The sequence below is a fragment of the Oncorhynchus keta genome, chromosome 36, assembly GCF_023373465.1.
Source record: "Oncorhynchus keta strain PuntledgeMale-10-30-2019 chromosome 36, Oket_V2, whole genome shotgun sequence".
In the NCBI taxonomy this organism is placed as follows: Eukaryota; Metazoa; Chordata; class Actinopteri; order Salmoniformes; family Salmonidae; genus Oncorhynchus; species Oncorhynchus keta.
Genome location: NC_068456.1, coordinates 20,082,995 through 20,371,352, shown reverse-complemented (window position 1 = coordinate 20,371,352; position 288,358 = coordinate 20,082,995). Strand labels below are relative to the sequence as shown.

The window sequence follows — 288,358 nt, the reverse complement described above, 5'->3', positions numbered from 1 at the left end:
CTAGGCTACCCTTGGTGTATAAAAACTGAATCACATTGGAAAACATCATTGAACCAAAATCTACTGTAGGCAGCATAGTGAATATTTAAGAGTTGCAAATGAATGCGGTTCAAGACTGCATCTGAATACCAAAAGCACACACGTACAGACCCGTGACCAACAACCCAGCAAAGAACACAACATTTATAAAATAATCATGACTCGTTTATTCTGTTTGTATGAAAAACGACGGTATAAAACAGCTTTATCAGTTTCCAGAACCAGATCAAAACAAAGTCACCTAACCTAACCTTCATCATTTCTAATATGCAAGACCCATTTTAATGATGTCTCAGCGGTTCCAATTATCTCAACACTGAGTCCTCATATTAACCTTTCATACAGCCCCTGTTTGTCCCCAACCTTATTATCGGGAATGAGACCCGGTTTCTACTGGTTACTACAGACTAAAATGAAGAATATAACATGGGTTGACATGAGATACTATATCCATACAGTATACAACGCCGCTGAGTTACTGTATAAGTAACATTCCCCAAGAGCTGTTAGTAACTGTCCAGTGAAAATCTAACAGTTAAACGTTAATATTCCGTTAACTCATACCCAAATAATGTTGTTGACTCGTCCTATACTCGTATTTGTTGGCCAAAGCATAAATTGGAGAAAAACACTTCAAAACCCCCACCCAAAACATGTATCTCAAACAGACCATTTAAAAAATGCTTGCTATTTCCTCATAGAACATGATGTTATGTTGGCTCATTGGCTGAGCTGGCCAATTAGTGGTCAAAATGCATGAATATTTTTAATGACCAGTATATGTCCACACCATTCTGTTGTTGGGGTATGCCCACACCATTCTAACACAGGAAAGCTGCTTTTTAAAATACTTGAAATACCTATTTTTGGAAGGAAAACTATTTCACTCATATTGCAATTAATTTTAGGTCATATTTCATAGAAATATGGAAACAGTTACTTTAATAGGAGACACCGCTGAGATCCAAACAATGAGTGGACTCCAGGCATTATTCTGGACAAGTAATTATATTCACAAAAATGAAATGACAAAAACTGTTTAATTACATCACTTGGTGAATATTGCTACCTCGGTTTCACAAACGGATGTTGACACAGTTCTATCGGATTTATAACCAGGCAGATTGGAGAGCCCATGTATATCCCAGCAGAGCTTGAAACAATTATTTTGGCCTGACGTAAGGCCTGTTCTATCGATCATGAAGTCAATCTTGTTTCGCGTACAGAACATTGCCTCAAATAGTCAATCTGGCCCTGCAAGCCTCTGTTGAAATACAATTGAAACTCATCTCTGTCAGTATGGATGGAAAAGTGTTCATACAAAACTGAATGGCCCTTCTCTTTTTGTTTTCATTGAACTGACAGACGTCCATCATCAATTTAGGCCACCATTTGAGTGGTTAGGTAAGCACAAAATATTTGGGAGTATATTGCCAATGTCAATCAAGTCCGAATGATATTGTGTGGTAGGGGGTTGCACTTATATCAACCCATAGGTCAGTGTATTAACTACACAAATCTGAGCCAATGCATAATCATAAATAAACTATATTCGGAGGCTATTTTGAAGGACACCAGTTGATTGAACAATGTTGAACATGAGTCACGTAACTAGCCTTTCTACGTAGGTCACAAACCTTAAAAATCAGACTTTAGGCCTCCTGGGTGGCACAGTGGTCTAAGGCACTGCATCGTGGTGCCAGCTGTGCCACCAGAGACTCTGGGTTCGAGCCCAGGCTCTGTTGCAGCCGGCCGCGACTGAGAGGCCCATGGAGCGGCACACAATTGGCCTAGCATTGTCCGGGTTAGGGAGGGTTTGGCCGGCAGGGATATCCTTGTCTCATTGCGCACTAGCTACTCCTGTGGTGGGCCGGGCGCAGTGCACACTGGCCAGGTCGCTAGGTGTACAGTGTGTCCTTTGACACATTGGTGCGGCTGGCTTCCAGGTTGGATGCGTGCTGTGTTATGAAGTATTGCGGCTTGGTTGGGTTGTGTTTCGGAGGACGCATGGCTCCCGACCTTCACCTCTCCCGAGTCCGTGCGGGAGTTGTAGCGATGAAACAAGACAGTAACTACCAGCAATTGGATATCATGAAAAAGGGGGTAAAATCATTTTTAAAAATTACAAATCTGACTGACACATGGTCTGGAATCTCTCCATTCTCCATGAATTGATTTCTGAGGGGAGCAAGTAAAAAGTACAATCACACTTACAGACATGTACAGACCCCCCACGCACACCCACAAGCATGAACACACATACACATTCACGCACAATCCCACATCAACCCAGTGTGAGAAACAATAAACAGTCCACATTAATTAATGCATCTGATCACCGATCAATATCCAGCACCACATGCCCCTTGTCTGACACACAGTAGGGGTGTGTATCCCCTTCGTCTGACACACTCACACACAACAGGGGGTCTCTGTATGTCATAAAGGCCTATTCTCCAGATGGAGGCAATCTCAAATTGATGATGATGTATATTTTTTGTCATTCTAAAAAAGGGAATGAAACGGTGGCCCCATCAATGAGACTGCCTCTTAATTAAGAAATAAAGATTTTTCCCAGGCATGTTTCTCACCCAGATGAAAACACAATTCTACTGGGGCCAGCCAATCAATACTGCAAGTTTAAAGCAAGAGAAGTTTAGGCCCAGTCAGCTGACTGCCATTTCAGAGTGTGGGCCGGCAGAAAACAACGACAAAAACATTAAAAAGATTATTGATTCAGCTGAAGACAGCTCTCCTCAGTTGGAGCATAAAGTCTTTCTACGATTACCATTATATACAGTAAGGTCTTTATGAGAAAGCAAGTAGACAGCGACAGGCAGGGGGAAGGAGCATGTGTCTCTTATCCGTCCAGAGCTGTGAATGATTCAGTTTACTTACCAAAAGTTTGGGAAGGTGAAGTGGCTGGAAGTCACCTTTCAGTGGAGTGCATTTCAGCGTCTATGACGTCCATTTCAGTATCTGTGCCGTCCACTTGTGAGTGCTTATCCTCGGACTGGGTCATGGTGTCTGGAGGAGAGGGGGGGGGGCAGGAGGGAGGAAGAGGGGGAGGAAAGAAGAAAGAGAGCAAGAGAGAGAGCGAGAGAGTTAGAGAGAGAGAGAGAGAGAGAGAGAAAGATAGAGAGAGAGAGACGATATTGAAGTTTGGATCAGTCCTTGTTGAAACTACTGTACACTCATAGAAAAAGGAGGCTATATAGAACCTAAAAGGGTTATTTGGCTGTCCCCATAGGATAACCTTTTTTGGTTCCAGGTAGAACCCATTTGGGTTCCTATGGTGACAGCTGAAGAACCCATTAGGAACCCTTTTTTTCTAAGAGTGTATTGATATTGCATTCTCAACATCTGTCTAAATTATAGGTACCATGATACACTGAGCTAAAAATAACCCATTAACAATACACCTCATGAACTGAACAGAGAACCTTGGAATACTGTGTTGAAATACAATAACAAAAGTCCCTAAAAAAGGACTGGACCTACAGAAAAATGTCTCTCCGTCACCTTTAGAAGGCAAAAAAGTTCAAACTCATCTTTGATGCCTTTCAGATATGTGCTGGAGTTGATTTGCTGTTAAAGCTTAAATACAGGCTCAGTAGTGACTGTAGACTTAACACCATTCTTTGGGTAACTACGTAAATCAGCTCTCAGAAGACTCAATTCATCTGATTACATCACGCCTATCTGTATTTGTATTTGTTATACATTTACATTTAAGTCATTTAGCAGATGCTCTTATCCAGAGCGACTTACAAATTGGTGCATTCACCTTATGACATCCAGTGGAATAGCCACTTTACAATAGTGCATCTAAATCTTTTAGGGGGAGGGGGGGTGAGAAGGATTACTTATCCCCATAAGCTGCTGCCAAGGAAGCAAAATTAAGGTAGTTATACAATTTTAAAAACATTACAATACATTCAAAACAGATTTCACAACACATTAAGTGTGTGCCCTCAGGCCATAACTCTACTACCACATATCTACAACACAAAATCCATGTGTAAATGTGTGTATAGTGCATATGTTATCGTGTGTGTATATGTATTGTGTGTCTGTGCCTGGGTTTGTGTCTCTATTCCATAAGTTATATTTTGATCAATTTTTTAAATCTAATATTACTGCTTGCATGAGTTACTCGATGTGGAACAGAGTTCCATGTAGTCATGGCTCTATGTAGTAATGTGTAGTCTGTTCTGGACTTGGGGACTGTGAAGAGACTGTGTCCAAGCTGTGTGCTAGTAGTTCAAAAAGACAGCTTGGTACATTCAACATGTCAACACTTCTCACAAATACATTGTAGTGATGAAGTCAATCTCTCCTCCACTTTGAGACAGCAGAGATTGACATGCAAAATATTCATGTTAGCTCTCTGAGTACATCCAAGGGCCAACCGTGCTGCCCTGTTCTGAGCCAATTGCAATTGTCCTAAGTCACTCTTTGTGGCATCTGACCACACAACTGAACAGTAGTCCAGGCGCGACAAAAATAGGGCCTGTAGGACCTGCCTTGTTGATAATGGTGATAAGGCAGATAATGGTGATAAGGCAGAGAAGCACTATATTATGGATAGATTATGGATTCTCCCCATCTTAGTTTACAATCCAGGGTTAAAAGCGTCTGCTAAATGGCATATATTATTATTATTATTATTACTCCAAGCAATAATTTCCACATGATTCATTACAATAGTTAGTTGAAGTTTAGGGTTTAGTGAATGATTTGTCCCAAATACACTATTTTTACCTTAGGACTAATATTTCGGACTAACTTATTCCTTGCCACCCATTCTGAAACTAACTACAGCTCTTTGTTGAGTGTTGCAGTCATTTCAGTCGCTGTAGTAGCTGACGTGTATAGTGTTGAGTCATCTGCATACATAGACACACTGGCTTTACTCAAGCATGTCGTTATTAAAGATTGAAAAAAGTACGGGGCCTAGACAGCTGCCCTGGGGAATTCCTTATTCTACCTGGATTATGTTGGAGAGGCTTCCATTAAAGAACACCCTCTGTGTTCTGTTATACAGGTCACTCTTTATCCACAATATAGCAGGGGGTGTATAACACATATATGTTTTTCCAGCAGCAGACTATGATCGATAATGTCAAAAGCCGCACTGAAGTCTAACAAAACAGCCCCCAAAATCTTTTTATCATCAATTTCTCTCTGCCAATAATCAGTCATTTGTGTAAGTGCTTGTTGAATATACTTCAATATAAGCGTGTTGAAAGTCTGTTGTCAATTTGTTTACTGTAAAATAGAATTGTATCTGGTCAAACACAATTTTTTTCCAAAAGTTGACTCTGCTATTTGAGAACCCCTAAAGGGGGCTTTACTATTCTTCGGTAGCGGAATGACTTTTGCTTCCCTCAAGGCATGAGGGCACACACTTTCTAGTAGGATTATATTGAAGATATGGCAAATAGGAGTGGCAATATCGTACGCTACTATCCTCAATAATTTTTCATCCAAGTTGGCTTGTCATTGTTGACAGACAACAATCATTTTTTCACCTCTTCCACACTCACATTACGTTACAATGATTGTTTTTCATAATTTGGTCAGTTATACTATGATGTGTAATGTCAGCGTTTGTTGCTGGCATGTCATGCCTAAGTTTACAAATCTTACCAATTAAAAGTAATTAAAGTAGTTGACAATATCAGTGGGTTTTGTGATAAATTAGCAATCTGATTCAATGAATGATGGAGCTGAGTTTGCCTTTGTGTCCAAAATGTCATTTAAGGTGCTCCAAAGCCTTTAACTATCATTCTATATATAATTTATCTTTGTTTCATAGTATAGTTTCTTCTTCTTTTTGTTATTAGATTTAGTCACATGATTTCTAAATCTACGTTTGCCAATCGATTGTGCTGCCAGACATATTGCCATACCTTTTTTCCTCATACCTCTCAACCATACAATTTTTCAATTCTTCATCAATCCAATGGAATTTAACAGTTTTTACAGTCATTTTCTTAATGGGTGCATGCTTATTAGTAACTGGAATAAGCAATTTTATAAATTTGTCAAGTCCAGCGTTGGATACTGCTTTAAAGCAAATTTCTGCCACATTAGGAAAGATGTGATCAATACATGTTGATGATTTAATTCCTGTGCTGTTAGTAACTACCCTGGTAGGTTGACTGATAACCTGAACCAGGTTGCCGGCACTGGTTACAGAAAATATACCTCTCTGTTAATATCACATACTGTACATTATCAAGCATTTCACACATATTATCCAGATAGAGACTGTTAGCACTTGGTGGTTTATAGCAGCTTCCCACAAGAATGGATTTAGGTGAGGCAGATGAACCTAGCCATATTACTTCAACAGTATTTAACATGAGATTCTCTATAACATTTGCAGAAATGTGGTTTTTAATATAGACCGCAACACCGCCCTCATTGGCATTTCTGTATTTTCTGTAGATGTTATTACTGTCACGACTTCTGCCGAAGTCGTTGCCTCTCCTTGTTCGGGCGGTGCTCGGCGTTCGACGTCACCGGTCTTCTTGCCATCATTGATCCATTTTTCATTTTCCATTGGTTTTGTCTTGTCTTCCCACACACCTGTTTTCAATCCCATTCATTACCTGTTGTGTATTTAACCCTCTGTTTCCTCATGTCTTTGTCAGAGATTGTTTATTGTCAGTGTAGTGTTGTTTGTATAGGTGCGCGACGGGTCTTCGAATCCATATTTGTTTATATTCATTTTTCTATTTAGTGTTATGGAGCATGTTACTTGGACATATATTAAAAGACTCCATTTTACACTCCGTTTGACTCTCCTGCACCTGACTTCCCTGCCACCTATACACATATCTCTGACAATTATCATGTATTGCTACCACTGTATCAGAGATAGTCAGAATATGAATATCATCTGTTACTAGCAAGTTATTGACTCATGAACCTTGTTTCTTAGGCTACAAATGTCAATGTGGGCTATTTTTAGCACTTTTTTTGGATGCTTGATTGTTGTCATTGCTTTACTGGGAAGCTTAGCAGAAGTAGACATGCTCATGTTATTTATGTTAGTGCAGGATGAGCTGCACACAGTGGACTTCCTACTATGACACACCACCTGAGTGCTAACAGTAGAACTCTTGTTTATAGGCACATGATTACTGTATACAATAGCAGTGGGGTCAGCAGAGACATTCAGGGCATTTAGAGGGACAAAAATTAGGTTACTTACATTGTATCTTCCAACACCCCTGGGATAATGTACATTTGCTGAAACATTATGACAACTGATCAACACAATGGAAGGGATTAAGTGAGCTGGGCTTAAGGCCATTATATAAATAATTGTCGCTGTGAAAGGATCCAGGAACCCAAATGATTTGGGTGGATACCATCGTAATTATAAAATGAGCTTTGTCTCCAGAAGGAAGCAAAATTGTCAATAAATGTTTTACCCACAGAGCTGCAGTAGTCTCGTAGCCAGTTATGGAGGGCTAAAAGTCTGCTGAAACGTTCAATGCCACGATTTAGGGAGGGTAGAGGGACAGATATTATTTTTAATTTTTTAAATTTTTTTATTTCACCTTTATTTAACCAGGTAGGCTAGTTGAGAACAAGTTCTCATTTGCAACTGCGACCTGGCCAAGATAAAGCATAGCAGTGTGAACAGACAACACAGAGTTACACATGGAGTAAACAATTAGCAAGTCAATAACACAGTAGAAAAAATGGGCAGTCTATATACAATGTGTGCAAAAGGCATGAGGAGGTAGGCGAATAATACAATTTTGCAGATTAACACTGGAGTGATAAATGATCAGATGGTCATGTACAGGTAGAGATATTGGTGTGCAAAAGAGCAGAAAAGTAAATAAATAAAAACAGTATAAAAACAGTATGGGAATGAGGTAGGTGAAAATGGGTGGGCTATTTACCTATAGACTATGTACAGCTGCAGCGATCGGTTAGCTGCTCGGATAGCTGATGTTTGAAGTTGGTGAGGGAGATAAAAGTCTCCAACTTCAGCGATTTTTGCAATTCGTTCCAGTCACAGGCAGCAGAGTACTGGAACGAAAGGCGGCCAAATGAGGTGTTGGCTTTAGGGATGATCAGTGAGATACACCTGCTGGAGCGCGTGCTACGGATGGGTGTTGCCATCGTGACCAGTGAACTGAGATAAGGCGGAGCTTTACCTAGCATGGACTTGTAGATGACCTGGAGCCAGTGGGTCTGGAGACGAATATGTAGTGAGGGCCAGCCGACTAGAGCATACAAGTCGCAGTGGTGGGTGGTATAAGGTGCTTTAGTGACAAAACGGATGGCACTGTGATAGACTGCATCCAGTTTGCTGAGTAGAGTGTTGGAAGCCATTTTTTAGATGACATAGCCGAAGTCGAGGATCAGTAGGATAGTCAGTTTTACTAGGGTAAGCTTGGCAGCGTGAGTGAAGGAGGCTTTGTTGCGGAATAGAAAGCCGACTCTTGATTTGATTTTCGATTGGAGATGTTTGATGTGAGTCTGGAAGGAGAGTTTGCAGTCTAGCCAGACACCTAGGTACTTATAGATGTCCACATATTCAAGGTCGGAACCATCCAGGGTGGTGATGTTAGTCGGGCATGCGGGTGCAGGCAGCGATCGGTTGAAAAGCATGCATTTGGTTTTACTCGCGTTTAAGAGCAGTTGGAGGCCACGGAAGGAGTGCTGTATGGCATTGAAGCTCGTTTGGAGGTTTGATAGCACAGTGTCCAATGACGGGCCGAAAGTATATAGAATGGTGTCTTCTGCGTAGAGGTGGATCAGGGAATCGCCCGCAGCAAGAGCAACATCATTGATATATACAGAGAAAAGAGTCGGCCCGAGAATTGAACCCTGTGGCACCCCCATAGAGACTGCCAGAGGACCGGACAGCATGCCCTCCGATTTGACACACTGAACTCTGTCTGCAAAGTAATTGGTGAACCAGGCAAGGCAGTCATCCGAAAAACCGAGGCTGTTGAGTCTGCCGATAAGAATATGGTGATTGACAGAGTCGAAAGCCTTGGCGAGGTCGATGATTATAGGGTGTTTGTTGGTGTCAAGCAGTGACCCAATCAGTTCTTTAACATCCATCTTGAGCTGTTCTGAGCTGCCCTTCATAATGTAATTGAATCCCACATGAACTATGATAGACTCAATTTCCTGATGCTGGTTTAAAATGTTTGGGAGCAGCTTATTGATGTCCTGTACTTGTGATCCTGTATAGCACAAAGTTTTTGCTCCAGGGACTGAGACATATCTCGTCACTGAACTGCTGAACGCAATGGCCGGAGGGAACGGAGAAATCCGCACATTTCTACCCCTCACACAATTCGTTGAACCTTTCACAGGTCCACGAGAAGCTCACTTCAAATGGCTTCCATTGCCCACTGGGTTGCATATGTTAAACAAACAGTCTCTTCATAGACCTACTGTCACTGACTCCCGTGCACCAGTTCCGGGGGTCTACGTCACCGGACCCTAGGCATCCCTGAACTGTCTCATTACACACACCTGATTCCAATTCCCCTGATTAGTAATTGTATATATGTGCCCTCTGTTCACCATTGTCTTGTTGGTTATTGTACCCATGTCAGCTGGTCTGTGAGTACCTGTGCTTTGTGTTTTTGGCTTTCGTGCTGCATGTATTGTGCCCTTGTTATTACGGGTCATGTCCTGTGTATTGTTGTGCATTTTCTATTACGGATCTCGCACCGTGTAGTGTGTTGCAGGTCTCGTCCCGTGTATTTATTAGAGGTTTTATCTCGCTCATTAAGTTGGGGTTACATTCCTGTGTTTTTGTATAGGTGTTTGTTTTGGGCTTCGTCCCCGTGCCTTAGGGCTTCGTCACCCCCCCTATTACGAATTCCTGTGCCTGAATCCAATCATTTATACAACGTGATACCTACTGATACTTGCTCTGCATTGCCTGATATGCAAACAAAGGAGAATTTATGACATCTGATTAAATAAGTCTTCTAGTTAAGAGAAAATATGAACCCCCTATCAACCCATAAAAAAATAGCACTGGTCATGATTGAGTTCCAAGACTAAAACATCTTTGCTGAAGAAAGGGTCTGTTGAGGGAGACACTCAATGAGAATGGGCCAATGACAAGCTGGATGGGACCTTATTAGAAGCACAATAGGATTTCTATACAGGTAGCTGACTACAGTATTATAGTAACAGTACTACAGCAGATGTAAAACAATTAATTTCCTGTGCTGATTGTATTGGAAGGTCCTTTCATCGCATGTTGCACTTGACCGATGGGCTAGATCAATAGATCAATATTGCTGCATATTAGTGATAATAAAAAGGAATAGCTTCTGTATTGACAAACATCATCATCAACACAAATTCTGTATGTAGCTAAATATTTTCCACTTACTTTGTAACCATTAATTGGTTGTCTATTGACATACTGTATGACCAATTCTCATTCTCCCCAAAAACAGTCCTTTTACAGTTAGTGCATTCCAACAAGACATGGTATTTCATTTTAAGATCAGTGACCTCACTTAGCTAATTATAGGCAGCTTTTGGCTGAGTATTCAAAGACATTCATATGATTGCCATAAAAAGGATATGGAGTTAAAATGAGACAATGAACATGTTCCCAGCTTCCTTCCTTAATCTGAAGAGAAAGGCTAATGTGACTCTTAATATGCGTGAAGCATGAATAGGATTACTTTTTCTCCATAATGAGAAATGGAAATCATCTGACATGAGACTTTCTAACACAAGAGGCCATTGCTAATCTAAGTGTGCATGTGTGTGTGAGGTGTGTCCATGTGAGCATGTGTTTGTGTGTAAGTGCCTGTGAGTGTGTGTGTGCGCGTGGGTGGGTGAATTCACGTCATAATAAGGTCATAGTAAGGTTAGAAGAATAACTTATTTAAGTTTAAGTATTTATAATTGGTCAGAATTATCATCGAAAGGGTTCTCAGGGAGTATTGGTTATTAACATTAAATGAACTAAACGGGACATGTCCATAGTCCTCTTGACATTATCTCATTAGTTTCATTCATTATTTTCATAACATATGTAACACACAGCTACCCTTGCTCAAAATATAAGCTACAGTGGCTGTCTGTCTGTGCTCTAGCCAAACGGCCTGTCGAATTCAGTTGACAGTCCGGGGGAGCGTAACATCTACAGGACACAACCTTGGTTTTAATTAAGCCTCAGCGAGCCCATATTCCTCTCTCTCAGCACACAGCTAGAGGAGAATTCACAAGCTGGGTCGTATTTATGTAAGCTCAGGCATTCCTTTTTTAAAGAGTAGTCTTATCTTGCCCAACTAGGGTATAACTTCTATCTGCTCTGCACATATACTGGCTGATACCACATTGATAACCCATTTCACTGACTGTTTGTCTTCATCTTACCCTGGAGGGAGAAAAACTGTATGGAACCACATGTTTTGGGACCTACCATTTTCAGTGGTCCCAAATGGTCTCACAGTGATTTAAAGTGGAACTGACAGCATTTTAGCAACATTCAATCTTATTAAAATATTTTCATATACAAGCGAGTACAAGCGAGCACCTAGATATGTTAATTTTCACATTTTCAGCAATTCATAGAATGTTTGGGAATGACGTATAGCAAGGCATTTGTGAAAACTCAATAGAAATATAGAGTGGGAAACGGCCGTGCGTTTGGACAATTAATAGACATTGCAGTAAATAAAACCGAATAAAAACATCTGTCCTGTCCAGGACTGGTGTCTACACAGACCGGTGCACCATAGCCAATCAGAGCTACAGTAGGCCTATTTGCAAATAAGCCATTTGCCACATGGGCCTGTAATAATTAACTTTAAACTGCACTGTGTGTTAACATGCAGTAGAAAAATTCCACAAAATTTACCTGAATTTTCTGCAAATATGCAAACACCACGGGAGTCCTCTGACATTTTGGAACTTTACAATCCAATTGATCAAACAACCATAAAAAGGTAATCACTCTCTCCCTCAGTTGTCTATGCACATCGTCCTTCTGCAGTTTGCCTGCCAAATTGTGCCAATGCATGCTCGTCCCAAACCACTTTTTGACAACTGAATGGGAACTTGCCTGCCTGCTCATTTGATGGATGCATTTGATACATTTGATTGACAACTAAGAGATATGTTAGCGATTCACATGTATTACTAGCTAGCTAAATGACACCTGCAGCATCTCAGGCTTTAGCCAAAGAAAAATGATATGAGGGGGAAAAGTCGGTCAGCAGCTAGTTAGCTAACGTTAGGCTCTGTGTTTTTAGCTTGCTAAATAAATAGCTAGTTACATCAATAGAAACGCTAGCCCAGGGGTGTCAAACTCAATCAGTGCACTGAAAAAACTATTAATTCGCCGGGCCAGATATAGCATATTTACAGTATTTGTTTTTTACATGCAACTGCTACCCAAACGTGCCATTTTTTTTTAATTTTTTTTTAAAATATGACCCTTTATAATGTCCACTTACAGTATGTACATATATAGCATTTTAACGTATTAAAACAGAAAAGAGCTAAATAATACTTGTCCAGCCTTTGTAGTTGAGTAGCAAGTAGCCAGGCAAGGCTATTGCTCAGATGTTGATGTCATAGGCCTACATGTTTTTCCTTTGCATGGTGTTTTGTTGCAGGTTTAGTTTTTTGGTTATTCATGGTCAAGCTTTAAAAACCAAAGCCAGTCTACAACATTTTAGTAGCCTAGCTAGGACTGTGGCATGTGTCTGTCTGTACACTTCCCTTCCTCTGCTTGCTGTAAAGGGGACACACAAAAGTGGCACAATTGACTTTGAATGCACTGATGCCAGGGCATCAGGCTGCAATTTCATAAAGTAGATGACTCAACTGCTGACTCCTTTATAATCGCTTGTGTGTCCTATTCGACCCGCGGGTCTTGTATTTGACACATGCGCTAGCCTATTAGCCATGTTATGACTGACTCATTGCCCTTGCTAATTTGATTTTATTGACATTTCCAGCCTTAGTTACAGTTGTCCGTTTTTGTTCAAAGTATTGAGTCATTGAAACTGAAACAGTGCATTCTGAATTCAGGAAGCAAACAATGTACCAGGCCAGCTGTGATTTACAACCTGCAATATTTTTTGGGACTACCAAGAAATGTATTGGTAAATTATATGAATCATGCATTGAACTGCATCGATCTATTGCCTTACTGCACACCATGGAATTTTGCATCAAATAGAACCTATTTTTAAAACCTCTTATAAAGTTGGTTTTGAAGCATAAACTGAGAATTTGATATTTTTGATTGATATTATGATTGTCTGTTTGTTCATATCTGCAAAGTAGTTAAAACGTTGACTGTTCCACTTTAAGAGGTCTGAGGTCCAACGTGACATCATAAAAAAGGGCCTCAAACCTGAAACCTTGCGTCATGACAACAACAAGGGCACACATGGTACTGGATATCTCCTAACTAAAAGCTTTTAAGACAAGATAACACCCACATTTTACATATGTGTTAAACCACCTACAACGATGCTTACTTGATTCGTTGATAGGTAATAACCAAGGTAAGTCAGGGCTTAGTGCATGTCTAATAAATACCTCAGTATGGTGAATTGATGGCGTACTGAGGTGTATATTCTGTCCAGCTGTGCTACCGCATAGGGGAATATGTGAGAGGGGGTGAGTCAGGGGTGAGAGTTTGATCACTCACCTTGAATTATTGTGTGAATTGAATCACTTTCTCTAATCTAAATTACATAACTGTCAGTCTCACTGACCAAAAGCTATTCTACTCTATAATATGATTCCCCAACTGGCGGCCCACAAGCAATTGTATTATTATTATTAAAAGACATAAAGACTGTAAAACCACAAGCCAACCAGCTCCAAGGGATTTTAATTTTGGAAATCTGTTCCAAAGTATTCCCAAGCATAATAGAGAGAGATATTGTATATGTGATCGTAAGCAAGGTTTGAAATGATTGTTTTAGTCAAATATTATTTTTGTTTTGGGCTTATTGCAGTCAATTTGCAGACTACAAATTATCCGCTCAAGAAAAAATCAGCCCGCGGCTGAATCTAGTTGACGATCCCTGCTCTATCAGGAGTGGGGAAAGTCACAAGGTTAGGTGGACAATTGGAAGATGAGTTAAGTCACATCTCTGAAAATAACATGTTATAATGTAGGCTACAGTACATCCTATGAGTTAATGTTTTCATCACTTAGATTCCATGAGTAATGGTCCCCACATAAGGATACAACAGCCATAAGGAAAACCCATATACAACACTCGGCCATGTGTAGCATCCCACATCAGTCTCCTCTTCTGTTTACTTCAAGGAGCGACTATATAAACCTCATGACAGAGAAAGTGGTGCCAGCGGTCTTGAAGTCACAGCCATGTTTCATAATGTAACATAAACACAACAGACATGAATTTAAAACTATCCATCCACTTATAAGCCTGTCTCTGAATTGTGTGGGCAAGAATCAGAGAGCTTTTATCAATGGCTTTGTGACAGCAAATAAGCACTATTATATTGACCAGGCCACCCTTACTGTTTGGCATGCAGTTTAATTAGACTGCTTTTAACTAAGAAGGGAATATCAATGTGGGATATTTGAACCTGTGTCAGTCAAGTCCCACCCTCTGCTGAAATTGTACTGGGCTTCCATTGAAATGCAGGTGCAATGGTTCTCCAGCTGACATGAGACATGTCAGGATCATTTTCCAAGGCAGATAGGCTCCTTCTTTCCTTAGCCACAGAGACATACTGAGTCCTGGCACATTCATGAATGATACAAATGAATGATGTTACTGAAATATAACATTTGTAGTGAAAATCCAGTAAATGATGTTGCTGTCAGTCTATATTAATAAACTTAATTTACTCTCTGATGCCCTCATGATGAACTTCATAAACAACATGAATAATCAGAACTCTAGCAAAATCCTATTTACCCCTTAATTGAGAGCATGCTAATATCTGAGTGAATACCTTTAATAATCTAATATAATCCTTGAAAGTGTTACTTTACATAATCCTTCCAAGAGAGCAAAGGAGATAGATACTTTGAGTGTTAGCCAAAGTGGGGCATACACCTTTATACTGTTTTCTAAAGCTCTTTATCTTGAGGAAGGTCAAACAAACCCACTGTCTCCACTGTCACAGTCAATTTAGGGCCACATATTGAATGTTAAAAGAAAATGAACCTATCCTTAGGGATTACTTGGAGGCTATTTGAAGGAAGGATGGCAGTGCAGGTTCCACAGATGGACAGGGATATAATACATGTTCTCAAAGCCGAACACTGTACATAAACATTTACAATACAAAATGCAGTTAGGAGCACTGCTTGGTTGATGCACTGAAGGATTTGAAAGTACTTGGTTAGACGGCACGATGTAGAGCTCCTACACTTTCAACTTCCTACTGGGCACAGACATCAATTCAATGTCTATTCCACTTTGGTTCAACAAAATGTTTTTTAAATGATGAGGAAACAACATTGATTCAACCAGTGTGTGCCCAGTGGGTTGTTCTTCATGGATTGGATGTCAAATGTTAACTGCATTTCCAAATCTTTACAGAGGATTCATTTACACTTGAATTCTACTGGGTGTTCCAAAGGTGAAATCCTCCCTTCTGGCTAAGGCAGTAACCGTGGAGTGGGCTTAAAGCATGTTCGTAGGTGTGTTTACTGACCTTGCCCTGTATGAAACTGACACTGAAGGAATAATTGACAGTGTATAAAAGTCAAGTATCATAGTGGTATAAACTGCCAGGAGGTGGATATGACAGTCAGCAATAGTCACCAGCCACTGAGATAAAAATGCAACCATCACATCAGACTTCACGACTTCAACCTTCACATCATCTGAAGGAAGAGGATGCCTAACGACTCTGAACTTCATTCCGCTGCTCTTTCGATCGCTACATACATTTGGTCTGAAACTGAAAGACTAAAAGTTGTTTGTGTGACTTCAAAATGAGAGACATTGTTTGCACAAAAACAAATTCATCAGCGATTGGATAATCTTTAACAAGTACAAACAATCAGAGTATCAAAGTTGATAACGTCATCGTGTATGCCGGCTCTGGCCCAACCCATCGGTTTCAGGGACCAATTGGAACATTTAGAATGTGTTCACATTCTAGAAATTGTAGTGGAATGAGGCAAATCCAGCATCATGGTGGAGAAGAAACATCAGTTGAGGAGAGATGTGGATGGGTAGCCAGGCAAGGGAAGCATGGGAAATAACTCATAAGCATAATGCTGAAGTTACACACGCTCCTAATGTTTATCTGGCTGGCCTCACTCAGCTCAGGTCAATAGATTACAAATGATCTCCTTGGCAGGGAATGAAAGCTAAGTATAAATCTTGATATTGGGTCCTGCAGTCCCAAAATACTCTACTTTAATTCAGAAAATGGAGAAAGAGACCGAGTGAGACAGATTGCAGTGGATATTTCAATTCAAAAACCAACCCAAACCTTTTCTCATTACACTTTCAATATAGAACTGTAGGACTGGGCTGTAAAATGAAGAACTTGAATGTGGTTGCTGCCTAGCCAAGATCCTTAGTATGACAGTGCTGACCATTGGAGGATAGACTTAGCATCCCATAACAAGACAACTAGGAATTATTCCTTTACAATAATAAATGCCCTACACTATCCCTTATAGTGATGACTGTTGTGTTGTTTATGGTGAAAATTCCATTAAGAACTTTCTGATACAGATTATTTTGTGTTTCTTTCCCTTACAATCAAAACATAGTATGCCTATAACTCAATGCACTGCTTTTGACATTTTTGTCATATTTAGGGCCAAATGTGAGCAAATTCAAAACGTGTGATTAATCACAATGAACTCATGCCATTCACTTGATTAATTATTTTATTTGTTTGACAGGCCTAATTTCAACCACTATACGAATTCTAATGAGGAAGGTCCATAGGCAGAATGTTTGTAAAGAATTAGCCTGGCTGGCACAACCCACGTGACTAGTGACTACACAGTGAAGAAGAGCTGTGACTCACTGGTCTGGACAGGAGGGTGTGTAAAATTAGATATTCACTCAGAATTTGACCAAATGTTTTGATTGGTCTTCTTATGCACGCTATTTGCATGTGCAATGTCCCTCACGCTTCCACGTCAATTTCCTACGCCCCCCACCAGAGATAAGTAAACAAGCCGGAAGCTAAAGTTAGAAAAACTCTGATGGAGCTTTCTGAAAAGGAGATAGACAGACGACACTGCCACATAGTAATGACCGACCATTTTTTGTTTTTCACCATTTTGATCATTTGTGCGAGGGGAGGATGTAATGGCAGTCTTGCCAACATGCTTTGAGAAAAGCCTAATTTTCCAACAAGCTAGTTCTAGTCTTCAAGAAGCTAGGAAAAGAGACTCAAATTCTGACTGCCGTGTCACCGCTAAAGGCTGTGCTGGACGAAGTTACCAAATCCACAAGGCAACAGCCATAGGTTTTAGAGCAGTGGTTGTGGAGGAAGACAAGAATGCTATATGGGAGGGTGCATATGACCTTGTCTTCGAAAGTCCGGGAGCTGGTTGGCGATGACTGGGAGAGAAGTGATGGCCTCAGTCCTATACAGCTCCAAAATCATAGTGATGACACACCAGTGAATGATTGATTGAAAGTTGTCTATTTGTACAAACGTAATGAGTAAGAAGTGCATAGTAATCAAATGTGCTTTTATCTCTTTATAATGTCACCAATTATACATTTATTCTGAATGAGGATGGGAATTAAGAATCTATAGCCTACTTTTTATCACAGCACTCAAACAACAGTATCTTTCTGTATGGGTCAGGGCTCAAAATGAAAACCTTCAAATCAAATCAAATTTTATTGGTCACATACACATAGTTAGCAGATGTTAATGCGAGTGTAGCGAAATGCTTGTGCTTTTATTCCTGACCGTGCAGTAATATCTAACAAGTAATCTAACAATTTCACAACTATCTTATACACACAAGAGTAAAGGAATTAATAAGAATATGTACATATAAATATATGGATGAGCGATGGCCGTGCAGCAATGGCAAGATGCAGTAGATGTTGATGACGAGTTTGGAGGAGAGTATGGTGTTAAATGCTGAGCTGTAGTCGATGAACAACATTCTTACATAGGTATTCCTCTTGTCCAGATGGTTTAGGGCAGTGTGCAGTGTGATTGCGATTGCGTCGTCTGTGGATCTATTGGGGCGGTAAGCAAATTGGAGTGGGTCTCTGTAGGGTGGAGGTGATATGATCCTTGACTAGTCTCTCAAAGCACTTCATGATGACAGAAGTGATAGTCGTTTAGCTCAGTTACCTTAGTTTTTTGGGATCAGGAACAATGGTGGCCCTCTTGAAGCATGTGGGCACAGCAGACTGGGGTAGGGATTGAATTAATTTGACCGTAAACACACCAGCCAGCCTGTCTGCGCATGCTCTGAGGACTCGGCTAGGGATGCCATCTGGGCCGGCAGGCTTGCGAGGGTTAACACGTTTAAATGTTTTACTCATGTTGGCCATGGTGAAGGAGAGCCCACAGGTTTTGATTGTGGCCGTGGCAGTGGCACTGTATTGTCCTCAAAGTGAGCAAAGAAGTTGTTTAATTTGTCTGGGAGCAAGACACGGTGTCCGCAATAGGGCTGGCTTCCTCTTTGTAATCCGTGATTGACTGTAGACCCTTCCACATACGTCTCGTGTCTGAGCCGTTGAATTGCGACTCTACTTTGTCCCTCCACTGACGCTTAGCTTGTTTGATTGCTTTGCGGCGGGAATAGCTACACTGTTTGTATTCGGTCATGTTTCCGGTAGCCTTGCCATGATTAAAAGCAGTGGTTCGCACTTTCAGTTTTGCGAAAATGCTGCCATCAATCTACGGTTTCTGGTTGGGGAAGGTTTTATTAGTCACAACATCACCAATGCACTTGCTAATAAACTCACTCACCGAGTCAGCAATGTTGTTGTCTGAGGCTATCCGGAACATATCCCAGTCCACGTGATTCGAAGCAATCTTGAAGCATGGAATCTGATTGGTCAAACCAGCGTTGAAAAGACCTAAGCACAGGCGTTTCCTGTTTTCGTGTATGTCTATAAGCTAGGAGCAAAAAAATGGAGTCGTGGTCAGATTTTCTGAAAGGAGGGTGGCGGAGGGCTTTGTATGCGTCACGGAAGTTAGAGTAGCAATGATCCAGAATGCTGCCAGCTCGATTCGCGCATTCGATATGCTGATCAAATTTAGGGAGCCTTGTTTTCAGATTAGCTTTGTTAAAATCCCCAGCTACAATAAATGCAGCCTCAGGTTATACAGTATGGTTTCCAGTTTTACATAGAGTCCAGTGAAGTTCTTTCAGGGCCGTCAAGGTGTCTACTTGGGGGGAGATATTCACAGCTGTGATTATAATCGAAGAGAATTCTCTTGGTAGGTAATGCAGGTCTAGGTCAGGTGAACAAAAGGACTTGAGTTCCTGAATGTTGTTATTGTCACGCCCTGGTCGAAGTATTTTGTGTTTTTCTTCATGTAGTTGGTCAGGCCAGGGTGTGACATGGATTTTTGTATGTGGTGTGTAGCTTAGTGGGGTTGTAGCTTAGTGGGGTGTTCTAGGAAAGTCTATGGCTGTCTGGAGTGGTTCTCAATCAGAGGCAGGTGGTTATCGTTGTCTCTGATTGGGAACCATATTTAGGCAGCCATATTCTTTGGTTGTTTTGTGGGTGATTGTGCATTGAGTGTCTTGATGTCCTTGTTAGATGTTAGTTGACACATGTATAGGCTGTTTCGGGTTTCGTTTATTGTTTTGGTAGTGTTGTAGTGTTTGTGTTTAGTCGTGTTTTACGTTGGTTTAAATAAACATGGATCGAAATCGACACGCTGCAGTTTGGTCCGACTCTCCTTCACCATTAGAAAACCGTAACAGAATCACCCACCACAAACGGACCAAGCAGCGTGTCAACAGGCAGGAGCCACAGGAGAGGCAACAGAGGCAGCAGCAGCAGGAGCAGCAGCAGCTGCAGTGGGAGAGGCTGCACTACCTGGAGAAATGGACTTGGGAGGAGATTCTAGATGGGAAAGGACCCTGGGAACAGCCTGGAGATTATTGTCGCCCCAAAGCCGAGCTGGAGGCAGCAAAAGCAGAGAGGCGGCATTATGAGGAGCTAGCACGGCAGAGCGGATGGAAGCCTGAGATTCAGACCCAAAAAATTATTGGGGGGGCTCACAGGGAGTATGGCTACGCCAGGTAGGAGACCTGAGCCAACTTCCTGTGGTTACCGGGGGGCTAGAGAGACCGGGCAGGCACCGTGCTAGAGTGGGCATCGAGCCAGGTAAGGTTGGGCAGGCTCGGTGCTCAAGAGCTCCAGTGCGCCTGCACAGTCCGGTCTATCCAGTACCACCTCCACACCCCAGCCCTCCGGTAGCAGCTCCCCGCACCAGGCTTCTTGTGCGTGTCCTCGGCCCAGTACCACCAGTGCCAGCACCACGCATCAGGCCTACAGTGCGCCTCGCCTCTCCTGCGCTGCCGGAGCCTCCTGCCTGTTCAGCGCTATCAGAGCCTTTCTCCTCTCCTGCGCTACCAGAGTCTCCTGTCTGCATGGAGCAGTCAGAGCTGCCAGTCTACATGGAGCAGCCAGAGCTGTCAGTCTGCATGAAGCAGCCAGAGCTGTCAGTCTGCATGAAGCAGCCAGAGCTGTCAGTCTTCAAGGAGCTGTCAGCCTGCATGGAGCAGCAAGAGCTGTCAGCCTGTATGGAGCAGCCAGAGCTGCCAGTCTACATGGAGCAGCTAGAGCTGTCAGTCTGCATGGAACAGCCAGAGCTGTCAGTCTGCAAGGAGCTGCCAGTCTGGAAGGAGCTGCCAGTCTGGAAGGAGCTATCAGTCTGCATGAAGCAGCCAGAGCTGTCAGTCTGCAAGGAGCTTCCAGTCTGCAAGGAGCTGCCAGTCTGCAAGGAGCTGCCAGTCTGCAAGGAGCTGAGTCTGTCAGTCTGTCTACAAGGAGCTGTCAGTCTGCAAGGAGCTGCCAGTCTGTAAGAAGCCGCCAGAGCTGTCAGCCCACATGGAGCAGCCAGAGCCGCCAGTCAGCGTGGAGCAGCCAGAGCCGCCAGTCAGCGTGGAGCAGCCAGAGCCGACTGTCAGCATGGAGCAGCCTGATCTTTCAGTATGCCCAGCGCCACCAGTATGCCCAGCGCCGCCAGTATGCCCAGCGCCGCCAGTATGCCCAGCGCCGCCAGTATGCCCAGCGCCACCAGTCTGCCCAGCGCCACCAGTGCCCCCAGTCTGCCCAGCGCCGCCAATGCCGCCAGTCTGCCCAGCGCCGCCAGTCTGCCCAGCGCCGCCAGTCTGCCCAGCGCCACCAGTGCCGCCAGTCTGCCCAGCGCCGCCAGTGCCGCCAGTCTGCCAGGATCCACCAGCCAGCAAGGATCCGCCAGAACTGCCAGTCGGCCAGGATCCGCCAGTCTGCCAGGATCCGCCAGAACTGTCAGTCGGCCAGGATCCGCCAGTCTGCCAGGATATGCCAGTCTGCCAGGATATGCCAGTCTGCCAGGATATGCCAGTCTGCCAGAATTCGCCAGTCTGCCAGAATTCGCCAGTCTGCCTGGATCCGCCAGTCAGCCAGGATCCGCCAGAACTGCCAATCAGCCAAGATCCGCCAGGATCTGCCAGTCAACCAGGCTCTTCCAGATCTGCCAGTCAACCAGGCTCTTCCAGATCTGCCAGTCAGCCAGATTCTTCCAGATCTGCCAGTCAGCCAGAATCTGCCAGTCAACCAGGCTCTTCCAGATCTGCCAGTCAGCCAGGCTCTTCCAGATCTGCCAGTCAGCCAGGCTCTTCCAGATCTGCCAGTCAACCAGGCTCTTCCAGATCTGCCAGTCAACCAGGCTCTTCCAGATCTGCCAGTCAACCAGGCTCTTTCAGATCTGCCAGTCAGCCAGACTCTTCCAGATCTGCCAGTCAGCCGGGATCTGCCAGAACTGTCAGTCAACCAGGCTCTTCCAGATCTGCCAGTCAGCCAGACTCTTCCAGATCTGCCAGTCAGCCGGGATCTGCCAGAACTGCCAGTCAGCCAGGATCTGTCAGTCGGCCAGGATCTGGTAGATCCATCAACCTGCCTGAGCTTCCTCTTACTCCTGAGCTTCCTCTTACTCCTGAGCTTCCTTTCACTCCTGAGCTTCCTTTCACTCCTGAGCTTCCTTTCACTCCTGAGCTTCCTTTCACTCCTGAGCTTCCTTTCACTCCCGAGCTTCACCTCAGTCCCGATCTGCTCCTCAGTCTAGTGGGGTTCTGGGTGAGGACTACTAGGCCATGGTTGGCGGCGAGGTTGGACTATCCAGGGACGCAAGGAGAGGGGACTAAGACATTAACTGAGTGGGGTCCACGTCCCGCGCCGGAGCCGCCACCATGGACAGACGCCCACCCGGACCCTCCCTATTGATTTGAGGTGCGTTCGGGAGTCCGCACCTTAGGGGGGTTCTGTCATGCCCTGGTCGAAGTATTTTGTGTTTTTCTTCATGTAGTTGGTCAGGCCAGGGTGTGACATGGGTTTTTGTATGTGGTGTGTAGCTTAGTGGGGTTGTAGCTTGGTGGAGTGTTCTAGGAAAGTCTATGGCTGTCTGAAGTGGTTCTCAATCAGAGGCAGGTGGTTATCGTTGTCTCTGATTGGGAACCATATTTAGGCAGCCATATTCTTTGGTTGTATTGTGGGTGATTGTCTTGATGTCCTTGTTAGATGTTAGTTGACACATGTATAGGCTGTTTCGGGTTTCGTTTCGTTTATTGTTTTGGTAGTGTTGTAGTGTTCGTGTTTAGTCGTGTTTTACGTTGGTTTAAATAAACATGGATCGAAATCGACACGCTGCAGTTTGGTCCGACTCTCCTTCACCATTCGAAAACCGTAACAGTTATGATTACACCATGACCCACGGGATTTTTATGCACGCTCAAGTTTTCTGTTTTTTTGTCTTATTTCTTGTTTGTTTCACAAAAGAAAATATTTATCATCTTCAAAATGGTAGGCATGTTGTGTAAATCAAATGATACAAACCCCCACAAAATAGGAAAAATGCCAAGGGGGTGAATACTTTCGCAAGCCACTGTATATTTATGTTTATTTATTTTCCCTTTTATACTTTAACTATTTGCACATCATTAAAACGCTGTATATTGACATAATATGACATTTGAAATGTCTTTATTATTTTGGAACTTCTGTAAGTGTAATGTTTACAGTTCATTTTTTATTGTTTACTTCACTTTTGTTTATTATCTATTTCACTTGAGTTGGCAATTTAAACATGTTTCCCATGCCAATAAAGCCCTTAAATTGAATTGAATTGAGAGATAGAGAGAGAGAGACAAGACTATACATGTATAGTCTGGTTTAGGAAGTTAATGTCTATGGAATGGTAAATGGAAACTTATGTACTGCAAGAAGTAGTGGCAGAGGTGGTTTAACTTAAGCCCGTGTGGGTGTCTGTGGTCGATGCCTGCCCACTCTCCTTTCAGCGCATACATCATGACCCCTAGCATGACAGGTACCTCTTTTTCCCCTCTCTCTCTTCTCTCCACTTCTCCTGCTGTAGGATGCAGAGAGGATGAAGAAGATAGTACCTGCAAGAGGGTTATGTGGATGACAATAGACAACAGAACAACTCAGAGAGACCCAAGCCAGCCGTCAACTACTGATATACGAGGCGTGTCACATATGCACTGGCTGGCAAGTAGACCTTTTCATTCCAAATCATTAACTGAAATGAACATATCAACTTAGCGATGACCTACTGTGTGAATAACATTTTAATTAAGGGGCACCCTAGTTCGCCAGGTCATTCATCCTCCCTAGAGTCTCAAGTTGGGAAAACTCATATCCCACTGTGAGTGTTTTACAATGTTATGATTGGAAAACGGTCCCATAGACAGCCAAATGTCCTTTCACTATTTACAGGAGTTGAGCTATCCAGAATAAGAACCAGAATCATGCTTCTCTGAGGCTGAATAGGAATTTTTCCCTGCACCAGGGTACAGCGAGAGATAAAAGACAACTTCACTTTAGATCTTCATTGAGTCGACACCTCTACGTTTGCTTCATGCCTTATATCATGCTGAGAAAAAATAATTTTTACATGCCCTCTCTTTTCTTTATCATTACATTAGTAAATGTTACATTAGATAGAAATTGTAGGATGACTTGATGAAAGAGGATTCATATTTGTTTTGGTTTTGTTGGTCATACTTGCTGATCTTTTTGGGCCAGCCTATGATGATGTTTAGGGAACTTCGTACTAGAGGGCAGAGGAAACTTTCCAGAATAAACTTGGGCAGTACAGCAGTAGTAGCTAGACTACATGGGTGTCAGGTAGCCTAGCAGTTAAGAGCATTGGGCCAGCAACCGGAAGGTTGCAGGTTCGAATCCCCAAGCTGTCTAGGTGAAAAATCATTCAATGTGCCCTTGAGCAAGGCACTTCACCCTAATTGCTCCTGTAAGTCACTCTGGATAAGAGTGTCTACTAAAACAGAGGACATTTTGAAAATGTGTGTGATGATTTATGCTCCATATTTATGATGTTAGTGGCAAACGATGTCCCAAGTTAGCTGTGTTAGCTATCTATCTATCTATCTAGCTAGCTAGCTAGCTGTGTTAGCTATCTAGCTAGCTAGCTGTGTTAGCTATCTAGCTAGCTGCTGTTTCTAGCTAGCTGTGTTTCTTAACCCGGAAGGGCTGGCTGGCTGGAAGAAGCGGAAAGGCTGGGGCAGGCCTATGTAAAACAATTTATTATGATTCGTTCAATTCGAAACAGGGATATCCTGTCTATACAGAAATATAAACAAATTATTACAAATAGGCTACTACACCAGAAAGCATGATTTGGCCACAGTCGGAAGGGACAAAAATTTGGGCAGAAAACGTGGCAAATACCAAATAGATTATGGTTAAGTTGCGACTGCTTGTGATAAGCAGTGTTTTGTCCTTTTTTTTTATTTGTATTTTATTTTTTAAATCCCTGCCCCCATCCCCGCAGGAGGCCTTTTGGTAGGCTGTCATTGTAAATAAGAATTTGTTCTTAACTGATTTGACTAGTTAAATAAAGGTTAAATAAAAATGTACAAAATTAAGAGACCCAGCCAGGCATATCGCAATATTTAAAAATACAATTGCTGAAAAACATTTTGGAAAACAAATGGCTATTGCTGTAAGGAGTAGACAATGAAAAGACTCCAATCTGTCTTTTAGTTATCAAAATTCTCAACTTCAGCAAAAAGTATTATTAGCTCTAGTGGAGAACATCGGCCATATTGTGCATATTCACTGTCTTTATCATTGGGTCAGTGCCACTTTTTATGTATTTCAACAGTAATTTCCTTCTCCAGGTTAGATGGACATCATATTATATTTGTGTCTCCCATTTTTGTAGGCCTAATAAACAGATCAGACAATGTTTGTGCACTCATGTACAGTGGGGCAAAAACGTAGTTAGTCAGCCACCAATTGTGCAAGTTCTCCTACTTAAAAAGATGAGAGAGGCCTGTGATTTTCATCATAGGTACACTTCAACTATGACAGACCAAATTAGAGAAAAAAAATCCAGCAAATCACATTGTAGGATTTTTAATGAATTTATTTGCAAATTATGGTGGAAAATAAGTATTTGGTCACCTACGAACAAGCAAGATTTCTGGCTTTCACAGACCTGTAATTTCTTCTTTAAGAGGCTCCTCTGTCCTCCACTCGTTACCTGTATTAATGGCACCTGTTTGAACTTGTTATCAGTATAAAATACACCTGTCCACAACCTCAAACAGTCACACTCCAAACTCCACTATGGCCAAGACCAAAGATTTGTCAAAGGACACCTGAAACAAAATTGTAGACCTGCACCAGGCTGGGAAGACTGAATCTGCAATAGGTAAGTAGCTTGGTTTGAAGAAATCAACTGTGGGAGCAATTATTAGGAAATGGAAGACATACAAGACCACTGATAATCTCCCTCGATCTGGGGCTCCACGCAAGATCTCACCCCGTGGGGTCAAAATGATCACAAGAACGGTGAGCAAAACTCCCAGAACCACACGGGGGGACCGAGTGAATGACCTGCAGAGAGCTGGGACCAAAGTAACAAAGCCTACCATCAGTAACACACTACGCTTCTACACCTGCATTGCTTGCTGTTTGGGGTTTTAGGCTGGGTTTCTGTACAGCACTTTGAGATATCAGCTGATGTACAAAGGGCTATATAAATCAATTTGATTTGATTTGTGAAGACTTACAGAAAACGTTTGACCTCTGTCATTGCCAACAAAGGGTATATAAGTATTGAGATAAACTTTTGTTATTGACCAAACACTTATTTTCCTAAAAAATCCTACAATGTGATTTTCTGTATTTTTTTTCTCATTTTGTCTGTCATAGTTGAAGTGTACCTATGATGAAAATTACAGGCCTCTCTCATCTTTTTAAGTGGGAGGACGTGCACAATTGGTGGCTGACTAAATACTTTTTTGCCCCACTGTAGGTGTCATAACCAGCCATAAAATAATGCAATATATGCCACCTGACAAGTTATGTCAGCTTTTAGTGTTGGCTTTTATATTATGACATAGTTATGACTGTGTCATAAAGTGATATGACACTGGGTGTCAAATTTAGTGTTACTGTATCCATGAATAACTAAGCAGAACATGTAGTCTACAGTATCTCATTAACCTTGCCGTGCTACATTGACCTACTGGTCATTATTAGATCATACCATGAAAGGAGGGGGGCGGGGCATATAGACACGGCACAGGACCGAGACACTTTGAGGTACTGTTGCGTTTTAACCTTTTTTTAAATCTTACACAAGCCATTTGTGAGGCTAAGTTTAAAAAGAAACAGACTATATCCTGTTGTGAGAGCTGGGAGCTCAGGGAAATACAGGTGAATGATCAAGGTGGCAATAAAAAGAGATAAAAGCAATAACTATTTACGCTTTTGAGATTTTGACTGAACAACCACACTTTCTTTGCTCCAATGAAATCCAAGCACTGGCTAGGGTGCATAAAATTATTCAAGTAAAATAGACCAGACAGACCATTGATTTTGCTCTGGTATTTGGAGTTAACTTTCAAAGTACCTCACACTTATACCAACACATCCTACAAAGGGATGGATAAAATGAAAAGTAATACGTGATAACTGATGTAGCTTATAATATGATATCTGTGGTGGGTAATTGAACACAGCTCAGTCGAGCTCCTTTGACACTTAATTAATAATCCTGACGGCATGCTCCATTGAGCCAACTGTCATCAAGGCGTTCATCATCACTGCTTCACAGCACCCAACATTCCAACGGAGTTCCTAGCTGAATCACTGTGTGTGTGTGTGTGTGTGTGTGTGTGTGTGTGTGTGTGTGTGTGTGTGTGTGTGTGTGTGTGTGTGTGTGCATGCAGAGATCCATGCTCTCTCATCCAAATGTGACTGTCTGAGGGGAAGCTACAGCAGAGGTGATATAGGGTGGGGTGCAGGGGAGGGCAGGGGTGAGGGGGATATTGCTTTTTTTTTTTACATCACTCCTTTCATCTCAGCACCATGCAGCAAATAAAATGAATAATATTGAATATCAGAGCATGGGTCATTTCTACTCCAATTTCAGTTATTTCAAGGGTTAAATAGAACTCTTAAAAAGGTCATATTCATGTCCCACATGCCAATATCAAAGATAATTAATGCTTATTATTATTAAGTTTAAAGACCAACTACCCCTAAAATGCAACTTCCTGTATCGAAAATAGTCTATGTACAGTGCATTCGGAAAGTATTCAGACCCCTTTACTTTTTTGACATTTTGTTACGTTACAGCCTTATTCTAAAATAAGGCTCAGTTGGGCTACCAACTGAGCCTTCTGTGGCTCAGTTGGTAGAGCATGGCGCTTGTAACGCCAGGGTAGTGGGTTCGATTCCCGGGACCACCCATACGTAGAATGTATGCACACATGACTGTAAGTCGCTTTGGATAAAAGCGTCAGCTAAATGGCATATATTATTATTATTATTCTAAAATGTATTAAATAGTTTCCCCCCCTCATCAGTCCATACATAATACCTCATAATGAGAAAGCAAAAACCGTATTTTGGGGAAAATATACAAATAATCTATAAAAAATAAAAACAGAAATATCAGTATTCAGACCCTTTACTCTGTACTTTGTTGAAGCACATTTGGCAGCAATTACAGCCTTGAGTCTTCTTGGGTATGACACCATGAGCTTGGCACACCAGAATTTGGAGAGTTTCTCACAGTCTTCCTTGCAGATCCTTTCAAGCTCTCTCGGGTGGATGGGGAGTGTTGGTGCAGAGCTATTTTCAGTTCTCTCCAGAGATGTTCGATCAGGTTCAAGTCCCGGCTCCAGCTCAGCCACTCAAGGACATTCAGAGACTTGTCCCAAAGCCACTCCTGCGTTCTCTTGGCTGTTAGCTTAGGGTCATTGTCTTGTTGGAAGGAGAACCTTCGCCCCAGTTTGGGTCTTGAGCAATCTAGAACAGATTTTCTTCAAGGATCTCTCTGAACTTTGCTCCGTTCATCTTTCCTTCGATTCTCCAAGTCCCTGCCGCTGAAAAACATCCCCACAGCATGATGCTGCCACCACCATGCTTCACCATAGGGATGGTGCCAGGTTTCCTCCAGATGTGACGCTTGGCATTCAGGCCAAAGAATTCAATCTTGATTTCATTAGGCCAGAGAATCTTGTTTCTCATAGTCTGAGAGTCTTTATGTGCCTTTTGGCAAACTCCAAGCAGCCTGTCATGTGCCTTTTACTGAGGAGTGGCTTCCGTCTGGCCACTCTACCATAAAAGTCTGATCGGTGGAGTGCTGCAGAGATTGTTGTCCTTCTGCAAGTCTCTCCCATCTCCACAGAGGAACTTTGGAGCTCTGTCAGAGGCCCTTCTCCCCCGATTGCTCAGTTTGGACGGGCAGCCAGATCTAGGAAGAGTCTAAGAATGATGGAGACCACTGTGTTCTTGGGGACCTTCAATGCTGCAAAAATAAATGGTACCCTTCTATACCTCGACACAATCCTGTCTCGGAGCTCTACTGACAATTCCTTCAACCTCGTGGCTTGGTTTTTGTTCTGACATGCACTGTCAACAGTGGGATCTCATATTGACAGGTGTGTGCCTTTCCAAATCATGTCCAATCAATTGAATTTACCACAGGTGGACTCCAATCAAATGGATGGGAACATCTCAAGGATGATAAATAGAAACAGGGTGCACCTGAGCTCAATTCCGAGTCTCATAGCAAGTGGTCTGAATACTTACGTAAATACCTCATTTATATATATATATTTCTAAAAACCTGATTTGGCTTTGTTATTATGGGGTATTGTGTGTAGATTAATTATTTTCTTTTTTTAGAATAAGGCTGTAACAACAAAATGTGGAAAAAGGAGTCAGAATACTTTTCTGAATGCACTGTATATCCACAAGAAACATTTATGCTAGTGTAAAAATTGACCACCAAGTGTAAATAGGATAACTTTGATCATAAAGTCAGTCTCGTCCAAAACGGAGGTTTGTGAGATGATAGGAAAAAATGGTATGTCACGGAATGAAGGATATCCTAACTGTTTTCTGTGGTTTGGGTTCATTTCAAAACTGCCCACAGCTGGCAACACTAAAGTAACCATCAATTCTGGCCGCAGCTGCACACAACTCGATCGTAATGCCCATGGTCAATTCAGTTTGACATTCCATATCGCTACGGGGCTAGTTAGGGACCATCAGTAAATTACACAATGTACATGAGACAATATTTTAAAAGGTCAATAGCTCTAATTTCAATGACTTAAAAACCAGAAACGTCCCCCCAAAAAATAGAAATTCATATGTAAATATTGAAAGAATTTAATGAGACAACTGAAAGATGTGCAACATTAAAATATTGTTCCATTTACATTGTGTAATTTATTGACGCCCTTTAACTATCCCCAGAGATAGGCTATCCAAAGTCAAACAAATTTTGCTACGGTGGCACACCAGCCGGCTGAAGCTAATTGGCTAAATAATTAGACTAACTCTTCCCACCTGTGAACACACACAAGAGACACCCACATCAAACCACACCCCGAAACCAACTCATGTTTGAATTCAGTAATGGCCGCTGGCTTTTCTTAATGAACCAAATCTAAAATGAGGCCAAATCAGGCAGTGCAGTTGCCCTTTAAGTATTTTAGCAGAGTCAATCAAAAGACTCAGAGACATACTATTTCTACTGCAGATCTTTAAAGGCTGTGTAAGACGCTGTGAAGGTTTTCTTGTGGAATGGAAAACTGGGGAAAAAAGGTCAGAGGTTGAGAGAGGAATCAAACAGCATGGAGGACAGACTAAGGATGACATTTGGGGCCCTTTAAATAGTGTGTCACTAAAACAAACACTTCACTACCAAACCATCCTCAAGCAATATTTTCTCACGGCATCCGTGTTAACTCCTTCCCATATTCGTTTTCCATAGTAAGGCACATTCACTAGTGGGCAGTTTTTGTGTTTTCAAATCATCTCTGCTGAGACTTTCGCACATATCATTATTGCCATGTAGGATTCAAAGTCAATATTCTGATATCATGGGAACAGCATATTAGGGCTTTTTATTTTTATTTTAAAGGTGTATTTGTATTTTATTTAGCCATGCAGTGTTGACAAGAACAAAAAGTTGATGTTCCAATGCAATATCTTTCTTATGCTCCCAGACCTTTAACATCAAACAACACAAATTGTATAAACCGAGAGAAGATGAAAAGACAACAGAAATATTTAAAGTTTTGTTGGTTGTCTTTACAAAGTCTTGGTCAAAGAATATGTCAAAGACTGTTAGATCCTAAAAAACATTATTGAAGACCTGTGGCAACAGTGGCTACGTAAACGCTTACTAAGTAAAAAGTACAGAAGGATATACTGTACTGTACAAGGTATTAGCAGCAAGTGGTACCGTCTTCAATCAAGAACGGCATCTATTTAAACATTTCAAACTTATCTGACTGAGAAAGATATGAATGTTTCCTTTACAACACTCCTAACTAAAACCCCTTAGAAGTCTTATTTTTTTCAATGTCACATTCAGTGACACGCAAGTATATAGATACTTACAGATCCTTAAACTAACACCTTAAACCAACATCATTGACTCTCAGATGTGACAGATAGTTGAGGCCCTTCTAATACTAATTAAGCAGGCTGTTTTCACTGGGTCGACTGAGAGGGAAAGAACAGCTGAACCCTGTCCACTGGAGATGGGAGAGTCAGCAGTGATGAGGACTTAATAAAGAGAATTCACAGAGGGAACAGAGACAGACTGGGCCCTACAGGGAGAGAGGGCTTTAAGAGTAGCTCTAATATTGTGTTGTTCTGGTCAGGGGCAAGCTCTTTCAAGCTGGTTGGAATGGGCCCCCTCACTTTCATCCACTTGTATAACCAACAAAGTATAACATAGTGAGAAAGAGACCAAATATGGCAATCACTACTAAGGTGTATGACCCCTTAGGGCTTGGCCTACTGGTTAGGGTCTGCAAATAATGCCCCCCTTACAATCACTGGCAAGTATACTCCACTGTGAATAAACAGGCATAAATGAATATGCAGTGGGGCAAAAAAGTATTTAGTCAACCACCAATTGTGCAAGTTCTCCCACTTAAAAAGATGAGAGAGGCCTGTAATTCTCATCATAGGTACACTTCAACTATGACAGACAAAATGAAAAAAAAAACACAGAATCACCTTGTAGGATTGATTATTAATGAATGTATTTGCAAATTATGGTGGAAAATAAGTATTTGGTCAATAACAAAAGTTTATCTCAATACTTTGTTATATACCCTTTGTTGGCAATGACAGAGGTCAAACGTTTTCTGTAAGTCTTCACAAGGTTTTCACACACTGTTGCTGGTATTTTGGCCCATTCCTCCATGCAGATCTCCTCTGGAGCAGTGATGTTTTGGGGCTGCTGCTGGGCAACACAGACTTTCAACTCCCTCCAAAGATTTTCTATGGGGTTAAGATCTGGAGACTGGCTAGGCCAGTCCAGGACCTTGAAATGCTTCTTCCGAAGCCACTCCTTCGTTGCCCGGGCGGTGTGTTTGGGATCATTGTCATGCTGAAAGACCCAGCCACGTTTCATCTTAAATGCCCTTGCTGATGGAAGGAGGTTTTCACTCAAAATCTCAAGATACATGGCCCCATTCATTCTTTCCTTTACACGGATCAGTCGTCCTGGTCCCTTTGCAGAAAAAAAGCCCCAAAGCATGATGTTTCCACCCCCATGCTTCACAGTAGGTATGGTGTTCTTTGGATGCAACTCAGCATTCTTTGTCCTCCAAACACGACGAGATGAGTTTTGACCAAAAAGTTATATTTTGGTTTCATCTGACCATATGACATTCTCCTAATCTTCTTCTGGATCATCCAAATGCTCTCTAGCAAACTTCAGATGGGCCTGGACATGTACTGGCTTAAGCAGGGAGACACATCTAGCACTGCAGGATTTGAGTCCCTGGCGGCGTAGTGTGTTACTGATGGTAGGCTTTGTTACTTTGGTCCCAGCTCTCTCCAGGTCATTCACTAGGTCCCCCCGTGTGGTTCTGGGATTTTTGCTCACCGTTCTTGAGATCATTTTGACCCCACGGGGGGAGATCTTGCGTGGAGCCCCAGATCGAGGGAGATTATCAGTGGTCTTGTATGTCTTCCATTTCCTAATAATTGCTCCCACAGTTGATTTCTTCAAACCAAGCTGCTTACCTATTGCAGATTCAGTCTTCCCAGCCTGGTGCAGGTCTACAATTTTGTTTCTGGTGTCCTTTGACAGCTCTTTGGTCTTGGCCATAGTGGAGTTTGGAGTGTGACTGTTTGAGGTTGTGGACAGGTGTATTTTATACTGATAACAAGTTCAAACAGGTGCCATTAATACAGGTAACGAGTGGAGGACAGGGGAGCCTCTTTAAGAAGAAGTTAAAGGTCTGTGAGAGCCAGAAATCTTGCATGTTTGTAGGTGACCAAATACTTATTTTCCACCATAATTTGCAAATTAATTAATTAAAAATCCTACAATGTGATTTTCTGGATTTTTTTTCTCATTTTGTCTGTCATAGTTGAAGTGTACCTATGATGAAAATTACAGGCCACTCTCATATTTTTAAGTTGAAGAACTTGCACAATTGGTGGCTGACTAAATACTTTTTTGCCCCACTGTATGTCTCCCACATTAAGACAAATGCCCATCTTAACTAAAATGACCAGTGTCTTGTGGCACAGGGTATATGGAAACTCTTATATGCCTTGACTCTTTAGTTTTTCTGTATCTGCCCTGTCTCTCCAAGAGCTAATTCTTCTCAAAATGACTGCGGTCTTCAGGCGACAGCAGTGAATTAATGGTTCATTATGCCCAATGTAAGCAAACAGAGAGCCTGTGATGGAGGAAAATTAATTTTGTCCTATCCATGCCAGACATAACATCAGTCCGAAAATTAGAAAAGCCCCCAGCTATGCATGCAGGAAAAGTGTAAAGAAGCATTGACTTGTATAACCATAGGGTGCATAAAATAAAATAAATATTGAATGTGTTGACTGTATGAATCCACCAAAATGTATTGAACAAACTTTGCTTTCCAGAAAAAAATGGGAACTTAAAGTTTACCAAGAGCTTAAAAATCTAGGTTTGGTCATTGCTCATGAATCTGATCTCTGTTGTTTGCTAAGCCGTCACAGGACCGACTCTAAATTAACTTTCCATTTTGTTGCATTGAAGTTACATTGACCCAGACCAGGGCTCTTTAGCACTTGAGTTGATAGAACTGTGAAAGGTTACAATACAGTTCTCTGGCTTTTTAAGATCCATAATGATGGTTGTAAACTGAAAATCAACTTTTCATGATTAAGCTTATTATCATGTTTGGGGACAATTTATAACCTTTAATGCTGATGAAGAAAACTGTCTAAAGAAGCGTATGCTTGCTTGTTTTATTCAGCTTGTGTTCTGACAAGACTTATGAACAGGCTAAAGGAAGGGTACCGATGTCAGACCCAGTACGCTAGGATCATTTGCATATGTCTTCATGATGGATGTGTTTGGTGCAGCAATCAACCGAGCCCGCTGTTCAGACACGGCCTGTGTCATGTTTACGTTTTGCAAGTCACACCCACTGACTGATGGACTCATTGAGTGTGAGCACAAAGACTTAACCATCACTTAAACACGATGACAGGGTCCAATAACAGACATGAACGAGTTGGTTATTTTCAGGAAAGCAATCAATACAAACCATGTTTATATTTGTTCTGCAGTGGCAAGAAAAAGTATGTGAACCCTTTGGAAATACCTGGATTTCTGCATAAATTGGTCATAAAATTTACTCTGATCTTCATCTAGGTCACAACAACATAAAAACACAGTTTGCTTAAACTAATAACACACAAACAATTATATGTTTTCATGTCTTTATTGAACACACCGTGTAAACATTCAAAATGCAGGGTGGGAAAAGTATATGAACCTTTGAATTAAATAACTGGTTGACCCTCCTTTAGCAGCAATAACCTCAACCAAATGTTTTCTGTAGTTGCGGATCAGACCTGCACAATAGTCAGGAGGAATTTTGGACCATTCCTCTTTTCAAAACTGTTTCAGATCAGCAATATTCTTGGGATGTCTGGTGTGAACTCATCTCTTGAGGTCCTGCCACAGCATCTCAATCGGCTTGAGGTCAGGACTCTGACTGGGCCACTCCAGAAGGTGTATTTTCTTCAGAGAAAGCCATTCTGTTGTTGATTTACTTCTGTGTTTAGGGTCGTTATCCTGTTGCATCACCCAACTTCTGTTGAGCTTCAATTCGCGGACAGATTGCCTAGCATTCTTACACAAAATGTCTTGATAAACTTGGGACTTCATTTTTTCTGTTGATGATATCAAGCTAAACGGGGCCTGAGGCAGCAAAGTAGCTCTAAACCATGATGCTCCCTCCACCATACTTTACAGTTGGGATGAGGTTTTGATGTTGGTGTGCTGTAACTTTTTTTCTCCTCAGATAGTGTTTTGTGTTCCTTCCAAACAACTTAACTGTAGTTTAATCTGTCCACAGAATATTTTGCCAGTAGCACTGTAGAACATCCAGGTGCACTTTTGAAAACTTCAGACGTGCAGCAATGTTTTTTTTGGACAGCAGTGGCTTCTTCCGTGGTGTCCTCCCATGAACAGCATTCTTGCTTAGTGTTTAACGTGTTGTAGACTTGCCAACAGAGATGTTAGCATGTTCCAGAGATTTCTATAAGTCTTTAGCTGACACTCTAGGATTCTTCTTAACCTCATTGAGCATTCTGCGCTGTGCTCTTGCAGTCATCTTTGCAGGACGGCCACTCCTAGGCAGAGTAGAAACAGTGCTGAACTTTCTCCATTTATAGACCATTTGTTTTACCGTGGACTGATGAACATCAAGGTTTTTAGAGATACTTTTGTAACCCTTTCCAGCTTTATGCAAGTCAACAATTCTTAATCTTAGGACTTCTGAGATCTATTTTGTTCGAGGCTGTCACATTCTGACCTTAGTTCCATTGTTTTGTCTTTTGTTTTAGTATGGTCAGGGCGTGAGTTGGGTTGTCTATGTTAGTTTGTCTATGATTTTCTATTTCTGTGTTTTGCCTGGTATGGTTCTCAATCAGAGGCAGCTGTCAATCGTTGTCCCTGATTGAGAACCCTATTTAGGTAGCCTGTTTTCCATTGTGTTTTGTGGGTGGTTAATTTCAGTTTAGTGTCTGTTCACCTGGCAGAACTGTTTCATTTTCTCTTCGTTATTATTTTGTGTAGTGTTCAGTTTGTTCTATTAAAAACATGACGAACACTTACCACGCTGCATTTTGGTCCTCCTCTCCTTCCACCAACGAGAAGCGTTACAGAGGCATGATTCACATCAGGCAATGATTCTTGTGAATCGCAAACTAACATTTTGTGAGTGTTTTTTATAGGGCAAGGCAGCTCTAACCAACATCTCAAATTTTGTCTCAATGATTGGACTCCAGGTTAGCTGACTCCTGACTCCAATTAGCTTTTGGAGAAGTCATTAGCCTGGGGTTCACATACTTTTTCCAACCTACACTGTGAATGTTTAATGTATGTATTCAATATAGACAAGAAAAATAGAATAATGTGTGTGTTATTAGTTTAAGCACACTACGTTTGTCTATTGTTGTGACCAATTTATGCAGAAATCTAGGTAATTCCAAAGGGTTCACATAATTTTTCTTGCCACTGTATATTAATCAAAGGAAACAAAAAAGAAGGCCCATCCCGGCTACCTGGCCAGTGTACCAAGACACAAACAACATTTTGAAGTGACTGCTTTTTCAGAGGACAGTATTTTGGTTATGCACTACTCAGAATGCTACCAGAAACACACTGCCAAGTGTTGGGCATTGTGAAAGATTTCTCTTTTCATTGCATGTTTTTTTTACACAGGGAAATGGATTGGCTTCATCTGCTAGATGACCAAACACAATAGGTGTGAAGGCGAGGGTTAATCGAGGAATTTGGTTAATGGCTGGCTCTTGAAAGCCAACTGTAAGTTCTGTCTTCTTGGCACTGATTAAGTGTACCATTTAATAGTTAAGGATTTTCCATCCGAGGCGAGCAGACAATTAAACACCTGACTGAACCCTAACCACATGCATCTGGGCCTTTTATTTTTCACATTAACAATACTAAAGCCATGAAACACACCCAAAAAAAGGTGGTCCCAACACTTGATTAGGAACTATGTAAATAAAGCCAGATATATCCTGATTATGATCTAAGGCTGGAGTTCTCGGTTATTAGAAACAGACCTGCCTGGGCTCAATGAGTCTTTACGGAGAAGACAGGGAAATGACTCAGACTCGTAGCTGCTCCCTCAAGCTCTAAATAGGCTTTCGTTATTTATTAATTACATCACATAATATCATGATATCTTTATAAGTAAATAATAAACGTCAGAGGAGCAGCAACAGGGTCACAAAGACGTCCGACTCCCCTGACACTTTGCAGCAGTTAAGGGATTGACTGATGTACTGTAAGTACTTACATAGGCCAGATGATTGCATCCTGGAAGGCAGACATTGAAGCACTAAAGATGGAGCCTGTGAGGAGCAGTTTTTAGATGATAGGGCAATGCAGATCTGGGCCAAATTATCAAGAGCTAGTTCTTGGAAGACAAACTAATCCTATAAACAACATTGGACATAAGAATTGAAGCAATTATATTTTTGTAGATTCTAATACTGCCAGCTGTTATGTAGGTTGGTGACATAGGGACACAAGGAGTAACCATCACAGTGTCTATAACTCTTATCCCTGAATGGTATAGACTGTGGAGGCTCTGGCAAGACAAACTGTGCAGCCGTCGTACGGACAATTTCAATATTGTGCATCTTTCCTTCCGGGGACATTTATTTTCTTCATCCACAAAAAAACATGAACAAGAAATGAGAATGTGTGGTGCAGAAGGTGCATAAATTAATTAGTGTCGATCAACAAAACACTTCACCCTAAAACAACGTCTGAAGTTGAAAACTTCTGAAGGAAATGTAATTTAGGTATGCATTCTAGCAGTGCCTGAAATTATGTTTGACATGCTGAAGATGTGGTTGATGAGGTGTGTCATCAAAGAACCGGGGATGTGAAGAGAAACAAACAAAGCTAAGCAAAGACTAAGCGAGTGAAACCGCAAAGGATTCTTCTGGGTTCTTTTGACAAAAACTCTGAAGTATAAGTTTGCTGTTAACAAACTCTTTACAATTAACTTGATCTACATGGCAAACTACTGTAGGTCAGCTACAGTTCATATTCAAAACTGTGTTTCTATGTTACCTTTATGACACAAGAAATTAAGCAATGATATTTTTGTAGATTCTAATACTGTCAGCTTTTATGTAGGGTGGTGAAAGTTGCTTCAAATTAAATGTGGTATTTATGTGTATGCTCTATGTTTTGGCTGAATGATAGTAATTTGCACTTACTCCATTCAGTGTGTGTCCATGTTGTATAAAGAAATGCAGTGAGCTCAGATTATGATTACTTTTAAAAACAAGAGAGCATCAAAGGAACAAACTATTTACTTCTGTCTACCAGTGAATGTCTGCCATAAATACATTGGCTGGAGCCTTGCCAAACCATTTAATTCCTTATTGTTCAGGGACTGTGTCCAATCCAAAGATTCCACTTCAGCAACTTCAGATCCTAATTATTGCTCAGAATTTTTGCTCAGAATTTCTTTCAGCATCGTAGGATCGCAATATTTCCCAAATTCACAATTTGATATAGTTACACTAAAAGGAAAATAACATTTTGTTTCACTAAATTACACTGTTTATGGAATGAGATGTTACGCTTTTTGCCTTGAGGCCATTTTCTATGACAGAGATAATACTGTGAACTAAAACAGATTAAAGTTTACGTCAAAATCAATATCTTCACACTTCCATCAGAGCACTTTCATGTCACGCCAAATGTCGACATTCCAGGAATGACCATGAGCTCCAGATTATTATCACTTGTGGAGCGCTGACAATTCCCTGGGTGTGTTAAATGTTTTTATGATCTGGCAGTCAAGAGGTGAAAGAAAAATGAAAAGGAAATGTGATTGTGCACAAGGAGGGTTGCAAAGGAAGGGTGTATTACTGGAAACTTTCAAAATGTACCAGTAAATACCAGAATTTTTGTATCTTTCAAGGTTTTTATGTAATCTATCTCAGGACATCTCGTGGCCCTTTTGGGTTTTTCAGATTATCACAGGTGTCTGTAATTATCCCTGGCCCTCTCTCTGACCTTATCACATGTAAAATATAAGAAATAATTCAATAATGATTTTCTAATAAAAAATAGAATGACAAAGTTGTAAAACATTATCCTAAATATAAACCATCAATTTGGTGAATACCATTGGTGTTTAATATGAGGGTTTCAGCATGAAATATATTTTATATGTATTTTATACAGTTGTATTTATTTGACCATGTCTATGTATTTGTTGTCAATGTTTTGGCATCAACATGGTGGCAGTTGTAAAACAGTCAATAGTTGGACAAGTTGCAGATGCTTTTTTCATTAATTAGGCTATTTTCTCTTGAACCATATGATCTATCTACTAGAAACTCATGGAACATATGGACACAGATTTAAAAATGAATACTATATATATATATTATTTTGTATTAAGTTATTCAAGTATGAGTTACCAAAATTATGATAGATTGCCTTAGATTTTCTGTTAATTATCAAAATAACTGCTTTGCAAACCTATGCACAAGACAGACTGATACCAATAGATTCTCCCAAATCAGGATAATTTTGCATTTGTAACATCTGATGGGGGTTGTAAAAAGAACATCTAATCTTGCCGTAATTCAGGGAAAGCCAATTGATTTATCATAGGCCACTCATCGACCGGCTTGTATTGGAATAACCAGGGGCAACCGTGGGAATGTACACAGAGACTGAGCTCCACTGTTTGTCTCCCAATACAAATGGATAATAAATCTGCATTCTCCTAATCCTGTTCTATTGATTTGTAGCTGTAAAATATCATAGAAATCATAGGTGGCCGTCTGCTGTACAATGTGTCATCATATATCCTGGATACATACATTCCGTCTTTACATAGTAGGTTGTCTATCTAACAATAGAACATTTAACCCCAGTGGTTTCTTTATAGCTAGCTACAATGACGAGAAGGAAACTAGTTCCATATGTTCATGGGCAATGCTCCCATTATGGCTGTTTCTTTGTGAAAAGTGAACGTATCTCCCAAGCCCCCAGGCTAGTTGGTACAGTTCTCCCTGTTTAATGTACTTCCCAGGTGTTGGCCAGAGGGCTCTCTCTCTCTCTCCTGGTAGCACTGATAGACATGCATGTATCAATCACACATAGCCACGGTGACGTTTCTAAACAGGTGTTGGTTTGTGCTCCCAGAGAGAACAGAACGGGAGAACAATACAAACTGCAGTGTTCAAAACAAATGGGAATTCAAAAAATAAAACATTCGCTCTGACTGGGAAAATAGTTTTGAACAGTCATCCAAATCAAAATTCCAAGTTGAAAACTTGCGCATCTTTCTAGAACTACAACTTTCCGAACTGAATATCACTGACGTCATGACATAAGGAGTGAGAGCATATTACAGACTGTCTATATCTCTTATCTCTTACTGATAGGTACGATGGAGGCTTTGACAAGACAAACTGTGCAGCCCTTGAGAGGAATAGTAATGATTAGGGTTGCAAAGCTACTGGTAATTTACCAAAGTTACTGGAATCTTCAGTAATTTTGGTAATTAACAGAAAATATACGGCCATCTATCGTAATTTTGCTTATTTATACTTAAATAACTTGTAAAAAATGTTTGATTCATACATAGTATTCATGTTTTTATATCTGTATTGATATTATCCATGAGTTTCTAATAGACAGACAATACGGTTCAAGAGAAAACAGCCTAATTAATTAATGAAAAAAGCATCTATTTAACAAGCATTATTTTCAGTTACCTCTGCAACTCATCCAACTACTAATTTGTTCACAACTGCCACCAGTTTAACAACAAATACATACTGCTATAGTAAAATAAATAAAAGTGTATAAAATTAAAATTATATATATTTCATGGTTAAAACCGCATATTAAACACCAATGGTATTCACTTAGTTGATGGTTTATATTTAGGATAATGTTTTACAGCCTTTTCATTCTATTTTTTGTCTATTTTATGTGTTTTGCATGTGACAAGGCCAGAGAGAAGGCCAGATAATTACATACACCTGTGATAATCTGAAATACGCAAAAGTGGCACTAGATGTCTTGAGATAAATTGCTTAAAATCCCGGAAAGATACCCAAATTCTGGTAGTTTACTGGTAACCTTAGAAAGTTTCCAGTAATATACCCTCCCTTTGCAACCCTAGTAATGATCAAATGCTCTGTGGACTAATCCAATATTGTGCATCTTTCCTTCTCTTGACATTTACTTTCTTCCTCCACAAAAAACATGACAAGACAGATATTATGAAATGTCTGGTGCAGAAGGTGCATAAATGAATCAGTGTCTATCAACAAAACACTTCACCTCACTAGACAATTTTTAAAAAATTGAATGCGAAAACTTGTGAAGAAAATGTAATTCAGCTATGCATTCTAGCAGTCTGAAATTATGTTTGACATGCTGAAGATGTGGTTGATGAGGTGTGTCATCAAAGAACCAGAGAGGTGAAGAGAAACAAACACAGCTAGGCAACGAGGAAAACAAGCAGGAGACATGTTTCAAAGTGAATATGCCACAGCTTAATTGAAAGAAACTCTGCTACAGATTCTCCTGGATTCGTTTGACAAAAACCTAATGATTTTACATTTAATGTAGTCTTGTGGAATAATTCAACATCTAATAAACTGAAAACTCAATTATAAGCTACAGTTAATTTTCATTTTTTTAGACGTTACTCGAAATAACATACAAGACAACAGTAAACATGTTGTCCCCTACGAATAATACAGTGCCCCCTTTGGGCCAATCAATGTCATTTTGTAAATGACGGATTTCTATGGCCAGATGCATCATTCACCCAAGTTTTGTCAAATTTGTGCCAGTTATCTCTGAGATATCGCGTGGGTTAGCTAGACTCACATCCCTCAGCATGTGTGCCAAGTTTCACACTCAGTCAAACAGATCAAAAGATATAAACATGTGCCCGTTATAGTGCCACTGTTTGGTCAATATGAATGTTCTTGCATATGCTGAGTCTTGAGTGTTTGCAACATGTGTACCAAATTGTGTTGCAATACCAATATCCTTGACTAATTTATATTTATTTATGTGCCAGACCACACCCATGTGAATATTTATTGGTCAATAGTGGCCATGTTGTTTTAGGTACTAGTCTGGAAAATATTTCGCTGAGACCTTTGTCCATAAATGCCACATAGTCATTCAGTGCCAGAAGTGTTTTCACAAAATTCAAAATGGCGGTAAATCCATCATGGCGGACCTTCTGGGTCCCTGAGGCAAATTTGTTCCTTGTGAGAAGAGGGACCTATGTACCGAATGCCATGACTTTAGGTCAAATGGGGTAAGGAGCATGACCTTTCAAAGTTTGATTTTCATCTCTTGTTATAGCACCACCATTTAACCAATCAGTGTAATCAGTGTAAAATGCCGGATCTCTATGGAAAGACACATCATTCACCCAAGTTGTGTGAAAATCGGGCCAGTGTTGTCTGAGATATCGCGTGTGACTAACGTACGAACGAACGGACGGAGACAGACCCACGGTCCCTGCCCCGATTTCATTGTGGGGAACAATTCAATAAATTTAAAGCTCATTATCTTAGAATTCCATTTGTCACTGGTTTCCTTTGTAGCTTGACTCCCTCTAAACTGATGACTCACAAAGCAGTAGATGTGTGTTCTAGATGGTTCTATTGTGTGAGACACGAGGGTGTGTGGGCAGCCTGATTAACACTGGGTGTTTATTTAATCAAGGAGAAAAGACAACCCAAATGGGAAACCCATGGATTGACACACAACATGGTTTTTCACCGTTTTATCTTCCGCACATTTTGATCAAATTAGTTGCTTACGCTACAGTACATCTCACAAAGGAAATATTGAAGAGACGTTCAGAAAATAAACGTTGCTATTCCTACTTGGAAATATACCCAGAGAAAGTAATTGTATGCAACAATTGTTTGGAGTAAAAAAAGCCAAAACAATATGACTGACTAGTATGCCACAAAGAAGTAAAACAAACAACCTATTGAAGTTTCATTTGGAAAGTAATATTTTATCATATCAGTATTGTGAGCCAGTACATTAGCTCAGAATAATAAACAAACCATCTAATACAGTCAGCTGCTTGTTTGATGAAAACACAGTAGCAAATCACTGTAATTGAGAGTTTGTCAGTGTTTTTGCTTTGTCCCTCTGCAGCTCTCACCACCTCGCGCTCCTTCTCTGTCTGTTCCACTAACTCTATCCCTTTAATTTCCATCCTCTCACTGTACCCTGTCCCTCCACACACAGCTGCCTGGCCCTGGACTCGCCATGCCTGGAGTGGAGCTGCCTGGCCCTAGACTCGCCTTGACTGGAGTGGAGGCTGCCTTGGATTAACAGGCTGTCATATAAGGCCAGGGTACAGCAGGTCTGTCTGTCTATCCCTCCCCCTCTCTCACTTATTTTTACTCCCTCTCTCTGTCCCTCACTCACTCCCTCTTTCCCTCTCTCCCTTTCTATCTCATTCCTTCTACACCTCTCTTGCTCTCTTCCTCACAAAATGATGGACAGCTAGGCCTTATTGATTTATGTACATAGAAGAGACAGAGCAGGCACAAAAAAGTGCTCAATACAGTATATTAACCATGAATCAACATTCCCTCGACTCGCACTATCAGAGAAAGAGAAAGGCATCAGCACAGAAGAGCTGCCTGAAGGGACCAGTCCTCAACACTTACATTTGATAAATATAGAAATATGAATACTAGCACAGTGGAGTGTCTCCATTACAGTTAAAACAGCACATCCAATGTGCTGTTTTGGATGTGCTGTTCTCAAATAAATGTGGGGATTTCAACTGAAGGAAAACATTGGCTATAAAATGTTGTGATTGATGATGTCCACTCTCTTACCATATTTAATTTTCCCATTTTACCAAAAATCTGCCCATTGAACACTTCATTATCTGACTTTGGTCGGGGATCTCTAAGTAGCCAACTGTAGATACAGTACAATATGCCAATACAAAAAATAAGCTCCTTTAACACCTCTCATAAAAACACTTAACTGTAAGCCCAGGGTACACTTCACACCAAGTCACATCCTGGAGGTAAAGGTCAATGAATTATGAGCACTTTGCAACTACTAAAACAATTTAATTAACTAATCAATAGTCCAATCAACTGTAGCCTACACTGAATGCCCCTGACTATAGGAGGCCTTTCATTGTCTGAAGTTGTTAATTAATGATGCAGTAAAACTGTGCATTAAACTCCATTGTAATCATTGCTCTTTTTAAATGCAGCCCATACATCGGCTGCAGACGTAGCTAGGCTGTGTGTTTTGAAATGTGTTTGGGATATGGGAGGGGAACGACATGCTACTGGATGCAATGTCTATTTTCCCAGTTTCTGTGAAGCTAAGCAGGCCTTGTGAGAGCATGAGTAGAGACAGCACAGACAGCAAGCAGCCAGTCACCTCACAAGGCCTCGCTACAATCATGCCCTCGGGGTCTAAGTACACGACTGAGACTCTGTAAAGAAAACGGTATACTGTACACCAGATTGATCATTGTTTTACAACAGGCAATATACCATAGACCAGTTTTTAAAAAACAGGGATATTTGCTAGTCAGTCAGTTAATACTGATTTCATCCACTTATGCCAACAGGGATATTTTTATAGACTTTCATGGAATAATATTTAGGTGGGTGATTATATTTTACATTTATTTTTTGCATATTCCAACTCCCCGAGAGTGGGGTCACAGCCAGGGTCAGCCATTATCAACGGCAACCATGGCACGATTTGGGTTAAATGTCTTGTTCAGGGAACATCAAAAGCTGTTTCACCATGTCTGCTCTGGGATTCAAACTAGCGACCATTCAGTTAAAGGCCCAACACTATAACTGCTAGGATACCTGCCACCATACTATGCTATCTGCCGGATCTTTCATTTCGATTGCATGGGTGGATCCTTAAGCATTTTGCAACTACGTTGATGAACCACCAACCATGTTGTCACACCCTGATCTGTTTCACATGTCATTGTGATTGTATCCACCCCCCTCCAGGTGTCGCCCATCTTCCCCATTATCCCCTGTGTATTTATACCTGTGTTCTCTGTTGGTCTGTTGCCAGTTCGTCTTGTTTGTCAAGTCAACCAGCATTTTTGTGTCTCAGCTCCTGCTTTTCCCAGTCTCTCTTTTTCTCATCCTCCTGGTTTTGACCCTTGTCTGTCCTGACTCTGAGCCCGCCTGCCTGAACACTCTGCCTTCCCCTGAGCCTGCATGTTGACCTGTACCTTTGCCCCACCTCTGGATTATTGCCCTCTACCTACCCTGAGCCTGCCTGTCGTCCGGTACCATTGCCCCACCTCTGGTTTACTGATCCCCTGCCTGCCTTGATCTGTCTATTGCCTGCCCCTCTTAGATTATTAAACCATTGTTAATTCGACGTTGTCTGCATCTGGGTCTTACCTTCATACCTGATAGTACGAACTGGCCATGACTGACCCAGCAGACCTGGGCCAGCTGTGCAATGTCATCTCCTCCCAAGGAGCATCCATTGGTTGGCACAAGGAATTGCTTCAATGTCTTATGGAGGGGGTCCAAACATGGGCTGAGCGCCATGACCGCCATGACCGGGCGTTGGACATGCTGCTGTCTGGGGGGCAGCCTGCCACAGTGGTACCCCCACCGCCACTCAGTAGCTCTGCGGTTAGCATCTGCATCGATGGCCGATTGTGGGAACGACGGATGGAGAGGAAATTCGATTTTGCGTCCAGGGATTCCACCTCACCCCCGAGTCATTCCGGAAGTCCCCGATGGTCCCGTTGCTGAGAGCACCCAAGGTTTCCTGGGCTCTCGCCAGCGGAACGGCAACGCAGGATCAACACAAGCGATGAGAGCTTTTTGGACGCCACACTGGCTTCCGAGCTGAACATCCCCACTCAGCCCCTCTCCATTCCCATGGATGTTAGAGTGCTGGTTGGGCGCTGTATAGGTCAGGTCACCCATATCAGCACTCCCATCAACCTGCGTGTGTCAGGGAATCACAGTGAGACCATTCAATTCCTGCTCATCAAGTCCCCCCAGATTCTCGTGGTCTTGGGATACTCCTGGCTTCAGCAACACAATCCCCTCCTCAACCTCTCTACGGGTGCTATCATGGTCCACGCCCATTCTGCCACGCCCATTGTCTGAAGTCGGCGCAACCTGCCCCGGGACGTCTTCCTGGGTGTTCGGAGGTTCCTCCGAACCTCTTCGCCAGTCCCGCAGAGTACCAGGACCTCCGGGAGGTGTTCAGCAAGTCCCGGGCCACTTCCCTTCCGCCGCACCGCCCCTATGACTGCAGGATTGACCTTCTCCCTAGCACCAGGCCGCCCCGGGGACGTCTGTACTCTCTGTTAGGACCAGAGACCAAGGCTATGAAGACCTACATTGCGGAATCCCTAGAAACAGGATTTATCCGCTCCGCTTCCTCTCCCGCTGGTGCAAGTTTCTTCTTCGTGGAGAAAAAGGACAAGACCCTGCGCCATGCATTGACTACCGGGGACTCAATCACATTACTGTAAGGAACTGTTATCTTCTACCACACATTTCCTCGGTCTTCGAGCCACTCCAGGGGGCCACTGTTTTCTACGAAATGCCTACCACCTGGTGCGGATACTAGAGGGGGACAAGTGGAAGACTGCCTTCAACACGGCAAGCGGCCACTACGAATATCTGATCAACACCCTTTGGCCTCACCGACGCCCCTGCCATGGTCCAAGCTCTGGTGAATGATGTTTTCTGTGACATGCTGAACCGGTTCGTCTTCATCTACATTGACATCCTTGTCTTCTACCGCTCCCACCAAGAACAAGTGCTCTACGTCCGACAGGTTCTCCAGCTGGAAAAGTGCTAGTTCCATCGTTCTACCATTCCCTTTCTTGGCTACATCATTTCTGCTGGAAGTGTCCAGATGGATCCCGAGAAGGTGAGAGCGGTGGTGGATTGGTCTCAGCCTACATCCAGGTAGCAGCTGCAATGCTTCCTGTGGTTAGCCAACTTATATCGCACTTTATCCGGGGTTACAGGACCCTTGCCTTCCCCTGTCTGCACTCACCTCTACTATACCAAGGTTCCATTCACATGGTCCTCTGCCGCTGACCTTAAACACCGCTTCACCACTGCTCCTATCCTGGTTCATCCTGACCCTTTCCCTCAGGTCGTGGTGGAGGCCGATGCTTCGGAAATGCCGGAATGGTGGGTGTTCTGTCCCAACGTTCTGCCCTGGACCTTAAGCGGCATCCCTGCGCCTTCTATTCCCACCACCTCAACGCCACTAAGAGGAAGTACGATGTGGGGAATTGGGAGCATCTCGCGGTGAAGATGGTGTTGGAGGATATGGAGGCCCCAGCTAGGAAGGGGTGGAACATCCGTTCATTGTGTGGACCGACCACGAAAACCTGGAGTATCTCCGCACCGCCAAGCGCCTCGACTCCAGGCAAGAGAGATGGGCCCTGCTGTTTACCTGGTTCAGCTTTCCCTCTCCTACCAGCCAGGGTCCAAGAAAGTCAAGACGGATGCCCTGTCTCGCCACTATAACCCCACGGTTACCACCCCAGAGCCCGAGACCATGCTTCCCACCTCGTGCCTGGCGACGGCACTCAGCTGGGATATAGGGAAACAGGTCCGAGAGGTGCAGCGATCCCAGCCGAACCCTGGGGGGGGCAATACCGGATGTTTGTGCCTGATGCTGTCCGCAGAACAAGACTCCTCGGCAAACTCCGGCTGGTCTTCTCCAACCACTGCCTGTCCCTCAACGTCCCTGGTCCCATATATCCCTGGATATCGTCACGGGTCTCCACCCGTCTGAGGGCAACACTACCATCCTGACTGTGGTCGACCTGTTTTTCAAAGCCGCCACTTCATTCCTCTCCCCAAAGTACCCTCGGCCAAGGAGGTCTTCCGGTTCTCGTCCCGGTTCTGGTAGGCGTTCTGCTCACTCAATGGGTTGTCGGCCAGCATGTCCTCCGGATTCCACCCCCAGTCCAAAGGAGCGAGCTAACCAGGACTTAGAGACGACTCATTACTGCCTAGTCTCCGCCAACCCTACTGCCTGGCGTCAGCAACACCCTTCCTTGCTCTGTCACTGGTCTCTCGCCATTTGAGTGTTCCTTGGGATATCAGCGTCCCCTCTCCCCTGAGCAAGAGGAGGAAGTCAGCAATCCCTCTGCCCAGATGTTCATCCACCACTTTCGCCGTACCTGGAAGAGAGCCCGGGCCACTCTGAAGACCACTTCCAGGTATAGGCGACAAGCGGATTGCCACCGGACCCCTGCTCCACGCAGAGTGTATGGCTCTCCACCCGAAACCTGCACCTCCGGGTGGAGTCGGGGCAGGGGGTTCCAGTACCTGGTTGACTGGGGAAGGTTATGGCCCGGAGGAGAGGTGCTGGATCCCTGCGAGAGACATCCTGGACCCAGCCCTCATCGCCGACTTCCACCGCCAGCACCCCGGTCAACCAGGTATGCGCCCAGGTAGGACACCAAGTGGCGCCCCTTGAGGAGGGGAGGGGGGTACTGTCACACCCTGATCTGTTTCGCCTGTCATTGTGATTGTCTCCCCCCTCCAGGTGTCGCCCATCTTCCCCTTTATCCCCTGTGTATTTATACCTGTGTTCTCAGTTTGTCTGTTGCCAGTTCATCTTGTTTGTCATGTCGACTAGTGTTTTTGTGTCTGAGCTCAAGCTTTTCCCAGTCTCTCTTTTTCTCACCCTCCTGGTTTTGACCCTTGCATGTCCTGACTCTAGGCCCGCCTGCTTGGCCATTCTGTCTACCCTGACATTGAGCCTGCCTGCCGTCCGGTACCATTGCCCCACCTCTGGTTTACTGACCTCTGCCTGACTTGACCTGTCTATTGCCTTCCCCTGTTGGATTATTAAACCATTGTTAACTTCTTCGGGGTAGGGGGCTGTATTCAGAAGTTTGGATGACTGAGGTGCCCAAAGTAAACTGCCTGTTACTCAGGCCCAGAAGCTAGGATATGCATATAGTTGGTAGTATTGGATAGAAAACACAAGTTTCCAAAACTGTTAAAAGAATGTCTGAGTATAACAGAACTGATATAGCAGGCGAAAATCCGAGGAGAATCAATCCGGGATTTTTTTTTTAGGTCACCACTCATTATAATGGCTGTCTATGGGAATATCAAAGGACTACCTCCCAGATTGCAGTTCCTAGGACTTCCAGTACATGTCAACAGACTTTAGATAGAGTTTCAGGTTTGTTTTTTGAAAAATTAGCTAGAATTTGTAGTTTTTCTAGGTGTCTCCCATTTTGGCTGTAGTATTGCGGCGCCGCGTCGGTGAGGATGCGCACTTCGTTATTTATCTCCAGTAATGAACATACTATTCTCCATCTTAAATTTCATATTTTATTTACATATTAGTCTACCTCAGGATTGATTAGAAACGTTGTTTGACTTGTTTGGACAAAGTTTATTGGTAACTTTCGGGATTCATTTGTATGCATTTTGAATGAGGGAAACCGGTGGATTACGAAGTCAAGCTCGCCAACTACACTGACCTTTTGGGGATATAAAGAAGGACTTTATCGAACAAAACTACCATTTGTGATGTAGCTGGGAGCCTTTGGATTGCAAACAGAGGAAGATCTTCAAAGGTAAATTATTTATTTTATCGCTTTTTCTGACTTTCGTGTCGCCTCTGCTTGTTTAGAAAATGTTTTTAATGCTTTTGTATGCAGGGTGCTGTCCTCAGATAATCGCATGGTATGCTTTCGCCGTAAAGCCTTTTTTAAATCTGACAAAGCGGCTGGATGAACAAGAAGTTGAGTTTTTAACTGATGTATAACACTTGTATTTTGAATTTCGCGCTCTGCAATTTCCCCGGATGTTGGCCAGGTGGCCCCAAAGAGGTTAATTTGACGTTGTCTGCATCTGGGTCTTACCTTCATACTTGATACATGTGTTTACAATAAAGGAATGATCTGCAGAGACTTTCAACACCTTCTCCAATACTTCACAGGTATTTCAACCTAACCGCCTCTTTGCAGAGTTCTCTTCCCATTGAACCATTCCATCTAAATTTCCCAGAATGCTTTTGCCCTTACCTGGAAATTGTATCAAAGTGCTTAAAAGCAATATCCCCAATAGCTGAGGAGTTTTCCAACAAAGCAAGATTGCCCTTAGATTTTCTATCTGAAAAGAGATGTCACAAACAAAAGCAGTGGCATGGAATGAGTGGTGGCCTGTCTAAATATAGCCACTCTGTCCTGGTCTGTTCTGAAGTCCTGGGAAAGTGGATTACAGTGGATTTAACATAAAGATGAAGACTAATTAAGCTCAATGAGTGAAATAGATGACTATTTCTGCTCTAAAAGTAGACAGAGCTTCCTACTGCAATGTACCATAAAATAATTGGAACATGAATGAGACTTTTCCTCAAGATACGCCTGTGTGGTTTAGGAGTTGTAACAAAAATGCAATTGTGAAGGAAAGTAGTTTGAGACTCCCTCATATTTCCTCAGGAAAACACAAATAAATGCAACAATTGTGCCAATATACAGTACAATGAACCTGTATGGTTACAATGAAGTAGGTCAAGGACTGAAATATTTTCACTATAATGCATTGAAAAGTTCACCTTTACAGCAAGAACAGCAATACAGTTTAGTCTGAGCAACAATTAGCTAACCAGCCCCACTAAGGCCATCAAAGGGTGTATTATTTAAGTGATAATGACCAAAACATGCCAATATATCCTCCAAACACGGGCTTCGAGGGCATTATCCTGCTTGTCCCCGAGGGCCCTCATAGTGTTCTACAGAAGCACCATCGAGAGCATACTGTCGGGCTGTATCACAACCTGGTTGCTGACCGCAAGGCTCTACAGAGGGTGGTCCGCTCAGCCGGACGCACCATTGGGTGCACACTGCCTGCCTAAACACCAGGTGTCGCAGGACGGCCAAGAAGATCAAGGACCTCAGCCACCCGAGCCACGCCCTGTTCTCCCCACTTCCATCATTCAGACAAAGGCAGCATAGAAGCATCATAGCAAAAGCTTTCAGACTGGCCAATAGCTTCTACCCCCAGACCATCAGGTTGAATAGCCACCACTAGCCCCCCTCCCAGTTTGCTGGAAAAACAGCAAACTATCTGCATTTTGTTTTGTTTGACCTGTATTTCTATTGACATTTCCTTGTCTATATACATAAAAATGAAGCTGATTCATGATTTCGACTGGCTGAAAGAAGTTGCCTGTCTGTCTGATCCCAACTCCCGACATGTTTATTACTATGGGCCAGCTGGAGATTTCAATATTGAAACAATGTTGCAAATGTTGAAGAGACAGATAGCGAGGTTTATACAAATCTCTGCTGTTGAAAACCAAAAGAAAGAATAGAATGTCTATATGCTTTCTTACAGTGGAGATCAAGCTTATAAATTGCCTGGTTAGGATGGTGAGACCGTGGATTACGCAATGAGATGGAACAGTAAGTAAGCATTTCAACCTCATTGCCTTAGCCGGTGCTATCTTCTGGAATAGACACTGGCTGGAACATGGTTTTAACCAATCAGCATCCAGGATTAAACCTACCCGTTGTACAGTATCCTTCAGTACCACACCATGAAAACATGTCAGAAATTTGCTACACATTGTACACCAGATAATGTGATACACTAAAAATGAGGGGTTCAACAAGGGTTCTTCTAAAATCCTCAAAGTTCTTTGAAAAACCTTAGGGTTCTTGGCACTGAAAATGGCACCCAAAAGGTTCTTCCAAGAACCCCATAGGAGGTGGGGTTTATCGAGGAAATTCCTTAGTTGGTGGGGGTTCTTGCAGGAACCTAATTGCCCAACTGAAATATTTCGATTTGAATTTGAAAGGACAGCAGGTGAAGACACTTAACTGAAAAATGTAAAGATCTCCTCAATTTAAGGTAAGGTTTGTTAGTCCCTTGTATGATCTAAATTGACATTGTTTTATGATGATAGCATCTATCTTTTCATATTTATGCAAAACTTTCTAAAACATAGAATGGACACAATTCAATCAATTAACATAGAGGTAAGAATATGTAGGCTATAAGAATATGTTGAAGGATAGCTGTATTGGATGATTGAACTGCTCACCTTTGTGTCTCTCTGCAGGTATACAGACAAGGAGGCATACAAAGGTATGTGAATTGGTATTGGTATGTTATGTAGATCACATTTACCATCCTTCTCCCTTAGCTCTTCAATTAATATCTCATAGGCCTTTACATTATGGACACGGTATGTCCATAATTAACCCCAAAAGGTTCTTCGAGGATCCATTACAAAAGGTTCTTTGAACAACCCTTTTAAAGGGTTCTTTAAAGAACTATAGGGGTTCCCCAACAGTTTCAATTTGAATAACCCCTAAAGGATACTCCAGGAACCTTTTCTTTTTAGAGTGTATAACCAAAGATTGTTGGTGTCTATTCCTGGACGTTACAGGAAAACCCATACAAACCGCCGCTATAGATATTTTGTGATACTTTCTTATTTATTTAACCTTTATTTAACTAGGCAGATCAGTTTAGAACAAATTCTCATTTACAATGACGGCCTACAGGGGAACAGTGGGTTAACTGCCTTGTTCAGTGGCAGAACAACCGATTTTTACCTTGTCAGTTCGGGGATTCAATCCAGCAATCTTTCGGTTACTGGCCCAACACTCTAACCACTAGGCTACCTGCCACCCCGAAAGAACTACCTTGTAAATATATGTCTGTGTCCAGTTGCAGGCGGTAATTTGAATTTTTGAAAATGCTCCATGAAGTAATCCAACAATGTATACGCCACCATCTTGCCTATTTCAAATCTTATCTTATTGATGGAGTAGGTGACTAAATTCAAACAAACCACCTGCAACTGGACATGGACATTTATAAGATACCACTTTGGCCAAATCGAGAACAAAAAATGTTGGGCTTTCCTGTAACGGCCAGTAATGGACACCAAAAATCTTTGGTTATATCACATTATCTGGGGTAGAATCTGTATCTAGTCAACAATGATAATCTCAGGCTGTCGCAACATTCCCATGGCACCTTCCATCTATAGGCCAAAGCCACTTTACCTACAGTATAGCAACTGTAACAAATACCAAACCACAAAACCTGTACCTCTAATATTCAGTCAACTGGCTCAGTCTCTGCATGTAAATACATATTTTCTCAAACACATTCCAGGTATAGCTGACAGTTTGTATATCATGCAACAAATCCCAAATAATGGCAAGCAGATATGATTTAAGCCTCTAAACATATGAGTGAAACATCTGGCTTGGAAAAATGTAAAAAATATCTTTAAACAACCTATATAAAGCTTGAATAAGATAGTTATACCACTGGGGTGGCTGTAGATTACATAGTTTGTTACCAATGCTATAAAGCTTGACATTATCTGACACTACGTCAAACTACCCTCAAGTAAAAAAGGAACATTCCTTTGCCTTTCCATTTTTGGACATTGTAAATAAACAGTAACCACAATACATGAAAGCTGCCACATGCCATGTAAGGGCACAATTCAATTCCATTTCTCTAAAAATGCACATAACTATCATGCACGAATACAAGGAAATTAAATGATGAAGCGAGGCAGCAACATTTTTTTTCATTTATTTTCAGGGGCCAGTTTGCAGTAGAGGATGCTGGGGTGTAACGTCAGCACATTAAAATAAAAGCTATAGCTATATGCGCTAGCACTTGCTTCCTCGAACTTAGAAAAGAGCGATATTCGAATGTAGACACTATAGAAAAGGTGTGTAACAGCAAATGACACAACTAAACAATTTCCAAATATTATAATTATCACATTTTCTGTAATTTCAGAGAATATGACAATGGTACACTGCAACATTAATCAGCAACATAATGGTGAAACTGCGTACAACTAACGTTATGCATATAACGTTATGCATATAACGTTACTAGAAAGAAATTCAAGAAACCGTGACCAAGAAAAAATATATATAACCTAATAAAATAAAATATTTTTACAAAACACACGTTGTAATATTACTCACACATGTGTACTTACCTCTTACAAACAACGGTATTAATTGACGGATAAAGCCGAGGACGATATATTTGGCATAAGGAGGCAGTCCACAGTTCGCCACAGTTTCATAGGTCAGTCCAAACAAAGTCGTTGAAGCCCTCTGACAGTGTGCCCAGCCTTGCCGCTCGCGCCTTGCTTAACTGTTGTCTGTTCGCGGACAACCCGCCAAGGACCGGGCACTAATTACGGAAGGCTGTGGAATCTCCAGGAGCGCACGGGAAGTGTCTCTCCGGGTACATTAGTGTGATTGGCCAGGAGGACAATGACGTGCCAGCAGGTGGCACAACCGTTGTTTTATAGAGAATTCATTGATCATTCCAGGAGCTCTGTGTGGAATGCAAAGATTTCTAGTGGATGAAACATTTGATACAGTGATTAAAGTATGCGAGGAATGACACGTGTTGTGCGTTGAATTACTATCCTGTAATTACCATCCTATTCATATTTTCAAATGTTTTTTTTTGTGAACATAATAACAAAGCTGCTGTGTCCAAGGCACTCACAACCTTGTTTCCAATAATTGTGTGTTATAGTACATGAATCCGTTGAAATAAAACGATCTATTTACAGTAGATATGATTGTGTGGTTTGACACGAGCATGTGCAAGACAGGAAGCCAAATGTTTTAATTGATTGATTAAAACACAAACAAGAAGTGAATGTTAATCCGCAGTGGAATGTGTAAACCAATTATAAATACTGTCAGAGACTTGGGGAATGGGCTCTCTCGCCCTACTTATTTATCCAGCGTAGACTGTTGCCCAGCCCCACCGCCATATTTAAATTCAGAACTTCTATATTCCTTTGACAATCAGACAAAATTAATGTATAGCCATGGTTAAATTATATAATCTAAATATCATTTCTGATAAACACCGTATCATCATCATCGTCATCATCATGCGTGTGCGTGCGCGTGCGCGGGTGTGACATGTTGAGTGCAGTGCTGTATGTGGGCTGACTCTTCAGGTCATTGAGCGATGTATATTTAAAGGCTCGCACACATTGCAACAAATACGATCTAACGTTAGCGTTCATCTGCCAATAGTTCAGCGCGCTGTGTTTTAGGGACCAGCCGCTGTAGACGTATGGTGTGTAACACAACTAAACAATTTCCAAATATTATAATTATCACATTTTCTGTAATTTCAGAGAATATGACAATGGTACACTGCAACATTAATCAGCAACATGATGGTGAAACGGACATTGGTGATAATCGGTGTGCACTCGGTTCACAAATTACTTTCAGAGGTGCTAAGTGGCCAGAAAACGCTATTGGTGTGTCTGAGCCCTTTGGAGTGAGCACTTCACCATGTGCTCAGATAGTCCCTAGATTTTAGGTAAATCCTGTGGGTATGCTTGTAGAGATTTAAGAAAGAAACCAGAAAGAAACAAACACAAAAACAAATAAAGAAAGTACAATAGAACAAGGACAAATATTAAACAAATTTATAAAAAACTACACCCCAAAAAAGATGCAAAAAAGATATTGATTGCTGCAGCTGCAATTGTAATAAATAATAGGTTTATCATAATAATAATTAGTTATTCTCTATCAGATTACATGGTAGAAAGTACTTAGTCTTTAAATTGAGGTTCCCCTTGCCTTAAGAAAGATAATTAACCATCCCCCCTTCCCACTCTAGAGTTGAAAATTAGGTTGTGAGCCCATCTTCCTTCAATTTCACACTTTTCCAATTTTACACCCATGCCCACCATTGCTATGGCAGGTCATTTGGTCAGAGGCAAAAGTGTTGGACCAGTGGCCTTCCACACACTCTTGTCATTGTGCAACGGAGTCCAGGCTTTCTTTCGGGGTTGTGGAGTATTGTGTTTTTGTATGGACACAAATATGACCCACTGTCTGTAACCTCACAACAAAGGTCAGGAGCTTACCCTCCTTCAATACTCTTTTATAGTGTCATCCTGGTGGCTTTCATGATACTCATTCATCTGTAAAATAGAGGGTAATACGGCATTGCCACTGTAATGGTAAACATAATTTCCTCTAACACCATACCCAAACCGGACGAGCGCATGCGCCATCGTGCGCATATAGATTTTGTCTCCCCACACCAAACGCGATCACGACAATCAGGTTGAAATATCAAAACAAACTCTGAACCAATTATATTCATTTGGGGACAGATCGAAAAGCATTAAACATGTATGGCGATTTAGCTAGCTAGCTTGCAGTTGCTAGCTAATGTGTCCTATTGAGCTAGCTTGCTGTTGTTAGATAATTCGTCCTGGGATTTAAACGTTGAGTTGTTATTTTACCTGAAATGCACAAGGTCCTCTACTCCGACAATTAATCCACACATAAAACAGCCAACCGAATCGTTTCTAGTCATCTCTCCTCCTTCCAGGCTTTGTCTTCTTTGGATTTTATATGGCAATTGGCATCAACTTTCATAGGTGTATTACCACGATTGACCGACCTCAGTTCATATATTTTAATCACCCACGTGGGGACAACCAATGAGGAGATGGCACGTGGGTATCTGCTTCTATAAACCAATGAGGAGATGGGAGAGGCACGACTTGCACTGCGTTCAGCATCACAAAAATAACTGACATCTATTTTAACGCCTGGCAATGCAGACGCTCGTTTGCGCACGCAAGCACTGTGGGTGCAATGATTGAATAACATGTATGTGTACATTTATTTTGCAATGCTCCAGGACACGATGCAAGCGGTGTGGTCAGCATGTTAGCCATGTTTGAACTTTGGTTGTGATGAGAATATGCACAGCACTACTCACATCTAGGCATGAGAACACACTCTTCATAGAATCATCAGAGTATAGTGAAGCAAAGCAGTATATGTTCATTGTCAATCAGTGCATACAATCACATAATTAGCATATATTATATTTATGAGGTAAAATCACTATCATATGTCATCCTATTTTACTATGGTATACAATCATAAAAGTTGCATCCTTCTGTATAGTTGAAGGTGGAAGTTTACATACACCTTAGCCAAATACATTTAAACTCAGTTTTTCACAATTCCTGACATTTAATCCTAGTAAAAATTCCCTGTCTTAGGTCAGTTAGGATCACCACTTTATTTTAAGAATGTGAAATGTCAGAATAATAGTAGAGAGAATGATTTATTTTAGATTTAATGTCTTTCATCACATTCCCAGTGAGTCAGAAGTTTACATACACTCAATTAGTATTTGGTAGCATTGCCTTTAAATTGCTTAACTTGGGTCAAACGTTTTGGGTAGCCTTCCACAAGCTTCCCACAATAAGTTGGGTGAATTTTGGCCCATTGCTCTTAACAGAGCTGGTGTAACTGAGTAAGGTTTGTATACCACCTTGCTTGCACATACTTTTTCAGTTCTGCCCACACATTTTCTATAGGATTGAGGGCAGGGCTTTGTGATGGCCACTCCAGTACCTTGACTTTGTTGTCTTCAAACAATTTTGCCACAACTTTGGAAATATGCTTGGGGTCATTGTCCATTTGGAAGACCCATTTGCGACCAAGCTTTAACTTCCTGACTGATGTCTTGAGATGTTGCTTCAATATATCGACAAAATTTCCCTTCCTTATGATGCAATCTATTTTGTGAAGTGCACCAGGCCCTCCTGCAGCAAATCACCCCCACAACATGATGATGCCACCCCCGTGCTTCACGGTTGGGATGGTGTTCTTCGGCTTGCAAGCATTCCCCTTTTTCCTCCAAACCTAATGATGGTCATTATGGCCAAAAAGTTATATTTTTGTTTCATCAGACCAGAGGACATTTCGATCCTTGTCCTCATGTGCAGTTGCAAACCGTAGTCTGGCGGTTTTGGAGCAGTGGCTTCTTCCTTGCTGAGTGGCCTTTCAGGTTATGTCAATATAGGACTCGTTTTACTGTGGATGAATAATACTTTTGTACCTGTTTCCTTCAGCATCTTCACAAGGTCCTTTGCTGTTGTTCTGGGATTGATTTGCACTTTTCACACCAAAGTATGTTCATCTCTAGGAGACAGAATGTGTCTCTTTCCTGAGCGGTAGGACAGCTGCGTGGTCCCATGGTGTTTATACTTGTGTATTATTGTTTGTGCAGATGAACGTGGTACCTTCAGGTATTTGTAAATTGCTCCCAAGGATGAACCAGACTTGTGGAGGTCTACACATTTTTTTTCTGAGGTCTTGGCTGATTTCTTTTGATTTTCCCATGATGTCAAGTGAAGAGGCACTAAGTTTGAAGGTAGGCCTTGAAATACATCCACAGGTACACCTCCAATTGACTCAATTTATGTCAATTAGCCTATCAGAAACTTCTAAAGCCATGACATAATTTTCTGGAATTGTCCAAGCTGTTTAAAGGCACAGTCAACTTAGTGTATGTAAACTTCTGACCCACTGGAATTGTGATACAATAAATTATAAGTGAAATAGTCTGTCTGTAAACAATTGTTGGAAAAATTACTTGTGTCATGCACAAAGTAGATGTCCTAACCGACTTGCCAAAACTATAGTTTGTTAACAAGAAATGTGTGGAGTGGTTGAAAAACTAGTTTTAATGACTCCAACCTAAGTCTATGTAAACTTCTGACTCAAACTCTGTATGTTACTGGAGATTAAAAAGAAAAAGCATGTATCTAACTTTCTAAAGTATACAGGGTATACAAAATATTAATAACATCACCTTATTGTGACAATGAAAGTCCCTTTCAGAATACTCGCTGAGCAGTACATTCATTTTGTGGAGTGCATCCAATTTGGTAGGCATGTATTTTTAGAAAAATAATTATTCCTTCATAGGCAAGGGATAGCTGCTGTATGTCCTTGGCATAATTTGTAAATATGAGATATGAGTTATTGAATTTCACTGTTGGACCAGAATACTAAACCAAAGCTGCTCTGATCCATCTCTGTGTCTGTCTTTGTTTCTCTCTCCAACCTCTCTCCGGTACATATCCTTTCCTCTCCTTTCTGTCTGAGCTCTCCCGCTTTCCATCATAGCGACAGTGCCCTCTCGCTTTCCATCATAGCGACAGTGCCCTCTCGCTTTCCAGCATAGCGACAGTGCTCTCTCGCTTTCCATCATAGCGACAGTGATCTCTCGCTTTCCATCATAGCAACAGTGCCCTCTCGCTTTCCATCATAGCGACAGTGCCCTCTCGCTTTCCATCATAGCGACAGTGCCCTCTCGCTTTCCATCATAGCGACAGTGCTCTCTCGCTTTCCATCATAGCGACAGTGACCTCTCGCTTTCCATCATAGCGACAGTGCCCTCCTGTTTTCCATCATAGCGACAGTGCCCTCTCGCTTTCCATCATAGCAACAGTGCTCTCTCGCTTTCCATCATAGCGACAGTGCTCTCTCGCTTTCCATCATAGCGACAGTGCTCTCTCGCTTTCCATCATAGCGACAGTGCCCTCTCGCTTTCCATCATAGCGACAGTGCCCTCTCGCTTTCCATCATAGTGACAGTGCCCTACTGACTCAATCTCTCTCCGACACTTCTCCTCCTCTCCATCTCTACTTACCATACTTTCTCTTTCACTCACTACTGTTTTCCCCTCTCTCTCTCTCTCTCTCTCTCTCTCTCTCTCTCTCTCTCTCTCTCTCTCTCTCTCTCTCTCTCTCTCTCTCTCTCTCTCTCTCTCTCTCTCTCTCTCTCTCTGATCCTTTTCCATGTCATGCCGTTAGCATACAAGCAGCTTTCGTGAGCTTCAGAGAGTTCCCTTTCTGCAGGACCTCTCTGTTTTCTATGGGGGCTCTGATTATAAGGGCCTTCTATAGGACAGCAGCCCCAGCTATCAAAGGCCTGCCCGGGGGTTAATAATAATGTGTGACATGAAGCAGAGCTGGGAACACACCCAGACATACAGTCTTGGGCACTATTAGAGCGCTACTATGGGATGGGAGTCCCATTCAAACACTGATCACAAGTCGGTATGATTCATGTCTGAATACTGACTGACTGTCAGGCACACTTTCTCAATGGGTGCATTATACATTGTGCTCACAAAAACTATAAAGAGGGAATTATCTGTTGAAACAATAACAAAGCGAACTCCCCGCCACTGTTTTGGTAGAAATCTAAGGAACCGAGCTGGAGAAATGGAAACACTCTCAAATTAAAAAACAGAGTTATGCATGGACTGATCATTCACAATATAAAATGATAGCTTTAACCATGTGTTGAGGCTATATAGCGCTTGATCTTTGTTCGGTGCTTGATGGAATAATCGTATGAATTGACTTGATTTTCAGTCCACTCAATCTGCTTGTCACATCCTAGCAGACACTTTAGTCTGCATGTGCATAATCACAGAGCATTGTTCCCCTTTTCAGGGGTCCCATCTGTCATAAATGGTATTCAGCACATTTTCTTGATTCACAATTCACATCTTATTGATCTGTGAACATCTAATCAATTTCCTACATTTTCATTCAGCAAGCTGTAAACCATGCACTGATTTTTAAAGTGGAAGTAGCAAAACCTCACAATAAAACATAATGGAATCAACATGAAGCCAAATTGGTAAATCACTAAGAATTGACTCAAAGATTATCATTTGTTGGAAAGGTGTAGTGGGAATTACAATCCACAGTTCTACTTAGCTTGTTCAGGAAGCCTATAGCATGTGACCCGTACAATGTCGGACATGGATACAATCACCATCACTCACAGTGTCAAGAAAGTCTATGAAACCTATGGCCATTCAACATTCTGAATATTTTAATGACTATAGAGAGCGAGTGGGTTCACCTGAATCATACTTATTTTTGTCACGCTCTCTCCCCTTTAATCGTAATAGAAAGTGGATGATTTTTTTATTTATCTGTCATTTTACCAGGTAAATTGACTTGAGAACACTTTCTCATTTGCAGCAACGACCTGGGGAATAGTTACAGGGGAGAGGAGGGGGATGAATGAGTCAATTGTAAACTTTGGATTATTAGGTGACCGTGATGGTTTGAGGGCCAGATTACTTTACCTTCCTTCAAATGGCTGCCGCAAAACATCTGTGTATGGTTTGAAAGCACATTTGAAAGCATATTTTCACTTTGAAAATCAAGGTGAGACCATAGAATGTCATATGAAATCCCTAAGCCTAATCCATCAATGCAAGTTAGTGGACAAATAAAGAACAACATGAGGATAATTGGAGGAAGCAACCTCAACCTTGGACAGAGTGTCTCCCTACACTATAGCACAGCCCAAAGCAAAACATATTTATTTAAGATTTAATACTGTAGGTTCATTCCAACTATAGCTTGGTAGTGCTAAATGCATCTTTAAAATAATACAAACAGCAGCGGTACTCAATTCTGTGTCCCACCATGCCATGTTGAGCTCAACATGAAGCTCTCAGAACAGGCTGTTGTAGCCCAGTTCCACACTGTTGCCTCTTGTCATCTAAAACCCAGCTGTAATGGTCACCGTCATAACACCAACCACTTACCACAGTGACGTCATAAACCCCAAATATCTGAGGGGGCACAAAGTACGTGAGTGTGACTGGGGGTTGGTCTGGAGGGGGACTAGTTGGTGAATTGTGAATTTTTCAAACACCTGCAATAGTCCCAGTCAATATTAGATAAAACGTAGAAGGCCTTACCCACCTGTGGGGTTAACAACCTGTGTTTACCTTCGGTAGGTTACCCCATTGCCTCACAGCAAAAAAGTGACCTTTTTCAAATGCAAGTTTCTTGTTGTCTGCTTATTTTAGTCATTAAATAACTATTTTAAAAAGTACAACATGTCTAAAGATGACTTTTCAATAATGCCTGCTCCGAAGCATTCTCACTACTTAGGAAACATTATGTTGTAGGGCTTCCCTCATGCCCCTGTTCATGATGGTGATAGCAGCCACGTGAGTGCTAGCAAGTTACCGACCAGAACTATCCAACTACAAGTAGTGAACGGGGTTACAAACTGACTGTAGTAAACAAGTTAAATGTATCACCTGTGATTAAAGAATTTCCACACACAGTTACGTGTAGAATACTTGGACACCGTGTCCCCTAAATTTTCCATTTTCCATTCGCCGAATAGCCTGAAGCAACAGGGCTCTTTCGCAGTCTCTATGTACCTACGTGGGAGTATTGCAAACCGTAGGTCAGGAATTTTGACCTGGTAACATGTACATTGAACAACACAGCAGCTTTTCGGCATGTGTTGTAATTTCTGTATAACTAAAAATGGACGATGAAGTTGGCTCTTTTACAATGGAGGTCAATGGGAAAGAATGTTTGTTTTCCCCAATTTGTGGACGTGATCGAGGATAGTTCCGTGAATATCGACTGGGAGTATCTAGAGCCATAATCATTATGCTTAATTCTATGTAAATAATATTAATATTTTTCTGAATATCTCAGCATTCCTCTTGAGATGTCAAGAATCCTCCTGACTGATGGTTATTTTTTTAAAGAAACTAAATATGCTTCTCTGCATTTCCATTCAAATCTGGGTAAAGGATGAAAATTAATGATAGTCTTATTCAGTAAGTGTAGTAATTGCTTGCTTTTCTAAAGTCTACAAACCTTGCCAGCAACCTACTATAACTTGATTGATAGCCTGAAATTGGGTAGGGAGATTGGGAACCTATCTGCGCTAGCTAAAGACAACTTCAGAAAATTGTTAGGTGGCTAGTGGTATTACCCTCCCCCAAAAATGTTGGGGAGGGTCATTTTTTAAACAGGACAAATCTGAAGGTGCACGTGCCCCTGTGCCCCCTATGGCTTAATGTTTCTGTGCTGACTCAATGTACAAATCACATAGCATTTTAATTACATTTACATTTACATTTAAGTCATTTAGCAGACGCTCTTATCCAGAGCGACTTACAAATTGGTGCATTCACCTTATGGCATCCAGTAGAATAGTCACTTTACAATAGTGCATCTAAATCTTAAAGGGGGGAGAAGGATTACTTATCCTATCCTAGGTATTCCTTAAAGAGGTGGGGTTTCAGGTGTCTCCGGAAGGTGGTGATTGACTCCGCTGTCCTGGCGTCGTGAGGGAGTTTGTTCCACCATTGGGGGCCAGAGCAGCGAACAGTTTTGACTGGGCTGAGCGGGAACTGTACTTCCTCAGTGGTAGGGAGGCGAGCAGGCCAGAGGTGGATGAACGCAGTGCCCTTGTTTGGGTGTAGGGCCTGATCAGAGCCTGGAGGTACTGAGGTGCCGTTCCCCTCACAGCTCCGTAGGCAAGCACCATGGTCTTGTAGTGGATGCGAGCTTCAACTGGAAGCCAGTGGAGAGAGCGGAGGAGCGGGGTGACGTGAGAGAACTTGGGAAGGTTGAACACCAGACGGGCTGCGGCGTTCTGGATGAGTTGTAGGGGTTTAATGGCACAGGCAGGGATCCCAGCCAACAGCCAGTTGCAGTAGTCCAGACGGGAGATGACAAGTGCCTGGGTTAGGACCTGCGCCGCTTCCTGTGTGAGGCAGGGTCGTACTCTGCGGATGTTGTAGAGCATGAACCTACAGGAACGGGCCACCGCCTTGATGTTAGTTGAGAATGACAGGGTGTTGTCCAGGATCACGCCAAGGTTCTTAGCGCTCTGGGAGGAGGACACAATGGAGTTGTCAACCGTGATGGCGAGATCATGGAACGGGCAGTCCTTCCCGGGAGGAAGAGCAGCTCCGTCTTGCCGAGGTTCAGCTTGAGGTGGTGATCCGTCATCCACACTGATATGTCTGCCAGACATGCAGAGATGCGATTCGCCACCTGGTCATCAGAAGGGGGAAAGGAGAAGATTAATTGTGTGTCGTCTGCATAGCAATGATAGGAGAGACCATGTGAGGTTATGACAGAGCCAAGTGACTTGGTGTATAGCGAGAATAGGAGAGGGCCTAGAACAGAGCCCTGGGGGACACCAGTGGTGAGAGCGCGTGGTGAGGAGACAGATTCTCGCCACGCCACCTGGTAGGAGTGACCTGTCAGGTAGGACGCAATCCAAGCGTGGGCCGCGCCGGAGATGCCCAACTCGGAGAGGGTGGAGAGGAGGATCTGATGGTTCACAGTATCGAAGGCAGCCGATAGGTCTAGAAGGATGAGAGCAGAGGAGAGAGAGTTAGCTTTAGTGGTGCGGAGCGCCTCCGTGATACAGAGAAGAGCAGTCTCAGTTGAATGACTAGTCTTGAAACCTGACTGATTTGGATCAAGAAGGTCATTCAGAGAGAGATAGCGGGAGAGCTGGCCAAGGACGGCACGTTCAAGAGTTTTGGAGAGAAAAGAAAGAAGGGATACTGGTCTGTAGTTGTTGACATCGGAGGGATTGAGTGTAGGTTTTTTCAGAAGGGGTGCAACTCTCGCTCTCTTGAGGACGGAAGGGACATAGCCAGCGGTCAGGGATGAGTTGATGAGCGAGGTGAGGTAAGGGAGAAGGTCTCCGGAAATGGTCTGGAGAAGAGAGGAGGGGATAGGGTCAAGCGGGCAGGTTGTTGGGCGGCCGGCCGTCACAAGACGCGAGATTTCATCTGGAGAGAGAGGGAAGAAAGAGGTCAGAGCACAGGGTAGGGCAGTGTGAGCAGAACCAGCGGTGCCGTTTGACTTAGCAAACGAGGATCGGATGTCGTCGACCTTCTTTTCAAAATGGTTGACGAAGTCATCTGCAGAGAGGGAGGAGGGGGAGGGGGAGGAGGATTCAGGAGTGAGGAGAAGGTGGCAAAGAGCTTCCTAGGGTTAGAGGCAGATGCTTGGAATTTAGAGTGGTAGAAAATGGCTTTAGCAGCAGAGACAGAGGAGGAAAATGTAGAGAGGAGGGAGTGAAAGGATGCCAGGTCCGCAGGGAGGCGAGTTTTCCTCCATTTCCGCTCAGCTGCCCGGAGCCCTATTCTGTGAGCACGCAATGAGTCGTCGAGCCACGGGGCGGGAGGGGGAGGACCGCGCCGGCCTGGAGGATAGGGGACATAGAGAGTCGAAGGATGCAGAAAGGGAGGAGAGGAGGGTTGAGGAGGCAGAATCAGGAGATAGGTTGGAGAAGGTATGAGCAGAGGGAAGAGATGATAGGATGGAAGAGGAGAGAGTAGCGGGGGAGAGAGAGCGAAGGTTGGGACGGCGCGATACCATCCGAGTAGGGGCAGTGTGGGAGGTGTTAGATGAGAGCGAGAGGGAAAAGGATACAAGGTAGTGGTCGGAGACTTGGAGGGGAGTTGCAATGAGGTTAGTGGAAGAACAGCATCTAGTAAAGATGAGGTCGAGCGTATTGCCTGCCTTGTGAGTAAGGGGGAAGGTGAGAGGGTGAGGTCAAAAGAGGAGAGGAGTGGAAAGAAGGAGGCAGAGAGGAATGAGTCAAAGGTAGACGTGGGGAGGTTAAAGTCGCCCAGCACTGTGAGAGGTGAGCCGTCCTCAGGAAAGGAGCTTATCAAGGCATCAAGCTCATTGATGAACTCTCAGAGGGAACCTGGAGGGCGATAAATGATAAGGATGTTAAGCTTGAAAGGGCTGGTAACTGTGACAGCATGGAATTCAAAGGAGGCGATAGACAGATGGGTGAGGGGAGAAAGAGAGAATGACCACTTGGGAGAGATGAGGATCCCGGTGCCACCACCCCGCTGACCAGAAGCTCTCGGGTGTGCGAGAACACGTGGGCGGACGAAGAGAGAGCAGTAGGAGTAGCAGTGTTGTCTGTGGTGATCCATGTTTCCGTCAGTGCCAAGAAGTCGAGGGACTGGAGGGAGGCATAGGCTGAGATGAACTCTGCCTTGTTGGCCGCAGATCGGCAGTTCCAGAGGCTACCGGAGACCTGGAACTCCACGTGGGTCGTGCGCGCTGGGACCACCAGATTAGGGTGGCCGCGGCCACGCGGTGTGGAGCGTTTGTATGGTCTGTGCAGAGAGGAGAGAACAGGGATAGACAGACACATAGTTGACAGGCTACAGAAGAGGCTACGCTAATGCAAAGGAGATTGGAATGACAAGTGGACTACACGTCTCGAATGTTCAGAAAGTTAAGCTTACGTAGCAAGAATCTTATTGACTAAAATGATTCAAATGATACAGTACTGCTGAAGTAGGCTAGCTGGCAGTAGCTGCGTTGTTACACTAATACAATTAGCTACCATCAGTCGTATAGAACATATCTAAAGATAATACTACTGAATTAAATGATTCTCTCTCTCTCTCTCTCTCTCTCTCTCTCTCTCTCTCTCTCTCTCTCTCATCCTCATCTTGGCGTGTCCCATATATATATATATATATATTTACAACTTTCCTCGCATACATTTTTATATCTATTTTTTATTTTCCATAAACTCATCTTCAAAACACTCACCAATTTATATTTTTTTAAAATAAAGTATTATTTAACTCAAATCTGTAATCCTCCATAGAAGCTAGCCAGTAGCTAATCCAGAAGCTAATCAGAAGCTAGTTAGCTTCTTTACTGGCTAATCGTGAGTATTCAGCTAACCACGCTTTGTGGTCATCAGCTATCCTTTAGCTCGAACATCTATCGCCAGTTTTGTACAGCGCGGCTCGTACCGGAACATACCGGACCTATTTTTCTCTCCATGTCCCCGGAGCTAGCCAGCTGAAGAGTTCCATCAGTCACTCCTGTGCTACAATCACCTATCCGGACCCGTTTTACTGCCAACGCGGAGCCCCACCTTGCCTTCACAACTGGACTACCGACGTTATCTACCCAAGGGAGTTATCCGGCTGGCTCCTCCGTCGCAACGTTACCTGAACGCCCATCTGCGGTCCGCTAATCGTTAGCTGTCTTATCGGCTGCTATCTGAATAGACCTATCGGACAATTTATTTATTTATTTATTTTTTCTTGGGCCTCTATAACTATATCTATTGTTTTTTTTTGCGAATTGGATTGATCCCCTCTACCACACGGAACCCCACTAATCCTACCAACGGAAATGCACGAGGTGGCTAAAAACAGACCTCCATCCTATGTTAGCTTGCTACCGATGGCCCGGCTAGCTGTCTGAATCGCCGTGACCCCAACCAACCTCACTACTCACTGGACCCTTTTGATCACTCGACTAAGCATGCCTCTCCTTAATGTCAATATGCCTTGTCCATTGCTGCTCTGGTTAGTGTTTATTGGCTTATTTCACTGTAGAGCCTCTAGTCCTGCTCACTATACCTTATCCAACCTATTAGTTCCACCACCCACACATGCGATGACATCTCCTGGTTTCAATTATGTTTCCAGAGACAATATCTCTCTCATCATCACTCAATACCTAGGTTTACCTCCACTGTATTCACATCCTACCATACCTTTGTCTGTACATTATACCTTGAAGCTATTTTATCGCCCCCAGAAACCTCCTTTTAATCTCTGTTCCAGACGTTCTAGACGACCAATTCTTATTGCTTTTAGCCGTACCCTTATCCTACTCCTCCTCTGTTCCTCTGGCGATGTAAAGGTGAATCCAAGCCCTGCAATGCCGAGCTCCACTCCTATTCCGCAGGCGCTCTCTTTTGATGACTTCTGTAACCGTAATAGCCTTGGTTTCATGCATGTTAACATTAGAAGCCTTCTCCCTAAGTTTGTTTTATTCACTGCTTTAGCACACTCTGCCAACCTGGATGTTCTAGCTGTGTCTGAATCCTGGCTTAGGAAGACCACCAAAAATTCTGAAATATTCATCCCAAACTACAACATTTTCAGACAAGATAGAACTGCCTGCTATAGACCACCCTCTGTCCCCAGCTGTGCTCTGGACACCATATGTGAACTGATTGCCCCCCATATATCTTCAGAGCTCATGCTGCTAGGCGACCTAAACTGGAACATGCTTAACACCCCAGCCATCCTACAATTTAAGCTTGATGCCCTCAATCTCACACAAATTATCATTGAACCTACCAGGTACCTCCCCAAAGACTTAAACACGGGCACCCTCATAGATATCATCCAAACCAACTTGCCCTCTAAATACACCTCTGCTGTCTTCAACCAAGATCTCAGCGATCACTGCCTCATTGCCTGCATCCGTAATGGGTCAGCGGTCAAACGACCTCCACTCATCACTGTCAAACGGACCTCCACTCATCACTGAAACACTTCAGCGACCAGGCCTTTCTAATCGACCTGGCCGGGGTATCCTGGAAGGATATTGATCTCATCCCATCAGTAGAGGATGCCAGGTTATTATTATTATTTTTTTTAAATGCCTTCCTAACCATCTTAAATAAGCATGCCCCATTCAAGAAATTTAGAACCAGGAACAGATATAGCCCTTGGTTCTCCCCAGACCTGACTGCCCTTAACCAACACAAAAATATCCTATGGCGTTCTGCATTAGCATCGAACAGCCCCCGTGATATGCAGCTGTTCAGGGAAGCTAGAAACCATTATACACAGGTAGTTAGAAAAGCCACGGCTAGCTTTTTCAAGCAGATATTTGCTTCCTGCAACACTAACTCAAAAAAGTTCTGGGACACTGTAAAGTCCATGGAGAATAAGAACACCTCCTCCCAGCTGCCCATTGCACTGAAGATAGGAAACACTGTCACCACTGATAAATCCACTATAATTGAGAATTTCAAGAGGCATTTTTCAATGGCTGGCCATGCTTTCCGCCTGGCTACTCCTACCCCGGTCAACAGCACTGCACCCCCCACAGCAACTCGCCCAAGCCTTCCCCATTTCTCCTTCTCCCAAATCCAGTCAGCTGATGTTCTGAAAGAGCTGCAAAATCTGGACCACTACAAATTAGCCGGGCTCGACAATCTGGACACTTTCTTTCTAAAAATGATCTGCCGAAATTGTTGCCAACCCTATTACTAGCCTGTTCAACCTCTCTTTCGTGTCGTCTGAGATCCCCAAAGATTGGAAAGCAACTGCGGTCATCCCCCTCTTCAGGGCTCCGGGCAGCCGAGCGGAAATGGAGGAAAACTCGCCTCCCTGCGGACCTGGCATCCTTTCACTCCCTCCTCTCTACATTTTCCTCCTCTGTCTCTGCTGCTAAAGCCACTTTCTACCATTCTAAGTTCCAAGCATCTGCCTCTAACCCTAGGAAGCTCTTTGCCACCTTCTCCTCCCTCCTGAATCCTCCCCCCCCTCCCTCCTCCCTCTCTGCAGATGACTTCGTCAACCATTTTGAAAAGAAGGTCGATGACATCCGATCCTCGTTTGCTAAGTCAAACGACACCGCTGGTTCTGCTCACACTGCCCTACCCTATGCTCTGACCTCTTTCTCCCCTCTCTCTCCAGATGAAATCTCGCGTCTTGTGACGGCCGGCCGCCCAACAACCTGCCCGCTTGACCCTATCCCCTCCTCTCTTCTCCAGACCATTTCCGGAGACCTTCTCCCTTACCTCACCTCGCTCATCAACTCATCCCTGACCGCTGGCTACGTCCCTCCCGTCTTCAAGAGAGCGAGAGTTGCACCCCTTCTGAAAAAACCTACACTCGATCCCTCCGATGTCAACAACTACAGACCAGTATCCCTTCTCTCTTTTCTCTCCAAAACTCTTGAGCGTGCCGTCCTTGGCCAGCTCTACCGCTATCTCTCTCAGAATGACCTTCTTGATCCAAATCAGTCAGGTTTCAAGACTAGTCATTCAACTGAGACTGCTCTTCTCTGTATCACGGAGGCGCTCCGCACTGCTAAAGCTAACTCTCTCTCCTCTGCTCTCATCCTTCTAGACCTATCGGCTGCCTTCGATACTGTGAACCATCAGATCCTCCTCTCCACCCTCTCCGAGTTGGGCATCTCCGGCGCGGCCCACGCTTGGATTGCGTCCTACCTGACAGGTCGCTCCTACCAGGTGGCGTGGCGAGAATCTGTCTCCTCACCACGCGCTCTCACCACTGGTGTCCCCAGGGCTCTGTTCTAGGCCCTCTCTTATTCTCGCTATACACCAAGTCACTTGGCTCTGTCATAACCTCACATGGTCTCTCCTATCATTGCTATGCAGACGACACACAATTAATCTTCTCCTTTCCCCCTTCTGATGACCAGGTGGCGAATCGCATCTCTGCATGTCTGGCAGACATATCAGTGTGGATGACGGATCACCACCTCAAGCTGAACCTCAGCAAGACGGAGCTCCTCTTCCTCCCGGGGAAGGACTGCCCGTTCCATGATCTCGCCATCACGGTTGACAACTCCATTGTGTCCTCCTCCCAGAGCGCTAAGAACCTTGGCGTGATCCTGGACAACACCCTGACGTTCTCAACTAACATCAAGGCGGTGTCCCGTTCCTGTAGGTTCATGCTCTACAACATCCGCAGAGTACGACCCTGCCTCACACAGGAAGCGGCGCAGGTCCTAATCCAGGCACTTGTCATCTCCCGTCTTGATTACTGCAACTCGCTGTTGGCTGGGCTCCCTGCCTGTGCCATTAAACCCCTACAACTCATCCAGAACGCCGCAGCCCGTCTGGTGTTCAACCTTCCCAAGTTCTCTCACGTCACCCCGCTCCTCCGCTCTCTCCACTGGCTTCCAGTTGAAGCTCGCATCCGCTACAAGACCATGGTGCTCGCCTACGGAGCTGTGAGGGGAACGGCACCTCAGTACCTCCAGGCTCTGATCAGGCCCTACACCCAAACAAGGGCACTGCGTTCATCCACCTCTGGCCTGCTCGCCTCCCTACCACTGAGGAAGTACAGTTCCCGCTCAGCCCAGTCAAAACTGTTCGCTGCTCTGGCCCCCAATGGTGGAACAAACTCCCTCACGACGCCAGGACAGCGGAGTCAATCACCACCTTCCGGAGACACCTGAAACCCCACCTCTTCAAGGAATACCTAGGATAGGGTAAGTAAGGGTAGGTAATCCTTCCCCCCCAACAAGATTTAGATGCAAGTGGCTGTTCCACTGGTTGTCATAAGGTGTATGCACCAATTTGTAAGTCGCTCTGGATAAGAGCGTCTGCTAAATGACTTAAATGTAAATGTCTTCAAAGGGGGACACTATTGACTCAAACTGCTACAGACCTATATCTATCCTACCCTGCCTTTCTAGGGTCTTCGAAAGCCAAGTCAACAAACAGATTACCGACCATTTCGAATCTCACCATACCTTCTCTGCTATGCAATCTGGTTTCAGAGCTGGTCATGGGTGCCCCTCAGCCACGCTCAAGGTCCTAAACGATATCTTAACCACCATCGATAAGAAACTGTGCAGCCGTATTCATTGATCTGGCCAAGGCTTTCGACTCTGTCAATCACCACAACCTCATCGGCAGACTCGATAGCCTTGGTTTCTCAAATGATTGCCTCGCCTGGTTCACCAACTACTTCTCTGATAGAGTTCAGTGTGTCAAATCGGAGGGTCTGCTGTCCAGACCTCTGGCAGTCTCTATGGGGGTGCCACAGGGTTCAATTCTTGGACCGACTCTCTTCTCTGTATATATCAATGATGTCGCTCTTGCTGCCGGTGAGTCTCTGATCCACCTCTACGCAGACGACACCATTCTGTATACTTCTGGCCCTTCTTTGGACACTGTGTTAACAACCCTCCAGGCAAGCTTCAATGCCATACAACTCTCCTTCCGTGGCCTCCAACTAAATGCATGCTCTTCAACCGATCGCTGCCTGCACCTGCCCGCCTGTCCAACATCACTACTCTGGACGGCTTTGAATACGTGGACAATTACAAATACCTAGGTGTCTGGTTAGACTGTAAAATCTCCTTCCAGACCCACATCAAACATCTCCAATCCAAAGTTAAATCTAGAATTGGCTTCCTATTTCACAACAAAGCATTCTTCACTCATGCTGCCAAACATACCCTTGTAAAACTGACCATCCTACCAATCCTCGACTTTGGCGATGTCATTTACAAAATAGCCTCCAATACCCTACTCAACAAATTGGATGCAGTCTATCACAGTGCAATCCGTTTTGTCACCAAAGCCCCATATACTACCCACCATTGCGACCTGTACGCTCTCGTTGGCTGGCCCTCGCTTCATACTCGTCGCCAAACCCACTGGCTCCATGTCATCTACAAGACCCTGCTAGGTAAAGTCCCCCCTTATCTCAGCTCGCTGGTCACCATAGAATCACCCACCTGTAGCACGCGCTCCAGCAGGTATATATTTTTGGTCACCCCAAAACCAATTCTTTCTTTGGCCGCCTCTCCTTCCAGTTCTCTGCTGCCAATGACTGGAACGAACTACAAAAATCTCTGAAACTGGAAACACTTATCTCCCTCACTAGCTTTAAGCACCAACTGTCAGAGCAGCTCACAGATTATTGCACCTGTACATAGCCCACCTATAATTTAGCCCAAAAAACTACCTCTTTCCCTACTGTATTTATTTTATTTAGTTATTTATTATTATTTTTTTTTCTACTTTGCACATTCTTCCACTGCAAATCTACCATTCCACTGTTTTACTTGCTATATTGTATTTACTTTGTCACCATGGCCTTTTTTTGCCTTTACCTCCCTTATCTCACCTCATTTGCTCACATCGTATATAGACTTGTTTATACTGTATTATTGACTGTATGTTTGTTTTACTCCATGTGTAACTCATACTCCGGATATAACAGACAGACCCTAGCCCTCTGACAAAAACTATTGCAGCATAATTACTGGAGGCTGAGACAGGAGGGGTCGGGAGACACTGTGGCCCCTTCCGACTATACCCCCGGACAGGGCCAACCAGGCAGGATATAACCCCACCCACTTTGCCAAAGCACAGCCCCCACACCACTAGAGGGATCTCTTCAACCACCAACTTACTACCCTGAGACAAGGCAGAGTATAGCCCACGAAGATCTCCCCCACAGAACGAACCCAAGGGGGGCTCCAATCCGGACAGGAAGATCTATCTCTGCTTCTCTGTCTCACACACACCTTACCCCTTCTGAACACATGTCTTTTGAAATGCGCTGCCTTATGTGACTCAGTGTGTCTTACCGTAACACCTGTTCACCAGATGTTCATTGGCTCGCTCCTACCTTCTCCAACCCCAAAATCCCTCACATAGACTATTCCCCTTCCTGATTATACACACAGCTTCAGCTGATTAGCTACTAAACAAGGGAGAAAGTCAGAGGCTCTTCATTGGGCACACTTCAAAAGACAAGTGTTCAGAAGGGGTAAAGTGTGTGTGAGACAGAGAGACAGAGATAGATTCGATAGAAGTGTATGCCTAATAAGGACAATTTCTTATTTATTTTTCTTCGCTGCATCTGAAAGATGGTTACCTTCAAAGGCCAAAGACATGGATTCTCATCCGTTCTGTCTCCAGAACAGTTTCTTGGATTCTTGATTAATTCTGAATTGGACATCCAGACAGGAAGATGAGGAGTGGGCAGATGTTGTTGATACTCCCACATAAAAAATACTACAGTTTACTGTAGAATAAGTACTATAAAATTCTATAGTAAACTATTGTAGAATACTATACTACACACTGTACTATCCCTCGATCATGTGTAGTACTTACTACAGAATGTTGCAGTATACTGTAGAATCTATAGTAAACAAAAAACACTGTAGTAAATACAATAATAATGTCCGCAAAAACACTATAGTCCGCAAGAACACCACACTTTTTTTAAACTGTAGTAAATGCCACAGTATCTTATTTACATATACCCTGCCCGTTCCCCTCCCCCACATTGCAATTTGTGGCACCCATGGGTGAGAAACCTACATGCCAAGTATACACCATAAAGTATGTTGTTTTACTTACAGGTTATAGAAAAAAGCAGAAGCTATGAACAATCCATTCAGACCCCAGTCATACCTACCTACAGGTTATGGAACATTTGCCTTTTTAGTATTTCTCCAGTAGGTTTCTATATCAAATATAATTAAAAACTACAGTAGATATTACAGTGATGTCCACAAAAACACTACTGTATACTACAGTCTGCCAAAACACTACAGTAAATACTACAGTATACTACAATCTGCAAAAACACCATATTAATTACTATAGTATACAGTTGAAGTCGGAAGTTTACATACACTTAGGTTGGAGTCAATAAAACTCAACAAATATCTTGTTAACAAACTTTAGCTTTGGTAAGTCGGTTAGGACATCTACTTTGTAACAACTGTTTACAGACAGATGATTTCACTTATAATTCCAGTGGGTCAGAAGTTTACATACACTAAGTTGACTGTGCCTTTAAACATCTTGGACAATTCCATAAAACGGTCATGGCTTCGGCTAATTGACATAATTTGAGTCAATTGGAGGTGTACCTGTGGATGTATTTCAAAGCCTACCTTCAAACTCACTGCCTCTTTGATTGACATCATGGGAAAATCAAAAGAAATCAGCCAAGACCTCAGAAAATAAATTGTAGACCTCCACAAGTCTGGTTCAACCTCGGGAGCAATTTCCAAACTCCTGAATGTACCACGTTCATCTGTACAAACAATAGTACACAAGTAAAAACACCATGGGACCACGCAGCTGTCATACCGCTCATGAAGGAGACGCGTTTTGTCTCCTAGAGATGAACGTACTTTGGTGTGAGAAGTGCAAATCAATCTCAGAACAACAGCAAAGGCCCTTGTGAAGATGCTGGAGGAAACAGATTCAAAAGTATCTGAATTCACAGTAAAACAAGTCCTATATCGACATAACCTGAAAGGCCGCTCAGCAAGGAAGATGCTACTGCTCCAAAACCGCCATAAAAAAGCCAGACTACGGGTTGCAACTGCACATGGGGACAAAGATCATACTTTTTGGAGAAATGTCCTCTGGTCTGATGAAACAAAAATAGAACTGTTTGGCCATAATGACCATCATTATGTTTGGAGGAAAAAGGGGAATGCTTGCAAGCCGAAGAACACCATCCCAACTGTGAAGCACGGTGGTGGCATCATCATGTTGTGGGGGTGATTTGCTGCAGGAGGGATTGGTGCACTTCATAAAATAGATGGCATCATGAGGTGGGGAAATTATGTTGATCTATTGAAACATCAGTCAGGAAGTAAAGCTTGGTCGCAAATGGGTCTTTCAAATGGACAATGAACCCAAGCATACTTCCAAAGTTGTGGCAAAATGGCTTAAGGACAACAAAGTCAAGGTATTGGAGTGGCCATGACAAAGCCCTGACCACAATCCTATAGAAAATGTGTGGGCAGAACTGAAAAACTGTGTTCGAGCAAGGAGGCGTACTAACCTGACTCGGTTACACCAGCTCTGTCAGGAGGAATGGGCCAAAATTCACCCAACTTATTGTGGGAAACTTGTGGAAGGCTACCCGAAACGTTTGACCCAAGTTAGACAATTTAAAGGCAATTCTACCAAATACTAATTGAGTGAATGTAAACTTCTGACTCACTGGGAATGTGATGAATATAAAAGCTGAAATAAATCATTCCCTCTACTATTATTCTGATATTTCACATTCTTAAAATAAAGTGTTGATCCTAACTGGCCTAAAACAGGGAATTTTTACTTGGATTAAATGTCAGGAATTGTGAAAAACTGAGTTTAAATGTATTTGGATAAGGTGTATGTAATCTTCTGACTTCAACTGTACAGTATTTATACTGTAGTTATCTATAAATACTACAGTATACTACAGTAAAGTCAGCAAAAACACTACAATGAATACTATAGTATTTACATCATAGTATAATATAGTATCTTTTCATATGGGCCAAAAAGATCTGAGGGATTGGAGGGGTAATCAAGAGCGGCAAGTAAGGGGGTGTTTGGTAAGTGTGTATGTGTGTGTGCTTGTGGATGCACGGTGTGTGTAAACGTACATTCATGGCTGCAATCTTGCATGTGTGTGTGTATTGTAGGGAGAGAAATGATAACAGGGAAGGGGATACACAGTAGCTAACTGCCAAATAGCCAGTCTAACCCTCCATTATACTTCTAGAGGATATGATACACATCTGGAGCTGGTATTTAAACTTATATCACTAGTCCATGCAGGTAAAATCACACAATAATTTCAGCCAAGCACAGAGCTTAATGCTGGATAAAACATCTTTAATGGACACAGAGAAGGCCTCTGGCAATAACACATAAGGTAGCATTACCTCTAAGTGGGATCCTGCATGTTTAATGTCTGCCGTTTCTGTTGAGCCTCAGGAGTTGTACAAAATACAATATTATGAATGAGATTACAATTACAACAAACAGATGAAAAACAAAAATAGTATACAGTAAATACATATGGAAGTATAGTCCTAAAGGATTTAACTGGAGTAAAACAACTATCAACTTTGATGTTCCATTTTAAATGGGAGTGAATAAAAAAAAAAAATACAAATATCTAATTTAACTCTATACAGTTCATGCTAAGGTTGAAATTCATGTTTCTCTGTATACATGACGCCACTGCATGAATGCTTCTATAGTAGGCCTACTTTCATATAACATGGCCTGAGTCCTGATCATATCCAAGGGCATCAATTTGTGAGATAAAAGTAATGTACGTAACCGCAGCATAACAGAAGTCCTTGATTATGGTGTGATTGCAGTAGATGACAGCTGGCTAATACCGGAGTAGGAACCAGAGAGAGGCTCTCTGCCTTTGACCATTTGGCCTCTCTGTGACAATGATAACCTCCTTAGGGAACATTCTGTTACTCACTCCACTCCACAGGGCCAAAGTCAATGAGACGGGCGTGAATGACGTTGGCACAGTAAGTCAGAGTGCTACACTGTAAAAAGATGGGACACGTTGTGAAACTAATTTCTCCACCTTAAATATTTGCTTTTCTCAAGTGGATAACTACCAAGCGCAGCACAGCCATACAGCTGCCATTGGCTTGACATTGGATGAGAACAATACCTGAGGTGAGGTGGATAAACATTGCGGCTTCACCACCTGGTTTTATCCCTCTCCATAAAGCATTCAGTTCCCAGATATGCAGTAGGACTCCATAAGAGGGAATGGCACTGTGTCAAATCCCTACATGTTTTAATACCTTGGAAGAGGAAACATTTTTATTGAGGTCATGCTCTTTGTGAAGCACAATGAAGAATAATTGAATTGTTAGCCTGAACAATGCATGAAGTAAAAGAAGGCAAGCTCATTTGAAAATAAAAAAGCTTTCGCTAAGCTTAATTAAGAAAGTAAATGGGATTCCAAATCTGATGATTGGTTACAGTGTGGCAGCCTAAAACACAGCAGCAAAACATTTTCCCGCATGTTGGAAGTAGCTGGGCTTTCCTCAAAACAAGTTTGTTATTAATATGCTGTGTTTTAGCCCACAGTGGTTTTGGGAAAACCTCAGGTGGAATAGAGCTCTGACCAAACGATTTAAGAAAAACCAATATGTTACCTGTTTGTACAGATAGCTGTAGGGAAAAATCAATTTTCAGAGTAGTGAGTCTTAAACACCACCCTATGTCTCTCTCTCTTTCAATTCAATTCAAGGCACTTTATTGGCATGGGAAACATACTATATGTTAAAATTGCCAAAACAAGTGAAGTAGATAATATACAAAAGTGAAATAAACTCTAAAAATGAACAGTAAACATTACACTCACAGAATTTCCAAAAGAATAAAGACATTTCAAATGTCATATTATGTATATATACAGTGTTGTAACGATGTGCAACTGGTTAAAGTACAAAAGGGAAAATAAATAAACATAAATATGGGTTGTATTTACAATGGTGTTTGTTCTTCATTGGTTGCCCTTTTCTTGTGGCAACAGGTCACAAATATTGCTGCTGTGATGGCACACTGTGGTATTTCACCCAGTAGTTATGGGAGTTTATCAAAACCGGGTTTGTTTTCAAATTCTTTGTGGGTCTGTGTAATCTGAGGGAAATAGGTGTCTCTAATATGGTCATACATGTGGCCGGAAGTTAGGAAGTGCAGCTTAGTTTCCACCTCACTTGTGGGCAGTGTGCACATAGCCTGTCTTCTCTTGAGAGCCAGTTCTGCCTATGGCGGCCTTTCTCAATAGCAAGGCTATGCTCACTGAGTCTGTACATAGTCAAAGCTTTATTTAAGTTTGGGTCAGTCACAGTGGTCAGGTATTCTGCCACTGTGTACTCTCTGTTTAGGGCCAAATAGCATTCTAGTTTGTTCTTTTTGTATTTGTATAGCAGACCCTCATGCCAAATTGAGTCAAAGACTTTGCCTTTGTTTTGGTTTGTTTGTTTGTCAATTAGGGTGTGCAGGGCGAATGCGTGGTCTGTCGTATGATCATTTGGTAAAAATCCAATTTGACATTTGCTCAGTACATTTTTTACACTGAGAAAATGTGCAAGTCTGCTGTTAATGATAATGCAGAGGATTTTCCCACGGTTGCTGTTGACACATATCCTACGGTATTTATTGGGGTCAAATTTGTCTCCACTTTTTTGGATTGGGGTGATCAGTCCTTGATTCCAAATATTGGGAAGGATGCCAGAGCTAAGGATGTTGTTAAAGAGTTTAAGTATAGCCAATTGGAATTTGTTATCTGTATATTTTATCATTTCATTGAGCATACCATCAACAGGCTTTTTTGGGTTGGAGGGTTTTTATTTTGTCATGTAGTTCGTGCAAGGTAATTGGATAATCCAGTGGGTCTTTAATAGTTGATTCTAAGATTTGTATTTGATCATGTATATGTGTTTGCTGTTTGTTCTTTGTTATAGAGCCAAAAAGATTGGAGAAGTTTTTTATCCATTTTGGATAGATTTTAATTCATTTATTTTAATTTGATTTATTTCACCTTTATAAGTCTCCAACTTCAGTGAGTTTTGCAATTCGTTCCACTCATTGGCAGCAGAGAACTTGAAGGAAAGGTGGCCAAAGTAGGTGTTGGCTTTGGGGATGACCAGTGAAACATACCTGCTGGAGCGCGTGCTACAGGTGGGTGTTGCTTTGGTGACCAGTGAGCTGAGATAAGGCGGATCTTTACCTAGCAAAGACTTATAGATGACCTGGAGCCAGTGGGTTTGGCGACAAATATGTAGCAAGGACGAGCCAATGAGAGCATACAGGTCGCAGTGGTGGGTAGTATATGGGGCTTTGGTGACAAAACGGATGGCACTGTGATAGACTGCATCCAGTTTGAGTAGAGTGTTGGAGGCTATTTTGTAAATGACACCGCCGAAGTCAAGGATCCGTAGGATTGTCAGTTTTACAAGGCTATATTTGGCAGCATGAGTGAAGGAGGCTTTGTTGCGAAATAGGAAGCCGATTCTAGATTTAACTTTGGATTGGAGATACTTAATATGAGTCTGGAAGGAGAGTTTACAGTCTAGCCAGACAACTAGGTATTTGTAGTTGTCCACATATTCTAAGTCAGAACCGTCCAGAGTAGTGATGCTAGTCGGGTTGGCAGGAACGGGCAGCGATCGGTTGAATAGCATGCATTTAGTTTTACTTGCATTTAAGAGCAGTTGGAGGCCACTGAAGGAGTGTTTTATGGCATTGAATCTCATTTGGAGGTTTGTTAATAGTGTCCAAAGATGGGCCAGATGTATACAGAATGGTGTCGTCTGCGTAGAGGTGGATCAAAGAATGACTCGCAGCAAGAACAACATCATTGATATATACAGAGAAAAGAGTTGGCCCGAGAATTGAACCCTGTGACACCCCCATAGAGACTGCCAAAGGTCCGGACAACAGGCCCTCTGATTTGACACACTGAACTCTATCTGAGAAATAGATAGTTAACCAGGCGAGGCAGTCATTACAGAAACCAAGGCTGTTGAGTCTGCCAATAAGAACACGGTGATTGACAGAGTCGAAAGCCTTGGCCAGGTCGATGAAGACGGCTGCCTTTTATCGTTGGCGGTTATGATTTAATTCTTCATGTTGTTGTTTGTTTAGTGGTTTCCAATTTTCCCAGAAGTGGTGAAGATTCTATGGATTCTTCAATTACATTGAGCTGATTTCAGAAGTGCTGTTCCTTCTTTTTCCGTAGTGTATTTAGGTATTGTTTTAGGGATTCACCATAGGGAAGGCGTAGACTCAGGTTTTCTGGGTCTCTGTTTTTGGTTGGACAGGTTTCTCAATTTCTTTCTTGCGTTTTTGCATTCTTCATCAAACCATTTGTCATTGTTGTTCTTTTTCTTCGGTTTTCTGTTTTCCATTTTTAGATTTGAGGAAGGAAGCTGGGAGGTCAAATATACTGTTTAGATTTTCTACTGCCAAGTTTACACCTTCACTATTACAGTGGAACGTTTTGTCAAGGAATTTGTCTTAAAGGGAGTGAATTGGTTGTTGCCTAATTGTTTTTTTGGTAGGTTTCCACACTACATTCCTTCCCTCTATAGTATTTCTTAATATTACTCAGTTCCTTTGGCTTTGATGCCTCATGATTGTGTATTACTCTGTTCAAGTAGACTGTGATTTTGCTATGATCTGATAGGGGTGTCAGTGGGCTGACTGTGAACGCTCTGAGAGACTCTGGGTTGAGGTCAGTGATTAAGTAGTCTACAGTACTACAGCCAAGAGATGAGCTATAGGTGTACCTACCATAGGAGTCCCCTCGAAGCCTACCATTGACTATGTACATGCTCAACGTACGACAGAGCTGCAGGAGTTGAGACCAGTTTTTGTTGGTTATGTTGTCATAGTTGTGCCTAGGGGGGCATATGGGGTAGGAAAAGCTGTCACCTCCAGGCAGATGTTTGTCCCCCTGTGTGCTGAGGGTGTCAGGTTCTTGTCCGGTTCTGGCATTTAGGTCGCCACAGACTAGTACATGTCCCTGGGCCTCAAAATGATTGATTTCCCCCTCCAGGATGGGGAAGCTGTCTTCATTAAAGTATGGGGATTCTAGTGGGGGGATATAGGTTGAATTTCTAGCCAAATGTAACATGTTCCTGTTTTGTTTCATTTAATAGAGTGAGTTAGATCTGCCCTATACCAAATTAGCATACCCCCTGAGTCCCTTCTCTGTTTCACACCTGGTAGATTGGTGGATGGGACTACCAGCTCTCTGTAACTTAGAGGGCAACCAGTGGGTCCATCTCCTCTATACCATGTTTCTTGTAGGATGACAATGTCTGTATTTCCGATTAATTTGATGAAGTCCAGGTCTCTGCTCAGTAGGCCAAAAGCAGATGACCTCAGGCCTGGGATATTCCAGGATGAGATAGTGAAGGCTTTGTATTCCATAAAGTCTCCATTGTTGTTGAATCGGAAATACAGACATTGTCATCCTACAAGAAACATGGTATAGAGGAGATGGACCCACTGGTTGCCCTCTAAGTTACAGAGAGCTGGTAGTCCCTGCTTACTTCCGGGTTGGAGCGAGCGGTCGCATCCGCACTTCGCTCCGCAGGTAGTATAACTTTTCATTACATTTAATTACATTTCATTATAGTACAACGGTTTGATTTGTCTAATCTTAGCAATTTCTTCTTAGCTAGCTACATAGCCGTCTTTGTATCAAAGATAATTGCGTAATTATCGTATTTCGTCGTCCTAACGTAGTCTACACTGCTATCTGCCCAGCAGCTAGCCAGCTAGCAAACGTCCACCGTCTACCGAATAGCAGCACTGTAGAAACTATTACACTCAACTGAACGACTTGATTAGTGTAGTGTTAGCTAGCTACATAGTTGTCTTTGCTGTCTTCGTATCCAAGATAATTGTGTAGTTTAGAGTGTGTAGTCTTAGAGTGATTATCTTAATTTACCGAGGTTAGCTAGCCAGCTATTTGTCGTCCTTAACGTAGGAGACACTGCTAGCTAGCCAACAGCTAGCCAACGTCTACCGAATAGAACTTCCGCACTCAACAATCCGGTCGCATTTCGCTTCGCTCCACAGGTAGTATCACATTTTAATTTCATTTCATTACAGCACAACGGTTTGATTTTTTGATCGTAGCTAGCTACATAGCTAGCTACATAGCCGTCTTTGTATCAAAGATAATTGTGTAGTCTAGAGCGATTTTCTAGGTTAGCTAGCCAGCTATTGTCGTTCTTTTAACGCAACGTAACGTAATCAACACTGCTAACTAGCCAGCTAGCCCCGAATAGCAGCACTGTAGAACTATTACACTCAACGGAACGACTTGATTAGTGTAGTGTCAACAACGCAGCCACTGCCAGCTAGCCTACAAAGTCAACAATGCAGCCACTGCCAGCTAGCCTACTTCAGCAGTACTGTATCATTTTAATTATTTTAGTCAATAAGATTCTTGCTACGTAGCTTAACTTTCTGAACATTCGAGACGTGTAGTCCACTTGTCATTCCAATCTCCTTGCATTAGCGTAGCCTCTTCTGTAGCCTGTCAACTATGTGTCTGTCTATCCCTGTTCTCTCCTCTGCACAGACCATACAAACGCTCCACACCGCGTGGCCGCGGCCACCCTAATCTGGTGGTCCCAGCGCGCACGACCCACGTGGAGTTCCAGGTCTCCGGTAGCCTCTGGAACTGCCGATCTGCGGCCAACAAGGCAGAGTTCATCTCAGCCTATGCCTCCCTCCAGTCCCTCGACTTCTTGGCACTGACGGAAACATGGATCCCCACAGATAACACTGCTACTCCTACTGCTCTCTCTTCGTCCGCCCACGTGTTCTCGCACACCCCGAGAGCTTCTGGTCAGCGGGGTGGTGGCACCGGGATCCTCATCTCTCCCAAGTGGTCATTCTCTCTTTCTCCCCTTACCCATCTGTCTATCACCTCCTTTGAATTCCATGCTGTCACAGTTACCAGCCCTTTCAAGCTTAACATCCTTATCATTTATCGCCCTCCAGGTCCCCTCGGAGAGTTCATCAATGAGCTTGATGCCTTGATAAGCTCCTTTCCTGAGGACGGCTCACCTCTCACAGTTCTGGGCGACTTTAACCTCCCCACGTCTACCTTTGACTCATTCCTCTCTGCCTCCTTCTTTCCACTCCTCTCCTCTTTTGACCTCACCCTCTCACCTTCCCCCCCTACTCACAAGGCAGGCAATACGCTCGACCTCATCTTTACTAGATGCTGTTCTTCCACTAACCTCATTGCAACTCCCCTCCAAGTCTCCGACCACTACCTTGTATCCTTTTCCCTCTCGCTCTCATCCAACACTTCCCACACTGCCCCTACTCGGATGGTATCGCGCCGTCGCAACCTTCGCTCTCTCTCCCCCGCTACTCTCTCCTCTTCCATCCTATCATCTCTTCCCTCTGCTCAAACCTTCTCCAACCTATCTCCTGATTCTGCCTCCTCAACCCTCCTCTCCTCCCTTTCTGCATCCTTTGACTCTCTATGTCCCCTATCCTCCAGGCCGGCTCGGTCCTCCCCTCCCGCTCCGTGGCTCGACGACTCATTGCGAGCTCACAGAACAGGGCTCCGGGCAGCCGAGCGGAAATGGAGGAAAACTCGCCTCCCTGCGGACCTGGCATCCTTTCACACCCTCCTCTCTACATTTTCCTCCTCTGTCTCTGCTGCTAAAGCCACTTTCTACCACTCTAAATTCCAAGCATCTGCCTCTAACCCTAGGAAGCTCTTTGCCACCTTCTCCTCCCTCCTGAATCCTCCTCCCCCCTCCTCCCTCTCTGCAGATGACTTCGTCAACCATTTTGAAAAGAAGGTCGACGACATCCGATCCTCGTTTGCTAAGTCAAACGACACCGCTGGTTCTGCTCACACTGCCCTACCCTATGCTCTGACCTCTTTCTCCCCTCTCTCTCCAGATGAAATCTCGCGTCTTGTGACGGCCGGCCGCCCAACAACCTGCCCGCTTGACCCTATCCCCTCCTCTCTTCTCCAGACCATTTCCGGAGACCTTCTCCCTTACCTCACCTCGCTCATCAACTCATCCCTGACCGCTGGCTACGTCCCTTCCGTCTTCAAGAGAGCGAGAGTTGCACCCCTTCTGAAAAAACCTACACTCGATCCCTCCGATGTCAACAACTACAGACCAGTATCCCTTCTTTCTTTTCTCTCCAAAACTCTTGAACGTGCCGTCCTTGGCCAGCTCTCCCGCTATCTCTCTCAGAATGACCTTCTTGATCCAAATCAGTCAGGTTTCAAGACTAGTCATTCAACTGAGACTGCTCTTCTCTGTATCACAGAGGCGCTCCGCACTGCTAAAGCTAACTCTCTCTCCTCTGCTCTCATCCTTCTAGACGTATCGGCTGCCTTCGATACTGTGAACCATCAGATCCTCCTCTCCACCCTCTCCGAGTTGGGCATCTCCGGCGCGGCCCACGCTTGGATTGCGTCCTACCTGACAGGTCGCTCCTACCAGGTGGCGTGGCGAGAATCTGTCTACTCACCACGCGCTCTCACCACTGGTGTCCCCCAGGGCTCTGTTCTAGGCCCTTTCCTATTCTCGCTATACACCAAGTCACTTGGCTCTGTCATAACCTCACATGGTCTCTCCTATCATTGCTATGCAGACGACACACAATTAATCTTCTCCTTTCCCCCTTCTGATGACCAGGTGGCGAATCGCATCTCTGCATGTCTGGCAGACATATCAGTGTGGATGACGGATCACCACCTCAAGCTGAACCTCGGCAAGACGGAGCTGCTCTTCCTCCCGGGAAGGACTGCCCGTTCCATGATCTCGCCATCACGGTTGACAACTCCATTGTGTCCTCCTCCCAGAGCGCTAAGAACCTTGGCGTGATCCTGGACAACACCCTGTCGTTCTCAACTAACATCAAGGCGGTGGCCCGTTCCTGTAGGTTCATGCTCTACAACATCCGCAGAGTACGACCCTGCCTCACACAGGAAGCGGCGCAGGTCCTAATCCAGGCACTTGTCATCTCCCGTCTGGATTACTGCAACTCGCTGTTGGCTGGGCTCCCTGCCTGTGCCATTAAACCCCTACAACACCCGTCTGGTGTTCAACCTTCCCAAGTTCTCTCACGTCACCCCGCTCCTCCGCTCTCTCCACTGGCTTCCAGTTGAAGCTCGCATCCGCTACAAGACCATGGTGCTTGCCTACGGAGCTGTGAGGGGAACGGCACCTCAGTACCTCCAGGCTCTGATCAGGCCCTACACCCAAACAAGGGCACTGCGTTCATCCACCTCTGGCCTGCTCGCCTCCCTACCACTGAGGAAGTACAGTTCCCGCTCAGCCCAGTCAAAACTGTTCGCTGCTCTGGCCCCCCAATGGTGGAACAAACTCCCTCACGACGCCAGGACAGCGGAGTCAATCACCACCTTCCGGAGACCCCTGAAACCCCACCTCTTTAAGGAATACCTAGGGTAGGATAAAGTAATCCTTCTCACCCCCCTTAAAAGATTTAGATGCACTATTGTAAAGTGGCTGTTCCACTGGATGTCATAAGGTGAATGCACCAATTTGTAAGTCGCTCTGGATAAGAGCGTCTGCTAAATGACTTAAATGTAAATGTAAATGTTGTTGGTTGTAAAAATCTCTAACTTTCTAAATCTCTAAATTTCTGCCCATTATTATTTTTTGCACAATCTTGCAGGCCTTCTCATACAGCTGCAACTGTATATGCATTCGTAAATCAAGACCTTTCTTGAGTTGGGCTCTGGGATGGTGCAACTGTTGAGAATGTGAGCCTATGGTTGTGTGGGGAGAAAGGGTTGAGTGTGTACGTGCGTATCCCACAAATGTTGCGAAGGAGTAAAAGATGTTAGGGACAATATAGGATGATTCACCATAATTGTTTGCTAATATAATAATTGCTTGCAATAATGTAATTTTGGTAATGGCAATACTGGTGAGAGGTAAAATCCTTAAATAAATTGCCTACATTACTACAAATATCCCAGTCTTTTCAGGGCTATGGGATACGGAGGGTCGGGGGTGGTCTGCCAGGCATTGGGATGACAACCCAACTCGGGATGAGGAGGGCTTCTAGCGAGTAGAATAGTGGGGACCAATTGGAGGTTTACTTAGTAGCAATGCAAATATCATGGCACAGGTATATAGACACTTAATCATCATGTTACTCTTTAATGGTACGTGTACAAACACATATTTCGATAAATATAATTAAAAGTTGTGTCTTATTATGGTAAGTGGTGAAATAAGTATAGCCAGTTACAATTGTAACGGCTTAGCAGATAATAAGAAAAGATTATCAGTTTTTACCTGGCTAAAAGAGAAGGAATATAATATCTATTGTTTACAGGAAACTTATTCAACAATTTTAGATGAAGTTAATTGGAAAAAGGACTGAGGAGGCTAAATATATTTCTCCCATGGGCAAAGAAATTCAAAAGGGTGATGGTTTTAATTAACAGTAATTTTGATCCAAATGTGCAAATTGTCCAAACAGATCATCAAGGTAGATGGATTATTTTAAATATGTTATTGGACAATAAACAGTTATGGCTTATTAACCTATAAGGTCCAAATAATGTTGATCCAAGCTTCTTTGAAAATATATATATAAGAATTTATCAACTCTACAAGCAACACTAGACTCTTTTATTATGTTGGGAGATTTTAATATGGTCTTAAATACCTCTATGGACCGGAAAGGAAATCACACTACAAACTAACCCTCAGGCACTTAAGGAAATCATGAATGTCGTGGATATATTGGAATTAGTGGATATATGGATACTTAAATACCCTGACCTAGTGAGATATACATGGCGGAGGCTTAATCAAGCTAGTCGTCTTGACTACTTTCTTATGCCATTCTCTCTGGCACCAAACGTTTAAAAAGTGTTGATAGGGGACAGAATGCGGTCGGATCATCACATAATTGGCATACATATTACTCTTACAGAATTTCCACATGGGCGTGGAAATGTAATCAAAGCCTACTAGATGGTAAATTGTTTAGAACTAGGACAGAATCATTTATAATTGACTTTTTCAGACATAACATAGGTACAGAGGATCCCCTTATTGTACGGGACACTTTTAAATGTGCCTTTAGAGGCCATGCAATTCAGTACTCATCTATAAAACAAAAGTCATTTATATCAAAAGAGTCCTTATTAACAAAGGAAATTGAAGGACTAACAGTACAGTTAGATAGCAATACAAACTGTACCATAGAGGCACTAAATAAGTTAAAGGAAAAACAAAAAGAAATTAAGGAACTTGTTCAAGAAAGATCCTGTGTAATATATTATAAAAATAAGCGAACTGGATGGAATATGGGGGAAAATGCACCAAATTATTTTTCAATCTTCAATATAGAAATGCTACCAAAAAAATGTATTTAAACTTGTTACAAATGATGGAGTCACGCATGATTCACCAAATTATATTTTGAAAGAGGAAACAAAGTACTTTAAGAATATGTTTTTGTTTCAGTCTCTTCCATCTCCACTAACTGAAACTAATTGTATGGATTTTCTTCCTAATAATAATGTCAAATTAACATCTATACAGAAAGTCTCATGTGAAGGCCAAATTACAGAGGAGGAACTTCTTGATGTAATTAAGACCTTTAAGGCTGGGAAAACTCCAGGGCTGGATGGCATACTAGTGGAAGTATACAAAACATTTTTTGATATACTCAGAGGACCATTATTAGCATGTTTTAAACCACTCCTATATAAATGGTAAATTATCAGATTGGAGACCTCTTTTACTCCCGTGTTGTGATGCAACAATCCTAGTGAAATGCTTGGCGCATAGAATTAAAAAAGTATTGTCAGATATTATTCATCCTAATCAGACAGGTTTTTTACATGGATGATACATTGGAGATAATATAAGACAAGTACTAGAAACAATAGAATACTATGAAATATTGGGGACACCAGGCCTGGTTTTCATAGCTGATTTTGAAAAGGCTTTTAATAAAGTACGACTGGAGTTTATATATAAATGCCTAGAATATTTACATTTTGGGGAATCTCTTATAAAATGGGTTAAAGTTATGTATTGTAACCCTAGGTGTAAAATAGTAAATAATGGCTCAGAAAGTTTTAAACTATCTAAAGGAGTAAAACAAGGTTGTCCACTATCGGCATATTTATTTATTATTGCCATCGAAATGTTAGCTGTTAAAATTAGATCAAACAATAATATTAAGGGATAAGAAATCCATGGCTTAAAAAAAAAGGTGTCATTGTATGCTGATGATTCATGTTTTATTTTAAAACCACAATCAGAATCTCTCCACTGCCTCATAGAGGATCTAGATACTTTTGCTATCCTCTCTGGATTAAAACCAAATTATGATATTATGTATTGGATCACTAAAAAAGGCAAATTTTACATTACCGTGTAGTGTACCAATTAAATGGTCTGACGGAGATGTAGACGTACTCGGTATACAAATCCCAAAGGAAAGAAATTATCTCACTCCAATACATTTTTATAGAAAGTTAGCAAAAATAGATAAGATCTTTCTACCATGGAAAGGAAAATACCTGTCTATTTGTGGAAAAATCACCCTGATTAACTCTTTAGTCATATCACAGTTTACCTGTTTGCTTATGATTTTGCCTACACCTAGTGACCTGCTTTTTTAAATTATATGAACAAAAATATTATATTTTATTTGGAATGGAAAGCCATACAAAATTAAAAGGGCTTATTTATATGAGGAATATGAATTTGGAGGGCAGAAATGCTTAAATATTAAAGCACTAAAGGCATCAATCATACAAAAGTTATATTTAAATCCAAACAGGTTCTCTAGTAAATTGATAGGAATGTCTCATCCTATGTTCAAGAAGGGCCTTATTCCCTTTATTCAGATAACAACTGCTCACTTTTGGTTGTTTGAAAAGGAGATCATCTCCAAAATATTGTTATTTTTTAAACAAGCCTTAGAAAGTTGCTTGCACTTTCAGTTTAATCCACCTGAAAAGACAGAACAAATAATACAACAACTAAAATATACTAATTGATTAAAAAAACATATTTTTCGAATACATTTAAAAAAAGGTATAATTTTATGATATCATAAATAGGACTCGTGGAATTATGTCACACATGCAGCTAACACAGACATATGGAAATGTCTGCTCTACCCAAAATTACAACCAACTAATTGCAGCATTACAACAAAGATGGAAGAAGCAAGTAGAAGGGGAAAAGTAAGGAACTTGTATGTCAGCCCTGTATTAAAGTACGTACATGGTTAAAGAAAAGTGTGATAAATAAAAACATACATCAATTTCATTTAAGGACCAAAAAACTGACAGCTGTGCCATATAAATTGCAAAATAGTTGGGAAGAGATTTTCGATGTACCCATTCCATGGCACATGGTTTATGAATTGATACACAAAACAACACCGGATTCAAAACTTCACATTTTTCAATTTAAATACTATACATAATTCTTGCAACCAATAGAATGTTATATATATGGGGGATACAATCTTCCCAGCTCTGCTGATTTTGCTGTGAGGAGGCAGAGTCATTAAATAATTTATTTTGGTATTGTCCATATGTAGCTAGTTTTTAACCTAGAACTAACGCTGCAGATAGCAATACTGGGTGATATGAAAAGCCACAGTCAATCAATCAATAATATAATAATTATTTAACCAAAAATGTTTATTTTTAATTTACAATCTGCCAAAGCTATGAGAATAGAAATGTTCAGTACTTTTGTGAAGCATCACAGCACAGTTGAAAAATATATGGCAAATAGAAATCCAAAATGGAGGGGTTGAATGGAGCTGAAGGGTGGGACTAATAACAAGATAACCAATGGAAAGCATACGGGGTCTGTAAAATGTATATAGGTTCAGAAATGTTGTGAAATAGCACAGTTACAAATAGAAATCAAACTGGATGGACTTCAGAAATAGAGGAAGGACTAAAACCAAACTAAATATAACTATTTTAAAACACATTGTGTCTGTAAAATGTGTATAGGATGTATATACTGACAGTAGAAGCCTAAGTGTTATTGTTTATTAGTTTACTCCAATTGGGGGAAGGGTGGTAGGGTTTGTTGGGAATAATAAAGGTGTATTCAAAAAAGTATGTATATCTATATAGGTATGTGTATGTATATATGTGTATATGTATGTATATGGATATACTGTATATATATTTACCAAAAAAGATATGGGGGATTGGAAATGATGCAGAAAATTACGTTGATGGAAGCAACAATCTTTCCGCAATATTAAGCTGATCCACCACTTAGGGAAAAAAAATTGTGAGCAGAGCCTGCTGGGCATCTTGTACATTCCATTGGCTTGGGCTAGTGTAAGAGTGGGGGTTGGGTTTGTTTGCCCACTCACGTGCTCGGCGTATGTGTGACTTCCATGTTGAGGCCCTCTTTGCGGGAGTGGGGGGCATGTGGTGGGCAGGAGGTGCATAGGTCTGATCTGAGGGGGCCTAAATGGGGTGTGGGCATGGTTGACTTGGGGGGGTGTTGATTGTTTGGGGTGGGTGGATGTGGCTGGTGGTGTTGTGGTCTGGATGTAGGTTCTCTCAGCGTGGGTCCTCGGGGGGGAGGGGGGACCAGCATCTCGCCCAGACCAGCATCTTGCATCTTGGGTGTCTATTGATGTGTTGCTTCTGTGTGAAGTGTTGGGGCTGCGTTTGAGAGCGATGTCCTTTGGGGTCCGGGCGAAGGTGGGCACTGCTGCCTTGTATAGGTGGACCTGGTCGTAAAGGCTGTTCAAGTCCAGGGTGGACTGTGCCTCAAAACATTTGGCTTTGAGGCACAGTCATTGGAAATACTTGGGTTTACCTGCTGTATGGCAGAAGGGTGGAAGTCTTTTCATGGTAACAGGGTGGAGAGTAGAAGGGTGAAAGTAGAAGAAGCTTCTTCAATCACTCCCTTGAGTGCTGTGACCACCCTTTCTTGCTGTGCTCTCAGGTCGTTTGTGCCTGTGTGTATTATTATATGGCTGGGTGACCCTAGTTGTCCTCAGACAGAAGGTCCAGGGCGCACTGGGTGTTTGGACACCAGAGTTTAGACACTCTATGTTTGGGAATTGTTTTATTGTATATATTTCCCTCTTGAGTCCAAGAGGAGGGGGTTGTCAGGAGGACTATCTTGGTGGCTGACAATGGGGGGTGCTCAGAGGGGGTGGGATCCCAGGGGCTTGGGCTTCTTCATTTGTCTGTCCCGCTGAGTTGTTGACGCTATGGTCAGGGTCTGGGGTGGACTGTTCTGCTGTGGTGTCGAGACTTTTGTCGGGAGCTGAGGTGGGCTGTTCTGTTGGCTTCTCTGCTGGGGTGGCCACCTTTCTAATGGGTTGTTCTCGGTCACACACCATCCCCCTCACCCTCCCCTCCAGCAGTCTGATCCTCTCCTCTAGTGCTCTGTTCTTCTCCTGCTCCTGCTCCTGCTCTTTCTCCTGTATATGTTGTCTCACTACAGTCCAGAGTGCAGATATGTCTCTCTCCACCTCCAGCTCTCCAGGTCTAGTAAAGGGGGTGTTGTTGTGCTGGACTGTTGTCTGGGTCTATGCTGACTGGAGTGTAATCACCTGCTGTTCCAGCTCCAACTGCCTTACCTCCAGCTGGGTGAATTTATCGTTCATTTCAATGAGGGAGTAGTACCCTGTGTTCGGAGGTTGACTTTCCTCTTGGAGTTGCTCGTCTGTGGGTTTATGTAATGAAGAGGTCTGATCTGACCCGTTCAGGGTGGGGGTATTTTTCTCAAGGGAGAGCTTCTCCTGCTGAGCTAATTCTTTGATTAGGTGAAAGTCCAGGTGAAACTGTTTGCAGTTAACCTGTACCAATACTGTTCCAGACTTATAGAGATGTATATTAGCTGACTCAGAGTCTTGAGTCTGACTCTATTATCCTGAGTTTCCACCCATAGGTAACACCCCCTCTGTTTGTTTGACAGAGCATTTGCTGTATAGCTTGGGAATAATAATCTTTGGTAGTTGTAAGCCTTCCAGGTAATTCTGTAATTCTGTCCAAAATCAGGTTGTAGGTTTTGAGTTTCGATTTGGAGTGAAGGTTATGTTGTGTTGGTTTGTATCCTGTATATGACCTTGCTGAAAAATCCAAGTTTATCTAACTCTAAATCTATATATTTTTTTAAGAACTGCAGAAAAATGCAGAAGCTCATCTGCTCATGACCCCCCTCTCTCTCTGAGCAAAGTTGAGTACTTTTTTAAGTCCCTTGGCTGTCTTCCTGAATGGTGGTAGATGTGTGTGGCAGTGCCATTGTGCCAGGGGATGATTTGTTTACCAGCACATCTGTGTGTCTTCATTAGGTCTGGCACACAGTGCTCTGCTAAGGTGGTGCCAACACTACAGGGCTAAGATTGGCAGCCATCTCAGGTGAAAATTACATCTGGGACAGAGACTGCCAACAGGAAGCATGCATGAACACCCACACACACACCACACACCACATTGGATCATGAGGGACATTCCTTTCTGTTAGATATGTTCACATATTCACACATTTTTCATTAGCCACATACTGAGAGGAGAGTGTACGGAAGGTCAGGTCAGCTTGCTGATTGGACAAGGACACAGTTAGCCACTCAAGCCATGCTAGGAGGAACTTGCATCGACATCCCAGAGTATTGATAGAAAATGGTCAGCCATATATACAGATTTGTTGGGAACCCACACAGATAAGGTTTTAGATAATGGTCTTAGGGTGTCTCCAGCTTCCTCTGTTCTTCAATCACTTTCTTACTTGTGTTAATATCACTTCAGAGTCTGTCATGGAAAGAGCAGGTTTTCCTAGTGTTTTGTACACTCAGAGTACTTGTTTATGAGTCACCCTAATAAGGTTTAGAAAATCACAGATCAGTCACAGAGTTTAACTTATTGGTTAAGGGCTCTCGAGTGGCACAGCGGTCTAAGGCACTGCATCTCAGTGCTAGAGGCGTCACTACAGACCCTGGTTTGATTCCAGGCTGTATCACAACCCGGCCATGATTGGGAGTCCCATTGGGCGGCGCACAATTGGCCCAGCATTGTTAGGGTTTGGCTGGGGTAGGCCGTCATTGCAAATAAGAATTTGTTCTTAACTGACTTGCCTAGTTAAATAAAAAATAATTAGTTTTGAATTCTGAGCTTTGTTCTGAAACTGTTCAGTGGTGTTGTTTACATCTATGCGGTTGCAGTGTGAGATCCTAATGATGTATTTTGGTTTAAATGAACCTTTTCTCATCATGCTTTGAGTGGGAAGGTTGGTTGAAGGGAAATAAAACAATTTTAAAAAACAATTATAAAGTTCCTGGCAAGTGTTGATATCAAAATCAAACAGCTAAGCTGAGGTATACTCAGAGGGTGTTGTATACAACATTAAGAAAACAGACAGGCGTGTTAGACCTATAAGCCGGCTTCATCTGTGAGACGTGCACCACACTATCCAAATTGGTTTTGTTGGGGACCCAATTAGAGAAGCAGAGGGTTTGAATTCTCATCTTCTACTGTGCCAATCACAATAATGCAGTTGTGCCTCAGAAATTAAGTCCAATTTACTGGGACAATTAAACCAGCAAAATCTCTGCATTCATTTTGGTATTCCCTCAGTTAAGTAACAGACAGCATGTCAATACGATGTCCTCGGTAAGACATAAAATAAACCTCTACTTCACTCCTTTAATGTCTTCCAACAGAATTCAGGTAAGCTGATAGAGAGCCTGGAACACTTGATCCCAATTTGATACTGGAGTTGTTAGACTGGTAGACTGCGGGAGCCAAGGGGCAAAGGTCAATTTAGTTGAAGGATCAGATCCTCCAACCTATCAGAGCTCTTGCAGCATGTTGTCCACCCAATCAAAGGATCAGTGTATGAATCTATTACTGAAAGCATAAGCTACAGCTAGCTAGCACTGCATTGCATGTTGTGAGTGGTCGACTCAGAGACAGAAAGAAAATAGTTGAACAAATTAATTTATTCCTAAATGAAGGAGAAGCAAGAGTGAAATAGAGAGATTATCTTTTTTTTTCACTTACTTAGCTAGAAAATGCAGCTAGCTAGTTTATCCTAACACCCTGCTCAAAGAGTGGGATGCTATGTTAGCTAGCTGGCTAGGACTATCCAACACAACACTGGAACTCTTCCATGTCAAGGTTAGCTTTTGGTTTTACAAATGTATTGCCACCGGGGCCCGCTGGTGTTACTGCTTACTGACTGTACACTAACGCTACTGCATGATTGTAGCGGTTTTACTAATGCGTTAGTTCCATTAGCTATGCTGACTATGACGTTACTTTAGCTATTTATGTGGACAACAATGTAGGCTGTGTGTAGCGGTTTGGCTTGGAAAGTTTTTTTCGCCTGGTCACATACAGCTGAGGTGTTGTGCATTGAAGTCCACAAGTGAAGGGAAGAGGTGAGTGGAGGAGAGCGCATAACGTAGATGAGAGAAGGAATACAACGTGGCTGTTATGAAACTGTGAACTGTGTTTATGCATGATCAGGGGTGTATTCATTCCGTCGATTCTGTTCAACAACGTTTCTTAAACAGAAGCAAATGGAACAAAACGGGGATAAACATACCTGAATTGGTCCAAGAGAACCTTGATTACTAATGATTACATCCACTATCAGCTAGATGCAGGCAAGAGTGTGCAAGGTAGTATTGAATGTCAATGTCTGTCATATCAAATGTGTCTCTCAACCTGCATGCACCTACATTGTAAACTTTCATTCAGACAGTATAGCAACCTCATAATGGGTATAGGGAAAATGTGAGTATCATTTAATACCCTACACCTATTGCTGTTACATTTAACTGGGTGAATGGAATATGAATGACAGTCATCTGATATGCTGTAATAGAAATAAGTCCATGCTCATGAAAAACAAATCGTCCTGTCTCATCTGAAACGGCACTGATCGCCACTGGTATAAATCCAGAATATCTTCACCCCACGACTTATAATAGTGTGTGTGAGAGAGATAGAGGGGAGAGTAAAGAGTATACTCTCCTCTAAAGTTATACAAGAGCAATAACATGATGTCTATTCAATTATGTCACCACATCAAATGTGGGGTATCAGCTTTAGGGGAACAATATCAGACACACACATTATTTTTGTTGTAATGTTTGTACTCTTTTGTGTTGTTTTGTTTGTATATAGTTGTATTTTACATTTGTGTCACTGTTTTGTGTATCAGTGTCTTGTTACTTGTCATGTTTTGTGTTTTTGTGGACCTCAGGAAAAGTAGCTGCTGCCTCTGCAAAAGCGGATGGGGATCTGAATAAACCAATAAATTCGAAATTGAGAGATTATGAGAATTATTACAATAGAACGTTGTGATCATCTAATTTTCATTCTCATCATATCGATGTCACAAAGGATACCTGACTTGGAATGTTGACCTTTACCATGCAAACGTGTTTGTTAGTTCCAATTCTACATTTTGGAAAGAATAATTCTTCTTTTCTTTTTGACAATGAAGAAAGCAAGGGGATGAAATGTATTCTTTGTGTGCCATTGTCTGGGGGTTATGAATAACCTGACAGGCCTCAATAGGCAATACCAGCCTCAGCCGAATTCACAAACCAATCACCTCAGCTCTGGCCTGGTCCAGTACCTAGACTCCAACCCCACTCTGTTGATTATCGATCTTCAGAAACTTGGCCTGACTTCTGACTGCTTGGAAGAGCCTGAAGAGATACTGTTTATGGAGGTGTGGGACCTTGCGGAAGACAGAGGAGACCAACGCTACAAGGCCAGGTGGTTCATTACTGGAGAGCACGAAAATGTGCTGGACGAGGGCACCTGGCTCCAGAACGGTGACAACTGGTGAAACCACACAAGAAAGACAATCCTGTTAGGTGAACAATAATCTTCACCTCACAATTTATAAATGTGTGTTTGTAAAAACATTAAAAGATTTTATTCCATCATAAAAAATACATTTGTTCATTCCTTTTATCATTTAATACCTCCATCCATCTATCCAAACTGGAATAAAGTTTAAGAATACTCCTGCAGCTGGACGAGGGCATCTGGCTCTAGAATGAGGACAACTGCTGAAAACACACAACGATGAATGATGATGGACCTAACAACGTGTATTTTTATTGTTTTTTAACAAGATAGTTTTTTAAGCATACTTCCATTGTCCTTCAAATACTACTAGCCTACTACTGTACTGCAGTCAATACTAATGCTACTACTGTACTCCAGTCAGTACGAATACTACTACTGTACTGCAGTCAGTGCCAATACTACTAATGTACTTCAGTCAGTACCAATACTACTACTGTAATGTAGTTAATACTACTACTACTGCTACTACTGTACTGCAGTCAGTACTAACACTACTACTGTAGTCACCACTGCTACATCACTCACTACTAATAACACTCCATCCATCCCATCCACTGCTTTATCCATCTATTCAACCTTTTATACAGTACTAGAGTACTCCAGCAGCTGCATTACTGAAATGAAGTGGATATTTGATGGGTAGATACAGTCTTTGGTCCTTCATCTAGAATCTCACAGATCTGCACCGGGGTGACAGGCAATACTGGCCCTTGAGCATCCGCGGGCGGGTAAGACTCTTCTAGATGGGGGCAGAGATGTGACCAGAATACCAAATGTGGGCTCCTCCAAACACCCCCTAATCTCTAGAGCCAAGGGAATTCAGCAGGAGCAGTGTCCCAGAACCCTACCATCAGATATTCGCAGTCTCTCTCTCCCCTTGTCTGGCCCTGCCTGAGGCCAACTGTGGCTAGAGGACTCTTCTGACTCCTCACTGTTGGAGGGAATGTACAGTCATGTTCAGCAGGTTTTCATTTCTTGCGAACATTAATCTGACTAAACACATTCTTATCTAAAGGAATGTTACAATTGCTCCCCTTATCTGGTCCTACCTGCATCCAGCTGTTGCTAGAGGACTCTTCAGACTCCTCACTGTTGGATGAAAGGGAAAGGAACAGTAATGCTCAGCAGCGTTTTTGCGGGGGAATCTGACTAAACACATGCTTATCATACTTAAAGCTTGTTCTCATGGTAAGTGATTAAAACTGCTTGCTGGATCGTTTCTGCTGTAATTGCTAAATTACATTTGGTAAACACAGAATTATGAGTATCGCAGTCTTGTAATTAGCAGCAATTTCTACAGTGTGGTCAATCTCTGCAAATGATTTCAAACATGTAGAGCGAGACGTCTTTATCACACTGTAATGTTACGTATTTAACAGTTTAATCAAATATCTTGTACACATACTGTTTCAAGAATACATCCATTAACTCACAAGTAGTCATTTCCTTTGCTGTTAAGTGAAAGACGTTTGGTGTTATGGATATTGGACCATGGTCATTGAAGAAGAAGGTCGTTAACATGAATAAAAAATGTTAGGGATGATCACAGTTGCTCCTTCCAACTGCAAAAGACTCTAAAGATTATATCAGCGATGTGTGGGAGGTAGGGACCAACCCCTGGCTTAAAACAGGCGACCTCTAACCTATAGACTAAAATTATATCCTTGGCCGCAGGAGGATTATATGAGATGAGCTGAGAGGGGATAGACTTTGATGTTTATCTGCTCTCTCACCTCAGTGGTATGTATCCTGCTTGTTTTCTTCGAAAAACTAAAGATTATTGGAAAAGACATGCTGCAGACCATACATGGTGTACATTGATGACATTACCCAGCTTTACAGCGGGATGCCTAACAAAACAGACATTGGGCTTTCTTCATTCGCAAGGACACAGCAGTGGTATAGAATTGCTGGAATTTCAACCATTAGTAAGTTGACAGACTGCAGTAATCAGTCCATGGTCTGAGAGGTTGTGTGAGGTGAGGATAAGAACGATAAGGAAGTAAGGAGGGATGGAGGAGTGTCTAGAGTTAACAAAAAATAAACACATACATTTTCTCTGAAAGGTCAAATTAAGGTGTGTCTAATTTCCTCTGTATTGACCCCATAGTTGTCGATGTAACAGAGATTACAAGATAATCACAGTGAAAACACACCAGGATAATAAATGACTTAAATGTAATGTAAATGTAATAAACATGGAGGCATAATTGCTCTGGTAGATGGCCGGTAGAATGATGAACTAAATATAATCAAAAAGGAAATCATGAGCCAGACATAGTCAATGTAATCAGGTGGTAAATTTGATTTGCAGGCTTCCTGCAAAGAATAGTTGTTGCTCTGTGCCAAAAATGTAAGTCAAGTGTGACAGTGACTTTGTGCTCAATGTGAGGAACTAGAGTATTTCTTTTGAAGGTAAGCAAGTAGCTGCCAGAGGGTGGTTACAAAATATATGGGATGTGTACCCTTCACAGAATTGAATTTGTCAATATACAGTTGAAGTCGGAGGTATACATACACCTTAGCCAAGTACATTTAAACTCAGTTTTTCACAATTCCTGACATTTAATCGCAGTAAAAGTTCCCTGTCTTAGGTCAGTTCGGATCACCACTTTATTTTAAGAATGTGAAATGTCAGAATAATAGTGGAGGGAATGCTCCATACCGCTCCTTCCTGAGTGGTATGAAGGCTGTGTGGTCCCATGGTGTTTATACTTGTGTATTATTGTTTGTACAGATGAACGTGGTACCTTCAGGCGTTTGGAAATTGCTCCCAAGGATGAACCAGACTTGTGGAGATCTACAATTATTTTCTGAGGTCTTGGCAGATTTCTTTTGATTTTCTCATGATGTCAAGCAAAGAGGCACTGAGTTTGAAGGTAGGCCTTGAAATACATCCACAGGTACACCTCCAATTGACTCAAATTATGTCAAGTTAGCCTATCAGAAGATTCTAAAGCCATGGCTTTAGCCATTTTCTGAAATTTTCCAAGCTGGTTAAAGGCACAGTCAACTTAGTGTATGTAAACGTCTGACGCACTGGAATTGTGAAACTGAATTATAAGTGAAATCATCTGTCTGTAAACAATTGTTGGAAAAATTACTTGTGTCATGCACAAAGTAGATGTCCTAACCGACTTGCCAAATTTATAGTTTGTTAAAATTTGAAATTTGTGGAGTGGTTGAAAAACTAGGTTTAATAACTCCAACCTAAGTGTATATAAAGTCCGACTTCAACTGTAGGTACTTTTTACAGTCAGCTTGAAATGTAATACAATAAAGGACTGATTCAAAAACCAGGAGCCAAGTGCTAGAGATGAAAGGAGAGGCAGATAGGCAGGGAATGGATAGAAGGCCAGGCTGTGGATAGAGGGCCAGGCTGTGGATAGAAGGCCAGGCTGTGGCTCGTAGGGGGCCAGGCTGTGGCTAGAGGGCCAGGCTGTGGCTAGAGGGCCAGGCTGTGGATAGAAGGCCAGGCTGTGGCTAGTAGGGGGCCAGGCTGTGGATAGGCCAGGCTGTGGCTAGAGGGCCAGGCTGTGGATAGAGGGCCAGGCTGTGGATAGAGGGCCAGGCTGTGGATAGAGGGCCAGGCTGTGGATAGAGGGCCAGGCTGTGGCTAGAGGGCCAGGCTGTGGATAGAGAGCCAAGTTGTGGATAGAGGGCCAGGCTGTGGCTAGAGGGCCAGGCTGTGGATAGAGAGCCAGGCTGTGGATAGAGGGCCAGGCTGTGGATAGAGGGCCAGGCTGTGGATAGAGAGCCAGGCTGTGGATAGAGGGCCAGGCTGTGGATGCTGTGGATAGAGGGCCAGGCTGTGGCTAGAGGGCCAGGCTGTGGATAGAGAGCCAGGTTGTGGATAGAGGGCCAGGCTGTGGATAGAGGGCCAGGCTGTGGATAGAGAGCCAGGCTGTGGATAGAGGGCCAGGCTGTGGATAGAGGGCCAGGCTGTGGATAGAGAGCCAGGCTGTGGATAGAGGGCCAGGCTGTGGATGCTGTGGATAGAGGGCCAGGCTGTGGCTAGAGGGCCAGGCTGTGGATAGAGAGCCAGGTTGTGGATAGAGGGCCAGGCTGTGGATAGAGAGCCAGGTTGTGGATAGAGGACTCAAAGACTGAGTGCCAAGGAGTAATCCCAAATGTCACAACGTCCTTTTGACTGAACTCTGTCATGTTGACTGATACTGTCAGGTTGACTGAACTCTGACACCTGAGGAGAATGTAGAGGATTAGTATCTGTGGCTAGCGGCCGGCCGACCCATGGCCGATCAGATTATTCAGGATAACCTCCAGCATGAACTTCCCTTGGGTCTGAGAGGCCTTCATGGCATTGACAGTGGCAAAACAAATTCCAGTCATAATTTCCGTCTTTTATGAGGGAACATATTGAAGCTTGTTTACCCTTTGATTTTCTGTTCTCAAGCATATCAGGTATTTAGAGCCAATGGCTACAGGATAAAAGGTAGCAGAATTGAAATATGTGCAGTTTTTTATGTCAATAGAGCTTGGTATTTCATATTTCAGTATGAAGGATTTATCAAAAAATACAGTTGCTGAAGTATAGAGTCTCCTGCTGGGTTTAGGTTTGTTGGTTTGAGTCTGGAGCTCTTTGTACAACTGTTCAGAATCAAGCAGCGAAGTTTTTTCTACTCAGTTTCACTGGATTTTGAAACATGAAATGCACCAAAAAGAACAGCCTACACTCATAGAAAAGAATAAATGTAAAGGGTTCTTCTGCTGTCCTCATAGGAGGACCCTTTCTACAGAGGGTTCTATATAGAACCTCAAAGGGTTCTACCTGGAACCAAAAATGGTTCTCCTATGGGGACATCTGAAGAACCCTGTTGGAACCCTTTTTTATAAGAGTATGCACTGTCTCAGTGGCTCACCTGAGGGAACAAGATAAGGTGATGAACGGCTGCTTTCCTTACAATCACTGGGTTAAATCAGGTAATAACTAACAGCCACTTACAAGCATGCAGTATATCGGCTGTCACCATTCATCCAGTCAAAATCACACCTCCATCCTCACCTAGGCATTCTCCCTCCTGGCCCCCAAGCCAAGCAGATCCAAGCACAGGCAGGTTCGGGTGACCGGTGCCATGTATCGATGTAGGTTAATCACATGCTCACAGGCCTGGTGAAACAACGTAGTCCAGATCAGGCTCGACCAGTTCTCAGGACCTCTGCCTCCCTGTGCTACTCTATATAAATATAAATCAACTGTACACACAAGGCTTCAACTGGAAAATGTGACAAAATTGGAGAGAGCAGAGACCTAACATCTTAACTGTAGGCTAGCAGCAGCAGACATATTATTACATTACATCCAGGTCTCTCCTGTCACTCATTCTGTCTCTCTCACTCTCAGGAAGCTTTGATGGTTGGCTGATCTCGGCTTATCCCACTGATATTTGTTATAGCTCTATCGATTGGACCTTAATACTTTAATACCTGTATCGTTTTGCAATTTACTGCCCATCGAAGTGATTTTTACTGCAGTCAGTTTCTCAGAGAAAAGTGTAGAGAATTAAATTATGTTGGTAAATTAATTTTGTAAAATTGTGTTGGGATTAAGGTGCTTTTCAAACTGAGTGGACAATCAGAAAGGTTTATCATTTTAGGTTTGTAGGTTTGAGCTAAAACCTTCACATGAACTAGAGGACTGTATATAGATTAAAATTCTAATTTATGAGGGAGAGGGAGAGGCAGAAAGACACAGAGAAAGAGAGTGTGAGAGAGAGAGATAGTGGGGAGAGGAAGAAAGACACAGAGAAAGAGAGTGTGAGAGAGAGAGATAGTGGGGAGAGGAAGAAAGACACAGAGAAAGAGAGTGTGAGAGAGAGAGATAGTGGGGAGAGGAAGAAAGAAAGAAGTAGAGATGTCTTGCTCATCATTCAGGCCATTAGTCTGGCCAAGTTACTGCATTCTTGCCGTGTTGCGACCTTTCCCGATCTCAATATATTTGGACAGTGATTGAGGATCTGCTAGTCTGCAAATGCCAGAACCACTCAGGCACACAGTACATTGGCTGCCTGGATGTTTGGTGCACGAGAGTGCTTTATATTGCAGGTGAACATAAAAAGCCTTTGTCACTTCAAAATATAACACTACAAAAGCCGGGCTTCGTGCCATGCCGTTCTGAGCCAATAACCTGTAATTTTGACTTCAACCTTCTAACAGTCTAATACATTTCATACAACTTTGGTTGTGTTTAAGAAGGTTATAGGTAACATTAGGTAATATTTGAAATAATACATGTATTACTTTATGTAACTGAATAGCATTGTATTACTTTATGTAACTGTAGACTATATGTAAAAAATAAAAAAACAGCAAAAAAACACCACAATTCAAGTAAGTAAGTGTTAAATCTATCACAAAGAAATCCATTATTATTTCATTTGTCAGGTCTCTAGAAACATTAGAAACCTAAGAAAATGTATTTCAAAAGAACAGAATAGCATTCTATGTGTTCAAAACGGGAGCACTTGTGGTAGCATATAACCTAAGCACAAAGTAGTAACATAATATAACGTAACATTTACCTTGTAGTATGTTACCAGTTTGTGCTTAGTAGCCTAGGCTATATTCTACCACAAGTGATCATGTTTTGAACTACAGTTATTCTTGGGAAAAGTTATATTTTGAAATAAAGGCCATCCGGTCAATTTTGAGAGTTGTTGCAAAAGTAGTTATTTTATAAATTAACGCAATTGACAAATGAAGTGATTCATATTTACTGCACTTTGCACCTTTTTGACTAAATCCAACAATCTTTTCCTCCCTATATTCTCTCGACACATATTCAATCTCTCAGCTCTTTCTCCCTCAGCTTTTCCCCTCTACACACCCCTGAATGTTTGTCAGACAGAAAAACTGAGCAGTAACATCTGTCGGATACCCTGACATTTGTGAATGGATCACAAGACAATCCATAAACAACACTATCAGGTCTAGCTCCATGCACTAATGAATAATAACAATACGATTGAGATGTACAATATTCACATTTAGTCCTTCAGTGTAAACCAATATATTACATTTCAAAAGATTGATTAAGGTATCATATATAATTCATTGGTCTCGCAATCAGTCCCAAAGATAAACCAGAAACACAGAGTTCCATGAAAAACAGGGACAATGAAAAACACAGATGCAGCTGGAAAGTAGATTATTTTCCAAACTGTTTCAGCCCACCTTTGAGTGAGCTCATTTACATTTGAATTATTAGTGCCAGCAACTGCTGGCATTAATAGCAACAACCCTCTGCATCTCTTCGGCAAAGGTGTTCTACGGGGGACAGTGGTCACCAACCTGAATAGAGCGGGGGTTGGACATAGGGTTTCTATCAGAAGGGGAGGTTCATAGATAATCTAGGTTGAGGTGATAACTCGCCTCTGTGGTCTTTGCCATTTTAGCTTTGTTTCCTCCCTACTAAACCCTCCTTGATAATTGGCTTTCTCTTGGCATGGAGGTCTCCAATCTAAATGCTAATGTGGGGAGCCCTCTGACTCCCTTGCTCACATATGGTAATACATGTTTACTGAGGAGCATTACAAGAAACTCTAGCTCTGCTGCAGTGAAAATTAGAGCTGATATCAGAAAGTTGTGATTTTGTACAGTACCAGTCAAAGGTTTGGACACACCTACTCATTCAAGGGTTTTTCTTTATTTATACTATTATTCTACATTGTAGTGAAAACTATCAAAACTATGGAATAACACATATGGAATCATGTAGTAAACCAAAAAGCTTTGCACACTCTTGGCATTCTCTCAACCAGCTTTACCTGGAATGCTTTTCCAACAGTCTTGAAGGAGTTCCCACATATGCTGAGCACATGTTGGCTGCTTTTCCTGTATTCTGGGGTCCAACTCATCCCAAACATCTCAATTTGGTTGAGGTCGGGTGATTGTGGAGGCCAGGTCATCTGATGCAGCACTCCATCACTCTCCTTCTAGGTCAAATAGGCCTTACACAGCCTGGAGGTGTTTTGGGGCATTATCCTGTTGAAAAACAAATGATAGTCCCACTAAGTGCAAACCAGATGGGATGGTGCATCGCTGCAGAATGCTGTCTGATTAACAGTTGATGACCTCCGTGAAGTATTTATTTGGGCTGCAATCTGAGGTGCAGTTAAGTCTAATGCATTTATCCTCTGCAGCAGAGGTAACTCTGTGTCTTCCTTTCCTGTGGCAGTCCTCATGAGAGCGAGTTTCATCATAGCGCTTATTGGTTTTTGTGACTGAAGAAGAAACTTTCAAAGTTCTTCAAATTTTCCAGATTGACTGACCTTCATGTCTTAATGTAATGATGCCATTTCTCTTAGCTTTTTTTGAACTGTTCTTGCAATAATATGGACTTGGTCTTTTACCAAATAGGGCTATCTTCTGTATACCACCCCTACCTTGTCGAAATCACAACTGATTGGCTCAAACGCATTATGAAGGAAAGAAATTCCACAAATTAACTTTTAACAAGGCACGCGTTTTAACACTTTTTTGGTTACTACATTATTCCACATGTGTTATTTCATAGCTTTGATGTCTTCACTATTCTACAATGTTAAAAATAGTCAAAATAAAGAAAAACTCTGGAATGAGTAGGTGTGTTCACATTTTTGACTGGTACTGTATGTCAGAGTGAACTGTGTCAAACACTGGCAACACTGATATGAAACTATTCTATTCCCTATGCAAAATGTTCCCAAATTTCCCCAGAGACAGCAACAAAGAACAAAGAACGAGACAATATTACCTATAATTTCAAGGTGCATTGGAAGTCAAGGTGCAGACAGGGTGCATTATAAGTTTGCTTTCTGCACAAATTGTAACCTGCACCAACTTTTATATTTTGGTGTTACTGTATATATTTAAACTACCTCATAAAACCTGCATGTCTCTTCTTAATATGTAACTACACTAAAATGTTCATTACTCCGAAATGTTTGATACTGTACCTATGAATTCCATCTTTTCATCTCCTTGTGCAATTGAAGTATTAATGCTGTAGTCTTTGAACTTCTGATAATAATATAATATATAATAATATATGCCATTTAGCTGACGCTTTTATCCAAAGCGACTTACAGTCATGTGTGCATACATTCTACGTATGGGTGGTCCCGGGAATCGAACCCACTACCCTGGCGTTACAAGCGCCATGCTCTACCAACTGAGCCACAGAAGGATAAGAAATGACATGTTTGATTTCCTGCAGTTGTAGTTATTAAAGATGAAGGTTTCCAGCTGGGTCCGATACGAGAATAAAACCAGATTGGCTCTTTGAAGCCTCGAGTAGTGCAGTGAAAGGTTTCTGACCTTTCTGAAAATGTCTGAACATTAGTTTGATGGTAAAAACTTACCATTTTTCTTTAGCCACATTCTTGAATTCCTTTGTATACCCTAGGATTGCTGCCATAAAGCATCCCTAAATGAAAATGATGCATTATAAGGTTATTTTATTCTGACATATGTAGTTGATGTATCCTAAAACCATAATTGAAAAGTAAGATTTAAAAAAATGTTTTGACAAACCAGCAAGAGTGCTTGAATCATTGTGATAAAGTTTGCTAGACATTTCCAACAGATGGAGCACAACGTAATGCCTTATGGGAATCAAACCAAGGAAGATAAGTACAGGTATATTTCAACTAAGATTATTTTTTATCTGGACTTCTAGCTCACATTTTAGCTGACAGTACTGTATATTTCTTCCTCTACTTCTGTGATGAGCTCCCAAGGGTATAGAGAAACACCTGGCTGACTACAGTGAGAACTTGCCTCATTGTGGATGCATGATATTGAGCCTGCCTCTGCCTCTCCAGGAGCATCAGGGGATGAATCTCGATATCTTACATCTCCACTTCAGTCCAGTAAGCACACCTCAAGTGATTCTGACAGACTAGAGAAAGTTTGAGAAAGTAAGAAAACACTCGTTGACATTTCTGTCTAAGGATATGTGGATGAGACACGGCTCAACAAACAGCCACCTCTTGACCTTTGAGTCAACACACTTAAATGACATGTCCTTCAACGACTGCAAACACATGCTGACATGAAGGGTAGAAATTAACTAGAAAAGGAAGTTTCAGAAGAAATGTTGTGTGTTTGCTCAACTGACTAAAAGTATTACTATTAATGGAAGTGGAAGAAGTTTACATAGTGAGATACAGTGCATTCGGAAAGTATTCAGACCCCTTGACTGTTTCCACAATTTGTTACATTACAGCCTTATTCTAAAATTGATTATATTGTTCGGTCCCTCATTAATCTACACACAATACCCCGTAATGACAAAGCAAAAACAGGTTTTTAGAAATGCTTGCAAAAAACTGAAATATCACAATTACATATGATTTCAGACCCTTTATTCAGCACTTTGTTGAAGCTCCTTTGGCAGTGATTACAGCCTCAAGTCTTCTTGGGTATATGATGCTACAAGCTTGGCACACCTGTATTTGGGGAGTTTCTCCCATTCTTCTCTGCAGATCCTCTCAAGCTACGTCAGATTGGATGGGGAGCGTCGCTGCACAGCTATTTTCAGTTCTCTTCAGAGATGTCAAGTTCAAGTCCGGTCTCTGGCTGGGCCTATCAAGGACATTCAGAGACTTGTCCCGAAGCCACTCCTGCATTGTCTTGGCTGTGTGCTTAGGGTCGTTGTCCTGTTGGAAGGTGCACTTTCATCGCAGTCTTTTCACAGGTTTTCATCAAGAATCTCTCTGTACTTTGCTCCGTTCATCTTTCCTTCATCTTTCCTTCTATCCTGGCTAGTGTCCCAGTCCCTGCCGCTGAAAAACATCCCCACAGTAGGATGCTGCCACCACCATGCTTCATCGCAGGGATGGTGCTAGGTTTCCTCCAGATGTGACACTTGGCATTCAGGCCAAAGAGTTCAATATTGGTTTCATTCATTAGATAATCTTGTTTCTCATGGTATGGGAGTCCTTTTTGTGCATTTTGGCAAACACCAAGCGGGCTGTCATGTGCCTTTTACTGAGGAGTTGCTTCCATCTGGTCACTCTGCCATAAAGGCCTGATTGATGGAGTGCTGCAGAGATGATTGTCCTTCTGGAAGGTTCTACAATCTCCACAGAGAAACTCGGCGGGTTCTTGGCCAAGGCCCTTCTCCCCCGATTGCTCAGTTTAGCTGGGTGGCCAGCTCTAGGAAGAGTCTTGGTGGTTCTAAACTTCTTCCACTTAAGAATGATGGAGGCCACTGTGTTCTTGGGGAACTCCATTGCTGCAGAAATGTTTTGGTACCCTTCCCCAGATCTGTGCCCTGACACAATCCTTTCTTGGAGCTCTACGAAAATTCTTTCAACCTCATGGCTTTTGCTTTGACATGCACTGTCAACTGTGGGACCTTATATAGACAGGTGTGTGCCTTTCCAAATCATGTCCAATAAATTAAATGTACCACAGGTGGATTCCAATCAAGTTGTCGAAACATCTCAAGGATGAGCAATTGAAACAGGATGCACCTGAACTCAAATTAGATTCTCATAGCAATGTGTCTGATTTTTGTTTAGTTTTTAAATAAATTTGCAAACATTTCAATTTTTTTTTTCGCTTTGTATAAGGTATTGTGTGTAGATTGCTAAAGATTTTTTAAATGTAATCTATTTTAGAATAAGGCTGTAATGTAACAACATGTGTAAAAAGTCAAGGGGTCTGAATACTTTCCGAATGCACTGTAGTTAGGAATATATAACTATTTAGGAATATATAACTACAAGTCACCATAACTACACATGCAGGTCACCATAACTACACATGCAAGCTTGACGACTCATCCGTAAAGCGCAGTTAACAGTACAGATCACACCTTAGAAAATGATGAAGCTAGATGACATTTTGCTCCAATTTTCTTCCGCTAAATAGTGGCGCGCAGCAAAAAAAATATGTACAAAGAAGGTTTTGGTAATTTGGTGTCACCCCAAGGTGCATCTTCTCTGACCAACACAAACTTTGCACCTACAATGGCAAGAAAAGTATGTGAACCCTTTGGAATAACCTGGATTTCTGCATAAATTGGTCATAAAATGTGATCTTATCTTCATCTCAGTCACAACAATAGACAAACACAGTCTTCTTAAACTAATAACACACAACCAATTATATGTTTTCATGTCTTTATTTTTTATTTGACCTTTATTTAACTAGGCAAGTCAGTTAAGAACAAATTCTTATTTTCAATGACGGCCTAGGAACAGTGGGTTAACTGCCTTTGGTCAGTGGCAGAGCAACAGATTTTGACCTTGTCAGCTCTGGGATTCAATGTGGCAAACCTTCTGGTTACTAGTCCAACACTCTAACCACTAGGCTACATGCCGCTCCACTGTATTGGGCACACAGTGTAAACATTCACAGTGCAGGGTGCAAAAAGTATGTGAGCCCTTGGATTTACTAACTTTGTTGACCATCCTTTGGCAGCAATAACCTCAACGTTTTCTGTAGTTGCGGATCAGACCTGCACAACGGTCAGGAGGAATTTTGGACTATTCCTTTTTACAAAACTGTTTCAGTTCAGCAATATTATTGAGATGTCTGGTGTGAACCACTCTCTTGAGGTCATGCCACAGCATCTCTATTGGGTTGAGGTCAGGACTGACTGGGCTACTCCAGAAGGCGTATTTTCTTCTGTTGAATCCATTTTTTGTTGATTTACTTCTGTGTTTTTGGGTCGTTGTCCTGCTGCATCACCCAACTTCTTCTTTAAAAAAAAAATGTATTTAATTTTTTCACCCCCTTTTTCTCACCAATTTCGTGGTATCCAATTGGTAGTAGTTAGTCTTTTCTCATCTCTGCACCTTTGCCTCTGTATGGGAGAGGCAAAGGTCGAGAGCCATGCGTCCTCAACCCAACCAAGCCACACTGCTTCTTGACACAATGCCCATGCAACCCGGAAGCCAGCCGCACCAATGTGTCGGAGGAACCACTGTACACCTGGCGACCGTGTCAGCGTGCACTGCGCCTGGCCTGCCACAGGAGTTGCTAGTGTGCAATGAGACAATGATATCCCTACCGGCCAAACCCGGACAACGCTGGGCCAATTGTGCACCGCCCCATGAGCCTCCCGGTCGTGGCCGGCTGCGACAGAGCCTGGGCTCGAACCCAGAATCTCTAGTGGCACAGCTCGCACTGTGATGCAGTGCCTTATGTAACGGATGTGAAACGGCTAGCTTAGTTAGCGGTGCGCGCTAAATAGCGTTTCAATCGGTTACGTCACTTGCTCTGAGACCTTGAAGTAGTAGTTCCCCTTGCTCTGCAAGGGCCGTGGCTTTTGTGGAGCGATGGGTAACGATGCTTCGAGGGTGACTGTTGTCGATGTGTGCAGAGGGTCCCTGGTTCGCGCCCGGGTATGGGCGAGGGGACGGACGTAAAGTTATTCTGTTACATTGATGCTGTTGACCCGGATTACTGGTTGCTGCGGAAAAAGGAGGAAGGTCAAAAGGGGGGTGAGTGTAACGGATGTGAAACGGCTAGCTTAGTTAGCGGTGCGCGCTAAATAGCGTTTCAATCGGTTACGTCACTTGCTCTGAGACCTTGCTCTGCAAGGGCCGCGGCTTTTATGGAGCGATGGGTAACGATGCTTCGAGGGTGACTGTTGTTGATGTGTGCAGAAGGTCCCTGGTTCGCGCCCGGGTATGGGCGAGGGGACGGTTTAAAATTATACTGCTACACTTAGACAACTGCGCCACTTGGGAGGCCCACATCACCAAAATTCTGTTGAGCTTCAATTTGAAGACAGATAGCCTTACATTCACCTGCAAAATGTCTTGATAAACTTGGGAATTTATTTTTCCATTGATGATAGCAAGCTGTCAAGGCCCTAAGCAGCCCCAAACCATGATACTCCCTCCACCATCCTTTACAGTGGGGATGTGGTTTTGATGTTGGTGTGCTGTGCCTTTTTTTCTCCACAGTGTTGTGTGTTCCTTCCAACCAACTCAACTGCAGTTTCGTCTGTCCACAGAATATTTTGCCAGTAGCGCTGTGGAACATCCAGGTGCTCTTTTGCGAACTTCAGATGTGCAGCAATGTTTTTTCTAGACAGCAGTGGCTTCTTCCGTGGTGTCCTCCCATAAACACCAACACCAGTGTTTTACGTATCATAGACTTGTCAACAGACATGTTAGCATGTCCCAGAGATTTCTGTAAGTCTTTAGCTGACACTCTAGGATTCTTCTCAACCTCATTGAGCATTCTAATAAGAATTGTTGACTTGCATAATGCTGGAAAGGGTTACAAAAGTAACTCTAAAAGCTTGATGTTCATCAGTCCACAGTAAGACAAATTGTCTATAAATGGAGAAAGTTCAGCACTGTTGCTACACTCCCTAGGAGTGGCCATCCTGTAAAGAATTGTTAGGTGTTCTGAGATCTCTTTTGTTTGAGGCATGGTTCACATCAGGCAATGTTGCTTGTGAATAGCATTTTGAGTGTTTTTTTATAGCGCAGGGCAACTCTAACCAACATCTCCAATCGTCTCTCATTGATTGGACTCCAAGTTAGCCTAGGGGTTCACATACTTTTTACAACCTACACTGTGAATGTTTACATGATGTATTCAATATAGACAAGAAAAATACAATAATGTCTGTGTTATTAGTTAAAGCACACTATGTTTGTCTATTGTTGTGACTTAGATGAAGATCAGATCAAATTTTATGACCAATTTATGCTGAAATCAAGGTAATTCCAAGGTAGTGATGGGTCGTTCGCGAACGTGTCGGCTCTTAGAGCCGGCTCTTGTAGGTGAACGTTGGGAGCCAGCTATTTATAAAAATATAAAAAATGTAGATATAAATAATCAAAAGATTTAAATGAATAGATATAACTAATTCAAAGAACGAAAAAATAAATAAAATAATATAGGCCTAAATGCTCAAGCTCATTCGTTCTGACTGTCTGCTCAGACTAACAGCCTCAACTGTTGTTCCTGTCAATAAGACACGCGGTGTCAACCAATGAACCAAAGATGCGTGAGGGAGGGCCGAGCCAACTCACTTACAGTCACACACTTAGCAGCCGAGGAGAGCGAGGACAACAGCTGGAAAATGAGTCAGAAGCACAGTAGCATTTGGATGCATTTTAGTAATGCAGACAATGTTAGAGCACAGTGTAGAATTTGCCAAAACAAAATCTCATATAAAGCCGGTTCTACGCACAACCTACACCAGCACATGCGAACTGTGCACCCAAATGTGAAGCTAGCTGGGCCTGCTAGTGATAGTGGTGGAACCAGCACCTCCACACGTGGAGATGTATCCACTCAGTCAAGTAGGCCTACTCTGCGACCCACATCAATGTAGTCTTCTATGGACCAGTTTATGCCAAAGTCTATGTCTGGAGCAAAACAAGGCCAAAATGATATTGCATTGGCTAAAATTATTACCACTGAGGTTTTTAGGAATTATTGGTCTAAATCCAATGTACACAATTCCAAGCAGGAAAACCCTTTCAAAATCACTTATTCTACAACTGTACGAGAGCATACAGGCTTCAGTGTGGGAAAGAGTCCAAAAAGCTACTGCAGTTTGCCTCACTTCTTACATGTCGGTTACATGTCACTTCATTGAAGATTTTTTGATGTCTAGCTGTCTTCTGGACTGCTTAGAGTTCAGCGACAGACATACCTCAGAGAACTTGGCAGAGGAACTGTTGAGAGTGGCCAGAGAATGGCAAGTAGATGGAAAAGCGACAATGCAGCTAACATAACCAAAGCCATAAAAATGTTACAATGGACCCATCATCCATGTCTTGCCCACACAATGAACCTGATTGTAAGAGATGCTCTGAAGGTGATGAAGCCCACTGTGGACAAAGTGAAAGCAGCGTTGGAATACATCCACAGGAGCACAGTAGGTGCTGAAAACCTAAAGTCTACACAACGCCAGGTGGAGATGCCTGATCTGAGGCCTAAACAAGACTGCACTACCAGGTGGAATTCAATGTGACAGCCTCAAAAATGATACTCTGTGTAAGGGTCTGCAGTGAATCACAGCCAGCCACCAGAGAGAAGCAAATTTAACCACAGGACATGTGACAGAGTTGATGGACACCCTATGTTCATCAATGGACAGAAAGTTCCACAGAATGAAATATAATCACGTGCTATCAGAAGCCCCTGCACTTGACCCCAGGTTTAAGAAGTTAGCCTTCAGTGATGCCAGAGCAATTGTTTACGTTGTTTACGTAACAGTATAGATCCCGTCCCTCTCCTCGACCCAGGCACCCTCCGCACACATCTACACCTGACACCCATGAAGCATCATTCCACAAAAGCCACGGCCCTTGCAGAGCAAGGGGAACAACTACTTCAAGGTCTTAGAGCGAGTGATGTCACCAATTTAAACGCTATTAGCGAGCACCCCGCTAACTAGCTAGCCATTTCACATCGGTTACATTTATATACATTCAAAAGTTATACTTTAAAAACAATTTGTGGAAGCAGACCTAGTGTATTCTTTCATTAAATTACTAAATTATGTAAACAGTAAGATATTCCCCAAAACATTGAATTAGCAATGTAGCATACATCGATAGCCTCCACTCTCGGTGCCAATTACTGTTACTATTGAAATCATGCAGCCGTTCATGTCTTTAATAGGGTATACATTTAAATGGGAGAATATATTACACATTGTAGGCTATACTGTAGATTAGCCTATAAACTAGCGGCAGCTCATCCAACAATTATTGGTTATGATTGCTTTAACTTAATGTTGTCAGCCTACCATATATTTTATACAGTAGAGCTATTTTTACAATGGTATTGTCACAACGTGGGAAGACACGACAGTGGCAGGTGTAATGAACAATGCTCCAAATGTCATTCTAATAGCCTACAGAAATACGGTTTCCTACTGTCCCATTCATTGCGTACAGACTGTCGCATTGGAATGTGCACATCGTTGTCTTAACTGGTTCAAACAACCATGTTTGCGTATCCGTTCCACAATGTATTTATGTGTATTGGGTGTACACCTAGGCACAGGTTCATAGTGAGGGAAACGCCAATTCAGTAAGGAAAGTTCACTTCCTTCTAGTATAAAAACACATTTCCCCGGCAAAATACGACTTTTTCGTTTCTGAGTCGTCCAGTGCGGTATTTCTTGAACAAATCATTAACATTAGGCTTATATCCCAAATCGGATTTTGTAACCTAATACATCCTACAACAAATCACTGTTCGTTATTGACAGCAGTGCCGCCTCCTCGCATCAACTATTGGAGATTTGATGTTGTCGTTCTGCGGGTCGCAAAAAGTACAATTAGGATGACAAGAGCTTTGAATTGTAAAGTCTCGTGTAGGCTATGCTTGAAGCTCCGTTGAGATTTTCGTCTGTTTTTTTTGTGGGAAATCATCGAAAAGGGACAGGTATTTAACATTGAATATGAAAGCGTACATCAAAATATGAAAATACTATAGGCTTATGTCACGTATCAAAATGGATAGCTATTTTACGTCAATGTTGTTAGCCTATATGTCCTGCGCATTTGGGTAGAGGTGAATAGTAGGTTACAACCGAATATCAGCGTTTCAGGTAGGCTACAATTAAAATGAGGAAAATACTTGAGGTGAATTACAGCTGCTTGTTATAGGCCTATTCGTTCTAATTGATTATAAATATTGCTTTCCGATTGCTTTCCAATTATTGTATTTACACACAATTTAACAACAAAAAGCCTACATATATAGGCTATAGTTTGATTACTTACAACGAATCCCATGTTTGTCACGAAGCTTTTGCTACAAATTGTGTTGTTTCTGAGAAGCATTTTTCTCAGTTAGCTACCACTTTTTTATATATATATATATTTTTTTAAATCTTGGGCCTCCGTTTTTTTGTTCCATAATTTTGGCAATTCTACAGGGAGAAACAACTTTAACTTTAACTTTTGATGGAATACGGTTTTCACCATTGGCTTTATAAGATGATTATGCACACAGTGAACATATTCCCATACTTTGTAAGATCCGCGATATCAGCGACCCTAACATGCTGACCAGACCGGAGCGTCTGCAATGCCAAGGGATAAAATAGAACTCCTTTCTATTTCTGACGCATTGGTTTATAGAAGCAGGTACCTATGTGCCATCTCCTCATTGGTTATACCCACGTGGATGATTGATAGACAAACTGTTTTGCCGGTTGTCATGGTAATACTATGAAAGTTTAAATGGATCACCATATAAGTTCAAAGATGAAAAAGCCTGGAAGGAGGAGAGATGACTAGAAACGATTCGGTTAGCTGTTTTATGTGTGGATTAATTGTCGGAGTAGAGGACCTTGTGCATTTAAGGTAAAATAACAACTCAATGTTTATATCCCAGGACAAATTAGCTAGCAAAAGCAAGCTAGCTAAATAGGACAAATTAGCTAGCAAGTGCAAGCTAACTAGCTTAATTTTAATTTATTTTATTTCACCTTTATTTAACCAGGTAGGCAAGTTGAGAACAAGTTCTCATTTGCAACTGCGACCTGGCCAAGATAAAGCATAGCAGTGTGAACAGACAACAACACAGAGTTACACATGGAGTAAACAATAAACAAGTCAATAACATAGTAGAACAATAAGAATCTATATACATTGTGTGCAAAAGGCATGAGGAGGTAGGCAATACATAGGCCATAGGAGTGAATAATTACAATTTAGTAGATTAACACTGGAGTGATAACTGATCAGATGAATATGTGCAGGTAGAGATACTGGTGTGCAAAAGAGCAGAAAAGTAAATAAAATAAAAACAGTATGGGGATGAGGTAGGTAAATTGGGTGGGCTATATACCGATGGACTATGTACAGATGCAGCGATCGGTTAGCTGTTCAGATAGCAGATGTTTAAAGTTGTTGAGGGAGATAAAAGTCTCCAACTTCAGAGATTTTTGCAATTCATTCCAGTCGCAGGCAGCAGAGAACTGGAAGGAAAGGCGGTCAAATGAGGTTTTGGCTTTAGGGATGATTAGTGCGATACACCTGCTGGAGCGCGTGCTACGGGTGGGTGTTGCCATCGTGACCAGTGAACTGAGATAAGGCAGAGCTTTACCTAGCATAGACTTGTAGATGACCTGGAGCCAGTGGGTCTGGCGACGAACATGTAGCGAGGGCCAGCCGACTAGAGCATACAGGTCGCAGTGGTGGGTGGTATAAGGTGCTTTAGTAACAAAACGGATGGCACTGTGATAAACTGCATCCAGCTTGCTGAGTAGAGTATTGGAAGCTATTTTGAAGATGACATCGCCGAAGTCGAGGATTGGTAGGGTAGGACAGTCAGTTTTACTAGGGTAAGTTTGGCGGCGTGAGTGAAGGAGGCTTTGTTGCGAAATAGAAAGCTGACTCTAGATTTGATTTTGGATTGGAGATGTTTGATATGAGTCTGGAAGGAGAGTTTGCAGTCTAGCCAGACACCTACGTAGGTACTTATAGATGTCCACATATTCTAGGTTGGAACCATCTAGGGTGGTGATGCTAGTCGGGTGTGCGGGTGCAGGCAGCGAACGGTTGAAAAGCATGCATTTGGTTTAAGAGCAGTTGGAGGCCACAGAAGGAGTGTTGTATGGCATTGAAGCTCGTTTGGAGGTTAGATAGCACAGTGTCCAAGGAAGGGCCAGAAGTATACAGAATGGTGTCGTCTGCGTAGAGGTGGATCAGGGAATCGCCCGCAGCAAGAGCAACATCATTGATAGATACAGAGAAAAGAGTCGGCCTGAGAATTTTACCCTGTGGTACCCCCATAGAGACTGCCAGAGGACCGGACAACATGCCCTCCGATTTGACGCACTGAACTCTGTCTGCAAAGTAGTTGGTGAACCATGCAAGGCAGTCATTAGAAAAACCGAGGCTCCTGAGTCTGCCGATAAGAATGTGGTGATTGACAGAGTCGAAAGTCTTGGCCAGGTCGATGAAGACGGCTGCACAGTACTGTCTTTTATCGATGGCGGTTATGATATCGTTTAGTACCTTGAGCGTGGCTGAGGTGCACCCGTGACTGGCTCGGAAACCGGATTGCACAGCGGAGAAGGTACGGTGGGATTCGAGATGGTCAGTGATCTGTTTGCTGACTTGGCTTTCGAAGACCTTAGATAGGCAGGGCAGGATGGATATAGGTCTGTAACAGTTTGGGTCCAGGGTGTCTCCCCCTTTGAAGAGGGGGATGACCGCGGCAGCTTTCCAATCGTTGGGGATCTCAGATGATACGAAGTAGAGGTTGAACAGGCTGGTAATAGGGGTTGCGACAATGGCGGCGGACAGTTTCAGAAATAGAGGGTCCAGATTGTCAAGCCCAGCTGATTTGTATGGGTCCAGGTTTTGCAGCTCTTTCAGAACATCTGCAATCTGAATTTGGGTAAAGGAGAAGCTGGGGAGGCTTGGGCGAGTAGCTGCGGGGGGAGGTTGGAGTAGCCAGGAGGAAGGCATGGCCAGCCGTTGAGAAATGCTTGTTGAAGTTTTCGATTATCACGGATTTATCAGTGGTGACCGTGTTACCTAGCCTCAGTGCAGTGGGCAGCTGGGAGGAGGTGCTCTTGTTCTGCCAAGAGTGTGCAAAGCTGTCATCAAGGCGAAGGGTGGCTACTTTGAAGAATCTCAAATATAAAATATATTTTGATTTGTTTAGTTACTACATCATTCCAAATGTGTTATTACATAGTTTTGATGTCTTCACTATTATTATACAATGTAGAAAATAGTACAAATAAAGAAAAACCCTGGAATGAGTAGGTGTGTCCAAATTTTGACAGGTACTGTAGATCAGGGCTTGGCAGCCAACCCTCTTGGAGAGCTACTTCTAGGCAGGATTTTCTACAGTTCTATTTTAGAGGGATAGGGCACCCAAATTAATGACATATTTACATGTTGGTTTCTTATGGACAAGGAGAGACTGCAATCCATCATATGGTTAGTCACTGCCACCAACCATTAACATGGGCATTTTCTAACCAAAAAACAATGCCATACAATATCCCCCAGTTAGCAAACATTATATCTCTTTGGGCTTCTTGCGGTCAATATGCAGTCTACAAATGATTTGTTCTGGCCCCCTGACCAAGCGCTCAAGAAGAAAACGGACCCCGGCTGAATCTAGTTGATGATATCCCTGGTCTAAGCTATGTGATAATATGTAGAATTGCAGGAAATTAGCTTTAAAACGGTTTGTTTTCTATGAGGGGGGTCCTGCACAACTGCAGGGCTGTGCAGGAAAGATCATTGCCACCCACCTCGGTCACTCTGGCAGACGGTTCATGTCACCCATGACCAGAACCACCCACCCACCACCTGAACAGTTTCTTCCCCCGGGCTGTGGGCCTCACCATCTGGCCCATAGAGACTAAAGGACTATGCTGTGGGCCTCACCATCTGGCCCATAGAGACTAAAGGACTATGCTGTGGGCCTCACCAACTGGCCATCTGGCCCATAGAGACTAAAGGACTATGCTGTGGGCCTCACCCACTGGCCATCTGGCCCATAGAGCCTAAAGGACTATGCTGTGGGCCTCACCCACTGGCCATCAGGCCCATAGAGCCTAAAGGACTATGCACTCTATCCTGCACACCGCATCAAGGCATCTCTTCACTGTACACTAAATAACTGCACTAAACTGCATTGAACTCTGTCCATCTCTCTGCATTTAGATATACTCATACTGATACTGTAAATTTGTACATCCACTGTATATCAAACATACACAGACTGTACATCTGCTCATTCTCTTATAGCTCTATGCTCACTCTGCCTAGTTGTATATAATGTATATCAACTTTGTTTAAACTCCGTTGCCTGTATTCTGTCTCTAAATGTTGTCTATCACTAGCAGCACCATATCACCAAGTACAATTCTGAGTATGTGTAAATGTACTTGGTGAAAGATTCTGATAACATGAGTTACCTGTTCATATAAAACTGGTTGCTGGGTTGCTAGGCAATTCAGTTTTGTTTTGAAACACCATGTTAACTAATAGTTTTTGGAGTTACAAAAAGTTTAATATTGTATAATAGGTATAATAGTTTAGATGTATTTTTATGAGGTTTGGAGTGTGCATCTTAAAAGGTGTATGAACAGTAGTGTTCCAAGAATGTCCTATTTTGGTCACCATAGACCTCTATGTTAAATGGGTTAAAAGTATGATGTTGAGTAGCAAAAATAAACATGTAGGCAACTCAAGTTAGATACATGGTATTTGAGACCAAGTTAGTCTGAAGGGATAGGAGTTTTTCATATATTTTTGTTGAGTCATAAATCTGGAAAGACAGACATAAGCAATGGTAAATAATCTGACCCAATTAGTCAACTGAACTGCCTTAGAATGGCTATGGTAGCCTCTGAGTTATGAGCAAACTCACAGAGCTGTTTACACCCATTTCTTTCCTTTTGTCATCTTTTATTGATTTATGGCCGGTATTATATTTTCATATATTCTGCTGGTGTTTCTGATGTTTCTGAAGAAGGAAGTATTAGGATGATTTCTTGAGTGATCCAACAGTATCTACCTTGCCTTGATGCATAGACAGATGTTCTGTTCATTACTTTTTAAAAGAAAATCATATTCCTGACTCCCAGCCACACACACATTATCTGAATGCTTTTGTATAATTTGGACCTTTGGGCAGAGTTGATGGATCCATTCACATTGAAATCACATTGAAGCCTGACAACTGGTTCTAATAATTACAATTTCCTTTGTCACATTTTTAACATTTTTAAAGTTGAATCATTTAGCAGACACTTATCAAATCAAATTGTATTGGTCACAAACACATATTTAGCAGATGTTATTGCGGGTGTAGCGAAATGCTTGTGTTTCTAGCTCCAACAGTGCAGTACGTAACAATTCACAACAATACACACAAATCTAAAAGTAAAAGAATAGAATTAAGAATATGTAAATATTAGGACGAGCAATGTCGGCGTGGCATTGACTAAAATACAGGAGAATATAATACAGTATATACATATGTAATGAGTAAAGCAGTATGTAAACGTTATTAAAGTGACAGGTCCATGTCTATGTATATGGGGCAGCAGCCTCTAAGGTGCGCATTTGAGTAACCTGGTGGTAGCCATCTAGTGATGGCTATTTAACAGTCTGATGGCCTTGAGATAGAAGCTGTTTTTCAGTCTCTCAGTCCCAGCTTTGATGCACCTGTACTGATTTCGCCTTCTGGATTGTAGCGGGGTGAACAGGCCGTGGCTCACGTGGTTGATGTCCTTGATTAATTTTTGGCCTTCCTGTGACATTGGGTGCTGTAGGTGTCATGGAGGGCAGGCACTGTGCCCCCGGTGATGCGTTGGGCAGACCGCACCACCCTCTGGAGAGCCTTGCGGTTGCGGGCGGTGCAGTTGCCGTACCAGGTGGTGATACAGCCTGACAGGATGCTCTCAGCTACTGTTTAGTCAATGAACAGCATTCTTACATAGGTATTCATCTTGTCCAGATGGGATAGAGTAGTGTGCAGTTGCGATTGCATCGTTTGTTTATCTATTGGGGCGGTATGCAAATTGAAGTGGGTCTAGGGTGTCAGGTAAGGTAAGGAAGAGGTGATATGATCCTTAACTAGCGTCTCAACGCACTTCATGATGACAGAAGTGAGTGCTACGGGGGGCGATAGTCACTTAGTTCAGTTACCTTTGCTTTCTTGGGTACAGGAACAATGGTGGACATCTTGAAGCAAGTGGGGATAGCATATGTAAAAGTTTGTTAGGATCTTAGAGGCCAAGCCACATTTCTTCAGCATCCTGAGGTTGAAGAGCCACTGTTGCACCTTCTTCACCACACTGTCTGTGTGGGTGGACCATTTCAGATTGTCAGTGATGTGTACGCAGAGGAACTTGAAGCTTTTCATCTTCTCCACTGTGGTCCCGTAGATGTGGATAGGGGCGTGCTCCCTCTGCTGTTTCCTGAAGTCCACGATCAGCTCCTTAGTTTTGTTGACGTTAGGTTATTTTCCTGGCACCACTCCACCATGGCCCTCACCTCCTCCCTGTAGGCTGTCTAGTCATTGTTGGTAATCAGGCCTACAACTGTTGTGCCATCTGGTCACGCAGTCATGGGCCAACAGGGAGTACAGGACGGCGCTGAGCAAACACCCTTGTGGGGTCCCTGTGCTGAGGATCAGCGAAGTGGAGATTTTGTTTCCCACCTTCACCACCTGGGGATGGCCTGTCAGGATCCAGGACCCAGTTGCACAGAGTGGGGTTCATACCCAGGGCCCCAAGCTTTATGATGAGCTTGGAGGGTACTATAGTGTTGAAGGCTGAGCTACTGTTTAGTCAATGAACAGCATTCTTACATAGGTATTCATCTTGTCCAGATGGGATAGAGTAGTGTGCAGTGCGATTGCATCGTTTGTTTATCTATTGGGGCGGTATGCAAATTGAAGTGGGTCTAGGGTGTCAGGTAAGGTAAGGTAGAGGTGATATGATCCTTAACTAGCGTCTCAAAGAACTTCATGATGACAGAAGTGAGTGCTACGGGGGGCGATAGTCATTTAGTTCAGTTACCTTTGCTTTCTTGGGTACAGGAACAATGGTGGACATATTGAAGCAAGTGGGAATAGCAGACTGGGATAGGGAGAGATTGAATATGACTATAAACACTCCAACCAACTGGTCTGCGCATGCTCTGAGGATGCGGCTAGGGATGCCGTCTGGGCCGGCAGCCTTGCGAGGGTTAACACGCTTAAATGTCTTACGTCTGCCACTGAGAACAGGAGACCCCAGTCCTTGGGAGCGGGCCCGCCGTCGGTGGCACTGTATTATCCTCAAAGCGGGCGAAGAAGGTGTTTAGATGGTCCGGGAAGAAGACAACATGGGTGCCTTTCCCTTTGTAATCTGTGTTTGTCTGTAGTCCCTGCCACATACGTCTTGTGTCTGAGCCGTTGAATTGCGACTCCACTTTGTCTCTGTACTGACATTTGCCTATTTGATTGCCTAACGGAGGGAATAACTACACTGTTTGTATATTCCCAGTAACCTTACTATGGTTAAATGTGGCGTTTCGTGCTTTCAGGTTTATTATCCAAAGCAACTTAAAGGAAGAATTAGGCTTAAGCACCTCTCACTTAGTCGGCTCAGGGATTCAAACCAGCGACATTTAACCGCTAGGCTACCTGCCACCCTATATTCTATATTATTGGTTTATGTCATTGACAGAAAACCCAGTGGGGATTTCACCCAGGAGATATGAGACCTTATGCAAACTATTTCTATGCTCCAGTATTTGCATGTGTGTTCTTCTTTGTATGGGGTATAATGTGCCTGCCTAATACAATATATACAGTATGTCTGTACATAAGCCACTCTTGTGTAGTCGGCAGCTGCTACAGATAGCTGCAGCTCTCTACTAACTGAACTGTGGTCGGCGTTGCTATCAGACAGCCCGGGCTATGCTGCTGTCCACACTTCTCCATTAGCCCCAGTAATGAGGCTGATCACATGTGGCCCTCTAGTCCATACTCTACCGCAGCAGCCAGGCAGACGTGTTGCAGACTGCAGAGCCAGGACCAGCTGTCTTCAACGTGACTCAACTACTGTTTAAGGACGTTGGGAAACGGCGCCGTCTGCTCTGCTACGTGGAAATAGCATTGCTGTCTGCTTTGCTATCATCCATCTTGTCCTGGGTGCCTTTGATCAAGGCTCGGTGGCCGGTAGCCACTAAACAAAACATGTTTTATTTGGGTTGGTTTAAGGACGAGTGTCTAAGGTTCAGCACACTGTGTTCCTGTAACAATCGTTTAGAATGCTGCTCAGCTGGTTCAACAGGTAGCTTCTGTTCGTCGAGGGAACCACAAGGCAAGTTGGGCATCTGTTCTTCATTCACATTGGAATGGGATTCCTTTCCAAAGGGGAGAGGGTTTCGATGAGAGGGGTTTCATGTCCTTGCTCTAGACGAGGAAGGATGTGACAACCATAGATAATCTCAACCATCCATGCCCTGGGATAGTCTGTTTTACTGTAGGTAAATCTGGGTGGCCTCCTTTATGTTCAATATGTTAGAGACATTCATTTTCCCCAAGTAGCACATTTCCAATGGAACAATTGCCACGTTATGTGGAAAGGACCCAGCAATGGAGTTTTTATTGTTGTTGTTACAATGAACATAGTCCAGGCCCATATATGATTTTATGAAAAGACCCTTGAACGAGTTCATTGAGATCACAATGATGAACAGGGAACGTATTCAACCTGTCTTTGTTCAATCAACTGGAGTAAAACAAAGCAACACTAATTCCCTGCTAGGTCTTATGAGACAAATCAAAACATGGCCACAGTAATACCCTGCTTCCTCCTTGACCTCAGCATAATGAGGACGATATATGCAGTTGGCACGCAGGGCCCCGTCTCACTGCTGCCAATCTCCTACACACAGCATTTAATGGTTAACTGTCCTCGCCGCGGTCCTGTAATCACTTTGTTGCGCTTAGAGCCTCTAAGAACTCGCTAGGGCCCTCTGAAGCAGTGGTCCATCATGCTGTTAAGCATGGGCGATTCATTTCACAGTCATGGTGAGGGTTTGGCCCTGCACCGCTCCGAACGTTGTTCAGACTGGAGAGTCAGCCTGATAATAGAAGGGTGAGAGGAACAGATGTGAGAGCTAAAGTGTTTATCTCTGTGTAAGAGAGGCATACCAGAGAGACATGGCTCTGAATGGACAGATTGGAGACTGACTGAAGATTTGACATGCTCCTTATATTCACACAACTTTTGTTTGCTACTTCTTCTTGGTAATACTCAAGTAGTAGAATCCAAAATGCTTATAAAATATGAATGAAAGCAAAACTTCTGATGTACAGTTAATGCACTTGAATTAATGTGACATTTATTACATGTAAATTTGCAGTTTTATGTGTGAAATAGCTGTTTTACATTTTACACGTGAAACTATATTTTCACATGTATTTCATTTAGAGTTCACATGTTAACACCACCTTTTCACATGTAAGGCGGCTAACATGTTGTCACCTCACATGTGAATTGCAGTATCAAATTTGTGGTTTCATGTGAAAATCGTATATTCACTTTCACATGTGAAAAACATTCACGTGATTGTTTTTCACATGTGAACTTACAATTCCATTGGTGAAAGTGAGATTTTCACATTAACGTTTTTCACATATATATATTTTTTAAACATGTGATTGTTTTTCCCGTGAACTTGCAATTCCACATGTGAAAGGGAAAATCGAATTTGCCGGAGTTTAAGTAACGTTATATTCTCCTCGCATGAGAAACGATAGTGTTAACATGTTGCACTATCAATGTTCCACAGGGTGGAATTAGGGTGATCACATCTAAAATGCCCAAATGCAGAACAAGTGAACGATTTTGCGGGACATTCGCAGAACAGTTTTTGGGGGGCAGGTTAATGGATCACGTTCAAATGGCGACATAGTTCTACTGTATGACGGTATCTGCCTGTTAAAGGGTCAATCTTTAGTTGCTACATCCATTTTTGGACATATAAATAAATTATATATACCCATTGATTCTTAAAGAATATAACATATGAGTTTAGTTCAGCTGTTGTTACCCATCAGAACCCAAAATATAACTTTGTTTTCCTGCAATGTTTGTTAACAACTACTGCATAGCCTCAAAACATGGTTAAAATGAGTTTTGATATCATGGACAGTCAGCTTGTGCCATCAAACCCCTGCAACTTATTCAGGACAGCTGTCCCTATCCCTCTTCCGAAATCATCTGAAACCCTACCTCTTCAAAGAGTGTCATAAATAATACCCCTTCTCATCTCAACCAGACTTTGCTACTTTATTGAGGAAAAGTGTACTTACTATGACGTTGATATGTGTTTGTCCCACCTAGCTGTCTTAAGATGACTGCACTAACTGTAAATTTCTCTGGATAAGAGCACCTGCTAAATAACTAAAATGTTAAATGTAATCCATAGTGTAGTCTATAGATTTCAGAGGGGTTGCATTTCTCCAGCCCTGCCCTCGGCTTTTTACCACAACTGTGGCAGGGAGTCAACTTTGTTAATGTTTCAATTAAGGATTGCTGCTTTAAACACATTTAATAGAGTAATAGTGTTATATGGTGCAATCCTCTAGTGACTGAGTTACTTTTGTGCTGTTAATATCAAGCCAAACTTATGAAATCATTGCAAGGAAATAATTTTGAAATGCGAGAAGAAATGCATTTTAAATGGATGAAAAAATATATTTTCCAGTCATTGTTTTTATGGTAACACGATTTTAAAATAAACACATCCATCTTTCCTGCAATTTTCTCTATCTTCGGATGTTACCCTGGCCTATGCCTTTCCTGCCTTTTTTCCAATTGTAGGTTTTGGCACATTCATTCCAGCAACATAGCACCCTGTATCCCCTGATGGTTTGCCACTGAGGCTAAGCAGGGTTGGTCGTGGTTGGTCCCTGGATGGTAAACCAGATGTAGCTGGGAGTGACGAAAAATAACATGTGAACTCAAAAAAAAACATTTGTCTGACTCATGAGAAGATAAAAATATATATTTTTTCATCACGTGAACATTTTCCCATGATTTGTTCACACGTGCCCGAAAACCATGTTTTTTTGTAAGGGCAGTCATCTCAGAACAACCAGCACTGGTGAATTTAATTAATTTAAGTGACTAATTCTCTCCACACAAAACACATACATTATGCTTTCAGACCAAGGATAAACGTGGATATCATCCTTCTACATTTGACAGTCCACATTCGTCACTCTGGATTATACATAGGAAGATAGGAAATATACAAAATGAGTGGTAAACTGTGTTAACAGATGCAGTGTTACAAAAAATAAATAGATCAGTAAGCTATAAGGCACGAGGGAGTGTGGTATATGGCCAATAAACCACAGCTATGGGCTGTTCTTATGCACGACGCATCGCGGAGTGCCTGGACATAGCCCTTAGCCTTGGTATATTGGCCATAAACCACAAACCCCCGAGGTGCCTTATTGCTATTATAAACTGGTTACCAACATAATTAGAGCAGTAAAAATGAATGTTTGGTCATACCTGTGGTATACTGTCTGATATATATCATATATCAGCACATATCAAAGCTGCAGGCTAACAGGATGACTACACAGCTCGCATTGCAAAATAAATTTAGAAATCTATATCATTCAATTATTGCACCCACATTGCTCGCGCGTGCCAACGAGCTTCTGCGTTGCCAAGGGCTAAAATAGAAGTCCGTTCTATTTGTGACGCAGATCGGCAAGTCCTGCCTCTCCCATCTCCTCATTGGTTTATAGAAGCAGGTACCCACGTGCCATCACCTGATTGGTTATACCCACGTGAGTGACTGAAAGACGAACGAGGTCAGTGGCGGTAATGCACCTAATTTATGAAAGTTGCCAAATAAAAAATATAAAGTCAAGAGAAGAAAAAGCCTAGGAGAGATGACTAGAAACGATTCAGTTCACCGTTTTATGTGTGGATTAATTGTCGGAGTAGAGGACCTTGTGCATTTCAGGTAAAATAACAACTCAATGTTTATATCCCAGAACAAATTAGCTAGCAACAGCAAGCTAGCTAAATAGGACAAATTAGCTAGCAAGTGCAAGCGAGCTAGCTAAATTGCCATGAATGTTTAATGCTTTTCGACCTGTCCCCAAATTAATGTAATTGGTTCAGAGTTTGTTTTGATATTTTTTTTGCTGCGTGTCGTGATCGCATTCGGTGTGGGGGGACAAAATATATTTATGCATGATGCCGCATACGCGCATCCAGTTTGGGTTCCGTGTAAGGTTAAATCTAGACTTGGTTTTCTCTATCGTAATTGCTCCTCTTTTTTTATTTGATTTGATTCACCCCAGCTGCCAAACTAACCCTGATTAAGATGACCATCCTACCCATGCTAGATTACGGAGACGTAATTTATAGATCAGCAGGTAAGGGTGCTCTCGAGCAGCTAGATGTTCTTTGCCATCCGGCCATCAGATTTTCCACCAATGTTTCCTATAGGACACATCACTGCACTCTATACTCCTATGTGAACTGGTCATCTATGTATACCCGTCGCAAGACCCACTGGTTGATGGTTATTTATAAAACCCTCTTAGGCCTGACTCCCCACTATCTGAGATATCTACTACAGTCCTCACCCTCCATGTACAACACTCGTTCTGCCAGTCACATTCTGTGAAAGGTCCCCAAAGCACACACATCCCTGGGTTGCTACTCTTCCTGCAGCTAGCGACTGGAACGAGCTGCAACAAACACTCAAACTGGACAGTTTTATCTCCATCGCTTAATTTAAAGACTCAATCATGGACACTCTAACTGACAGTTGCGGCTGCTTCACGTGATGTACTGTTGTCTCTACCTTTCTTGCCCTTTGCTGTTGTTTGTGCCCAATAATGTTTGTACCATGTTTTGTGCTGCTACAGTACCATGTTGTTGTCATGTTGTGTTGCTTCCATGGTGTGGTGTCATGTATTGCTGCCAAGCTGTTGTTGTCTTAGGTCTCTCTTTATGTAGTGTTGTCTCTCTTGTCGTGATGCGTGTTTTGTCCTATATTTGTTTTATTTTTAATCCCAGTCCACTGTCCTCACAGGAGGCCTTTTGCCTTTTGGTAGGCCGTCATTGAATATAAGAAGTTGTTCTTAACTGACTTGGCTAGTTAAATGAAGGTTAAATAAAAAATAAAATATACCGCGGCTGTCAGCAAATCAGCATTCAGAGCTCGAACCAGACCCAGTTGATAATATTCAGTAGTTGACTTCAGTGCATACCATATTTAAGGTGAGTTTGTGACTCATTCCAAAGTGCCTTCAGAAAGTATTCATACCCTTGACTTATTCCACATTTTGTTGTTACAGCCTGAATTCAAAATGGATTAAATATATGTTTCTCACACATGAACACACAATAATTCATAGTGACATAGTGAAAACATGTTTGTTTTTTTAGAAATGTTAGCAAATGTTTTGAAATATCTAATTTAGATAAGAGTTCACACTCCACCTTGGCATCGATTACGGCTGTGAGTCGTTCTGGGTAAGTCTCTAAGACCACATCTGGATTGTGCAACATTTGCCATTTACTATTTTTGAATTCCTCAAGCTGTCAAATTGGTTGTTGATCATTGCTAGACAACCATTTTCAGGTCTTGCCATAGATTTTCAAGTAGATTTAAGTCAAAACTGTAACTAGGTCAATAACAGGACAAAAACCTTCCTTTGCTTAGCTCTATTCCGTTTCTTTGTATCATAAAAAACTCCATAGTCCTTGCCGATGACAAGCATACCCATAACATGTTGCAGCCACCAACATGCTTGAAAATATAAAGAGTGGTACTCAGTGATGTGTTATTTTGGACTTGCCCCAAACATTTTTGTTTTCTGGACATAAAATATATATTTTTTGCCACAATTCTGTAACTGTTTTAAAGTTACCATTGGCCTCATGGTGAAATCCCTGAGCGGTTTCCATCCTCTCCGGCAACTTAGTTTGGAAGGATGCCTGTATATTTTTTTGTGACTGGGTGTATTGATACACAATCCAAACGGTAATGACTTCACCCTGCTCAAAAGGATATTCCATTTTTATCCATCTACCAATAGGTGCCCTTCTTTGCGGTTGAATCTGTGCTTGAAATTCACTGCTCGAATGAGGGGCCTTACAGATAATTGTATGTGTTGGGTACAGAGCTGAGGTAGTCATTCAAAAATCATGTTAAACACTATTGTTGCACACAGACTGAGTCCATGGAACTTATTATGTGACTTATTAAGCACATTTTCACACCTGAACTTATTTAGGCTTGCCTTAAGAAAGGGGTTGAATACTTATTGACTCAAGACATTTCAGCTTTTATATAATATAAATAATAATAATATATGCCATTTAGCAGACGCTTTTATCCAAAGCGACTTACAGTCATGTGTGCATACATTCTACGTATGGGTGGTCCCGGGAATCGAACCCACTACCCTGGCGTTACAAGCGCCATGCTCTACCAACTGAGCTACAGAAGGACCAATGTGTAAAAATGTTGAAAAACACAATTAGACTTCTACATTAGTGTGTGGGGTAGTGTGTATAGGCCAGTGACACAAAATCTAAATGTAATCAATATAACATTTGGGCTGTGACAACAAAATATGGAAAAGGTCCAGGGGTGTGAATACTTTCTGAAGGCACCGTGTCATCCTATATGATGATGTTATCATGACACATCAGATATCCCTCATCCCTTCAGCAGAGCTGGTCTTCATATTGTTTACGGAAACAGTCACCGACAGGAAAGAATTCCCAGCATCGCTCCTGGTACATTTTCCATACGTAGGATTCCTGTCAAGGACAAGTCAACAGTGTCAAGGGCAACAGGAATTCATATATTAGGCTACATCATGATCTTTCATGTAACTTTATGCACAGAATAGGTGGATATCAGCAGTATTACCTGGCCCGTGTGTTCTGTTTCATCTTTGTTAATGAGGTACATCACAAAGAATCTGTCAAGAGAGAACAGGTTGAGAGACACATTGAGAAACTCCTACCAACATGTGACTGTTACAGGCAGTAGAACATGGTCGATTTGGAAACAGGGTTGAGGCTTTCACAACAAAGAAATGGAATCTCATTCTACTCTATTGAAAATGTACGCTATACGTAGCAAAACACATGTTGAAAGTTACAGTACACAATAACAGTAAGTGTAACGGAGTCAGATCGTACTGGATAAACTCACCCAACAGCTTGAATTGGCGCCAATGAATTGAATCATTTTTAGTGGGAAACTAGTTAGTACATTCTAAAGCAGCACAGTCACGTGTTGGCGAGGCAGAAGGCTTGAGCTAGTGGTGCGCGGGTCAGCTGTTTGTTCATCTGCAACCGCTATTAACCCACCCGCCTGACTTTATGTGATAAAGTGAAACTCCGAGGCCCGCAACCAACCCTAACCCACTAATATACAAAAATGCCTTGTAGGCTTCAGTCAGAGACAGCGGGGGAAAAATTGACAGGGGGTGCAGGATTTTTTTTGTCTGATTTAGTTCATGTTTATACATTGGTAGGCTACTTCTCTATAATTAGATACATGCAGCTTCCTTTCTGTCATTATATGTTGTCCTAGAACACTAAATAAACTGTTGCTCACCAGAATAATGTCAGAAATGATAGAATGAATGCTTAAATCTAGTTGACAACGGTAAAGTTCTCTGTCATCTCTGCTTTTTTTGAGGAGCAAAGACATTTTGGGACCGTGGAGAAAATGCAATAACTTTTCTTTACAAAATTCCCAAAATGACAGTTTGACCGAATGTAACGAAATAAAAAGCTAGGAAAACCTAACATGTTTCTGATAAGGTTTCAGTTTGGCTTGGATGCATATTTTATGGAGTTGAAATATTATCAGTTTTTATGATGCTTATAAAGCACCTCTACACTATTTTTCTTTCCACGTTGTTACGTTATATCCTTATTCTAAAATGGATTCAATTTAAAAAATCCTTAGCAATCATGAAGTGTTTAGAGTGATTAGAGGGACTGCCAGGCCATTAGTGAGGGCCATTCGCAAGTTGGGTAGGCTACCCATCAGCGCCATTAATTTGCCCAGTTTTAGATGTGATTACCGTGACCAACAATAACAGGGAATTTGACTGCCATCATGACTCGTGACTGCCATTGTGGTGGGAATATTGTCACGTCGAGAGCTCTAAGTCAGTGTCCAGATTTCAGTTTCCATTTAACCCATTTGAAGAGTAGGCTACAGTTCCCTTGACGTACCATAGGCCTATTTGAAATCTCTGTCTTGTGACTGTTGAATTTGTATAGCGCCTCACAATCGTCACACAACATACCCGCTATCATCCTCTTTTACCACTTCAAAATCTTTCCCAAACATTACTTTTCTGTCCCTCCCTTCTCTTTATTTACAACTTTCCATTTCACAGCTTTTCTCCTATTGAATGAAACTCCGACATGGTCCTTTTTGCCTCTGTGGATTGACGTTAACTTTACAAGTCAACCCACGCATTACTAGCGTGAGCACAAGTACTGGCAAGGATATTGTGAGCAAGGAAGCAATACTGCTAAGCAGCATAGTGATGACTGTTACATAACCACATGCAATGTTAACTGGCCTTAGTAAACTACTGTGGACGTATTCTCTAATTTTGATGGGGAGGCCGGTATAATTGACTCGCCAATTATAACGATGTCAGTGATTTCCAACTCATAATAAAATAAGTCTCAGCTTACATGATTAGAGATGTATATCAACCAATAGTGCTAAAATAACACACCCTAAATAATTAAATGTGTTATTAATATTGACATTAGTAATAAACTGTTGAAGAGAGCTAAGAGTGGCCATTTAAGCATTGATCACCACATTTAATGTAATAGTATGTATTGACATCTATATACAGTGGGGCAAAAAAGTATTTAGTCAGCCATACAAGACCACTGAAAATCTCCCTCGATCTGGGGCTCCATGCAAGATCTCACCCCGTGGGGTCAAAATGATCACAAGCAAAAATCCCAGAACCACACGGGGGGGATCTAGTGAATGACCTGCAGAGAACTGGGACCAAAGTAACAAAGCCTACCATCAGTAACACACTACGCCGCCAGGGACTCAAATCCTGCAGTGCCAGACGTGTCCTCCTGCTTAAGCCAGTACATATCCAGGCCCGTCTGAAGTTTGCTAAAGAGCATTTGGATGATCCAGAAGAAGATTGGGAGAATGTCATATGGTCAGATGAAACCAAAATATAACTTATTGGTAAAAACTCAACTCGTAGTGTTTGGAGGACAAAGAATGCTGAGTTGCATCCAAAGAACACCATACCTACTGTGAAGCATGGGGGTGGAAACATCTGCAAAGGGACCAGGACGACTGATCCGTGTAAAGGAATGAACGGAGTCATGTATCGTGAGATTTTAAGTGAAAACCTCCTTCCATCAGCAAGGGCATTGAAGATGAAACGTGGCTGGGTATTTCAGCATGACAATGATCCCAAACACATCGCCCGGGCAATGAAGGAGTGGCTTCGTAAGAAGCATTTCAAGGTCCTGAAGTGGCCTAGCCATTCTCCAGATCTCAACCCCATAGAAAATATTTGGAGGGAGTTGAAAGTCCGTGTTGCCCAGAAACAGCCCCAAAACATCACTGCTCTAGAGGAGATCTGCATGGAGGAAGGGGCCAAAATACCAGCAACAGTGTGTGAAAACCTTGTGAAGACTTACAGAAAAGTATTGAGATAAACTTTTGTTGTTGACCAAATACTTATTTTCCACCATAATTTGCAAATAAATTCATAAAAAATCCTACAATGTGATTTTCTGGATTCCCCCTCTCATTTTGTCTGCATAGTTGAAGTGTACCTATGATGAACATTACAGGCCTCTCTCATCTTTTTAAGTGGGAGAACTTGCACAATTGGTGGCTGACTAAATATTTTTTGCCCCACTGTACATTTCCTGTTGGACAAGTGAAGCTCCACATGAATTGAGATGCAATCAAATGTGGACATGATAATGATTCCTTCAATCATTGACTAATCACAGAGCAGATCTTTTAAATGGCTATACCTAATCATGGTCATATTACTGCCTACAAAACTACATTACACCTGTAAAAATATCTGATGGAAGTACATGACAAGCAATTACCTAATTTCAAAAGTAAAAAAAAAAATACTATAAGAAAATGTTCTGCTTATTAACAAGTCGTGTAAGGCAGAGGTATGATATGTCAGCAATCATCGTATGACAGGCATGTCATTCCTGTGATTGTGGGGTGGCAGTGTTGCGAGCATGTTAGTCCAAAGCCTAGACGTCAGGCACATGACTCTACAGATGGCAGGTTTATTTAAGTAAAGTGTTACATATCAGTGAAACTAGACCGCAGGTATCAACTCACAGATAGTTGGCCAGGTTGTGTTCCTGCAGAGTGTGTGTTTCGAATCCATGGGGCACATTGTCCAAGTAGTCATTCCCGATTCCACAGATGAAACACTTGGTCTACAGGGAATAAAAAGATAGAGGTATCTCACATTTACATAACACATTTATAGCACATGTATATTGTTCCATGTGAATAACATAAAGAGACAAGCAACAAGACAAGTACTTATTGTGTTAAATATAGTGAATGCATTCCCCTAATTCTAACTCTGCTTTAGTTGTTTTCATGCGTACTGTATACTAGAAGTAATTTGTAATATTGTAAAAGGTCATTCATTGTAGACTGGGAAATCATGAGGGCTGTTAATCAGTTAACTCGAGTTAACGTTTGTAATTTTAGTGCACAATTTTTTTTAAATAATTGAAAATACACTGAAAACATCCAAAATACATAATCTGCAGTGCCTTTGGAAAATATTCAGAATATTTTTCCATATTTTGTTACATTACAGCCTTATTCTAAAATGGATTAAATACAAAAACAATCTGAATTAAATCGACACACAACACCCAATAACGACAAAGCAAAAACAGGTTTTCAGAAATGTTTGCAAATGTATTAAAAATACATTACAGAAATACCTTATATGCATAAGTATTCAGACCCTTTGCTATGAGACTCAAAATGGGCTCAGGTGCATCCTGTTTCCATTGATCATCCTTGAGATGTTTATACAACTGGATTGGAGTCCACCTGTGGTAAATTCAATTGATTGGACATGATTTGGAAAGGCACACCCCTGTCTATATAAGGTTCCACAGTTGAAAGTGCATGTCAGAGCAAAAACCAAGCCATGAACTCAAAGGAATTGTCCGTAGACCTCCGAGACAGAATTGTGTCGATGCACCAATCTGGGGATGGGTACAAAAAATGTCTGCAGCATTGAAGGTCCCCAAGAACAGAGTGGCCTCCATCATTCTTAAGTGGAAGACGTTTAGAACCACCAAGACTCTTCCTAGAGCTGGCCACCCGGCCAAACTGAGCAATCAGGGGAGAAGGGCGTTGCCCAAGAACCCGCCGAGTTCCACTGTGGAGATGGGAGAACCTTCCAGAAGAATCCGCCCCATTTTTAAAATGTTGTCTGAAATGACATACACAAATCTAACTGCCTGTAGCTCAGGCCCTGAAGTAAGGTTATGCATTTTCTTGGTACCCTTTCAAAGGAAACACTTTGAAATTTGTGGAAATGTGAAAAGAATGTATGAAAATATAACACAATAGATCTGGTAAAAGATAATACAAAGAAAAAAACAACCGTTGTTTTTGTATTTTTTTGTACCATCATCTTTGAAATGCAAGAGAAAGGCCATAATGTATTATTCCAGCACAGGTGCAATTTAGATTTTGGCCACTATAGATGGCATCACAGTATGTGCAAAGTGTTAGACTGATCCAATGAACCATTGCATTTCTGTTTAAAAAAATTGTAACATGACTGCCCAAATGTGCCTAATTTGTTTATTAATAACTTTACATGTTCAAAATGGTGCACTCTCCTCAAACAACAGCATGATATCATTTCACTGTAATAGCTACTGTAAATTGGACAGTGCAGTTAGATTAAAAAGAATGTAAGCTTTCTGCCAATATCAGATATGTCTATGTCCTGGGAAATGTTCTTGTTACTTACAACCTAATGCTAATCACATTAGCCTACATTAGCTCAACCGTATCATGGAAGGGACATTGATAAAAGGCACATGACAGCCTGTTTTGAGTTTGCCAAAAGGCACCTAAAGACTCTCTGTTCTAATGAAACCAAGATTGAACTCTTTGGCCTGAATGCCATGAGTTGCATCTGGAGGAAAACTGGCACCATCCCTACGGTGAAGCATGGTGGTGGCACCACCATCATGCTGTGGGGATGTTTTTCAGCGGAAAGGACTGGGAGACTAGTCAGGATCGAGGGAGATGAAAGGAGCAAAGTATAGAGAGATCCTTGATGAAAACCTGCTCCAGAGTGTTCAGGACCTCAGACTGGGGGGGAAGGTTCACCTTCCAACAGGACAACAACAATAAGCACACAGCCAAGACAACGCAGGAGTGGCTTCGGAACAAGTCTCAATGTCCTTGAGTGGCCCAGCCAGAGCCCGGACTTGAACATCTGAAAATAGCTGTGCAGCGACACTGTACATCCAACTTGACAAAGCTTTAGAGGATCTGCAGAGAAGAATGGGAGAAACTCCCGAAATATAGCTGTGCCAAGCTTGTAGCATCATACCCAAGAAGACTCGATGCTGTAATTGCTGCCAAAGGTGCTTCAATAAAATACTGAGTCAAGGGTCTGAATACAAAAATGTATTAAAAAATTGTTTTTGCTTTATCATTATGGGGTATTGTGTGTAGATTGACGAGGGGAAAAAGTATTTAATCAATTTTAGTACAAGGCTGTAACATACCAAAATGTAGAAAAAGTTAAGGGGTCTGAATACTTTCTGAAGGCACTGTTTCTACCTGAAATCTACAATGCGATGTAAAAACAAATTGACATTGAGGTTGAAGTGTGCTTCTCAACAACGTGATTAATCACAGCACATCTGACAATTAACATTTTACAAGAGACACTTATCCAGAGCAACATAGTAGTGAGTGGATACAGTTCCAGATTTTTGGGGGTTTATACTGGTCCCCCATGGGAATCGAACCCACAACTCTGGTGTTGCAAGTGCCATGCTGTACCGTCTGAGACACACGGGACTTGACTACATTTATTTTCTTCATTTGACAGCCCTGGTCATCAAATTATGAAATTAACACATTTGCATTTCACAAGATCAAGTCATTATGCAGCAAATACACTCTCCGACTTTCAGAACACTTTATTCCTTAAAGTGGTGTGTGCACGTGCACATGCATCTGACTGTTGTCTCTAAAAGGTTCCCATCTCCTTCAATTTAAAGATGTATAGGGATGCAAACAAATATGTATTTTCTGATAAACCACAGCCCAGGTTATCTGCATATGCAATTTACAACTTTTTTTCAAAACATGGTCTAATTATCTCCATCTCATTAGAGATAAGTGTATCCTCATTAAGACTACTGATTGAATAACATGCTCTGACAACACTATCTGAATCCGCTTAAAACATGAGCCACAGTCTCATCAATTTACACACTGATTAGAGTTGACCTCAAGATAACATATGGCAAAACCAATATTGTTACCGCACCCAAAAGTGCACTAGGGTAGGGTAGGGTAGGGTAAGGATAACTTCCTTTGATAAGTCACTTTTACAGATAATGTTTTAGGAAATGTTTGAAAGAGAGAATTACAGGTGCGGTAGGTTCTACAAATAATTACATAGGTGTGTGTGAATGTTTTAAAGAAAGCACGTAACTTATCTCACCTCCATGTCCTCTTTCACCTGCTCCTGCTGGTCACGGAGCTCCCCAAAGGCATCAATTATCAAACCTACAGGAAACACAGACTTGAGTGTTGGTGTCACAAGTATTTGTGCATGATTAACTGACAAGTTACAGGATAACTTTAAGACACTGGAGGGATAAACAGATACATTAGCATTGCTCTATTCTCAATAACATGAAATATTCATAAAGACTGACAAATCTATCTGACCCACTGGTGAATAACGGAGAAGAATGTGTGTGTGTGTGTATAGCGTCTACATTCTGTCTCACCCTGAATGATGGCCAGGAGGATGACGATGACGAAGAAGAAGAAGGTGATATCAAAGATGATCCTGACCACCTCAAACTCGTCCCCGGCCGGGTCCTCAATCTCATCACCGATGCCACCACCCGCTCTCACACCCACATACATGTGGAACATATAGCACTGGAGAACAAGAAGGAGTAGCCAATTGACTTTGCTACTTAACATTGCTGGGGTAGTCCATGGGGCATTCACAGCTCTTATTGTGAACGAGTTGAGCAGTCTTATTCTTTAACTAAACATGTCGTTGCTGAGATATTGCATGCATGTACATATCTACGTGCCATACTAACATTACTGGTGAACCTTCAAGTCTGGTGTATTGTATTGTAATGCAATGCATTTCTAAAGCATAACAAGTCTGTCTGTCCTGAGTGAGTGACAGTGAAATCCATATTGGAATAAAACAGACAAGACCATATTAAAGTGGAGAATTCATTCCCAGTGAGACAAAGAGCCCAGCTCAGGCTGGAGAGGGTTATCTTAATCCAAGTGTCCATCAATCTAGGGTGGATATAGAGGGGCATTAAGGCAAAGGCTATGTTCACCTCAACTATGGGCATCACTGTCAGAAATCCTTCTCTTTGGCTTCTCAGACTCCGTGGCTAGTTTAGACTATGTGTCAGTGTGTCTGCATGCATCTGCTACTACATGTGCTGAACTCACAGTGAGCATGTCGTCACATTTCATGTCCAGAGCTATTCCATCTTCACTCTTGTTGTAGAACTTGCGGAAGAAGTTGAAGGCCACCACAGTGTAGAGATACACCACCACTGCCAGCAGCCCCAAAGTCAGGACCAACTGACAAACATATACAGCATTATAAAAATGTAATATTCTCTAAACTCCCCCCCACCCCACACGGCAACAGGGTTTTATAGTTGCCTATACTGTACCTGTTTTCCATTGTGGGTAACAGAGGTCAGGATGGTTCTAAGGGTCTTAAAGCCCATGGCAATATCCAACAGGTGAGCAGCGAAGAAGAAGTTATTATAGTGGCCCAGGACAGACATGGTCATATACCATGCCAGGTACAGGAAGGACTGTGTACACACACGAGATAAGACAGGAAGACAGCTTGGGTACATCACAGACACTATAGCAGCTATCATCATATGGTCTACATGATTATCTATGGAAAACAATGACTATAAAACACATACAGTGGGGCAAAAAAGTATTTAGTCAGCCACCAATTGTGCAAGTTCTCCCACTTAAAAAGATGAGAGAGGCCTGTCATTTTCATCATAGGTACACTTCAACTATGACAGACAAAATGAGAAAAAAAAATCAGAAAATCACATTGTAGGATTTTTTATGAATTTATTTGCAAATTATGGTGGAAAATAAGTATTTGGTCACCAACAAACAAGCAAGATTTCTGTTTCTCACTGTCACTCACCTCTTTAAGAGGCTCCTCTGTCCTCCACTCATTACCTGTATTAATGGCACCTGTTTGCACTTGTTATCAGTATAAAAGACACCTGTCCACAACCTCAAACAGTCACACTCCAAACTCCACTATGGCCAAGACCAAAGAGCTGTCAAAGGACACCAGAAACAACATTTTAGACCTGCACCAGGCTGGGAAGACTGAATCTGCAATAGGTAAGCAGCTTGGTTTGAAGAAATCAACTGTGGGAGCAATTATTAGGAAATGGAAGACATACAAGACCACTGATAATCTCCCTCGATCTGGGGCTCCACGCAAGATCTCACCCCGTGGGGTCAAAATTATCTCAAGAATGGTGAGCAAAAATCCCAGAACCACACGGGGGGACCTAGTGAATGACCTGCAGAGAGCTGGGACCAAAGTAACAAAGCCTACCATCAGTAACACACTATGCCGCCAGGGACTCAAATCCTGCAGTGCCAGACGTGTCCCCCTGCTTAAGCCAGTACATGTCCAAGCCCATCTGAAGTTTGCTAGAGAGCATTTGGATGATCCAGAAGAAGATTGGGAGAATGTCATATGGTCAGATGAAACAAAAATAGAACTTTTTGGTAAAAACTCAACTTGTCGTGTTTGGAGGACAAAGAATGCTGAGTTGCATCCAAAGAACACCATACCTACTGTGAAGCATGGGGGTGGAAACATCCTGCTTTGGGGCTGTTTTTCTGCAAAGGGACCAGGACGACTGATCCATGTAAAGGAAAGAATGAATGGGGCCATGTATCGTGAGATTTTGAGTGAAAACCTCCTTCCATCAGCAAGGGCATTTAAGATGAAACGTGGCTGGGTCTTTCAGCATGACAGTGATCTCAAACACACCGCCCGGGCAATGAAGGAGTGGCTTCGTAAGAACCATTTCAAGGTCCTGGAGTGGCCTAGCCAGTCTCCAGATCTCGACCCCATAGAAAATCCTTGGAGGGAGTTGAAAGTCCGTGTTGCCCAGCAACAGCCCCAAAACATCACTGCTCTAGAGGAGATCTGCATGGAGGAATGGGCCAAAATACCAGCAACAGTGTGTGAAAACCTTGTGAAGACTTACAGAAAACATTTGACCTCTGTAATTGCCTACAAAGGGTATATAACAAAGTATTGAGAAAAAATGTTGTTATTGACCAAATACTTATTTTCCACCATAATTTGCAAATACATTCATTACAAATCCTACAATGTGATTTTCTGGATTTTTTTTCTAATTTTGTCTGTCATAGTTGAAGTGTACCTATGATGAACATTACAGGCCTCTCATCTTTTTAAGTGGGACAACTTGCACAATTGGTGGCTGACTAAATACTTTTTTGCCCCACTGTATGTAAGGATGAGTCATCATCATATATACAACACAGTAGGATGATAAAGTAAACGTCTGCTTTACTTACGTTGTCAGTGAACACTACTCCTAGTTTCCACACCTGATACTTGACATCAATGGAGTTTAATCTGAAACAGACATATCTAGTCAGTATTCTTAGGCATGGATACATCCCTGTCTGGTCTCTTCATTTAAGGGGACACCCTCAATACAAATAAGAGAGTCATACAGGTAACTGTAGAGTTCAAAAAGTACTTACTCTCAAAACCATGAAAAGGAATAACCCAAGGAGGCCGAAATGCAAAAATAATATCACTGATTTAATTAATGCTCAGAAGAATACAAAAAGTGAGAGTGCAAGGTGCTATATAAAAATTCAAAAGGAACGGAGCATATCGGCCTCCATGGGTTATTCTTTTTCATGGTTTTGAGAGCGAGTACTTTATTATATCTACACATATTTTCTCTCCCACGCACCGGCCGCCTTTCATTCCAGCCTGAGCACAAACCCTCATACTAGCTTTCTTCATGCGGGTAACTGCCATAATAAAAGGAACACTTGAGTAAATGAGGGATACAAAGTATATTGAAAGCAGGTGCTTCCACACGTGCTGTTCCTGAGTTAATTAAGCAATTCAAATATTTATATAGCCCTTACATCAGCTGATATATCAAAGTGCTGAACGGAAACCCAGCCTAAAAACCCAAACAGCTAGCAATGCAGGTGTAGAAGCACGGTGGCTAGGAAAAACTCCCTAGAAAGGCCAGAACCTAGGAAGCAATTAACATCCCATCATGCTTAGGGTCATGTATAAAAATACCCAGTTGCCCATTATTTTGGCTACCATGGCTAGAAGAGATCTGAGGGGTCTCAAAGGAGCATAGGGGGTTTAAAGGATGTGTGTATGTCTCAGTCACCAGATCGCAACCCAATTTAATACTTTTGGGAGATTCTGGAGTGGCGCCTGAGACGGTGTTCTTCATCACCATCAACAAAACACCAAATTATGGAATTTCTCGTGAAATAATGGTGTCGCATGCCTCCAATAGAGTTCCGGACACTTGTAGAATCTATGCCAAGGTGCATTGAACCTGTTCTGGCAGCTCGTTTATGTTGGTGTTTCTTTTATTTAGGCAGTTACCTGTATATTGTATTTAACATAGATCTTGAGTTTGAATAACCACATATTACTCAGATATGTAACCAAAAGGACTCACACGTCCTGTTTTATAATTTGTCATTACCATTTACAAAACACATTGGATTATTGCACACTTCAGAATGTAAAGTACTACATATTCTGTTTTTTTCTCATTTCTTCAAGTAAGTGATACACACAGACACACCCACGCCTGACATCAGTGCTGTCACTTTAGCCGATAATGCTCAAAGTGCTGCTGAATACAAGGTCATGTTTTCTTTGTAAAGTGTCCGTCGTTGAAGTCATGAGGTGGATAACAATAGCCAAACATCCTTAAAGAGTATCTAGAATAACAATTACATATTCTATTTAGTTTAGAGAAACATTTGTGGGGATTCTATAGATGGGTTGGCTGGCAATGTCACGAAAATGATGGGTGCGCATTGTTGAGGCAGAAGTCCGTGTAGTGTTTTGGGGCGGCAGGGACGCCTAGTGGTTAGAGCGTTGGACTAGTAACCGGAAGGTTGCAATTTAAAATCCCCGAGCTGACAAGGTACAAATCAGTGGGTTAACTGCAATTATAGTCTCTCCATAGCATTGCCGTTAAAGTCAATCACCCTCAACCTTTCTCTTCAGGTGATGGACAAATATTGGAAGTTTTATGGTTGTGACCGCATCAGTGAGCTGCTGGGGCTGGATAAGGCTGCTCTCGACTTCCTAGGCCGTCATTGAAAATAAGAATTTGTTCTTAACTGACCTGCCTAGTTAAATAAAGGTAAAAAAAAAAAATTGCAATACAACCTGATTCAAATTGCACATTACTGCCACCTTCTGTCAAGACACTTCAGAATGTAAAGTACTACATATTCTGTTTTTTTCTCATTTCTTCAAGTAAGTGATACACACAGACACACCCACGCCTGACATCAGTGCTGTCACTTTAGCCGATAATGCTCAAAGTGCTGCTGAATACAAGGTCATGTTTTCTTTGTAAAGTGTCCGTCGTTGAAGTCATGAGGTGGATAACAATAGCCAAACATCCTTAAAGAGTATCTAGAATAACAATTACATATTCTATTTAGTTTAGAGACAAACATTTGTGGGGATTCTATAGATGGGTTGGCTGGCAATGTCATGAAAATGATGGGTGCGCATTGTTGAGGCAGAAGTCTGTGTAGTGTTATGATTCTGAGCAACAACGACAAGAAGCTGCCATGTGGGGAATCGTAGGTGGCTCGTTTCAGATAGTTTTATGTTCTTATTGATACCATGTCTTGTTTGGAGACATTTTGACTCGTATAGCTAACCAACAACTGAAACAATGTATCTGAGAGACAAGTGCTCATTGTGCAAATGTATGTTTTCAATAAACATTGGAGACGATATATAGTTTACATGTTGTCAACTATCTAAGCCAACCCGGTCTGTTTTGCCACACAATTATGCACATGTCGGTTTTGATGCTAAACAACCAACACGTCTATCTATTCCTGGCTAGTGAAGGGTGTGGCTACAGCCGACTTAGTTCAGCGATGTAAGTTAGTGACTGATAGACCTAGACTCTAGCCTCACACAGAAGGTATGTACAGTACAGAACAGTATAGTACAGTAAACAGTACATGGATTTAAGGGATCACACATATCCACTCACAGAGCAGTCCAGGCTCCGTCTCTCCTGGGCCTTCTCCTCTCTTGTCCCTCGGAGCTGAAGTCGAGAGCAGCCTTATCCAGCCCCAGCAGCTCACTGATGCGGTCACAACCATAAAACTTCCCATACTTGTCCATCACCTGAAGAGAAAGGTTGAGGGTGATTGACTTTAACGGCAATGCTATGGAGAGAGTATAATTGCTTAAGCCATTACATGGTTCATAGATCTCCAGTCTCTTTTTATTACACTAGACTGTGCTGTGATATATGGGTAGACGCTGACGCAACTATACACAGAGAATCATGTGAGGTGAATAGGGCTACTGTACCTACCTTCCTTTTCACAAATTTATCCCAGTAATTACTGGGAAATGATCTGAAACAAAAAACATAATCGAGCATCATAAAACACAACTTATTCTTTTGTAGAATAAATCAAAGAGTTCTACAGTAAAAGTTGTAATGGTCTATGAGAGTCTATGAGAGAGATCTGCACATGCACAGTGATGCACTGACAAACTGGTTCTGTCATTCCAGAATTCAGCCTGCTCCTCACTGAACTACACAGAACTGTAGATCAGATGAATGTAGGACTTTAGAGTGTTGTAGTTAAACCATGTCTTGTTAGCCGATAGACAGGGTTTATTAAGCAGCTATAAAGGTCCTATGAGAGGACTGACTGTGTGGTGATGACAAGCCTGTCCCATTGGCCTTTGATGTCTTCATCAGGTGGCTGTTCAGTGACATAGAGGCCGTCAAACTCCATCTTCCTCGACACGTCTTTCTCCCGCTTAAAAATAACCAGCGGGACCTACAGTAGCAGCCAATAACAAACAACAAAGTGATACAGTAAGTAGAAAAAACACATACTTTAAAGCTCACATTTAAAATGCACTACATTTTATCCTTACACTCTTAGAAAAGATATGCTATCTAGAACCTTAAAGGGTACCTCGGCTGACCCCACAGGAGAACCCTTTTTTTCTACCTGGAACCAAAACGTTCCCCATAGGAAAACCCTTTTGGATTCCAGGTCGAAACCTCTGTAGAAAAAAGTTCTACACGGAACCCAAAAGGGGTCTATCTGCAACTAAAAAGTGTTCTCTTATGGGGACAGCCAAAGAACCCCTTTGGAACCCTTTTTTTCTAAGAGTGTAGTTGGTGCTGGAAAACCAAAGATGTGTAGCCCTCATCTAATTATTAGCTACTATAAACTAAAGACAGAATATGATGTAATGTAGATTGACGCAACACTCATTGGTATGCACTGTCACAGAGGACTGATTGGCTGTCTGTTCCCTGTGAGCTGTTGTACCTTCAAGCAGTAGTAGCCAATGATACAGCAGAAAGAGATGAGAGTGTGAGCGATGGACAGGAAGCTGAGAGAGGGCTCCATGTAACCAGTGCTCTCCTCCAGGACAAACTGCATACTGCCTGAGGTGTTGTCATTGACCAAGGGGCCTTCTTCATCCAGGTCCCCTGAGCTGTCGTATAACACTGCCACCTTCTCCTCTTCCTCACTTACAGAAGATGATGACACCTGGGACACAGTAACAATTAGACAGTTAAGGACAGTGAGACAGTCATTCAATTTCACAGACCAGCCGAAAATGTCAATTTAAATATTTGCACTGGCAGTCACACAATAACTCACCTTGTAGAAAAGGAGAATGAAGTTGATAGAGAAAGCAACAAACAAAGCCAGCATCCGCATGTTGTAGAAATTCCTCGCAAAGTAATTCTGAGAAATGAGATATGGTCAAATTCAGAGGGAGAAAATACTTGTGTGTGTCTGTTTGTGTGTGTATCTGTGTCTGTGTGTGTGTGTATATATCTGTGTGATAGAAACTCTCTAACCAACAGTCTCTTCTGGTGAGTGGTTATCATTTCCCAGAAGGCTGATTCCTTAGGCTCTGTCTCCTCAGGTTTGCTGGAGCATATCCTAACTCTCCGTTTAGCCTTTGCCTCCTTCTTCTCAGAATCTTCCCTTCTGCAAAGTCAGTTTTAAACTTCAGCTCAAAGTCAACCTAAACTGTTTTATATTTATTTGTTTCCATCCTGTGATGAAAACAAATTATGCTAACACAACAAAATATTCAGTCATTTTCTTAATTTCAATTTGCCTGAAGTTATTCTGAGGCTGGATTACAGTCAGAATGTAAACAGGTCTTTAAAGGTGAATTTGAAAAATACTCACTCTGCTTTCTCCAACTCAGACTCTTTGTCTTCTCCTTCTTTACTATCTCCTTCTCTGGCACCTTCAACCTGAAGCCATTAATAGGATATGCATTAAACATGACCCAAGAGTACATTACTAACCTCGATCACACAATAGTGTTTGGACAAACTGTCAACAGGTTTCGACCTAAACTGAGCAAAATGTTGAAGGGAAAGATTTTATGGAATAAATACAGCATGGTTCTCCGGCACCAACAAACAAAGCATGCCATAACTAGCTCACGAAGGACAAGTCACAAAAATCTGCAATAATACCTGTTGTTTCCCATTGGGCTCAGCGGGGGATTGTTGGCCAGTGGTTGTGTTGAACAGGTCAGTCAGACTGGCTGTTAAGTCTTGAGTCATTAGTCTGTATTGACCTCCTTCTCTCCTCACTCGCAGACCGAAAATGTCTGACAGGACATTGGTGTCACTGGAGGAAACTGTTGACTGGCCTAGCCCCCTCAGCTCATCCCGGGAGGACCTTGTGCTGTATCTCCTCTCCCTGTAACCCCCTGACCCCCATGTAACCTCATCGAGTGTGGGGTCAAGGATGCCTCCAAAAAGGTCGAACACCCTTATCTTCTTGGCCCCCTCTATGAGTCCTCCACTTACAAAAACAATATACAGTACATATAAGAAGAAGCGAACTACAGAACAGACAAAGTGGACCAGACCCATGATCATGGCCTGGAAGAAGGAAGCAAATACCATGACTAAATCTCTCAGAGTTGTCTTCTTAATATGCTTCTTCAGGTCTTTTACAGAGAGCATAGACATCAGCATCATCAAGCCATAGGGTAGAGCGAAGACGATGAGCCAAATTGTAGACATGGAGAAAAATCCCATTTTGGATCTTTCCAACTCCTCCTCGTCATTCTTCCCCCTGTCTTTTATTTCCTCTTCTTCAGCCTCTTTGCCTGCGGTCTTCTCCCCAGTGTCTGTCCCTGATATCTGGGCAGCCAGCTGCATCTCAAAGATGGTGTCTTCGCAGAAGTTGACAAACATCTCCATCTTCTCTTTGCCGTCGCCCTCATTGACCACGTCAAATATGAACTGTCTCTTGGACTCTTTGACCTGAGGCTTCTCCCACTGCGTGCGGCTGGACTCGCTGATCTCAAAGTAGACCCTCTCGATGCGCTTGCCACTGCCAAGGATCTCAATACGGCCCAGGTAGGGCTGGAAGTAGCTCAGAACACACTCTGCAAGCTGCAGAAAGGTACCAAGACGTGAATCGTGAGGCATGTGCTCAGACAGGTTGGTTAGGAGAACAGCAATGTTGAAGCCAATGTCTTTGGCTGGCTCGTGGAAGCGATCCACGAAGGCCTCATAATCCAGGAGCTCGCTTTCATCCGTCTCCGTGCAGGAGAGGAGGAACTGGGTCTCGGATTGAGAGTAGCGCTTGTAGGCCTCCATGGCCTTCTGGAAGTCCTTTTTGGAGATGCGACCTTCGCCGTCGTGATCATACTCTTTGAATGCGTCAGAGGATGTCAGGTCTTTGAGTTTGAGGAACATGTCGAAGAACTTTAGGATCATCTCAACATTGCTAGATGATTCCACCAACATGTCCACCATCTGCTTGCCAATTGTTCCATTTATCACATTACCTAGAGAAGAAAGTGAGATGAGTTCCGAAGTTTAGCTTTGTCTATTGCAATTCACAAATATATTCACCATGTAAACAACTCAACTAGTTTGAATCTTACCTTCTAACATGGACAACAACATAACAACCATGTCCTTTTGCAAATCCATCAATTCTTTCAGAAGTTCAATCTGGCTAGAATCCTATAAATGACAAAACACCAAAACAAACCATGTAACAACTAGTTTGATTAAGTGTAAAACCTAAACAAAGAAACGGCCCATTGGGAAAAAGGGAAAGCTTGTTAAGCTCTACACGCATTCTTTACTTGACCCTGGTCCTCCACCTCTTGGGTTCTACACTACACTGACCTGAGACAGCTTCATCTGCATGTGAGCAAAGACATGGAGAAAGCCCACCACTGCATCCCATAGGCGACTGTGGGCCAGACTCTGCTGGTTACCAGTACACGGCCCCTGGAGAGGATAGTAATACAATGAGCCAGTTAGCTTCCCAGCTGGGTAAACTGTCAATAGCCAGAACTGAGACAAACACACATACTGTAAGAACACAAATAACAACATTCACAACCTTTAAATACATGAAATACCATTTGAAATGGGTCATCCTCTCAGTGGAGAAAATGACACCCATCCCACTGGGCAGAGATGTCAATTCAACATCTATTCCACATTGGTTCAACGTCATTTCCTTGAAATGATGTCGAAAACAATGTTGATTCAACAGTGTTCGCCCAGTGGGATGAATCAGCACCTAGGGCTCAACCAACCTGGATGTACTCTGTGAGAGAGTTGAAAACCTGTTTGGCCACATTGATGGCCTTGGAGAAGTTACGTTGGCCATGTTCGTCAATCACATCCTTCCCAGAGTAATACCAGTAGAAATCACTTATCGACTCCTGGAGACATATTAGTAGGAAGGAGATTAAAATCATGATAGTACCAAAATATTTAAAAGGCTTGTAAATTATATTGAATCAGGTTACAGGCCAAATCAATCAAAATGTATCATACAGATAATGTCTCGTAGATCAAATTGTTAACCTGCACTCTGAGAAGGTAGTCCACAGTGGATATAATGATGTTCACAGTCGTGTTGTTTCCTGTTTGTGTTCTCAAATAATTCTGAAAATCTATGGGACAATTTGCAATTGTAATCAGTTTTTAACAGCCCAATAACACACCTCTGCCATAACACACAGAGAGAAGTGCACTGTGGTTAAAACGGTTAAGGGTGAGCACCTGAGTTGTGTCCTTCACAGAGGAGCTGTAGGAAGCGAAAAAGATCACAGGTCAACTTCTCGTCAGGCATAACCTTCTCCCCTGAGAGAAAGAGAGAGAGCGAGAGAGCGAGGGAGCGAGAGAGAGAGAAAGAAAATAGATATGTACAGAATGACAGGTCATGAGTACGTATCAGAGCCAAGGTTCTTTACATTTAATCTTAACTCACTTCAGCAGTCAGATCTTAGCGGTCAGTGGATTTTTCATTTCCATAATGTACCTGAGCTCTCCTCGATGACCATCCCTAATCCTTCGGCTTTGTTCTGCCTCTCAAACGCATTCAAATCCAGCACACTGAGTCAGAAAAGACAACAAAAGACATAAAGAGGATGAGAGCAGTCCCTGCATGTGAGTCCTGTCATGTTCACCAAGTATAGCCTCTGTGACAGATGATATTGTGGATTATGTTACCATATACACAGGGCCAGCCATAGCCTTTTGTGGGTCCCACACCTTGCGGCAAAACATTTTAGTGGCCACCCAACATTTTATGCTAATTTGCTTCAGTTCTACACATTTTGCCATGGGGAGGAGAGAACATTTTGCAATTTTATAACACTTTTTTTGTGCAATTCTACACATTTCGCTATGACTTATGCCATGTTAATATGATATCTCAATGAGAATGACTAACCAAATCAATGGGGGCCACCTGGAGGTCAGGGCCCCTGGGCATGTGCACTGCGTGCCCGGTCAGTTTTCAGCCTTGATTACTACAAATTTAGATAGCTGGCAAGACTAACAACCAATCAAATAAAAAAATTGTTAGCTGACATGGCTAATTGAGTGACTGTCATTGGCTGACATAAGAGAAAAACCTACGATATTTATACAGTATCAGTCAAATGTTTGGACACACCTACTCATTCAGGGGTTAATCTTTATTTGTACTATTTTCTATATTGTAGAATAATATTGAAGACATCAAAACTATGAAATAACACATGGAATAATGTAGTAACCAACAAAAAGTGTTAAACGAATCTAAATATATTTTATGTTTGAGGTTCTTAAAAGTAGCCACCCTTTGCCTTGATGACAGCTTTGCACACTCTTGGCATTCTCTCAACCAGCTTCATGAGGTAGTCACCTGGAATGCATTTCAAGTAACAGGTGTGGCTTCTTAAAAGCTCATTTGTGGAATTTCTTTCCTTAATGTGTTTGAGCAAATTAGTTGTTTGAGCCAATCAGCAGAGGATAAGTTCATTAGAGTTACCAGCCTCGGAAATTTCAGCCCAAATTAATGCTTCAGAGTTCAAGTAACAGATCCATCTCAACATTAACTGTTCAAAGGAGACTGCGTGAAATCAGAACTTCATGGTCGAATAGCTGTAAAGAAACTACAACTAAAGGACACCAATAATAAGAAGAGACTTGCTTGGGCCAAGAAACACGAGCAATGGACATTGGACCAGTGGAAATCTTTCATTTGGTCTAGAGTCCAAATGTTTGATTTTTGGTTTCAACCTCTGTGTCATTGTGAGATGCAGAGTACATGAATGGATGATTTCTGCATGTGTGGTTCCCCCCGTGAAGCATGGTGTAGGAGATGTGATGGCGTTGGGATGCGTGATGGCGTTGGGATGATTTATTTAGAATTCAAGGCATACTCAACCATCATGGCAACCACAGCATTCTGCAGCGATACACCATCCCATCTGGTTTGCGCTTATCATTTGTCTTTCAACAGGACAATGACCCAACTCACCTCCAGGCTGTGTAAGGGCTATTTGACCAAGAAGGAGAGTGATGGAGAGATGCATCAGATGACCTGGCCTCCATAATCACCCAACCTCAATCCAATTGAGATGGTTTGGGATGAGTTGGACAGCAGAGTGAAGGAAAAGCATCCAACAAATGCTCAGCATATGTGGGAACTCCTTCAAGACTGTTGGAAATGCATTCCAGGTAAAGCTGGATGAGAGAATACCAAGAGTGTGCAAAGCTGTCATCAAGGCAGAGGGTGGCTATTTGAAGACTCAATTATAAAATATATGTTGATGTGTTTAACACTTTATGGTTACTACATGATTCCATATGTGTTATTTCATAGTTTTGATATCTTCACTATTATTCTACAATGTAGAACACTTGACTGGTACTGTATATTTCCAATGGCATGCGAAAGTATTCACCCACCTTGGCATACTTCCTATTTTGTTGCCTTACAAAAATCCATTTTAATTCCAGGTTGTATCATTTGATTTACACAACATGCCTACCACTTTGAAGATGCAAAATATTTTTTATTGTGAAACAAACAAGAAATAAGACAAAAAAACAGAAGACTTGAGCGTGCATAACTATTCACCCCCCAAAGTTAAATACTTTGTAGAGCCACCTTTTGCAGCAATTACAGCTGCAAGTCTCTTGGGGTATGTCTCTATAAACTTGGCACATCTAGCCACTGGGACGTTTGCCCATTCCTCATGGCAAAACTGCTCCAGCTCCTTCAAGATGGATGGGTTCTGCTGGTGTACAGCAATCTAAAAGTCATACCATAGATTCTCAATTGGATTGAGGTCTGGGCATTGACTAGGCCATTCCAAGACATTGAAATGTTTCCCCTTAAACCACTCGAGTGTTGCATTAGTAGTATGCTTAGGGTCATTGTCCTGCTGGAAGGTGAATATCCGTCCCAGTCTCAAATCTCTGGAAGACAAACAGGTTTCCCTCAAGATTTTCCCTGTATTTAGCGACATCCATCATTCCTTCAATTCTGACCAGTTTCCCAGTCCCTGCCGATGAAAAACATCCCCACGGCAAGATGCTGCCACCACGTGCTTCACTGTGGGGATGGTATTCTCGGTGTGATGAGAGGTGTTGGGTTTGAACCAGACAGCGTTTTCCTTGATGGCCAAAAAGCTCAATTTTAGTCTCATCTGACCAGAGTACCTTCTTCTATATGTTTGGGGAGTCTCCCATATACCTTTTGGTGAACACCAAACGTGCTTGCTTATTTCTTTCTTTAAGCAATGGCTTTTTTTCTGGCCACACTTCCGTAAAGCCCAGCTCTGTGGAGTATATGGCTAAAAGTGGTCCTATGGGCAGACACTCCAATCTCCGCTGTGGAGCATTGCAACTCCTTCAGGGTTATCTCTGGTCTCTTTGTTGCCCCTCTGATTAATGCCCTCCTTGCCTAGTCTGTGAGTTTTGGTGGGCGGCACTCTCTTGGCAGGTTTGTTGTGGTGCCATATTCTTTCCATGTTTTAATAATGGATTTAATGGTGCCTGTGGGATGTTCAAAGTTTCAGATATTTTTTATAACCCAACCATGATCTGTAATTCTCCACAACTTTGTCCCTGAACTGTTTGAAGAGCTCCTTGGTCTTCATAGTGCCGCTTGCTTGGTGGTGCCCCTTGCTTGGTGGTGTTGCAGACTCTGGGGCCTTTCAGAACACGTGTACACATAGTGAGATCATGTGACACCTAAATAAAGTCCACCTGTGTCCAATCTAACTAATTATGTGACTTCTGAAGGTAATTGGTCGCACCAGATCTTATTTAGGGGCTTCATAGCAAAGGGGGTGAATAGATATGCACGCATCACTTTTCCGTTTTTTATTTGTTTTTGAATTGTTTACTTCACTTCACCAATTTGGACTATTTTGTGTATGTCCATTACATGAAATCCAAATAAAATCCATTTAATTACAGGTTGTAATGCAAGAAAATAAAGAAAAAACTTTGAATATTCTAAAACTTTTGACTGGTAGTATATATATAGTATATATACCGGTTAAAAATGTTAGAACATTTAAGGGTTTTTCTTTTACATCCAATCACCCACACCGCGTCTCACAAAGACACAGCGGTTGGAACCAAAAATCTCCAATTTGGACGACAGACCAAAGGACACATTTCCACCGGATCCTGGACTTCCTGACAGGCCACCCCCAGGTGGTAGGGTAGGTGACAACACATCCTCCATGCTGATCCTCAACACGGGAGCCCCTCAGGGGTGCGTGCTCAGTCCCCTCCTGTCCTCCCTGTTCACTCATGACTGCATGTCCAGGCACGACTCCAACACCATCATTAAGTTTGCCGATGACACAACAGCGGTAGGCCTGATCACCAACAACAATGAGACAGCCTATAGGGAGGAGGTCAGAGACCTGACCGTGTAGTGCAAGAACAACAACCTCTCCCTCAACGTGATCAAGACAAAGGAGATGATTGTGGACTACAGGAAAAGGAGGGCCGACCACGCCCCCATTCTCATCGATGGGGCTGTAGTGGAGCAGGTTGAGAGCTTCAAGTTCCTTGGCGTCCACATCACCAACAAACTAACATGGTCCAAGCACACCATGACAGTAATGAAGAGGGCACGACAAAACCTATTCCCCCTCAGGAGACTGAAAAGATTTGGCATGGGTCCTCAGATCCTCAAAAGGTTTTACAGCTGCACCATCGAGAGCATCCTGACGGGTTACATCACTGTCTGGTATGGCAAATGCTCAGCCTCTGACCGCAAGGCACTACAGAGGGTAGAGGGTACAGAGGGCCCACTACATCACCTGGGCCATCCAGGACCTCTAAACCAGGCGGTGTCAGAGGAAGGCCCTAAAAATTGTATAAGACTCCAGCCACCCTAGTCATAGACTGTTCTCTCTGCTATCGCATGGCAAGCGGTAACGGCGCGCCAAGTCTAGGTCCAAAAAGCTCCTAAACAACTTCTTCCCTCAAGCCATAAGACTCCCAAACATCTAATCAAATGGCTTCCCAGACTATTTGCATTGCATTGCCTGCCCCCCTACCTACATGTACATATTACCTCAATTACCCCGACACCGGTGCCACCGCACATTGACATTGACTCTGTACCGGTACCCCCTGTACATAGCCCCGGTATTGTTATTTACTGCTGCTCTTTAATTATTTGTTATTCTTATCTCTCTTGTATTTTCTTAAAACTGCATTGTTGGTTAAAAGGGCTTGTAAGTAAGCATTTCACTGCATGTGACAAATAAAATGTGATTTGATTAATGTGCATTGCTCGTGTTTCTTGGCCCAAGCAAGTCTCTTCCTCTTATTGGTGTCCTTTAGTAGTGGTTTCTTTGCAGAAATTCCGTCATGAAGGCTCTCCTCAACAGAGGATGTTGAGATGTGTCTGTTACTTGAACACTGTGAAGCATTTCTTTGGGCTGCAATTTCTGAGGCTGGTAACTCTAATGAACTTATACTCTGCTGCAGAGGTAACTCTGGGTCTTCCATTCCTGTGGCTGTCCTCATGAGAGCCAAATTCATTATTGTGCTTGATGGTTTTTGTGACTGTACTTGAAGAAACATTCAAAGCTCTTCAAATGTTCCGTATTGACTGACCTTCATGTCTTAAAGTAACTGTCGTTTCTCTTTGCATATTTGAGCTGTTCTTACCATAATATAGACTTGTCACAATACAACTGATTGGCTCAAACGCATCAAGAAGTAAAGACATTTGAAATTTGGCTATTTGAAGAATATCAAATATAAAATATATGTTTTATTTGTTTAACACTATTTTGGTTACTACATGATTCCATATGTTATTTCATAGTTTTGATGTCTTCACTATTACTGTACAATGTAGAAAATAGTAAAAACAACAAAAACTCTTGAATGAGTAGGCGTTCTAAAACTTTTGACCAGTAGTATATACAGTTGAAGTCGGAAGTTTACATACACCTTAGCCAAATACATTTAAACGCAGTTTTCACAATTCCTGACATTTAATCCCAGTAAGAAGTCCTTGTCTTAGGTCAGTTAGGATCACCACTTGATTTTAAGAATGTGAAATGTCAGAATAATAGGAGAGAATGATTTATTTCAGCTTTTATGTCATTCACCCCATTCCCAGTGGGCCAGAAGTTTACATACACTCAATTAGTATTTGGTAGCATTGCCTTTGAATTGTTTAACTTGGGTCAAATGTTTCAGGTAGCCTTCCACAAGCTTCCCACAATAAGTTGGGTGAATTCTGACTCATTCCTCCTGACAGAGCTGGTGTAACTGAGTCAGGTTTATAGGCCTCCTTGCTCGCACACACCTTTTCAGTTCTGCACACACATTTTCTACAGGATTGATGTCAGGGCTTTGTGATGGTCATTCCAATACCTTGACTTTGTTGTCCTTAAGCCATTTTGCCACAACTTTGGAAGTATGCTTGGGGTCATTGTCCATTTGGAAGACCCATTTTCGATCAAGCTTCCTGACTGATGTCTTGAGATGTTGCTTCAATATATCCACATCATTTTCCAATCTCATGATGCCATCTGTATTGTGAAGTGCACCAGTCCCTCCTGCAGCAAAGCACCACCACAACATGATGCTGCCACCCCCGTGCTTCACGGTTGGAATGGTGTTCTTCGGCTTTCAAGCCTCCCCCTTTTTCCTTCAAACATAACAATGGTCATTATGGCCAAACAGTTCTATTTTTTGTTTCATCAGACCAGGGGAAGTTTTTCCAAAAAGTACGATCTTTGTCCCCATGTGCAGTTGCAAACCGTAGCCTGGCTTTTTTATGGTTGTTTTGGAGCAGTGGCTTCTTCCTTGCTGAGCAGCCTTTCAGGTTATGTCGATATAGGACTCGTTTTACTGTGGATATAGATACTTTTGTACCCGTTTCCTCCAGCATCTTACAAGGTCCTTTGCTGTTGTTCTGGGATTGAGTTGCACTTTTCGCACCAAAGTACGTTCATCTTTAGGAGACAGAACGCGTCTCCTTCTTGAACAGTATGATGGCTTCGTGGTCCCATGGTGTTTATACTTGCATACTCTTGTTTGTACAGATGAACGTGGTACCTTCAGGAGTTTGGAAATTGCTCCCAAGGATGAACCATTTACCATTTTTTTCTGAGGTCTTGGCTGATTTCTTTTGATTTTCCCATTATGTCAAGCAAAGAGGCACTGAGTTTGAAGGTAGGCCTTGAAATACATCCACAGGTACACCTCAAATGTTGTCAATTAGCCTATCAGAAGCTTCTAAAGCCATGACATCATTTTCTGGAATTTTCCAAGCTGTTTAAAGGCACAGTCAACTTAGTGCATGTAAACTTCTGACCCACTGGAACTGTGATACAGTGAATTATAAGTGAAATAATCTGTCTGTAAACAATTGTTGGAAAAATTATTTGTGTCATGCACAAAGTAGATGTCGTAACCGACTTGCCAAAACTATAGTTTTTTGACAAGAAATTTGTGGAGTGGTTGAAAACCTAGTTTTAATGACTCCAACCTAAGTGTGTGTAAACTTTCGACTTCAACAGCTTAGGTCACTTATGCCTGGAGCCGGCCCCATATGTACTCACCTACAAGACTGCATGAGTCCTGCCACACTCTGGAAGAAACCCACATCCCTCTTCTCTTTCAGGTAATCCAACATTTTCTGTGAAACAAAACATCAAACAATTAGCTGAATATAGGATGAGACAATATTGCATGACAAAGAGAAAAGGATATTCCTCTTGTTGAGAATATCATCATGATGTTGTATGTAACAGCCATGTAACTTGCAGTACAGATGCAGGATCTTAATTTGATCACCCTGTTGCAGGATAACTGTCCTCAATGCTGGAAATGTAAAACTTGTAGTGCATTTGGGTTTCTGAAGTTTGTAATTTCCATTGAGAAATTTCAGACTAGATTTTCCCTTACGAAAAATGTATCAACTACTACAAAAATGGCCATTAATTATAATCCACATAATAATTCACATTTCTTATTGCTGCAGGATTATTTTCCTGCTGTTGCAAACTGGCTCAAATTAAGATTCTACATTTATATAGAGTGAAAGAAATGCTTGGAGAAAGTGTGGAAAAGTAACAAATATAGTTTATTCTTAGCCTGAACGGTGTTTACCTGAACCAGCATTCAGAACAAAGTGTCCTCATCTGTAGCTAAAATCGGTAACTAATTATGTTATCAAAGACTAACCGTACCTGCTGAACAGTGGTATTTCCTCCATTCAGAATAGAAATACCAAGCTTCAGAGTGGAGGCCACCATGGACCCCATGTCACCTTTGTGAAATAAATAATTAAATCAACTCAATGCCACAAATTGCAACAATCACAAGCCATTTTTCAATTCACTTTCAATCTTTAAACATTACTGTATTTTGGATTGTAGGTAACTTTGAATACTTTAGTGATAGCTAAAAAGCCACATTCAAAAACAGTTGGTTCTCTGGTTACCTTTACTAGCACTGATAGTCTGGAGGACCATCTGAGCAGCTCCACGGTCATGCAGCCTGGCCTGCTGATACAACAGCTTCTGTTTCTCCATCTCCTTCTCCTGATAATCCATAGATCCATCCAACAAAATAATCAAATCAATCTGATGTCAGTCAGTTAATCAATATTGGACTGAATAATCCATTTGCAAACAAAGCAACAGACCACTCAATAAACTAATTATCAACTCATTAATAAACCAATACAATCTCATGATTAAAATGATCAAAATTAATGAAATATAGAAAAACATACTACATAGGAGAGAAATTAGTCACTTACTTCAAAGCTTTTCACCTTCTCTTCCTCTGTAGTGTATTTTTTTAAGTGTCTATCTTTCCACAATGAGATTGTATTTCCATCATGAGATTGTATTGAAAGGCGGAATTGAGTCACTTACTTCAAAGCTTTTCACCTCCTCATCCTCTTCACCACAGCAACTCTGGGGAGATTTGATTGGCCAGAAAGATGGATTGAGCAGAAGTTGAGAATCTCAGATGAACAGTGATGAATAAGACAATTCCCAAGTATATAAATACACACTGCTACCGTATCCTCTGTCTTACCTTTGCCATTATGGCAGCATAGGACATGTAAAGACTGTCATCGCCAAGCTTACTGTGGACATGGGAAGTGGCAGAGAAATGTCAGCGCAGGCAAGGCTAATTGCTTTAGAATTTGAATAAACATTTCAATTAACTTTCCTTTGACACTGAGGATAGGAAAAGATAATGACTCATTGCACAGCCGATAAAACTAAACTATAGTGCTCCGAATAAAAAATGGATAAGGCAAATGTTTCTAATTCAATAAAAATAGGAAGTTTAATAATCTGATGTTTATTTTTTATTTACTCCCTTTTTCTCCCCAATTTTGTGATATCCAATTGCGATCCAATTAAGATCTTTTCTCATCACTGCAACTCCCCAACGGGCTCAGGAGAGGCGAAGGTCAAGTCATGCATCCTCCGAAACATGACACGCGCTTCTTAACACCTGCTCGCTTAACCCAGAAGCCAGCCGCACCAATGTGTCGGAGGAAACACACCCTCAGGTGCCTGGCCCACAACTAGGAGTCGCTAGAGCTTGATGAGCCAAGTAAAGCCCCCCCAGCAAAAACCTCCCCTAACATGGACGACACTGGGCCAATTGTGCGCCGCCCTATGGGACTCCCAGTCACGGCCAGTTGTGACACCGCCTGGGATTGAACCCGTGTCTGTAGTGATGTTTCATTCACTGCGATGCAGTGTCTTAGACTGCTGCCCCACTTGGGAGGCCCAATATTCTGATGTTTTACCTCTGATTGTCCTTAATACAGGAATAACACTGGAGTGTACACACACACACACACACACACACACACACACACACACACACACACACACACACACACACACACACACACACACACACACACACACACACACACCTCCTCTCGGTCAGAGCACTCCGACTGAACAGTGTGATGAGCTGCAGGAGCGGATCAATCTGTTTGTCATCGTCCTCTCCATCCCCTTCCTCCTCTCTCTCAGAACGCTCCTGCTTTCCAGCTCTCTGCAACATAACACACCACTAATCAAATATAATTTTATTTGTCACATGCACCGAATACAACAGACCTTACTGTGAAATGCTTACTTACAAGCCCTTAACCAACAATGCAGTTTTAACAAAATAGAGTTAAGAAAATATTTACTAAATAAACTAAAGTAAAAAATGATAAAATAAAAAAGTAACACTAAAATATCAATAATGAGGCTATATTCAGGGGGTACCGAGTCAATGTGCGGGGGGGTACAGGTTTGTCGAGGTAATTTGTACATGTAGGTAGCAGTAAAGTGGCTATGCGTAGATAATAAACAGCAGTGTAAAAACAAAGGGGAGGGTGTCAATGCAAATAGTCCGGGTGGCCATTTGATTAATTGTTCAGCAGTCTCATGGCTTTGAGGTAGAAGCTGTTAAGGAGCCTTTTGGCTCAACACCCACTCTGTACATGTGCGTCACACTGACCGTCTATCTACAGTATAGGCGCCCATGGCTGACCCCCCCTCAGACCCAATGTCATATACATCAATTCAGTCACCCATCCCTTAAGCCAATGAGTTCCACCGTAACACTGGCATGATTTAGGACTTCTATCCTCTTTTGTACATAGTGTGCTTGAGATACAGACTTCTGGGTTGTACCAGAGTCTGTATACATTGGTAACAATCATTAGTGTGTGTGATTGACGGGAACCTAGAGCGGTGTTCGTGAGACAAGGGATGATCCCTTGACAAAAACGTCTGTAGAGTCCAAATGGTTTGAGCTACAAACTATTAAAAGATACTTTACCTATGAAAAGCTGAGACTCTTAAAAACATGCACATGTATGTTGTGCTCTATGGCACAAGCTACACAAGAGTTAGAAGGTAAGGGGTTCCTCTGCATAGAAGATAAAAGGAAATCCCAGGACATAGTGTCTATAATACTGTAATAAGCTCACATATTGTGCCTTCAGAAAGTATTCAGACCACTTGACTAATTGCACATTTTATTGTATTACAGCCTGAATTTAAAATGTATTAAATTGTGATTTTGGACAACTACACACAATACCCCATAATGTCAAAGTGAAATTATGTTTTTAGAAATGTTTATAAATTAATAAAAAATGAATAGCTGAAATGTCTTGAGTCAATAAGTATTCATCCCCTTTGTTATGGCAAGCTTAAATAAGTGAAGGAGTAAAATGAGCTTAACAAGTCATATAATAAGTTGCATGGAATCACTCTGAGCAATAGTGTATAACATGATTTTTGAATGACTACCTAATTTCTGTACACCACACATACAATTATCTGTAAGGCCCCTCAGTCGAGCAGTGAATTTCAAACACAGCTTCAACCACAAAGACCAGGGAGTTTTTCCAATGCTTCGCAAAGAAGGGAATCTATTGGTAGATGGGTAAAAAGAACTGACATTGAATATCTCTTTGAGCATGAAGTTATTAATTACACTTTGGATGGTGTGTCAATACACCCAGTCACTACAAAGAGAGGCGTCCTTCCTAACTCAGTTGCCAGAGAGAAAGGAAACTTAGGGATTTCACCATGAGGCCAATGACTTTAAATGGTTACAGAATTGTGGGAAAGAAATTAACTTTATATCCTGAATACAAAGCATTGTGTTTGGGACAAATCCAACACAACACCTCACTGAGTACAGTACCACTCTTCATATTTTCTAGCATGGTGAATCACGTTATGGGTATGCTTGTCATCGGTAAGGCCTAGGGAGTTTATATGGATAAAAATAAATGGAATAAATCCTAGATTACCTGGTTCAGTCTGCTTTCCAACAGACACTGGGATACAAATTCACCTTTCAGCAGGACAATAACCATTTTGTCAATATGGGGTATTGTGTGTGAGAATGTTTTATTTAATCTAATTTGAATTCCGGCTGTAACACAACAAAATGTGGAATAAGCCAAGGGGTATGAATACTTTCTGAAGGCACTGTAGTTGCTGTCACAAACGCCAAACAGTTATCCCTGAATAGTTGGATATTAATTTCCCACTGAGTAAACCATGTCTGTACTTACAGCATTAATATAAATTCATTTTTTATTAGCTTTTTGCTTTGGTGGACCTTTAAACTTATGAATGCAACTGTTAATGTCAAATTGGTTTGTGCTCTGGTTGTCCTGAAAATAAAATGGTAAAACACTTTATTGTGAGGCTAAATATAAGGGCTGGACATGCAGATGAATGAAAGTCAGATTTTTGCTGCGGTCTTGGGACTGATAGGGTTAACACCCTTTTTAGCACTCTATTTAGTTGTTAAGCCCACTGAGTGCCGGAAGTGTCTGGGAATTGAGCTTTGCCATGTTATTTCCCCCAATCCTACTTCCATGGAGAGAAACAAAGTTCTAATTGAACCCAGAGTAACAATGCCCTCACAGAAAAACTATATGATTTCAGATGTTGAAAATCACGTGTTTTTTACGTAAGGGTGACAACCCAAATAATAGAGCCCTCACAAATAATCACTAGGTAAAACTCAATGGCAAATGTGTCCAATCAAACAATGAATGAAGTAGTAATGAAACACCAGACAACTGATAACATGAATGAATGGATAGCTATAATAAGACCGTGTGAAAGAGTCGTACAAAGATGAAGTAATGAGTTGAATTAAACTTTCACACTGTTGCCGGTTGAGAATGCTCACACTGACACTTACAGCCAAATCGTCAACCAACTTTTCTTCAAAGGAGTGATCCTCAGCATATATCCAGGACTTGTCATAGCCCTGTAGAAAGAGGTTGACAGCCCGGTGCCTATAGAGGAGGTAAGTGAAGCAGGGGAGAGAGGGAGAATCGAGACACAGGAAGGAATAGCGTATAGGAATGAGTTGTGATTAGACTCATGAGTTCAAGGCTTCTTATTTAATCTAACTCAGGCTCCTTTTACATTGGACAGATGGTGGAGAATTGTCTTGGGGCTGCTAGTTTATATGTTAATCTTGTATGTAAATCTAGAAGTTATATCACTGTACAAACCCACAAGCCTTTTACTATGCTAACATTGCTGGGTTCATATAACCTGCCTGACAGGGGTATGATTATATGGACTTCCCACTGAGAACACCACGCCATTTCAACATGGATAATTGGGTAATATTTGGTTGATCAATGAGATTACAACCTATATTCACCCACTCAAGAAGACAGCCAAAATGTTGTTGAATTTATAATGTGTTATCACTATGCTTTCAACTATCTTAAAGCACAACAAAATTCCAATGGAAAACAATGTCAGATTTTTGGTTTAGTTGTCACCCAAATGTCTTTCCCTAGACGGAATTCTTAGTGGTTGGTAGGCGATCAAATACTTGCAATAAACATGCAATAAAATGCTAATTAATTACTTAAAAATCATACAATGTGATTTTCTGGATTTTTGTTTTAGATTCTGTCTCTCACAGTTTAAGTGTACCTATGTGAAAAATGACAGACCTCTAAAAGCTTTGTAAGTAGGAAAACCTTCAAAATCGGCAGTGTATCAAATACTTGTTCTTCCCACTGTACATCTCTTAATGTTGATATTTGGTTGCATTGTCAACCAAACACAATTCAATATCACTTTTCATTATTACAATTTAATATTACTTGTAATAATTGATATGCTGGAATCACATCAAGAATAGGACTAAATCATATCAAACCTTAAACATACTTTAAATAATGTTTGATTTGATTTCGTCCTATTATTTAGCTTAGATTTCTGGTTGAGATGGAGATGTGAATCCAACATATCAATTATTAATTTGCAGACAAACTGAATTTAAAGCCAGACTAAGTCAGTGGCACAGATGGAACTATCCAAGCAGAATATACTGTACATCTTCTTCAAATGTTGATATTTGGTTGCGTTGACAACCAAACACAATTCAACATCACAAAATATCATTCCATTTGAAATCAACCAGAGCTTGAAACACTAGGCCTATTATATTGTCTATTTTTAGTTAAATTATGGGTTGAATTGAAACAATAGCTGTTGATTACTTTGCAGATGCTATATACTGTAGGCATAAATAGAATCATTGATGATATTTGAGTGATAAAGTCTGGTCACATTTGATTGTCTCTGCTAAATCTACTCTTTGGAATGACTTTGATAACAACAATGAATCTATTTAGTTCTTAAGTGGAGATCTCTTTACAATCATTCTCGCGATAGCACATTGGTAATAGCCAGTGACAAACATCATAGCTAAACTGGGCTTGGTAAAAACCCTGGACGGGGGACCAAAAGGTAGCTAGCTGTAAATCAATTATCGAGGAAGGTGTATGTACTGTCCAGCCCCCCCAAACAATTCTGATAGTGGATATAACATTAAATATCTGACATATTTTCTAAAGGGTTTGTCTATATTGAAATTTGGTTACCAGGATGACGATCTTGTGGTTGAAATTTCATCATCAAAACAACAGTTGAGGGTTGATTACTTTTTCAAATCAAATGCATTTTACACATAGTTTCCACATCACAATACATTGACAAATTACACTGAAACAATGCTGATTCCAACAGTTTGTGCCCAGTGGGTCATCTCTGGGTTTTACAGTGCATCCCAATCACCAACACACTTCAATATCCTGCTCTGCCATTTCATATTCTCACTGTACTTACCAAATGAACCACTGTTTACTGTGGTCTATTGGTAAATTAAACTGTGCCCATGTCTTTTCTATTAAACCTGACACCACTCATCCACTAGCTGAGGTTTCTGCGATACCTGGGTAGGTTGTAGAGAGGAGCCATTCTAAGGCAGGCCACCACAGCTCTCTTCCTCTGTTTGGATAACACCTTGTGCCACACTGCCTTCTTCCTCTGGGGATGCTCTACCTATAGACAAAGGCAAATGTTCAGATTCAGATAACAATCAAATTGCATTTTTAGCTAGTTTTCAAAAGGTATTTAGTTACACAACCATAGCCAAGTCTAAATAGCTTTGGGAGCCAGAGAGTAGCTAACTTCTGTGATTCAAGGCTTTACTAAAAGCTCTACTAATAGCATATCATAGGGTAAGAGAGCAGCATTCTTTAAGCCCACCTGGTCCAGGTGGTAAAGCACACAAGCAATGTCCAGGACCCTTTCTACTGTCCTCAGGGGGTCCGAGGTGTCCCGTCTGGGGCCTGGGAAGTCCCTGAACAGGACATCCTGCCATCGAGCCCCTGGAGCCTCCCGCTGGTACAACACAGAGAGCAGACTGTTAGCACAAGCGTCGCTGGGACTTGGCACATACACATTCAGTGTTTCCCTTATATGTATTTAACAGCTCCACTGCAAAAATGTTTTATAAATGTAATTATAATGAAGTGTTAATGTATGCCCCAGGAAGGCCCCATCCGCTGCCCCCCGCAGGACAACATCAGTGTGTTAAATAGACTATTTAGGAAAAGTCAAGGACGGGGGGCATGACTTGAAAAATGGCAGAGATATTACAATTTTCAATTCACATGATGCTCAAAAGACATCATTGGCAGTTCTAGTTAGTGGGGTTAGATTACTGGAGCTGATCATGTGTGTTTTATACATGGATGTATTCAGTTCATTTATGTCATATGATAATTGAAGTGGCAAAATAAGCATTGTTGTAATAGCTACATAAGATGTGGGCAAGTTAATAGATAGTTTGGACCTATAGTTCCTGTGTATTCTATGTGCTATGAGTACGACAAGGAAAACCATGGGGTTTAAATCATATGTACTATGACTGCAATTACTTTGCTCTGAAGACGTAGCAGGCCATTATGAATGCTCTCTCGAATCTCGTCCTCTGTGTCCTTCTGTGAAAAGCAGTGAGCTGTCATTATTAACGATAGCAGATTGGAGACACAAAACATGGGGTTTGCACATTGCAGTTACATGACATACAGTGACAAAACATCTTTGAGCAGTACCAGGTATAGACATGTCATTTACGTGCTGCACTCGGTCCCTGACAGGTCATCATTGTAAATAGGAGTTTGTTCTTAACTGACGTAGCTGTATAAATAAAGGTGAAAAAAATAAATAATTGTAGTTCACTGTGCAGTGAAAGATGAAGGTGTATGTTTAATACTCCACATAGCTCTGAATCCACAATATGGCAGAGGTTGAAAAGCCATAACACATACATTTTTTCAATTCTACGTATGGGTGGTCCTTCTGTAGCTCAGTTGGTAGAGCATGGCGCTTGTAACGCCAGGGTAGTGGGTTCGATCCCCGGGACCACCCATACGTAGAATGTATGCACACATGACTGTAAGTCGCTTTGGATAAAAGCGTCTGCTAAATGGCATATATTATTATTATTATTATATTATTCAACAACAGGTTATTATTGACCATAACATGCTGTTGAAAAAAAAACATATGTGTTATGGCTTTTCAACCTCTGCCATATTGTGGATTCAGTGCTATCTATCTAATAGAACAAAGGGTTTTCTTTAATAGAAGCTTCTCTAATGACAAACATATAAAGTATGGTGTAGCACAGGGCAGATCTCTTTTCTATTTTTACCAATGACCTGCCACTGGCATTAAACAAAGGATTGATATGTAGGCTACGTGTGCCTTTTACATTTTTTTTTTTAATGTAGTTCTGTCTTTGAGTTGGTCTTGTCTATTGATGTTCTGTATTATGTCATTCTGTATTATGTTTTGTGTGGACCCCAGGAAGAGTAGATGCTGCTTTTGCAACAGCTATTGGGGATCCTAATAAAATACCAAATTCCATACCTGAGTGAAGCGGCTCTTGGCCAGTGTGATAAGGCTGCGTTCTGCTGGGGAACACACACTCAGTCCCACAGGAAGCAATCTCTTCAGGGAGGCTACGATGAGAGAGGTCTGTGTGGAGTAGCAATCCCCTTTCCGCTTCATCTTCTTCCTCTCCTGGTCTGACACCTGCTCATTAAAAACCATGAATAGAAATACATAGTTGACTTATACTTCAATCATTCACTTTGCATGGTTAGAATGTAAATTATTTATTCATGTTTTACGCAACCACAAAGCACACATAATGGACACCCAGTGCTGTTTGTGGTAGTTAAGAAACAAATCTGTAAGGTTCTCACCTTGGACATTTTGTGATTGTTATTATTGACCAAGAAAGCCATGTTGTTGATCTCATTCTGGACCACATAGTTCTGTTCCTCCCATTTGAAGTTCTGCAATAGCAAATCAGACGGGTTACAAGTGAGAACATCATTAACATGCGAGGCAACATCCAAATCTTTGTTATTTCACACACGTGAGACTTGGCCCAGAATATGAAGATCTCTGCCACCATGCCGAACATCTTCTCAGCCTCATGGTTCGGTTCCCGTAGCCAACTTGCTCTGAAACAACAATATGTGAGAGCTGTAAACAAAATGCATTAACACATTCTACACTGAACAAAAAACACAACATGTAAAGTGTTGGTCCCATGTTTCATGAGCTGAAATAAAAGATCCCAGACATTTTCCGTATGCACAAAAAGCTTATTTCTCTCAAGTTTTGTAAACAAATTTGTTTACATCCCCGTTAGTGAGCATTTCTCATTTGCCAAGGTAATCCATCCACCTGACAAGTGTAGCATATCAAGAAGCTGATTAAACAGCATAAATCATTACACAAGTGCAACTTTTGCCGGGGACAATAAAATGACACTCTAAAATGTGAAGCTTTGTCACACAGCATAATGCCACATATGTCTCAAGTTTTGAGGGAGCATGCAACTGGCATGCTGAATGCAGGAATGTCCACCAGAGCTGTTGCCGGAGAATCGAATGTTAATTTCTATACCATAAGTCGCCTCCAACGTTGTTTTAGAGAATTTGGCAGTACGTCCAACCGTCCTAACAATCGTAGACCACATGTATGGCGTCGTGTGGGCGAGGGGTTTGCTGATGTCAACGATGTGAACAGAGTACCTCATGGTGGCGTTAGAGTTATGGTATGTGCAGGCATAAGCTACGGACAACAAACACAATTGCAATTTATCAATGGCACAGAGATACTGTGGCGCGATCCTGAGGCCCATTGTTGTGCCATTCATCCGTGCCATTCATCCGCCGCCATCACCTCATGTTTCAGCATAATGCACAGCCCCATATCACAAGGATTTGTACACAATTCCTGGAATCTGAAAATATCCCAGTTCTTCCATGGCCTGCATCCTCACCAGACATGTCACCCATTGAGCATGTTTGGGATGCTCTGGATCAAAGTGTATGACGGCGTGTTCGAGTTCCCGTAACTTTGCACAGCTATTGAAGAGGATGTGGCAAATGGTGGCCACACCACATACTGACTGGTTTTATGGCCTATACCCCTACCTGTTTTTTAAGGTATCTGTGACCAGTAGATGCATATCTATATTCCAGTCATGTGAAATTCATATATTAGGGCATAATTCATTTATTTTAACTGACTGATTTCCTTACATGAACTGTAACTCAGTAAAATCTTTGAAATTGTTGCATGTTGTGTTTATATTTTTGTTTAGTATAATATTGTCAGAATCTCAGATAAACATTTTTATAAGAAAACACCACTTTCCATGTTGTCAAAATATAACCTTGACTGTTGATATATTACTGGTTTGTTATGTATTAAATAATGATCAGTGAACATTATAATTTTACCTCCCATATCCCCATCCCCTGGGCAGGATGCCTTACCTATTGTAGTCCACAAATGGGATGAGGACAGGGTAAAAGGCGTAGAGGTCTCGCACCAGCACAATGAATTTCTCCTGAATCTGTAGCTCCGCCTCAGACGCATCGACCCTCCCCTCAGCCTTTATCTGCTCCTCCTCCTGATGCACCGATTCTGCCCTCTTCTTCAGTTTCTCCATCAGAGGCAGGAAGTGGCTCCTCAGCAACTGGGGGTGGGCCTGGCAGATGATTGGCTGAGAGAAAACTGAAAGGAAGGATTAATTTAGTCTAATTCATTTTGTCATTCAGCAGACGCTTGTATTCAGAGAGACTGACAATTAGTGCTTTAGAATGAGAGAACTGATTGATACAATCATGACATGAGTGGAAGGAATGTCTAGATGAAACAACTGGGAAATTAGGCCTGAAAGTGTCTAAATTAACACTGTTGTCATGACGTTGGCCTCGGGGGAAGGTTTATGACAGTCATAAATACCTCTTCCCCCCTTTTTCCTCTCTCTACCCTACTGAGGTTACATTTGCAAAACCCTTGGTTAACATAGAGATTCTGGGAACATCAGAAGGTGGGGGGAAATGAACTATGTTCTGGTAATCCGACAAATGGAACATATGCGGTGGTACTTAATGAATATGATGTCAGTTCGGTTGTCATCTGAGACATTCTCATCAATGATAAGATGACATAAACTCTACAGTGGAAAGTCTAGACATCAGAGTTATCGGATTCACATGGAATTGTTGTTCAATATAAATGTTTGAATATGAAATTATTTGTGATGGGATGAAATGTGATTTTAGCTTCTAAAATGTGAGATTTGGGTTTTCGTAAGATAGGGCTCTGCTCAATCAGTGGCTAGCCCCTGTGAAGGGACATGGGCTATATAACTTTTCAAACACGCCCTCCTCTCCATTCCTTTATAAGCACTTGACAACAATATAATCTCCTGTTCCGAGGACGACGGTCTGATGTCAGAATGGTTCAGATAATAACTACAGAATGAAGCCAACATCAGCGTGAGCTTTGGTTGCAAATGGTATGAACTTTGAACTCTTATTCACTACAGAAGTGATACCTCCTAGCCGTTGAGTTAGCAACAGCAGCTGCAAACGCAGGTTCTGATGTTCCCAGCAGGTTAGGAAGGAACAGACAGAATATCCCGTCTACCACACAACGACATTACTGCAACTTATCCAATTGACAACCAGAGACATTCTTCAAAAGACTTGGTTGGGCAACACGGCCTTACATCTACCACCAACCTACCGAAGTGCAGCTCAGAGTAAATATTTATTGCATTTTCCTTTTCCAAATGGGTGGTAATTTAGAATGCATAAGATACTGTATTTGCGATAGCACAGCTTCTTCCCTTTGTTCCTCAGTCTTCCCGCTCTTTCACTCAAACCTAGCCCTTTTCTTTTTTGTAACAAGCTGTCATATCTGTTTCGCCCGCTAGGGACGTTTTCCTTTATGACGTAATTTGTAATCAAGTTATGATTTAATTATGTGTATGTGTAATTGTGTGTGATTAGTTAGGTATTTAGTAAATAAAATAATTAAACCCAATTTTGTACTGTTGATTCAAATTGTTAGCCAGGGTTTGCGCAGATAACCAAGAATTTACAACTTTCAGATGAGACTGAATTAAGATGACGATTGATATTGACTGTTATTGATGTAAAATATTACTAGGTCTATAAGAGTTTATTCGGAAGATAACATCTCCATAAATATTATTTTGTGGTGCCCGACTCTCTAGTGATTTTAATTACGGAGAAATTATTTTATAGAATAGCATGTCATATCACTTAATCCGGCATAGCCAAAGACACGACACTGTTTCATGGTGCCACAAACAATGAGTAATAGTGAGTGATTGAGGCTATGAGGCAAACATATGGACTGAAGACAACTGTATCCTGTGCAGGGCTGTGATGACAACTACTATATCATCCTTAGGGTGGACAGAAGATGCAGATGGAAAAGAGAGCAGTATAGGGCTACCTGCCAGGCGCTTCATCCAGTCTCCCTGGCCTGTTCCCAGGTGGTTGTGGATGATGCGGAGGATGTTGCCCAGCAGTGTGCTTGCATGCTGGGAGGTGAGTGAGGTGCAGACCGGGCTCTCCAGCTGGCCCTCGGGACCGTGCTGCCACCAACGGGACACATAGCTGCAGAGCAAGGGTAGGGTGATCTCGGTAACATGGCTGTACTGGGCTTGGCGTGCCCCTGAGCCTGCCCCTGCCAGCTCCTCCACCTCCCCCAGGAGCTGCTGCAGAGATGGCAAGAGAGGACACACCTCCTCCACCTCGTCCGGAACTCCCACATCTGAAACAAAGGAGAAGGGACAGATTCAAACACCTCAGCTAAACTCCAAGAAAAAAAGGTTATTTGTGGAAAGGGCTCTACAAGAAACCCAAAAGAGTTCTTCTACCTGGAACCAAAACGGTTTCTTCAAAGGGTTCCCCTACGGGGACAGCCAAATAACCCTTTTAGGTTCTAGAGAGCAACTTTTTCTCTAAGAGTGTAACTAAACAGAGTAGTAGGTGTGTGTACAGTTACCCTCTCGCTCTTTGGGGCTCATGGTGTTGTAGATGGAGTACGGGTTGTCCTCATTCAGAGCTGGCTCCAGGAAACATACAGGGAAAGCCCCTGACAGCGCTGCCAGACACGCTCCTGCTGACGGCCTCTGCCTACAAACACACGCACAGATTGCTGACAGCTCTGTCTCCCACACAATACACCATGTGCATGACAACACAGCCATATTAAGCCACTGAGAGAGAGGAATATTGATGTGTACAAAGTCGTGCATACTTTACGACTGTATTAATCTGGAGCATTTACAAACATATACATTAACTGTCATATACTGGAATGCTACATCACACAAAGCTAAATGACAAAAAGTACCCCTCCACGTAGAAACTTTTGCTGATGCCAAGTGAGTGGAGGCTGTTGAGGATCTTATAACAGGACACCTGGAGACTGTCCACTGTAAAGGAGAAGGTGAGACTCGCTGAGACTCGCCCTCTGAAGCTTAAGATTTCCAGACAACTTCCTGAGTGTTGGCTAGTAGCTACAGTGTGAAGGCTAGAGGGAAGTTGATATGTAGAGACAGTGAGGGCTCACAGTGGGTGAGATTTGATTAATGTAATAAATAATTAGTGAATAGCCGTCGTGATCACTGGCAGAGAGAATGTGCCACCTCGCCATGTAAATGACTGAGATTTAATGAGATGAGGCATGGAAGCTGGCTGGGCATTTCTGAATGATTTAAGAGGTCTTAAATCCAGCTGCTCACTGGCGTCTCACCCACTCCCAGACATATGGAGGGCATTGACAATGTACGGTATGATGGAAGATGGGCTCTTGTGGACAACGTAGTTGGAAGACAAGCGGTTGTGATTACAGATTGATTTGGATGATTGTATTTACACTATTGATACTGTGTGTTTTGAGAGTGACTCATACAGCCAGCAGATTAGCATTTTTCGTCATGAATCTTGTTCTGGAGTCAGCTCTGCAGAGTGGTCACTAGCTGGCACAGCCACAAAGTCTGATTTTAAACCTTACCCTAACCACACTGATAACCCTAATGCCTAACCCTAACCTTAAATTAAGACCAAAAAGCTCATTTTAGTTTTCATTAATTTGTACAATAATGCCAATTTTGACTTTCCAGCTGGCCTATGTAGTAAAAATTACTCAGTTCTGCCTCCAGCACAAGACTCATTCCAATAAACGTCAAACCTGGAAAATACACAAGAAATCCATTTATCCCACAAGTAACCATAAATACCTTACTCAACTTTGAGAGGATGAATGATTATTCTGATGTATGGCCTCCCCAAACTGACAAACTCTCATAATAACACCACACATATTATTCTACCTCCCAGGATACAGAGCCACACGTACCCAAGAGGTCCTCTCCATACTGATGGTGGCTGAGGTGTTCAAAAATGGAGGTGAGAATCGGCAGCAGGGTGGTATTGGTGTAGTCCAGGATCTGGGCCACCCCTCTGGACTGGGTCCAGTTCTGGGTCATAGAGAGGTTCTCCACAGTCATCTCCAGGTCCACCGCTGCAGCCTCGAAGAAGGACCGTAGCGAGACCCTTGCTGATTCTGGAGCAGTCTTCATCAAAGTCCTGAAGGAGGTTACCCATATTATTGAATGAATTGAATGCCATTATTGGTTCATATATAACATCTGGTCTAAATGAGCAATATACTGTTTATAATGTCAAAGAGTGTAATTTGCAAACATGAATGAAGAGCATTTTTATATAGTCTTTTTATTCATCAAATATATCTGCTCACTAAAGAAAGAGTACTCCACATGAGTCCTCTAGCTATTGGCAACACTATTTGTTCATTTATCAACTGAATCCTTTATCTAAGCAAGTGAGTTCCATTGAGATCACAATCTTACAAGGCAGCCCTGGCACCAACAGTGATACCAACATATATTTTTTATTTATTTCACCTTTATTTAACCAGGTAGGCAAGTAGAGAACACGTTCTCATTTACAATTACGACCTGGCCAAGATAAAGCAAAGCAGTTTGACACATACAACAACAGAGTTAGACATGGAGTAAAACAAACATACAGTCAATAATACAATAGAAAAATAAGTGCCTTAGAGAGCCTTTTTATGTCTCTATTTTGGTTTGGTCAGGGTGTGATTTGGGTGGGCATTCTATGTTCTTTTTCTTTGTTTCTGGCCGAGTGTGGTTCCCAATCAGAGGCAGCTGTCTATCGTTGTCTCTGATTGGGGATCATACTTAGGCAGCCCTTTACCCTCCTTCTGTGAGGGATCTTGTATTTGTTTGTGTGCAGGTAGTTTGCACAACGAAGCTGTTCGGTCATTTTATTCTTTATTGTTTTGTCTTTTCTAAAGTTTCACTTCGTTAATAAATTAAGTGGAACTCAAAGTACGCTGCGCCTTGGTCTCATCCTTCATCCGACGACACCCGTGACAATAAGTCTATATACAATGTGAGCAAATGAGGTGAGATAAGGGAGGTAAAGGCAAAAAAAAGGCCATGGTGGCGAAGTAAATACAATGTTGCAAGTAAAACACTGGAATGGTAGATTTGCAGTGGAAGAATGTGCAAAGTAGAGAGAAATAATGGGGTGCAAAGGAGCAAAATAAATACAGTAGGGGAAGAGGAAGCTGTTTGGGATCAATTATAGATGGGCTATGTACAGGTACAGTAATCTGTGAGCTGCTCTGACAGCTGGTGCTTAAAGCTAGTGAGGGAGATAAGTGTTTCCAGTTTCAGAGATTTTTGTAGTTCGTTCCAGTCATTGGCAGCAGAGAACTGGAAGGCCAAAGGGCCAGCCAACGAGAGTCGACAGGTCGCAGTGGTGGGTAGTGTATGGGGCTTTGGTGGCAAAATGGATGGCACTGTGATAGACTGCATCCAATTTATTGAGTAGGGTATTGGAGGCTATTTTGTAAATGACATCGCCAAAGTCGAGGATCGGTAGGATGGTCAGTTTTACAAGGGTATGTTTGGCAGCATGAGTGAAGGATTCTTTGTTGCGAAATAGGAAGCCAATTCTAGATTTAACTTTGGATTGGAGATGTTTGATGTGGGTCTGGAAGGAGAGTTTACAGTCTAACCAGACACCTAGGTATTTGTAATTGTCCACGTATTCTAAGTCAAAGCCGTCCAGAGTAGTGATGTTGGACAGGCGGGCAGGCGAGGCAATCATTTGAGAAACCAAGGCTGTCGAGTCTGCCGATGAGGATGTGATGATTGACAGAGTCGAAAGCCTTGGCCAGGTCAATGAATACGGCTGCACAGTATTGTTTCTTGTCGATGGCGGTTAAGATATTGTTTAGGACCTTGAGTGTGGCTGAGGTACACCCATGACCAGCTCTGAAACCAGATTGCATAGCGGAGAAGGTGCGGTGGGATTCGAAATGGCGGGTGGGATTGTTGACTTGGCTTTTGAAGACCTTAGAAAGGCAGGATAGGATAGATATAGATCTGTAGAAGTTTGGGTCAAGAGTGCCCCCCTTTGAAGAGGGGGATGACCGCAGCTGCTTTCTAATCTTTGGGAATCTCAGACGACATGAAAGAGAGGTTGGGGGTAAACCTAAGCATTGAGTGATGATGAGAGAGATATTGTCTCTAGAAACATAATTGAAACCAGGTGATGTCATCGCATGTGTGGGTGGTGGAACTGAAAGGTTGGTATAATGAGCAGGGCTAGAGGCTCTGCAGTGTAATAAGCCAATAAACACTAACCAGAACAGCAATGGACAAGGCATTTTGACATTAAGAAGAGGCATGCTTAGCCGATTGATCATAAGGGTCCAGTGAGTAGTGAGGTTGGTTGGGGTATCGGCGATTCAGACAGCTAGCCGGGCTATCGGTAGCAAGCTGGCATAGGATGGAGGTCTGTTTTTAGCCAACTCGTGCGTTTCCGTCGGTAGATTAGTGCGGTTCCGTGTGGTAGAGGGGATCAATCCAATTGGCAAAATAGATATAGTTATAGTGACCCAAGAAAATTGTCAGATAGACCTATTTAGATAGCAGCCGATAAGACAGCTAACGATTAGCAGGCGTTCAGGTAATGTCGCGATGGAGGGGCCAGTTGGATAACTCCCTCAGGCAGATAACGTCGGTAGTCTAGTCGTGAAGGCCCTGTAGAGTTCCGCATCGGCAGTAAAACGGGTCCGGATAGGTGATTGTAGCCCAGGAGTGGCTGATGGAACTCTTTAGCTGGCTAGCTCCGGAATAATTAGCCAATAATTAGCCAATAATAGCCAATAGTAACTTGGATAGCAGCTAGCTAGCTGCGAGATCCAGGTGTAAATGTCCAGAGCTTGCGGTAGAAATCCAGGGATATGGAGAGAAAAATAGGTCCGGTATGTTCTGGTCTGAGTCGCGATAGCTTTTCGAGCTAAAGGATAGCTGATGACCACCAACCGTGGTTAGCTGAATACTAACGTTAGCCAGTAAACTGGCTAGCTTCTGGTTAGCTTCTATTTGTGGATTTTAGATTTGAGGTAAATAATACATTTAAAAAAAAATATATATATATATACAGTGCCTTGCGAAAGTATTCGGCCCGCTTGAATAATAATAATATGAAATTTTGCACGCCCAATTTTTCAGTTTTTGATTTGTTAAAAAAGTTTGAAATATCCAATAAATGTCGTTCCACTTCATGATTGTGTCCCACTTATTGTTGATTCTTCACAAAAAATACAGTTTTATATCTTTATGTTTGAAGCCTGAAATGTGGCAAAAGGTCGCAATGTTCCCGAATACTTTCACAAGGCACTATATATATATATATATTGGTGAGGCAGGTTGCAGGATTGTGTTTTGAAGTTGCGTTTTTAGAAAATAAAATATATAAAAGATATGCGAAGAAAGATGTAAATATATATATATATATATATATATATATATATATATATATATACACACACACACGGGACACGACGAGAACAAAGAACATCTGACTGCAATGCCATCTTGGTTTAAACAAGATTTTGTAGATTTTCATTTAGTAAAGAAGCTTCTTTCTTAACCAGGCAAAAGGTAGCTAACTAGAGTCACTGGTGGTTACTGGTTAGCCATGGGGAAGCAAGAGGATCAGATAACATCAAGTGCCTGAGTGACAACAGCTTAGCCGACCTAGGTAACAGTGAGACAGTGTTATCTACCTGACATCCAGAGACTGGGCCAGTATGAGAAGACAGCTGACGATGGAAGGTGCCTCGCTCCCTGAGGAAACACACACAGGGGAAATCAAAATCATAGGGATCACAATCTCATAAACTGCTAATAGGATCTGGGGCTTAGGTGTGTGGACACGGATAGGTTATGTGTCTTTGTACACACTAAGAACAAATGGTTCTATATAGTGCCAAATAAGGCTTATTTGTCTTGTAACCATAGCGGAACCCTTTTTGGTGCTATATGGAACCTTTTTTTGAAGGTTCTATGAAGAACCATGCTCAAGGTTCTAAATGGAACATGTATGGTGCTACAAATAACACTTTCATAAGGTTCTATAAAGAACCATTAAAAAAAGGTTCTAAATTGCATCAAAAAGGATTCCACTAGTTACAATCCTTTTTATGGCTCTTTATATAACCTTTATGGAGAATGGTTCTATAAAGAACCTTGCTTAATGTCAAAGGTTTTTTATTGAACGATTCAAGTTTTTTTCTTCTTTTGTAATAGCCATATTAAATAGTTACAGGTTGTGTTTATAGGTGTGTGTATTAACAAGTTGAATTAGGCGTGCTAGCTCTGGAACAGTTGGGAGTCCCTGAGGAGAGAATTGAGAACTACTGACTTAGTCAACAGTTCTCAAATTACACAAGGCCATACGTGAGTCTTTCACAAGACACCATCACTGGCCATAGTTATATACAGTATAACATGCAATAGCATAACACAATAGATTAGATCAACTGAAATGACAGTCATTCATTGTTGCACAAAAAGACATGCCCCAAAATATCTGAATAAGCCACCGGCCCTACATTATAATTATTACTAAATGAGGAAAGAAACATTTTTTGAACAGCAAAGAACCACTGAAGGGCTGGAAGGGTTCTGTGGGGCAGTATGATTCCACATAAAACCATCACACCGTCACACCCTGATCTGTTTCACCTGCTTTGTGCTCGTCTCCACCCCCTACAGGTGTCGCCCATCTCCTAAGTCATGTTACACCCTTCCCAAATCATTTTCTATTGTATATGCAGATGAACGCAAACAGTAGCAATATGAAAACATGAACAGGGACTTGAGATGTAAACAGATCTTGAGTAAATAAGCTTCATGTTAACTTTACACCATCCTTACCAAACAGAGAGATCCTTTGTCTGACAAGAGCTCCCAATTTGCAGAACAGGCTGAAGATGGGAGGACAAGAGAGAGGGATGGAGAGAAGAGGAATAGAAATATGATGAGAATGTAAAAGGTAGAGAAGACAGAGGACACCTATGTTCCTGGGCACATTTAAAGCCAAGTTGGTTTAAATGCCCCTTTTAAAGTGCTTAGACAGTTATGACAAAAACACTTAAAAGCTAAATACTGCTAACATGTTATTATTGTAATATTGTTAATAACTGATACCTGGTGACCATCTCCTTCTCCTTATTGGAGGCATGACCTCCGTTGCCTCGTGATCTGGCTGCGGTGGAAAGGAAGTAGAGGCGATGGTTCTTCAGGTACTGCTCCAGAAGGGGTAACGCCACCTGTGGGAGATGTGTTTTTAGGCAAATCTAACCCAATAGACCTAACACACTATTTATTTGTGTCAGCACACCAATATGAACTATTCATATCACTTTATCAATGTAGTTTGGTAAATTGACCGTGGTTTTACCCATTGCATCTGTTTTGAGTTATTTCCTATGGAAAAGTCATAGTTATTGTGCTGTATTTGTTGCTGTCTTAGCATTGATCTCTGTGTGGAGACTGCAGAGATACATGGCTGGCTGCAGCATGAATCAGCGGTCCCATCAGTGGGAATTAGACCCTTTTATTTTCTGTCTCTTTACAGGGAGCGTGGGAGGCTTAATCAACGGTCTGATGACAATCGACACGCCCACATGGGTTTCGAAAATGGCTGTATCAATTCCTGGAGCCACAATAGCTTTTACTTACTGAGTTGCCCATGGCAACCTCCCAACAAAACAAATTAGCCTATGTCAGTGTGTGGTTGTAAAGAAATGAATAATAGCCAGGGACAAATCAAGCAGGACTACAGAGTGGAAACTGTTCTTTCACATCCACCTACAGTACATGCCCATCTCAGTTGTTGGACTGGAATATAAAAGTGGTTTTACATTTACAAACCTTGCTGAAAAAGTCAATCTGCTGTTGGTTGGGAGCCTCTACTATTGGCATCTGACCTCTTGCCTGCATAAGCTCTGAGGAAAAACACAACATATCCAATTACATGCTATGTGTTGTAAGAGATGAGTGAAACTTCTGACATCACTTATAAAAGGAAAGATGTCTGGTGATGTATGGCTACCATCCTTACCCAGCTCCTGCATGTATTCTTGGGCCTCCTCTGTGTATGAGAGGAGCTGCTGTAGGAAAGTGTAGGCAAAACGGTTTGCTATGGCTGGTGAGTCCATCTGTGCTGCCTTTCTGTCCCTGTGCAGAGATGCAGCACAGTGATGTCGTCAAGAAGTCAGGAAGACAGATTGTCTGGACACTGAGGCTAATAGAGGTTTACTGTATACATTTGAGTAAGGCACATAACAGTTCGATATTTAATAAAGGTTTTAGGTTAAGGATGCACAACAATCATTAACCCCTTACACGGGTGGAAATTAGACTATATGGATATGGCTACATTGAATAAATATGGATATCATATGCATAAACATTGTAGCAATTAAAAGGTAAAAGTTTGGAGATTATGGAAAAATTATTAGACTAAAAGGTGAGGACTGAATCCAAACGTTACACTGTTGATTTCATGTGCATTTCTGTTCTTTTCATCGCATTTGTTGACAACAAAATCTGAAAATACTCTGGACACATTCAGTAACATAAGAATATTCTTTGGGGTAGGCGCAACATAAGACCAAAAAATCACAAGGGTTTGAGTGCGAGGTCTAACTGTTATTTCCTAATGGCCACACACCTCTCCAAAGTGTAAACAGTTCCTACGTAATTTCGATGCACTTTTATCACTCAAAGAAGAGTCTTCAACTATATGGTGCTTTTCTTGGCACTCCTAGCTGTGCCGTTGAGGAACTAGAGCAAAAACACGTGTAGTTATTTTCTTTGGAACACAACTCTGCATCCCCACCTTCACACAATTAGTGTTGTTGTTTACGCAATCCAAAAACGGTCCATTATAAATTGCAATCTGGGTCAGGTGGGCCTAATTTGAAAGCTTCTTCTATTGCCAACTTGAATAGCTAAATTATAAAGTATGACCTTATAGTGTTAGGCTTTCACTAAGCAATTCATATGCATAGAACGGAGTCATGGGTGCATTCAGATGCGCGGTCCGCAGGAGATTTTCTTCACAATACAACAAACATAGGCTCATTCATGTTCAGAACAACCCAGAGTATAACGTCATGTCATCTTGAAACTGTACATTAAACATTATGAGGTTTATGATATGGAAATTTGAAGTGCACATTCATATTCACGGGTGTTTGGCTTGCTTGTTTGAGATCAAAGCGGAATTCATTATAATCCTCAACTTCTCATATTTGAAAATAAATGACAGCAATTATTTTTGCAAAAGTTGCACAATTAGCAGGAAGGACAGGGGCAATTTCTTGATGCTTGCGGTGCTCAAGATCAGAACAGCTGTCAGTCAAAACCCATACAGCACTGTGAAGTGCAGACCCAGAGCTTTGACGTCATGTATAGCATGTTACTGTACAACCACTGCATTCCAATTTGGGCGCTTATCAAATCACATTTTATTGGTCACATACACATGTTTAGCAGATGTTATTGCAGGTGTAACGAAATGCTTACTAGCTCCAACAGTGTACAAATCTGCCATTTTCCACCTGTATACAGGTACAAGTGTAAAGGGCTACAGAAAAATGACCACTGGCCATTAGCATCAGTTGTCATAGTCATTGACAGACAGTTCCTCACCTCCACACTGTGTAGCCGTTCAGCTGGAAGAACTTCAGGACATCCTGGGCTTTCTCTCTCAGTTTGGCTTTCTCCTTGGTAGGGAGGGCATCATAGGGCACCAGCGTAGAATGACCCCCTCCCCCTGGAGTAACAAATTAGATCAAAGTATAATAGATTAACGTATATGAAATTCAGAAAGGATAGCCAGCACATTTGAGAGAATTTACCAATCTTTTTCACATAAGCATTTATTTGAGATGAAAAGTCATTATGTAAATTAATCACTCTGCATAGCACTTTGCTTCAGAACCACTGAGTAACTTTTTTGGCATAGTTTCAAGTTGCCAGAGGTACACAAAAATCACCTACAGTAGAGGCAAAAACCCTGTTAGAGCTTAATTCATCATGGTTTGTCATGAAATGCTACCTTTTGCATCCACTTCCTGCTTCTTCTTCCTGGACCAGGTGTTATGGTAGTTCTCAGCCAGCAATTCAGTCACAGACTGAAGGAAAGTATAAAACAATCAGTCAATAACAATAATCTTAATTGTATATGAATACAGTATGTCTATGTCCTCACTTACACACTGGTCCCATGAGAGTATCACACTGCTCATGTCCATTGGCTTGGGGGTGAAGGTTGATGCTCCTTCAAACGACAGCTAAACCGCAGAGACAGAGACATGCATTCATTTACATCTTTTTATGCATCCATTGCAATAGTTCAGTAAATTCAGTGTGAATGAAAGCAACAGCAACAACAAATGGGAACAACATCTACAACAACAATATGGACAGTACAGCTGCTCAGTTTCAAAGAAGAAAGCAAGGAAGGAAGACATGCAACAGATGGGAAAAAGTCAGGTTCATATCAGAGCAGGACTTAAACAAGATCATGCCAACAGTACTGTGTGAGGTCTTATGGATTCAGGTCCTATAATAATGTAGTACTTTACCTGTCCAGCCTGGGAGATGCGGCGTGAGCAGGTGAGTAGGCCAAGGCCATCTCCCTCTTTAGTTCTCTCTATGGTCCAGCCAAAGGCCAACATACTTCGCACGGTCTCCTTTACAGACCAGCGATACGCCTCTTTGTCCTGAGGAAAACCAATGTGACAGTAGCAGGATGATAAAACTTTGGAACTGCAATATGTTCACGACAGACAAATATTAGACAAAACAATATTTTATTCAAAATATCAATCAAATCCTAAAACAAACAGTACTCTGTATGTTGTAGCTTAGACCTACCCTCTCAGCCAGAGCTCTGTAAGGCTTCAGGAGAGGGTGTACTTTGGTCTTTTCACAGAGCTCCCCATGGACCCAGCCATTTGCAAACTGAGACATAGGAAAGATAAACATACATAATTAATCATATACAGTATGATATTCCTATACACACAGCATAATCTACTTCATACACAGCAGTTCACACATTACATAGAATGACAGTGTTCACAGAGTTCTTGTACAGTACATATTTTAAACTCAAAACTAATATACTCATAGTAAACTCAAAGCTCACTTACCTTGTCCATTGACCACTTCTCATGGGTGTGTTCTGCATATTTATTCACCACGAATTCCAGTTTCTCTGGTACTGACACACTAATAACGGGAAAAAACAACTTTATATCACATATCAGAACAATATAATATATAAAATGCTCTTTAAATGGACATACATATTTTATAAGGGTGACAGGTAGCCTAGCAGTTAGGAGCATTGGGCCAGTAACCGAAGGGTCGTTGGTTCAAATCCCTGAGCCGACTAGGTGAAAAATCTGTCGATGTGCTCTTGAGCAAGGCACTTAACCCTAATTGTGCCAGGGTCGCCATCAATAATGGCTGATCCCTGGCTCTGACCCCACTCTCAGGGGAAGTAATATATGCAAATGTCCAATTCACCTGTGTGAAATAGGGCAAATGTAAGCACCCACTTAATTATTTTATATATATTTAAAGAGCATTTCCACAAGAGAGGATATGAATAATGGTATCACTAAGGTTCTAGCCACAGGCTCACTTGGAGGTGTCTACAGGCTGGGGGTCAAAGTGTCCCTGTGCGTCCATGGAGGGGTGTCTCTCAATCCAGGCTACACAGCCAGGGTCCGTGTGGTCAGGAGGGAGGGCTCCAGCTGTAGCTGCCAGACACTGCAGAGCCAGCTTGGAGAGCTCAGCGTCATAGTGCTATTTAGGAGAGGAGACAGGGAGATGAACAAACACATGCCTTGGGGCTACACGGGAAAAGACATACGTAATATAAATCATAGACTGGGCGGGTTAGTGTGGGCAGTAGCATTAAAGCTTGGTCTGAAAACAAACCCCATGCCCCCTCCCATATCCAATAGATATTTACAATATGACTTATCCTTCAAATAGGCTTTTGGGAGCTCCCATTGCAGGCTATTGCTTACACTCATTCCATTAGCTTTGTTAATATCAAATGGTTGTTTTGAGACAGGCTGAAGAGTTGGTCCAACTGTACCTTCCTGGACAGAGCATTGAACACTCCCCAGAACAGCTTCCTGGAGAGGTGAAGCTCCTCCTCTGAGGCGGAGCCCAGGTGCCCCAAACCTCCAATCAGACAGTAGTACTTCCAGCTCTGCTCATAGTGATTGGTCAACAGCTGGAAGGAGGGAGTGGCGAAAGTACATTTCTTCAGAAATGTCGTACATGTCCAAACACACACATACATTACATGGCCTGTGTAGGTGTGTGACTACTATTATATAACTAACCTTGAGTGGTATTTTAGTGTGGATTGTCAGAAGGGGCACATCAAAAACAAGCCGTCGGAGTAGAGGTTGCATCATGGACGGCCTGAGCTTACTAAGGACACAAGCAGAAACACATAAACAGAAATAGAGTATGCACCGACAATTCCTTTTGAATTATATCTGATTCTAAATAACTGCTCCCGTTCTGCCTCTATGGTAGAGAAGGTGTGCAAGTGATAGAGGAGAGAAGTGAGCTGTGTGGAGTGACTATAATAATATTAGTTCCTCCATGTCCCCACCTGCATATGGCCAGCATGCAGTCCTCGATGGCATCTCTCTGGGCCTTGGTGAGGCTGAGGGCCCTGGACAGGCGGTAGACGGCCTGGAGGAGAGCATCCACCAGCGGCCCCTGACCCTCTGTCCCAGAGAACAGGCTGGAGCACTTAGTGAGCAGGGGCAGCACTGCTGTACACAGGTACCTGTTCAGTGCCAGGGCCATGTCTGTGGCACTCAGATCAGTCTGCAGGGAGAGGAGCAGCCAGGTGACATTTTGTTTACAGAAGTGTCAGGACCAAAAAGAGAGGGGAAGTTTTAGCCTAGGGGAGGCAAAAGAGACAGAGAGAGAAAAAAGGGTTTGATCCATAAAAGTCTGACAGAGTCAGAAATGGAGAGGGATAGGACATTGAAGACTAGTAATAATGAGTGGAAGGGGGAGTGAATGAGTGAGGAAATATGCAGTGGGTAAGGTAACACTGCCCCACGTGTGTGTTAGTAGACACTCCAAAGCCTAGATCTCCAACACTAACCCTAACTCAAATCTCATGAATGTATTAATGTTGCACGTCATTTGAGTTACAGGATAATCCTTGTGATGTGATAGTCACACTCTGTGTCCCACAATGTGCAGTGGCTGAACACTCGAATGGGGGTTATAGTGAATCACTCCAGTGGGCATTCCTGTAGGTCCCTCAGGTCCATAACAGTGGATCATTCCAGTGGTGCTGTGTCAGTATGGTCAATGTCTCCCTCACTGTGTCCAGGGAGGCCACAGCCTGCAGGTCTGGCAGGAAGCCCACTTCCAGCAGGTGGAGCAGGAAGTTCTGGTCCTCAATGCCGTACACACGGTCCAGGAACAGCACCATGGCTGCCTTGTGGTCTGGGCAGAACACAGTGGATGGGTCTGGTTCGACTACTGTGCCATCTGTATAAATGACAAGCACAGAAGGAGATTTGGACAATCATTTCACCACATTATATTTTGGCTAATTTTAAATTATGGTGGCTCTGTAATACATGCTTGGCGAGCCGTCTCAAAACTTGAGCCAACTTAACCCCAGACTAATTGCTACCATATAACAGAGAAAGCACCAGCGGGAGGATGAGACTAGAACAAACTTATCTGTAAAAAAAAATGTAAACAGTACTGTACAAGCTGCAAAGATTGGGTTTACAATCACATAAGACTATAGTGACTTCTCACAGAGGACTGACCTTTTGCTAGAGAGGGGATTTGGAAGGGGATGCCGATGACTCCCTCCAGGTCCTGGACGGGGATGAGGGACCTCAGGATGGCCCGGATACGGATGGCCTCGCCCTTCCCAGCATGGATCAGCTGGACAAACATAATCAAGTCAAAGTGATCAGCTTTATTGGTCTTTAATTCTTAAGCTTTGCCATTCATTCCAATGTCTTCAAAGACTTTAGAGAAACAGCCAACGTCAAATGATCTAGCTGTCAGGTAATGTGCAGCATATGACAGACACATGACACAAATGACACAGGTGCCAGAGGTACACATATGACACAGACACAAATAAAGCTTCTTAACCCATAAGGTTTGGATTATTCTGCAGTGTCAATCACTGCATGGCCAATTAATGTAGCCCCAGGGGAGCTTTTTCTAGTCCTACATTAGAGCACTAGTCAATCGGACTATTGACAGGGTCCCATCAGGAGGTGAAACAGACTAACGTGCATCTCCGGGGCACAGCGGCCCAGCAGGTCGATGAGGGCGGAGTAGAAGGTCATGATGGAGTGGCCCATGTGGATTATGTCATCCTCCTCATCCTGCAGCACGTTCCTGTGTGGGCGGGGAGAGAGAAGCGTTTTCATGACTCAGGTGCTGTGCAACATAATGATTTTACTCATGTTTAAAGGTCAGTTGACATAACTGGATGCCTTATTGAATCAAGCTGAAGAGGGGACGGTCATAGAATTACAGTGCATACAATATAGTATATATATATAGTATTTGTCTTCTAATTGTGTGTGGGGAAGCTTATCTTCTGTCTGACCAGTAGGAAAAACCAAAAGTCACTGGTTTACTAGGGCAAAGACTTGTTCTTCCAGTGTTCCCTTTCTAACTCACAGTGTTCTGTTGGACTCGTAGGTTGTGGAGGGTCCGTCCATAGTCAGGTCCTCTGAGATCCTGATGGCTTCCTCCATGGCTGCCAGGAGACCATCGCCACCCTCACCTCGCAGGGCGGGGCCAAAACACTCCGGATTGCGAATCAGCAGCCTCACCACCGAGTAGGCATTCTCCTCCACACTCTCCCCTGTCAGGAATCAACTGATTATTAGCCTAATTTTACTCTGTAGTCTAGCTGTTATCAGTCATGAACTACATCTACAGTTAGAGTATCTGTATAGTCAGTTGTAACAGGTTACCGTTGCAGAAGACAGCAAAGCGTAGGAAGTCCAGGTAGCGTTCCCCCTCCACAGGGTTCCAACCAATGTCAGGGTAGCCTTTAGACACCAGCATGGGACAACTCTGTAGACCACAGCCTGCCAAGTACTGCACCACCTACAGAGAGACACAAAGGACAGAGAGAGAGAGAGAGAGAGAGAGAGAGAGAGAGAGAGAGAGAGAGAGAGAGAGAGAGAGAGAGAGAGAGAGAGAGAGAATAAAGGTATGCAGTCAGGGACAGAAAAAAGATTGAGGGAGATAAACAAGGAGGGACAGATCTTTCTCACTTTTTCCAGGTCTGGTTCCCTCAGGGCCAGGGCCAGCTCATTGTTGTCCATGACAGAGGCAGCTGCCACGTCCAGAGGGGTGGCTCCACGCATGGACGGAGATGCTAAGGAGAGTACTAAACATATTTAAATCCTCACTGGGATAATTTAAAAAAAATAATAATAATAAGTATAAGGCTTACAATGTTGCTGATTTGCTGTTGCTGACACTGGGAAACATGCAGAGAGAATGACATTTCAAGTTACTGTTGATAGTAATCATATAGTCTTCCACAGCTCACCTAGGCCAACACTGCTATTATCCAACAGGTAGCTGAGGTGCTCGAACATGGATCCCTGATTGTGCCTACTGATGCGACAGAAGTAACAAAGGAAGCGACAGCAATGGGCCACCATCTTAGGAAAGGTGATCTCCTAAAGAAGCAGAGAGAACAATTCACACTTAATTCCATTTTCTCACAATGGACACATTCATTATTTTTTCGATACATATCACATCAGTCTCACCTTGGACTCTCCCTCCCCCAGGACGTTCACCATCACCTCCATGACTGTCTCGTGCATCCCCAAAGCCCTCATCAGGTTGGGGTGCTGGTAGAACACCTTATTGTTCATTATGTCTCTGCGCAGGAAATAAACAATGGAGGGGTTCAGCGCCAGGGCTGAAGATTGGTGAACAGATATTATGAATGTGTTTTTGGGCTCAATGTTGCCATCACATTTTTAGAAGTAAATTGAATTACATTTGAACATTTCCACAGAACAGAGCTTGTATTATGAATCAAGACATGGGTTAGCTTGGCATTTATGTAGAGGCAAGAGTAGAGCTAGCAGAGAACTAGCAATTGTTCTCCATTCGTACCCCAGTCCCCGGATCATGAGTCTCTCCTCCTCCTTGCCCATGCGAACGCTGAGCAGAGAGCGAATCTGCACCAGAGAGGCCAGCAAGGCCATGGTGTCCTCCACTGACACCTGGCTGATGGTGTAGGCCTTGTGGAGGGGAGTGCCCATCTGGCCCCTCAAGCCCTCGTACTGCCGGTGCAACAGAGAGAACATGGCCCTGACCAGAGCTGGGTTCTCTATCACACACTCCTGGGCCCAGCGCACCACCGTGTCAGAGATGAGCTTCTGAAGAGTCACTATGGGGGAGAGACAATGACCAATGTTAGTAGCCTACTTCTAGCTTGACTATATAATAAAATCATCCTTAATGTTGTGTCGTAAGATCCACCCCCGTTGTGGAGCTTGGCTCACTGGTATTCTGTGCTCTGTCTTCCTCTTCAGGATCGGCAGATCTCCTCGTCAAGCTTACTCTCCCAACCAAGCTGAAGAGACAATCTTTGATGGAGCGATTGGAATCCTCCACAGCCTCTGTATCATGGTCAACTTCAATTCCTGCACATTGAGTGACAAGAAACAATATGCAAACCCTTTGGAATTACCTGGATTTGTCATAAAATTTGATCTGATCTTCATCTAAGTCACAACAATAGACAAACACACTCTGCTTAAACTAATAACACACAAAGAATTACACGTTGTGATAAAAAGTGTGATAAATAAAAACATATACCAATTTAATTTAAGGACCAAAAAACTGACAGCTGTGCCATATAAATTGTAAAGAATAGTTGGTTAGAGATTTTCGATATACCTATTCCATGGCATATGTTTTATGAATTGATACACAAAACAACGCTGGATTCAAAACTTTTTCCATTTAAATTACTATTACTAAATTATTGCAACCAATAGAATGTTATACACTGCTCAAAAAAATTAAATAAAGGGAACACTTAAACAACACAATGTAACTCCAAGTCAATCACACTTCTGTGAAATCAAACTGTCCACATAGGAAGCAACACTGATTGACAATAAATTTCACATGCTGTTGTGCAAATGGAATAGACAACAGGTGGAAATTATAGGCAATTAGCAAGACACCCCCAATAAAGGAGTGGTTCTGCAGGTGGTGACCACAGACCACTTCTCAGTTCCTATGCTTCCTGGCTGATGTTTTGGTCACTTTTGAATGCTGGCTGTGCTTTCATTCTAGTGGTAGCATGAGACGGAGTCTACAACCCACACAAGTGGCTCAGGTAGTGCAGCTCATCCAGGATGGCACAGGAGGCCGTAGGAGGGCAACAACCCAGCAGCAGGACCGCTACCTCCGCCTTTGTGCAAGGAGGAGCAGGAGGAGCACTGCCAGAGCCCTGCAAAATTACCTCCAGCAGGCCACAAATGTGCATGTGTCTGCTCAAATGGTCAGAAACAGACTCCATGAGGGTGGTATGAGGGCCCGACGTCCACAGGTGGGGGTTGTGCTTACAGCCCAACACCGTGCAGGACGTTTGGCATTTGCCAGAGAACACCAAGATTGGCAAATTCGCCACTGGCGCCCTGTGCTCTTCCCAGATGAAAGCAGGTTCACACTGAGCACATGTAACAGACGTGACAGAGTCTGGAGACGCCGTGGAGAACATTCTGCTGCCTGCAACATCCTCCAGCATGACCGGTTTGGCGGTGGGTTAGTCATGGTGTGGGGGTGGCATTTTTTGGGGGGGGGCCGCACAGCCCTCCATGTGCTCGAAAGAGGTAGCCTGACTGCCATTAGGTACCGAGATGAGATCCTCAGACCCCTTGTGAGACCATATGCTGGTGCGGTTGGCCCTGGGTTCCTCCTAATGCAAGACAATACTAGACCTCATGCAGCTGGAGTGTGTCAGCAGTTTCTGCAAGAGGAAGGCATTGATGCTATGGACTGGCCCGCCCGTTCCCCAGACCTGAATCCAATTGAGCACATCTGGGACATCATGTCTCGCTCCATCCACCAACGCCACGTTGCACCACAGACTGTCCAGGAGTTGGCGGATGCTTTAGTCCAGGTTTGGGAGGAGATCCCTCAGGAGACCATCCGCCACCTCATCAGGAGCATGCCCAGGCGTTGTAGGGATGTCATACAGGCACATGGAGGCCACACACACTACTGAGCCTCATTTTGACTTGTTTTAAGGATATTACATCAAAGTTGGATCAGTCTGTAGTGTGGTTTTCCACTTTAATTTTGAGTGTGACTCCAAATCCAGACCTCCATGGGTTGATAAATTTGATTTCCATTCATCATTTTTGTGTGATTTTGTTGTCAGCACATTCAACTATGTAAAGAAAAAAGTATTTAATAAGAATATTTCATTCACTCAGATGTGTTACTTTAGTGTTCCCTTTATTTTTTTGAGCAGTGTATATGTGGGGGATACAATCTTCCCAGCTCTGCAGATTTTGCTGTGAGGAGGCAGAGTCATTAGATCATTTATTTTGGTATTGTCCATATGTAGCTCGTTTTTGGTTACAGATCCAGGAATGGCTGAAGAATTGCAACATTTGCCTAGAACTAACGCTGCAGATAGCAATACTGGGTGATTTGAAAAGTCATAGTCAATCAATCAATACTTTTTCCAACCTACACTGTGAAAGTTTAAATGATGTATTCAATATAGACTAGAAAAATGATGAAGATCAGATTAAATTGTATGACCAATTCATGCAGAAATCCAGGTAATTCAAAAGGGTTCACATGCTTTTTCTTGCCACTGTAGTAAGCCAACCAACAGAACATTGTTTATAGCTTTGGAGAAATACATGTAAAAAAACAAAAAACCCAGGAGGTACCATACCATGCCCTTTCAAAGTCTCTAGAAAGCATAGTAGGACAAGTTAGGAACTGTATGCTCTCTTACACAAGCTTACGCTGTTGTATGACACCCCACCTGTTCAGGTTATTCTCTATGACCTACCACAGTGAGTCATGAGGACAGGAGTACAGTAGTCTAGACTGATCTGGTACCTACCACAGTGAGTCCTGAGGACAGGAGTACAGTAGTCTAGACTGATCTGGTACCTACCACAGTGAGTCATGAGGACAGGAGTACAGTAGTCTAGACTGATCTGGTACCTACCACAGTGAGTCCTGAGGACAGGAGTACAGTAGTCTAGACTGATCTGGTACCTACCACAGTGAGTCATGAGGACAGGAGTACAGTAGTCTAGACTGATCTGGTACCTACCACAGTGAGTCATGAGGACAGTACAGTAGTCTAGACTGATCTGGTACCTACCACAGTGAGTCATGAGGACAGGAGTACAGTAGTCTAGACTGATCTGGTACCTACCACAGTGAGTCATGAGGATAGGAGTACAGTAGTCTAGATTGATCTGGTACCTACCACAGTGAGTCATGAGGTCCTGGTGGAAGTCCAGCAGCTGCTCTCTGATGTCCTCTGGACACGGACAGTCCCCCTGCTCCTCTCTGAAGCCCAGTAACATGTTGATCTGAGTGGATGGGAGTAGAGGAGATACAGTAATGCTCCAGTAGATATAGATCTTATTATTTCATTTTATACTTTATGGACATAGACACAACTATGAACTACAACTGCCCCCCTGCATGACAGCATCAGTTCTTCTGGACGACTGTGTGATCAAGCTCTCCATAGCCAACAGGAGCTAGACCTTTAAACAGGTCAACAAGGCCGCAGGCCCAGACGGATTACCAGGACTGGCAAGTGTCTTCACTGACATTTTCAACCTCTCCCTGACCGAGTCTGTAATAACTATATGTACCTGTAATACCTACATGTTTCAAGCAGACAACCATATTCCCTCTGCCTAAATGACTAACACCCCGTAGCATTCACGTCAGTAGCCATGAAGTGCTTTGAAAAGGTTGGCCATGGTTCACATCAACACCATCATGCCAGAAACCATAGACCCACTCCAATTCGCATACCTCTCAAACAGATAACGCAATCTTAATTGCACTCCACACTGCCCATTCTCACCTGGACAAAAGGAGCACCTTCTGTATGTGAGAATGCTCTTCATTGACTACAGCTCAGTGTTCAACACCATGGTGCCCACAAAGTTCATCACTAAGCTAAGGACCCTGGAACTAAACACGTCCCTCTGCAAATGGATCCTGGACTTCCAGACGTTGCCTACCCTTACCACCTGGTGGCGGCCCAACATACCTGCCATGCTGATCCTCAACACTGAAGCTACTCAGGGGTGCATGCTTAGTCCCGTCCTGTACTCCCTGTTCACCCACGACTGTGTGGCCAAGCACGACTCCAAAACCATTATTAAGTTGGCTGACGACACACCAGTGCCAGAGCCTGATCACCAACAACGATAAGACAGCCCATAGGGAGGAGGTCAGAGACCTGTCAGTTTGGTGCCAGGTAAACAACCTCTCCCTTAATGTGAGCAAGACAAAGGAGCTGATCGTGGACTATAGGAAAAGGAGGGTCGAACAGGCCCCCATTAACATCGAGGGGCCTGTAGTGGAGCGGGTCGAGAGTTTCAAGTTGCTTGGTGTCCACATCGACAAACTATCATGGTCCAAGCACACCAAGACACTTGTGAAGAGGGCACAACAACACCCTTTCCCTCTCAGATGACTGAAAAGATTTGTCATGGGTCCTCAGATCCTCAAAAAGTTCTACAGCTACACCATCAAGAGCATCCTGACCGGTTGCATCACTACCTGGTATGGCAACTGCTCTGCATCTGACCGTAACGCGCTACAGAGGGTAGTGCGTACGGCCCAGTACATCACTGGGGCCAAGCTTCCTGCCATCCATGACCTATATACTAGGCGAGTGAGAGGAAGGCCCCAAAACATTGTCAAAGACTCGAGTAACCCAAGTCAGACAGTTCTCTCTGCTATTCCACGGCAAGTGGTACAGCAGCGCCAATTGTCCAAAAGGCTACTTAACAGCTTCTACCCCCAAGCTATAAGACTGCTGAACAATTAATCAAATGGCCACCCCAACTATTTACATTAGCCCCCCCCACACCCTTGTTTTTACACTGCTGCTACTCACTGTTTATTATCTTTGCATAGTCACTTTACCCCTACCTACATGTACAAATTATCTCAACTAACCTGTACCTCCACACATTGACTCGGTTCCGGTACCCCCTGTATATAGCCTCGTTATTCTTATGTCATTTTATTGTGTTACTTATTATTTTATTTTGTTTATTCTTAACTCTATTTCTTGAACTGCATTGTTGGTTCATGGCTTGTAGTAAGTAAGCATTTCACGTTTGTTACGCCCTGACCTTAGTATTCTTTGTTTTCTTTATTATTTTGGTTAGGTCAGGATGTGACATGGGTGATATGTGTGTTTTTGTCTTATTCTAGGGTGTTTGTACTGTCTAGGGTTTTTTGTAGATTTATGGGGTTGTTTTCATCTAGGTGTTTATGTTGGTCTATGTTTGCCTGGATTGGTTCTCAATTAGAGGCAGGTGTTTATCGTTGTCTCTGATTGGGAACCATATTTAGGCAGCCATCTACTTTGGGTATTTCGTGGGTTATTGTCTTGTTATGTTGCATGTTTGCAAAAAAATGTATTGGGGGAGGGCACACGGGGAGTGTGGCGAAGTCAGGTAGGAGACCTGCGTCAGCTCCCCGTGCTTACCGTGGAGAGAGAGGGCGTTGTGCATAGCCCGGTGCGGTACATTCCAGCTCCTCGTATCGGCCGGGCTAGAGTGGGCATCGAGCCAGGTGCCATGAAGCCGGCTATAGACATCTGGTCTCCAGTGCGTCTCCTCGGGCCGGCATACATGGCACCAGCCTTACGCATGGTGTCCCCGGTTCACCTGCACAGCCCGGTGCGGGCTATTCCACCTCGCCGCACTGGCCTGGCTACGGGGAGCATTCAACCAGGTAAGGTTGGGCAGGCTCGGTGCTCCAGATCTCCAGTGCGCCTTCTCGGTCCTGTCTATCCGGTGCCATCTCCACGCACCGGGCTTCCTGTGCGTCGCCAGAGCCCAGTTCTCCCTGTTCCACCTCCCCGCACTCGCCCAGAGGTGCGTGTCCTCGGCCCAGTACCACCAGTGCCGGCACCATGCACCAGGCCTACAGTGCGCCTCGTCTGTCCTGAGCCGCCAGAGTCTCCCATCTGTCCTGAGCCGCTAGAGTCTCCAGTCTGTCCTGAGCCGTCAGAGCCGTCAGTCAGCCAGGAGCCGCCAGAGCCGTCAGTCACCCAGGAGCCGCCAGAGCCGTCAGTCAGCCAGGACCTGCCAGAGCAGTCAGTCAGCTAGGACCTGCCAGAGCCGTCAGTCAGCCAGGAGCCGCCAGAGCCGTCAGTCACCCAGGAGCCGCCAGAGCCGTCAGTCAGCCAGGACCTGCCAGAGCAGTCAGTCAGCTAGGACCTGCCAGAGCCGTCAGTCAGCCAGGACCTGCCAGAGCCGTCAGTCAGCCAGGAGCTGCCAGAGCCGTCAGCCAGGACCTACCAGAGCCGTCAGCCAGCCAGGAGCTACCAGAGCCGTCAGCCAGACAGGAGCTGCCAGAGCCGTAAGCCAGCCAGGATCTGCCAGAGCCGTCAGCCAGCCAGGAGCTACCCTTCAGTCCAGAGCTGAACCTCAGTCCGGAGCTGGCCCTCAGTCCGGAGCTGGCCCTCAGTCCGGAGCTGCCCCTCAGTCCGGAGCTGCCCCTCAGTCCAGAGCTGCCCCTCAGTCCAGAGCTGCCCCTCAGTCCAGAGCTGCCCCTCAGTCCAGAGCTGCCCCTCAGTCCAGAGCTGCCCCTCAGTCCAGTGGGGCCCTTTAGTAGGGTTGCCAGTCCTAGGTTGGCAGCGAGGGTCGCCGTTCCTAGGAGGCCACAAAAGCGGACTAAGAATATGGTGGAGTGGGGTCCACGTCCAGCACCAGAGCCGCCGCCGTGAAAGAGGCCCACCCGGACCCTCCCCTTTAGATTAGGTTTTTGCGGCCGGAGTCCGCACCTTTGTGGGGGGGGTACTGTCACACCCTGACCTTAGTATTCTTTGTTTTCTTTATTATTTTGGTTAGGTCAGGGTGTGACATGGGTGATATGTGTGTTTTTGTCTTATTCTAGGGTGTTTGTACTGTCTAGGGGTTTTTGTAGATTTATGAGGTTGTTATCATCTAGGTGTTTATGTTGGGCTATGGTTGCCTAGATTGGTTCTCAATTAGAGGCAGGTGTTGATCGTTGTCTCTGATTGGGAACAATATTTAGGCATCTTCTTTGGGTATTTTGTGGGTTATTGTCTATGTTATGTTGCATGTTAGCACATTGTTTATATAGCGGTCACGGTCGTCTTATTCGTTTTGTTGTTTTTGTTTAAGTGTTCTTCGTGTTCTTCATTAATAAAGAAGAATGTATTCTAACCACGGTCTACTCCATACAACGATCGTGACAACGTTATTCAGCGCATGTGACAAAAAATTTGATTTGATTTGAACAAAAAGTCTCTCTCTGTGTCTATTTTGTATTCAAGTTATTTAATTCCTCCAATAATCTTAGCCACTTAGACCAGATGTGTACATTTCCCTCAGCAGTCTCCTCCCTGACCCCTGACCTGTTCTTGTGGTGGGGAGCGGAACTCCTTGGTCTTGCGGGCGGTGAGGGCAGCAGACATGTGGAGAGCCTGCATCACCTCGTTGTAGCGGAAGCGCTGGTTCTCCTGCAGGTACCCCACGAAAGTGTCTGAGAATGCCACCACCGCCTCCACCCTGTGACGCACCTGACAGTCACACAGGTATTGGAACAGGTGGCAGATCTGAACAGAGAGGGACAGGAACATCCAGGTCAGGGGTGTGAGCTCATGTCAAGTCATTCAATTTTTCCATTGACAAAGAAGATAGATCATGTACCACAAAAGAAAACATCAGATCCAAAATCAAGGTATTTCTTCCTAAATTGTACCTCAAGTTTGACAGCTTCTGGTAGCTTCATCTGTAGCAGTCCTTTTGTTGGAAGCTTTGGAATTTTCCTCCTTTTATCCCCCTCCCTCTCCACACTTTCCCTATCACTATCTGGCACATTTTCATCCTCCTGCTCTTCCTCTTCCTGCTCCTCCTCCTCCTCCTCCTCTTCTTGGGAACAATCTGCAGGTTGGGAGACGACTCCAGGCTCGATCAGTGTCAGCACTTTCCCTAGGTCCTCGTCCCCAAACAACCCCATCACCAGCAGGGTGTGGAACAGTCGAATTAGGGGCACCAGCAGCAGCTCAATGCTGCCCCCTTCAGGATCCCTCACACCCTGCCCCACAGCCCACACAGCCTCAGTCAGCATATTCCCTGTCAGGTCCTTCAGAAGTTCCAGTGGGATCTCTGGGCTGTCTATATGGATGCCTTCCCCAGTCACAACCACGCCATCACCACAGGTATCACCATTGACTCCCATACCATCTCCTCTAATGAAGCAGGGGGAGGTGAAGTGCATCCGGGGTCTGAGGGAGGTGCTGAGGCCCATTCTGGGAACCCACTGGGGGCTTCGACTAGCCCTGGGGCTGGGGTAGAGGGTGATGGCCCTGGTCTGCTCCGTCATGGGGACGATGTACTCGTGGTTCATAGCGAGGCGGGCCGTGGCGTGGGTGTTGAGGTGCACCTGGCCAAGGAGGTGGTAGAAGGCGGAGCGGAGCGGCCCGGGGAGGCGGGGGCTCTGGATGGCATAGAGGAGCTGTGATTGGTCCAGGTGGCTGCAGAGAGCGTGGCCCACACGAGTATTGCCCAGAGCACAGAGGGCAGAGTAGAGGAGCAGGGTGTGGTGATGGAAAGACAGAAGGTCACCTAACTCAGAGAGTTCCAGGATGTCCACACACCTACAGGGGAGAGATAAATAGTATGACCTAAATGCAATGTAAAAAAAGCTCAGGTTTAACCATTAAATTGTTGGGAGCATATTTAGAGTGTGCAACTTTATTTATTTTTAAGTGCAATGTTACAATGTGTCTTTGCTTTGACAGTAAATTCATTCCTGACTCAATAGGTTCCTCCTGGAAAGCTCTGAGGCATTAGTAAATATGACCTTTGACCTCTGACCTGTTCTCCTCTGGGATGAGCAGGATCATGACCTGCAGGGGCTCTAAGCACTGGACCCTCCAGCCGAGGCGGTCTTCAGGGTGGGCAGCCTGCACCCTCAGGGTGTGGTCTGGTACACGGGTCCAAAGGATGGGCGACAGCACCTGCACCTGCAGCCTGGGGGGACACTGGGGCATAGCATTCCTCCTCTGGCTCCTGAACAGACCCGCTGACAGGGGCAGCATGTTCTGAACAGAGAATAACACAGTGTTATAACACAATGTTAAGTAGCCCTGTGGATGCGGTAGCAGGGCCATTATGGTAGTATATATATTATATATATATTTTTTTTTACAGTATGGACATGCATTGGGGATTGTATAGTATAGTATTGTAAACAACACATTTGAAATTGGACAAACTGAGAGAGTCATCACAGTGTGACCAATGAATAAAGCATTTAGGTTACCTTTACACGCCCTAGCTCAAACTGGAACACATTGGAGCTGTTGGCCTTGGCAAAGACTGCAGGAAACAGCCTAGTGCCGGGCTCCACCTGGTTGATAGCAGTTTGGTCAGTTAATAAGAATAGCTCAGACACACATTCTATCATATCCCAACTGGTAGGAACTTCTCTTTATAAATCAACCTATTGATAAAAACACAAATTCACATTAAATACTAATGACTAATATGTATTTTCTTGGGAGCCTTCTTCTCTTTGTCACAGCAACATTGTCTTAGCAACATTGTTCGTTGCCTTTAACAGTTGACTTTACCTGAAAGAAGGTCCCCAGCTCCATGCCATTGGAGCTGAATGTTAGCAGACCTGTGGTGGTGTCTATCAGACAGCCTATGGCCAGGCCTGCACTCCTCCTGCTCTGCCCCAGGCCTGTGCTCTCTCCGGCGCACACCATGTAGCAGTTACTACGTTTCACACTGACATACAGAAATAAGGTGGGAATGTCAAAATCTAACTTTCGCCTGAAAGCATTGTAATAATAATACAGTGATTGTAAAACAGTTTTTAAACATTATGATCAAAACATGTCTAGAGAAAATGTAGACACAAAATTATGTTGCTTTGTCTCTTATTGAACCGACCTCTCATGGACCTTGCCCATGTCATTTCCGAGGGTGACGGTCACTGTGCGGATCTTTTCCAGGTCAAAGGTCAGCTGGTGCTGGTGGAAGTCAGAGGTGACCCAGCCCACCCAGACAGTGGAGGGGTCCTGACCAGGTAACACCCTCACTGAGTAATAGTACTGTGGAAGATTATAGGGAGTTACTGATTTTCCTTATCAAATGCCCTCAATTGACTTTGCTATCTTTACCCTTTTCATACACAGACAAAAATTGTACTATTTTACCATGCCTGCTTCTTTTTACCATTTGTACATCTGAAAGCGGTAGGGGGAAACAACATGGAAAAATAATACCATAGACATACTAAAGACATAGTCATGATTCCTGAATTTTGACAGACTCGGTTACCAAAATACAGCTATCGGGGCTGTGTGAATGGTTCTCTGCTTTCTGCAGGTAAATTCATTAACACTTTCATTGTTTAACACCTCCCTAATTTCAAATGCAAACAGACTCCATGGTTTAACAACACCCCCCACCCCTCCCAATTTGCCAGTTACCCACTGATATGTATAAAAGTCACCCAGTCACTGATTTCCTCACGCCAGGATTACTGTAACTCTCTCCTGTCTCAGTCAAAACGTCTACAATTAGTTCAAAATGCTGCTGCTCGGCTTTTAAGGCACCAGGTAATTTAACCATATCACACTTATTTTAGCTGCTCTATACTACCAGTCACTTTTAGAATATATTTTAAAATGTTATTAATCACGTTTAAGGCTAGGCTTGGTTTAGCTCCATCCTATATCTCAGATGTTATCTCCCTACGAGCCAGGACACTGCCTGAGATCCTCTGACATGATGCATTCTCTCATGTCAACCATACAGCCCACCACTTCACCACTATGCCAGGGCCAACCCAGGGGCTCACCAACCTGGTGACACCTCTAGGCCTGTGTGAAAACTAAAGGAGACCTGTCATTTTCCATTAGGGCCCCTAGACTTTGAAATGGTCTGCCAGAGGAGATCAGGCTTGCAGATTCAGTGCCTCTTTTTATCTCCCTGCTGAAGACACTTTTATGAAGATGCTTGATTTCAATGTATGATTTTAATTACATATCTTTTTTTTCTCCTTTTGTTTTTGTTTCTTTGTTAGTAATTTTTTATTTTATTGTATTGTTTTATAATTTGAATCACTTTGTTACCTGTATTGAATAGCGCTACACAAATAAAGTTATTATTATTAAAGAGGTATACCTGCAAGAAAGTAGTTCATAAGGGGCTGTTTGAAAGGGAATCATATAAACATTGCCTTCTATTTTTGTACAGGTAATATACCACATATTCTGTCTGAAATGGGTAAAAATAGTTCAAGAGTATTACCATAGTAGACTGGGCCAGATGGTCATAGTCATCTTTGTCAGCATGAACCTCCTGCAGTAGACGGGCAGATGAGTGGCTTTTGTTCAATTCTGGTTTGGGTTTCTTCAACATGAACCTAGGAGCACACATACACAGATGTACTTTTATTTAAAAATGCATATCAACACCATGAAATGCGAGCATTTTTGCCCCCTGAAAATGTTCCCAAACCATTATACAGTATATGTATTGTTTGCCATAGCCTGGTCTCTTCTCCCTACCGTTGTTTGAGTTTGGATGTTTTATCATGGCTGTAGTCCTTGTGGTTAAGCTCATCCCTGGAGCCAGTGTAAACATGAGCTGATTTCAGCAGCATCTCAAAGTCAGAGTCCACCTCAAACTCCTGCAGGTCTTTCCTGGCAGTGGAGACACTGCTGCTGATAGGTAGAGTAGCCCCTACTGGTCTGGAGAAGGCCTCAGCACACTCTATAGGCATACTGAGTCTGTAGAACCCCATGTCACTGCCACAACTCTGGGGCCCCAATGACCGCTGTGTTACCTTTAGGCACGGTGGGCTCTCAGTGGACCCAGTGATTCTTGTCACCTTGTAAAACAAGACAACTTATAGAATTATACTCACATTTCTACAATAAGACCTATGCTACTAAATATAATGGTAAGATTAAACTCCCTTGTACATGCTTGTAGTCGAGAGATTGACCCATACAGTACTGAGGGGTATACTACAAAGCAACATCAATGACTTTAATAAATATTCTGAAATAACTTTCAATTTTTTAGAAAGATAAGCTTGAAATGGACATGGTCTAATTGACTGAAAAACCAACACATCCAGTATTTAAGTTTAACTTTAGTCAGTATCAAATCTAGGGCTGTCCCCAACCCCAAAAAAACTTGGTTGACCTCAAATCATCTGTTCTTTCGACCAATCGATTGGTCAAATTGTTTAAAACGTGTATTTTTCCCTATATAGACACACCCTATGTGTTTTAATAAAATCAACTATATGTAGGCTACTGAGAAAGTCTGATGCTTTAAGCACACTGTGATTAAATAATTAAGACACACAAATGACTCGAGGGAGCCAGAGATCAAGATAGCCTAACCAGAAGAGAAAAAAACTGTTCCTCCCACTGCTGCTGGCTTTTGCAGATTCTGCTGTTACGCTCCTGCTGTTCCGCTCCTGATAAGCAACACCAGGGGACGGCAACCTTTTCCATTTGGAGTGCCAATTTATCTTACCATTTCTACTGATCTGCGTACCAGTTATAACTTTTATATGAACATTTTTGTGGAACAGTTTCATTTAATTTATAATAGTCTTCGTATTTCAACATCATTATCATGTGGTTAATCACAATTCTAAAAGTTCTACTCACATCTATGTAAAAATAGCCTACATAAAGCCAACAAATAAAAACATTGTAGCCTGCAGGTTGAAAATAACCTGATAAAAATAAACATGCTATGAATCACATTGGCTACGCATGGACTGTCTGCACGGAACTTGAAACATTGTATCAACTATTCTGTGCCCTCAGAGTTTCTCTTCCAGTGAGCTCCAGACAGACACAGCTGTAGGCCATTTGCGCAAGGTTTAAAACCTCTCTGGGATAGGGGGCGGTATTTTCACATCCGGATGAAAAGTGTGCCCAGAGTAAACTGCCTGCTACTCAGGAGGATATGCATGGATAGTAAACACTCTGAAGTTTCTAAAACTGTTTGAATAATGTCTGTGAGTATAACAGAACTGATTTGGCAGGCGAAACCCCGAGCACAATCCATCCAGGGAAAAACATTTTCTGAGGTCAATCTGTTTTCCATTGGTTTCCTATGGCAAGCATGTTTTAATAGAAATATGCTTGCAGTTCCTATGGCTTCCAACAGATGTCAAGAGTTTTTAGAAATTGGTTGATGTTTTTCCTTTGTGTAGTGAAGAAGTAGCCCTTTCCTTTCTGGGTGTACAGCCAAGTGTACTCTTTTGTTTGGGGCGAGTGACCTGAAGCTCGCTGCACATTCATTTTTATCCTCTATTGAACACAGTTTATCCCGTCTTAAATTTGATTGATTATTTACGTTTTAAAATACTTAAAATTGGATTAGGAAAATTGTTTGGAGAAAGTTTACAGGTAACTTATTAGATATTTTGTAGTCATGCTGGGTGAGTTGGAACCGGTGTTTTTCTGAATCAAACGTGCCAAATAAATTGACATTTTGGGGATATAACGAAGGAATTAATCGAACAAAAGGACAATTTGTGATGTTTATGGGACATATTGGAGTGCCAACAGAAGAAGATCTTCAAAGGTAAGGCATGAATTATATGTTATTTCTGAGTTTTGTGTCGCGCCTGGCGTGTTGAAATATGATTGTCATGCTTTTGTTTGATGCGGTGCTGTCCTCAGATAATCGCATGTTTTGCTTTCGCCATTTAGCCTTTTTGAAATTGATACGGTGGCTAGATTAACAAGAAGTTAAGCTTTCATTTGGTGTATTGCACTTGTGAATGTATGAAAGTTAAATATTTCTAATAGTTTTTATTTTATTTTGCGCTCTGCCATTTCACCGGATGTTGTCAAATCGATCCCGCTGACCTGATCCATAAGAGGTTTTAAAGTCCACTGAGACAGGCGTGAATAAGACAGGTGTCTCATGTGCCATAAAAAAAAATCATATTTTAGACTGCTCAAAAAAAAGAAACCTGGGTCGACCAACAGCCTATCGATCAAACAATCGTCCAGTCGACTAAATGGGGTCAGCCCTAATCAAATCAATAGTTAGTTCTGGTTGTTTACCAAAGTTAGCCGGCTAACTCATTGATCCTGCTTTGTAGTATACCCCCTGGTTCAGGTCAGGTTGGCTTGTGGATGTGTGGTGACTAACCTGTATGCTATCATGGTCTGTCTGTACAGGGATGAACTGTGGTTGTCTCCAGCTCATCCACAGGGCTGGGTCTCTGGCCATGTTTACAGCAAATGGCTTATAACCTTCCTGTAGGCCACACTCTGTGAAGTAACACAATGAGGCCACGTCACGACCCAGATTCAGCCTGGCCTTCTGGTTCACCCCAAGACTACACACAGGGAGGAAGCCTAGCAACGACAGGAACAGGGGAAGGAGGGAAAACCAACAGGTCAACACATTAAGTTGGTGTTTATGAGGTTGAAGAGATTGACCAAATTAACAAACCCTGGTTGATGTCAAAGTCCTTGGCAGCCAGCTCTGATCCGCGGTCGTTCAAAAGCACCTCTCCATTGAGAGTGACCATCATGGTGCATTCACCCATGTCAACCATACAGCCCACCACATCACCAATCTGCCAGGGCCGACCCAGGGGCTCATCTCCCCGGTGACACCACTGGGCCTGTGTGTGAGAGACAGAAGTGAGCAATTGCAAGAGAACTTACCAATGGCTACACGCCTAGCTGTGTGTAATGTCCAATCCATGACTCACTTCTAACGGTGGGAGCTTATCTATGTATCCTAAATAATATTATTGATTACAGCATGTCACCAGTAGTCATTTCAGTCTTCTCACCTTGGAGCCATCAAACACAAAAGCCTGCATGTCTGATCCGAGTTCCCCATTCGGTGGGCAGTGGGGACGAGCCCAGCCTACCCTCATGTCCCCTGCCGTCACCGCCTCAAACTCAAAGTACCACTTCCCCCTGGTCACAGCATACAACTTGTCTGCCCTGAAGACCCTGAACTTCTCAGCCACTGTGTGACATGGGTCTGGCATCACAGCTGAAATCCAAAGGAGTAACAGCACAGAAATACTAGCATATAACGAGACAATTCTTTAAGCAGTAAAACCTGGGATAGCATGACAAATTTTGCACCACACAGCACATTAAAATAACCTTTGAATAATTATTAGAGGTATATACGATTATAATAATGATTCAAATCATTGCTAAGGTGGAACGTGAAATCATCCATACCTCTGTCCTGGTCCAGGGGCTCCAGACTGTAGCCATAGCCCAGCAGGGTGCACACAGCCTCCCTCACACCGTCTCTGCCAGATTGTCTGCTCCTCTCATCCAGCAGGCTGTAGGGCACCAGGTGGGGGCTCCGCTTGGCCTTCACATCCTAGACAAAACAGAGAGAAAGAATTAGCACTCATTACCGCTATATTACTATCACATACACTGAGTGTACAAAACATTAGACTGACCAGGTTTTTTTTTTTTTACTAGGCAAGTCAGTTAAGAACAAATTCTTATTTTCAATGACGGCCTAGGAACAGTGGGTTAACTGCCTGTTCAGGGGCAGAACGACAGATTTGTACCTTGTCAGCTCAGGGATTCGAACTTGCAACCTTTCAGTTACTTGTCCAACGCTCTAACCACTAGTCTACCCTGCCGCAGGTGAATCCAGGAGAGCTATGATCCCTTATTGATGTCACTTGTTAAATCCACTTCAATCAGTGTAGAAGAAGGGGAGAAGACAGGTTAAAGAATGATTTTCAAACCTTGAGACAATTGAGACATGGATTGTGTATGTTGTGCCATTCTGAGGGTGAATGGGCAAGACAAAATATTTAAGTGCCTTTGAATGGAGTATGGTAGTAGGTGCCAGGCGCACCGGTTTGAGTGTGTCAAGAACTGCAATGCTGCTGGGTTTTTTACATAACAGTTTCTTGTTGGTCCACCACCCAAAGGACATCCAACCAACTTGACACAACTGTGGGAAGAATTGGAGTCAACATGGGCCAGCATCAGGGCCTCCCGGGTGGCGCAGTGGTTAAGGGTGCTGTACTGCAGCGCCAGCTGTGCCATCAGAGTCCCTGGGTTTGCGCCCAGGCTCTGTCGTAACTGGCCGTGACCGGGAGGTCCGTGGGGCGACGCACAATTGGCCTAGTGTCGTCCGGGTTAGGGAGGGCTTGGTCAGTAGGGATGTCCGTGACTCCTGTGGCGGGCCGGGCGTAGTGAGTGCTAACCAAGGTGCCCTCCGACACATTGGTGTGGCTGGCTTCCGGGTTGGATGCGTGCTGTGTTAAGAAGCAGTACGGCTGGTTGGGTTGTGTATTGGAGGACGCATGACTTTCAACCTTCGTCTCTCCTGAGCCCGTACGGGAGTTGTAGCGATGAGACAAGATAGTAGCTACTGCAACAATTGGATACCATGAAATTGGGGAGAAGAAAAAGGGGTAGAAAAAAAAATCCTGTGGAATGCTTTTGACACCTTGTAGAATCCATGCCCAGACAAATTGAGGCTGTACAATATTTGGAAGGTGGTCTTAATGTTTTGTACACTCACTGTACAGACCAAACTAGTCTGCTCCTTCAAATCCTTCATCAAGACATATCGGGAAGGTCTTCTCATCCAAAATAACAAACCAGGTTTACCACTATCAAAAGACCAGCTAACATTTTTATGGATTTCTATTTCAAGGCTCTTGGTAAAGCAGATATTTAATTCATTCCGCTATTGTAGTTTGGCTAGGTCTACCCTTGTGTCAAAGCCTACCTGGTGTGAACTGTAGGTCCAGCCCTGCCTGATCCGGTCCCTGGCCCACACGTTGTGATCGTTCTCAGCCAGCAGCTCCACCACCGTCTCCTGGGCAGGACTCAGGATGATATGGCTCAGGTCTACCGGGGCTGGTCTGTACCCACTAGGCATCTCATACCTAGACAGGAGAGGAAAGGTTAATTTAGTCCAAAAGACAGGAGGAACACTCATTCATAAAGAGTCTCAAGAGTAGAGCTACATACTTGTTGGAGAGCCTAAGGTATCTCACTCCCTCATCAGCACGGCCATCTGACAGACCAATATGCAAACCAAGGGCAACGAGAGTCCTTCACAAAGTAGTAGAATAAAGACAAAATAAGTGTCTTGACAGGTCCTTTTGATGTGAATGTGTGAATGGCAGAGGAGGCTTACCGGAGTGTGTCCTGGGACATCTGAAGGCTGTGGTTTCGCTCCTGTTCTGGGAGCCTAGAGAACTCCACCAGACAGGGGTCCTGCTTCTTACTGTCATCTCTCACCTACATCACAATACACATTGGTCAAAATACATATATACTGTTGACATGAACAGCTGTGAGCAGCTTGCTATGGAAACCATACAATCAGTAGACCAAGAAACAGGAATGTATGTAAGGGATTTGGATACAAGGCCATAACCCATTCAGTTGCTGCATCACTCACAGCTCCATGGGTCCATCCAAGGTCAATCTTGTCCATGACCCAAAGCTCATGGGTGTTCTCTGCTAGTCTCTCACGAATATGCTCCAGTTGAACGGGCAACACCACCTAAGGAACAACATGGGGTTGGGGTATATGATAAAAGAGGGAAGATAGGTCCTACTCTGTTTTCACTTAGCTAAAGTAGGTTGTATACACTGACATGCTTTAAAGGCCATGGACAAATGTGCAAAGTACTACTGGATTTGGTACCTGGCTGATGTCTACTGGACTAGGGGTAAAGGTTGCTGGGGTGAGGAGTACAGAGGGTCCCAGAAGGTATTGCTCCTGGGTGAAGTCCTGACAAGGCTCCAACCTCAGCTTCACCCTGGGGAGCAGAGCCTCGGAACACGGGGCGAAGCCTGGAGGGGGCAGGAAACGGAACTCTCCATGTCTCCCACCCAGCAGAAAACGCACCCTGTGGTCACAGTCCAGACAGACAGATACATTTGATCAGACAGAGCCATCCATTTATTACCTGGACATTGAAACAGAATCCGATCACATTCATATAGAGATTCATATAGAAATGGGAAATTGTGTTTTCAGAAAAGCACTCCAGAAATATAGGTAGATGCAGTGAAAGAACGGAAAGCATGCCAACAACACATATAGGTAATACTCTCACTTGACACCAGCAGAGAAGCTGACCACTGGGAAGAGCAGTCCGTCAGTGTTGAAGTTCTCCAGCATGCCCTGGACCGGCTGCCCATTGACCCGGAAGGAGATGCAGGGGGCAACGAGGTCAATGCAGCAGCTGACCACATCGTCCTCCCTCAGAAGGTGGTGATAGGGAGAGCTCACTCTCCGACCAACACAGCCTGATGTACAGGACAGATATAGTGCCAGACTTTACATTCATAGTTGGCAGACGTAGATTCTGTATGAAATACTTTCCCCTGTAACCTGAGTATGTAATAAAACTAAATAAACAAATCACAAAAAGTTCATGGCAGAAATGACAGACGCATTTGCTTCATGATTGTGAAGACTTTCACAATGAAACTGCTCCTATCCAGCACATAATAACACCAGTGAACATTCATTAATTTTCCCTTCTTGTAGTGTTCCCTCACCTGACCAGAGGTACAGCCCGTCAAAGCCATAGGAGCTGAGGTCATCTCCTACCCCGTTGCCCCCCCAGGCCTCTCCACCCGTGAGATAGGGGTTGTAACCCTCAGTGTTGGCCCAGCCCACACGCAGGTGAGTGGGCTCAGCCGTGAGGAAGGGCTCCACCTGGTCTACAGTCATCTCATAGTACCACCTCCTGTATTGGGCCGAGTCATCACCGAGAGCCAGGAAGATGTTGGGCCTCATGCTTTAGTAAAGAGGAGATGTGTGATGAATACATCATTATTTTCAGCAACTGGACAAAAGACTTATGACACTGGAGCACTTGTTTGTCTTATCTGGTCTAACAGATATTCATTTAATTGGTTAGTTTCTTTCTTATTTTGATTGTTTGAAACTAGATAGATTTTTTTAAACAGAATGGTTTAATGTTGATGTGTAGTGAAATGTGGTAGGCAAGTACTTCTTATTCCAGTATACCACAGAGCCAGGTCTTATTGATGATGAAATACAAATAGTTATTTCTTACATTTTAAATGTGATACTGTTGGCCATAAAGCTGTTTTATTCACTACCTCAACATCAACTGATTATGACATTACAGATGATGATGTTAGAAAGAACCATGCCATCACAAGATAATTAAAATTCTAATTCAGGAGAACATCAGTTGAAACAGCATTCCGTCAGTTCTTTCAACAGAGAACAGAAACCATAAAGACAGAAAAAGATAGAAACCATAAAGATAGAAACCATAAAGATGTATCCTGATTACCATAGCCTGGCAATATCCAGTACAGAGCAACAAAGAGTAATTGAGTAAGTACTCATTCATAAATATTTAGTGAGACGCTCCATGTTGGTCCTGAAAAAGTATTTAACTATCAAACACTGGTATGAAATAATACTAAAATCAATGTTTCCGCTGCAGTCATTTAGCTGTGGCGCTGCACCATTGCAAAATCATTGACACCATGGCAAAAAAATATAGAACATTAACTTATATTTCTGCCGAGGCGCTTTGAAGTAGCTACAACAGTCCACATTTACTTTTCCTCAGCAAACAAAACGAGTCATGAATAAAACACATCTGACAACCCCATTGTAGAATAGTTTATCTATTTACCTAGTCAGCTTGTTGTGTGTTCTATGAGAGAAATATTCCTCTCGAGGCGCATTCAAGTTACAAGTGCCATAGGGAGGGAAATATGCATTCTGACAAGCACTCAATGTACAACACTACTTCTAATCACGGGAAAACTGCAGTTCTGCTCTCTTCCTGATGGCATTTTCTATTTCCTTAGCCACATGGTTTCATATTATCATATTTAAATTATCATAAAAATATGATAACTATCAAATTCAAATTCTCATCTTTGTATATTTGATGGTGAAGGATGTAAGTGTGGTCACTGACATTGGTATGGTCATCATTACTTTCACGACATCTCTGAAATGTGTACCATATCATATCATCATTTTATAACATGGCATTGTTGAATACTCATTTCTGATTGGATTGAAGGGCATTTTGGAGCATGCATTATCTCCCTATAACGCACGGTATATTGTACGGCACAATTCAATGGCTATAGCTCATACATGTTCTATGTTTAAGCTGCTTTTGAAAGCAAAAGTAAAACTGAAAACATTATTGCCATTTGATTGATGGTTAGCTAAACTAGCAGGTCTGTTTGTTTGGTAACCAAGGCAACAACTGTCACTATCTAGAAACTTGTTAGCTACAGTGGATGTTGAACACATTTCTACCTGCAAATTTCGAGTGGCAAATGTGTTAAATTATAGCCATGGTATAAAAGGGATAATCAACTCAGGGCTCTATGCGTTCTCTGGAAAAGAATACAACTCCGTGGAAGTTTGGTTCCACTCCACGTCATTCATCATGTTCCAGAGAACGCATAGACCATCATTGATTATCCCTTAAATATTTTTATGACGTGTACAACGCTGCACAGAACTATAGATATGGTTATCAAACATTATGTCAGAATGTTGTCACGAGATTGTTGACAAAGTAACTGTAGAAAAAAAGTGTTTATGGCAACATGACCCAGTGCAATATCACAATGTAATTCTAATTTTATAGAGACTAGAAACCATTAAAGCAATAGCACTATGAGAGTGAGTGCACCCTGTCGGTTGTAGATGGTGGACGAGCTGAAAAAGGAGTTGGTGGGACGGGAGGAAAGTGTGACAGAACGAGAGAGGAAGGTAGAGGAAAGGAGACAGAGAAGACAGGAGAATGAGTGAAATTGAGACTATTGCCGAGATCAGGGAGACAGGGGGCAGAAATGGAGAGAGAGAAACTAAAAAAGGGAGAATAAGATAAAGAGGGAGTCGGGCAGGAAGAGGGATGGTCTCCAGAAAGATATGTAGAGTTCCCTCGATCAAAGGGTACAAGAAGAAAAGAGGAGGTTGGAGATGGAGAAAATGGCGGAGGAGATGTAAAGAAGAAGAGTCTGGGACCTCTAGAGAAATAAGTGATGATGAGAGAGATGGAGGGAGCATCTGAGCCTTGCAGGGATGGAGAAAAAGTAATGAAAATGAAGGAGAGGAGATAGGGGGACCAAGCAAAGCAGGACAACATTTAAGAAGAGGAAGATTGACAAGTGCTGTGGGAGCATTAAGAGCAGAGAGAAGGAGCAGGTGAGCGGTGAAAAAATGAAGAGCTGTGGGAGTGACAGAGATGTTGCTTGTGAATCTGCCTTTGAAAGCTCAGAAGATGAAGAGCAGTCAAGTGTTGACATGGAAAACGAGAATATCAAGGGTAAGAAAGGGAAAATCTTCACCGGGTGGTTTCCTAAGTAATGGTGAATTGACAGAAACAGAGAGGGGTGGTGAGAAGGAATAGAAAAATATATATTTTAAAATATAAGGTAGTTTACTACCACAAAAACATCCCTTGTCATTTCTGAATTATAAATTGTTAATCAACAAAATGTCATGATTTGGTTTCACTAACTCGATAAATCATTGACAGCTGAGATCCTGGCAAATTACTAGTCACAATTTACAAGTAACGAAATAAGGTGTTAAGGTGACACTTTCACAAAAGCTGTTTTTCTTTAAATAGCCATGGCAATACTTGGAAATATAATGTACAGTTGAAGTCAGAAGTTTACATACACTTAGGTTGGAGTCATTAACACTTGTTTCGCAACCACTCCACAAATGTCTTGTTAAGAAACTATAGTTTTTGGCAAGTCGGTTAGGACATCTACTTTGTGCATGACACAAGTAATTTTTCCAACAATTGTTTACAGATTATTTCACTTAGAATTCACTGTATCACAATTCCAGTGGGTTAGAAGTTTACATACACTAAATTGACTGTGCTTTTAAAACAGCTTTGGAAATTCAAGAAAATTATGTCATGGCTTGAGACGCTTCCGATAGGCTAATTGACATCATTTGATTCAATTGGAGGTGTACCTGTGGATGTATTTCAAGGCCTACCTTCAAACTCAGTGCCGCTTTGCTTGACATCATGGGAAAATCAAAAGAAACCGCCAAGACATCAGATTTTTTGTTTAGACCTCCAGAAGTCTGGTTGATCCTTGGGAACAATTTCCAAACAACTGAAGGTACCACGTTCATCTGTACAAACAATAGTGAGCAAGTATAAACACCATGGGACCACGCAGCCGTCATACCGCTCATGAAGGAGAAGCGTTCTGTCTCCTAGAGATGAACGTACTTTGGTGCGAAAAGTGCAAATCAATCCCAGAACAACAGCAAAGGACCTTGTGAAGATGCTGGATTAAACAGGTACAAAATTATCTATATCCACAGTAAAACAAGCCCTATATCGACATATCCTGAAAGGCCGCTCAGCAAAGAAGAAGCCACTGCTCTAAAACCACCATAAAAAAGCCAGACTACGGTTTGCAACTGCACATGGGGACAAAGATCATTATTTTTGGAGAAATGTCCCCTGGTCTGATGAAACAAAAATAGAACCGTATAGCCATAATGACCAGCGTTATGTTTGGAGGACAAAGGGGAAGGCTTGCAAGCCGAAGAACACCATCCCAAACGTGAAGCACGGAAGTGGCAGCCTCATGTTGTGGGGGTGCTTTGTTGCAGGTGGGACTGGTGCACTTCACAAAATAGACAGCATCATGAGGCAGGAAAATTATGTGGATATATTGAAGCAACATCCCAAGACATCAGTCAGGAAGTTAAAGCTTGGTCACAAATGAGTCTTCCAAATGGACAATGACCCGAAGCATACCTCCAAAGTTGTGGAAAAATATCTTCAAGACAACAAAGTCAAGGTATTGGAGTGGCCATCACAAAGCCCTGAACTCAACCCTATAGAAAATGTGTGGGCAGAACTGAAAAAGTGTGTACAAGAAAGGAGGCCTACAAACCTGACTCATTTACACCAGTTCTGTCAGGAGGAATGGGCCAAAATTCTTATTGTGGGAAGGCTACCCAAAACGTTTGACTCAAGTTAAACAATTTAAAGGCAATGCTACCAAATACTAATTGAGTGTATGTAAACTTCTAACCCACTGGGAATGTGATGAAAGACAGAAAAGCTGAGATAAATCATTCTCTCAACTATTTTTCTGACATTTCACATTCTTAGAATAAAGTGGTGATCCTAAATGACAGGGAATTTTTACAAGGATTAAATGTCAGGAATTGTGAAAAACTGAGTTCAAATGTATTTGGCTACAGTGTATGTACACTGCTGACTTCAACTGTATGTATTAACGAATGGAAATGTCAGTGTGAGTCAGAGGGTGAATAATGGTTGTGTACCTTGTGACCTGGTTGACGAGGCGAGTCTGGAGAAGCAGGTCTCGCTCTGGTAGCAGATTATCACAGATCAGATGCTGGTTGGAACGCACTGCCATACCATGACACACACAAAGAGAACACAGCACATCCAGGACCTGGGATAAAACCATACACAGGTTAATAGGTCAATAAAACAATTATTTAACAGAGAAATGGTACTGTAGTGTATGTACCTTATGGTTCCGCCCGTGCTTATCGAGTAGAGAGATGATGGATTTAATGTGTCCTTCCCTTATAAAGTTGAGAGTCTCAGGACTCTCCACAAGGACACAGTGTAAAACCTCCAAGATACCTACACAACAGACAAAACTTAGTGGCAGCATCTACATGTAAAATCGAATGTGTGTCACCCCTTTATGGAAAAAACACATGTATTTCACGTGATCACATGTGAAGTGTTCCAAAAACACATGTTTTCACGTGAAATCATGTGGTTTTTCTGAAAGGGACCATTCTTGTCCTAAGAGGTCATGGGTAAAAGTAGAACCCCAAAATTATGCACTGACCAGTGGAGGCCTCCAGTCTCTCCAGCCTGCTCACCAGCCAGTCCAGGGAGCCTGAGAACTGGGCACAGTTCCTGCGATTTCCCCTGATAAGAGCAGCTGGAGGGGAATAGAAAACAAAGGATGTGATTGTAGGATTTACAGATTTCCCAAGCATACTTTTTAAAGTCACTCGAATGTGGGGTGCATAAAGTTCTTATACAGAGTATTTGATGCTGAGTGGGTCATTCTCACCCAGTAGTTCATAGAAGGAGTTGAGGATGTTCTCCCAGTCATCTCCTGCCTCCTTCCCAGCAGCTGCAGCAAAATGAGAGGCACTGCTGTATAGGTGTAAACGGTCAATGCAGTCAAGAATTAAACCGATGACCCCCTGAAAGAGAAAGAGATAAAATAGCACATTTCCGAACAAAAACATCCTTGAACCATACAAATGCAGAAAACGTATTTTGTCATGGCACTTCTAGAGACAATAGATTCAAAGGCCCCAAGGCTAAAGAAATCCACTATTACCTCCTCTTGAAATAGATTCTGTCTGTTCTTCAGAGCTCGCACACTGTTCTGCCTATCCTCATGTCCTAGCCCCTCCCCAGGTGGCTGGAAGTAGCCAATCAGATCCTGCAAACTTAGGGCCACTGTTCCCAGTGGCAGGTTGAAGGAGGGGATGTTCGCTCGCTGACTGAGACCATCAAGTCTCCTAAAAACAAGAGAGGAGATTGAGAGAAGATAGAAAATATTAAATTAGAACATTTTAAATTTCCAAATGTATAGATTTTTTGTCCAGGCCTTGCTAATACGAGCCCAAATGGCCACAAACTACACAATGGCTCCATCATTTACACTCTGCACGCTCAACCAATCACACTGATACCTCAACTAAATCCCTCACCGGGGGAACCCAGTTAGCCAGGTTTCAGAGGGCTGTATGATGGCCTACCTGATGAAGCCTGTGAAGAGGAGGACGGTGCTGCGGATGAGTCTGGCCGTATGGGACTCCTCCCACTGAGAACGGGACAGGCTCAGACCATCATCCATGTGACCCTCACTGTGCATAATGGCCTGGAGAAAAGGTCATAGGACAATGTGACAATAAAACACAATACAGTACACATTTAACAGAAAAAAAGTCAACAACTAAAAGCTACGCATATGTCCAAGCAATGACTCAAATACTGAGTAAGCCTACAGTGTGATGAAGTTCAGTAGAAATGAGTACTGGAAAAATACATTATATTACCTTGCGCTGCACCGCTCCCAAGCGGGCACACTTGGCATCAATGGCTTGGTAGGTGAGCCACAGACCAGAGTCCACATGCTGGACGTAGCACAAGGAGTCTCCATACTTGATCTCTGAGGCACCCATACCATCAGTGTCCTTCTTTGGGCCACATTCTAGCTTCTCCTAAAGAGTGATATGGAATTGTAATTCTGATCAACATCAACAATTGACACCACTGGTTATCCGATTTGGCCTATGAATTTGGCATTTGACCTCAGACCTTGGAGGGTCGGAAGCAGAAGGATGTGGACTTCACGTCGGCCCTCTCCCTGTCCACCAGGTGAAGGCCTCTCTCCTCGGTCAGACTCAAGTACCTCCCTGTGGTGACATGACGGAGCCTGAATGGCTGACCCCAGCGTGTGTGGCTACTACTCCAGCTGTTGGAAATAGTTGATATGCTCAGTCAGCTAGAGCTCAGTCAGTATGTAGTAAGTGCATGGAGTTATGGCAGCAGCGGTAAGGAGAGGGAAGAATGCTGTCCGCACTCAAATCTTATAATTATTTTTGCCTCATCTTACCGTTACCACTCTACCTGACCAAATACAAGTGAGCGTATCTTTAACGACCACAGATACCCATGCCTGCATTTTATGGGGTGGATTTGGAAAATCTCTATGAAAGGTATGGGAAAAAGATGTGAGAGACTTACGCAACACGAAGGATCTCCAGCCTCCAGAGAGAGCGGGCATGACTGGACACTGCTCCACCCTCGTAGTGCACCACCCTAAGGAAATGAGAGAGCGCAAGAGAATGAGCGATGAGAGTGCACAGGCTTGCCTGAGTGAATGATTGGGAGCATTTAAATAATCAAAATGCTTGGTTGTGTGTATGGGTGTGATTCTGGGACTTACTTGCGTAGCTCCTCCCCCTGATCTGTAGACGGGACAGTCAGACATTCGTCTGTGTGTCCATGCAGCAGCCTCAATGTGTCCCCGCCCTTCAGATACCCTACGATTAGCACACAAAGGAAAGTCAAAAAAGTCGTATACAGTACACTCCCAAAATGGCAGGGGTTGTAATGTGCATTTAGGTTGTGTTCTTTGTAATGACAGAAAGAGGTAACCTGCCTTGAGCAACTCCACTCCCAGAACAGATGGGGGCAACCCTCCAGAGGGTCTGCTGGAAGGCTGCGTCCACAATAAGGCTGCCACTCTCACTCGTATTGTCTATCACACTCCCATAGGACAAATGCTGCAGGGAAACAACCAAGACAAGAGCCTTAACAAGATCATGACAGTTATGGAGAATCAAGAGAGATCAGGATTAACAAGGATTTCACATAATGGAAACCGTTTCTAAATAAACCATCCATAAAGTGGCTGCTATTATTCTAGGGTCTATTTCAGACACTATTGAAGTTTATTCAAACATTAGCACATTAGCTATTTCTCTCCTCTTTGAAGGGTACCTGCCTTGTCTGCCATCTCATATCTATTCATGCACTTCTCTGGTAACTCACCAGGTATCTCTCAGATGACACACTGACCAGGATGAGGTCGTCCCCGACACGGACCTTCTCCCCCTCTGACCTCTGCTTGGATGCAGGGTGAATGGTCCACCAGCATGCCTCACCTGGATACACAGGTCATTTGTAAGGAATGTGGTTGATTGCCAGAACAAAGGGCATACTACTCATAGGCCTACTGAATTGATATCTAAACATCATCAAAAACAAGCACTTTCTGATGTTCCACCAAGCACTGGAACACATCTTTAAAATGATGTGAAATACCTGTTTTATCATCCTGCAGACCAACATCAAACGCTAGCTTATCTGTCGAAGACTGGGATGTGGACAAACAGCAAAGATACTGAAGAAGAAGAAAACGTAGAAAGGTCCATTTAAACCTTGAACAACCCCTTATGACTGGAATAAACGGCATAATCAAACACACAGGTTTCCTCATGGGATTTACAAAACCAAAATTAAAAGTCTTAGTTCTCCACAGAGATACTGTGATTGGTTGAGAAAGCTCACCATCCTGCTGTAGGAGTGTATGAGCAGTACAGCATGACCGTAGAGGAGGGTGCGATGACCACCTCCCTGACCAGCCTGCACAACACAACATAACTACAGCTCTTATTAGAACACAACCATGAACCATGACTTCGCAGAAATCCATTATAGTTAGGCTAGAATGAGACCCAAGCTGTTAGCTCACCCCTGCTGCTTGGTCCTCCCTGTTAGCCAGCATCTCCTGCAGAGCTCTGACAGACAGACACTGGGCCAGCACAAAGGAACACACCGACAGGTCTGGAGGAACATTCTGGGGAACAAGGTGCACATACTCCTGATTAATCAGACTCTTATCAATCCTCTGATCTGGCATTCTCTGATTCCAAAGACCATGCTGTGGGATGAAGCTTTACCTTGCAGTTGGAGGTGGACTCCAGACAGCAGAGTCTGCAGCCAAAGCCCTCTGCAGCCAGGCACAGTTTCAGATGCTCCTGTTGGGATGTGAAGATGCACTGCAGCACCACCTCATCATTCTGTCAGAGGCAGGGGCACATAGTAGACCACATCGCTGTTAATAAATATTGTGAGCTAGTTGTTTTCACCTGAAAAACATCCAATGAAACTGACAGAAATAATTTCATGCTGTAAAATGAACTTAGACAGTACTTCAACATTGTATAACAGTGAGTGATTAACCCTAAATCAGGTCACAGCCATATAAGGAGAGCTGAGAGACTGGAGAGGAGGGACGAGCAGCCAGACTGGAACACCTCTCAGTTCCCATGGCATGATGCCACCATTGAGGTGTCACTGTGTTGTCTGACCCCTGCCTCACACTCCATTCCACTCTACTATCAGCAACCTCTGGACTTTATCAGTCCCGCTGCACAGTAGAACCACTTAGGGACCTAACTGAATAAGGAATAGGGCTCAGAGCTGGCTGGGGTCAAGAATGCCCTTTCCACTCAGGCCATAAATAAAAAATGGTCAATATGCCATAAGCTTTCAAAGGGTCTGAATTGGATCCTAACCTCAATCATGCATTGCAGAGTCAGTCAGGTCAGGGCAGAGAGGCTAACATGGCCCATCACAAGTTCTTTACACGCAGAGATAAGGGCCACAGCCAAATCAGTTTTTCCCCATATTAATTTAACAGCAGCGGGCCGCCACTTCTAAATTATTGCCACCCCTCGAAAAAACATGGTAAAAAAATATAATAGTTGGTCAAATGTGTTCAGTGTAAACTGACTAAAACCAGAAATACAGTATCCACACTCCTGAGTCAATAATTTGTTAAAGCACCTTTGGCAGCGATTACATCTGTGAGTTTTTCTGGGTAAGTTTCTTAGAGCTGGATTGTGCAACATTTGCCCATTATTATTTTCAAAATTCTTCAAGCTCTGTCAAATTGGTTGTTGATCATTGCTAGACAACCATTTTCCTGTCTTGCCATAGATTTTCAAGTCGATTTAAGTCAAAACTGTAACTCGGACACTCAGGAACATTCACTGTCTTCTTGGTAAGCAACTCAGGTTACTGTCCTGCTGAAAGGTGAATTCATTTCCCAGTGTCTGGTGGAAAGCAGACTGAACCAGGTTTTCTTCTAGGATTTTGCTGTTGCTTAGCTCCATTCCATTTAATTTTTCTCCTGAAAAACTCCCCAACAATTACAAGTATACGCAGATACCACTATGCTTGAAAATATGGAGAGTGGTACTCAGTAATCTATTGGATTGGATTTTCCCCAAACATATAACTTTGTATTCCCACATTTTTTGCATAAGAACTTTAGTCGCTTGTCGCAAACAGGATGCATGTTTTGGAATATTTTTATTCTGTACAGGCTTCCTTCTTTTCACTCTGTCCATTAGGTTAATATTATGGTGTAACTACAATGTTGTTGATCCATCCTCAGTTTTCTTCTATCACAGTCATGTTAAAGTTACCATTGGCCTCATGGTGAAATCCCTGAGCAGTTTCCTTCCTCTCCGGCCACTATGTTAGGAAGGACGCCTGTCTCTTTGTGGTGACTGTGTGTATTGATAGTCCATCCAAATTGTAATTAATAACTTCACCCTGCTCAAAGGGATATTCAATGTCTGCTTTTTTAAAATTTGTACCCTTCTACCAATAGGCGCCCTTCTTTGCGAGGCATTGGAAAACCTAACCTCCCTGTTCTTTGTGGTTGAATCTTTGTTTGAAATTAACTCCTCGACTGGGAGACGTTACAGATAACTGTATATGTGGGGTACAGAGATGAGGGAGTAATTAAAAAATCATGTTAAACACTTTCACTGCACAGGGAGTAAATCCATGCAACTTATTATGTGACTTGTTAAGCACATTTTTACTGATGAACTTATTTAGGCCATAACAAAGGGGTTGAATACTTACTGACTCAAGACATTTCAGCTTTTCATTTTTAATGAATTTGTAGACATTTATAAAAACCTAATTCAACTTTGACATTATAGGGTATTGTGTACACCAGAGACAAAACATCTCAATATATTTTAAATTCAGGCATTCTTTGTTGGAATATTTTATGAAGGCACTGAAAGAACACAGCGTAAGCCATGACAAAAATGTAAAGAATTGCAGGAAATTAGCTTTAAACTGCACATGTTCTTTCTGCCCCTTGGCAAATGTTCTCTCAACTTTGCCACCACTGCTAAAAACAATCATAGGGGAAACACTGAAAATGAACTGCATACTTAGTTTCTGAAACTTTTAGTATGGGCTGAGACACCAAAATGCCCTCACCAGTACCTGTCACCATAGCCCTCACCAGTCAACCGAAGCATGTGACTGTCCCATACAGCATCAACCAGCACTCCACTAGTGACATGTCTTTATCAGAGAGCTGAGATACCAAGCCCTGAGAGGACTCACACACAACCACACAGAATGATAGGCCTCCATCATTCTCTGTGGTTGAAAATACAGTTAAAAATAGAACAAACACTTAAGCTCAATTTACTGTAGCCCATGTAGTTGAACAGAAAAAAAAATAAACGAATACATTTCTACAAAAATAGGTTAATGAGTTTGAATTTGGAGTAAAGGTTAACAATTCATTTGTCAGAGTGACAGAAAAAGAGAAAAATGGTTGTTGTTATTCGTTCAAATGAGAGGAGAGCAATAGAGAGAGTAACAATTCTGTAACTCTTATTTCTTTAGCAAACAAAACATGTCATGGTAGCCAACACACAGTTCGTTTTAAAGACAAGTAATAGCCATTCAATACATCCTAGTAACTTTCAAATAGACAAAAAAGTAACCGTTTCTCCTCTAAACTCTATCATGAAAACAAAGGTTTGGCTTTTCTTGTTTGTTTAAGTAACTTTCAAACAAGTGAGTGACCGTGGGAAAAAGTTAACAACTAAAAAAGCATGTAACGTTACACCTGACAATTGTGGCCAAACGTCCCAGTGATTATTATAATACACCTGTAAATGTTTCTTTTTCTGGCTACCGTATCGATGCCCTGCAAAACCCAACCTTCTTCCAACTTTGCCGCAAATACCACCACCAGAGTTAAATACTCCGTAGCATTAGCCTACTTACCGTACGTAGAAATTGGATTTCGTCTTCGCTTTCTCCTGATTCAGCCATGTCCGAATATGTAATGCAGTTCACTGTCTGTAGAAGGCCTAGTTGAAAAATAATCAGTGAGATTGACCAACGCTCATTGGGTGGCGCCTTATCAGTTTTGACACAGCGCGCGCTTGGCAGGTAAAAATAGGCTACAGTCTACCACTGTCCACGACCACGCACATGCATCGACCAACCTGCGCAATTCCGTGCATTAAAAGCGCAATATGCTAAATGTATTGTTGCTCAATAGCTTGGCCACCCACGTCTCTCATTGTCAAGGCGCACAATATCTCACAGGCAGCCAAGGGAGGTGATAGGACAGGTAGCCCTATAACACATGAGGCAAGACGATTTATTGAAAAGTGCAGAGTAGGCCTATTGAATAAGACTTGCCACAGCAAAAGTTCCCACTTTAAATATTTGAAAAATGATTTATTGTTATAAGTGGCAGCTCTTCATTCAGGGTGACCTCACCTGTTTTGAGCCCCACCGTTTTTTGTGTGTGCCTGTTTTGCATGTTATTTTGGAATTAATACATGTCACATATCAGTTTGCAAAAAATAAAATAAAAAAATTACAAAAAAACATTTGAGTTAATAAAGCTGCATACAAATATGGTCTCTATTTTGCTTTCTTGAGTTATTAAGCAGCTTCAACATGCAGGTGTTTCAGCCGAGCTCAGTGCTTTCTGTAGTGGTGGGGCAGCCAGTAGAAAAAACAGAGTGTAGGGGTTGGTAATGTTCTCTAGTTGCTCAGTGATTGGCTCAGTATTCTGTCACTCATGGGGACACTATGTCACTGCAAAATCTACGGGGAGAGCTCAACAGCATTCTTACATAGGTATTCCTTTTGTCCAGGTGGGCGATTGCATCATCTGTGGATCTGTTGGGGCGGTATACGAATTGGAGGGGGTCCAGGGTGTCTGGGATGATGGTGTTGATGTGAAACATGACCAGCCTTTCAAATAATTTCATAGCTATGAACATGTGCTACAGGTGATACCCTGCAAGCAATAATGAGTCGTTACGACATCCCTGGCACATCACAAAATGGTTGCCTAAAGACATTGTGTCATGTTGGAAGTTGGAAGTTTTGTCTAGTTACTGATTGGTCCCAGAGGATGTTTAGGACATTTTGGGGATGTTGTGTCATTGTCCCCTGGAGGTTTTGTCTAGTTCACCTGGTGACATGCTAAAATGGACTTCAGTTTCCCTGCATTAAAATCACCGGCCATGAAAATTGCCACCTCTGAATGTGCATTTTCTTGTTTGCTTATGGTCCTATACAGCTCTTTGAGTGTGGTCTTAGTGCCAGCATCAGTTTGTAGTGTTAAACAGACAGCTATGAAAAATATAGATGAACATTCTCATGGTAAATAGTATAGTCTGCAGCTTATTATGAGGTATTCTAAATCAAGTAAGCAAAAACTTAAAACTTCCTTATTAACATTAGAGATCACACACCAGCTGTTGTTAACAAAGAGACACGCCCCTTCTCCCTTCATCTTCCCATTCGGTCTTGACAATGCATAGCAAAACCAGCAAGACATCGTCACAACTGATTGGCTCAAATGCATTAAGAAGGAAAGAAAATCCACAAATTATCTTCTATAATAATAATAATAATAATATATGCCATTTAGCAGACGCTTTTATCCAAAGCGACTTACAGTCATGTGTGCATACATTCTACGTATGGGTGGTCCCGGGAATCGAACCCACTACCCTGGCGTTACAAGCGCCATGCTCTACCAACTGTGCTACAGAAGGACCATCTTCTAACAAGGCACACCTGTTAATTGAAATGCATTCCAGGTAACTACATCATGGAGCTGGTTGAGAGAACGCCAAGAGTTTGCAAAGCTGTCATAAAGGCATAGGGTGGTTACTTTGAAGAATCTCAAATATAAAATATATTTAGATTTGTTTAACACTCTTTTGGTTACTACATAATTCCATATATGTTATTTCATAGTTTTGATGTATTCACTATTATTCTACAATGTAGAAAATAGTCAAAACAAAGAAAAACCCTTGAATTAGTAGGTGTGTCCAAACTTTTGACTGGTATATTCATGTCCTCGTTCAGCCACAAGAAACATGAGATATTACAGTGTTTCAGGTCCCATTGATAGGATAGCCTCAAACAGGAGCTCATCCAGTTTGTTCTCCAGTGATTGCACATTACCCACGCTAACGCTGGGTAGTTCTGACTGTGTGAAAAACTGATAGTGAATGTTTTGAGGCCAAGAATACTTGCTAGCTACATAATTAATTGCACAATCACTGTCTAATTAATGTGCCACCAGTCAAGAACAGAAAGAAAGAGGGCACAAGAGTTTTATTCAAAGAAGTTCAAATGACTGTAAGTAAGGTTCTTGGAAACTGCCTGCACATCACTCCTGGCAAACTATCTGGAAAATGTGAGTGCTTTAAGGTCTTGAACTTCATCACAGTAATTATGGGTCATGAAGGTGTGTTCCATGTGTTAAGACTATGACTTTGTTTGTTGTTATCATGAACAGACAAACAGGCAGAGAGGGAGTGATAGAGAGGCCACAAACCAACAGGCATGATAGTGAGAAGTGCCTCTCCAAACCCGTAGAGTTCATAAACTGATGATCTGTCATAGTATGAATCAATCGGAATTAACATATATCAGTGCCTCCAGGATTCTGCAATTCTGCGATCTCAATGCGAGGACTTTCAAATTTTACCAATCTCACACTATTTCTGCATAAAACAGTCAAATCATCTCAATATTATTGCACAAATCTGACAGTACAAAAACAAGGCTCGCAATATATGGTTCAATCAAGCCACACGTCAACAAACTATATCACCCTCATCGGCACATTTGTGTGACAATTGGATAAAATCATTGCATATTGCCATGCAAAATTTCAGAATTGCAGCAGCAGAATCAAGCATTTCTGCCCGCAAATACAACAAAAATCCCTGCAAAATCCTGGAGGGACTGATATATAATCTCTGATGAAAGGATTGCAGCATAAATCTGGAGGGTGTATTGCATGCATGCAGAGGCAGCCATGATGATATTTTATTTTGGATAATTGTGTCAGTTTGACCTTTAAAAAAAAAACATGTTTTAACTGTGTATGTTGCTGGTTATTATCACGGAATAATTACTGTATTATAATTAGAATATATTACGTTAAGTTTCAAACCATACAGTAAGTTGAGCAGCAGTAGCACGTACTGTAACAATCCGACATAGAGGAAGTGAGAAAAATACTAGGAAATTAATCAACAGCAGAGAGTACACATGGTTTGTTATTGAATATATCCATATTAACAGTGGATATTCAGTATTCAGTACAGTATGAATGGCCATGGCAATGAAACTGTACCAGACTAAGTGCCCCTTTTCTAATTCCTTTTGATTAAATGTGTAGTAGTCTGAGTGTAGTTGTTTGTGATGAAATATGTGATCTAACTGCCCAACACTCCAAAAATAATAAGGTTACATTTGTACATTTTAGTCATTTAGCAGAGCTTACATTAGTGGATTCAACATAAGATAGTTAGGTGTGACACCAAGGTTGATATAGTCGTCTGTCAAAGTAATCAGACCAGATATTTTAATATATTTAACTTTAACTATATATTTCACTGCTTCACTTGAGTAAAACATTTTAAACTTCTTCAACTAACACAAAAATACTTTTAAAGTGTTAAAGTGCTGAAGCAAGTCACAATATTTTACTTAATGTAAACTTCAATTTCTAGTCATTCAGATTGCATTCGTGTGCTCAATACTAAAGGAGAAAAAACATGTATTCCAAAGAAAGACACTTGGGCTCAGTGTGACATTGCAAATAACCTGTAGCGAAATAAATTGGACCAAACTTGACATATCGTACCATACATCTGTCTGTTCCCGGCCTTCTCAACTGAAGTACATAGTGGGACATTTCCATGTTGGCACAAAAGTACTCAAAAAATGAATATGTGTCTCACAAAGTAAACACCCCATCGTGACACGACAATGTATACGCTTATTCATAATGCACACATGACTGTAAGTCGCTTTGGATAAAAGCGTCTGCTAAATGGCATATATTATTATTATTATTATAAACTACTACCTGCACTCCACTGGCCGCATGCACACAAAAGCAACATACCCCTCCCCTGGGAAACATAGACAAGATACAGGTAAGAAAGGTTTTTCTTGAATACTGGATTGATAACAACAATTTCTCAAAGGCAGGAAGATATTGACAACATTTATAATGAGCTACGGGGAATATGTCTGAGATATGACTATGTTAACAACTGTCACTGTATGCGACATTAGCATCAATTAACGCTGAAGAAAATGTTTTTCAGTGTGGGTCACACATTTTTATAGTTCATGTCTAACTGTATTTAGCAACATTAAATAGTTTGTATGTAGAGGAAATAGTGCATCACTACACACATGATGATGGCCCTCTTTGGGCTCATAATCACACTCATACAGTATTTTGTATTTATTATGGATCCCCATTAGCTACTCTTCCTGGGGTCCGTAAAACAGTTAAACCATTTTAAAAACATTAAAATACATTCATTACAGAATTCACAACACACTAAGTGTGTGCCCCATATTCACATCGGATTTTACAGACAATTTTTATTTGATTATACAGATCTTAATTTGAGCCAGTCTGCTACAGCAGTAAAACAATCCTGCAGCAAAATGAAATGTGATTTATTATGTGGATTACAATGAATTTACATTTTTGTAGGGCTTGATACATCTTTCGTAGGTAAAATTCAAGTCTGAAATGTCAGTGGAAGCTTTTTTAAACTTTTAAACTTTTGACATTTCCTGCATCACATGAAAGTGATCCTGCAACTGGGTGATCAAATTAAGATCCTACATCTGTATCCATATGTTTGAATTGTGAATTTAATTTTCAGTGTCTTAAACCAGTAGCCTACTGGCTGTAAGAAACAGAAATATGGCTTTTACAGTCTAGGCCTACAAAAAGTATAGTTTCCACATTTCTACCCCCAAAGAGAGAAACGCAATGTTGTATTTAACTGCACTCTCTTAATATGTAAAGTAAAATAAACATAAGTGATAAGGGTTTATTGAATAATCAATTCACTTCAAAGCGTAAAGTACACTACTCTTGTCAACATTACAGTGTCTCAAACAGTCACACATCTAGTACAGTGATTATCTCCTCCCTCCCCATCTTCAACTGGGAAATCCCAACTGCTCCACAGGCAGCAGGCTATGAGAGTCAGGCTAAGCCCACTGGAGTTTGATACAAAGTATGTAGGAATTTGATAGGATTTATTTAAGACAATAAGCAACATCATCAAACAGGCAAAGCTATTAATTTTGGTGTGACCAAACTCCTTTTGTCCGCAAATAAGAAAATGATGTGTGGCAAAGAGAATTCTAATTTTCAATGAACATTAAATCCTTGCTTTACCTCAGAGAGCAGGCAAAGAGGCCCAACTCGGCTGAAAATCTGTCTCCCTCCAGCAGGTGGCGTTTTTGTCACCAACCAATGAGTTTTTGTATGGACGTCAATGAGCGTCGAAAAAAATGTATGGCTTATTTGCTAAGTGAGGTTTATTTGCTCAAATTGAAGTTAGGCCATGCTTAGGCTGTTAATACTCTATTGATAAGTAGGACACGTGATGGCAACTTTGAGAAAAAACACTTTATATTGGATTTGTCTTGAGATGCCTATGCATATTCATGAAATAAAGCTGACAGCGTTGCATCGCTCTCCATTGAGTACATGTGGTTGACGTCAACAACCCTCATCGAATATGTTTTAAAGTATTAAAATAATTAGATGTATGCACCAATCCAAATAAAGCATAGACAGGAGCTAGGACAGCCCGATGTGTCACTGGACAAAAACTCTCATTGTTAGGGAGGAGAGACAAGTATATTGTCAGTAATCTTTGCTTGCCTTTTTTTGTGGCTGGCAACGGAACATTCTTGTTCCGCGACCGCAGCTCAAATTGACCATAAATATCACAGTATCCATTAGCCGGTAAGCACAAACTATTCAACAATAACAGAACCGTTCTTGTAAAACGTATTACACTATTGAATAATGCAACCAAATCATATTACAAGCTTGAATAATTCAACAATTAAAGGGGTTTATTTTCTCGTCTGTAGGCTACACTCATTGCATGTTTAGCTTCAAGACAAAATCACGGCGTTGCTATAATGGCATGTTTTCAAGTACTGTAACGTTAGCCTATCAAAAACAAACGATTAACCCTCTCACACGAATATAAAAGTACATAAGGCCTACCTAACAGTATTACAACAAACCAGGCTTAATTTTGATCAAAATCATGCAAATCATTCCATGTTAGAAGCAAATAATTGCGACTGAAAACGTGGGTATAAGATAATTTACCGTGATGAGCTGTTTTTTTTTGGAAGCCCATAAACACCACCAATAGTATTTCATTTTATGAATCGTGATGTGCCAACATGAACAATTAGTGTGTGCTTTCGCCTGTTCAACTGTAGCCTACAGGTTTTAACGACAGCTGCAGGTAGCCTAGAGGTAGCCTTTGTGCTCTGATCCTATCTGGGCCTGTGTAACAGTATTTATTTAGACCGTACCCTCGCGCGAACCTATGCACACATCAACAACAGTCACCCACGAAGCATCGTTACCCATCACTCCATAAAAACCGCGGCCCTTGCAGAGCAAGGGGAACCACGACTTCAAGGTCTCAGAGCAAGTGACGTCACCGATTGAAACGCTATTTAGCGCACCACCGCTAACTTGCTAGCCGTTTCACATCTGTTACACCTGGCCAGGGAAAAGTTAACATCACGATTTTATAGCATAAGACATGTATTTATAGCCCAAAATAGGCCCATTTATTTGTCTTTTGAGAAAATGTGAATGTGATCATATTTGGTTTATATTCACACTTCGGGTGGCTAGGCTACCTAGGCCTTTTTAATAAAACAAGTATTGACTGGAATTAATGAATCAACACAATAGTGATGACATTCATTATGAGTATCTTTTTAATTACAGATACAAAGGCCTAAATGATGCAATCCTGCATACAGCGAGCTCACCTCTGAAATCGCCACACAAATGTTACATTTTTTTAAAAATCATAGCCATCATTTGACATGTTTTTGGTGGTGAGGATGGGCTTCCATAGTTTTACCTGGCTCAGTGCAGCCGGCAGCTACTGCAACAATTTCAGAATGTAACAGACTTTTACTGCAATATTTAGTCTCAAATATTAGGAAAATGTCTATACATTTCAACTGTTTGAAAAACATTGCTCAACTATTACCATTTATACTGTAGAAGTGTTGGCCCAATTAGCCAGACAATTCTGTTTACACTGCTTCAAGGGGGGCAGCTGTTGAGAGAGTGTTGTGCACTACCTCCAGAGGTTTACATTTGAGTAACGTGTAGCCGACATGTTTACGAAAAATGTCAGGTAAGTGTGTGAAGAGGCTCTTAGCTTTGGGTTTGAGATGTATATATTGTGTATGAACTGTGGAACGTATTGTTCAATTAATCACTCATAGCCTTTAGCCAAACTGTTCTTCATTTATATAGGGTAACTTGCGAGAAAAGTTAGCATAGAGCAGGCACCATGTGCTATGATTATATCACAAGTACATTTTGTTGACATAAACAACATGTTGGTCATTAGTATGAGAGGCACACTTGATAACCTTACACAGTTATCAGTGTGCTATCATAGAACCTATTATGATACTTAAATGGCATACTTTACTGTCATTTCAATCAAGGTTTTGCTCAAATAGTCCAGATCTAATCTCACAAATCAGCAAGCGGATATCCCAACATTTAAATAATCATAATCCTGATGTTTGGATCATCATATACCACTCTGTCTTATTCCCAATCAGAACTCATACTGTATGTTAGTTCCTGATGAGGCACTAACAGGAGATGAGGACACAATGTTTACTATTAGGCTGCTATTTTTCTGTTCTAGCTACATATCCAACTGCTGCTATTACTGTAGTCAACTGTTCTATTATATCAAACTATTGTAGCTTATACAATCATATCATTTTTCTTAGAAGAACAGTTTTTGTTATCTGCTATCTTCACTTCACCGCAGAACTCATATGAGGGAAACTACTGTGCCACGCAATAGTAGGCAAATGTACAATATCTACCTAATGTGAATCTAACATAGCTAACTTTGCCTTGCTTTTACAGTGTGTTTGGTTAAAGGGGATTTCCTCCAGAAGTGTTGGCTGGCATCAAAAGGTCAATCTTGGGGGTCATCTTGCAGGGTTAGAGGTCACTCTCTCCATAGAGGGCAGTGGAGAAGGCGGTGTAGTCTAGAGCCCCCGCGGGTCCCCCTGGACCACTGTAGGGGGCCATCCTCAAGATGCAGTACTCTGCCTGGTCAGGGGGGAGCTCCCTCCTCAGCTCCTCAACCAGGATGTAGGGCTGTGGAGGGGGGAGGAGAAGGGGTAGGGGGGAGAGAACGGGCTCATTTAGAGAAGTCCGCTCTACCAAATTTTCCTAATCTGTCAGAATAATATGCCTCTTTACTGTTATACTGAATTCACCCCTTCTGTGTGATTGACATGGTACACTCAATTGCCACACTCCCATTCACATTCTCTCTCTCGCACACACACACCTTATTGGCTGCCAGGATTCTGAAGGATGCCACGACCTGGTCGGCGGTGTCTGTGTCAGTGGTTTCTCTGGTCATAAAATCGATAAAGGATTGGAAAGACACCATGCCAGTGGCACTGGGATCTACCAGCATCATGATGCGGGCAAATTCCACTTCACCCTGACAGTCAAAGACAGAGATCAGGGAGAGAGAGAGATCAGAGAAAGGAACACATATCTTTATTCGTCATTGCGTCATTACACATACAGTATATTATCAATACCTTTTGGTATTATTATGCATTGTTTGCATACTGTAATTCTGCATGAGCATATTGAGACTCCTACCAAATCATAACCCATGGAGATCAGACAGGCCCTAAAGTCATCAGTGTCCATCGCCCCGTGTTTCTTCTGTAGTCAGAGGTCAAGGGTCGTAGGGTGGAGGTTGGGAGTGGGTCACCGCACAGGGAGGAGAAAGGATGGGACAGGGAGGAGAAGGGAGACCAAGAGAAGGTGGATGGCAGAGCAGTGGAGATCGGTAAGGGGAGAAGGCCAAAGCTAACACAGAGAAATGGACACAGACACAACCAGACAGATGGACACAGTGACAGTAACATTAGAAGACATGGAGTGAGAGACAATAAATACTTTAGGAGTCAATTCTAAATGAACTGTCATAACAGACCAAAGCTGCTGCCACCAACATTGCCATGCTGTAGAGCCCAACTGTCAAAATATCGATACAACTAAAAACATATGAGAGGTAGCAGCAGGTGTGGTCTACTCTAGAAGGGATGGAAGAAGGCCAAGTCATCAGCGAGAGGTCAGTCAGGGATCATGAAAGTTTAGAGGTCAGTAGGGTTGAGTACCTGATGGTCATTGCCCACATGACCCAGGCTGATCAGACAGGCCTTGAACTCCTCACAACGCAGTTTGCCTGTGTTCTCCTGGGGCCAGGTGTTAGAGGGGGTGTTAGTCACACTCAGAAGTGTCTCTCTCTCACACATGCAAGTGTTTATAACATATAGCATTACAACTATGTGGAACCAATATCAAATACTTTGTTTTTTTATAGACCTGTACATTACACTATCATACAATAGTTGTTGTATTATATTGTTTAACTGTCTAAACAACCAAGCCCAGAGAGCAGTGACCGTAGTACAGTATCAACAACAATATACAGTTATCGCAGATTCCTTACACAGCTTCTGAATAAGAAAGGCAAGACAGGTGAGAATGATTTCTTTTGTCAGTGGTATTATGCTACTTATCATGCCATTCAGGTTAAATGTTAATATATGAATCAGAGAACCGGGAGTACAGGAAGCGGAAGGAGCACTGTACCCGATCAAAGTGGTTGAAGGAAGAGCGGAACTCGTGCATCTGTTCCTGACTGATGCCCTTGGCATCACGGGTCAGGATCTGGGTCTCGATCTCGTTGATGGTGCGGGCGATGGTGGTGAGGAGGAGCTCCCAGCCCACACGGATGTGCTGTTACCATGATGCCAAGACAGGTATAGACACAGACAGGCAGATTAACCAGCTGCCAATGAAATCTCAAAGACATCCATCATCATTATCCCCCTGACCACATCTAATCTTAATAGACTGCATGCAGAGACCGTCTCTCTGTGGTGCTCTGCAGTACCTCCATAGTGTAGTTGGTGTGCTTGTTGTCAAACACCAGAGACTCCTGAATGAGCTGGTGGTCTCCCTCCAGCTTGTCGATATTGGGCTTGTAGGTGACGATGACGTGCTCAAACTGCTTCAGCTGGGTCATCTGGTCCTCCAGGGTACCACCCACCTCCAGGGAGCAGTGGCCAATCTCCTGTCAGAACCACACACATGAGCAATTCAGGTTTTTGTTCCAGATACCCCTAGACCAGGGCTCTCCAACCCTGTTCCTGAAGAGCTACCATCCTGTATGTTACAACCAGAGAGTAGCTCTCCAGGAACAGTGTTAGAGACCCCTGCCCTAGACACTAAACAGATGGCTGACTCTCTGACCTCCATCCTTGTCTGTATCCATGGTCCGATGAGGTTAGCCTGGACAGCAAACTGCCGTCTCAGCCTCTCGCTAGCATGCTGCCGGGCTAGCTCTTCCTGGAGGGATCCTTCTCTCTGGGGAACCAGCTTCTTCACCTGGTCAGCAACATGACGACAACACATACATCAATCTGACATAGAAAGTGACTGTATATGCATGCGTGTCTCAAGTGTATGTATGTGAATTTCGAGGTCCTACCCTGTCCCACTTGGCGAGGAGTTCCTCGGTGGTGATGGTGCTATAGGGGTTGATGAGGTTGGCCTTGATTCCGTAGCTCTGGGAGATCTTCTGCACCTCCATGTGGATCCCCAGGATGGCCTGTCTCTCTCCGTCTGCCTCTGGGAGGGTGGCCTTGAACTGCTCATGGGAAGAGATCAGGCTCTGCAGGAAAGGAGGAGAGGAGAAGTTGCAAAGTGTTGGTTTGTACTTACAAGAACATGGCAAGTAATGGGCACTGTGTCAAAATGACGTAACAGTTGTATCAACCATAGAATGATTCAAATACTAATAGCAAGCATTATGGGGTGGCAGGTAGCCTAGTGGTTAGATCATTGGACTAGTAACCGAAAGGTTGCAAGATCAAATCCCCGAGCTGACAAGGTCAAAATATGTTCTGCCACAGAACAAGCCTGTTAACCCACTGTTCCTAGGCCATCATTGAAAATAAGAATTTGTTCTTAACTGACTTGCCTAGTTAAATAAATAAAAATTATGTACCTGGATCTCATCGATAGTGTGTACAAAAAACATGTCCTGCAGATCCTCCATGGCCCCTTCCATCCAGTTGTTGAAGGGTGCTGATCTCTTGGCAAACTCCAGGAACAACTGATCAATGGTTTCCAGCAACTTCTCTGTCCTCTGGAAAACAGGAGAGAAAAAAACACTTGTCATTAATCTCATTGACAATTCACCAACATTGCCTGTTTGGACTGCTAATCCCAGGATGCATCACATTGACATGACCCAATTGACTGCTGAGTTGGCAAGGTGGTCTGCATGGATTAGACCCCTTCCTTTGGGCAGGGAGAGGGGGCAGACAGCAGCCCATTTGAGTCACCCTAATCCCAGGCCTGGCTGTTTGTCTTGACAAATTTGTAGGTCATGAGTGCCCAGTATGGATCAGAGGAAAAGGACTGTGGGCATCCTGCCAGCCAGATGCTGGACAGGTAACCATATCTATATACAGTGCCTTCAGAAATTATTCATACCCCTTGATTTATTCCACGTTTTGTTGTGTTACAGCCTTAATTCTCCCATCTACACACAATACCCCATAATGACAAAGTGAAAACATGTTTTATTGAAAATGCAATACAGAAATACCTAATTTACATAAGCCTCTAAGAACTTTCTACACCTGGCTTTTGCAACATTTGTCCATTATTTTGTAAAAATTGTTCAAGCTCTGTCAACCATTTTCACGTCTAGCCATATATTTTCAAGTAGATTTAAGTCAAAACTGTACCTAGGTCACTCAGGAATATTCACTTCTTGGTAAGCAACTCCAGTGTAGATTCGGTCTTGTGTTTTAGGTTATTGTCCTTCTGAAAGGTAAATTCATCTCCCAGTGTCTGGTGGAAAGCAGACTGAACCAGGTTTTCCTCTAGCATTTTCCCTGTGCTTATCTCTATTCCATTTATTTTTTATCCTGAAATACTACCCAGTCCTTAACGATTATAAGCATACCCATAACATGATGCTGCCACCACTATTCTTGAAAATATGGAGAGTGATACTTAGTAATGTATTGTACTGGATTTGCCCCAAAAATATAACACTTTGTATTCAGAAAAAAAAGTTAATTTGCTTTAATTTTTGCAGTACTACTTTAGCGCCTTGTTGTAAACAGGATGCATGTTTTGGAATGTTTTTATTCTGTACTGGTTTCCTTCTTTTCCCTCTGTCAATTAGGTTAATATTGTGTTAGGGCGTGATAGTGACTTGGGTGGGTCATCTAGGGGATTAATGGTTTATGTTGGCCTGGTATGGTTCCCAATCAGAGACGGCTGTTTATCGTATGTGGAACTCTACGCACGCTGTGCCTTGGTCCGCTCATTTCAACGATCGTGACAACGACAATATTGTTGATCCATCCTCAGCCATTAAACTCTAACCGTTTTATAGTAACCATTGGCCTTATGGGAACTGAGTTAGGAAGGAAGGCTGTATCTTTGCAATGACTGGGAGTATTGATACACCATCCCAAGTGTAATTAATAACTTCACCATGCTCAAAGGGTTTTCAATATCTGCTATTTACATTTTTAACCATCTACCAATAGGTTCCCTTCTTTGCGAGGCATTGGAAAACCTCCCTGATCTTTGTGGTTGAATCTGTTTTAGAAATTCACTGCTCAACTGAGGGACCTTACAGATAACTGAATATGTGGGGTACAGAGATGAGGTAGTTATTAAAAAAATCATGTTAAACACTTATTGCACACAACTTATTGCACACTTATTGAACTCACTTCATGCAACTTATTACGTGACTTGATGAGAAAATTATTTACTCCTGAACTTATTTAGGATTGCCACAACAAAGTGGTTTAATACTTATTGACTGACGACATTGCAACTTGTCATGTTTTATTTATTTGTAAGCAGTTCTAAAAACACAATTCCACTTTAACATTATGGGTTATTGCGTGTTTAGGCCAGTGACTATAAATCTCAATATAATATAATTGAAATTCAGGCTGTAACACAACTTCATGTGGAAAAAATCAAGGGGTGTGAATACTTTCTGAAGGCACTGTATATGTGCCATCAGTAGACTAAGTGGACCAATTACCCCACCCTCCTCAATCAGCTGTGTATTCATATCTCACCCCTAGCTATCTCAATATAATATACATGAGATTTAGCATTACTATGGGTTAAGTTGTCCTATGAACAATCCGCCCCACCCCAAGGTAACGTCATTCACTGCCTTACCTCTTCAGCTCTCTTCTGGATTCATGGAACTGGTTCTCATTCCCACACTACCAAGCTGTACTGTGCTGGCTTACTTTTCACTTGGCACAACAGCTTAGCCAGTTTACCTTAGCTGAGAATATAACATGTCATGTCCCAAACTTCAACCCCCTTCACTCACCTCCAGAGCCTCTCTCCTCTTCTGGGTCAGTGTACCAAGTTGATCCCACAGGTCACAGATTCTCTGGCACCTCTGGTTGACAGCAGCCACATCATAATAGTCCAGCTCACTGCACAACACCACAGGCAGCATATAGGTCAATGAAGAGCAACTTCAGACGGTTTGGTTGTCACACTCTGACCATTATTTGCGTTGTTTGTTTCTATGTTTTGTTTGGTCAGGGTGTGATATGAGTGGGCATTCTATGTTGCATGTCTAGTTAGTCTGTTTCTATGTCTTTTGGCCTGATATGGTTCTCCATCAGTGGCAGGTGTTTGTCGTTGTCTCTGATTGGGAACCATATTTAGGTAGCCTGTTTTGTATTGTGGTTTGTGGGTTATTGTCTATGTCATGTTGCATGTTAGCACTCAATTTCTATAGCAGTCACGTTAGTTTGTTTAGTGTACTTCGTGTTTTTTCATCCATTCATTAAAGTATGCATTCACACCACACTGCGCTTTGGTCTCCTCAATACGACGATTGTGACATTGGTATTATTTAAGAATAATTCCAGTCGCAGTCCTTGTCAAAGCCATGATTTTAGGAATGGGACTTGGTTGGGATGATGGTTAGGAGGGTTTGAGGGTCCTTTTTTCTCAATTTCCCCCTGACTGACGTGCCCAAAGCCTGTTGCTCAGGCCCTGAAATCAGGATATGCATATAATTGGTACCATTGGAAAGAATACACTTTGAAGTTTGTAGAAATGTAGGTGAGTAAAAAATAATGTAGGTGAGTAAAACACAATAGATATGGTACGAGAAAATCCAAATAATTCTTTTTTTTTGAGAGCCCATGCTCTTACAATGGGAATTATTCAATCCTATGGCTTCCACTAGGTGTCAGCACTCAATGTTCAAGGCTTCAGGCTTGTTTCTTCCAAAACGAGTAAAAATAATGAGTTTAACTACAGGGACACAGTCTTGGAAATTTGTGTGTGAGCACGCAATGAAGAGAACATGCACCTGCTAATATTGGTTTCCTATTGAACATACATACATACTTAAAAAAAAAAAAATTTACCTTTATTTAACCAGGCAAGTCAGTTAAGAACAAATTCGTATTTTCAATGACGGCCTGGGAACAGTGGGTTAACTGCCTGTTCAGGGGCAGAACAACAGATTTGTACCTTGTCAGCTCGGGGTTTGAACTTGCAATCTTTCGGTTACTAGTTGAAACAAAGGTTCGGGGTAGATTTTCGGATTCCTATCTTGGCATGTTGAACGAGTGGATTACTCAAATCGATGGCGCCAACTAAACTGACTTTTTGGGATATAAAGAAGGGTTTTATCTAACAAAATCTAAATGACTACATGTTATACCTGGGACCCTTTGGATGACAAATCGGAGGATGATTTTCAAAAAGTAAGTGAATATTTCATCGCTATTTGTTAATTTATGAAACCTGTGCCGGACGAAAAATATTTTGATGTGGGGCACCGTCCTCAAACAATCGTATGGCATGCTTCCGCTGTAAATCCTACTGTAAATTGGACAGTGCAGTTAGATTAACAAGAATTTAAGCTTTCAACCGATATAAGACACTTGTATGTACCTAAACGATTAATATCCAACATTTTTATGATTATTTATTTGAATTGCGTGAATTCCAATTATTTGAATTGCGTGAATACCCCTCCAGTTTCACAGGAAGTTGTCCCGCTAGCGGGATGCCTAGCCTGAAGATCAGAGGAAGGAGCCGTACTTGAGCTCCTGTGCAATGGCAGCGATCTGCTCCACCCTGTCCTGATGAGCAGCCAGGTCACTCTCAAATGACTCGTGTTTCCGTAGCAATGCCCGCACCTCCGTCAGGGTGGCAGTCTCGTAGTCCTTCTGAGATAGAATCAGCTCTTTACCTGGGTCATACACACAGACAGCGAGAGAGACTGAGACATTAGCCAAAACAAATGCTGAAGATTTACTGACATTTTCCCATTGACAAATCTCTAAGGATTTGGAGCTAATCAATTACATTCAAACTTCAAACTCTAGACAAACCAGAAACATAAGTAAAACCCTCCACAGACAGACAGACAATCATATCCCAGACAGACCATTAGCCCAGGTCTCATGGGTGCTGGCTTTCTGGCGGAACTTTTCAGCCAGGTGGTCCAGTCTCTCAAGTCTTCGGATCTCTGTCAGAAGCCACTCCTCGTAGCCTTTCTCTGCCCCCTCCAGCCCCTGCCATGCACTGGCTATGTCCTACAGCCACACCGAGACACAAAGACACGGGTCAAAACCAGCAAAGCACCACGCTCAGTAGATATGCTATTAAAAAGGCTTTTAAGTCTATCAGCGTTTTGGCAAAAGTGCCTTGGTGTTTACCTTGGTATTTTGGATGATCTATATAATTAGCTATCTACAACTACTGTAATTTGATTGATGACTATTTCATCAGTTTGATATGATGTTTCATTGAATGCTGGGTGTTTACACTTACAGACACCATCTTTCCCTCCGAGGGCATGAAAGCGGGACGGTTGCTGATGCGCAGCTTGGTCTGCAGGGTGTTGAAGCTGATCTCCAGCTGGCACTTCTCCTGCACCTTGGGGGGCTTGTGCATGCGGCGGTAGTCTCTGAAATCTTCCAGCTTTCTCTGCATCTCAACCATGTTCTTCTCTGCAGTCCTGTTCTCCAACCATGGGGTGGTCCGGCGGATCCACTCCAGTAGCTACAAACACAGTGGGTGGTGATGGGGTGGAGCTTAATTTGCGGTTCATTTGTTGTCATTCCTCTCAATTTAGTTAAGTAGGAATTCGACATTGAATTTGATTTAAATACTGGGAAATTCCATTCCTACAAGTTTGTGTAAGACAATTGACTTTTTGAGTATTCAGATTGGGGTAGAAGTAGCTCTCCTAAGAAAGTTGACCTATATGAAAGCATAGGTCCAAATGTATGCTTCTGTGTTGCTTTACCTCGCTGGCCAACCTCTCGTATTCCTCCATCAGTTTCTCATTCTCCTGGTTCACACCCAGCACTTTACAGATCCTGTTGGCTGCCGTTTCAGCCTACCAAGGGGAGGGAGGAAAGAGAGGTGAGGGGTCAAAGACACGTGAGGGGAGAGGAGAAAGAGAGGTGAGGTGAGGGGAGGGGGGAAAGAGTGGTGAGGGGATGGGAGGGGGGAAGGAAAAGTGAGGGAAGGTGGGAAAGAGATTTGAGGGGAGGGGGGAAAGAGAGGTAAGGGGAGGGGGGAAAGAGTGATGTGGGGGAGGGGGGAAGGAGTAGTGAGGGGAGGGGTAAGGAGAAGTGAGGGAAGGTGGGACAGAGTGGTGAGGGGAGGGGGGAAAGAGAGGTGATGTGAGGGGAGGGGGAAGGAGAAGTGAGGGGTGGGGAAAGAGTGGTGAGGTGAGGGGAGGGGGGGTAGGCATATGGTAATCATCATCAATTGGTTTAGGAAGTATTGTACCCACAACACATTGAAGTCAAAAACTTAATTCAAACTGTCCATGGTGCAAGCTGTATACCTGCTCGGCTCCAGCAAATGCATGATAGAAGCAGGACACATAGGTCATGATAGCTCTCTCATCAGGCTTGGGGGTGTTGATGATGTCTACAGAGGGAGGGAGGGACAGAAGAGGGTGACAGACAACAAGTACAAAAGGAGGAAGATAGGGAGGGTGGAGACAGGAAACACAAGAGCACTGACAGAGGAAAAGGACCACAGATCGACTCCAAACCTGAACATCTTAGCGCAGGGCTATCCTGGAGGGAAGGTGGGGTGGTCTATGGCAAAGAGATCTAAACAAGGACCAGGTCACGTTGTATCTAGGACTACACAGCATCAATGTCCCCTCACCTTCTGTACCACTGCAAATGTGTGATACAAACTGGACATATAGGTCATTACAGTCCTGTCGTCTGGCCTGGCTGCGCTTATAAAATCTGTGTGGGGAGACCAGGCACATAGGACTTCATCATTACAATGTGCATACAAGTACAGACAATCTTCCTGGAAATCTCTTCCAGGCAATCCTGTAACAAAACTCAGTCTGACTCCCACCATTACAGTACCAGATAAGATGGTTTATGTTTTCATAATGAGCAGAATGATATGCCTATAGCCAATACCGATTTTCAAAACTTTGTTTCCTTAGAAGACATTACCTTCTGCGTCCAGCATCTTGGGAATATCCAGGTGCTTCTCTGCTATTTCAAACGCCAGGTTCAGGTTCCCCATGGGATCATCCTAGAAAATTATAAATATTATAGAAACATACTTTCCAATTAAATTAATAAACAAAGTAATCTTCTCATTTACTTTTTATATGAGAAAACACGTGCATGTGTACAGTATTTGAAACCAGTTTACAAACTGTCGTGTATCCAGTGATGGAATTAACCATCAGGTGACAGACAGTCAGTCAGTAAGTGCCTCCTCACTAATGGGGTAGGGTGGTGTCAGTGTGTTTAGTGGGAGGAGAGGGCTCATGCTGCTGCTATTGTCCTAAGTCTGTTCCACTGATGCCTGCCGAGGGGGAAAGGCCTGTTACAGGACAGTGGCAGCTGCAGAGATCCAGGGCGGGCAGATACCCATGAGCCTGTTCCCCACACGGAGACATTTCAGCAAGCTAACACTGAGGGCTTACTGAGCCTGCTCACCTGGAGCCAGACATGACAGCTGACAGGGTCTGTCTAGGCTCAATGCACTCGTGAGAGTGTTGGGGGGGCAGAGGGGCATATAAAGGTGATTCTGATATAGGTGTGTGTGTGCGTGTATGTACGAGAGGGGGACTCCTCTACTGAAACCCAAAGCCTCTGGCTTTCCAAAAGATTTGGGTTCCACTGATCTATCCATTTTCCTGTCTATTTCCAAACAACCGTGAATAGATTGATTGCCCTATAAAGAGCAGTAGCAGGCACAGGTATCTGCCAGCCACAGCTGAGGTAAACCCTGGGCTCTCCTGGGATGTGACTCACATTTCTCTGTCTATTCCCAGTCAGGACTAAGTCAGTTCAGGATGGAGATGTAAATGTCAGTCACTATTAAAAAGACCACAGCTTACATGGTGTAAGGAGAGACATGTATATTCCACACTGTGGCCTACTCTTTACATGTACACATTTTATTTGACAAAATGTGTCTATACACAACACCTGAACACCGACACACCAATATACTCTTGAACTCTAATGAACGCACTACAGTGACCCAGTCTACCAAAGGATATGCCTAGAACAGCATACAACTAACTACACAGTGCACACGCAATTCTACACACAACATAGTCTACTTTTTATTTACACATACGATACCTTCAGATTGTGATAGTTGATTAGATCTGGCCTGTGTTTGTGTATCAGGGCACAGAAGGCTAAACCATCCTTCCAGCTTTATACAATGGTGGGTGAGCATGTCATTAAGACAGTGAATGCAGACATCAGTAAGGAGAAATTGGGAGAGTTAAACATAACAAAGCACTCTAATATCTGCTTCTCAAAAGTCAATAACTTTCTGTTAATCCACGCTGTGGGAAAAGACTGTGGAGTTATTACTCTAGACATAGGGAACCCTTCTCTGTTAGTATGTGGGAGGCACTTGACACCATCATGGTTAGTGTTTGGGACACACAAGAGACCTTGTTGAGCTTAGCGTAGTCGATGAGGTCAGGCCTGTGTCTGTGAATCAGGGCACAGAAGGCCAGTCCGTCCTTCCAGCTTCACCAGCAGGCAGCAGAGATAACCAGGTCAGAGGTCAGAAGTCAGAGTTGTATGATAACTGAGTAAAGTTTACCAGTGCTGGTCCTAGAGAGCTACAGTGTTTGCAAGCTTTGCCTATCTTATCACTTAGTACTAACACATTAGTACAGAATATAATAAAATAGAAAAAATACATATAAGTCAAAGCCTAAAAAGTGTTCTCACCTAACATGGAAGTTCTGGACATTGACATTCCTGTAGGGGGCAGTCTTTCTCTGGCACCACAAGAGAAGGCCTTCCTTTGCAGAGGTTTCTGAGAGGAGAAATAAATAGTTCTTCAACAGCTCTATTCCCCAGTGAGATCTCTATTTCATTAAACCAGGAAGTTAATACAGATCATCTCTTTTCAAGGGATTCCTGGCTAAGAAGGTAGCTGCAGTATAAAAACACTATGTATCCATATGCAGGACATCATCTATTATACAATGGTAATAAAGGCATCTTTTTAAGTATCCTATTTTGTTTGAATTGTTGTATCTTACCTTCTACAGAGATGTCCTGGATGGCAAAGCGGAGGATGATGGTCCATATCATTCCAAGTGTCATCTTAATGTTACCATCCACAATTTCTGAGGGGAAAACATCCAATTACCATCAGATCTATCACATAATTAGAGTGGGAACTGCAAAAAAGATAATGGGGTGGCAGGTAGGCTAGCGATCAAAAGTGATGGGCCAGTGACTGAAAGGTCGCTGGTTCGAATCCATGAGCCAACTAGGTGAAAAATCTGTCGTTGTCTCCTTGAGCAAGGCACTTAACCCTAATTGCTCCTGTAAATTACTCTGGATAAAAGTGTCTGCTAAATGACTAAAATATAAAATAATGAATGGATTAATCAAATCAAAAGATACTGAGCTGCCTGAACATGAAGTACTGCCTGAATAAAACATCACCTTCAGCTCCAATCGAGACAAGTTTCACTCCTTTGCTGGTGATGAAATCTAAGGCTTTGTTGACGTTGGCAATCTTGTGAAAACGCATCTTCCCTCTGTCAGGCTTGGGTAACCTCTCACCTGGGAGAAACAAACAGCATTCAACTCTAAGTTGAATGACTACCAATCAATGTATTCAACTACAGTATGTATACAACTATATATTCAACAAACATTACCTGAAATAACTTCCAAGAGAAGCATGAGTTTGAGGCCATTCCTAAAGTCGTCCTCAATGTTCTCAATCTGTGTTCCTGCTTTCCTCAGGTGGGAGTTACACCAGGCTGTGAAGGTCTACAAAGGAAATTATATTTTGGTGAGTAGAATACAAATAGTACAATTTAATTTTCACATAACTTTGATGCAGTGAATTCAAATTAGGATGGGGTTGAGCATTGATGATAGAGACTTCCTGTGAGCTCATCAGAGAACCTTGAGTGAGTTTTCCATCAATGGTCTTATTCATCTAAAGTAGAATGTTCCACGTTTTAAAACTTGAACGGTGAATTTGACATGAACTTTTCCAATTGGAAGGATCATATACGCTTCCCACTTGAAAGTGTTTGCCAACCAACGTTATGAATGTAGCTACCTCCCCAATTTCCTTCATCACAATATGGATTTTTGTCCATATCGCCCAGCTCTGGTATATAGCCTGGTTGTAAACATACAATAGAACAGCTCAGCAGGACTTAGCCGGGACTAATTTGGGACTAATTTGAAACACCTAAATATGTCATTTCTTGGATGTGTCACAAACTGGGAGTGATCTAAAGTAAATTGAACGGGATACTTTGAACATCTCTTCTCAAAAGGCCTCAGTGGATCAGCCTCAATTAGACTCCTTACAACAACCAGGAATGTGATTTCTAAATCTGCCTCCAGCTTCCATCTACAGTGTTGACGGTACTGTGTGTAAACACAGGGAATGTTTGTAGGCTTTATTGACATGCTGTGTTTTCAAGCCATTCCAGTTCACGCAGCATGACTGGGAGAGTGATCCTCTGGCCCTTAAGTTCTTATAGCACATAGCCTGGTCCCCCAGAGGCTGTGGGTTAATGTCACCCATCTGGAGAGGCTGCCCGGTGGAATGCCTGTCCAAATTAGGAATATTAGAGGCTTTGAAACAAAGGCCGCATTCCACATGACAAAAGAGACCAAAGTGTATGTGACATTGAACGGCTGCCTCCTAGTTAGAACATGGCTGGCCCTCCAGACCCGACCCCGCCAGAGTTGCTGACCCCCCCACCCCTTTTCCCCCCTCCATCAGCCCTGACGATCAGAGCTAAATATATTTATGAATCATGTCCAATGAGGACCACCCGTCATTGAAGTAGCTGAGCATTTGTGGCTTTATGGGGTGTGTTCCGGAGGTAAAGAATCTAAGTTCAATAATGTTTTGTAAGGTGTCTAAGAATCCTACATTTATTTGATGAAAGAAAAATAGGTGATTTTACTAGATCATTTCAAACTTGTTCAAACACCTGTGGCTGTTTCTTCATTGTTCTTCTTGATTCCAAGAATGTCTTATGTGCCAAGGTTATTTTCACGACACCAGGCCAAATCAGTGGGTGGCATACCTGGTTGTGTCAGGTGGAACACCTAGCATGTGCTACAACATTGTAGCCTAATGGACATGTTAGGATACTGTATAAAGGTAAGGACAGTTCAGGGTGTCAGCAGGTTTTATTCAAGGGCAGCCATGTCTTCCCCTGTGGCTCTTACTGGGTAATAGGATTAAAGTTAAGGGAAATTATTAGAAAAGCTAATATAGAGTCCTACTTAAGACGCCAGAGAAGATACTGAGAACTGAAACAAATCCCACGTGGTCAAAATTGCTATCCAACTATATCAGGCAAAAGGCCCTCAGTAGGCACAGGCAGTTAAAGTCGGGAGTTTACATACACCTTAGCCAACATTTAAACTCTGTTTTTCACCATTTCTGACATTTAATCAGAGTAAAAACTCCCTGTCTTAGGTCAGTTAGGATCACCACTTTATTTTAAGAATCTGAAATTATTTATTTAAGCTTTTATTTCTTTCATCACATTCCCAGTGGGTTAGAACTTTACATACACTCAATTAATATTTGGCATTGCCTTTACATTGTTTAATTTGAGTCAAACATTTTGGGTAGTCTTCCCACAATAAGAATTTTGGCCCATTCCTCCTGACAGAGCTGATGTAAATGAGTCAGGTTTGTAGGCCTCCTTGCTCGCACACAGATTTTCAGTTCTGCCCACAAATTCTCTAGGTATGAGGTCAGGGCTTTGTGATGGCTACTCCAACACCCCAACACCATGACTTTGTTGTCCTTAAGCCATTTTGCCACAACTTTGGAAGTATGCTTGGGGTCATTGTCCATTTGGAAGACCCATTTGTGACCAAGCTTTAACTTCCCGACTGATGTCTTGAGATGTTGCTTCAATATATCCACATAATTTTCCTTCCTCATGATGCCATCTAATTTGTGAAGTGCACCAGTCCCCCCTGCAACAAAGCACCCCCACAACATGATGCTGGCACCCCCATGCTTCAAGGTTGGGATGGTGTTCTTCGGCTTGCAAGCCTCCCCCTTTCTCCTCCAAACATAATGATGGTCATTATGGCCAAACAGTTCTATTTTTGTTTCATCAGACCAGAGGACATTTCGCCAAAAAGTTCCATCTTTGCCCCCATGTGCAGTTGCAAACTGTAATCTGGCTTTTTTATGGCGGTTTTGGAGCAGTGGCTTCTTCCTTGCTGAGCGGCCTTTCAGTTTATGTCGATATAGCTCTCGCTTAACTGTGGATATAGATACTTTTGTACCTGTTTCCTCCAGCATCTTCACAGGGTCCTTTGCTGTTGTTCTGGGATTGATTTGCACTTTTCGCACCAAAGTACGTTCATATCTAGGAGACAGAACACGTCTCCTTCCTGAGTGGTATGACGGCTGCATGGTCCCATGGTGTTTATACTTGCGTACTATTGTTTGTACAGATGAACGTGGTACCTTCAGACATTTGGAAATTGCTCCCAAGGATGAACCAGACTTGTGGTCTACAATGTTTTTTCTGAGGTCTTGGCTGATTTCTTTTGATTTTCCCATGATGTCAAGCAATGAGGCACTGAGTTTGAAGGTAGGCCTTGAAATACATCCACAGGTACACCTCCAATTGACTCAAATTATGTCAATTAGCCTATCAGAAGCTTCTAAAGCCATGACATAATTTTCTTGAATTTCCCAAGCTGTTTAAACGTCTGACCCACTGGAATTGTGATACAGTGAGTTATAAGTGAAATAATCTGTCTGTAAACAATTGTTGAAAAAATTACTTGTGTCATGCACAAAGTAGATGTCTCAACCTGACAAGCCAAAACTACAGTTTGTTGCCAAGAAATGTGTTGAGTGGTTGAAAAACGAGTTTTAAATGACTCCAACCTCTATGTAAACTTCTGACTTCAACTGTAGGTCTTCTTTAGCATGCCCCTAAAATAAATATTTGTTTTGCCTTGTTAAACCAAGATATTTGAGGTACAGTTCAACCTCTTTCATAGCAATAAAGTTTGGGGAAATGGTGAAATGCTCTGCTGACAAGTATTTTTCAACCCGCTCATACAGTAGAAATAAAGACCAAGTGCACAAATATTATAATTTTTGTATGTATATACATTACAAGTCAAAAGTTTGGACACACCAACTCTATCCAGGGTTTTTCATTATTTTTTACATTTTTTTGCATTTTAGATTAATAGTGACTACATCAAAACTATGAAATAACACATATGGAATCATGTAGTAACCAAAAAAGTATATTTGAGATTATTCAAAGTAGCCACTCTTTGCCTTGATGACAGCTTTGCACACTCTTGGAATTCTCTCAACCAGCTTCATGAGGTAGTCACCTGGGATCAGTCTTGTCAAAAGTTCATCTGTGGAATGTCTTTCCTTCTTAATGCGTTTGAGCCAATCAGTTGTGAGGTGACAAGGTAGGGGTGGTTCACAGAAGATAGCCCTAATTGGTAAAATACCAAGTCCATATCATTGCAAGAACAGCTCAAATTCGCAAAGAAAAATTACAGTCCATCATTAATTTAAGACATGAATGTCAGTCAATATGGAAAATTTCAAGAAAACAAACCATCACTATGATGAAAATGGCTCTCATGAGGATCGCCACAGGAAAAGAAGACCCAGAGTTACCTCTGCTGCAGAGGATAAGTTCATTAGAGTTACCAGCCTCAGAAATCACAGCCAAATAAATGCTTTCCAGAGGTAAAGTAAAAGACACGTCTCAACATCAACTGTTCAAAGGAGACTGCGTGAATCAGGCCTTCATGGTCGAAAATGCTGCAAAGAAACCACTACTAAAGGCCACCAACAATAATAATGGACTTGATTGGGCCAAGAAACATGAGCAATGGACATTAGAACGGTGGAAATCTGTTCTTTGGTCTGATGAGTCCAAATTTGAGATTTTTGGTTCCAACTGCCCTATCTTTGTGAGACGCAGAGTAGGTGAACGGATGATCTCCGCATGTGTGGTTCCCATTGTGAAGCATGGAGGAGGAGGTGTAAGGGCTATTTGAGCAAGGAAAGTGATGGAGTGCTGCATCAGATGACCTGGCCTTCACAGTCACCCGACCTCAACCCAATTGAGATGTTTTGGGATGAGTTGGACCGCAGAGTGAAGGAAAAGAAGCCTCAGTATATGTGGGAACGCCTTCAAGACTGTTGGAAAAGCATTCCAGGTGAAGCTGGTTGAGAGAATGCCAAGAGTGTGCAAAGCTGTCATCAAGGCAAAGGGTGGCTACTTTGAAGAATCTCAAATATATTTTAATTTGTTTAACACGTTTTTTTTGGTTACTACGTGTTATTTCATAGTTTTAATGTCTTTACTATTATTCTACAATGTAGAAAATAGTAAAACAAAAGGTTATTATGTCTTCCTTTCGAAATGCTCATCGCAGCGGGAAAGAGGGGTGCACTGCACCACACCACTCGGGAGCCCATATATATATTCCAAGTGGTGCAGTGCTCTAAGGCACTGCATATCAGTGCAAAAGGCGTCACTACAGTCCCGCATCCAGCCGTGATTGGGACTGGGTTTGGCCGGGGTAGGCCGTCATTTTAAATAAGAATGTGTTCTTAAACTGACTTGCCTAGTTAAATATAGGTTACACATTGTGATTTATCAGGGGTGCTGCAGCACCCTCATGACGGATACTAATTTGGGGGCCTAATATTCAGATGCTTGGAACAGTATTCTGTGGTTTCAATAAACAAAATAATTCCACACTAAGGACACTGGATTAACCTACTATAATGCCTTTTGGTCTCGACTCTAAAATTAGATATAGCATCCATTGTAATCCCAAGGACGTCATCATGTGTTAGAAGCATCTGTTGACAGTTCTCATTCCTCGCGTATCAGTGGAATGGCAAGTTAAGAGCCGCTCATTGAGCTATTGTTAGCTGGTACCCACCGCATCCGTCCGTCAATATTCCCGTCAACTGGAGCCAAGACAGACCCCCGGCTCCGGCTGAACCAAATACCAGGAACAAGAGACAGAGTTTTGAGCCTGCGCTCAACGTGAATAATTCAATATTAAATTAATAAAACAATGGAAATGCGAACAAATGTTAATTTGCTCTCATATGAACTCCCAATCACGTGCGTAAAGTAGTCCTACTGTACTGCGTAAAGTTAATTTGTTAAATTGGTTATCTGCAGGTCATCTTCTCTTGACTTACCTTTCTTTGCTGTTTTTCCCAGGCAGGGTCCAGCAACATGTCCCTGTCCCACTCATCCTCCTGTATCATGTAGTCCTCCTCATCCCCGAATCCGTTATTATAATGCACTGTCGTCTCTATTTCGGTCATCATTGCGTCTTAAGTCTTTGTATTCTCCCAAATTCAATTAGTTTTCGTCTTCCAATATCCTTATGTATTTAGACTGATAATTTAGTATTTTTTCTGGGCTGGGTAACTTCCTCTGTCTCCCTATCTTTCTATTTGACTCCCTCTCTCACACGCTTGCCGGTGTTCGGTCTGGCCGCAGTTGCCACAGTGGAACAAATGCTGATAGCAATTAGTACTGACAGGTCACATGACAGGCGCGCAGGGCGCTATACACTTAGAGGAAACACTCTTATCACGCCACTTCGATGTAGCCGGTTAGGGAAACGTATAAAGCAGGCTAGGAGACTGAGGTTAAAGTTAGGGGAAGGGTTAGTGAAAATGCTTCCCTAACCTGCTACGAGTATCACTTTGTATCGAAGTGGCGTGAAAAGAGTGTGCCCCATCATGATTGTGGGGGATCGGTAGGCGGATCGACTAATAAGCCAGGGGAGGCGTTACTCTACGGATCTTAATTGAACAAAGCCTATAATTTGTAAAGGAATCCTATTTGTAGATCAGTTTTTCTACACCTCACTTTGCTCAAGCTGACCTTCTCCAAAGCACTCGGAAGTTGTAGTAAATTAGGGGCAGTTGAGACAATGAAACCATGTTGTGGCGAACTCAGGGAGTTGGCAGGACCTGGACTCGAACCCTGTGACTGTCCAGCCAACACCTTAACCGTTATGCCAAAATGTCCGACCCATTGGCGTAATGGTTCATGTGTTGGCTTGACTGTCTTGTCAGAAGTGGTATGGGGCCTGTGAGGTCATCGGAGAGGCTTGGAAAAGATAAAAATGAAGAAACGCTATCCCCTTATAGTGTCCGCATAGATAGGTTTGGTTTGCTCCTGGCAGAACTTGGCTAGGCAATGCATACTCCCGAAAGACCTTCACTTGAAAAACAAGAAAAAAGCTGCAATATTACTGTTGTTTGTCCCTCGTGAGCCACCATAGCAACAACATAGTCAGAACCACATTCTCAAAATAGTCTGAATTAATTTAAGATAACTAAAGAAATCTGTCATTAATGTTAAAGTTTTGGCAGAGGTTAATCTTGCAATTTTACATATAGCTAAGATGTTTGGTGCAGTATTTCGAAGAGTGAAATTTTTTTCATGAAAATGTGTAATTTATTGTTGGATGACAACAAAGACTTAATGACTTAATGTTTCCACTTTTACTAGGAGTAATAGTGTTGATCAATCACCAACGAAGGGGCCTAGACTTTGACTACTGGACTTGCCTCAAGAAAAAATGTGTGCACGAACAGCCACATTGTTTTTTGACTAAGACCAAAAACAAAAACGTCATTAAATGTTATCAAAATATATGCGTCAAATGTTTCAGCTGGGAAGCATAAGATATGCTTTAGGAAAGGGATAATGTAATGACCTCAGGCTCCTCAAGAGGTTCAGAGCTCTTGGCATAGAGTCACACAGTGGAGGTGTCATAATACCCATAAAACCTAGTGGCCAATCGTTTTTCCACCATTCATTTTTCCCAGGGGGGATTTTAGAAAGACTAAAATAAGGGCTGTTTCGTGTAGGCTTACCCTGGCATGACGTTTTGATATCCATGTACATCTCTCTAGGACAAGGTGACTTTTATCAATATATTCAGCTCTATTTACTCTCAGATTCGAGAATGCAAATCAGCATCAAAGTAGACATCAAGCAAAACTACAAATCCCTGCAAGCTCCTGCGTGTCATCTCTAGCTGAGACCTTTGCTAAAAGGTGCTGTGTTAATTTAAAACTTGCACAAGACAGTTCACAAAATTGTCCATTTAAAGACATTTTTCCCATTTATTCATTACTACATGTATCTAACATTAGATAGTTCATCCAGAGATTCTTACCTTTGCCTTGATTTGGCAGCTTTGTCCATATCATCATGGCATTTGTAGTTCTTTATGATAGGCAAATTAGCAGCTAATTAGCATTTCATTTTTGGGTCACCTTGTCCTAGAGAGATTTACATGGTTACCAAAACATCATGCCTGGATAAACTTACACAAAACACAGCCCTTATTTTAAGCGTTTCTAAAATCCCCTACCGGAAAAATGAATTGTGGAAAAACGATTGGAACCATTTCCCTGTTTGACCGCTAGGTTTAATGGATATTATTTATTCTGTATAAAACTTTATTTAAACAGGGATTGAGATAAAAAAAAACTATTTTTACAAGAGAGCCCTGTATATGTTTACAAATAAAACCCAATACATAAATAAAACACAATAGTGCATTCAGAAAGTATTCAGACACCTTCCCTTTTTCCACATTTTCTTACATTACAGCCTTATTCTAAAAAATAAAAGTCATCTTAATTCTCGCAATAAAACCTCCCGTGGCTTTTTCAAATTGGCATGTTTTGTTTCTAAATGCCTGCTGAAGAGAGAAGGTTTCATCTAGTTGTTAGATAGTCCTTTTGCACATATAACACACTGTGGTTGAGGAAAGGCACTACTCCCAATATAAGTGAACCCCAAATCAATGTATTTCTCATTATATTTGCGCCTCTTCGATTGTCCAACCTCCCTGTCTGTTGTTCAGTGCTTTCCCGGGTAAGGGGGCAGTAGTTCTTCGGCTGCATCAGATTCACACTGCCAGAGTCCATGCTAGCTGGGTTTATAACAAATGTAGAATTAGCATGGGATGTGCTCGTGGAAGAACAACTTGTGTCGTCGACAGGTGCAGGTGTAGTACTGCTGGTAGTAGCAGTACTACCGGTAGAGCTGGTATGTCTCCATGGACGCGGGCCTTACTTTTTTGAACCATTCATCAATTTTCGAGCAAATGGAATGAGCAGCAGCTACGTTTGGCTACATAAGGACCGTTAGTGGAATTCCCACGAGAGAGTAACAGTTAATGTGATTGGATGTTAATTATTTGACTAGGGTACCTGTATTTGACATTGTGTTGTTATTTCGCACCCAAATTTAACTGCCTGTAGCTCAGGACCTGAAGCAAGGATATGCATATTCTTGATTTCATTTGAAAGAAAACACTTTGAAGTTTGTGGAAATGGGAAATTAATGTAGGAGAATATGACACATTAGATCTGGTAAAAGATAATACAAAGAAAAAAAATGTTTATTTAAAAAACATTTTCTTTGAAATGCAAGGGAAAGGCCATAATTTTCCAGTCCAGGTGCAATTTTAATTTTGTCCACTAGATGGAAGCAGTGTATGTGCAAAGTATTAGACTGATCCAATGAACCATTGCATATCTGTTCAAAATGTTGCATCAAGACTGCCCAAATATGCCTTATTGGTTTATTTATCTATAATTGTGCACTCTCCTCAAACAATAGCATGGTATTTTTTCCACTGTAATAGCTACTGTAAATTGGACAGTGCAGTTAGATTTAACAAGAATTTAAGCTTTCTGCCCATATCAGATATGTCTATGTCCTGGGAATTTTGTTTGTTACTTATAACCTCATGCTAATCACATTAGCCTACGTTAGCTCAACCGTCCGACAGGGGGGACACCAATCCCGTAGAAGTTTTAACATAAGCAATGTGACATGTAATATATACTTTTAGTTTTGATCCTTAAGTATATAACAATTACATTTACTTTTGATACTTAAAGTATATTTAAAACCAAATACTTTTAGACTTTGACTCAAGTATTATTTTACTGGGTGACATTCCTTTTAACTTTAGTCACTTTCTATTACGGTATCTTTACTTTTAATAAAGTATGACAGTTGGGTACTTTTTCCATCTCTGCTCAGGGCCTCAGACTGGGTGTGAAGGTTCCCCTTCCAAAAGGACAACAACCCTAAGCACACAGCCAAGACAACGCAGGAGTGGCTTCAGGACAAGTCTCTGAATGTCCTTGAGTGGCCCAGCCAGAGCCCGGACTTGAACCTGATTGAACATCTCTGGACAGACCTGAAAATAGCTGTGCAGCGACACTCCCCATCCAACCTGACAGAGCTTGAGAAGATCTGCAGATAATGGAAGAAACTCCCCAAATACAGGTGTGCTACACTTGTAGCGTCATACCCAAGAAGACTTGAGGCTGTAATCGCTGCCAAAGGCGCTTCAACAAAGTACTGAGTAAAGGGTCTGAATGCTTCTGTAAATGAGATTGTTCAGTTTTTTATTTTGTACAATTCTAAAAAATGTAAAAATGAAAAATTATTCTAAAATCCTGTTTTATGCTTTGTCATTATGCGGTATAGTATGTAGTATGAGGGGGAAAAAACAATTAAACCCCTTTTAGAATAAGGATCTAAGTCAAGGAGTCTGAATACTTTCCGAATGCACTGTATACATTACAAATAAAACACACTATAATAAAACACATAATACACAATATTAAACATATATCCGTCTATCATAAAAGCCTGGGTTCTGTCGCTAAGATAATTCTGAAACCATACAGGAATCAGTGCCAAGGCTTAACACAGACAGCTTACTCAACAAGATTGAATGATCAACTGCATCAAAAGCATTTGACAAATCTAGGAATAGGGCAGCACAATTCATCTTAGCATCCAAAGCATTGACAATATAATTTCAACTGATGTGGTTGCAGTAGTAGTACTTAGGACTCATACTGTGGTACTCTATAGTTCATTTTGTTGGCTTGACAGGTGCTAGACCCGAGTTTGAGTCCCGGTCGGATTCATTGATTGGAGACAGCTTGTGTCAATTATATAACTTTTCTTAGTATTTTCTACAGGCAGCAAACCTAGTGGATAATGCTGGAAATACCAGGTAAAAAAAGAAAAGAAAATGGCCCTAGTGATAATAACTTCGGAGATAATAAGTGCATTCCCATCTGTGTACACACAGAGGCACTGTAGGACACCATAGGATAATTGAAGTGATTAGGGAGAGAAGCCGCAGTTAGCTCTTGGAATTTAATTCCCAGGTCTGGACACTGTCCCCTCCAACAGTGCAGATCTTAGGAATGTTATTCTGGACTCTAATAAGGCAAGGGTGTGTGAGCAATCAGGTCCTAGCAGTGATTTAACAGGCGCATCCTCACCCACCCATCCATGCACACACGCACACAATATTGTATTTCTGATGATACCAAACACACTCTTTCATTCACCAACACAGACAGAGGCCTCCTCCCTTCCAATCAATCTGGAGCCAGGCCAGTGTTCTGATATGGCCCCGTGTATCTACAGCTGACCACACACACACACTTTCTCTTCCTTCCTCACACATAAACAGTACATAGCATCTCTCACATCCATTGTAGCTTTTATAAACCATCATAGACTACACTACTTCCTATTGGATATTTTAGTGAAGATGGCCTACAAAACACCCACCTGAAAATGTAGGGGTCATAGCTGAGGGCTTTAAAAAATGTAGTTGATGAGAGGGGGAAAAAACAACATCACTCAGGTGGGTAGCAATGACATTTAGACTTTATTTCTATAGAAAACATTAATTTCACACTTCCAAAAATATTCCTGCATATTTGAAAGGACGTACAAACCACACAATGGGTGAATCTTGTCAGATATAAATATCATGTTTCTCCTTGAGGCCCCCAGATAGTATTACATAAAGAAACAGGCCTCACAATACTTTTCAGTGGGGAAAACACCAGAAATGATTTGTCTTGCCTTCTAAAAAACACCACAACTTTTTCGGGATGGGCCCACATTGGTACACTTTAAGGTTGCATGAATCTGATTGAATTTTCCAAGATTTTAAAAGACACCATGTCCAATGTTTCTTCCTCCCTCTTTTCCATCACACAAATGGGGAAGTGCAACTCATCTGTATGGCCAAAGAATCAAATGTTCTGTTAAAAATGTGAGTGACTATTCAAATCCAAAGTCGGTTAAATACCAAACCAGATCTTAAAAAACAATAAACAAATGATACCTCACCTATAAACAGTTAAACGTCACATAAGATTGTCTGTGCTGTATGTGGGAGTGTTGGAGTGTGTGTGGTGTGTGTTTTTGAGAGAGATATGTTACTATAAACTGGAGCGACATCAGTATTGAAATAAGAGATGGAGTGAACACTTGACCTGAATTGAGAAAACAGTCCATGGCATACTATGGACATGCACTTAGAGAGGACATATTATTTACATTAGAACAGAGCAAGACGCAGAACCTGTGCTCTGAAATGACCATTTTTGCTGTGTACAGAGCCCGTAAAGAGTGCAAACAAAGACATAAGGGTGAACACACAACGTGTTCACTTGAGACATATCAAAGAGCCATGAGAGCACCATGTCAGTCAGAACACCACTAATACTGTCCAAGCTGGAAGCCCCAAAACATCCTGGGCTCAGAGAGGTACAGAGCTGGGGTAAGGAATGGATGGCGTGAAGGAGGTAGGAAGAGGAGTAGAAGGAGGGATGCCAATGGCCCCCTTTTCACGGCCTGTCATCCACAGCAGTGCTCTCAGGCCCTGGGGTTGAAGAGAAAGCAAGGGGTAGAGGAAGAGGGGCGTGGAAGGGAAAGCCTTCCCCTATCATGCAGTCTCATTCAGGCCACAGGGTCGCCGGAACTCCTGCCCTCTTTCATGGATCCATTTGTTAGATACTGAGGGTGACAAGGAGGACAGAGAAAGAAGTTAGCTACTGTACCATAGCCTAGTCTGGTAAAAAATCTACAGTACTCTAGTCTGGAATACTGTGTACAAAACATTAGGAAAATCTGCTCTTTCCATGACATAGACAGGTGAATCTAGGTGAAAGCTATGATCCCTTATTGATGTCACTTGTTAAATCCACTTCAATCAGTGTAGATGAAGGGGAGGAGACAGGTTCAAGAAGGATTTTTAAGCCTTTAGACAATTGAGACATGGATTATGTATGTGCCCCTTTCAGAGGGTGAATGGGCAAGACAAAATAGTGCCTTTGAACTGGGCATGGTAGTATGTGCCAAGAACTGCAACATTGTTGAGTTTTTCACTCTCAACAGCTTCCAGTGTGTATTAAGAATGGTCCCCCATCCAAAGTACATCCAGCCAACTTGACACAACTGTGGGAAACATTGGGGTCAACATGGGTCAGCATCCCAGTGGAACGCTTTCGACACCTTGTAGAGTCCATGCCCCAACGATTTGAGGCTGTTCTGAGGGCAACTCAATGTTAAGAATGTGTTCTTAATGTTTTCTACACTCAGTTTATATCAGAGATAACTTGGTGAAGACCACAACAATGATCACTTGAGAAAAGTAATATATATAATATAATAATAATATATATAGTAATGGAATGACAGTAGCGGGAGTTATAACTACAGATTTAGGAATGAACTAGTAACTAGTAATAATGGTAATTTAATAGGATGTCTATGGTTATAACAGTGTCATATACATTTACAGAGCTAAATTTAGGTAGTTTCAACACACAAACTCACCCCACTTGTTGCCCACCAATACTGGGCAGGCTGCGTGCCTTGTACTGTAGTCTCCCTCCCCACTGGGAAACAGGTTGTACCAGAACACTGCAGTCCCCTGTAATACATCACACACAGTAGAGACAGGATACTGGGAACTATGTACCTACAGTCATACACACACTCTAGGCTGCTAATACACATGCTCATTGCTCACAAGCTTTTAATCACCTTTTTGGGCCATACTGCAGCACCCACATCTGGGAATACTGTAGCACCTCCTGCTGCCACATCACTCATCTAGAATTGATTAAAGAATAAACTATTATCACCTTGGACTCTTCAAGAGACCAAAAAAATTGTATTTATTTTAGGGTAGGGGGCAAAGAAGGAAGCAGTCCCATGAATACAGAGCACTCACATAGAAAAGCCAGGTGGCTATGCGGTTTCCAGTGCCCAGCTCTTTGAAGGCATCAGGCTCATCTTTCTGTAGAGCGAGAAAAACAAATGATCATGACATCACGTGATCATTATGAGCAGAAATGCCAGATCCTAAATGTCACAGTTGCCCATTCGATTTTCTTGTTTACATAAAAGACTCTAACAACACCATCAAAACAGCTCCAAGTTATTTTAATTTTGGAATTCTGTTCCAAAGTAGTTCCATAAATAATAGAGAGATATGTAATTTGACTAAAACATAATAATTTCAAACCTTGCTAACATTTGTGTACAATCACATACAGCATATCTGTTTGGGCTTCTTGCGGTCAATTTGCAGTCCACAAATGATTAGTAATTATGGTCCGGCCCCCTGTCCATCTGCTCAAGAAAATAATCGTCTGGCTGCTGAATCTAGTTGATGATTCCTGCTATATGCAATCCAAAAACGTCATACAGCAGTAATGTGTGCGGTCATTAAATCAAGGCTGCAGGGCAATACTAACCCGTCCAAAGTCAAAGTGGGGCTCATACTGCCCACCCACACCATAGTTTGCAACCTGCAAAGCAACAGTGAGATCATTAATATTGGAAATGTAACTGTCAACCATCTCAAACAACGACACACACACAAACACACACACTTTACCTGCAACTCTTCCGCAGTGTCCATCTCCAGACCTGTGAGGTCCTCAATCCGCTGGTTTATCTGGTCAATCATTGGGTGTTCATACGCTGTCAGCCATGCACTGGGACAGGGGAAGGGCACAGGGGTGCAGGGATAACAGGTCAAATACAGGGGGGTGGTAGAGTCACTATAGTACAGTAGTTATTACAGATGAACAGTCTAGGAGAGGGAGAGAGAACAGACAAAGCATGCTGCAAGCTACTGCTGAAGATTAAATATATCAACTACAATAGGTTCATGTGTTACATGCAGATGATACATGAGAAGTGGGAGGAGCGTAAAGGCAGGAAGAGGAAGGACTTTAGAAAGCGTCCCGACAGAGTCTCCAATCAGCTCAGCGTACATTGGTCAGAGTGAAGTTTAGGAGTAACTAAATACAGTTGTGCATATTTTTTATGTACTTTTCAATAATGTAAGCCTTCTATAGGTTGAAACTCTGAGTTTGCAGTCATCGCGTGACTTGGGAGAGCTCTGGAGGTCACAAGGGCTTTGAAGGTTGATGAGTTTACTTTAGGGGCCCAGAGGGGAGAATTATTTGAATGCTTTTAGTGAACACTACCAGTCTTTCACCATTCACCCTGGCCCAGTGGTCTAAACCACCCCCTCCAACAGGGAGCATTCCATTCTCACTGGGAGTCATGGCTTCTTTCACATATCATATAAAGACGTCACAATAACCTATCTGTCATTTCATGGACCTCAAGATTATTTCGTTTTTCTGGGTCATGCACCACAAGGCACAGTGTGAAAATAAAAAAGTGTCAAACCACAGAAAATAGCATTAAAATTGTAGATTCTCTGCTTAGTAGATTTGCCATACACTGCATAAAGTGAGAGTTGTAGCAGTTGTGGCCGTAATGATTTCACGGCGAGAGGGCTAACGTTTGAGGTCCATTCAAGTTCAGCCATCTGCTCTACACACACCATCCCTTTTTATTGGATACATTGTTGAATCTCTCAGCCAATAAGATGACTCCTCTTTCCCAGTGCAACATACTGTGTGTATTACTTAATACTGAAATTCCTTGTAAGGTTAGCCAAATTCAAAACTAAGATGTGTGTTAGTCTATGTGTGTGTGTGAGTAAAGTGATTTATTAGAAGTTGCTGTTAGGGAAGTGAAGACAGTAAAATATAAATTGGACATGATAGAGTGGTGGTTAGGTCAAAAAGTCTCTCTTCCTTCAAATTCTCTCCCCTGCGGTGATTACTCTCCCACTTTGACCTTGTTGTCAGTTTAAATGAGGTTCACGCTCAGTTCAGTTAACCCTTCACCACACACACAGTTGCACATACTTCAACATGAAGACACAGACCCAGACACACAGGCAGACAGACACACACACACATCTACACTTGCATGCAGACACACGTGCACACCCTAGCAAACACACACACAAATATACACTCCAATATACACAGTAATAAGCAGGGGCAGTAAAAACCAAATTGATGTGGGATGGTATGGGTGTGGTATGGGTGTGGCATGAGCATTTCTATTTTTAAGAAGATGAAAGTTATTAAAGTAACTATGACTAAAGATTGGCATGTTCCCCTACAATCAGCAGTCTGACCATAGATTGGGGTTGTCTGGTATATTAGATCTATACAAGTGGGCACTCACTACTCATCAAAATCATGAACTGAGAGAGAGAATGTGTGTGGATGTGCGTTCGTTCGTGTGCACAAACTTGAGGTGTAATTGGCCCTGTCTGCACAGTAGCACAGAGGAGGAGAGAAGCCAGAATGACCTCATTCATCTGATTGTAAGAGAGCAGCATAGATTCATTGCATAAAGAGGTGGCCCTACTGACCCAAAGACCTTCCAAAACCTGGGTAGCACATCCTGGGGATGTAGGGCAGTATGGGATGGGAGACCAGAGGGGATGGGGGGGGGGGTATGTATTATGACCTTTGACCCCTTACCTCTTGGAGACTCTGTGCATGACCGTGGTGAGTTTCCCAGTTAGGGGGGTCATGTACTGTGGCTGCCATGGCTAGTTGCCCGGGCACACGAGAGAGAGAGAGAGAGAGAGAGAGAGCGAGAGAGCGAGAGAGCGAGAGAGCGAGAGAGATAACACACCAAAACGATAGATGAAGTAGAGGGAAACGGGAACTGAAAGAAACAGAGAAAGGAGAGAGAAAAGCAGATTCGGTCACAAGCGGTTAATGTTATTCCAGCAGTATGCCAGGGGTTGTTTCAGCGCCAGTCCTTTAACCAAGGGTAGTATAACTTAATGGTTTATTCTCTAGTTTAGGAGAATGCTAAACTAGTGATTACATTAGTGATGAAAGGAACAGAGGATTTGTGAAAAGTTCTCTAGGATGTGGGTTCACATCCTAGAGAACTCCTGAGCAGAAACACATTTTCACCACCGACAGGACCATACAATCATATCTCCTTATTCATTAGCTTATACTCTGAGCTTCTAGAACACCCCTGGACTATTCTAGAATCTGATTTATGGTTAGACTAAGAAAATGATTCAGAGAGAGTGAAGGAGGGTTCAGTAAAAGTATGGTTCTGTGCTTCTGCAGAGGAGTCTTCCAGCATTGGAGGGAGGGAGGAATACGGTCTGGACTCAGAGGCATAGGCCAGTGGCAGGTGTAAGAGGAGGGGTTTGAGCTGGGGTGTGAATGAGGAGAGGGGTTATGGGTGATCTCCCTCCTGCTCCACCCCTCCCCTCGACACCCTCCTCCCCCCTGCCTGCACCTGGCTACACCTCACCTCTTGCTGATCCTGTAGGGGGCCGTCTCGAGCACACCAGTGATGGGGTTGGAGATGGTGGCCCGGCGGAGCTATAAGGCAGGGAGAGGGGGTTTAGAGGGTACCCTGACACCACCTCCACCCCCCAGACCCTGCTTTGGGTGGGCCAACAGGGCTCAACCTACCTCCACTTCCATGGCTCTTTGGTATACACCCCTCACCACACACACTAAAAGCTTGCTGTTCCCTCTGGGAATATGTCCTGTCTAACCATTTATAGCAAAAGTCCTGTGTCTGACTGATTGGATTTGAAAAAGTCATCAATGTAAGGAAATGCTGTCTTTGAACCTAAATCTAATGACATGGTGACATGTTTTCTTGAATTCATGTTAGTTGACAACTCAACCAAATGTAAATCAAAACTAGACGTTGAAATTATGTCTGTGCCCAGTGGGAAGAGTGTTTATGTTTAGCATGAACATTTCCTATTTATTCTGTCTACTAGTGGCCTTGACTCTGCAGACACAGCTGCAGCTGGTCAGACAGTTACTAGTACGAGCCTCAGAGCATATCCACAGCAAATCCACTTCTGTAGGACCATGAAACCCTCCCGTCAGACACATCTGTGTGGTCATGACACCCTTCTGAACCCTTATTATCTCAATATAGCACACACACACACTGACAGAGAGTGGAACTCACTCTCGGCTTGGCCAGCTCTTTGACCTTTTCGATCTCGCCGTGAGAGATGATGTCATGGTAGCGGACTATGTAGGGCCGGTCCCACTCATCCTCCTGCTTCACCGGGCTCAGGAGGTACTTGGGGTGACCGTGGTTGTCAAAGTAACGGCAGAAAAGCCGTCTCTGTCTGCGGGGCGTCTACAAGGCAGAGACGGGGCGGGCAGAGGGAGGTAAGAAGGCAGACAGATTGACACGTACAGATGTAGGATCTTCATTTGAGCCAGTTTTTATAGCAGGAAAATAATCCTGCAGTAACAGGAAATATTCATTATTATGTTGATTATAATGAGTGGACATTTTTGTAGGGGTTGATATATTTTTTGTGTGTATGTGAGTGAGTAATTCCTCCTCACCAGCTTGATGCCCTCCCCTCGACACAGCATCTCATACATCTTCCTCTCTGGGACAGGCTCCCTGAAGTGCTTCTTCTTCTTGGAGGCATCACTCGTCAGTCTCTTCCTTCGCTCCTTGCCCTCCTCCCGGGCCTTCTGGGCCTCCTGGGCCTGGACCTTCCTCTGATTTATCAGTTGAAACTCAAAGTACTTCAGGTTGCCGTTGGCACGCTGGTGTTCCGGGTCTGGAGTGAGGAGAGAGAGGTGACAGTGAGATGGAATACTGATGCATACAGTAAACTGACAAGGAAGAGTAATTTAGAATTTTCACCTGGATCTATCTGAATCACTAACTTCAGACCCTACTGCCACCTGGGACATTTCATGAGTAATCCTCTATACCAGTTTATGCTGGGCATACAGGTCAGCAGCTGTTGTTCAATGATTCACCTGGAGGGCATCATATTCCCTCAGCACTCATTAACATTCACAGTGTTACACTACCAGTTAACCTCCAAGTATACCCAACCCATAACTTAGCTCCTTTAGTGTGCTCTCCTTTAACTCTGTCAGTGTGTCCTTCAAATCACTCCCGGTGTGACTAGTTTAACTCATTCATTCTGAGCCGCATTAGGGTAACTCACCCAGCATGAGTAGCCTCTTGGTGAGCTCCAGGGCCCTGCCTAAATCCCCCTGCTGGTAAATAGCATAGCTGAGGTAGTCCAGCACGGTGACCTTGTCCACGGTGGACTCCTCTCCTTCGTCCAGCTGCTTCAGGGCCTGCTCCATCCACAGCTCTGTGTGGTAGTAGTCCACCTCGCTGTAGGCAATCTTCCCCAGCTCAAAGCAGTCCTCCACCGTCATAGGGCTCTTGTGCGTCACTCCTGTGGATGAGTCAGTGGTTACAAACGTACAAATTATAAAAGGCCTGAGGTTCTAGCGCTCCCTAATAAATTACCTGGCAGGTCTCCTGTAGAGATGGTGTTGGTGTCCAGTCTGTAGGTGTCCTGCAGTCTGAGCAGTGCCTTGGCTGCACCTGTCTGGTCCTCGTCGGTAGGGAAGTGTTGCCTCTGGAGGGTCAGGTTAGAGATGAAGCCTGAGAGAAGGACAGATATCCTCATTTGTGAGGATGCTCACTGTGAGCATCTAAAAGACAAACAAACATTGCAGCAAATATTTTCTGTTAAAAAACTAGTATCTGTCGTTGCTGCTTTGGGACTACCTTTCAACTTCCTTTTCATCTCTTCTAATGTGAACTTCAAAGTGTCATCATATCTAACCTTCCTTGGTGTCCTTCAGCACCAGGCTTTCCAGGTCTCCCCATTCTGTGTTCAGCCTCTTCATCAGTTTGAAGGCGTTGACTGGGTTTCCCAGGAAGCCCTCGGGGTCCTGCATGGCTATGGCTGATAACACATCCAGCTTCTCTGCCCACCTAAGAGAGGGATGGGAGAAGAGACACAATTCAGCTACTCTGTGTGTGTGTGTGCTGTTGCTCGTGTGCGTGTGGACACTCACTGTTTAACCTGCTTCAGCTTGTTCTCCTCTGCCGTGATATAATTCTTCAGTGAAGTGACTAAATCTTTCTCTGTGTACAACAGATCTGTCATGTGACCTAAGGGAGGAAAATACACACATTATCAAACTTTATTTTAAGTTTAGTTAAACCAATCATACACATGATGATAAGGAATACACTGTGTACTATATCTTTCAACTTCTGTATAGATGAGAAATGAGTAGAAGCCCGTACTTCCGGGTAGATAAAAGGCCCAGTATGTGCTTGACAGACAGGCTTTGAGGGCAGACCCAACACCTGTCTCACAACCATATGACTATGTATCTCATAGGGAAGGGAGGAGTCTCACCGATGGATGTGTAAAAGTCACTGTGGGCTGAAAGAGTCTGGAACAGGCAGCTCAACACCAGTAAATACCACCAACACTGTCGCTCCATCCTGGACATACTGGGAGAGAGAAAGACAGAGAGATAGAGAAAGATGAGGTGGCAGAGAGAGGAAAAGAGACGAGGCCAGAATGGGGAGGAGTGAAAGAAGGACAATGAACGTATATTGTTTGCTCACTCAAACACTCTGCCATCTAATGTACTAGAAATAGTCATAATCAACAGCGCCGTTCCCTTTTGACAGAATGGTCCAATGATCTACAGGAGAGAATTTCTTGATGAAGAATATAATTGCGAATTATATTTCACAGAATTTCTCCGATACATCTGAAACTTATAGCATCATAGTCCACTGATCTTTTTCCCCCACAGTTTAGACTATCCTGACACACAGGTCAGAAAACACATACAATTAGCTATACCTGTGCTGCCTCTCAAATACTTAAAATAGAAGTGGGAATGGACATTCCTTGAAGGCAGGACAAACCCTAACCCTGGCTGTCTGCAGGCTGACACAGCAAGGCCTCAATCCTCAACCCCCAAAGAGTGGTTTCGTCAGTGTGAGGCCGTGGAAGGATAAGCCATGGGGAAATAGCAAACAGAAAATAGAAAGGGAGTGTTAGCGAGTGTGTGGGTGGGTGTGTGTGTGCATGCATGCGCGTGTGTTTCAAAGAGAGTAGTCCTCTAAAACAGTATTACATTGAATGACTTCCTCTCTGCCTCACCCACCACACTGAGATGAATATAACCCCTTGGATGTGGCCATAGAGTGACTAGTTTGGCACATGAGCTCAGGAGTTGGCACTGTCATGGCTTTTGCCTGGCTGCCCCTATCTAGACATGACTTAGCCCTGCGGGAGTGGTACTGTGCTCTTCCTACCCCCATAGCGAGCCTCCACTAGTCGTCCAGTGTGTGTGTGTCAGGGAAGTAGCGTGGGCCTTGTTTGAACAAACATGCCTGTCTATATTGCCCTCAGGGATGGACATGGAGGGGGATGGATGGGCCAGATAGGGGAGGAGGGGACTTCACACATAGATATTACATCTATTCCACAAACACACATCCCTATTAGCCTGGGGTCTTTAAAACACACAGACAATACCTCATCCTGCCCTCCAGGACACTACCTGCCCTCCAGGACACCTACACCACCCGATGTTACAGGAAGGCCATAAAGATCATCAAGGACAACAACCACCCGAGCCACTGCCTGTTCACCCCGCTATCATCCAGAAGGCGAGGTCAGTACAGGTGCATCAAAGCTGGGACCGAGAGACTGAAAAACAGCTTCTATCTCAAGGCCATCAGACTGTTAAACAGCCACCACTAACATTGAGTGGCTGCTGCCAACACACTGACTCAACTCCAGCCACTTTAATAATGGGAATTGATGGGAAATTATGTAAAATATATCACTAGCCACTTTAAACAATGCAACCTAATATAATGTTTACATACCCTACATTATTCATCTCATATGTATACGTGTATACTGTACTCTATATCATCTACTGCATCTTTATGTAATATATGTATCACTAGCCACTTTAACTATGCCACTTTGTTTACATACTCATCTCATATGTATATACTGTCCTCGATACCATCTACTGCATCTTGCCTATGCCGCTCTGTACCATCACTCATTCATATATCTTTATGTACATATTCTTTATCCCCTTACACTTGTGTGTATAAGACAGTAGTTTTGGAATTGTTAGTTAGATTACTTGTTGGTTATTCCTGCATTGTCGGAACTAGAAGCACAAGCATTTCGCTACACTCGCATTAACATCTGCTAACCATGTGTATGTGACAAATAAAATTTGATTTGATCAATAGAGACAAGTCCACATTGCGGGAAACTTTATCACTGGAAGTTCCGTGAATGCTACAGTACTATCCAGCAGATTATCTGCATGCAAGAACTAATGGCAACATTGGACAGAGACTGCAGTATAACCTCCCTGTGTTAACAGTAGCTGGTCTGGCTGAAAGCAGAAGCACTCTTTGTCCTGTAGCTGACACACACCAATTCATCCTAGTGTAAGAGTTTATATTGTTTAAATCCTGCAGTAAAAACATAACTCAAAACAGGTGCATACATCTAAATCCTATCTGCACTGATGCGGAAATACCAATCTGGCAACCTCGAAGATAGTTTGGAAGACACTTGACACAAGACTGACGATCACTGACATCTAAAACATACAAGCTGGTGACACACATCTGCATTCTACTGTGCACGTGTTATCTACTGTGCATACTCAACAAACTGGATGCAGTCTATCACAGTGCCATCCGTTTTGTCACCAAAGCCCCATACACTACCCACCATTGCGACCTGTACGCTCTCGTTGGTTGGCTCTCGCTTCATACTCGTCGCCAAACCCACTGGCTACAGGTTATCTACAAGTCTCTGCTAGGTAAAGCCCCACCTTATCTCAGCTCAATGGTCACCCACTCATAGCACGCGCTCCAGCAGGTATATCTCACTGGTCACCCCCAAAGCCAATTCCTCCTTTGGTCGTCTTTCCTTCCAGTTCTCTGCTGCCCATGACTGGAACGAATTGCAAAAATCTCTGCAGCTGGAGACTCACATCTCCCTCACTAGCTTTAAGCACCAGCTGTCAGAGCAGTTTACAGATCACTGCACCTGTACTTAGCCTATCTGTAAACAGCCCATCTATCTACCTACCTCATCCCCATACTGGTATTTATTTATTTTGCTCCTTTGCACCCCAGTGTCTCTACCTGCACATTCATCTTCTGCCGATCTACCATTCCAGTGTTTAATTGCTATATTGTAATTACTTCGCCACAATGGCCTATTTATTTCCTTAACTTACCTCATTTGCACTCACTGTATATATACTTTTTGTTTTATTTTGTTCTACTGTATTATTGACTGTATGTTTTGTTTATTCCATGTGTAACTCTGTGTTGTTGTGTGTCGAATTGCTACGCTTTATCTTGGCCAGGTCGCAGTTGTAAATGAGAACTTGTTCTCAACTAGCCTACCTGGTTAAATAAAGGTGTTCTCAACTAGCCTACCTGGTTAAATAAATGTAAAAAAAAAAAGAAAAAAGAAGGCTGAGGAAGTAGGAAGGACCCAAAAAATAAGGTCACAAGTACTATTTATAATATTTGGATATCTATAATTATGGCATATAGGATTACCTTTAACATAACTCACCATGATATGAATAAGGAGGTCAAAGAGAGACAGGATTGAAAGCAGCGCCAAGTATGAAGTATGTATAAAAAATACTAACCCGCTGCCAATGTGAAGGTCACTGCACGTACCTTCCCCCCTCTGGCACCAACTCAGCCAACAGAGACTATCTACTGAGGGTTTAGGCAATGGACAGGCTTAGGCAAGTCCTCATTTTCTTAAACAGAGTGAGGATTTGATTGAAAACAAAGGAAACATACAGGTGATATTTTTATGAAAGTCAACAGGGAGTGGAAAGAGCCAGAAGCCAAGAACTGTAAGAGCAAAACGGTATGTACACGTTAAATGCTTTATACGTTCACGTGTTCAATTCTATTTATCACAGAGAGACACAGAGTTGTCTTACACAGTACTACACCACTTACAGTAATGTTTCTCACTGGTGCTCAAATGACAGTAACACTTCACTTATGCTGCCAATCTGCTATAAAACTCATAAGAATATCAACCTTATTGCAGAGAGACAGTAGTGACAGTGTCACTGTTATGATAATGGCCTCAAAGTGTTATGCCATAGCATGTAAAGTGTTACTGTTACCAAGCCTCTGAGAGCCACTAACCTCAAATGGCTGCTCTACAGACGCCCATCCGTAACTGGGTTTCAACTAGCAGTAACCAGTCCCAGGAGAAATCACTATGCCTGTATAGAAAACAGACGAACCACTTTACAAAATGAGTCTGCGTTCTTTCCCTGAGGTTTAACCTCCTTGGACCAATAATCTGTTAGTACTTGTCATATGTCTGTAGGGCCTATTTGTTTCAAACCATCCTGAGGTTAGTGTTATCCAGTGCTACTGTAGAGTTAAGTCCTTTTACGTCAACTCTCTCATTACTATGTGTTACCTGGGAAACACACACACACACACACACCTCAATGAGGTTCAATCACTCATTCACAGTTTGAGGCTTATGTCCAAGCTACACTTACAGAAGTCAGTCATTACCCTCCAGTTACTAATGCATGGCAAATAGAGAGCAAGTCAGTGGGAAAATGAAATATTGACAAGGGATTGGCAAAGCAGCTGGTGGTTGTATTAGGTGACAGAGGTATTGTGCCAGTGCCACAGACAGAATATCACTTGTGAGTGAAAAAACCTTCCCGGTCTGTCAATCCCATTTTTAAAAGGTTTTAGATCATTAGCCTCACATTGTTACAGTTTCGTCATTTGTGAAGTGAAGTTGTAATATAACTAATGACTGTATTAAATTGGCTTTAAAATTGAGTTATAGGGGCTGTTAGTGTATTTCAAAGGCTGGATGAAACACACACAGTCATGACTAAGCTTTGGATGACCAGACTAAGTGTCAACATCCTACACTATTAGAATGAAACCTTCTGTTTGAGCTTTGTTTCACCTTCAACTGGAATATCTTATAAGCACAGGGGGTGGCAGGTAGCCTAGTGGTTAGTGTGTTGGGCCAGTAACTGAAAGGTTGCTGGATTGAATCCCAGAGCTGACAAGGTAAAAATCTGTCATTCTGCCCCTGAACAAGGCAGTTAACCCACTGTTCCCCAGTAGGCCATCATTGTAAATAAGAATTTGTTCTTAACTGACTTGCCTAGTTAAATAAAAATCACCTGTTATGATAGATGCTAACTGATCTGTTATGACCACAAAGACACAAAAGGGTTCCAGGTAGAACTCTTTTGGGTTCCATGTAGAACCCTCTCTGCTCCACGACTCTCCCTGAAAACCACAGGAATGGAGCCTTCATATCTACATTTCAAGTGTCAAGTCATGCAGTCTGAAATTTCTCCATGGCCTACACGCTTAGAAAAATAGGTGATATCTAGAACCAAAAAGGGTTCTTCAAAGGGTTATTCTATGGGGACAGCTGAAGAAACCATTTAGGTTCTAGATATCACCTATTTTGCTAAGAGTGTATGCCATGGAGGAATTTCAGACTGCATGACTTGACACTTGAAATGTAGATATGAAGGCTCCATTCCTGTGGTTTTCAGGGAGAGTCGTGGAGCACCCGTCTGTACAGATACTCTGTAAAACCTGCAATATCCTAAACATACAAAACCACTGATATTATAGAAGAGAACTATTAACCGCGCAAGTCATTTAATAAAGGTCTTATCTTTACAATTTTATACAACATAAACCATACAATGCAGGGGCGCAACTTTATCTAACATTATCTAGGTGGCTAAGGGGATATGGTTAGGAGTTCTGTTAAACGGTTAGGTTTGGCTAACATGCTAAGTAGTTGTAAAATTGTTAATTAGCACAGATTTGAAACTTGTCTGTGATGAGATTCGAACATGTTGCATGACATTCTCCATATATGCCTAACCAGCCACCCTACTTTCGTATTTGTGTTAAGTAACCTTCTGTCTTATGTAACCATGCCAAGCTTAACATACTCAATTTAGTGATCCGGATTTAAGTTGAATATGTTAAATCTAGTCTATGACACCAGGCTAAGAAGAATAAAGACTTACACTGCCAGTCAAAAGTTTTAGAACACCTACTCATTCAAGGGCTTTTCTTTATTTTTTACTATTTTCTACATTGTAGAATAATAGTGAAGACATCAACACTATGAAATAACACATATTGAATTATGTAGTAGCCAACAAAGTGTTAAACAAATCAAAAAAATATTTTATATTTGAAATAGCCACCCTTTGCTATGATGGCTGCTTTTCCTTCATTCTGCGGTCCGACTGATCCCAAACCATCTCAATTAGGTTGAGGTCGGGGGTTTGTCGAGGCCAGGTCATCTGATGCAGCACTCCATCACTCTCCTTCTTGGTAAAATAGCCCTTACACAGCCTAGAGGTGTGTTGGGTCATTGTCCTGTTGAAAAACAAATGATAGTCCCACTAAGCCCAAACCAGATGGGATGGCATATCGCTGCAGAATGCTGTGGTAGCCATGCTGGTTAAGTGTGCTTTGAATTCTAAACAAATCACAGACAGTGTCATCAGCAAAGTACCCCCACACCACAACACCTCCTCTTCCATGCTTTACGGTGGGAAATAGACATGCAGAGATCATCAGTTCACCCACACCGCATCTCACAAAGACATGGCGGCTGGAACCAAAAGTTTCCAATTTGGACTCCAGACCAGAGGACAAATTTCCACCGGTCTAATGTCCATTGCTCGTGTTTCTTGGCCCGTGTTTCTTCTTATTGGTGTCCTTTAGTAGTGGTTTCTTTGCAGCAATTCGACCATGAAGGCCTGATTCACACAGTCTCCTCTGAACAGTTGATGTTGAGATGTGTCTGTTCCCTGAACTCTGTGAAGCATTTATTTGGGCTGCAATTTCTGAGGCTGGTCACTCTAATGAACTTATCCTCTGCAGCAGAGGTAAGTCAGGGTTTTCCCTTCCTGTGGTGGTCCTCATGAGAGCCAGTTTCATCATAGCGCATGATGGTTTTTGCAACTGCATTTGAAGAAACTTCAAAAATTCTTGAAATGTTCCGTATTGATTGACCTTCATGTCTGATGAACTGTTGTTTCTATTTGTTTATTTGAGCTATTATTGCCATAATATGGACTTTGTCTTTTACCAAATAGGACTATCTTCTGTATACCCCCCTTCCTTGTCACAACACAACTGATTGGCTCAAACACATTAAGAAGGAAAGAAATTCCACAAATTAACTTTTAAGAAGGCACACCTGTTAATTGAAATGCATTCCATGTGATTATCTCATGAAGCTGGTTGAGAGAATGGCAAGAGTGTGCACAGCTGTCATCAAGGCAAAGGGTGGCTATTTGAAGAATCTCAAATATAAAATGTATTTTAATCTGTTTATACACTTTTTTGGTTACCACGTGTTATTTCATAGTTTTGATATCTTCACTATTCTTCTACAATGTAGAAAATTGTAAATAAATAAATAAATAAAAACTTGAATGTGTAGGTGTTCCAAAACTTTTGACCGGTATTGTAGCTATGAGTGAAAGTTCCAGAATCAGCTAGAGAGAAGGTGGAGAGCACTGCCACGTCTTCGCCCCTCCCCCGCAAGGACGTTTCTCTGGATGTGAGTTTGTGAATGATGTGATCGCTCTACTACGTGCACTCTACTACGTGCAATCGGCAAGAAACTGAATATTGAGACAACTTGTTAATTCAGTAAGTAACTCAGTTAGCCCCTTCAGTCAATGAACACAATGTACCTTTGTAGGTCAGTAAATACACGTTAATTATGTAACAACGTGTGCATAAATGACTTGCCGCTATGTAACAATCACAAACAACGATGTAACAGCCACGGTTGTCGATTTCGTTTAGTGTCAGGTTTATTCATTTTTAGCCAAGGAAGGTTTGTATAACATTTCCTTTTGATAGCCTGCTAATGCCATGGCATATTCATAACTATGTCCATTTTAAAATATAGCCTAATATAGCAATATCTGTAACGTTTTCAAAGCATTCTAGTCTATTGAGACGGAGAGATTTCGCAGGCACAGTCATGTGTAAATAAACTCATACCCACGTTGCATCGGAATTTTACGCAGTGGATGGGTTTGGAATAGGATGCATGGCGCTAGGTTTTGTGCGTAAAGTAGGCTACAAATAAATAAATGACAAGACGAGTGATTGATAGAATAGAGACAATAGGCTGACTAAAAGCAATTGATATCACATATTGGACATGCAACGTGTTTGTAGAGAAAGTTATTGATATATTAATAATACAGGTCTCATCCGATATGGTAATCAAATTTAACACTAGGCTAGGTTTAGACAAACATATAATTGTCAACATGCAAACAAACATGAATTATTACCGAAATGATAAGAGAGACTTGTCTTGGAACGGTGGCACAAAAACACTCCGGTGGCCAAAATATATTCCCGGCAGCCGCTCGCAAGCTCTCCAAAGGTGTCCCTGCTCGTTGCTTTGGTACCGTTTATGACAGCCCCAACCTCCAGTCGCTCTTATCCTCGCCTCGGCGTGTCATCGGTCCTCGGCTCGCCATCTGGCGGTAGGTTCTATCCACGGAAACTGCTACGTGCAGAGTCGCACACACGCACTCAACCCTAGTTTGGTACTGGGGAATTTCAGGGGAGAATTTTTGAGCATGCCTCCACACCAATTCTGAAGTGTTCCCTTACTTCCCTGTCATTATTGGGATATAACCATTAGCATGGACGTTTTGCTCCAGACACGTGATAAAATGATGTTACTCCTAAATATGATGAATAATTAGTCTATTAGGCATTCCAGAATGCACTACTGTTTACAGTGTGTATTGTGGAGGACCACTGGTGTTTGGTTTATGTCCACATCTGAACACTTTTACATTTAATTAGCCTAGACCCAAGCCCTACTAAAAATGTTTTTGTCCTTTTATGTTGGTTGATTCTTACTTTGACAGTTTGCCCCTAAAAATGTAATATGTGTATCTAACTCATTTAAGCAATGTAAGCCATTATAGGCCCTTAGCCTAAAGGTCAGGCTGCAATAGTCACACCAAACTGAATTTCTCTATTTGGATTTGTTAACTGTAAGTTTCATGGTGATTTCTTTAACAGGCACAGGTACTAAGAACTTTATAGACCCCAATTTCACCCCAGTAGTAGGAGGCGGGGTCATTTATCATGTGGTCCTTCCACATTCCAGAAGAGTCTCGATCTGCTTCCCAGTTGTTCTAGAAGGAAGCTGGCTGGAGAGAGCTGCAGGGGAGGAGCTTGGTGTATGGGTGTGTGTATGGGGGGGGGGTACAGCCACATTCAGTCACATTCAGTCTTATGAATCAAATGGGATAATCCACTGTTAGCACTGTGTACAGAAACGACCATCTATTACTTTGGAAGAAAGTACCTTTCTCCATGGTACAGTCGGTGTGAACAAACTCTTGTATGTGTGTCCACTTTTGTATTGGGGGAAAAAACAACTCAATACCCATTCTCCTTTATCCTTGCAGTGACCTGTTCACAGTTTTTAAAACACACTATTGTACTAATTTATGTAGGTTACTTCCTCCATTTCCTCTGCCTTTCATTACTCCATTCAAAGGCCTGGACACAGGTGTAAACGATATGGCTATAACAACCCAACTTTGACCTCTTGAGGCCCTTTCAACTGGAATTTATGTCCGTGTGTTTCATACACAGAGCATCCTCACTTTGAATGCAAAATGTCTAGTAACCACCAAATGACTGCTTTCTTCTAAGCATAACTGTTCAGTAGTTTTATGTTCAGTGATAGGAGAACAGGGAAATATGTTTATATTATTTGTAGCTCTACCAGGTCCCAGACAAAATATTAGAGCTGAACAAGTTTCTAACCAAGCATTGAATACACAGATGGCCTCTGTATAAGCTGGTATCAGCACTGATGCAAATATATTCACTTCCTCTCCCCTTATTGACTCTAATGCTGCAACATCAGCATCCTAGTGTTCTGAAAAAACATCATCCCTCAAATAACCCTTAATAAAACACATTCCTAGACCTAGGGCAACAATGACAAAGAAAACCAAACTGCTTAAAGTTATTAAGACCATCAAGGTCATACAACTCTCCCAATGAGTCTTTAAAAACGCCATTATTTGAATCACAGTGGGCTCTGTCCACAGTCCACCTCCCTCTCCATGAATTATGCACAGAAACTGCACTGCCCAAACCACATAACTTCACAGGCGGATGTCGTCCAGCGAGGTAAGCCTTCGTCCGAACAGCTGCTCCTCGTAGGTCAACAGCTGCCGCAGGAAGTTCACGTTGGGCGCCGTGCATGCTCTCCTCTCCTTCAGCCAGCGGATGGCATGCAGCAGTGTCCAGCGCTGGTGCTGCATTAGGAAGGCTAGCGTTAGCGCTGAGCTACGGCTCCGCCCCATGCTGCAGTGCACCAGCACCCTACCCCCAACCTCGCTGCTCAGGGCTCCAGCGATGAACCTCGCAGCCTGGGGCAGCGCCTCCACTAAGTCCTGCTGGGCGTCATCGCTCAGCCGCAGCCTCAGGTAGCTGAGGGTGCTGGGAAATGCATCAGGGCATTCAGCCGTAGCGTTGACCACATGGGTGATGTTAAGGTTCTCAAGGATGTGGTAGTCAGAGGCCTGAGCAGCTGAGCCCTGGTAGAGCTCCCCTTCCAGGATCTCAGAGGGGTAGATGGTGAGGGCGTACCTGTCGGGTTCTAGAAGAGCCATGCGGGAGTTGCAGAGGAAGGGGTAGAGGGTGTGGAAGGCAGCGAAGCCCCCTAGGAGGATGACAGGGTCCATGCCCAGGTCACTGAGCTGGAAGAAGCAGCGCTGGAGGAACGGGGAGGCTGCCCTGGCCTCCAAACTGCCCACTGATACACACACAGACAGACATAAAACAACCACACAGTGAAGGATAGAAGGGTGCTTTTGTGTTGCTGAGGTTGTACAGTGTCTGTGTTGATTGTGTCGGATGTTGTAGCAAAGGAGTGTGCAGTGTATTACCTGGGCTGTGGCCCTCCTCAGCGTACAACAATATGATAGAGAACTCCTGGAGCTGCACACAGCTGATCAGACAGCCCAGATCTGGGTGGATCACTGTCACACTAGCCCTGGCTGTAACCAGATGACTCTGCTTGTACCTGACAACCAATGAACACACACATATCAACACAATGCTTTTACAGTAAGTATTTATATTTATTATGAATCCCCATTAGTTCCTGCCAAGGCAGCAGCTACTCTTCCTGGGGTCCAGCAAAATGGAGGCAGTTATACAATTTTAACAGATTTCATAACACATTAAGTCTGTGCCCTCAGGCCCCTACACTACTTACAGTGCCTTGCGAAAGTATTCGCCCCCCTTGAACTTTGCGACCTTTTGCCACATTTCAAGATTCAAACATAAAGATATAAAACTGTATTTTTTTGTGAAGAATCAACAACAAGTGGGACACAATCATGAAGTGGAACAACATTTATTGGATATTTCAAACTTTTTTAACAAATCAAAAACTGAAAAATTGGGCATGCAAAATTATTCAGCCCCCTTAAGTTAATACTTTGTAGCGCCACCTTTTGCTGCGATTACAGCTGTAAGTCGCTTGGGGTATGTCTCTATCAGTTTTGCACATCGAGAGACTGAAATTTTTTCCCATTCCTCCTTGTAAAACAGCTCAAGCTCAGTGAGGTTGGATGGAGAGCATTTGTGAACAGCAGTTTTCAGTTCTTTCCACAGATTCTCGATTGGATTCAGGTCTGGACTTTACTTGGCCATTCTAACACCTGGATATGTTTATTTTTGAACCATTCCATTGTAGATTTTGCTTTATGTTTTGGATCATTGTCTTGTTGGAACACAAATCTCCGTCCCAGTCTCAGGTCTTTTGCAGACTCCATCAGGTTTTCTTTTAGAATGGTCCTGTATTTGGCTCCATCATCTTCCCATCAATTTTAATCATCTTCCCTGTCCCTGCTGAAGAAAAGCAGGCCCAAACCATGATGCTGCCACCACCGTGTTAGACAGTGGGGATGGTGTGTTCAGGGTGATGAGCTGTGTTGCTTTTACGCCAAACATAACGTTTTGCATTGTTGCCAAAAAGTTCAATTTTGGTTTCATCTGACCAGAGCACCTTCTTCCACATGTTTGGTGTGTCTCCCAGGTGGCTTGTGGCAAACATTAAACTACACTTTTTATGGATATCTTTAAGAAATGGCTTTCTTCTTGCCACTCTTCCATAAAGGCCAGATTTGTGCAATATACGACTGATTGTTGTCCTATGGACAGAGTCTCCCACCTCAGCTGTAGATCTTTGCAGTTCATCCAGAGTGATCATGGGCCTCTTGGCTGCATCTCTGATCAGTCTTCTCCTTGTATGAGCTGAAAGTTTAGAGGGACTGCCAGGTCTTGGTAGATTTGCAGTGGTCTGATACTCCTTCCATTTCAATATTATCGCTTGCACAGTGCTCCTTGGGATGTTTAAAGCTTGGGAAATCTTTTTGTATCCAAATCCGGCTTTAAACTTCTTCACAACAGTATCTCGGACCTGCCTGGTGTGTTCCTTGTTCTTCATGATGCTCTCTGCGCTTTTAACGGACCTCTGAGACTATCACAGTGCAGGTGCATTTATACAGAGACTTGATTACACACAGGTGGATTGTATTTATCATCATTAGTCATTTAGGTCAACATTGGATCATTCAGAGATCCTCACTGAACTTCTGGAGAGAGTTTGCTGCACTGAAAGTAAAGGGGCTGAATAATTTTGCACACCCAATTTTTCAGTTTTTGATTTGTTAAAAAAAGTTTGAAATATCCAATAAATGTCGTTCCACTTCATGATTGTGTCCCACTTGTTGTTGATTCTTCACAAAAAAATACAGTTTTATATCTTTATGTTTGAAGCCTAAAATGTGGCAAAAGGTCGCAAAGTTCAAGGGGGCCGAATACTTTCGCAAGGCACTGTACATGTATCTACAACAAGTCTTGTGAGGTGTAGTGATCAAGTGGCTACATTGGGTGTGCATGTTTGTGTTCTGAAGTTGTGTTGCGTGAGTGCTCCCACCTCTCTGCACTGCGACAGTCCAGGATGAGGATGTAATTCGGATCATGTAGAGCGGGATGTCCAGCCTCTGCGTTCAACAGGTTATATACCTGCTGGGGGGTGATGTAGCCTCTCTGCACACTTACCCTCTCTGGGAAGGTAGGAATTAACACCTCCTGCACCTCAGGCTCACACACTACTGGACAACAGTATGCACACACACATGTACCTGCGCTCGCACACACACACATCAGAGAAAATCATACACACAGAGCCGAAATGCATATTGGAAACAATGTTCAACTGGCGACTGGGTTCAGCTTGCAGGTACACGGCCCGCCACAAGGAGTCGCTAGAGCGTGATGATGATGAGCCAAGTAAAGCCCCATCGGCCAAACCCTCCCCTCGCCCGGACAATTGTGTGCCGTCCTATGGGACTCCCGTCCACGGCCGGTCGTGGCACATCCCGGGAATGAACCCAGTTCTGTAGTAACGCATCTAGCATTGCGATGCAGTGCTCTAGACCGCTGCACCATCTGGAGGCCCAGATTGTGGTCCTTTGATCATAAATCCCCTCATGATAACTCCAGTCACAACTTTAAATCCACATTTATACTTAATCTTATATCCACTTGATATAATATGGGCTGATAACCTACCTTGGGTCTGTCTCTGCACTGGAGTCAGTGTGTGACATTGGGATGATTTGATAGTACCATTGACCTTCCTGTAGGGGGTGTTGTTTTTTGGTTGCAAGGCGCTGCTGCGTTTTCTGGATGGTTCTACACGACAGTTAGTCACTCTGAGACAAATACACAAAGACAGAGCTGCATTACCCAGCGTTAACTAAGGACATTAGATGTATTATTTATTCAGCAATATATTTGACCAACATAATTATATTCTTCAGGGATGCATGCACGTAACCCATATTAGACTACTGACACAAGCTGAGATGCCTATAGCTAGCAGTTAGACCTTACACTCACCTGGACACCACTATGCCCATGTTGTTTCCCAGTGCCAGACATTTGGGAGGCGCAGCTGCTGCCCCCTATGTTCCCTTATCAGGGAGATATCCTTCCATAGTGAGAATAGTAAAAATTTCTGGCAAATTCTTGACCAGCCAACCAAATATATATACGGTTAAATGTCTGTCAAATTGCCACAAAACTGTTTTGCTTGGCTCCGGTGTAAAAGAGTTGTTTTCCTTGCCTTTTTTCTCAGTCACTCTCACACCTCCTTGTCAGGGCCTTATTTTAGCGGGTTGCCTTGACGACTTAGCAGTGATAAGTGCTCTAGAATGCCACATGGGTGCTGGCTGTGACAGGTGAGGGAGGAGAGTGATAGAAAGAAGAGAATGGCCTTCGGTCTCAGTCTAACATATAGTCAGACCATGAACACCACCCCAAATCAGGTTTTCCTCGTGGACCCCTGTCGTATGACTCCATCCCTCCCAAATCAAATGATTCAGTCAATAATTATTCTATATTATTCTACAATCGACAGATCCATTAAACACCTCCAACATGTTCAACAGATATTTCAATTGTTGATCTTTTTATGAATACCTATGGCAGACATAGACACTGAAATATATTAGGGGTATAAGCTTATATTATTATACAATACAACACAACCACACAATGGTGAGGACTTCAGCTTGATTAATTATTTTGATAAATAGAACTGTTGATGTTACTGATAAAGTATCAACCAATCTTGATGAATCCGTCTCTCCAGGTTCCACACTGTGTTGTGTGCTAGTTTGATCAGGCATGTTGCTATAGTACCCTGGCTATGCATTAGGCCCTCTCTGCTGTTTGAATACAGAGACCAGAGGACCTCCTTCTCTTCTCAAGTCACATGAGTCTGTTTACTTTGAGCGCTTTGCCCAGATGGCTGCATGGCTCAGGTTACTAGACATTTCTGAGGTGTTGTGAAGTTTGGTAGGGAGATACAGAGGCCAGCTAGTATACACACTCACATGCATATTCTTTTTCAGAAATACTTGATAATTGCTGTTCTCCTCTGCTGGAATAGCACAGGAGTGTCAGTGCTGCGGAGAGTTAGGACAGAGAGAGACAGAGAGAGCGAGAGGAGAGAGAGATATGACATTTAAAATGTCTCTATTCCTTTTAAACTTTTGTGAGTGTAATGTTCACTCTACATGTTTTATTGTTTATTTCACTATTGTTTATTATCTATTTCACTTGCTTTGGCAATGTAAACTTATGTTTCCCATGCCAATAAGGCCCTTTGAATTGAGAGGGGGGTCAACAATGTCACAAGCAGATGTCTGTACCACGCTGTGAATGATCAGTGATGAGATTCCCACCAGGGTTAACTGTAGGATTAGACACACCTCCATGAAGTCATACTAAGCAGTATGGCATGTCACATTTGTGTTCTAGTATCCTAGTTGAATGATAAGGTAAATATGTATGGCTACAAATGCTGAGCATAGATCAGACAAATACATAGTTTATTAAGGAATTTAAGAAAGGAAAGTCAAAAGATCAGACATAGGTCTAACAGAACTTCCATACAGTACAGAAAGCAATCATGACACACACATGTACTGTATGTGTGCTTTTAACAATAGGCTACATATAGTATGAGCTCTACAAGCATATAGCATAAAACCAGGAACAAGCCTTGCTGTTTGTACAATGTGTCAAAGTTTACGACCATCTACAATGTGGCTCACAGTTATTTTCCAAATAGCTTCAGGGTATACAATGCCTACAATTGCATCCTGGGTATATAACCAGCTGGCATGCATGGGGTAAAATCTGTCAGATTGTTCTATCTGAAAACACCTCTCCTTTTAGGGATTTTATCAGCCACCGTTGGGTGATCTATTTACATATGGTGTGTAGAACAACTGTTCATCACTCATTTTAGAGGGCTACTGTTGCTTAATCCTTTTCTGTTAAACAAAATAGAGATGGGGTTTGATGCAATGCAAATGTAACAATATTTCCCTATTCAAGAATATGTAGACACATACTTTATTTGTTAGTGGATTTTGCCCACCAACAGAGACACTTTGTGAGGTTAAAGTCCATCTAGATGTCAATACCTAAATGAGTGCTTAGTGTTCATGTAGGTTCTCATGGAAAATGCATTCCGCTCGGGCCATTGGCCATCACACACTCCACCGCTACCCCACAGAACAGAGGAAGGGCACTGTTTTAAACCTGGTTGATATGGAACACGCTTCTGTGGTTAATATACCCCACCAACCTGTTTCATATGTGAATATTGCTTGGAGAGGAGAGGAAGAAGAGGGACGCTGAAGGAGATTGTGGAATGTTGAATAAGTGGAATAAACACCTACTGTAAAAACACCATGATGGAATAGAGACTCAATGGTAAGTCCATCAGTTTGACCGTTTTCATCATGCACATATTAAGTGTAACAATGTTAGATTTGCTGTTCTTATGCTTGGGTCTATTTGAGTCTTATATGGTGCCTATGTCACATGTTTATGATTCTGGTGTGTGAGGTTACATAACAGACTAGCTATGTACACTACCATTGTAGAGTATCATCGTCCCTTCAGTAAGTTCCGTTTACCAAGATGTAAAATAAGTATGTATGCATGGTTTATTTACATAATGACATTTCCAATCTGGTAATGTTACTAATAGCATGCCCTTTTGTAAAATCAAACCAATCTTTCCACCCTATATTACAGATTACAGATAGAAAGGTGGATATGAAATGTCTAGGAAACAGCAGAACATTTTCTTATAAATCAAATCGAAGTTTATTGGTTGCGTAGACAGTTTAGCCTATGTTATAGCGGGTGCAGCGACATGCTTATTTTACTCGCTCCTAACAATGCAGTAAAATGTCAAACAAGCACACAAATCGAAAATTATTAAAATAACAAGAAATTAAGAAATGTAGAACGAAATAGCACTGTAACAGTAATCCAAATGCAATCTATACATATACAGTACACACCGGATGCATTTACACAAGTTGAACTAAGAATGATATGTAGTGTAGATATATTAGAGTGAGCTATGTCAAGAATCCAGTATATAAATACACAGTATAAAACCCCATGCAAAATGAATAGCATTGCAGGAAATTAGCTATGTTTATAGACAGTATAGACAGTATGTGAATAGAAAAGGTGTGTACAGCAGTATTTAAATAGGACAAGCCTTGACTAGAATACAGTATATACATATGAAGTGGGTAAAACAGTATGTAAACATTATTAAAGTGACCAGTGTTCAATGACTATGTACAGCACATACACTCTAAAAAAAAAAGGTTCTGTCCCCATAGGAGATCCCTTTTTGATTCCAGATAGAACGGGTTCTAAAGGGTTCTACCTGGAACTAAAAGGGGTTATTCAAAGGGATCTTCAATGAGGACAGCCAAAGAACTCTTTTTGGTTCTAGATAGCACCTTTTTTCTAAGAATGTAGGGCAGCAGTCTCTAAGGTGCAGGGTAGAGTACCAGGTGGTAGCCGGTTAGTGACAGAGTCTAAAGTTCAGGGCTTATAGATTAGTGTCTGAGTATATATAGGGTGTATTCCATTTATTGTTCTGTCAAAGTGTTTTGGAAATTACAACTACAGTACCTCACTTCAATGGTAAGTTAAAATAATAAAGAAATAAAGATATCAATGTGATTTATGCCATGGAAGTGATCGGTGATCTCCCCAATATTTAGGGAGTGGAGGAACGATGACTCTACCTCTATTACCTGCTGCAGTAGAAGGGCTGATAGTTTGACTCCAGCCCCTCTTCCCCTCGCTGAGAGGCAGTTGGACTATGACAATGAACCACAGGGGTACCCACCCCACTACCGTGGGCTGTCTCCTCACAGAATGGTATTCACCTGTTTTGTATAATAGTAGACAGTAGTTAAATAGTACTTAAATGTAGACACTTGTTTGATAAGCAGTTAATTGCAGTGCATTCCAATTAGTGTACGTGTTAATCAATAATCTCATGAACTACACTCCATGCGTATAACACTCTGTACCATTGTGTTCCCTGAGCAGTCCCTGGTGGATGAGATGGAGGAGGAGTGCTTGTACACTGAGGAGGCTTTCATCTGATGTATGGAAGCCTCTTGTGCCATTACTCTGCTTTAGCGCCACCCTTGTGGTCGTGGTGTTATATGCCCTGGCAGATCGGCTCCGCAGCTTTGTAGCTGACATCTTCATTCCCCAGTACCACTACCCGTTTGCTGTACCAATCACCTTTGTACAGGTAGGTCACCGTTTGTTCAGGGTTATTATAGGAATAATCTGTGTCGGGTTTTGAGTTGTGGTGTTGGGATTTTTCATGAGCCAACATAATGTTTCTTATCATCATTAGGCCTTTCCTATGTGGTAACTTTTACAAATAATAATATTGCTAATTCCTGAAATGTGCTTCTAGTCACATATTATCAATCTGTTCCCATATATTAGTATGGGTAACATCTGCTAAATATGTGTATGTGACCAATACAATTTGATTTGATTTATGTGCTTATATAATGGGGTTATGAGTGAACATGTGTGCTTGTATATTAGGGAGTCTCCATGTATGTGTACACTTACAGCAGTGGTCACCAACCTTTTCTGAGTCGAGATCAATTTCTGAGTCAAGCCGAGATCTACCACTCAAATTATTTTTAAACATGACTTCAACAGCGTAAGCCTATGCAACATTAACCAATTAAAAACAGTTCTGTTGCAATGACGTTTGTGTAGTAAGCTATAGGCCCAATACATTATAACTGCATTTTGGCTATGCTTGAATTGCCCTGCCAATGTTGTTCTTCTCTGACCATTTTGAAATCATCTATATATACACATATAAAAAAAGACGTGTACAGTATATGATCACACTGGTAATAGGTCATTTGTTGTATAATTTGTGAGGCACAGCTGAGTGAGCATAATCATTAGCTTTGGTTTTACTCGGCTGATGGCCTGCATCTGATGGTCAGTCTGAGGGGAGGCAAAGAGCAGCGTTGAGGCTGCCTCTCACCCGACTCACCTTCCTTCCACTTTCTCTCCCTCCACTGAGAAAAGGGGACACAGTCTTCCAGTTGATGGCAAAACTCAAGTCAAACTGCATTATTCCTGCATTACTCCTATAACCAGAGAAAGTGAAATATTCCTTGATAATAAAGAAGACAGAAGCCGCTAATAATAACAACGCAAGCTCATCGGAACACTTTGCTATACTCACTCATTGCAGCTGCAGTGCTGGTTGTAGTGTGAGTGGAAGTAGGGAGAATGTACATCTTCCCCTTATTGTATGGGACACTTTTAAATGTGCCTTTAGAGGCCATGCAATTCAGTACTCATCAATAAAACAAAAGCAATTTAGGTCAAAAGAGTACATATTAACAAAGGAAATTGAAGGACTAACAGTACAGTTTGATAGCAATAAAAACAGTACCATAGAGGCATATGTTAAGATAAAGGAAAAAACATTAGAAATTGAGGAACTTATTCAAGAAAGATCCAGTGTAACATATTATAAAAAGAAATGGACTGGATGGAATATGGGGAAAATAATTTTTCAGTCTTCAACATAGAAATGCTACCAATTTTTTTTATTGAAACTTGTTACAAATCCTGCATGATTCACCGAACAATATTTTGAAAGAGGAAGTGAAGTACTTTAAGAATATGTTTTCATTTCAGTCTCCTCCATCTCCAGTAACCGAAGCTAATTGTATAGATTTTTTTCCTATTATTAATGTAAAATGTACATCTGTACAGAAAGACTCGTGTGAAGGCCAAATTACAGAGGAAGAACTTCTTGATGCAATTAAAGCCTTTAAGTCCGGGAAAACTCCAGGGCTGGATGGCATACCGGTGGAAGTATACCAAACTTTTTTTGATATACTCAGAGGACCATTTTTAGCATGTTTTAACCACTCCTATATAAACAGTAGATTATCGGTCATGCAACAAGAAGGTCTGATTTAATTATTACTGAAACAGGATCCAAGTGGTATATACAGTATGAAGATCCAGTCCATTAAAAAAATTGGAGGCCTCTTACACTTCAGTGCTGTAATGCAAAAATTCCAGCTAAATGCTTGGAGCATAGAATTAAAAAGGTATTTTCAGATATTATTTATCCTAATCAGACAGTTTTTTTTACATGGACGATATATTGGAGATAATATTAGACAAGTACTGGAAACAATAGAATATAGGGGAATATATATTTTCATCTCATCAATCTACACACAATACCTCATTTATTTTTTTTAACCTCTATTCAACCAGGCAAGTGAGTTAAGATCAAATTCTTATTTTCAATGACAGCCTAGGAACTGCCTGTTCAGGGGCTGGGTCTGCATACTTATGTAACATGTAAATGTGATATTTCACTTTTCTATTTATAATACATTTCAGCTCGGGGGTTTGAATTGGCAACCTTTCGGTTACTAGTCTAACGCTCTAACCACGAGGCTACCCTGCCGCCCCATAATGACAAAGGAAATGTATCATAAATAGAAAAGTGAAATATCACATTTACATAAGTATGCAGACCCAGTACTTTGTTGAAACACCTTTGGAAGTGATTACAGCCTCAAGTCTTCTTTGGTATGATGCTACAAGCTTGGCACAGCTGTATTTGGGGAGTTTCTCCCATTCTTTCTGCAATTCACCTCAAGCTCTGTCAGGTTGGATGGGGAGTGTTGCTGCACAGCTATTTTCAGGTCTCTCCAGAGATGTTTGAATGTGTTCAAGACCGGGCTCTGGCTGGGCCACTCAAGTACATTCAGAGACTTATCCCGAAGTCACTCCTGCGTTGTCGTGGGTGTGTGCTTAGGGTTGCTGTCCTGTTGGAAGTTGAGCCTTCGCCCCAGTCTGAGGTCCTGAGCGCTCTGGAGCAGGTTTTCATCAAGGATCTCTATATTCTTTGCTCCGTTCATCTTCATGCACTGTACTGTATGTTAGCATGTTTCTCACACTTGCTTTAGCCAAAAGGCAGCAGTGTTGCCAATGCTACTGTTGCCTAGCAATGCTTGACTCGCTTCAACAAATGTCTCCATAGCTCTTCAAATTGCCATGATTTGTCAATCTGTTTCAGACCAAACAGCTAGCGTTAAGATTAAGAATACTTTCCCGGTCTGGACGATCTGGAATGATAAAGAGAATATTTATAATGCTTACTAGCTTTGTCCTCCTTTGCAGGATCATGCTAAGTGCTCTAAATAACTTAACCGGCTAGTTTGCCTGTCTCTAAAGAGAAGGGTGGGATGTACCCCTCTGTTTGGATAGAGCGGATTAGGAATAGTTTATACCAATAAAAAGTTACAGATGTTTGACAGAGTTTAGAGTGACAAAAGGTTTCTAGCTCACGTCTACTAACAGGTCTCTGTGTCATCATTGAGCAGCCTAAATGGAGCCGTTGCTATTGATACTCACAGACACAGAGGGCAAAAATGATGACGAGAGTGAAGAGAGTGACCACAATTACTGATCACAACTACACAAATATTGACCACACAACTACAGACCACAACCACACAACTACTGACAACATCTATTGACAACAACAACACAACTCCTGACCACAACCACACAACTACTGATAACTCTAATTTTTGACAACTACTAACCAAAACCACACAACTTTTGACCACAACCGTACAACTAGTGACCACAATCACACAACTTCTGACCACATCTAGTGACCACAACCACAGAGCTACTGACAACAACCACACAACTACTGATCACAACCACACAACTTATGATAACACACCTAATGACCATTCAACTACTGACCACAACTTCTGACCACTACCACACAAATGTTGACCACATCTATTGACCATAAAAACACAACTTCTGACGACAACCACACAACCTTTGACCACAACCACACAACTACTGACCACAACCACACAATTTCTGACCACAATAACACAATTGCTTACCATATCTAGTGACCACAACCACACAATGACTTACCACAACCACACCACTACTAACCACAACGACACAACTTCTGACCGCAACAACACAATTGCTTACCATATCTAGTGACCACAACCACATAATGACTAACCACAATCACACAACTACTGACCACAATGAAACAACTTTTGACCACAATAAGACAATTGCTTACCTTATCTAGTGACCACAACCACACAATGACTTACCACAACCACACAACTACTGACCACAACCACACAACAACTGACCACAAACACACGACTGCTGAACACCTTTAGTGACCATAACCACACAACCACTGACCACTCATCTACTGACCACTCAACTGCTGACCACAACCACACAACTTCTTACCACATCTAGTGACCACAACCACACAACTACTTACCACCACACACAACTCTGGCCACACAACTACCGACCTCTCTTCTACTGACCACAACTACTGACCACAACCACCCAATGTCTGACCACAATCACACAACATCTGACCACAACCACACAACTTCTGACCATAACCACACAACTACTGACCACCACCACACAGCTTCTGACCACAACCACACAACTTCTGACCACATCTAGTGACCACAACCACACAATGTCTGACCACAACCACACAACTTCCTACCACTCAACTTTTGACCACAACTACTGATGAAATTACACAACTTCTGACCACAACCACACACCTACTGACCACAACCACACAATGTGTGACCGCATCTAGAGACCACAACTACAGACATACCGACAACAACCACACAACTTCTGACCAGAACCATACAACTTCTGATAACACACCTACTGACCACTCAACTGCTGACCACAACCACAACCACACAACTACTGACCACAACAACTGACCACAACCACACAACTACTTACCACAACCCCACAACACTGACCACACAACTACTGACCTCTCTTCTACTGACCACAACTACTGACCACAACCACCCAACGTCTGACCACAACCACACAATTCCTGGCCACAACCACACAACTACTGACCACAACCACACAACTACTGACCACAACCACACAACTTGTGACCACAACCACACAACTTCTGACTACAACCACACAACTACCTACTACAACTACTGACAAAAACCACACAACTACTGACCACAACCACACAACTACTGACCACAACCACACAACCTCTGACCACATCTAGTGACCACAACCACACAATGTCTGACCACAACCACACAACTTTTGACCACAACTACTGATAAAATCACACAACTTCTGACCACAACCACACACCTACTGACCACAACCACACAATGTGTGACCGCATCTAGTGACCACAACTACAGACATACTGACAACAACCACACAACTTCTGACCAGAACCACACAACTTCTGATAACACACCTACTGACCACTCAACTGCTGACCACAACCACACAACTACTGACCACAACCACTGACCACAACAACTGACCACAACCCCACAACACTGACCTCTCTTCTACTGACCACAACTACTGACCACAACCACCCAACGTCTGACCACAACCACACAACTCCTGGCCACAACCACACAACTACTGACCACAACCACACAACTTGTGACAACAACCACACAACTTCTGACTACAACCACACAACTACCTTTTTATTTCACCTTTATTTAACCAGGTAGGCAAGTTGAGAACAAGTTCTCATTTACAATTGCGACCTGGCCAAGATAAAGCAAAGCAGTTCGACAGATACAACGACACAGAGTTACACATGGAGTAAAACAAACATACAGTCAATAATACAGTGTAAACAAGTCTCTATACAATGTGAGCAAATTAGGTGAGAAGGGAGGTAAAGGCAAAAAAGGCCATGGTGGCAAAGTAAATACAATATAGCAAGTAAAACACTGGAATGGTAGTTTTGCAATGGAAGAATGTGCAAAGTAGAAATAAAAATAATGGGGTGCAAAGGAGCAAAATAAATAAATAAATTAAATACAGTTGGGAAAGAGGTAGTTGTTTGGGCTAAATTATAGGTGGACTATGTACAGGTGCAGTAATCTGTAAGGTGCTCTGACAGTTGGTGCTTAAAGCTAGTGAGGGAGATAAGTGTTTCCAGTTTCAGAGATGTTTGTAGTTCGTTCCAGTCATTGGCAGCAGAGAACTGGAAGGAGAGGCGGCCAAAGAAAGAATTGGTTTTGGGGGTGACTAGAGAGAAATACCTGCTGGAGCGTGTGCTACAGGTGGGAGATGCTATGGTGACCAGCGAGCTGAGATAAGGGGGGATTTTACCTAGCAGGGTCTTGTAGATGACATGGAGCCAGTGGGTTTGGCGACGAGTATGAAGCGAGGGCCAGCCAACGAGAGCGTACAAGTCGCAATGGTGGGTAGTATATGGGGCTTTGGTGACAAAACGGATTGCACTGTGATAGACTGCATCCAATTTGTTGAGTAGGGTATTGGAGGCTATTTTGTAAATGACATCGCCAAAGTCGAAGATTGGTAGGATGGTCAGTTTTACAAGGGTATGTTTGGCAGCATGAGTGAAGGATGTTGGACAGGCGGGTAGGTGCAGGTAGCGATCGGTTGAAGAGCATGCATTTAGTTTTACTTGTATTTAAGAGCAATTGGAGGCCACGGAAGGAGAGTTGTATGGCATTGAAGCTTGCCTGGAGGGTTGTTAACACAGTGTCCAAAGAAGGGCCGGAAGTATACAGAATGGTGTCGTCTGCGTAGAGGTGGATCAGGGACTCACCAGCAGCAAGAGCGACCTCATTGATGTATACAGAGAAGAGAGTCGGTCCAAGAATTTAACCCTGTGGCACCCCCATAGAGACTGTTATCTACCCGAAGGAGATCCGGCTGGCTCCTCCATCGCGACGTTACCTGAACGCCCATCTGCGGCCTGCTAACCGTTAGCTGTCTTACCGGCTGCTCTCAGAATAGACAATCGGACAATTTATTTATTTTTATTATTATGATTGACGGAGCTCAGGAGTGATTGACGGAGCTGGCTAGCTCTGGAGTAATTGATGTTTGCTCCGGAATCGACGAGAGCAGATAGACACACGGATAGCAGCTAGCTAGCTGTGAGATCCGGGAATGAATGTCCAGAGAGCAGTTGAAATCCAAGGACATGGAGAGAAAAATTGGTCCGGTATGCTCCGTTCCGAGCTGCGCCGTACAAAAACTGGCGATAGATTTTCGAGCTAAAGGATAGCTGATGGCCACAAACCGTGGTTAGCTGAATACTAACGATTTGCCAGTAAAGAAGCTAACTAGCTTCTGAACTAGCTTCTGATTAGCTTCTAGCTAGCTTCTGGTTAGTTTCTGGCTTGCTTCTTGGAGTTTCTGGCTAGCTTCTGGCTTCTTGGAGGATTGCAGATTTGAGGTAAATAATACTTATTTATAAATATAAAGGCGGGTTGCAGGAGAGTGTTTTGAAGATGAGTTGATGGAAAATAAAAATAAAATGTATGTGAAAAAAAGTTGTAAATATATATATACAGGACACGACAAGACGAGGACAAAAGACGTCTGAACTGCTATGCCATCTCGGGTACCTACTATAACTACTGACCAAAACCACACAACTACTGACCACAGCCACACAACTACTGACCACAACCACACAACTTATGATAACACACCTACTGACATACTGACCATTTGACTGCTGACCACAGCTACTGACCACAACCACATAAGTTCTGACCACAACCATACCACTGCTGACCACATCTAGTGACCATTAAAACATAACTACTGATCACAACTGCACAATTTCTGACCACAACCACACAAGTACTGACCACAAACACAACTTCTGACCACATCTAGTGACAACAAACACACAACTACGGACAACAACACAACTTCAGACTGCAAGAACGGAACTTCTAACCACAACCACACAACTACTGACCTCAACCGCAAAACTTCTGACCACACAACTACAACTGACCACAACCACACAACTGCTTTCCACATCTAGTAACCACAACCACGCAACTTCTGATAACACAAATACTGATCTCTCATCTACTGACCACAGCTACTGACCACAACCACACAACTTCTGACCACAACCACACAACTACTGACCACAACTACACAACTTAGACCAGATGCACAAAACTACTGACAAGAAGCACTATACTTCAGACCAAACAACTACTGACAACTCAATTGCTGACCACAACTACTGACCACAACCACCCAACTTCTGACCACCAAAAAAGTGTCTTACCACATCTAATGACCACAACCACACAACTACGGACAACAACGACTCAACTTCTGACCACAACCACACAACTGCTTACCACATCTACTGACCACAACCGCACAACTTCTGATAACAACCACACAAATACTGACCACAACCGTAACATTTCTGACCACACAACAACTGACCACAACCACACACCTGCTGAGCATACATCTAACTACTATATCCACACAACTTTTGAGCACAACCACATAACTGCTGACCACAACTACTGAACCACACAACTACTGACCAAATCTACTGATCACTACTGACTACGACTTCACTATTCAAGTTATATAATCAAAGTACAACTTTTTAAACTTCTTTCACTATCACAAAAATACTTTTAAAAGAGCTTTCGCAAAGCCTCACAACTTTACTTGTAAAGTTGCAATCTAGTTATTATTATCATATTTATTATTTATCCTGCTACCAGTCACTTTCTCCTAATCCCCGCCTACATGTACATATCTACCTCAAATAATTCAGTATCCCTGCACATTGTAAATGCAGTACTGGCACTGACCCTGTATATAGCTTCTTCTCTTATTTATTGTGTTTTTAAAAAAGTATATATACATTTCATTTTTTTATTAGTTATACTATTTTGATATTGATTACTGCACTGTTGGGTTGAGCTTGCAAGTGAAGCATTTCACTGTACTTGCGCATGTGAAGTTGAACTACAGTATATCTGTGAGTGGGATCCTGGGTGAATTGATACAGTACATGTTTTGCACATGCATGATTGGAAGACCCAGGCCCAAGGCATGAAATAACCCTAAATCACCTGAGTTTGTTTTTTTCTTGATACTGCAGGACATAATCGGCGAACTCTTGCAATCTCCACGATGGTTCATGTTTAAAATGGCTATTGACGGCTAATGTTTAAAATGGCTAATGTTTACCTGTGTTTATGGCATGTCTCTCCCAGGTGTTGGTGACTCTGCTATACTTGCTGGTCCTCCATGCCGTGGGCCTGGCACCACTGAAGCCCTACTCTCTGTCTCTGGGAGAGTGCCTGCTGGTGCCCTCTATCTGTGGGAGTGCCCAGGCTGTGCTGGGTGTGTGGGCAGAGGCCAGTGCCAACTCTGGCATGTACCCACTCACCATGGGCCTGCTGCCTCTGCTCTGTGTGGGCTGGAGCCACGGCCTGCGACTGGCACTACTCCCGTCAGTCCACCTAATGGGCCTTATCACAGTCATCACTTTCACCTCTGTCACTATCACAGGTAAATGCGTTTACAGTGTTTAGCTTGAGGGGAAAGTCGGCTCTCTAACCAGCATTTACCAGTTAATAACAGACTCATAGCCTCAAATGTGATGGTGTGTCAATCATCTGTTGTGTCAGTACACTAACTCACCCCTTCTCCCTACAGTGTCTCAGGGTGTCCCGTCAGTGGAGGTTCTGGAGTGGCTCTATGCCCCACTGGCCCTCCTTCTCCACAGCCTCTCTCTGACCTGGCTGGCCAAGGTGGCTGAGAATGAGCACCGGCGCCACATCAGCTCCCACATCTCACCCTTTGACCTGTACTTCACCCTGATGGTGAACAAGAGCCTGGTGCTGGGCTTCCTGTGCCTGCTGCACCCAGAGGGCCCCCGGGCACTGAGCGAGGGTAGCTGGCATAGTCTGCTATTCATGGGGTACCTGCTGGCCATAGTGCTGCTGGGAGCACTACAGAATCTCTTGGTCGACATGGCCGCTCTGGCCTTCTCACCGCTGGCTGCAGCACTACTTTACACGGCACGTGGATTAACAGGACCTTTGTACAGCCTGTTGTAGAGATCCAACATAGAGGATGAAGTTGATCGTAGAGACTAGTCAGTCTGAAGTCAATAAAATGCAAATTAATTATTTAAAAATCATACAATGTGATTTTCTGGATTTTTGTTTTAGATTCCGTCTCTCACAGTTGAAGTGTACCTATGATAAAAAAGTACAGACCTCTACATGCTTTGTAAGTAGGAAAACCTGCAAAATTGGCAGTGTTTCAAATACTTGTTCTCCCCACTGTATATAAACTCAACGGTACCAGACCCAAAATTGAACCTTGTAGAACGCCATGTGATGTATTTTCTCTGAGTTATGTTCACCGAGAGTGACAAAAAAACTCTTGACTGGTTAAATACATCCTAAATCAATTTAGAACTGGACCAGAGAGGACAACCCATCTCTACATTCTGTCCAGAAGGACATCATGGTCAACAGTGTCAAATGCAGCACTTAAATCCAAGAGCACAAGGACAGAGTATGGCATCTGTATTGGCTCTAAGATCATTTACCACTTTAACTTAGTTGGCAAAAAAATAAATAATTTAGCTGTTTGAACACCAATTTCTACAGAATTTTTCTTAAGAATGGAATGTTGGAGTGCTGAAGAGTCTAGATTACTTTTCAGACAGAGTTTCAGCATAGCAGTTTTTAGTGCAGTGGGGAAAGTGCCATTGAACAGGGAGAGATTAATAACAATAGCGTGCCGTTCTCCAGATATGCAATTAAAAACTGTTTTGAAGGTGGTGGGGATCGGATCAAGAAGGCAGGTAGAAGGCTTAAATTGTGATAACACTTTTCTGAACATGTCTGTCAACCAGGGAAAATAAATCCATAGTGCTTTTACGTAGTAGGCTAGGGCACATAAAGACCTTCTCATCGGGTCTTGCTTGACTGATACCCAGCCTAATGGGTGTCATTTTATCTCTGAAATATGCCGCAAACTCATCACATTTACAGTTGAAGTCGGAAGTTTACATACACTTTAGCCAAATACATTTAAACTCAGTTTTTCACAAATCCTTGTAAAAAGTCCCTGCCTTAGGTTAGTTAGAATCACCACTTTATTTAAAAAATGTGAAATGTCAGAATAATAGTATAGAGAAGGATTTATTTCATATTTTATTTCTTTCATCACATTCCCAGTCAGAAGTTTACATACACTCAAATTAGGATCTGGTAGCATTGCCTTTACATTTTTTTTTAACTTGGGTCAAACTTTTCAGGTAGCCTTACACAAGTTTCCCACAATAAGTTGGGTAAATTGTGGCCCATTCCTCCTGACAGAGCTGGTGTAGCTGAGTCAGGTTTGTAGGCCTCCTTGCTCGTACATGCTTTTTCAGTTCTGCCCACAAATGTTCTATAGGATTGAGGTCAGGGCTTTGTGATGGCCACTTCAATACCTTGACTTTGTTGTCCTTAGGCCATTTTGCCACAACTTTGGAAGTATGCTTGGGGTCATTGTCCATTTGGAAGACCCATTTGTGACCAAGCTTTAACTTCCTGACTGATGTCTTGAGATGTTGCTTCAATATATCCACATAATTTTCCTACCTCATGATGCCATCTATTTTGTGAAGTACACCAGTCCCTCCTTCAGCAAAGCACCCCCACAACATGATGCTGCCACCTCCGTGCTTCACGGTTGGGATGGTGTTCTTTGACCCCCTTTTTCCTCCAAACAAAACAATGGTCATTATGGCCAAACCGTTCTATTTTTATTTCAAACTGACTTTCGTTTAAGTTATATGTGCTTCCATCGCATTTTGAACTATAGTTTTGTCACAAAAACTGTTGTGTTAAATAGCAAACGTGCCTACTCTGCTCTTGGTGCGTGTACAGCTCACAGATTGTGCCTGAATGCTGTTCGGGTAGGCTGGACATAATGTAATTATTTTATTTGTATTTGTCAAACGGCAGTCAAACATCGATCATCATGTTACCAGAATCAGATCCTTGATATTTATTGGAAAGGCGCATCAAGATCAGCGTGCACTTTCACCTCCTTGTGAAGTTCATATTTCATCTGTTGCCTACTGTGGAGTCTTAGTGGAAGGACCACACACCATTTCACAGTGTGGCTCCAAGTTTATTTTGACCTGATGGTTTTTATATCAATATTTGGTCTTTCCCCTGCCATTTCAAATCAAATCAAATTGTATTTGTCACATGCGCCGAATACAACAGGTGTATACTTTACCAAGAAATGCTTACAAGCCCTTAACCAACAATGCAGTTCAAGAGAGAGTTAAAATATTGACTAAATAAACTAAAGTTAAAACAATCTTACAAATCAAAAAGTAATTAAAGAAAATGACATAACAATAACAAGGCTACATACAGGGGATACTGAGTCAATGTGAAGGAGTACAGGTTAGTTGAGGTCATTTGTAAAGTGACTAAGCATTAGAGGTTGACCGATTATGATTGAAACATGTCCAATTAGGTTTAAATAATGCAAAAACAACGTGTTGGAGAAGACAGTAAAAGTGCAATATATAACATGTAAAAAGCTAACTTTTAAGTTCCTTGCTCAGAACATATGAAAGCTGGTGGTTCCTTTTAACATGAGTCTTCAATATTCCTAGGTAAGAAGTTTTAGGTTGTAGTTATTATAGGACTATTTCTCTCTATACCATTAGTTTTTCATATACCTTTGACTATTCAATGTTCTAATAGGTACTTTAGTATTGCCAGCCTAATCTCGGGAGTTGATAGGCTTGAAGTCATAAACAGTGCAATGCTTGAAGCACAGCGAAGAGCTGCTGGCAAACGCAGGAAAGTGCTGTTTGAATGAATGCTTACAAGCCTGCTGCTGTCTACCACCGCTCAGTCAGACTGCTCTATCAAATCGTAGACTTAATTATAACATAATAACACACAGAAATACGAGCCGTAGGTCATTAATATGGTCAAATCCGGAAACTATCATTTAGAAAACAAAACGTTTATTCTTTCAGTGAAATACGGAACTGTTCGGTATTTTATCTAACGGGTGGCATCCCTAAGTCTAAATATTGCTGTTACATTACACAACCTTCAATGTCATAATTATGTACAATTCTGGCACATTAATTACGGTCTTTGTTAGGAAGAAATGGTCTTCACAGTTTGCAACGAGGCAGGCGGCCCAAACTTCTGCATATACCCTGACTGCTTGCACAGAACGCAAGAGAAGTGACACAATTTCCCTAGTTAAAAGAAGTTCATGTTAGCAGGCAATATTACCTAAATATACTAAATATGAACTAAATATACTTGTGTATTGATTTTAAGAAAGGCATTGATGTTTACGGTTAGGTACACATTCGTGCAATGACTGTGATTTTTTCGCGAATGCGCTTGTTAAATCACCCGTTTGGCGAAGTAGGCTGTGATTCAATGATATAATAGATGCGGTGCCAGTTAATTTATGCAACGCAGGACAAACTAGTAATATCATCAACCATAAAATAAGAATTTGTTCTTAACTGACTTGCCTAGTTAAATAAAGGTTAAAAATAAAAAAACAAACATGTAGTTAATATTGATTGTTTTTATAAGATAAGTTTAATGCCAGCTAGCACCTTACCTTGGCTCCTTGCTGCACTCGCATGACAGGTAGTCAGCCAACCACGCAGTCTCCTCATGGAGTGCAATGTAATCGGCCATAATTGGTGTCCAAAAATGCAGATTACCGATTGTTATGAAAACTTGAAATCGGCCCTGATTAATCGGCCATTCCGATTAATCGGTCGACCTCTACTATGCATACATAATGAACAGCTAGTAGCAGCAGTGTAAATAGACGGGTGGCCATTTGATTAATTGGTCAGCAGGATGCTCTCGATGGTGCAGCTGTATAACTTTAAGGATCTGGGAACCCATGACAAATCTTTCACTCTCCTGAGGAGGGAATTATGTTTTTGTGCTCTTTTCACAACTGTTTTGATGTGTTTGGACCATGATAGTTTGTTGGTGATGTGGACACCAAGGAACTTGAAACTCTCGACCCGCTCCACTTCAGCCCCTTCAATGTTAATGGGGGCCTGTTCGGCCCTCCTTTTCCTATAGTCCATGATCAGCTCCTTTGTCTTGCTCACATTGAGGGAGAGGTTGTTGTCCTGGTACCACACTGCCAGGTCTCTGACCTCCTCCCTATAAGCTGTCTCATCATTGTCGGTGATCAGGCCTACCACGGTTGTGTCGTCAGAAAACTTAATGGATGGTGTTGTAATCGTGGGTGAACAGGGAGTACAGGAGGGGACTAAGCATGCACCCCTGATGGGCCCCAGTGTTGAGGATCAGCGTGGCCAATGTGTTGTTGCTTACCCTTACCAGTTAGGAAGTCCAGGATCCAGTTGCAGAGGGAGGTGTTTAGTCCCATGGTCCTTAACTCAGTGATGAGCTTTGTGGGTACTATGGTGTTGAATACTGAGCTGTAGTCAATGAACAGCATTCTCACAAAGGTGTCCCTTTTGTCCAGGTGGGAAAGGGCAGTGTGGAGTGCGATTAAGATTGCGTCAGCTGTGGATCTGTTGAATGCAAATTGGAGTGGGTTTCGTGTTTCCGGCAGGATGGTGTTGATGTGAGCCATGACCAGCCTTTCAAAGCAGTTCATGGCTACCGACGTGAGTGCTACGGGGCGGTAATCATTTAGGCAGGTTACCTTCGCTTTCTTGGGCATAGGTAGTATGTTGGTGTGTTTGAAACATGTAGGTATTACAGACTCAGTCAGGGAGAGGTTGAAAATGTCAGTGAAGACACTTGCCAGTTGGTCCACGCATGCTTTGTGAATGTTGATCTGTTTAAAGTGTGATGGTTTGTCTGAGGGCTTAGCGGGATTTCTTATACGCGTTGGGATTAGTGTCCTGCTCCTTGAAAGCGCCAGCTCCATCCTTTCGCTGGGTGAGGATGTAATTTCTCACATTATACATTTTACAGACACAAAAAGATCCCAACATATCAAACGAACAAATGATCTGTCGGCTTCCTGTTTCCGTCAAAACTGTCATGATTTTTTTTCATTTGGTATGACTTTACTCGCATAAAAACTGTGGATGGAAACATGGTTAGTGAGAAGATTAATGGAAATAAGCAATACACTCCATGTCGGTGGTCACCAACTGGTCAGATCACCATGTCTGCTGTTTTAATGAAATGCGTGTTTTCCTTACTTCAACTCACACTACAACAAGCACTGCAGCTGCAATGAATGAGTATAGCAAAGTGTTCCGATAAGCTTGCGTTGTTATTATTAGCAGCTTGTCTTTCTTTAAATCTAGGAATATTTAACTTTCACTGATCATAGGAGTAACAACATGAATGTGTGCATGAGGCAGAAATAATGCAGTGCGACTTGAGTTTGGCCATCAGCTGAAAGACTGTGTCTCCTTTTTCAGTTGAGAGGGAGAGAGGAGGGACAGTGAGAGGCAGCCTTACTGCTGCTCCTTAGCTCCCCTCAGACTGAACATCAGATGCAGACCATCAGTCCAGTAAAAAAAAATATAATATACCAGTCAAAAGTTTGAACAATGAACTATGAAATAACACATATGGAATTAGGTATTAACCAAAAAGGTGTTAAACAAATCAAAATATATGTTATATTTTATATTCTTCAAAGTAGCCACCGTTTGCCATGATGACAGCTTTGCACACTCTTGGCATTCTCTCAACCAGCTTCATGAGGAATGCTTTTCCAACAGTCTTGAAGGAGTTCCCACATATGCTGAGCACTTGTTGGCTGTTTTTTCTTCAGTCTGCATTCCAACTCATCCCAAACCATCTCAATTGGGTTGATGTTGGGTGATTGTGGAGGCCAGGTCATCTGAAGCAGCACTCCATCACTCTCCTTGGTCAAACAGTGCTTACACAGCCTAGAGGTGTGTTTTTGGGTCATTGTCCTGTTGAAAAACAAATGATAGTCCCACTAAGTGCAAACTAGATGGGATGGCGTATCGCTACAGAATGCTGTGGTAGCCATGCTGGTTAAGTGTGCCTTGAATTCTAAATAAATCAGTGTGACCAGCAAATCACCCCCACACCTTCACACCTCCTCCATGCTTCACGGTGGGAGCCAGACATGCAGAGATAATCCGTTCACCTACTTTGCTTCTCACAAAGACAAGGCAGTTGGAACCAAAAATCTCAAATTTGGACTCATCAGACCAAAAGACAGATTTCCACCGGTCTAATGTCCATTGCTCATGTTTCTTGGCCCAAGCAAGTCTCTTGTTCTTATTGCTGTCCTTTAGTAGTGGTACAGACCATGAAGGCCTGATTCACGCAGTCCCCTCTGAACAGTTGAAGTTGAGATGTGCCTGTTGCTTGAATTCTGTGAAGCATTTATTTGAGCTGCAATCTGTTGCAGTTAACTCTAAGGAACTTATCCTCTGCAGCAGAGGTAACTCTGGGTCTTCCTTTCCTGTGGCGGTCCTCATGAGAGCCAGTTTCATCATAGCGTTTGATGGTTTTTGCGACTGCACTTGAACAAACTTTCAAAGTTTTTGAAATTTTCCGCATTGACTGACCTTCATGTCTTAATGATGGACTGTTGTTTGTCTTTGTTTATTTGAGCTGTTCTTGCTATTATATGGATCTTCTGTAGACCACTCCTTCCATGTCACAACACAACTGATTGGCTCAAACCTCATTAAAAAGGAAAGAAATTCCACAAATTAACATGGCACTGTTAATTGAAATGCATCGCAGGTGACTACCTCATGAAGCTGGTTGAGAGAATGCCAAGTGTGTGCAAAGTTGTCATCAAGGAAAAGGGTGGCTACGTTGAAAAATCTAAAGTCTCAAATATATTTTGATTGGAGCAGGATCTCTGTACTTTTCTCCATTCATTTTTTTAGATCCTATTTAGTCTCCCAGTCCCACCCGCTGAAAAAAATCATCACAGCATGATGCTGCCACCACCATACTTCACCGTAGGGATGGTGCCACATTTCCTCCCGACATGACACTTGGTATTCAGGCCAAAGTGTTCAATCTTGGTTTCATCAGACCAAAGAACCTTGTTTCTCATTATCCGAGAGTCCTTCAGGTGCCTTTTGGCAAACTCCAAGCTGGCTGTCACATGCCTTTTACTGAAGAGTGGCTTCCGTCTGGCCACTCTACTATAAAGGTCTGATTGGTGGAGTGCTGCAGAGATGGTTGTCCTTCTGGAAGGGTCTGAATACTTATGTAAATAAGATATGTTTTTTTTATAAATTTGCAAACATGTCTGAAAGCCTGTTTTTGATTTGTTATTGCAGGGTATTGTGAGTAGATTGACGAGGAAAACAATTGTAA

General features: G+C 42.4%; 6 protein-coding genes across 8 annotated transcripts in view; 1 reads left to right on the top strand and 5 right to left on the bottom strand.

Moving 5' to 3' along the window:
- Nucleotides 1–54,090, bottom strand: part of LOC118369778 (muscarinic acetylcholine receptor M3-like) — a 110,002-nt gene extending 55,912 nt beyond the window's left edge. Inside the window, exons 1-2 of the mRNA XM_035754470.2 lie at nt 53,857–54,090; nt 2,938–3,066 (exon numbers count right to left, since the gene is read on the bottom strand). The gene's annotated coding sequence lies outside the window, so the exon portion shown is untranslated. The remainder of the gene's footprint in view (nt 1–2,937; nt 3,067–53,856) is intronic.
- A 69,655-nt stretch (nt 54,091–123,745) lies between these two features.
- On the bottom strand, nt 123,746–212,975 carry LOC118369777 (ryanodine receptor 2-like). Of its 2 annotated transcripts, XM_035754468.2 has the most exons (102): nt 212,917–212,975; nt 209,763–209,882; nt 209,555–209,659; nt 209,371–209,445; nt 209,125–209,203; nt 208,852–208,964; nt 208,460–208,583; nt 208,244–208,340; nt 208,042–208,116; nt 207,613–207,769; nt 207,351–207,515; nt 207,051–207,172; nt 206,627–206,810; nt 206,351–206,486; nt 206,120–206,215; nt 205,787–205,905; nt 205,575–205,708; nt 200,789–201,030; nt 200,341–200,533; nt 199,926–200,130; nt 199,677–199,781; nt 199,410–199,513; nt 199,241–199,324; nt 198,996–199,155; nt 197,468–197,615; nt 197,062–197,270; nt 196,713–196,887; nt 196,407–196,615; nt 193,784–194,106; nt 193,524–193,638; nt 192,159–192,319; nt 191,834–191,993; nt 191,524–191,610; nt 191,076–191,302; nt 189,958–190,855; nt 189,611–189,811; nt 185,453–185,558; nt 182,481–182,621; nt 182,089–182,365; nt 181,734–181,848; nt 181,508–181,640; nt 181,227–181,330; nt 180,921–181,056; nt 180,622–180,808; nt 180,225–180,333; nt 179,745–179,865; nt 179,285–179,454; nt 178,553–178,773; nt 178,275–178,365; nt 178,022–178,162; nt 177,560–177,723; nt 177,063–177,141; nt 176,785–176,871; nt 176,493–176,630; nt 176,121–176,198; nt 175,964–176,039; nt 175,555–175,678; nt 173,960–174,075; nt 173,770–173,843; nt 173,044–173,165; nt 172,771–172,820; nt 171,618–171,678; nt 167,844–168,073; nt 166,836–166,917; nt 166,485–166,615; nt 165,930–166,250; nt 163,931–164,171; nt 162,517–162,604; nt 162,341–162,433; nt 162,003–162,167; nt 161,006–161,068; nt 160,332–160,466; nt 160,015–160,124; nt 157,954–158,050; nt 155,156–155,280; nt 154,294–154,345; nt 154,128–154,169; nt 153,689–153,788; nt 153,435–153,514; nt 152,805–152,881; nt 145,739–145,812; nt 145,480–145,560; nt 145,282–145,370; nt 145,008–145,136; nt 144,589–144,693; nt 144,339–144,420; nt 142,909–144,239; nt 142,613–142,680; nt 142,273–142,405; nt 142,070–142,156; nt 141,731–141,955; nt 141,096–141,226; nt 140,749–140,791; nt 140,419–140,555; nt 137,693–137,753; nt 135,760–135,906; nt 135,530–135,664; nt 134,830–134,986; nt 134,538–134,602; nt 131,144–131,244; nt 127,679–127,730; nt 123,746–127,566 (listed from the first exon to the last, which is right to left on the bottom strand). In XM_035754468.2, the coding sequence occupies exons 1-102, from the start codon at nt 212,962–212,964 to the stop codon at nt 127,471–127,473; spliced, it is 14,937 nt and encodes a 4,978-aa protein (XP_035610361.2). In that variant the 5' UTR covers nt 212,965–212,975; the 3' UTR covers nt 123,746–127,470. The 2 variants fall into 2 exon arrangements, with proteins under 2 accessions (XP_035610361.2, XP_052354599.1); XM_052498639.1 differs by lacking the exons at nt 208,042–208,116; nt 208,244–208,340; nt 208,460–208,583; ... (4 more) ...; nt 209,763–209,882; nt 212,917–212,975 and having other exon boundaries at nt 196,407–196,528; nt 207,613–207,750.
- Nucleotides 212,976–219,958: 6,983 nt separating this feature from the next.
- Nucleotides 219,959–239,465, bottom strand: LOC118369776 (alpha-actinin-2). Its single transcript, XM_035754467.2, has 21 exons — nt 239,135–239,465; nt 233,580–233,694; nt 233,362–233,481; nt 232,950–233,036; nt 232,633–232,720; nt 232,347–232,425; nt 230,875–230,956; nt 230,235–230,320; nt 229,686–229,778; nt 229,208–229,438; nt 228,822–228,969; nt 228,473–228,623; nt 226,731–226,839; nt 224,352–224,492; nt 223,833–224,015; nt 223,595–223,729; nt 223,236–223,415; nt 222,932–223,078; nt 221,930–221,995; nt 221,604–221,762; nt 219,959–221,407 (listed from the first exon to the last, which is right to left on the bottom strand). The coding sequence occupies exons 1-21, from the start codon at nt 239,264–239,266 to the stop codon at nt 221,249–221,251; spliced, it is 2,691 nt and encodes an 896-aa protein (XP_035610360.1). The 5' UTR covers nt 239,267–239,465; the 3' UTR covers nt 219,959–221,248.
- A 5,199-nt stretch (nt 239,466–244,664) lies between these two features.
- Nucleotides 244,665–261,603, bottom strand: LOC118369773 (prolyl 4-hydroxylase subunit alpha-1-like). The gene is made up of 15 exons (XM_035754464.2): nt 261,425–261,603; nt 253,396–253,493; nt 253,046–253,142; nt 252,811–252,962; nt 252,489–252,626; nt 252,175–252,414; nt 251,552–251,775; nt 251,160–251,336; nt 250,479–250,549; nt 247,714–247,813; nt 247,571–247,624; nt 247,045–247,110; nt 246,855–246,923; nt 246,645–246,741; nt 244,665–245,822 (listed from the first exon to the last, which is right to left on the bottom strand). Exons 2-15 carry the CDS (start codon nt 253,490–253,492, stop codon nt 245,752–245,754), a joined length of 1,653 nt encoding a protein of 550 aa, XP_035610357.1. The 5' UTR covers nt 253,493; nt 261,425–261,603; the 3' UTR covers nt 244,665–245,751.
- Nucleotides 254,148–281,310, top strand: LOC118369775 (uncharacterized). Of its 2 annotated transcripts, none has more exons than XM_035754466.2 (5): nt 254,148–256,938; nt 270,800–270,959; nt 271,134–271,344; nt 280,241–280,538; nt 280,686–281,310. In XM_035754466.2, the coding sequence occupies exons 2-5, from the start codon at nt 270,901–270,903 to the stop codon at nt 281,087–281,089; spliced, it is 972 nt and encodes a 323-aa protein (XP_035610359.1). In that variant the 5' UTR covers nt 254,148–256,938; nt 270,800–270,900; the 3' UTR covers nt 281,090–281,310. The 2 variants fall into 2 exon arrangements, with proteins under 2 accessions (XP_035610359.1, XP_052354598.1); XM_052498638.1 differs by lacking the exon at nt 254,148–256,938 and adding an exon at nt 269,228–269,477.
- Nucleotides 262,423–267,448, bottom strand: LOC118369774 (probable rhodanese domain-containing dual specificity protein phosphatase). Its single transcript, XM_035754465.2, has 4 exons — nt 267,090–267,448; nt 266,122–266,902; nt 264,062–264,198; nt 262,423–263,928 (listed from the first exon to the last, which is right to left on the bottom strand). The coding sequence occupies exons 2-4, from the start codon at nt 266,349–266,351 to the stop codon at nt 263,276–263,278; spliced, it is 1,020 nt and encodes a 339-aa protein (XP_035610358.1). The 5' UTR covers nt 266,352–266,902; nt 267,090–267,448; the 3' UTR covers nt 262,423–263,275.
- Nucleotides 281,311–288,358: the final 7,048 nt, after the last annotated feature.

Bases quoted from the DNA above. Each gene is read 5' to 3' on its own strand.
- LOC118369775 (XM_035754466.2), top strand. From the start codon at position 270,901: ATGACAATGAACCACAGGGGTACCCACCCCACTACCGTGGGCTGTCTC. The intron at 270,960-271,133 runs GTATTCACCTGT...TTCCCTGAGCAG, and splicing joins GGCTGTCTCCTCACAGAATG to TCCCTGGTGGATGAGATGGA. The intron at 271,345-280,240 runs GTAGGTCACCGT...TGTCTCTCCCAG, and splicing joins TACCAATCACCTTTGTACAG to GTGTTGGTGACTCTGCTATA.
- LOC118369776 (XM_035754467.2), bottom strand. From the start codon at position 239,266: ATGATGACCGAAATAGAGACGACAGTGCATTATAATAACGGATTCGGG. The intron at 232,426-232,632 runs GTGAGAACACTT...CTGCTGGTGAAG, and splicing joins GTCCAGAACTTCCATGTTAG to CTGGAAGGACGGACTGGCCT. The intron at 230,321-230,874 runs GTAATGTCTTCT...CTCCCTCTGTAG, and splicing joins CAAGATGCTGGACGCAGAAG to ACATCATCAACACCCCCAAG.
- LOC118369777 (XM_035754468.2), bottom strand. From the start codon at position 212,964: ATGGCTGAATCAGGAGAAAGCGAAGACGAAATCCAATTTCTACGTACG. The intron at 205,709-205,786 runs GTACATACACTA...GTTTTATCCCAG, and splicing joins AGCACGGGCGGAACCATAAG to GTCCTGGATGTGCTGTGTTC. The intron at 176,040-176,120 runs GTAAGTGAGGAC...ACTTTCCTTCAG, and splicing joins TACTCTCATGGGACCAGTGT to TCTGTGACTGAATTGCTGGC.
- LOC118369773 (XM_035754464.2), bottom strand. From the start codon at position 253,492: ATGTCCAGGATGGAGCGACAGTGTTGGTGGTATTTACTGGTGTTGAGC. The intron at 250,550-251,159 runs GTGAGTTCCACT...CCTGCCTTATAG, and splicing joins AAGAGCTGGCCAAGCCGAGA to CTCCGCCGGGCCACCATCTC. The intron at 246,924-247,044 runs GTGAGTGCTCTG...AATCAATTCTAG, and splicing joins TAGCCACCTGGCTTTTCTAT to ATGAGTGATGTGGCAGCAGG.
- LOC118369774 (XM_035754465.2), bottom strand. From the start codon at position 266,351: ATGTGTGTGTGTGCGAGCGCAGGTACATGTGTGTGTGCATACTGTTGT. The intron at 264,199-266,121 runs GTGGGAGCACTC...ATTGGTTGTCAG, and splicing joins GACTGTCGCAGTGCAGAGAG to GTACAAGCAGAGTCATCTGG. The intron at 263,929-264,061 runs GTAATACACTGC...TGTGTGTATCAG, and splicing joins TGAGGAGGGCCACAGCCCAG to TGGGCAGTTTGGAGGCCAGG.